Source organism: Somniosus microcephalus, chromosome 24, assembly GCF_052327205.1.
Source record: "Somniosus microcephalus isolate GS21.2 chromosome 24, FLI_Smic_1.0, whole genome shotgun sequence".
Taxonomy (NCBI): domain Eukaryota; kingdom Metazoa; phylum Chordata; class Chondrichthyes; order Squaliformes; family Somniosidae; genus Somniosus; species Somniosus microcephalus.
Window position 1 is genome coordinate 41,078,226 of NC_141010.1, and position 288,358 is coordinate 41,366,583.

The 288,358-nt window shown below is 45.8% G+C and overlaps 2 protein-coding genes and 1 pseudogene across 5 annotated transcripts; 1 reads left to right on the forward strand and 2 right to left on the reverse strand.

Moving 5' to 3' along the window:
* The first annotated feature begins 28,391 nt into the window (after positions 1 to 28,391).
* On the forward strand, positions 28,392 to 166,878 carry LOC147101268 (F-box/LRR-repeat protein 20). Of its 4 annotated transcripts, XM_085966561.1 has the most exons (16): positions 28,466 to 28,626; positions 63,066 to 63,157; positions 81,969 to 82,030; positions 109,367 to 109,421; positions 117,508 to 117,582; positions 122,277 to 122,371; positions 126,039 to 126,107; positions 128,760 to 128,855; positions 135,712 to 135,838; positions 137,179 to 137,253; positions 140,441 to 140,571; positions 141,194 to 141,254; positions 141,755 to 141,799; positions 147,341 to 147,397; positions 157,405 to 157,617; positions 159,039 to 166,878. In XM_085966561.1, exons 3-16 carry the CDS (start codon positions 81,969 to 81,971, stop codon positions 159,144 to 159,146), a joined length of 1,269 nt encoding a protein of 422 aa, XP_085822687.1. In that variant the 5' UTR covers positions 28,466 to 28,626; positions 63,066 to 63,157; the 3' UTR covers positions 159,147 to 166,878. The 4 variants fall into 4 exon arrangements, with proteins under 4 accessions (XP_085822685.1, XP_085822687.1, XP_085822684.1 ...); XM_085966559.1 differs by lacking the exons at positions 28,466 to 28,626; positions 63,066 to 63,157 and adding an exon at positions 28,392 to 28,459; XM_085966558.1 differs by lacking the exon at positions 63,066 to 63,157 and having other exon boundaries at positions 28,512 to 28,626.
* Positions 166,879 to 173,395: 6,517 nt separating this feature from the next.
* Positions 173,396 to 245,272, reverse strand: LOC147101269 (transcription factor CP2-like protein 1). The gene is made up of 15 exons (XM_085966562.1): positions 244,993 to 245,272; positions 237,139 to 237,290; positions 230,470 to 230,546; positions 229,413 to 229,518; positions 225,258 to 225,364; positions 224,008 to 224,160; positions 214,109 to 214,219; positions 213,904 to 214,004; positions 208,507 to 208,561; positions 207,725 to 207,818; positions 198,819 to 198,909; positions 189,686 to 189,783; positions 181,490 to 181,632; positions 181,281 to 181,332; positions 173,396 to 174,370 (listed from the first exon to the last, which is right to left on the reverse strand). Exons 1-15 carry the CDS (start codon positions 245,076 to 245,078, stop codon positions 174,333 to 174,335), a joined length of 1,464 nt encoding a protein of 487 aa, XP_085822688.1. The 5' UTR covers positions 245,079 to 245,272; the 3' UTR covers positions 173,396 to 174,332.
* A 19,664-nt stretch (positions 245,273 to 264,936) lies between these two features.
* LOC147101270 (uncharacterized) lies at positions 264,937 to 265,884 on the reverse strand (annotated as a pseudogene).
* Positions 265,885 to 288,358: the final 22,474 nt, after the last annotated feature.

Below are 288,358 nucleotides of genomic sequence, written 5' to 3' on the forward strand. Positions count from 1 at the left end.
AAGTGCGGTGCCCAGAATTGAGCACAATGCTCCGGTTGAGGCCTAACAAGTGTTTTATGAAGGTTCAGCATAACTTCCTTGCTTTTGTACTCTATGCCTCTATTCATAAAGCCAAGGATCCCACATGCTTTTTTAACGGCTTTCTCAACTTGTCCTGCCACCTTCAAAGTTTGTGTACATACACCCCCAAGCCCCTCTGTTCCTTTACCCCCTTAAAACTTGCATTTATATAGCGCCTTTCACAATCTCAGGACATCCCAAATCGCCTTACAGCCAATGAAGTACTTTTGAAGTGGAGTCACTATTGTAATATAGGAAACACGGCAGCCAATTTTCACACAGCAAGCTGCTACAAACAGCGATGTGATAAATAATCTGTTTTTGTGATGTTGATTGAGGGAAAAATATTGGCCAGGACACCGGGGATATCTCCCCTGTTCCTCTTTGAAATAGTGGCGTGCGATCTTTTATATCCACCTAAGAGGGCAGACGGGGGTCTCGATTTAACGTCTCATCTGCAAGACGAATAAAGTTGTAATTATCTGTGAAGTACATTCAGTCCCTGGTGGGCAGATCTGCACTGCACAAGATTACCGTTGAAGTGGTAGTTTTATTTTTGGCCACAAGGTTGGCTGATGTGAGCCAAGTTGAAGAGCCACGTTTGGACAGTAGATGATCCTACAATTTGTGTGAAGGCACATTGTTGCGACAGAATAAAGGAGCTTTACTCTGTCTAACCTGTGCCTCATCAGCCCTGGGAATACTTTATGCTGAGACTTTCCCTGTCATTGAAATAAGTCTTAAGGGGAATATCAGTGGGGAGAAGAAAGATGTACATTTATATAGCAATTCATCCTGTCTCTCAAATGTCCCAAAGCGCTTTGCATACAATGTTTGAGGTGCAGTCCTTGTTTTGCAGGCAACTGTGGCAGCCATTTTGTGCACAGCAATATCTCTCAAAAGGCAGTACGATGGATGACCAGTTAATCTGTTTTAGGTCAGCACACCAAGATAATGGGGGGAAAATTCAGTTGTTTGCGCCTCCCGTTGGCGCCTTAAGAGGGCGCTAATGAGGCGCAAAGCAACTAGCGCCCGAGCGCGGCGATGTTTGCGCCGCTCGCGAAATTAACGACATTTTGCGGCGGTGCTAAACACTACCGCCACGATCTCCTGCGCCGGCAGATTGTGACGTCAGTCGAGTGCGCAGCGTCCTGGACCGGATATTGAGTGGCGCCCCCCTGCCTTACCGCCTGCCGCTAGCAACGACAGGTTGAGGGGAGTGTTTTGCTGTCAGAAAGGGACTAGGAGCGCTATTTAAAGGCGACCGCTTCCTGCCTTTTTTTGTCAGTGACATTTTTGCACCATGCATTCTGAGAGAGAGACACACTTCTGGAGAGATTCAACGCTGTGTGAAGGAGTTTTGAGTACTGAGCAGCACTTTGCAGGTTCATTTTGATTTGCCCTTCCTTGCTTCGCCAGCGCTCTGAGGTAGTGCCTTGCTCCTTGGCCTTTGCGCCTTAAGACAGGTGTGAAGCGCCTGATTTAGCGCTCCAATCACCTCCAGGGGCGATAAAAGCTGTCGGAGGCGATAATTAGCGCCAGGCGCTAGCACGGCCGATAATGGCGCCCCAAACGGGGAGATACTGAATTTTTCCCCCAATGCCTTCCAAAATAGTGCTGTTGACCTTTAAGTCCGTCTGAGCCACTGTGACGGGTATATGGGGCCTTGTTTTAATGCTTCTTTCAAACGGTTGGGAGAGAGGCGCTCAGTGTAAAGTATAACCTCCAGAGCAATATTTGAAAGCAGCTTTAGGAATTCTACCACATCAGATCACCTGAGTCAAGAAGGCCCTTTCAAAAGTTGAGTTGGGATTACTCTCCTTCATGCTGATCTAATCAAGCATTCAAACAGGTTATTGTGATCCAGAAACAAAGCAAATAGATATAGGCCTAGAAATTCGGTGGGCTGCGCCACCAGTTAGCGCCTAGAGAGGGCACTCAGTGGCTTTAGCGCCACTGGGCACGCCTCCCGCGAAATTTAGCGGGGAGCTAATGGCGTTAGCCTGTAGCACAGCGCCGCCACCGATGACGTCATCGGTGTGCGCAGCGCCTCGCTGCTGCCCCGAACGCGATATTGGGTTGCGCCCCCCCCCCTGTACTGCCGGTCGCAAATCGCGACCGGTTCACGGGGCCTACCTGTGGCGGTAGTGGCGCAAATTCAGGTGGAGGTGTGCGGCGGCCATTTTTTTCGGTGGCCGCCTGCCAGCACCTCCGCGCCGCCCTCCCCGGCCTCCTAACCGCCCCCCCCCCCCCCCGGGCAGTGCCGGCTGTGTCCCGAGAGCCCGGCACTTCTCGGTGCCGGGCTCTTTGCCGGCACTCGATCGGTGATCGCGCTGGTGCAGGCCCCTCCCCCTTAAGAAGGGGAGGAAGGCCTGCAGTACCGCAGTGCACGCACGCTGCGATATTCAGTTTCAGCGCCCCAAGAGGGACACGGGGCGCCTCGAGCAGCGCCCCGCGTCCCTCTTGGGGCACTCAAACTGAATATCGCGTTGGCGCTCCCGGCTCCGTCCGGGGCGGGACTTCCGGCACCCAGGCGAATTTTTAGCCTTGCGTGTCTCAGCTTCCAACACTTCCGTCGGCAGCGAGTTCCAGGTCCTCACTACTCGCTGCGTAAAAAAGTTTTTCTTCACTTCCTTCCTAAAGTGTGGTGACCAGAACTGGATGCAATACTCCAGTTGTGACCTAACCAGCACTTTATAAAGATTCAGCGTAACTTCTCTACGTTATGGAATTAGAAAGTTAAAATGGTCAGTGTATTGATTTCTTTGTGGGTTCAATGACGAGACTTTTATGAAAGAGAATGTCTTTTAATCTAAAGTATGTTCAACTCTTTATACAGCATTTACAGGAGACATCATGTTAGAAATCCATCTTAAATGAAACTGAAACCAAACTCCTCTGCTTGTCTCTCACATGACCTCTGCTGGCCAGGCATAAGTAATCAATACCTGCAATTATGCTGGTAAGGCATGATAATCAAACAGGCAAATAACATCACTATTTGCTGATATCATTACAGTCAGACCAGCTCCTGAAACAGGAGCTATATAACAACAAGCTGGATGGACTGAATTGCTGTTTCATTATCCCATATTCTTGTGCTCTGATTACATTTGGGTGTCTATTTCTTCAATTGAAACAAACTTGATAGCAGTTGATCCATGTTAAACCAATCCAATAATAGTTAACCAAATATTCTGGCAATAGCCTGAGTGAAGTGCCGCATTGGTTGATGGCCAATTAACTCTTCACAGATCACAGAAACCCCACAGTGCAGATAGAGGCCATTTCGGCCCATCGAGCCTGCACCGACACATATCCCACCCGATCCCCGTCACCAACACATATCCCACCCTATCCCCGTGTATTTAATCCCCCTAACACTAATGGTCAATTTATCATAGCCAATCAACCTAACCCGCACATCTTTGGACTGTGGGAGGAAACCGGAGCACCCGGAGGAAACCCACGCAAACACGGGGAGAATGTGCAAACTCCACACAGACAGTCACCCGAGGCCGGATTCGAACCCGGGTCCCTGGCGCTGTGAGGCAACAGTGCTAACCACTATGCCACCGTGCTGCAGTAGATCAATGAATGGTGATAAATAAACTTGAATTATATATCCTGGACCCTCAAACGGGAACATTTCTCTATCTCCATAATTAACTAAAGAAATTGTAGGAATGGGCAGTTTTGAAACATGCAAATTCTGCAAATGCAATTTTGTTCTCGTGTCATTAATGATGGAGAAAAATATTTTTTTTAATTAAAAGAATTCCTCTCCTTGTCCTTTTTGAAGCACCAATCATGACATTACATTGTTGTAACCATGGAGAGTTCCTCTTCGATGTCAGTTTTGGTTATTTGCAAAATGACCTTAGCTTATCTTAGCTTATCTGCAACCAATAGGCACTTACTGACCTGTGCAACCAATAGGCATTTACCGACCTGTGCAACCAATAGGCATTTACCCACCTGTGCAACCAATAGGCATTTACCGACCTGTGCAGCTAATAGGCATTTACCGACCTGTGCAGCTAATAGGCATTTACCGACCTGTGCAGCTAATAGACATTTACCGACCTGTGCAGCTAATAGACATTTACTGACCTGTGCAACCAATAGGCATTTACCGACCTGATCAACCAAAAGGCATTTACCGACCTGTGCAACCAATAGGCATTTGCCGACCTGTGCAGCTAATAGGCATTTACTGACCTGAGCAACCAATAGGCATTTACCGACCTGTGCAACCAATAGGCATTTGCCGACCTGTGCAGCTAATAGGCATTTACTGACCTGTGCAACTAATAGGCATTTACCGACCTGATCAACCAAAAGGCATTTACCGACCTGTGCAACCAATAGGCATTTGCCGACCTGTGCAGCTAATAGGCATTTACTGACCTGAGCAACCAATAGGCATTTACCGACCTGTGCAACCAATAGGCATTTGCCGACCTGTGCAGCTAATAGGCATTTACTGACCTGTGCAACTAATAGGCATTTACCGACCTGATCAACCAAAAGGCATTTACCGACCTGTGCAACCAATAGGCATTTGCCGGCCTGTGCAGCTAATAGGCATTTACTGACCTGTGCAACTAATAGGCATTTACCGACCTGTGCAACCAATAGGCATTTACCGACCTGTGCAACCAATAGGCATTTACCGACCTGGCAACCAATAGGCATTTCCTATCTGCAACCAATAGGCTTCTACGTATCTGCACCCAATACGCAGCTGTCCATTGGTGCAAACGGAGTTACCTATCTGTGCAATGGGCAGTTACTTTTAACAGCTTACATTTAGAGAATGATGCGAGTTCAGTCTTAAACTGAAAGAACCAAGATTAAACATGTCCTAGCATATGGATAGTGATGACGACAATCCTAATGTAGCACTGCACTGTCCCACACACACTGTGCAATTAAAATGCACAACTCTGGAATATTAAAGAGAGGAAGAACTTGCATTTATATATTCCTGTTTGATATGTTCCTGTATGTAAACCATTAAAAACTTAATTTAAAAAAAATACATTCTATTAAGGTGTTTTTCCATCGCCTCCTCAGCTGAGATTCATGTTCGGTTCAGTGCAGATACCCTTTGCCAAGAATCAGTGGGGTTGGAGGGACAGTTCCTAAAGGTTACCAATTTGCAGTGGCAGTAGCGACATAGCACTTTGTAAATGTGCCATGTTGTCTAATCGCTGCTAATATTGTAAAGAGAAGTTTCCTGTTTGCGAACAAGATATTATGATAAGCACGGTGTAGATCTGACACATGGTCCGTTGACGAGACAGCAGGTGGTTCCTGGTACTTTCCATACATGGGCAGCCCTGCACGGTTGCATAACTCTCCGCATGAGAATACATTATCAGCTTATGAAGCAACAAATTTAAGTACTGGAGGTGCCGTATAGGGGGGAGAGATTTGGCTCAAGAGCCGATAGAAGATACAGAACTACCTTTCATTCATCAGTTTCTCTCAAACTACATTTAAGGGAAAGCTGGATAAGTACATGAGGCAGAAAGGAATAGAAGGATATGCTGAGGAAGGTTAGATGAAGTAAGGTGGGAGGAGGCTTATGTGGCGCTTAAACACCGGCATAGACCAGATGGGCCGAATGATTTCTTTCTGTGCTGTAAAGTTCTATGTAATACGTTCTATTCTAAGGGAGAATAGTTCTTGCCATAGAATCGAATCAGAAATTTACGGCATAGAAGGAGGCCATTCGGCCCATTGTGTCTGTGCCGGCCCAAAAAGAACTACCCAGCCTAATCCCACTTTCCAGCTCTTGGTCCGTAGCCCTGTAGGTTACCGCACTTCAAGTGCTTATCCAAGTTACATTTTAAATGCGATGATTGTTTCTGCCTCTACCATCCTTTCAGGCAGTGAGTTCCAGACCCCCACTACCCTCTGGGTGAAAAAAGCCTCCTCAACTCCCCTCTAATCCTTCTACCAATTACTTTAAATCTATGCCCCCTGGTTATTGACCTCACTGCTAAGGGAAATAAGTCCTTCCCATCCACTCTATCTAGGTCCCTCATAACTTTATACACCTCAATTAAGTCTCCCTTCAGCCTCCTGTTCCAAAAAAACCCCCAGACTATCCAACCTTTCCTTATAGCTAAAATTCTCCAGCCCTGGCAACATCCTCATAAATCTCCTCTGTACCCTCTCTAGTGCAATCACATCCTTCCTGTAATGTGGTGACCAGAACTGTATGCAATGGCCTAACTAGTGTTTTATACAGTACAAGCATAACCTCCCTGCTCTTATATTCTATGCCTTGACTAATAAATGTCATTAATTCCTTTGGAGCCTTTCTTCCTTTTCCATTTGCTCTGCAAAGCCATCTTTTTTCTCCTGTTCTCTTCTCTCCTGAAGATACACCAGGCAAGAGGCCATTCCACAGGCTTGATCCTAGATAATAATGTGCATTCATATAGCACCTTTAAAATATCCCAAGATATTTCATAGACAGGGAGGAGAAAATTGATAAATGAAGGAATGCAAGCAACGATGGGAGAGATGACTGAAAGCTGGGTTAAAAAGCTGGGGTTTGGGAAGGTTTTTACAACTAGTGAAGTCGAGGGGTTTAGGTAGGAAGTTCGCGAGACTAGGACTGGTAGCAGAAGGCTTGCCACCAATGATGGAGCAAGGGGACCTGTACACAAAAGGCAAGAGTTGGAATGACACTGGAGCGGATAGAAGGCTGGAGGAGTTTTCAGAGATAGGGCAGGGAGAGGCGATGGAGAGATTAGAAGGCAAGATATTAAATTTAATACACTGGGCGCGGGGACCAAAGTTGATGAGCAAGAACAGGGTGATAGATGAGTAGGGGTGGATACAGAGGGGTGAGTTTTGGACAAGTTGAGTTTTTGGAGTGTGAAGGCAAAGAAAACATTGGAGAATCAAGTCTAGAGATGACAAAAGTGTGAATAAAGATCTCAGAGGCAGTGGGGCTAAGATAGCGGATGAGGCAAACAATGCTGTGCATACGGAACCAAAGTTTTGGTGATGGAAAGGCTGCAGGATTTGAACCTCAGCTGTAGGTTGAACAAGATGCCATGGTTGCACATAGTCTTTTCCAGCCTGAGCAAGTGTCAGGGAAAGGAGTGAGGTCAGTGGCAAAGGAGCAGAGTTTATGACCATGCCAAAAACAATGGCTTTGGTCTTCCCAGTATTCAGTTGGAGAAAATTTTGATTTATCCAAAAATTATGTTGCCTTGGCAATCATATGGCCAGAAAAAGCAGTAGAGGTAGAGTTGCGTGCCGTCGGTACACATGTAGAAGCTGATCCCCTCCCTGCAGATGATGTCACCAAAGGACAGCACGTAGATGAGAAAGAGGAGTGATTGAACAATCGATTCTTGGGGGACTCTGGAGATGGTTGTAGGGTGGCAGGAACAGAACCCATTGCTGGAAATCTGCTGAGTGGGGGAGTTTATGCAAAGGGTGAGATTGAGTGAGGATAGGCAGTGTGTTAGGCTATGTGGGGGCAGGGGGGGTGGAGGAGGAGGATTGAGGGTATCACTGCTAACACAGATCCTAGTCCCACCCAAAGTTTGTACTTCATAACAAAACTCCTTGAATAGTGATCAAAGCATGCCCAAGTTCTTTTTGCTCCTCCCTGCCCAGGAAGTACTGTGGCCACTTGTACCCTGGACCCTTGGCCAGCTGTACTTAAACCAGCTAACTCTGGGGGGGAAAAAAAGAGCTTTCATTTATATAGCGCTTTTCATGACCTTGGGATGACCCAAAGCACTTTACAGCCAATGAAATACTTTTTGAAGTGTAGTCACTGTTGTAATTTAGGAAAAGCAGCAGCCAATTTGCACACAGCAAGCTCCCACAAACAGCAATGAGGTAATGACCAGATTATTTGTTTTAGGGATGTTGGTTGAGGGATAAATATTGGCCAGGACACTGGGGAGAACGCCTCTGCTTTTCAGATGATGCCATGGGATCTTTTACATCCATCTGAGAGGAAAGACGGGGCCTCAGTTTAACATCTCATCCAAAAGACAGCACCTCTGACAGTGCAGCCCTCCCTCTGTACTGCACTGGAGTGTTAGCCTGGATTATGTGCTCAAGTCTCGGGAGTGGGTCTTGAACCCAAAACCTCCTTGACTCAGAGGTGAGAATGCTACCACTGAGCCAAGGCCGATACCTCGGTGCAGACCAGGGCTGAGCCTGGGACCTTTCTGGTCTGCACGGTTCAGTTCTATGCTGGGCAACAAGTTTACTCACTCAGGCATTGAGAAATGAAAACAGAGAGTTTCATAGCTTGTGTTATCCTGTTTGCTGGTTGGAGACATCCACATAATTCTGGGTTAGCAGAACCTGACCACAGGAACCATGTCTTTTTTGGTACACAGTCCCGGTCCTTAAATTGCACAATTAGCAGCTGAAAATTATTTTGCCATCTTTCTAAACTTCCTCCTCATCTTTATTTATTTCCAACCTTCCGCTCTGACTGTGGGTGTCAGACTGGCACATCAATGCTAAGACGGTGAAGGTTGCATGACCCTGGACTCTTGCTGGTTGTTTTTCCCAGTCTGTGAACTGTTTTGATGATTACTTTTCTGGTTAATAGATTCACGGGTTTTAAAATTGTATCTAATCCACATTTGCTTCTTTTCATCTGAGAACTAACAGATTTACCGACCCACACAATTTCCTGAAAGCTTGTAGTTGTTGTGAGCTTTGAGATTTAGTTTGCTGAGCAGGGAGATAGCATCTTGTGTGGCCTGGAGGTTCCTCTTTCATATGCCCCCCCATATCAAAAATTGTATGTATTGCCTTAAATAACCAAATGTTATTTTTTAAACTCTCACCAGCAAGATGATTAAGCTGCATTTTAATGATTTTTATTCTGACTCTTGTACTGTTTTATTTTGTTGTGTCTTTGACGAGTTGGAGGATCACATCCATCAAATAATTATGTTTTTGAACCCTTTTATTTTTGGAGTTTTTGAATTACATAATGTTAGATCTGGGTATCTTAATGTTGTGGTCTTCTATAATCAGACAAAAGACTGCAGGGAACGATCAACAGGTGTTTACTGAATGAGGGTTCAAACTGCAACTGACTGTACAGATCACTACTCGGGGTTTATATACAGGTGTGGTCACTGCCGGTACCACAGGATACAGGAGCTGTAAAAAGCAGTTCTCCCCCTTAAAGGTACATACATTACAATTCCTCCCCTTTTTAGATTAACAGTACCATAACACTCATTTAACAATTAAATATCAAACTAATTACAATTAACACTTTTAACATGCAACATTAACTGAAAATAGTCTATTTATAAATTCAGTCTTTGGGGAGGCTTCCTGATTCTTTCTGGATAACGCCTTTCCCGAGTGTCTCGCTCTTGGTGCAGAGGCAATTCTAACACCCTGTCGTCAGTTGATTCATCAGCTTCCAATGCTATTGTTTCTGAGGTAGATGCGACCTGTACGTCGGGTTCCTCACCAGGTACGTATGGCCGAGACATGGGGTTGACTCGTTCCTGTGACTCTAGGATCTGGTCAGCATGGCGTCTCACAATGTTCTCCCAACATCCACTGTGTACATTAATGGCCCCTGCCGTGTGCATATCGTTCCTGGTTGCCATTTCTCTGTTCGGTAGTCGCGGGCCAAGACTGGTTGCCCTACATTGAAGCTCCTTGTCGGCTTCTCATTGATGTGCTGGAATTGCTTATTCTCAACATCTCTTCATACATTTGGTCTGAGCAAATCCAGACGAGATCTCAACCTTCGGTTAAAGAACATCATGGCCGGGGCCTGGTTGGTGACTGCATGTGTCGCATTTCTACAGGCTAACAGGAAATTGTCCACCTTATGCTGCAGTGGAATGTTGTCATCGCACATGGCCTTTACTGCTGTTTTAAAGGTTTGTACGAACCTCTCAGCCAATCCATTTGTGGCTGGATGATACGGGGCGGATGTGTAATGCCTTACCCCATTCCTTTTCATAAATCTTCGAAACTCTTCGGACATAAACTGTGGTCCGTTATCAGAGCAAATCTGCTTTGGCAATCCGTTCCTGGCAAAAATGGTCCGTAGGACTGCAATAGTTTTCTCTCTGGTGGTGGAGGACATTTTGATCACCTCAGGCCATTTCGAGTGCGCATCCACGGCTATTAAAAACATTGAGTCCATGAATGGACCAGCAAAATCAATATGCACCCGTTGCCATGGAGATGAGGGCCACTCCCATGGGTGTAGAGGGGCATGTGGTGGTGCATTTTGGACCTTCTGGCATCCTGAGCAGCTTTGTGTCAGGTCCTCGATTTGCTGATCGATCCCCGGCCACCACACAGTGGCCTAGAAATTCAGTTGCGTCCGCCAGCCGTTAGCGCCATAAGAGGGGTAGATTTCCAGCGCTAGGCACTTAGCGCCCGGGCGCAGGCCGATCTGCGCCTACGCCCAACTTCAGTTGACATTTAGCGCCGGCGCAAAGTGTTTGCGCCCGCTCAGCTGCGCGCGCAGCTTATGACGTCATTTCGTCGTGCAACGCTGTTTGTGCGCCCCAAACCGGAAATTCAGTGGCGCCCGCCCAATGTGGGCGTGGCGCTGTTAAGAACTGTGAAGTGGAACGCAGCAGAGGCCCTGCGGGCCTCGGGGAGCGCTAATTAAAGGGCACTTACACTGAACTATAAAGGCCAGCCATTTTGCTGCAATGACTTTAGTGCTTTGGATTTCTGGACAGAGACCAAGGAACAGACCTTCCTGATTTGGGACAACATAGGAGAGGTATTTTTGGCTTCTGGCCAGAGCTTGGAACTTTCACTCATTGTGATTTCACTGTTTGCAAGTTTATTATGGGGGCTGCATGGGGTTCCAACCCTCAGTTCCAGCATTATGTGTGAAGGGCTCGCAGACGCTGTGTGAGGGGGCCAGCCATGCCTAGACGCAGAGGGGCCATCAGGCGTCGGCAGCGTAGGCCTTACCCACTCAGAGAATACTGGCAGCAGGTGTCCTATCTCACCATGACTGCCGCGCATTGTGTTAAGAGGCTGCGCTTCAGAAGGGAGGTGGTTGCAGAGATCTGCCAGCTGCTTCACAGAGATCTGCGTCCACAGCTGATGTGCAGGACGTCTCTGTCGGTGGAAGTGAAGGTCACGGTGGCTCTGAACTTTTATGCAAGCGGATCATTCCAAGCCGCTGCTGGGGACATAGTGAACATTTCCCAGCTCGCCGTGCATCGCTGCATCCGGCAGGTCACCGATACCCTTTTCGCAAGGAGATACCAATTCATCTCCTTCCCCATGACCCTAGAGAGGCAGGAGCAGCGTGCAGTCGGATTTGCCAGGATCGCCGACTTCCCCATGGTGCAGGGCGCCATTGACTGCACGCATGTGGCTATGCGGGCACCTATCGACAATGCCGAGGATTACCGCAACCGGAAGGGCTACCATTCCCTCAATGTACAGCTGGTGTGTGACCACAGGCAGCGCATCCTAGCTGTCAATGCCCGCTTTCCAGGACGCAGCCACGATGCATTTATCCTGCGCCAGACTACTGTGGCTGACATGTTCGAGGCACAGCCTCCACCAAGGGGATGGCTTATTGGGGACAAGGGCTATCCTTTGTGTACATGGCTCATGACCCCGCTCCGCGCGCCCAGGATCCCTGCGGAGGAGGCATACAACGAAAGCCATCAAGCCACAAGGAACATCATAGAGCAAACGATTGGCATCCTCAAGCAACGGTTCCGCTGCCTGGATCGTTCCGGCGGATCTCTACAGTATTCGCCGGATAGAGTCTCCCAGTTCGTCGTCGTTTGCTGCATGCTGCACAACCTGGCTATCCGCAGGACTCGGGCACTGCCACCTCACGTTGGACCACCACCTCAGGAGGATGAGCAGGAGGACCATGAGGAGGAGGAGGAGGAGCACCAGCCCAGGAGGGAGCCACAAGGTCCAAGGGCCGTCTGCCGGCGGCTTATTGAACGGCACTTCTAGGCCCCCTGTCAGGGAATGGCTTGTGGCAATGAACGCACCTGAATGCAGCCGCTCTGCAAGCCCTCAGCCGGTTAACGCAACAACCACTTGAAACATGACACCTGGACAAGCTGAATAAATAAAAAGCTTTATTTAACAAACTCAGGGCCCTTCCCACATGAAACAGAGAAACAGACAAGACCCCCAAAAAACAGTCAAAAACATATCTCACGCCCACAACCTGGGGAGGAATAACAAAACTTGTCAATAACATTTGCCTTCATCCTCGGCCTTCCCAAAATAAGCCCCCCCCCCCCTCCAGAACACAACCACCCCCATATAAAAAAACATTTACCTTCATCTTCGGCCTTCCCAAAATAAGCCCCCCCCCCGCCCCCCCCCCACCCAGAACACAAACACCCCCATATAAAAAAAACAGTTGGCAACACACTCTACTTGGTGGGCCGAGAGGGCGAGTCCTTGTGCAGGCTTCTCCGGACCCTGCCCGACCTGTTGCTCCGCCTCAACCTGGGCCCTGTGGGTGTGGCAAGGCTGGGGGAAGGCTCCTGAGGGACACACTGCGTGACGGCAGATGCCCTTGGGGGTCGGCCTAGACGAGGTCCAGCCCTGGAGGGGCCGGCTGCTGACTGCTGCAGCTGTGGCTGGGCAGCATCAGTCTCTGCATCAGCTCGTCGCACCTTGGCTGGGGGAGTGGCAGTGGTGGCTGCAGCAATGGGGGCAAGCTGGCTGATGCCAGGCGCTCGCTGGTCGCCAGAGACACTGGCACTCGGCCGGGCTGGCACTGCAGCAAGCGCAGCAATCTGGTGGAGGCCAGACCGCTGTGCTGCAGCAGGGCGGCGGGTGCCCTGGCGATGCTTCCGTGACACCACGAGTGTGGCAGAAGTGAGTGCCCGAACTGCCCTGGTCTGTGCCCGCATCAGATCAGCCAGTGTCTGCACGGCACCACTCATGAACTCGCGACTCGCGTCCTGTGCTGCCGCGAGTTGGTCGACACCCCTGGCCTGTGCTGCCGCGAGTTGGTCGACACCCCTGGCCTGTGAGTCCCCGAAAGCGGCCACACTATGAGCCAGGGACTCAATGGCCTGAGGCATCTGTCCCACAACCCCCATGAACTCGTTGTGGCGCCGCTCCGAGGCCGCGGACATTTCATCAAGGAGGCGCACCTCCTGGGCGAGGACCGTCTCCGGACTGGAGGGCGGACTCTCCCTCTGGGGAGAAGGCCGCCGAGCTGCCCGACCCTTCCCGCGTGCCTGGACGCCACTGGGCCCAGCAACTGCCCTCCCCTGCAACACTTCCCCCCTCTGGGGAGAAGGCAGCTGTGCTGCCCGACCCTTCCCGCGTGCCTGGACGCCACTGGGCCCAGCAACTGCCCTCCCCTGCAACACTTCCCCCCTCTGGGGAGAAGGCAGCCGTGCTGCCCGACCCTTCCCGCGTGCCTGGACGCCCCTGGGCCCAGCAACTGCCCTCCCCTGCAGCACTTCCCCCCTCTGGGGAGAAGGCAGCCGTGCTGCCCGACCCTTCCCGCGTGCCTGGACGCCACTGGGCCCAGGAGCTACACCCCCCTGCAACACTTCCCCCTGGCTCTCCTCCAGGCAAGACGTCTCCCCTCCATTGCCATCCCCTGGCACGGATGAGGGTTCCCCCGATGTGCCGCCTTCCTCTTGGTCCTCGTCGTCCTCCTCTTCCGAGGGACTGGCACTCTTAGCTTCATGGACCTCCTCCTCACCAGCTGAAATCAGGAAGGCACAAGAGTAGCTTTAGAGTGAGGACAGGGCGTCAGCGAGGGAGGCATGAGTGGTGGCATTATGCGCATTGGTCGGACAGTGGCAAAGGATGTAGATCTGAAGCGCAAGGGGAACGAGAGAGGTCCAAACAGTCATGTCCTTGCTATTGGGGCCCAGCACAGGGTCCGCATCACCAATAGCAACGGGGCCAACCACCCGGCCACGCATGAGTCGAGCCACGCGCTCCTCCAGCTCACTGAGCTCCTGGAACTGGGCACGGCCTCCCCCGGTGACATTCCAGCTCTTCATATTCTGGGCCAGCTTGGCCTGCAAGAGAAAGGATGGCCTCTAAGTACAGTGTGGTGCCCTGTTGTTGTGTGCACTGCCTCCCATGGTGGAATAGCTTGGCCAGTGTGGTGCCCTGTTGTTGTGTGCACTGCCTCCCATGGTCGAATAGCTTGGCCAGTGTGTAAAGTGCAGAAAGTGCTATTGATGATCATGCCAGTGCCATAGCTGCGGGAGGAGGGATGGCCATTAGGCCTTTGAGGTCCCTTTGCCCATAATGTGAGGTGCACATGCAAGGATGAGGAGGACGCTGGAAAGGCTACTCACCTTGACCAACCGAGTGAGGTCGTTGTACTTCTTGCGGCATTGGTCACCAGTCCTGGGGACATCGCTGGTGGCTGACACCCTGTGGGCGATTTCCCTCCAGGCTCTCCTGAACTGCCTCCTGGGAGCCTTCTTGCCACTGTCCGGGCACAAGATCTCTCTTCTCTTTTCCAAACCCTTAAGCAGCACCCACAAAGCAGGCTCTGAGAAGCGCTGCGCTCGTTCACGGGCCTTCTGCATGGCTTCAGGCGCTATTTGGGTCCACCAGCAGTGTTGAGGCCTAGCTGCAGGGCTCCACTATCCAGGGCGTGGCAGCAGACAAAGTCGACCCTTCCCCCTTTAAGAGCTGGCCGGCGTCAGGGTGTCTGCTGTCAATCAAAACATGACCGCACCTGCGCTGCGCCCGGCCTCGGCGTTATCAGTCCGCACCGCCGGCTTAGCGCCTAAAGATAGGAGTGCAACGCCAGTTTCAGCGCTCGCCCAAACTCCTTGGCCAAATCTACTGAATTTCGGCGAAGTGGCCTACACTTTCCAGCGGGCGCTAACTTTAGCGACCGCCTGACTTTAGCGCCCCAAAAGTGGCGCGACTGAATTTCTAGGCCATAAGCCCTAGCAAGGCTTTTCATTTTCACCCCTCCCAGATGACCTTCGTGAAGCTCATTGAGCACTCTCTCCCTTAACTTGGGTGGAATTACCACTCGGGATCCACACATCAAGGTCCCCTGGCATACTGACAGCTGTTCTCTTCTGGATGAGAATGCTGGCAACAGTGAGTCGCCATGTGCTGGCCATCCCTTCACCGTCAAATCATATACCCGAGACAGCGTCGGGTCATTTCGGGTCTCCTTCTCTGTACCAGCGTTAGTTACTGGCAAGCATTCAATTATAGTCGAATGAAATATTTCGACAGGATCCACTGCTGGTGCTTCCTCCGCAGTAGGCAGTGGCAGGCGTGATAGCCCATTAGCGTTTCCATGCTGTTTCGTGCCCTTATACTCGATTTCATATTGGTGCGCCCCTAGAAAAAGGGACCATCTTTGTAGCCGTTGCGCAGTCATCACCGGAACACCCTTCTTTGGATTAAAGATGGAGACAAGTGGTTGGTGGTCAGTCAGCAAGGTGAACTTCTGCCCGTGCAGATAGTGATTGAACTTTTTCACTCCCCACACTAGGCCGAGGGCCTCCCTGTCAATCTGGGCGTAGTTACACTCGGCTGAGGTTAGTGACCGAGACGCAAAGGCTACTGGCCTCTCCGAGCCGTCTGGGAATTTGTGCAACAGCACCGCTCCAATGCCATAGGGTGATGCATCACAAGCCAACCGGATTGGTAGTGCTGGGTTGAAATGAGCCAACACCTCTTTTGATGTGATCAATGCTTTGCTCTTCTGGAAAGCTCGTTTACATTCGTCACTCCACTTCCATGGTACCCCCGTTTGCAGTAGGGTGTTCAGTGGGTGTAGTACGGTAGACAAATTCGGCAAGAAGGTGTAGTACGGTAGACAAATTCAGCAAGAACTTATGGTAGTAGTTCACCAGCCCGAGGAACGACCTCAGTTGTGACACATTTTCCGGTGCTGGAGCCTTGACTACTGCCTCAATCTTTTCAGGGGACTTATGTAACCCCTCTTCATCAATAACGTGGCCACAATACGAGATCTGCTTCTGGAAAAACTCGCATTTGTGGCGATTAGCTCGGAGCCCATTTCCTTCAATCTAGTGAGCACCTGCTCCAGGTTGGCGAGGTGATCACTGTCATTTTCGCCCGTGACCAGGATGTCGTCCAAATAACACTGGGTCCCTGGAATCCCTTGCAGGACTTGTTCCATTGCCCTTTGCCAAATAGCCGGAGCTGATGTTACCCCGAATACCAGCCGGTTGTATTGGTAGAGACCTTTATGAGTGTTGATCGTGAGGTACTGTTTCGAGGCTTCTTCTACCTCCATTTGCAGGTACGCCTGGGCCCGATCCATCTTAGGGAAGCGTTTCCCTCCAGATAGCGAGGCGAAAATATCTTCAATCCGCGGAAGCGGATATTGTACAGTGTGAAGGACTGGGTTCACTGTCACCTTAAAGTCCGCACAGATGCGAACCTTCTTTGGTTCCCCAGGCATATTACTCAACGACCTCTTAATTACAGGAACGATGGGTGTAGCCCACTCGCTCCAGTCCACTTTGGACAGTACTCCTGAACGTTCCAAACCTTCCAGCTCTGCTTCGACGGCTGGGCGGATCACATAAGGTGATCTGGCCTTAAAAAAAAAAAAAAAAACTTTGGGCTTGCATTTTCCTCTATTTTGATCGTCGCTGCTATGCCTTTTAGTGTTCCGAGTCCCTGCTGGAACACTTCTTGTGCGTCAGTTAGCATTTTTGACAGTCGTCCAGGTGTGACGTCGTCATCCTTTTTGGCATCTACAGTCAGTGCTTGTATGGAATGCCAATCTAGCTGTATCTTCCGGATCCATTCACATCCTAGTAGTGGTGGTCCTCCATCTGGCAATACATATAGGTCCATTTTTGGTGTTTCCTTGCCGTTATATATAACGTTCACCCTTATTTTTCCTTTGGGGTAGACTTTTTGCCCCGTGTATGTCTTCAAGACAATCTTTGTATCTCTCAAGGGTATATGTGAGAATAGCTGCTTGTAGTCCCTTCAGTTTATGTCTGTTAGGGCTGATCCTGTGTCCAATTCCATTTTCACTTGGACTCCTGCTATCTTGAGCATGACCCAGATAGTTTGGTGATCCTCTGTTTTGATCACATTATGTAGTTTCAGACAACCCAGCTCCTTGCTTCCAGAGTCTGTATCACTCTTCTGTTCGTCTGAACTACTCTCCGTCACCTTATGTACCTTTTTGTACTTCTGTGGAGATTTCTTGTTGCTAGTTTTCTTTCCCGACCTGCAGACTCTTGCTATGTGTCCTACTTTTCCACACTGTCTGCACACTTTGTCCTTGAACCAGCAATCATTATGGTCGTGTGTTGTTCTGCCGCAGCGATAGCACTTCACTGTTCCGTATGACATTTCATTTGTGCCATATTCTTGCGGTCTCCGTTGTATCTCTGCAGCGCCCCGTGCGGCTGCTTCGTGTGATACTGCAATGTTGAAAGCCTTGTCCAGCGTAAGATCCTTTTCTGATAGAAGCCGTTTCTGGGTTCCTTTACTTTGAAGCCCACACACAAACTTGTCCTTTAAAGTATCTGCTAGTCCCGTTCCAAACTGGTAGTGTTTCGATAGCTTGCGCAGTTCCGTTAAATACTCAGCATTACTTTCATCTTTATGCTGGTTCCTTTTGTGAAACTTAAATCTTTCTGCTATCAGCAGCGGTGTGGGGTTTAAGTGGTCCTGTAGGATTGACACTATGTTTTCAAAATCCTTTTCTACTGGCTTCTCTGGGTTTCTAGGTTTCGTAGTAAGCCATACGTTTTTGCACCCATTGAATTCAACAATACCAGCGCTTTCTTGTCATCTGGCACTTCATTCGCCTTGCAGTATGCTTCTATGCGTTCGACATATGTCGTCCAATCTTCGACTTCATTGTCGAACGCTGTGATACTGCCACTCTTCGGCATTTTTGGGTGTGGTTAGACTGGCTTAAAATGGCGTCTCCCGCGCTTTCCTTTCTTCCCCGCTGCGGCTTAAAATGGCGTCTCCCGCACTGCTGCCAACGCTGCTCTCGGCGGTCCTCGTGGCAAATGGCGACGCCCTGTGGGTTTCGTGCACTGCTCCTGCGCTGCTGCCAATGCCGCTCTCTGCGGTCCTCGTGGCAATGGCAGCGCCTCGCGTTTTCCTGCACGCCTCTCTCCCCCGTTGACGCTGCTCGGCCCTTGAACACCGGCTGCGCTCTGCTCTCTCTCGCCTCTCTCCCCCATTGACGCCGCTCGGTCCTGAACACCGGTTGCACCCTGTGCGCTCTGCCCTCTCTCCCCCGTCGACACTGCTCGGCCTTTTTCTGTGCCGCTTGGTCGGCTCTAGCCGCTGCTGTCCGGGAAGGGGCTGCGCAGTACCTGTTGCCAGCCCGTTTCGCTGGACCTCTGTGACTGTAAAGCCAAGCCTGGCTCTCGACAGCCTCCCCTGCGATGCTCAAATCTCCGCTTGATGACTGGGTGGTTGCCCGTGGTCGACGCCTGTGCTGCTGGACTCGACCTCCTTCTACTGTTCTCCAGGAGCGAATCCCTGGGAGGTGGTGCAGAGTTGCAGGTAGGTTCGAATCTGCGTCATCGCCAATGTTAGATCTGGGTATCTTAATGTTGTGTCCTTCTATAATCGGACAAAAGACTGCAGGGAACGATCAACAGGTGTTTACTGAATGAGGGTTCAAACTGCAACTGACTGTACAGATCACTACTCAGGGTTTATAGACAGGTGTGGTCACTGCCGGTACTACAGGATACAGGAGCTGTAAAAAGTAGTTCTCCCCCTTAAAGGTACATACATTACACATAACAGGTGCATTGTGTGAAGGGCAAAGCCCTGAGCATTAAATGCAAAGGAAGGAGAAAAACATCTAACTACATAGAGACAAGTAGCAACATTAACGAGCTACAAGATGCAATGCAGCAACTCGCCAAGGCTTGTTCAGCGGCACCTCCCAAACCCGCAACCTAGAAGGATAGGGCAGCAGGCGCATGGGAACACCATTGCCTCCAAGTTCCCCTCCAAGTCACACACCATCCTTGGCTCAGCTGGGATGGGGATAGTAGTAGGGACTTTTCGAGATTCCTATTTTTATCCAGAAGAATTACTGTCTATACCCCTTGGCCATAAGACAGCACAATATGCTGAAGCTGCAGCATTACGGTATGCTTTAGAAAAGGCAGACCCTATTAAACCCACATTAATCTGTACAGATAGTGACTACTGTAAAAGAGGATATAACCAAGATCTAGTTTTCTGGGGACAAACAAATTTTACCAATCATAAGGGTAAACCCATAAAACATAAGTCATTGTGGGAAGACATTCTCCGTTCGAGGATGGAGAAACAGAATTGTCAGGTGATTCATGTAAACGGGCATACCACTGGGACAGTACACTCAAAAGGAAGCAGTCTTGCAGACGAACAAGCAAAATGTTCAGTCTCCATGACACCCCCTCGAGAGGGGCCTGCCAATATTAGTGTAATCACTAGGGCAGAATGGGCAGCTAATCAGGATGAGGAACTGATTCAGCTATTCGACCCAACAAAAGAGAATCCACCAGGATATCCACCGAAGTACTTTTACTTGGAAACCCTTACTGGTATTGTGCTAGTTAAGTTGCCCAAGGGAAACCAAGAGGTACCCCTGAGACACAAACGAGAACAACTTGTAAAAGAAGCTCATGAGGGCATAGGTCAAGCACATTGTGGTGCCAGAATAACATTCTGCAAATTGACTCCCTTATATTGGTGGCCAGGCATGCTTAAGGCCTGTAAAACATACGTGGCAAATTGTGAGCCCTGCAATTTAACCAATAAGTCATCACTAATTAAGCCACCACCATTGGTTCCTCTGAAAGCTGATGAGCCAATGGGAAAATTCTTTATTGACTTCATTGGACCACTTCCGCCATCTTTGGGATACAGACATGTTCTCGTTTGTGTAGATGGATGCACTTCCTTCTGCTGGCTGGTCCCCACAAAAACTGTTTCGGAAAACGCACTCACCAGGGCTATTACTGACATAATTACTGTAGCTGGTGCACCCAAAATCTTACACTCTGATCAAGGCGGAGCCTTTGTCTCCAAGGTCTTCAAAGACTACTGCGAACAAAGGGGGATTGGGTTAGAGCACAGCACGCCACGTCATCCGCAATCAGCGGGGCTGGTGGAACTTAAAAACCAGGAAGTAAAAAGGCTATTGGTCAAACTGTTGAAAATCAGGGGAAATAAGTGGACCACCATCATTCTGGAGGTGCAGCTATCACTTAATAATGTGCCTGCATCTGCATCAGGGACAGTGTCCCCTAAAACTCCATATTATCTGATGTATGGGGTTGAGATGCATACACCGCTTACCCATGGTTCTTTTATTGCCTCTACACTCTGATTCCTTGATCCGACAGTGACAGTTAGATTTAAAAAAAGAAGTAACAGAGGAGATACATCAAATTGATCAGAGGATAAGGGAGACAAATAGGCAGAAAAAATTGACAAACAAAGCATGGCAACCCATAGTAGGAGAATGGATACAGGAAAAGAAGTTCGAGCAAAACCCTGGTTTAAGACTTAAGTGGAAAAAACCTGTTCAAATACGATCTGTTAATGAAAGAACTGTTAAAATACATATTAATCAGCCGAATGGCAAGCATATTCTTAAAACTGTCTCCATAGACAAACTCAGAAGATGTCCTGCGGGATACCGAAATGGAGGAACAATACAAGGTGCATCTTAGACTGGGTATTATGTAATGAGAAAGGATTAATTAGCAATCTTGTTGTGCGAGGCCCCTTGGGGCGGAGCGATCATAATATGATAGAATTCTTCATTAAGATGGAGGGTGAAGTATTTGACTCAGAGACTAGGGTCCTGAATTTAAATAAAGGAAACTACAATGGTATGAGACGTGAGTTGGCTAGGATGGATTGGGAAACGTTACTTAAAGGGTTGACGGTGGATAGGCAATGGCAAACATTTAAAGATCACATGGATGAACTACAGAATTTGTTCATCCATGCTCGGCATAAAAATAAAACAAAAAAGGTGACTCAACCGTGGCTAACAAGGGAAATTAGGGTTAGCATAAGATCCAAGGAGACGACATATAAATTGGCCAGAAAAAGCAGCAAACCTGAGGAATGGGAGCAGCTTAGGATTCAGCAAAGAAGGACAAAGGGATTAATTAAGAGGGGGAAAATAGAGTATGAGAGTAAGCTTTCAGGGAATATAAAAACTGACTGTAAAAGCTTCTATAGCTATGTGAAGAGAAAAAGATTGGTGAAGTCAAGCATAGATCCCTTGCAGTCAGAATCAGGGGAATTTATAATGGGGAACAAAGAAATGGCAGACCAATTAAATACATATTTTGGTTCTGTCTTCACAAAGGAGGACACAAATAACCTCCCAGAGATGTCGGGGAACATAGGGTCTAATGAGAGGGAGGAACTGAATGAAATCAGTATTTGTAGGGAAATGGTGTTAGGGAAATTGATGAGATTGAAGGCCAATAAATTCCCATCCCCTACATCCTAGGGTACTTAAGGAAGTGGCCCTAGAAATAGTAGATGCATTGCTGGTCATCTTCCAAAATTCTATAGATTCTGGAACAGTTCCCATGGATTGGAGGGTAGCTAATGTAACCCCACTATTCAAAAAAGGTGGTAGAGAGAAAATGGGGAATTATAGACCAGTAAGCCTGACATCGGTAGTGGAGAAAATGCTAGAGTCCATTATAAAAGATGTAATAGCAGAGCACTTGGAAAACAGTGACAGGATCGGACAAAGTCAACATGGATTTACAAAAGGTAAATCATGCTTGACTAATCTACTGGAATTTTTTAAGGATGTAACTGATAGAATAGATAAGGGAGAACCAGTGGATGTAGTGTATTTGGACTTTCAGAAGGATTTTGATAAGGTCCCGCATAAGAGATTAGCGTGTAAAGTTAAAGCACATGGGACTGGGGGTAAGTTAGTGACTTGGATAGAGAAGTGGTTGGCAGACAGGTAGCAAAGAGTTGGAATAAACGGGTCTTTTTCCGAGTGGCAGGCAGTGACTAGTGGGGTACCGAAGGGATTGGTGCTAGGACCCCAGCTATTCATAATATATATTAATGATCTAGATGAGGGGACTAGATGTAATATCTCCAAGTTTGCAGATGACACAAAGCTGGGTGGGCGTGTGTGCTGCGAGGAGGATGCAGAGAAACTCCAGTATGATTTGGACAGGTTGGGTCTTTGGGCAGATGCAGTATAATGTGGATAAATGCGAGGTTATCCACTTTGGTGGCAAAAACAGGAAGGCAGATTATTATCTGAATGGCAATAGATTGGGAGAAGGGGAAGTGCAAAAAGACCTGGGTGTCCTTGTGCACCAGTCGCTGAAGGTAAGCATGCAGGTGCAGCAGGCAGTTAAGAAGGCAAATGGTATGTTGGCCTTCATAGTGAGAGGATTCGAGTACAGGAGCAAGGATGTCATGCTGCAGTTGTACAGGGCCTTGGTGAGAACACATATTGTGTGCAGTTTTGGTCGCCTTATCTGAGGAAGGATGTTCTTGCCATGGAGGGAGTGCAGCGAAGATTCACCAGGCTGATACCTGGGATGGTAGGAATGACATATGAGGAGAGATTGGATCAATTGGGCTTATATTTGCTGGAGTTTAGAAGAATGAGAGGGGATCTCATTGAAACTTATAAAATTCTAACAGGACTAGACAGACTAGATGCAGGAAGGATGTTCCCAATGGCGGGGGAGTCCAGAACCAGGGGTCACAGTCTAAAGATAAGGGGTAAGCTATTTAGGACTGAGATGAGGAGGAATTTCTTCACCCAGAGAGTGGTGAACCTGTGGAATTCTCTACCGCAGAAGGCAGTTGAGGCCAATTCATTAAATATATTCAAGAGGGAGTTAGATATATTTCTTAAGGCTAAAGGGATCAAGGGATATGGGGAGAAAGCAGGGACAGGGTACTGAATTTGGATGAACAGCCATGATCTCATTAAATGGCGGAGCAGGCTCGAGGGGCCGAATGGCCTACTCCTGCTCCTATCTTCTATGTTTCTATGCAGTCGCACACTGTCTTCCAAGACCCAGCTTGGAGCATGACACAGGAAATGGATGCGATCGAACTACTGACGACGGTCAGCCAGACAGTGTCGCCGACTCCTCCACATGATGCTTGGCAACGCCTCAGAAATTGGATTCGTAAAAAGGTACAACCAAAACAAGTAAAGACCAACAAGTTACTTCAACGAAGGAGGAAAACGCTGCGGATGGAGAAGGAATCAACTGAGCTTCTGGCAAGGCCTGTACGAAAACAAGAACCTGCCCTCACCCCGGATCAATGGAACAGCGTGTCAAGCTTCAGCCAGCTCCAAATGACGTCTCCTTGACTCGTATGAATAACTCACCTCTACGGAACGTACACCTGTTAAATGGATATTCTAATTACATGTTGTTTCGCTAATTGCATGACAATGTACCTATCATTCTTTTAATTTGTGTTCAATTTAAAATAAGGCAAAACATTGTCCTGGGATGGCTTAAAGGAATTTTCATGTAGCACATGATTGGGCTCTTGTGAATCTCGTGAAGTTAATGTACTATTGTAACCTTATTTGTAACATTGACCAAACTCTGCCCTGATGCTCGAGCTCATTTTTTGGTCAAGAGGGGGGTGTGAAGGAATAAGCCATATAACCTATTCAGGAAAATACACCATCTTATGAAAGAATTCTGGCCTTATTAAAACATGACTAACTGGGTTTGGAAATTTAGAAACTTAACGATGAAATAGCTGTGAAAGCATTCTGGCTATTGAGATAAGACAGTTGTTGACCCTGAATAAATAACCTTATTGAAACAGAAGGCGAAGGGCTCCGACAGGCTGACCTTTGGGAACAAAAACAATGGTTCACCATGGATAAGGTGTTCTAATTTGCACTTTGTAAAGAAGCACATTAGATAAGGAACATCTGCCCTCGTAAAGATGACATCAAGTAAGGAACATCTGCCATCACACCGTTTTTAAATGGTAAACTTAGAACACCTAGAGAGGAGACATGGTTCTGGCTGAGGTGTCTGTAAAAGTTGCAGAGGTCGGCAGAAAAATGACTAGAGATAATTAGCTTGTATCAGCAGAAAACCTTAAAGGAAATACCACTGGAAAAGGGTATAAATATTGAACTCTCAAATGGGATAACAGACTCCCTTTAATCGGGCAAAGCGATTCTCGGCTTCAGAGGCGACTCTGTAAGTCTCCAACTCTTTGTACCTCGGGGATCAAAGGTATTTGATTTTGGTGGATATCCTGTAGAATCACTTTAAGAACTATAATACTGTAGGGAAGTTAAGATTTAAAAGTAAGATTCGCTGATAATAATTTTGTAAGTTTTCTCTTTTTGGAGCTGTTAATGTTGCGATTGACTCACCGACTAAATTACATGTTGGTTCTTTAATAGATCTATATATTTTTAGAATTGTCTCACATAAGACTTCTGTATCAAGAACTTGCGAACTCAATCTCTGTACATTCTTTGGTGAGGAGTTGCAGAATTTCGAGGGAGTTTTCCGGACCCTCATAATATCCAGACCGTTACAGTCTAGCTAAACTTATTAAAAGTGCTATAGAAACATAGAAGATAGGAGCAGGAGTAGGCCATTTGGCCCCTTGAGCTTGCTTCGCCATTCAATGAGATCGTGGCTGATCATCCAAATTCAGTACCCTGTCCCTGCCTTCTCTCCAGATCCCTTGAGCCTTAAGAAATATATCTAACTCCTTCTTGAATATATTTAATGAATTGGCCTCTACTGCCTTCTGTGGTAGAGAATTTCACTCTCTGGGTGCAGAAATTCCTCCTCATCTCTGTCCTAAATGGCTTACCCCTTATCCTTAGACTGTGACCCCTGGTTCTGGACTCCCTGGCCATCGGGAACATCCTTCCTGTGTCTAGTCCTGTTAGAATTTTATAAGTTTCAATGAGATCCCCTCTCATTCTTCTAAACTCCAGCGAGTATAAGCCCAATCGACCCAATCTCTCCTCATACGTCATTCCTGCCATCCCAGGTATCAGCCTGGTGAATCTTCGCTGCACTCCTTCCATGGCAAGAACATCCTTCCTCAGATAAGGTGACCAAAACTGCACACGATACTCAAGATGTGGTCTCACCAAGGCCCTGTACAACTGCAGCAAGACATCCTTGTTCCTGTACTCGAACCCTCGCTACGAAGGCCAACATGCCATTTGCCTTCTTAACCGCCTGCTGCACCTGCATGCTTACCTTCAGCGACTGGTGCACAAGGACACCCAGGTCTCGTTGCACTTCCCCCTTTTCCCAATCTATTGCCTTTCAGATAATAATCTGCCTTCCTGTTTTTTGACACCAAAGTGGATAACCTCGCATTTATCCACGTTATATTGCATCTGCCATGCTTCTGCCCAATCACCCAACCTGTCCAAATCATAGTGGAGTTTCTCGGCATCCTCCTCACAGCACACACGCCCACCCAGCTGGAGGACGGTAACATTCTCAGGTTGTTCCTTTCCTTTAGGGAGAGATAGTCCAGACCTTTAGATCCAATTAAGCGCCTTTAGGATTCGGCTACCTTAAACTTTAGTTGAAGGTGAACGTTTTGAGAAATACGCCTGATCCGGGGTAGCCCTAAAGGGGCTAGGACTAGTAATTATCCCTTCATCCTGATTTGGAAATATATCGCCGTTCCTTCATCATCGCTGGGTCAAAATCCTGGAACTCCCTCCCTAACAGCACTGTGGGAGTACCTTCACCACAAGGACTGCAGTGGTTCAAGACGGTGGCTCACCACCACTTTCTCAAGGGCAATTAGGGATGGGCAATAAATGCTGGCCTTGCCAGCAACGCCCACATCTCATGAATGAATAAGGAAAAGCACAAGTTTATAACAGTGGAGGATATGAGACAGATATGTAGGGTTATTCAAAACATAAGTAGATGCCATGATTTGTGAGTTGATGGTGGAACAATGGTAGATTAAATTATATATGAACAAATATAAAATACTGTACAGAGGAAGGTAAAATGGGTGACACGGGAACTTCAAGAATGATGTTGAAATACCTACAGTTGAAAAAGGGCTTTTAGCAGACTTGATGCCCAACGTTTCCAATCACTGCAGAGCAGCAATCAAAGCAAATAGATTTCTTAATTAAGTAGCTAAAACAGTCCAATATCAATCAAAGGATGTCATGTTCTGTGCCCTGGTCAGACCACATTTCCAGTACTGTATCCATTTCTGATCACCAAGACAGCAGGGTGACAGTCAGGCCCTGGAGGCGGTTCAGGGAGGAGCCATGAGACTAATTCTCAGCATCAGAGGACTGCATTATGGAAAAGATCTGGAGAAAGTTGAGCTTTTCAGTCATCAAATTTGGAAGATGAGAGGCGACATTATATTATATTAAATGATATAGTAGAACTAAAATCAAACCGTGACAGCAGGACAAGGAAACACAAGTTAAATGACAACTTTAATGTAGTAAAATGTCTCGAGGCGCTTCACAGGAATGTAATCAGACAAAAATTGACACAGAGCCAAAGAAGGAGACATTAGCACAGATGATCAAAAGTTTGGTCAAAGAGGTGAGTTTCAAGGAGTGTCTTAAAGGAGGCAAGACAATGAGGTTTAGGGAGGGAATTTCAGAGATTAGGGCCTAGATGGCTGAAGGCACGGCAGCCAATGGTGGGGCAAAAGAAGTGCGGGGGATTTGCAAGAGGCCAGAGTTGGAGGAACGGAGCGTTCTCAGAGGGTTGTAGGGCCGGAAGGGGTTATTGAGATAGGGAGGGGCAAGTCTAGGGAGGGGCAATTCTATGGAGGGGCACTCGATGGCAACTCAGACTTCACTCACCAGGACTGTCTGGAGTGGGATTATGAACCCTGGCAGCTTCTGACTCAGAGGCGGGATTGCTACCGCTAAGCCAGAGGCCTAACCTGTCTTTTCTCTTTGCAGGTGGTGACTGGCCTGTCCAGTTCCAGCATTTGCTATTTTTCATTCAGGTTTTTTAGTGTTTGCAGGTTTAATTCATCTTACTTTTCTCTGTTTAAAAATGTTCAGTCAGTTCAGAGAAAAAAAACTAGCTCCTGACCCTTTCACTGAAGTAGCCCCGGGCCTGGGATACACACTGAAGTAAGACCTGCGCATCCCTGGAACTTAGCCAGTCAATAGAATCATAGAATCTTACAGCACAGAAGGAGGCCTTTCGGTCCTTCACACCTTTGCCGGCTCTTTGAAAGAGCTATCCAATTTAGTTCCACACCCCAGCTTTTCCCCTATAACCCTGCAAATTAGTCCTCTCAAGTACACAATGTCAGCCATGGCTCAGTTGGTAGCACTCTCATCTCTGAGTCAGAAGGTTGTGAGTCCCACTCCAGAGACTTGAGCACAAAAAGCTAGGCTGACACGCCAAGGCAGTACTGAGGAAGTGCTGCACTGTCGGAGGTGGATGAGGCATTAAACTGAAGCCCAGTTTGCTCTGTCAGGTGAACATAAAAGATCCTGTGGCGCTATTTTGAAAAAGAGCAAGAGAGTTATCCCCGCCTTTTTTTTCTCAGTCCTGACGAAGGGTCTTCGACCTGAAACGTTGACTCTATTTTCTCTCCACGGATGTTGCCGGGCCTGCTGAGTTTTTCCAGCGTTGTCTGTTGTTATTTCGGATTTCCAGCATCCGCAGTGTTTTGCTATCGTATTAGTTATCCCTGGTGTCCTGGCCAATATTTATCACTCAATCAACACCACTAAAACAGATGATCACATTGCTGTTTGTGGGAGCTTGCTGTGTGCCGCTTTGGCAGCAGCGTTTCGCTATGCTACAACAGTGACTACAATTCAAAAGTACTTCCTTGGCAGTAAAGCGCTTTGGGACGTTGTGAAAGGCGCTATAGAAATGCAAGTCTTCCTTTCTATGTCCAATATTGTTTAGAAGAGGGAAAAGGTTGGAAACAGGAATAATTATTTTAAAAGGAGATGGTGTGACTGGCTGTATTGATGAATGGGTCTCTGGGTCCAAGCAACCAGTGCACCTGTTTTTTGTTACTGTCACCCTGCTCTCAGTGGCAGGGGGCGGGACTGGAATGTTAAAGGGCGCCCGGCGCCACGCTTGTTTTTCCCGCAAAAATGACGTGGGGATTTTAGGCCCCGCCCCTGGCTGGCCGGGCTCCGTCAGCGCCGCGCTGATTGGACGAGCCAATCAGCTGGTGGCCTAAGGCGGAAGCCGGAGTTTGCAATTACTTATTTTTCGGGAGTGGGGGGGGGGTAAAAAAAAACCCTGGGAAATCAGGCGGATGAACAAGATTGAATAAAGCCGGAGGAGAGCGGTGCGGGGGTGAGGGGAGGGTTTGGGAATGGCCGCGGCGCTGGGGAGCCGGGTCCAGCGTGCGGTCCAATCAGGTGCGAGGATGTTGGCAGGTGGGTGGAGAGTGCTGTGTGTTTTTGTTTTAATGTTTTTGTTGAAAAGTTGAAGGGAAGAAGCGGAGAGAGAGAAAAAAAAAATTCTCCGGGGGGGAAGGCAAAGCGGCGGCGTCGGGGCCGGAGCCAGCGGCAGGATGAATGGAGTCACCAAGAGCAGGTTCGAGGTGAGTCACTCAGTGAGGGGAGGGGGGCGGTGTGTGTAGGAGTTGAGGCTTCAGTCTGCCCCTGCCCCCCGCTAGGCCCCCCCTAGCACCCAGCTCTCTCTCTCTCTCTCTCTCTCTCTGTTATTGTCTCCCAGCTGATTGAGGCCGGCCAGGCCTCGGCTGCGACCAGATCCCTTGCAACAGGATGCTACTCCTTCTCCCCTCCCTTTGGTTTATAAAGAAAAATGCTCAGCTGCCATATGATTTACGAAAAAAAAATATAATTCCTCCTGTGAAGCAGGGAATTTATTTCTTTGTGTGATGTGCAACAGCTGATCAATGTGCTGCAACCCCAGAGTTACACTGTGTGTGTGTGTGTGTGTGTGTGTGTGGTTTTTCTTTTGTGTTTTTTTTCCCCTGTAAAATGCAAGATTCTTTTTAATTTAAAAAAAAAAGTATTTTTTTTAAACATTTTATTTTTTGGCTACAGATTCATTTATTTAAAGTAATCAATCAGCTTTATGGTTTTTTTTTAACGCTTTGTGTCCCTATATCTGTGCTGATGCGAATTTGGAATGAAATATGTTTAATAAAACTTTTTTGCCTTCTGTAACTTAATAAATTAATAAAGATTGTATTTTAATGGCAGGCTTTTTTTAAATTCCCACCAAGTAACTAAGTTTAGGATCATACCTCCAAACAAGTCATTTTACTGATCTATGAAAGATACTCCTATGATGATTGAAAGATACTCCTATGATGATTTAAACTAATTATTATTCATATTTTAGATAGCTCTTTAATTGTAATTATTGAAGAATAAAATGCTGAAGTTTAACTGGGGGGGGTGGTGGGTATTGGCTTGACGAGCAACTGAATAATTGTGGTTATGTAATGTGATGATATCCTGCACAGAATGATGGTCCAGCAGTGTGTTGATAGTTTTAGCCTGTATTTATAACTGTGGTGTTGGTGTTTTTTGGATTGTGTAATAGGAAAGCAACGACATTGCACTATGTAGGGGACAGGTTTTTTTTAAACAGGGTAAAAAAAAAGGCAGCTTTAATAAGTATGTACATGTAAAATAATAGCTGGGTAGTTACCCTGGGTTGTATTGGTTGTGGTACATATCTATGGCTGTTCAGACTGATAGGAGCACGGCTTCTCCAAGTTGTGATTCAGGCAACCCAAGGTTTGCCACTGCCAGCTCATTAATTTAGCATGTATTGCCAATTCCATCCAGATATCATCACCTGTCTCTTCCATGTTTTCAATTTTCCTTGGACCTTTGCTGATCTTATAGTTAATGTTTTATTATGGAGATACGTGCTTTCCCAAATTTGTAGCAAGAGTTAAAATAAGAAAAGAATCATCCTACGAACATGCAAAAAGTTGGACTGGAAAAGACTGGCTGGTCCACCAAGCCTATCCCAAACAAGTCATAACGCAACAGAGCATCATGACTTTGTGTTCTGTCCCGTGTTATGGTACTGAGAGAAGTGGGCATCCTTTATTATTATATGTAGAATCCAATAGTGCATATAGTTATAAAGCAGGATTACAAAGCTGTAATAGTTGAGAGGCTGCAATATTTTCACCCTCGGGAATGTGAAGTTATAGTAATTTGAATGCTACTTGAATCCTGCTCCACAGTGGTGGTTGTGTTGTAAAGTTGTGCGAGACCCTGCATGGTGTTCCAAGTGCTTTTTAAATAGATGGAAGTTAGATACCTTTCTGCAGAGAGAAAGGATTCAAGGATATGGTGAGTTAATCTGTCTAAATAGAGCGGACTTGCTGGGCCGAAAGCTCTTTGTTCCCAAAACAAATTGTTGCATCACCTACGGGGTTGACCAGGAGTTACAGTGGAAGTCTGAGTATATTCTTTCATGTGACAGGAAGAGCCAGTGATACAGGAAAAAGCTTTTCTGGTGCTACCAGGCTTTTACACTTGTTTTGAATGCTGTTTGTTATTGCACTGTCTGGTAAGCAATGGTAGTTCATTAAACGAAGGGGAACGGAAAGAACAGTATTAGATGAAACGAGACATTTTGCAGACTAGCTGAGGGCCAATGAAAATTGCCACATGTGTGGTTGTTGGGCAACAGTGGAACATGAACCACAACCACAGGGATTTAAATTGAACACTGCGACTACACGACTGCCGGACTTGTTGGTAATTTATATATTTGTATAGTTTGTGACCGAATTACTGCCACTAGGAATTAGTTCTCTGCTCCTCCACTCTTCCTCCACCCCTCTCCAAAAAAAATCTTCAAGTGGAGTATTTGCCCAGTCAGGGTGTGGTACATTTTTGGGAGTGAGCTCTCTTTGGGGGGGGCGAGGTGCGATTCCTTAATTCTAAAGGTCTGTATTTTTCTTCAGGAAAAATTTGATGAGCTAACAATTATAACTAAGAAGCTTCTTTCCCCCTCCTAGCCTCCAAGTCAGCATTAAAGCAACATCTGATGTACTTCAGGCCCAATGGCCCAATTCTCAGCCTGTGTTGAATTATCTGAACTTGGCGGCAGCAGTAGGGATGGGAGAGGGCAATAATCAGCCATGGTCCCCAGTTCTGATCACTATCCAGTGACTGTGTGTGTGTGTGTGTGTGAGTGCGTGTGTGTACTTCAAGTGAAAAGCAACATTGACTTTGTCTCTGCTGCTCCCCACAGTTGAGTAGCTCATTGGCATGCATTGTCTCGGCTCACACATGAAGAACAAACATGTGGACAAGGTGCCAGGGCGCTAACTATTTCTCAATAGAGGAGGATTAAAAATTGGAACAGAAAAAGAAAGCTGTGTTCTAAAAGCTTCTTTTAATGTTCAAAAAAAGCAAAATGACCTTTTTATGGGGAGGGACCTCTTGACTAAATTTGCCATGTTCCTGATTGATTGGACAGGTTATGGAATGGCTTGTCAACCAAAAATAAACCCAAGTTTTTCCACCAGACAGTTAACGCTGCATACGGCCTCACACTGCCAGGCTGGTTTAGTGGGGAATGTGTGCCTGTGCTTATCGAATTCAGTGGGTAGTTGGTGCAATGTCAGCAGTGGTTGCTGTTTGTAATTCTTCCTGTGCTTGCTTGATCTCCTTTATCCATTTTATTTCCCTCCTTCCTATCAAACTTGCTGCATTTTCACATCTACTGATCTGAGCTATGCCTTTTGTTTTAACCTCCTCAACTGAGACGGAATGAGAGAAGAATTTAGGCTTGCCCCTTTCACTTTTTCCCCCAGAGAAATGTCATATTAGAATGGCTACGGTAAATGTTTAATTTCTTGGCCCATGTTGGCACTTGTTTGTAATGACTGCATAGCGCATGTTAATACATCAGTGGTGATGTGGGTATACTGGGTATCATGCATGAAATCTCTCTTACTGGAAGGTGCCTAGTAAATCCATCCAGAAAATGTTGACTTTTGATACATTATCCAGTGTTTTGGAATTTTATATACACATACTTTGATGTTTATGCTAGTTCATGATGTACAACAGTGCAGTATACCATTAACACACACAAAACATGCTCCTTGTTGGTTCAGTGAATAGCTGGCCGCACAGACCAGGTAAGTTAATCACTCTGCATTCGGCCAATGAACTGGAAGTCACTTGAAGCCTGCTCGCTAGCCAGTGTCCGAACCACCAGAAACTGCCCATCCACGAGGAGCAGCCAGTCCCCCCAGAAAGCAGCCCGCCGCAACCAGCAACATGCGTCCAGCAGCCAGCCACTTGAGCCCACTAGCGAGCTGCTTCAAAGCACTCGACCACAACAGCCAGCTGCTGAAAGCCAGTCTGCAGTGAGCTGAGACTCCGCAGCCAGCCACCTCCTGGCAGAATGAGCCCTGGGAGTTAGGTGGGGTGGCAGGGGTGTGGAGAGGAGCAGGATACAGCTGCCCAGAAGTTGCAGAAGCAGTGGGCTCAGAATTGGGTTTGCGAGTTGGGGGAAGAGTACCCAGGATGGGGGGGGGGAGAGAGGAGGAAGAGCAGCATTGCCAGAATTGGGAGGAGGTAATGTTACTTGACTGTGGAAGTCCTCGTACCTGTGGCCTGCCCACACCCACCATCCACACATGCACTTCTAGCAAGGGGAGGGGGCAAAGTCATTCAGGAGTGGCAACTGGCCTGTATTCTTCCTAACCTGCACATCTTGGTGTAGCACTGTGGCATGTTTACCCATTCAGCCATGGACGAGGTGAGATGCTGCGGAAAAGGACTAAAAGGTTGCTATTCTAAATCCTTCACCCCTCCTGAAGGAGCTACCTTCTGGGGTATAGTTCCATGGGTGAAGGCAGCCCTGCAGCACTTTGGCCAAGTGGCCATTCATAATGTGGGAGGTTGCAGTGTGTCAGCAGGCAGCTCAGTCACAGAGGGCACCACAGTTCAGCCTGATCCTATTCTTGTTTTCCATCCACATATGCACTTTCCAGCAGGGTTCATACATTGCATTCCGAGTAGGAGTGGGAGCCCTGATTGATTGATTGATGTTTCTCTCTTCCATCTTCCTAGCCATGGGGCATTGAGCTAATTGTAAAACCTCACCAGCTGCCCTGGTTGCGATCAGCGAACTCGGCATAGACTGGGAATCAAACTTGGGTCCCGCTGCTTTGTGTGGCTGTGTTGCACCAGGCAGTGTCCTAATCCACTGATCCATTGCACTGTCTACCCACAACTTCTATCCCCCCCCCCCCCCCCCCCCAAAAAAAAACTTTAGCCCTTATTTTAGATAGCACATACTGTAGTCGTGCAAATGGGATGGAAAAAATTATCCAGAATCTCCCCTCGCACTCATGATACCAGGCAGCGCAGAACTCTCTCTGGGGGTACCAAGGGCTGTTTGAAGTTCGGGGATTCTGCAGGGTTGGGTTGTCTGATGTCTCCACTCGGCTGCCTCAAGTCCTGTACTTTTGATTGGAAAGGACAGAAACACCAGCACTCTTGTGTGGAATGTTCAAGATAGTCAGATGCAGCAATTGGGGCAAGTTAGAGTGTTGGAGGGACGAGCTTCAGTGGCCTTTTCTCGTCCTTAACTTTGGTTCTGGAGCTTGCCATAGAGGTTGCGAGCGGTGCATCCCAGGGTCACCCGGCTTCTTTTGGACGAACTGTTACTTTTGGTTTGGAATCTGCCTCTCCTCTTGGCATCCAATCACCAGGTGAGCTCCGAATAATCTATTGTTCAGCTGTCCTGGAATGGGGTGTGTGGAGAAAGAGAGGAATTTAGAGACAAATCGAGAACTGCTGGAAGCTTGTTTTATTTTATCCCTACTAAAACAGGCCCGGTGCCTACTTATCAGTGGCAGGAAGGTGCATGTTGGTGCATGCAGTAGCTAATTGGCCTTTTAAAAAATTTATGCTTATTCACAGCTCCCTGCTGGCCACAGATTACATAGCGTTCACCATATAACATGTCAGTCCCGGGGGACGGGGGCAGGGAAGAGAATGAGCGAATGTAATAGTCATTTTTACAAATGGTTATTTAGCAGCTTGACGTAACATGCCACAAGTTTTTTTTTGTCCCAATTTTTGGGGGAGGGGAGGGGGGGCCTGCTATAATAATGAGGTCTAAGGTATAACTGACTGTGGATGCCAATTTCTGAAGAATGGTGTAATATTCCGAGTGGAGCGTTTGACAGAATGATCAGTGACAACAGTGTCATTCCCATAAGGAGAAAGAGGCTACAGCAATGCTTGTGTGTTTTGTGTGTCGTCCGTTCTGATCAGTAACACTCTTCGTAGCTGATCATGCAGCTGGATGATTGTGTTATTCCGATTCCCACTGGGTGTCTGGCACCATGTCCCCTCATTTGTCTCTGTGTCTGTCTGTCTGTCCCCCACTTTTTCAAACTTCAGATGTTGGAAAATGTGAGGCTCCTGTACAAGGAAGAACGTTAGGAAATTGAGTGTCTTCTCAACTTAGGGTGGTGAGACTGCCTCTTTTTTCCACCCCCCCCCCCCCCCCCAAAATCTCCCTGCTTCCCTCTTCTCCCCACCCCTTCCCCCCCCCCCCCCCCCCAACCCATCTCCCTGCTTCCCTCTTCTCCCCACCACCCACACACCCCCAATCCACTCATCTTTACCAACATCTTTCCAACCTTGTTTTATTTCACCACTTTTTGGGTTGCCCCCAAAATTGAATAATGATATTTAACTATGGAGCTGGTTTTAATACAAGGATTACTAAACCTCACCTAACCACAACGGAGTGCCGAGCGGGAGGCAGAACCTCGTTCGTCCACTTTTTAAATTTTTTTCACATTTTACTTAATATTATTGAGTGGTACAGGAATTTCCGTGCTCTTTGAGGCCCTGGTCAGGTATAGAATAATGGAGCGCCCACTGCCTCGCAGGCTAGATCGTATCTTCTAATCCTCACCTTGAGGGTCTTACTGAGCAGGAGTGACCAAACCTTGTGTCTTTGTGAGCAGCTCATCATGGATCCCCGGGGTACTTCTCATGGATCCCCGGGGTACTTCTCATGGATCCCCTGGGGGCCACATATAAAGTTTCAATCCATGTTCCTATTAATTTGCGTTTATCTCAAGCTTCATATATTAGATCTTGGTGTCCTGATTTAGCATTTATCCAGCAACGAGGCAGCAGCTATAAAAACAACCGTTTCCAAATTTCCAGGCCCATAAAACTATTAAGAGGATGGACCAGAGTTGGAAATGTAACCACAAATAGAATTGAGTTGCCCAGGCCTTGTGGATTGCCGGGCCTCGCAGACCGCATGCTGTCCACCGGGGGGTAGTTTGCATGCCTCTGCTATCCAGCTAATACAGTTCATCATTCCAAACGTGCCATTGTGCTTTGCTTCAAGCTTTACTTAAAGAAGAAAATGAAGATTTTTTTTGTGTGTGTGTGTATGACAGTAATTGCAGCCGTGACTCCATTGGTAGCGCACTCGCCCTTGAGTTCAAGTCCCACTCCAGCGACTTGAGTACAAAATCTAGGCCGACACTCCAGTGCGGCACTGAGGGAGTGCTGCACAGTCGGAGTGGCCTCTGTTGGATGAGTCTGCCCTCTCGGGTTATCTAAAAGATCTGATGGCATTATTTTGAAGAGCAGGGGAGTTATTCCCGGTGTCCTGGCCAATATTTATTCCTCAACTAACATCAGTAAAACAGATTATCTGGTCATTATCTCATTGCTGTTTGTGGGAGCTTGCTGTGTACAAATTGGCTGCTGTGTTTCTGACCGTACAACAATTTTAAGCAGGCCTTCACCATACAGTTTCAAATGAATGCTAATGAGGGTTTTGATTAGATGTATAAATACAGCACTGATTTACAAGAAGCATTTATAAAAATCCAAGTAAAGAAAGACAAACAGACTTGCAATTATATTGCACCTTTCACAACCTCTGGCTGTCCCAAAGTGCTTCACGGCCAAGGAAGTACTTTTAAAGTATAGTCACTGTTTCCTACATTACAACAATCAATTATGTGGACCCCTGCTATCCCCTCGGGAAATGTTTAAAATTTTCATTATTATTTTCTTTTAACTTTTGGTGTATATTTTTCAGATGTAGTTTCCGATGTGACAATACACCACATCCTGTAGATACATTACGGTGTAGTGTTGATTGGTGTTCTACAGGAAACTCTTTGGTATCCGGGACCGACGTGGTGCAGGTTTATCAAAGTCCGGATTACAGAGAGGTATAGTTTAAAAGGTACGAGAGCTCCGTGCACAGCAACAAATCCAGGCTTCCCTGTTGCTTAGCAACATGTGCAGGAACTCTGACCACAGACCAAACGTCCCTGTTGCTTAGCAACAAGTGTAGGAGCCCCAGTAACACAGCCACAGATCCAGGAACTGCCACTAATATATGAAGTAAAACTTACCTGAACCACCTACTGAATTTTGCCGGTTAACAGAGATTTCCGGTTATTTTAGGTGCTGGTAAATCGCGAGTTTCCTGTACTTCGGCACAGCTTGAGAGCTGGTTCTGGATAACTTCAGCTAAATGTGGTAATATTAAATTGTATGCCTAGGAAAAGGGGTTCACGAGGACATTGACTGAGGTGGTGGGGAGAAGGAAGCAGCATTGCCCTCATGTCCACTGTTGGTGCTTTCTGTTGCATTATAATTGACTGACTAGAGGTTGGCCTGGTCATGGCAGTTTTTCCATTTTCTTTTCCTTCTGATTCCTGCCACCAAGATGCGCGCTGTTGTGTGCCCCTCTCAACGGCTAAGTTAAGAGCTGGTAAACCACAAGTGGCAAGTTTAAATGCCAGTTGATACGAGCGTCCTGTTTGGATTCCCATGAAAGCTGGTTTCCATGTTGAGAAATGTATTTGTGCTCAGAAACTGCTTTGTGTGGTTTTCGGGGCCGTGCTGTGCAATTGTTTACTGTTGGGCTTTGTTTTCCTGTAGTGACAAATGTGTTTATTTACAAGGTGTAGGGTAGAGTTAAGTGTTTGCAGATGAATTGTTTCGTGTCGGCGTCCCTGTTTGTATAAGCAGGAAAAATAAGGGGAACTTGGGAGTGGATATAAGGCATTGATCTGATTTAAGGGGTTCAGAAAGATAAACTGCTTGTCCAAAGCAGTAAATCGTTTACAATTGTCCCTTGAACCCCAAACTCTGGCCTTGAACAGGCACCTTTTGAGTTCTTTCATCCTTGTAGCATTTCTTTGTTGACTTTTTGTAGGGCTTTCTTATGACTGGCTCTCAACAGCAATGTGCCTCAATACAGCACACATCATGTTGGAGGATTAATGATTGTGGAGCCTTTCCGTATATGGGAGAGTGGGGCGGCAGGCAACTGTTTCAGTTCAGTTACTGCTGGTCCAAGGTTGTGAGGGGTATGTGGCCTTGAGGCACTAAATTATCAGGTATGGTAGTGGCTTGAATGAGGAACATTTAGAAATGCGTCTTCCACCCCCCCTTCTCCACTCCACAGCGCACTGACCTGTTGTGGGTATGGTTCCATTGGCAACACCGACTCGTCAGTACCTTGCTCAAGCTACCATTCTTCATGTGCCAGCCTAGATGGTGAGTGTTAGCAGACTGTTGCTGCCAAGCCCAGCATCCACAAATGCACCACTATTCAGTGATCAAGAGTGGAAACCCTGGCATTTTTCCCAGCCTGGCTTCTAGCCTTGGGCCTGTACAGACACACACCAGGTCTTGGTCTTTGTTTCCCTTTGACGGCAGTAATAATTAACGCAATTCTAATGCATCGATTCTAAAACCGCTTATCCTCAGACTGACTTACCACGGGCAGTGCCATGGGAGATCAGCTAGTGTATCTTTTTTTTTAATTAACTGCAATACACAAAGTTTTATATATGCATTGTGCAGATGGAGCCCTGGTGATGAAGTTGTTCGATACAATATTCAAACTAATGTATAACTTTGATTGAGTTTGTGAAGTCTTCAATCACAGATTAGACACTGGGGTAGATTGTGACTTTGTGCAATAGTGCAAAACGAGTGGCAGCGAATTGGCAGCTCGTTTTACATCTCTTCCAATTTGAAGTCAACAGAAATAAAAATGGAGCGAGATGTAAAATGGGTTGCTGACTTGCTATCGCCTGTTTTACACTATTGCACAAAGTTTAGATCTTGCTCCATTGTGTCCAGCAATGTCCTCTACTACTGTAGAATGTGCTCCTTCAAAATTTCGAGCCAGCTAAGGAACCCTGCTACTGTATGTGTATACGCCATATACCGTACTGTTAAGCCCACATCTATGCAGATTTGTTGTAGACTACGTACATTTCACAGAATCACAGAATCACAGAAACCCCACAGTGCAGATAGAGGCCATTTCGGCCCATCGAGCCTGCACCGACACATATCCCACCCGATCCCCGTAACCCCTACACCAACACATATCCCACCCTATCCCTGTAACCCCATGTATTTAATCCCCCTAACACTAAGGGTCAATTTATCATAGCCAATCAACCTAACCCGCACATCTTTGGACTGTGGGAGGAAACCGGAGCACCCGGAGAAAACCCACGCAAACACGGGGAGAATGTGCAAACTCCACACAGACAGTCGCCCGAGGCCGGATTCGAACCCGGGTCTCTGGCGCTGTGAGGCAACAGTGCTAACCACTATGCCACCGTGCTGCCACAAGCTCATATTTTCTTTACGTAGCCTTTCCTGTGGCTCACGGGCCAAAGAGCAGAGGCCCAGGGGCAGGGTATGAAGCAAGTGGCAGTCAAGAGCTGAAGCACGGGGAGCGGGGGAAGAGGTTCTGGCTGGCCGAGGCCAAGGTAGCAGTGTCAGCTGGCTGGAGTTGGAGCAGTTTTGCATGTTTGCTGGAAGTGCAGAATGAAGTGGGGGACGGTCTCGTGGATGAAAGCAAGCTGAATTTTTTTTGTTGCTACTATCTGTTTGTTTTTGAGTTACCTCAGACACGAGCTTACACTGAATCAATTACCTCAGACACGAGCTTACACTGGCCCAATCAGAAAGCTTGAAATGACCTCCAGTCAGACTGTCTGACACGTACGTGCTATTCTGGATAATGATAACATTTATTTGCCTGCTCCGCTTTGTTGCTGTAGGATTTCTTTGTCTTATGTAATTATTTCGGTGTCAGGTAGCACCCCTCGCCTCTGAGTCAGAAGATTGTGGGTTCAAGTCCCACTCCAGAGACATGAGCACAAAAATCGAAGCTGACACTCCAGTACAGTACTGAGGGAGTGCTGTACTGTCTGAGGTGCCACCTTTCGGATGAGGCGCTCAACTGAGGCCCTGCCTGGCTTCTCTGGTAGAAGTAAAAGATTCCATGGCACTATTTCGAAGAAGAGCAGGGGAGTTATCCCCGGTGTCCTGGCCAATGTTTATCCCTCAACCCATCACTAAATCAGATTATCTGGTCATGATCACATTGCCGTTTGTGGGAGCTTGCTGTGCACAAATTGGCGTTTCCTACATTACAACAGTGACTGCACTTCAGAAGTACTTCATTGGCTGTAAAGAGCTTTGGGATGTCATGAGGCTGTGAAAGGCGCTATATAAATGCAAGTCTTTTTTTTGTTATTGAGTTAAAATAGGCTTTTGTGTTATACTAAATAGAATTTAATAAAGTAACTGGTTTTGAAAACATTAAGGACAGATTTGAGGAAAATAAAACAGATATTTCTCGGAGAGTGGGAATGCCGGGAAATTAGTGAGACCATTTTGGCTCTCAACTGAAAGTCGAGCGGTTGATTCCTGCGACTTGCCCATCACCCTGCCAACTCGCTTGTATTAGTCTGGAGAGTGTTGGCATTTGTGACTGGACTGCTGTGTGAAAGCAGGGTAGGGGTTGCCTGTTGAGTGGGTTTAGGCAAGGTCGGACTATACCAGCTAACTTGTGTTTCATTCACATTTCGACTGGCTGATGTAGAAGAGATGTTGACTGCAGCCATAGTCCATTCAGCTGTGGTGGAAATAGCTACATTTTTTCATCACTACAGTATTCCCAGAGCATTGTAAAGTTATTTGTTTTGTAACATAAAAAGCAATCAACAATGAAACCCACCACTGAGCCTGGAAGTGAGTGGCCTATTGTGCTAGGATGCATTAATGTAGCTCTCCTGATGACTTGGTGATTAAAGGCAATAAAGCTGCACAGACCAGGAGGGCCCTTGTACATATGACCTGTCCCCAAAACAGCAGGCGGAGACAGCTCGCACACTGCTGTAAGCAGCTGTTTGTTTTGCTGGTGGTGCAATTGTACCCCAGAGAGAGTGTGTCTGACCGACTGTGCGAGTGTGTGTGTCTGACCGACTGTGTCTGTGCGAGTGTGTTTTATGTGCCTTGTGCTGCTGGAGGCCCAAGTGCTGCATCACTAATATTTCTGTGCTGTTGCTGAAGCTAGGACTGCTGTTGGTGGCAGCACCGTGATGCAAAGCAGGCCTCGGACACTTTTTAATAGCTGCCTTTTATATTTGATTCCATTTTATTTTGGAGACCGGCACTTGCAGTACTAAATCCGCTTCCTTATCCCAGCAGGAGACATACACAAAAGCAAAATACTGCAGATGCTGGAAATACTCAGCAAGTCAGGCAGCATCTATTGAGAGAGAGAAAAACAGAGTTAACGCTTCAGGTCCATGACCTTCTGTCAGAACTGTAAAAAGCTAAGAGATATAACCAGTTTTAAGTAAGTGCAAAGGCAAGGAAAGGGGGGAGGGGAGGAGAGGAAAGAACCTCCCCTTTAACCACATCCTCTTCCCATCATCCAGGGCCCCAAACAGGTGAAACAGCGATTTACTTGTACAAGAAACTTTCGATTTACCGGCACCTAAATAACTGGAAATCTCGGTTAACCGGCAAAATTCAGGAGTAGGTTCAGGTAAGTTTTATTACTTGCCTTCCTCGATCTGTTGCTGTGCAAGGGTGTGGCTGCAGCTGTTGCTAAGCTACAGAGACGCTTGGAACTTGTGCCCATTGTTCTGAACCTGTTGCTAAGCAACAGGGTTTGTTGCTTTATACGGAGCTCTCGGCTCCGTATCTCTTACTATAGCTTTCGGTTATCCGGAATTTTTGATGAACCGGCACCACGTCGGTCCTGTCGGTGCCGGATTTAAAAAAAAAAAAGTAAGTTTCCTGTACTACTTTCAATCTAGTATACTGTATTCGCTGCTCACGATGCGGCCGCCTGTACACTTGGGAGACCAAATGCAGATTGGGCGACCGCTTTGCGGCACACCTCCGTTCAGGCCGTAAGGGTGACCCTGAGCTTCCGGTCACTTTAATTCTCCACTGCACTCCCACTCTGACCTCTTTGTCCTCTGCCTCCTACAATATTCCAATGAAGCTCAACGTAAGCTCGAGGAACAGCATCTCATCTTTCAATTAGGCACCTTGCAGCCTTCTGGACTCAACATGGAGTTCAACAATTTCAGATCATAACCTCTGCCCCTATTTTTTTCAGCCACAGCTGTTGATTCTGCAGTTCCCATTTACACCTCATCTAGAATCATCTTTTGTTTCTTGTCGCATTACCATCTCCTTTTGCCTTGCACCATCATCCCTATTGTCATTTAATCACTTCTGCCTTCCACCCTATCACAGACCTTCCCCTTTGTTCTTTCCTCCGCACCCCCCCCCCTTTTCCCTGCCCCTGCACTTGCTTAAAACCTCCCCTTCCTCTTAACTTTCCAGTTCTGACGAAAGTTCATCGACCTGAAACGTTAACTCTGTTTCTCTCTCCACAGATGCAGCCTGACCTGAGTATTCCCAGCATTTTCTGTTTTTATTGTAGGAGACACATGGGCTCAGTTTTCCACGGGTCTAGGTGAGTGGGATTTGGCAGCGTGGGCACGGTTGCCTAGGCTCTGAATTAAAACGGTGGTCAAATAAAGACTGCATGGCCTAGAGCTTCTGTTTTTTCAGAGCAATTTGCTTGAAATCGGCCAAACTAGTGCAAAAGATCGAAGAATTTCAAGCACAAATTACGTTCTACGCAAATCGAGTTTCCGTGATCTTTTGCACTGGTTTGCAAAATATCATGCTGGAAGTCGGCCATGCCTGTAGAACTAGCCACGCCCCCAGATCGGATTAATCACCATGGCGAGTTTCCGCGAATTGCGACCATTTGTGGCCACTCAAAGGCTCTTAAAATTAAGTTTATTTTTTTAGATGCAAGGACACTAGCGGGCACATTTTAAAAGCTTTAAAAATTTTTATTTACTAAAGCTGACTACTGTACACCAATGTAGCTAGTAAATGGTTCTGTACAGCTTTTTAAAGTCCCCTTCAGTTACTAAAACTCGGGTTGCTCACAGGTGGTAGACTAGACACTTTGATTAAAAATCCTTATTTTTTTGTGATGCTTATTTTCAGCTGCATTAATAAAGCTGCACCAGTTTACCACTCCAAAATAGATCAAGGAATATTTTTTAATGCAAACCCTTTTTAAAAAAAAAAAAAAAAAAATTTTTAAAAAATAAATACAAATTATTCTAAAACCTTGCCCGATTGTGCTGGTTCATTGGAAGATTTTAAGTTTGGTGATCTGCAAATGAGGTTGAGCAGAAGCTTGAGCAAAAAAATTCACTGCAAAACTAGCGCAATTTTGAGCACAATTTATGCCCGGATCGCCGTTTGTGCCCAAAGCTGACCTTTATGTTAGTAAAGGGCAGCTAATGATGCACGCCGTTGTACTGCTCTTGGCTCCACTTGAAAATAAAGCTGGCTTTCCGCATCTTACAGCGGAGGGCCTGCTGTTCATGTGATTTCTGCTCCTGAGGTTCGCTGCGTCAGTCTGTGTCCATGGAACTGGACAACATCAGATTCTCTGACTCACCAGTTGTGGTGCGTGTGTTCCCCTGGCCTGCCATCTGGAACTGGTCTTCATGCCTATAGAAATTGGCGGTTTCGACTGGTGCACAGAGAGTACCAGTGAAGTATAAAAGTGGCTACAGACTGCTTTTTGTTTTTATACTGATCTTTCAGTTATGAGGCCCAGTACTAAATGGCACTCGGTTGCTATTCTCAAGTAGTCACAAGATTGTTTAAATGTATGATGGTCCAATAACCAAGGTGTTGCAATGTAGATCAATAATTTGGATGCAGAATGCCAATGATTTTAAAAGTACTGTACCAGCAGATTTTCCATGGTGTTGTCCAGTGACTTATTGTTTTATAATAACAGGAGTGTTCCAACCATGTAATGTACAGTTTATTATTCTGCTAATATGGAATGTGTCCCTTTTAAGGTGACACACCAATGGTTAAGTGAACCCGGGCTCTGATCAATCAGTTTAATTCTTGTTTTGTCTCAGAATTTTGCAGATTGGAATGTGTTTGTCAATTTCAGACTGCAGGTCAGATACACCAGCGTCTTCAGACTACTTTGTATCTAAGATTCAGTGTAACATCTGGAGTGGGTTGTGTGCACATTGCCAGATGTAACTGTTCACCTAATGGGTGTGTATTTTTAATTCTTGTAACTTTGGGTTCTCTATTGCTACTAATTTCATAGTTGTAGCTTTTTATTGGTTGGCAAATTGCTGTGGGTTGCCTGAAACAATCACGGACGTGCGACATTTGTTTTGGTAACCAGTTAATGTATCCACCCAGCTTTTAGACGTGGCTCCCTGGGTCACAATGGAGAACTGAATGATCTGCTATCTGCTGGGATAACATAACAAGGGCAGGGTGTGCGATGTTGATGGTTTTGTTGCTAACGCTGATATACTTGTGGAAGCGTTCGGGTGTGGTTGGAGCTATGACTACCGTCTCACTTTGGAACAGGCTGCTTCGTGAAAAGGGGGTGCAGCATCTGAGTACTTTAACTGTTGCTTTCCACCTCCAAGTAGACGCCAGAAATCTATTGCTTCCTCAGACTTCTCTCTCTCTAGTGCACGGTTTCAGAGCTGCCAAGTCTCGGGATTGCAGTTGCACGATAAAGATGGAAGGCGGTTTCTGCGTCACACTGTCACAAGTTGTGTAAATGCAGTGTCCTTTCGGGAACTGGATTAGCACTAAATTGTCAGTACAGACTACCCAGGCCCTGAACCTGGAGCTGTTGGATGGCCGGGGGGGGGGGGCGCAGAGAACACAGGAAAATCGACTGGGGGTGGTTGGGCGGGGAGGAGTGAAGTTTTTCCATCTATAATTTAAATGGGATAGAAAACTGGACAGGCTCCTTTTTAGAGACACCTGCTCTTCCCTGTCCGATTCCCCTGTAATAGTGGGCCGTGGCGATCCAGTAGCTGAAGTGAATCTGCATTGTGGTATAAGTCCACCCTAACTCCTATCTAGTGAGAGATACTCATTCTTTGATCATAAATTTTTACCTCGCTCCTTTAAAACCACAGCTCCATGTGTTGCATGGGTTTGTAATCTGCCTTGCTCTTTTTGATCATAAATCTCTCATCCTAACATTTTCCTGAAGTTACTGCTGCCTTTCCGATGTTTTCCTCTTCCCATTGACAGCTAATTTTTTTTTCTTCTGTCCATTGACAACATACTGGTGTGCTGCTGATGTAGCACTGCAGGGAAGCCCTGCGCACTGTGGTTCCTCCTTGGCACTGGATCCCCTGTTCGAGACCTAGCTATGTCAGTCAGCCTTTTCCAGCAGGCCATTGTCTCCGAGCCGGCAGTCAGTCTTAAAGCTGCAATGCTGGAGGCGCAGTAAGGCCAGTAACCATGAAAAGAAACCTACAAATGTTGTCCGACTTTAATGGAAACAGAAAATGCTGCAAACAGCAAGTCTGTCGGCATCTGGGGGATAAAAAAAAAAGACCGGTTAATGCTTCCCCGGTTCCTTGAGTGACCCATGCCTGAAACATTAACCTGCTGAAGGACCTACTGTGTATTTCCAGCATTTTCTGTTTTTTAATTCAGACCAGTAGTCGGTTCATTTCCTCTGGGGGGTTTTATTTTCCTTTTAATAGGACTATAAATCTCCAAGTAATTTTTGTACGGATTTTATAACCATGTTTGTGTACTCATTAAAGATTTAACGAGTTTTAGTTTGGTAGATAAATTTTAGTGCAGGGATATTTTAACTTTTCAGAAAAATGCAAAGTTTTTTTAAATATTCCGAAGGTTAGCAACAATCTGGTAGTTCGTGCTTTGTTTTTAAAATTCTACTCCCCCCCCCCCCCCCCCCCCCCCCCTCCTACTGAAAGGGCTGACTCCTGCTGGGGTGCAATTCCATGGACACGACTTGCCACTCTTCATATATTAGCCTAGATAGTGAGTGTTGGCTGGCTTTTCAACAGTGGTCTGTCATTGGTTATTGCATGATATCATCGACCATTAAGGTGATGCACTGGACCATTGGCACGAGTGGCACACATCACCCATCCGTGATGCCCCACATGAAGGGTTCCAAGATCCATGAGCAAGGTGTCCAGAGATACCCTGGTGCAATCTTTCCCATTTTCCCCCATCCCAACCTGGGAAGGAAAATTAGAGAGCTATTCACTCGGTCATATTCTTGCACCTAATTTGAATGGGAACTAGTGCACGCTGCAGATGTGAAAGGTAGGGATGAGGAATAAAGAAAGAGGGTGATTGAAAAGAAATCAACTCTATTGCACCATATTTCTGCTCGGGCACTGTGGAAACCACTGGTGATGGCTTTTAAATAAATATGGTGGGAGGGGAGTTGGCAAAGGCTTTCTGCTAAAATAACCACACTGTGTGATGAAATGTTGATGTACAAAGGGACCTGGATGTCCTTGTACACCAGTCACTGAGGGCAAACATACAGGTGCAGCAAGCAGTTGGGAGGGCGGGTGGTGTGTTGGCCTTCATTGCAAGAGGATTTGAGTACAGGAGCAGGGATGTCTTACCACAGATGCACTTGCCATGGAGGGAGTGCAGCAAAGGTTCACCAGACTGATTCCTGGGATGGCAGGACTGTCGTATATGGGGAGATTGGGTCGACTGGGCCTGTATTTACTGGAGTTTGGAGGAATGAGAGGGGATCTCATTGAAACGTATAAAATTCTGGCAGGGCTGGATGCAGGGAAGATGTTTTCCCTGGCTGGGGTCATAGTCTCAGGATATGGGATGGGGCATTTAGGACTGATGAGGAGGGATTTCTTTGCTCAGAGGGTGGTGAACCTGAGGAATTCTCCACCACAGAAGGCTGTGGAGGCCAAGTCACTGAATATATTTAAGAAGGAGATAGATAGGTTTCTAGACACAAAAGGCATCAAGGGGTATGGGGAGAGAGCGGGAATATGGTATTGAGGTAGAGGATCAGCCATGATCTTGAATGGCGGAGCCAGCTCGAAGGGCCGAATGGCCTACTCCTGCTCCTACTTTTCTATGTTCTATGTGTGAACATGGCACTTGCTGTACTGACTATGGAATGGGTCCCACCGGAGAGTGTAGCATTGAAGTTATTTGATCACCTCACTCATGGGATGAAATAAACCGAAGAGTGTTCCAGGAGACTTGTAAAATATATACTTGTAAATATTCATAGGAAATTAATATACCGCACATCAGTTATAGCGAAAGCACTGACAAGTGGTAGTAAAATAAACATTGGCAAAAATTCAGTACAACCATATACAATACACAAATCGATGAGAGGTTTAATATTTAATGAGTTAGTTTTGTTCTTGAAACCACCAGCTTAATTGATGTGTTTTTGAATGGTTCTTGAACATAGGTTTTGGATGTGTAGCTTTGAGGACTGGGGCGAGCTCCTCCTGCACACTATCTTGATGAGTTGTTATTGCATGTGAATGCATTTTAAAAATGAGAGTGAGCTGCACATTGGCACCTCACACTGGAGCAGCAATGCGCCAGTCCGTGGAGTGTTGTTGCTGGCTTGATCGCTCACTTTGCTTAGTTCCAGGTCTCAACCCACGCTGTTTAGACAGGAACCTACAAGAGGAACTGGATTAAATATGTAACTGGGGAGAGCAGTGGCACATTAAAACTTAACACCGATGTAAATGTAAGGTACTGCATATTGGAAGAAAAGAATGGATGCTGTGCGTACTCTGGAATACTGTAGAAATAGCTAAAATGAGTTTGATGAGAGATACGGGGGGTGCTAATGGACTCCGCACTTTGCATGTAATTACATTGCGGAGCAACAGTTAACAAAAGCAAACCGAATACTCAACCATATGTCGGAGAAAGTTCTGTTAAAATTGTAGAGTTATTTAGTCAAACCACAGTTTGGATATGGTATCTAGTTTTGGTTACAATGGCGCCAGGGAAATATTCGAGTTGTGTAAAGACAGTGCAGAGAAACTCTAGGCCGATTCTCAGTATTGCAGAACTGAGCGAAGATGATTAGCGAAACAGGTCGTGAAGTTAGACCCGTCAGTGCGGACCATTAAGGCTGGTTTGAAGAAAAAATGACGGCTGCCATTTTGGGCATGTCGGCAGCGCTGCCGTTGCCTGCGCTCGCTCCAGATATTTAGATAAGCCAGATCGTGATGTCTTTCGGCATGCAATGCCTGAATTGACGCCGATCTGCGATTTTTGGATGTCGCTGCTCCTTTTAACGCCCTCTCCAAAGCATGCACAGCAGAATGTGCATGCAGCAGTACGATGGACCTCCTACCAGCGCTCCTTAAAGGGACACATGCAACTTTCAGGTAAGTTTCGATTTTTGCTTTTGTACTGGTTTCTTCACATTTTATTGGAGTAGTGGCTTGGTGTTTGAAAGTTGTTAAAGTGTGAAGGGAGTGCAGCTGGAAGTTTGCGAAGCTTAAAGGAAGATCTCTAAGAACACCACTTGCTCTCAGTCCTGGGGGCTGTAGTTGCAGTCCCCCTTGGGCTGCAGTATGACATGGAAATGGAGCAGTGGCAGTAAAGGGGACAAGCTGCTTGCAGAGGAAGAAGCGGAAGGAAGAAGACAACCCAGAGAGCCCCTTTCTGGCCGGGTTATCCGGGATCAAATCATCTGCCTGCGGTATCGGTGAACACCACCCCAATTCCCTTTCAACATTTGTCCCACACCTTACCTTCCCTCTGTTACTGACCATCACCGCGTCCTCATGGCTACATTGCTGAAATAAAAGCCACCACAAAGCAAATCTTCCAATCCAACTTTATCTATATGTGCATCCAATATTATATAAAAAAATCAACTAATCACCCTTGTGCATTCACTTAGTGACTGTCATGTGTGTGCCTTTGCCTATCCTAGTGCTCTTATGCCATGCTACCCCAGTGGCTGCAGCATGGCTGGTGGAAGGCTGCTGACTTTCATTGGGGGACACTGCAAATGGCCTTGCAGAATGACCTCTGAGCTGGTGGCTGGGAGTGTGAAATTGAGTGACGGTGTTTCCTCTTTTTGGTCAACCACTATCTGGGCAGACTGAATTTCTTGGGTGTCTGAAATGAGGAAATCACAAGGTAGGATTGTGGTGAGGGGAGGGGGGTAAAGGAAGAGGTGCATGCTTACACCATGTGCGGCTTGTAAATCAGAAGAGATTGTGGGATGAGGGGGAAGTGGGATGTGAGGAGGAGGAGGATAACGTATGAGAATACCTGCATCTTGCATTCTTTCAGCCCCACCACTGGCCAAGGGCTCAGCCATGCCCCTGTCAAGAATGGCCAGCACCTTCTCCTCCAAGGGGATGAGGTGAAGCTAGGAAGTGAGGTGTGCCTCGTGTTTGGTAGAGATTGTTGGTAGGTGAGTGATTGGGGGAGGGGTCGTGCATTTTGCAGTGTGTGAGGCTTGTGGTGCAATTGGTAGGAGACGGCTTTTGAAGCTGCATTCACTAACCTTGAGCACTTGTCTGTGGCCATGAAACTTCTTTGGGCACGAGCCAAATCCTGGGGTTGACACTGCTGGCAGTGATCACCTAGGTGATTTGGTCCCACATCCTTCTTTCTGGAGGGCTTCCTCTCTCCCTCTCCCTCTCCCTCTGGCCTGTGGAGCCATTTGAGTTGGTGTGAAGCACACGTACCAGTTGTCTTCAGTAGAAGGCAGCTCACCTTTAGGAGGTGCAGACTGCCTTTAAAAGGAGCAAGCTAGCCAAAGCGAACACTGAAAACGTCATTCCCCCCTGCTGAGCACATCTGTGTGTTCACGTTATCCAATTTCTAGGCCCCAGGCTTTTAACCTTGCATGGCAGTTGAAGCGGGGGGGAGGGGAGGGAGGTGCCTTATGGAAGCACATAAGATATAAAATTAAAAAAAAAAAATTATATTCTGCATTTTATGCTAGATATTTTAACACCACCAACCACTCCTGTAATGGCTCTTGCATCCCCTATGAATTGGAGTATGACCTTACCTGCCCAGTGTCTAGGTAAACCGTCGTTGCCAGGTGGCATTGTGGTTAGCACTGTTGCCTCACCGCGCCAGGGACCCGGGTTCAAATCCGGCCTCGGGTGACTGTCTGTCTGTGTGGAGTTTGCACATTCTCCCCGTGTTTGCGTGGGTTTCCTCCGGGTGCTCCGGTTTCCTCCCACAGTCCAGAGATGTGCAGGTTAGGTTGATTGGCCATGATAAAAATTGGCCCTTGGTGTTAGGGGGGATTAAATACGTGGGGTTACGGGGATAGGGCTTGGGTGGGATGGCTGTCGGTGTAGGGACCGGGTGCTAGGGTTTGGATGATCAGCCATGATCTCGTTGAATGGCGGAGCAGGCTCGAAGGGCCGAATGACCTACTCCTGCTCCTAACTTCTGTTTCTATGTAAGATCATAGAGACATGCCACTGTTCTCTGGCTTACTGGAATGTACCACGTGATTGACATCGCCTGTGGTCAGTGGATTTAACCTCTTGGGTAACAAAGGCTGAGCAGGCTGGGGCTCTTTTTCTCTAGAAAAGAGAAGGCTGTGGGGTGACCTAATAGAGGGCTTTTAAAAATGATGAATGGGTTCGATAGGGTAGAGGTCGCGAGGATGTTTCCACTGGTGCAGAAGGCCAAAACTAGAGGTCATAAATATAAGGTAGTCACTAATATATCCAATAAGGAGTTCAGGAGAGACTTCTTTACCCAGAGCGTGGTTAGAATGTGGAACATGGAGTGGTTGAGGTGAACAGCATAGATGCATTTAATTGTAATCTAGATAGTACATAAAGGAAAAAGGGAGAGAAGGATATGCTGATGGAATTAGTTTAAGTAGGGTGAGAGGAGGTGCATGTGGAGCATAAACACTGCATTGACCAGTTGGGCCGAATGGCCTGTTTCTCTGCTGTAAATTCTGTATAAACGCTTTACTCGGTCAACACTGTTCCCACAACCCCAGATTAATCCACACTGGAAACCTCTGGCCACAGAGCTGCCCATCATATCACTTTTGTCAATTAAAACTACAACCAGGTAAGCTTGACTCTGCTCTGTACCAGATGACATGACTGACCTGTTCAAAAATAAAATCTTTAGAGACATTTTGGAACGAGGCACCTTGTGACTCCTTTTAGTTACAGAGATTGGTTGTCGCTCGCACACTGCCTGTGGAACAAGCCTGGAGCCCTTGCAGGTCACGAGGTTCAAAATGAATAGCTTGGGCTATTTAAACAATTAACTTAAACTCACTCTTTTTGTTTGACAGGAATCAAAACTCAAAAACCATACATTAATTGACTTTGGCCAGCCAGATCGAAATGTATAAAACCTGTAACTTTCAGAAACCAGCATTAATCCTGTGTTGTTTGGTTTCTTTTATTGTTGATCAATCAATAGACTGCCCCAGACCAAATGCTTTATTTTTGTCACATCAGACCATTACTACAAGGGGGACAACGTGTGAAGGACAAAATTAGGATGGATGTCAGGAAGAATTTCTTCATAAAGGGCAGTGGACACCTAGGAAGAGTAGTGGAGGTGAAAGTGGCCATTAAATGTCTGTTGGGTGGACTATAGGTTGCTCATTTTGGATGGGTGAACAAATGGCCTTTCCTCATCTATTTTCATCTTGTGATCCTGCATTGCTGCTCACCAATCCACGACTGGCATGTCTCTGCCTCTCTGTCTGGAGTTCCATGAGCGTCTTGGATTGAATCGGTGTCTGCTGAAGCAGCGAAGCTCACATTTATGAACCCTTTTTAAAGGCGGTTTTTACAACATTAATAAAAAGCAAATGCTAGAAGTCAAATAAGAACAGATAATGCTGGAAATACGCACCCAATCATTCGGCCTCTGATGAAGTGACCACACTCAGTGTTTTTTTTTCTTTTTTCATGGACCCACTGTGCATTTGCAGCATTTTCTGTTTCTATTTTGTAATATATATCGTTGAGACCAAGCAAATCAGAATAATAGAGGGTGGAAAATGTGATGTATCAACAATTCCCAAATGACAGTAGTTCTGATTACAAAACACCCAGTATTGGCAATATCAACAGGAGGTGTGAAATCTGATCAGACACACAACATAATTCAGAAACTAGTGAAATTTGTAGATCCAACTGTTTTGATATGAAGCAGAGAGTGATGATGACATTGGTGGAACTAGCCTTGGAGTCATTACCAAACTTGATGGCATGCTGCAGCTGAATTAATGTAATGGAGGTAATTAATGAGCCAGTGGTGCCTCCGCTCCAACTGTGTGTTTAAAATTGGCTTTATTACATTTTCTAACTCCGAAACTCCTTCAAAACCTGATGATTTGAAGTTGGGTGTCAGAAGTAAAAGGACACTCTTTTTGAAACTCACTTTCACGAGAGGAAGAGGGACGAAAAAGAAAGAGGCATGCTGACCTAGGGTTCCATGGGAATCAACAGCTCCCCAGCACATCATCCATGTGGTCATCGTGTCTTAATCCAGGTAGTGAGCACTGGCTATATTCCGTGGAAGGCATCACGGCTGAGTCCAATCCCGCCCTCGTCCAATGCCAACACATGCATCTTCCAACAGTCATTGGGATGGCAGTCAGCAGAAAGGACACTAAGCAGTTGATTTCCAACCCCCCCAAATTCAGGCATATAAAGGCTGATTGTAGAGCTTCTCTTGTCACCCTGGCTGAGTTTAGCTATGTCCGCTCAGGCTGGTAATGAAACCTGGGACCCTCTGAACTGTGTGTCTCAGTTACACACTGTCAATACCACGAGCTCTACTGGGGACCGTTAAAAGACGTCGTTCTGCCTACTTTCCTCCTCAGTCCCCATGCAATGTAATGTAAATTTATGTTAAACTACAGACCTGATAAAATTCATATTATAGTGGTTTTCAATGAAGAGCTCTGGGAATAGAAAGTTTTCCGATCACTGTCCACAACAAGTCCTCCAAGATAAGGTATAGAATAAGGTGGATGCAGAGTAAAATTCTCTGCCTCAGCAATATGTCTTGGCCCCCAGCCTCTCAAGAATGCACTGATGTGATATTTCTATTTCTTATACAAGTCTCCTGGAATGAGATTGCTCGTTATGCTGAATTATGGGCAGTTTTGTGCCGTGGACTCGTGCCCAAGAGGAAATGGGAGAGGGGGAAACTGCCTCCAGCTCTTTGCTTCGGGGCTTTAGAGTCCGGGTGTGGAGTCAGACCCAGATGTGAAAGGAGACTGCTTATTTCTTGTGTTTTTTGTGCTTTTCCTTCCATCCTTTGTTTAAATTTGAGGCCCATCTGCCTGTTATGGTAGATCAGATAGATATGAAATATCCCCCTCAAAGATGTTCTCCTGGTGTCCTGGCCCACAGTCCTCCCTCAACCAATACTGCAGATTAACTGGCCAATCATTTATTTGCTGTTTGGGGGCCTTGTGCACAAATTGTTTGCCGCATTTACATACAAATTGCGACTGCACTTCAAAAAGTAATTGATTGGATGTGATGCGCTTTGAGAGCGACGTGATGAAATTCTGGATAAAACCAAGCTTGTGTGTTTTTTTCTGTACGGAAATCGCAAAAGTTCAGATTTTCAAAATTAGTAAGTTAAACTGAATAATCTTTTCTCTGTGTAAGAAATGAAAACGATAAGAATTTCCTCCTGCATTTGGTGGGGTGAGGACTGAGGAGGGGTTGTGGAGACAGAGCAAAAGACCGAAAGGGGGTTATGTATCGGGGACTGGGGGACACACACTGGTTCAAATTGCAATTAGTGCTGACATTGGCACTAGCACTTCCCTCCGATGTTAGTCTCTGTTGACCATCCGCAAGCAGTGGATGCAGAACTTTGATGAGGCATGCTAACTAGCCTGCTGGGTTGTGCTTGAGCTGATTACAGAATTGGATTAGCAGGAGTCAAAGGAATGTACAGTGCCCACCTGTCCTCTCAACCAGAGCATGTGCCACAGGATTAAACCGTGCCATATTGATGAATGTGTATATGTGCTTAGGCGTGCGTTCGATTAGCTAGATTCCCTTATGATCTAAGAATTGTACTTGAAGTCTCTGTACAATACTTCCAATCACTGTTTTTTGCATAGTGAATGCACACTGGATTCTGAGACATTTCTTTTGACCAGCCGACATAATCATTGCTGGTGTGTCTGTGTGCCTGTATTTATAAAAATAAAAAAAACAACTCACGGAGAATGGGCGAGGGAGGGGCTTTCTTGAGTGTTTGTGAGATCACCTAATACGTGTACAAAGCTCTGAAATAGTGGTCGAATGTTTAGGAGCTAGACACTTGTATCATTAACTCCATGATTAGCTGATAAGTGGTGTGCTTTTTTTTTAAAAAGGATAAAATGGCAATTCTATTAATCATCCTTTTCATCCAACTAAAAATAGAATGCACTGGCTTTGTTGGGATCTTGATCATCTGACACCTTCCAGAGCTTTTATACCTATGAAGCTCAAATAGGTTGTTGACTTGATTTGTTTGCGATCCTGAGTGCAACCATTTTCCGATAATGTCGCTCTGCTGTTTCATAGCGCACCCTACAATTCATATAGAGCCGTATGTATTAACTGAGGCTTACAATAGGCTTTTTCAACAACATATCTCTTAATTATATACTAGCATAATTCCAGCCACATTGCTCACTTTTCACGTTTTGTATTTTTCTGCTTCAGTCACTGAAGGGAGGAGTTTCTCAGTTGCATTGCAAGATAGCAGTTTGTACTTGACTGAGTCCCACTGATAACTGATTTGGGGAAGGTTAGGAATGGAAGCCCACAACTGACCCATCATCTGTCTTGTTTCCTTCCACTGATGCTGAGTGGATATGTTCCAAAGGGATGCCACTACCTTAAGTCTTTTACTCCTCCCTGCATTGAAACAGAGGTTCATGGCAATGTTTCTGATTCTAAATAACAACAGAGAATGCTGGAAAAACTCAGCAGGTCAGGCAACATCCGTGGAGAGAAATTTGAATTGACGTTTCGGGTCGAACCCTTCTTCAAAACTGGAAAGAAAATAACATAGATCGAAGGCAGGGCTGCGATCGGACAAAAGAAGTAAGAGACAATAAAAGGTATTCAAAGCTAGACGAGATGGTAATAGGCTGAGATTAGGTGTGAAGTGTACTGGCAGGGCAAGAGATAGCTGCCAGGTGTGAGAGAGAAACAAAAGGAAAGGGGGGGAGGAACAAGGAGTGGAAAAATTACAAGAAAAAATGTAATGGGGGCCGAGGTTATGATCTGAAATTGTTGAACTCGATAGCGAGTCCGGAAGGCTGCAGAGTGCCGAGTCCGGAAGGCTGCAGAGTGCCGAGTCCGGAAGGCTGCAGAGTGCCTAATCGGAAGACGAGGTGCTGTTCTATCTCTGTCTTATGATGTCAAACCTGTTGAACTTCTTGTCTTTCAATCTACAGGCTTTATAAAAAAAAAAAAAAAAAGAATTGTTCATAGGCAGTGCTGGCAAGGCCACATTTATTGCCCATCCCTAGTTGCTCTGTGAGGCGGTAGTGGACTGCCCTCTTGAACTGCTGCAGTCCTTGTGGTAGGAGCAATTGTCGGACATTCCAGAATTTTAACCCAGTGTCATTGAAGAAATGCCAATTCATGTCCAGGAAAGGGTAATGTGACCGGGTGGAGGGGAACTCTAAGGTGATGGTATTTACCGAGGTTCTGAGGCCATTTGCAGCCTAACTGAGATCACCTAACCAAGTGGATTCCGAGAATCAAACCCAAGGCCTCATTTGTATAGCTTAGTGGGTCATTATCTTTACTCACTAAGCTGTTGAGAGAGCCAGGAATTAAGGATGGGAATATGGGTTGGAATATTTAAGGTTAAAATTATTGTGGAGTTGCTGAGCCAAAGTCCACTCTGTTACTTGAAAAGTCCAATCTGTGTGATCCAATAACCAGGAGAAGGGATATGAATGTAAGGGTAAAGTGTTAAACAGCCTACAGTATGTCCATTGTCTTGGTCAGCAGTTCCATTAGGATTTTGAAGAGCTAAGTGCTAGTACTTGTGGTCTCTCCAAAGTTAATTACAATGCGCTAGAAGCTAAGTAAGTTGCTTAACTTGATACAAGCTTTGTCTTTAATCCTGTCTGGTTGGGTTGGAATTTGGCATTGTTGAGCATTGCACAATTACTCATTGTGCTTCTCACCATAAAGATCAGGGAAATTCCTGGCTTCTGTGCTGAGTTAACCGTTCCTTGTCGAGAGTGGTTGTGGTGTATTACAATTGGTTTTCATGTCCTCTGGCTGGAGGGTTGATTGACTCCGCTCCTGCTCTGGACCCTATTAGATGGTGCATCTGTGTGGGTGCTGATGAGGACTTGTGCTCAGCTTTGATTCCCTCCATGGTTTAAGAGCCTAGCAATACTTACAGTAGAGTCTTGCATATGTAGGAAGATTACTTGGGTAAGGCACTTGAGGACTGACCACATTCATGTACCTGCTCCTCAACATGCGACACTGCCTCCAGGGAGTAAATAGAAGGGAAAAAATTCAGGATTACAGCTTGGATCTACGTAACGTTGAGATTAAAAACGCAATTTGACTTATTCAGTGTTTGGACTTGTGTTGAATAAAGATTTTGGATTAGTGTTGAGAGCTATAATCTCATTTAGGGCTGGGATCTAAATCTTAAATCAGAACACCAAGATCAGTTAGTTTTAGCAATTTTGACATACATACTCAATTTCAATTTCGGAAATGGATCTAATGTTAAATTTATAGGGCCAAATATTGCGGCTGGTGGCGTACCTCGAGTACACTGCCGACCTGTGGAAAGGAATACACACCTACCTGATGGCGGCCCGCCTGCGAAAACTTGCAGTCTGACGCTGTGAGTAGGAGGGCAGCGTAATGGCCCACGGATCCCAGGGATGCAGCCTGTGCGGAAGCGTACTTGGGATCACGTGGGCCTGGTCCTCCAATCATCAAACAGAATTAGATTTTACATCATTTCAGAAGGGAATCCCATAATCCGATTTAATGGAATCCTGTAATCAGATTTAATTACAATTTACAGGATTGGAATTTAATTTCTAATTAGCTTCTTTCCATCAACTTCACAATTTAATTTTGCTGATAATTATCGACATCATTAAAACTCTAATTTACAGAAACAAGAAAAACTTATTTGATACAGCTCAGCTATATGATTTCCGAGATGAACAGGTTTAAAACATGCCTAAGGTATCCCCTTACGCTGATGCAAACAGACCCTGTGTCTGTTTCCATCAACCATAACCTTTCTGTACGCAACTACTGGGCAATTGGTGGGCAAATTGCTCAACTCTGCGCCAGCAATTGCTTTTTCTTGGGCCGTGCGGATGGCCTGTCAGTGCATACGTTGACTGACTGCTGGTTTGGGATTTAGCGCATGCGTTGTGGATTTCAAAGGAGGTATGACTGCGTACTCTGGGAGTACATCGGCATACCCACCGCAAAATCGGGCCATAGTGTATTTGTCATTGAGTTTTGTCTTTAACCCGGTTAGCTCCAGGGATTGTCTATCTCCTTTATGTTGCAGCTCCTGAGGGTAGCTGGTATGAGAGAGGTTTCATCAGAGATTATTAGCCAGACCTCTAGTCTTTGTTTAGTGGCATGGGACCTTTAAGGGACAACACTGATGTGCCCAAGGGTTGATATCTTATTAAAGGGATGCTGCCTCCCTCAGTATAGTGCCCTCTAGCACGTCAGTAGGATATTGTTCACAGTTCTATCTAGATTGGGGTGTCTAACATTTCTGTTTTTGTGCGCTGCATTGGTGCGCACCATGGAGCATTGGGGACCGTGTAGAAAATTTAAATCGTGGTTCCCACTAATTTGCACGTATCTCAAAATTGCTGAGGGGTGGCCTAATAGAGGTCTTTAAAATTATGAATGGTTTTGATAGTGGATACAGAGAGAATGTTTCCACTTGTGGAGAAGAGCAAAACTGGAGGCCATCAATATAAGATAGTCACCAAGAAATCCAATAGGGAATTCAGAAGAAACTTCTTTACCCAAAGAGTGGTGAGAATGTGGAACTCGCTACCACAGGGAGTGGTTGAAGCGAATGGTATGGATGCACTTAAGGGGAGGCTAGAGAAGCATATGAGGTAGAAGGGAATAGAGGGTTATGCTGATAGATTTAGATGAGGAAAGACGGGAGGAGGCTCGTTTGGAGCATAAACGCTGGCATGGACTAGTTGGGCCGAATGGCCTGTTTCTGTGCCGTATATCCTATGTAACCAGTGAGACAGCAGCACTAAGCAAAGCCCCTTCCCAATCCTCCAGGCCTGTAAAATTCAAGCAAGATAAATCAGCAAGTAAGAATGGTAAGCACAAGTAGGACTGAGTTGCCTGGGTTTTGAGGGCCTGATTGCCAGGTTTAGTTCTACAGGTGCTGATGGCGCTTTGGTACCTCACCAAGTGGCTCGTCTTCACGTGAGGTTGGATAGTGAGTGCCAATGGACTATTTGCCAGTGGAAATGACGCAGCTGAGTGTTTTTGTTTTTCTCTCTCCCTGGTCTCTGACCCCCAAGGTTAATTGTGTGCTCCAGCACCTTCCAGGCGTATGTTGGCTAGCTTGGCACAGATAGCAATTGAGCTTGAGACTTTCCGTGCCTGGATAGCTCCGTACTACACGGCTGAGCATTTCCACAATGAGCCATCTAGGCGTCAAGGGCAGAAACCGAGTTGGAGGAAATCTAGTAAGGATATAAACTTGAAATTCTTCAGTGCAATATTCAGACAACCTTGACTTTAGGCTGCTTTTAAGGCTTCTGAATGATTCAAATGATCTGGGTGAGGGTTAACCTTTTCTGTCAGCAGTACAATATATGATGAAATACAGAAGTTTTTCCAAATGAAGTGAATCTTTAGGCTGAACATTTAACCAAGCCTTTCCCCCCCCCCCCCCCCATTCTGATTGATTTTCAAATCGAACTCTAATTCTTCATGTGAGTGTTTAAAAATCTGTTCAATGTATTTTGATGTCTTGTCCCCCCACATTACAACAGTGACTCCAATTCAAAAGTATTTCATTGGCTGTAAAGTGCTTTGAGACGTCCGGTGGTCGTGAAAGGCGCTATATAAATGCAAGTCATTGTCGTCTTATTGTTGCAGTGATTTTTTTTGTGTTCTCTATCTGACTAACTGGCAGCATTATTCAGGGAAACACTAATTGGGAAAGGAGAATCAATAACTTGCATTTATATAGCGCCTTTAATGGAGTAAAACATCCCAAGGTGCTTCACAGGAGCAATACCAAGCCAAATAGAGACATTAGGACAGGTCACCAAAAGCTTGGTCAAAGAGGTAGTCTTTAAGAGTCTTGGAGGAGGAGAGAAAGGTAGAGGTGCGGAGAGGCTTAGGGAGGGAATTCCAGAGCTTGGGGGCTAGGCAGCTGAAGGCACGGTGCTAATGTAATAAGGCATGAATTCAGGATTTGGTTTTAAGCGGGTGGATTGAAGTGTGCCACAAAGTGCTCGAGGCTTGTGCCTGCAGCCTCCGTGTGAGGAGTTCCTTGTATTGGCTCTGCTACCGTGGTGAAGTGGAAATTGGAGTCCAGAAGTTACCTCACGTACAAGGAGGGAAGCTCTGACTTCGTGGCAAGCTTCACACTGAACCAAGCTGATGGGTAGTAAGGTTAATTCTGCTTGTAATCTTCTCCTTGACATCGCTTCTTCAAATTCAAAGACTCCTCTCCAAAATGAAATAGGACTTAACTCTCAAATCTTTCTTTGTCGCTTCCCCCCCCCCCCCCCCCCCCCCCCAAAATCATCATCATCTTCCCCACCCATGCTTGTGTCCTATTCCAGTGTCCACATGTGTTACTTCCAGCAGGGCTAATTGGATATCAAGTCAGGAATAGGAACCCCCGAGTAATTTTTCTTCCCCTCCCTCAACAACCTTCCTCCCCCTACTCCCACCTGCGCAGGCCCAAGGACACTGAGACCAATTGCAGTGCATCAAGTGCTGAGATCAGCCAACTCCGCACAGACAAGGAATGGAAGATGCTCCTGGTCTGTGGCACAGTCATGTACCATGCAGAACATCTACCTACTGAATCATCCAGGGCACTATAGCTTTGATGTAATAAATGGTAGGCACCATGTTGGCCATTCATAGTCAGAGTAGTTTTCACTGGTTAGTACCTGTAATTTTTAAGTGTCCCTGTTTTATAGTTTTGTGTCTTGATTTTATTACCTTTTTATTTAAATCCCACCGTGGCCTCTCGCCCTCTAACTTCCTCCAATCTATAACCCTTTTCCTAAACTATCCATTCCTCTGACTCTGGCCTCAATTGCATCTTCCTGACCCACCATTGATTACCATGTCTTCATCCACCTAGGTCCCACTCTCTGGAATTCCTCCTTAAATCCCCCTGTCGCTTTTTGCAGTTCGGTATCTGTTCCCTTTGGGACGTTTTTCCAACATTAAAGGCGCTGTATAAATGCACGTTGTTTACTTAAGGATGTCGAGGTGTGAATGAGAAGTGAAACTATGACACTGCTCTAAAGAGCGTGGGGAGAACCGATTTCTTTAAAAGCTCGGACTGGAACTGCAGAAATAAAGTGACTTCATTATGATAACTATTTACTGATGATGTAATTCAGTTTGAGTATAGACAATCACTGTTTGGGTTTAAATTTATGGAGCTGACCTTTAGTTAATGATGTTGGGGGCTGAGTGTCTCAGCTATTTTTGTAGTGTTGGATGCAAGCATTTTTCAGACTGTTGGAACAAACCTCTCTTGCATGGTAATCCCTGGGATATTTTCACCGAGACTAACCAAGAGGCGACATTGTCTTTTTAGTCCATCATCCAGCAACTAATATACTGAGGTAATTGTGGTTACAAACTGGCGCTTCCCCTTTCCCTGGTGACTGACTTTTTATTACCAATATACTGTAGTTAGTTGTTGTATTATTCAGAGTCTGGATAGACTGTACTATAGTAGTAATGAAAAGAAATGGGAGAGGTGTTTGTTGCCACAATGCCACGCAGCCATGGCTCTGGTGTAAAGAAGAAAATGTTTTTCTATTTCTGTCCCAGCACTTTGAGCGTGTTCAATGTTAGAGGCTTGTTAAGCAACTGTTATGGTTCAGACTTTTCCCCAACACCTTTGTCTTGTGTTCATGGCTCAGAAGCAGTTTCCATAAGCAGACTGGGTATCTTTTCAACCAAGCTCTCTGTCGATGGAACATAATTTGTTTAGTTTAGTCTGCTTGGGTTTAGCAATTAACTCCTAATTATAGTATTGATCACTGGAGATCATGCGGGTGACCACCACATCCTCCTACCTTTTTAGAAAAGGGGAAAATGACATCCCAACAGACCAACGTGTAGAGGGTGAAACTACTTGGAACAGATTTATTTACAGGTTAATTTTTGCACAGAAGCTTGTGCGAGGGTAAAACTACTTGAACAGATTTATTTACAGGTTAATTATATACAGAAGCCTATGCTGTACTATTCTATCATATGCCAAATGATGAGGCAAAACATTGTACTGCATTCAATCAGTCCATATGGGGTTAAAAAACCCTTTTTTATGACATGTTTTTACAAGAAATAATCAGTTTGTCTCTTCGTAGACCTTCCGGATGTGATGTATGTGGATGATGCTGAATCTCGGTTCATCCACGGGGTTTGGATCTCCTGAGCTCTGACTGCTCTGCTTTAGTTCTGTGATTTCTGCTACTGGATGCCTTTCGGGTTAGAAATATTTCCTTAACCTAAACAGACTGGGAGCTTGACCGAGATCTCATGCTGAGCTTTTAATGTTTAAATGCTCATCTCTTCCCCTATATCCATTTCCCTTAACGGTTCGACAATTGGAGAGATTAAATTAGTCTGTTCCATAGTCTGTTAATGGTTTTTATATGAAAACATTTCTAATAGACTGTCCTAGCCACCCAATAACTTTGTCTTAATTAGATCCTGACCAAAGACAATGAAACAAAGAAAACCTATTTAGGATATACATTTCCTATTGAATATGCTGTTAAAGTCTGATTGTACAAACTGATTATCTGTGTTGGTCACCATCGTCACAGAAGAATGGGGTGTCTCTTGAGACACATCTGACTTAAACCAATCTTTAAATGATTGATCCAAGATATCTAACATTATATAAGATAAATTTTAGAGAAGATATATGTCATGCAGCATCCATCAGGATTATTCACAAGATCCATTCCTAGAAAGCGACGCTTGTAACTAGTAACCCCATGTTGGAGGGATTTGGCATATTACTATTCACAGCATCCATTGCATAGCTTGGTTCCTGAATACACGAGCCTGACGCAGGGAGTTCTAATGTCCTGGCCAACCCTCCACTAACCCAGATTAACTGGTTCATTCATCTCGTTGCTGATTGGGGTACATCACTCCCGTAGAATGGATGATGTGTTTGCTAATATATTAATAGGCACTGCACTTCAAGAACTAATTCACAGCGTGAGGTGCTTTCAGATGTTTCAATGAAGTAATACGGTGCTATATTAATGCAGATTTTTAAATTTACAGTTGCTGTTTACTCCAGTTTTAATACTTGAGGTTAATGGTTCTATATCAGCCCTTTAACTCTTATGATGTGCCATGAAGAAAAATTCAACAGGCGAGCTCCCTGGATCCAAAAAGATGCTTTAAAAAAGATGCGTGGCTTTTTTTTTAACTGTACTTGGTGTGCAGCTAAAAAAATAAGGACCATGTTTCATTGTTGCCTAATATTGTAATTTTAGGAATTTTGTTGATCTGAGGAATTAAGGGGGCATGGCCTTCATGCGTCTCTTCATTGGAAAGGATGTTCAGAGCCTCGGCACTCCATATAGCTAGGACCAGAGGTCTTTCAGTCCCAAGTTGCAGTCTACTGCTGAAAATTCAGTCGTTTCCTGTGGCTGCAAAAGTAGAACTATCCAATAATTTGAATTAAGCGATATAAATAACACGACAACATGGAATTTAGTGCTTAAAAATGATATCAAATAATTTGAATTGAGAAACTTTCTTTAAGAGGAGTAGTCATAGAGTCTTAGGTAAACCCATAATTGTACAGCAGTTATTAAATATAGAATGTGTTCTGTTATTTCTTGTCTGGTAGGGAATTACCAGGGAAAGTTATAACTCATTCTCTTCATTCTACAGTCACCTTCTGGACCAATATACAAATAATATTTTAACACTACCTGCAAGGCAGTTATTTGGTTTACTTGCTGCACAGATCTTTATTGCTTGTGAAACTCAAGCTAAGGAACTTCTGAAATCGATATCAAAGTGAAAATTCTCTGCTTTTCCTTGCCTAGTGATAATAAATAGTTTATATGTGGAAGTTGAATAAATGGAGAAAAATGTTAGCTTAATTTTGGTGTATTCTTTCTCTGTTTAGCCTCAGTACAAAGCTTCTTTGCTGAATGCACTTTAGTGTGTCTCTACCCAGGTGCAGCTTAGAGCTTCAGATTGGGTGTTTTTGCTGCCTCCTCCTGTCCTCCTAGAACTGAAGCAGGTTCAGAATGAGGCCTTCGTAATCATCTGACCAATACAGCCCTGAATGGTACCAGATTCATAAAGGAATGATCTCCGGTGCCTTCCCCTCGGGGATTAGGTTAGGATCAGAGAATGGTAGAAGTTTCAGTACTGAAAGAAGCCATTTGGCCAATGGTCTGTGTGCGGCTCTTAGCTCCACATTGGAACTATTCTAATTCCATTATCCTGCTCTTTCTACGTACCCTTTAACATTTGTCCTCTTCAATGTTTACCTAATTACCTCTTAAATATAATTGACTTCACAGAAAGCGATTTGTATTTTGAGGTTGAGCTACGTTCGAAGAAAACCATACCAGAAGAGATATCTCTGTCTATCTTGTGTATAGCGTCACTTCCTGTAAGTGTAACATTTTCTTTCTGTCATACTTAAACTTCCTATATCTAAGCCTATTTGTTATACTTACCACTGATTGGTTCATTCTTCCTCCTTGATTGATGTCAGCTCTGAGTCTTCCCATAATTAACGCAATTTAAACATGAAACATAGCATAAAACATTTTGTTTTCCACCTCGCCATGAGTAACATTGCAGATGACTTCCTAGTTAATATATTGGAAACTGCATCTGTAAGCACAGACATCACACCTTGTCACGAATTTGCTGTTCTCTACAATGCCAATCGCCTTACGCCTGTGAAAACCTGGCCCCTCTGCCCCAGCTGTCCTCTGCCAAGGCCTTCTGGGATGTAAACTGAGAACTTAAAAGCGTAGTAAGACTTAACATTGGTTTCCAGGCCTTTCTGTGAGCAGGGCGGGCTCCTGTGAATGGCTTTCCAGCACTCCATCAGGAGCATATCAAGTGTATAGTGTGCTTGTATTATAATTGCTGGCATACTTTTTGACAGTTATCGCAGTAAGCACTTTAAATAATTAAGATAACATTCCACCTCCGTGCTGGGAAACCTCTTCTACTATTTCAAGAGGGTATTTCCCTTCACTTTCCTTCACTCTCTCCTGGCTCCACAAATATCAACCGACTCCACCCAACAAACTCAACAGTACCACTTCCAATGGCCCCCTCCAACGGTTCCAGATCCCACCTCCTCCTAATAGTCTCACATCCATGTACCCTCGTCCTTAGTGCTTTCAAAACCCAGCAGCGCATCCACTTCACCCAGAGCCCCACAATCCATCTCCTAGTGGTTCCAGACTATGCAACCCCATCCCCTGATATCTCCATCCCAGTACTTCCATGGCCAGCAGTCCCCTTCCCAAATGCTCCCATACCCTTCGCAGCCATCCAATACCCCAAGATCCCCCTCCCACCATTGCCACAACCCACCATTCACTCTCATAGTCACACACTGTGAACTAACCAGTATCACTACTTCAAATGTCAATATCCCACTGCTCCCATATCCCTGGAATGCTCTCCCGCTCCTCTCCCCTGTACTGCTACATACTTCTTGCCTGGAATATCTTCCAGTATATCTTGCATTTAAAAAAATAATAATGGTAAGCCATAAAGTTGAGTACACGAGCAAGTAAACATTATAAACAATGCTACTGATTTACATTTTCCATGTAAATATGGCCATACTTGTATAACTGGAACCTGAAAGTAGTGTTAATGCTCCCATAATACAACGCAATTTAAACATGAAACATAGCGTAAAACATTGTTTTCCACCTTTCCATGAGTAACATTGCAGATGACTTCCGAGTTAATATATTGGAAACTGCATCTGCAAGCACAGACATCACACCTTGTCACAAAGCTACCTGCAATTTTGCGAGCTGGAGCCTGAGACTGACGAGCAGTATTCCAATTTGCAAAGTTCCCTGACCAAACAATACTTGCCTGAATGAGTGCACCTCCAACAATACTCGAAGCTCGACACCATCCAGGACAAAGCAGTCTGCTTGATTGGCACCCCATCCACCACCTTAAACATTCGCTCCCTCCACCACCGGCGTACCATGGCTGCATCTACAAGATGCACTGCAGCAACTCTCCAAGACTACTTCGACAGCACCTCCCAAACCCGCGAGCTCCACCACCTAGAAGGACAAGGGCAGCAGGCTCATGGGAACACCACCACCTCCAAGTTCCCCTCCAAGTAAAACACCATCCTGACTTGGAAATATATCGCCGATCCTTCATCGTCACTGGGTCGAAATCCTGGAACTCCCTCCCTAACAGCACTGTGGGAGTGCCTTCAGTGCACGGACAGCAACGGTTCAATAAGCCGGTGCTCCACCAGCACCTCTAGGGCATTTGGGGGAGGGCAATAAACGCTGGCTTTGCCAGCAACACCTACATCCCAGAAACAAATTTTTAAAAAAAGAGAAAAGTTGAATGCTGAATAATCGGAAACTCTGTTTACTCAACCGTTGGGCTTTTTGGTGCTAAAGACAAAGCTGCACAATTATAGTGCGAAGTAGTGGCCTTTAAGATCACAAAGTAATAATATCTTGTGCATTATATTGGCATACCACTTCTGCCCCTAAACTGCATATCGCCTGATATACCATGTGCAATGCCATGGGAGATCTTCTAAGAAAAAAGAAAGACTTGCATTTATATAGCACCTTTCACGACCACTGGACATCCCAAAGTGCTTTATAACCAATGAAGTACTTTTGAAGTGTAGTCACTGTTGTAATGTAGGAATCGCAGTAGCCAACTTGCGCACAGCAAGCTCCCACAAACAGCATTGTGATAATGACCAAATAATCTGCTTTTAGTGATGTTGATTGAGGGATAAATATTGGTCAGAACACTGGGGATAATTCCCCTGCTCTTCTTCAAAATAGTGGCCATGGGATCTTTTACATCCACGTGAGAGCCTCTGTTTAATGTCTCATCCGAATGACGACACCTCCAACAATGCAGCACTCCTCAGCACTGCACTGAGCGTCAGCCTAGATTTCTGTGCTCAAGTCTCTGGAGTCGGACTTGAACCCGTAACCTTTGGACTCGGAGGCAAGGGTGCTCCCAACTGAGCCACGGCTGACACAAGATTTAAAACTCTTGTGTTTAGTACACAGTGGTCACACTTCAAATGGTTAGAAAGTATTAAAAATAGAGAAGGCAATCATTTCATGCTGGCTTCTTTTTGACCTGGAGTTGGAAATTTACCAGCACTTGCCAATCTGCAACAGCACTTGACCTTGGGATTTACAGTAATTAGGCATTAAGGTCTAAAAGGGACAGCGTCGATTAAACACAGCTGAACCTTGGCAGCAGAGTATATTGTACGTTGATATGCAATATTTCTAATAAAATAACATCAGTAGATTGTACATTTTAAATAAAACACTAAACTGGCTCCGGACAGCAGTAATTTGCAAAAGTGCAAACTAATCACCATTGGAGCAATTGGCAAAGTGAAGAATTCACTAGCGTTGGTACTGTGCAGTGACGTGACTCCTCAATACAAAACAGCTTTTACATTTACTATTAATTCGGGGCTTGGAAGCTAATTCCTTGTTTGTACAGTGACCGCTTTAAGCTAGGCTCAGCAATCTAATCCAACAGCGCAGACTGAATGGAGCTAGTCAGTTTGTCCAGATAGGCACACCCACATTCTTTGGACAAATATATGCATATACAATCTTATTAGGGTGCTTTAGATTTTTCTTTCATTATGTGCTCGTATTAGATGATGCATCAAACTCACTGCAATTTAAAATTGTTGAGGATCGAGTCTGGTAATAGGGAAGGCGGATGAGGAAAATGCAATAGCTGGTAGGGAAGAATTTGCTGACCGGCACAGGGATCTTGATGATGCCTCTGCTGCAGGTTTATACTAGCATCATCCCCTTGACACTAGCATGACCCCACAGTCTGAGATGGACCTGGGTTCGGTTGCCAGCAACTTGGAATACATAATTTGACCTGTTTAATAGTGGCAAACAAGTTGAACTTCAGCAAGAGTCTGACCTCAATAGGACGCTATAAATACAGTTTTAAAAAGCTGCAGGATCAGTAGCTGACAGATCACTTGAGCAAATTGGAAACCACTGCAAAGATCGTACAAACCATTAACACTGTGTTGAAATCACGACTCCTTACATGGTCTCTGACTTTTAAATATATTTTTCCCTTGGATCTCAGAACGGTGAAACTCATTTACAGTTCAGACTTTCTCCCAATTCACCTTGTTTATGCTCGTAGCATAATTCATAGGCAGACCCGTGCCACATAAGTTTAGAAACTTACACTGTTGTGTGTCATGAATGAGAGTAATGAGCCACAAGCTTAACAGTTACCATTTTACCAAGATATTTCACGTGGCCCGCGCACCAAGCACTCTTGTCAACTGTGAAAAGCAAAACACACCATGCTGTGTGGCTGAATCATTTAGGCTAAAACGAATGGTCAACTTTTTTTTACAAGATTCTATAATTACAAAGCAGATAATCAGCATTCCAGTGCTTGACTAATGTAGCGCTTTAAGCTGTCTTAATGTATCCCAAATTTTAGAGTCCTTTTCGAAGGCTTATAACTGAGATGCTGATGGATGTAATGTGGGGACTGTCTCACTGTGGCAACATCATGTCATTGATCAGTTTTGCCATTCAGGTAGATTTCAGACTTCTGTTCTTCTGATGGGTTGATTTGTTGTTGACCTGACTTATCAAATAGCTTGGCACCAATACGAGGCTACAAGCTCACATTAAATTATTGTGTGAAAAATATGAGGGCTGCAAATGCAATGAACTTGTAGGTGACTGGTCGCACTCGTTCCTTACCCCCGACCCCAAATAAAAACCATAACTATCTCGGGACAGATTCGTGTGCTGTCACTTTCTTCATACAAAGACCGAGGAATTCTTTTCAGAAGTCGGCTAACCATTCCTTTTTAAATTCACAGTATAATAGTTTATCTAATCTTTTGTATGAAAAATATATAATGCAATGATTTTACAGTTTGTGAAAAGATGGGGCTCTACTTCTTCTCACTATCTTCCATCTACAAGTTTCTAAAACCCAGTCTTGGTGTTATCCTGTGGCAGAACCACTGAATGACTCTGGCTAACTGTATATAATTCTCTTTAACGAGGTTCTAACACCAGCCTAAACCTGTACCATTGTGTTAGGCATTACTGTGTTTTGTATATAGAGTTTGCATGTACGGGGCGTGGCCCCTTTAAGAGCGCGGGAAAACGCGATGACGTCACGTCGCAAACCACGGGACTGCCCAGTCAGTCCTCGTGGCATCTCCGTTGAGTAAAGACCTGTTTAATCGTTCTCTGGTGTCGATCTGTTATTCGTAGGAATTCGGTAATTCCTACATTGGTGACCCCATTTTTGTGAACGTTTTCACAAAAGAAGAGCACAGCATGGAAGCGAACGCCGTTTTGCTAAAGCTACCGCAGTTCTGGGAGCAGCAAGCGCCCTCGTGGTTTATTCAGGTCGAGGCCCAGTTCGCCCTGAGGAACATCGACGCGGATCAGACCAAGTATCTTTACGTGGTCTCCGCACTCGACAGCTCTACCGCCTCTCGGATCGTCAGCCTCCTCGAAAACCCCCCAACGGAGCGCAAGTATGAAACCCTCAAGGCGCGGTTACTGCAGGTTTTCGGGCTCTCAAAATCGGAGCGCGCCCGTCGATTACTCACTATGCCTGGGCTCGGGGGCTCCAAGCCTTCAGAGTTGATGAGCCAAATGCTCACACTCCTGGGCTCAGAACGGGAATGTTTCCTATTCCACGAGATTTTCCTCAGCCAACTGCCTGAACAGGTACAAGCTGCTCTGGCCAGATCTGAAGTTGAAGACTGCGCAACACTCGCTGCGGAGGCTGACACAATTTTCGCTGTAACTCGGCAGTACTGCGCCGCCACGAGGCACCCGTCCCCCCCGCAGACACCGCCCCAGCTCGTCCGCCTGCTGGGCTGTGTTTCTGCCACGCGCAGTTCGGCGCGAAAGCGAAGCGTTGCCGCCCTCCCTGCAGTTTTCCCCCCCAAAAAACCAATGACTGACACTGCGACCACCGAGGAACGGGTCTAACGGGCACCCACGGCCGCAATGGCAATCGGCAATGCGGGAAAATTGCTCTTCATCACCGATACTCTCTCTCCGGTCGTCGTTTTCTGTGCGACACCCAAGCGCAGTGCAGCATTTTACCCGCGTTCGCCCTCTGTGCAGACGGGGAATCACGGCCCCGCCCTTGAAGCGGCCAATGGCGGAACAATTCGGACCTTTGGCAGACGGCGAGTGGAGTTGTGCTTCGGGGGGCAACGTTTTCATTGGGAGTTTGTTATGGCCAAAGTTTCCCAGCCCCCCCTCGGCACGGATTTCCTGTGCACCAACAGCCTCCTGGTCGACGTTAGGAACCGGCGGCTGATCAACGCAGCAACTTTTAATTCTCTTCCGTGTTACAGCAGTAACACTACGTCGCGCACCGTCTCCTGTGCGTTCCCGACTCCTGATGAGTTCGCTCGCCTGCTCAGCGAATTCCCCGACCTGACAAGACCCACGTTCTCCTCCACAGCCACGAAACGTGGTGTGGAACACCACATCACCACCAACGGCCCCCCGGTCTATGCGCGGGCTCGGCGCCAAGCTGGTGGTCGCAAAAGCGGAGTTCACAACCATGGAACGGTTAGGGATTATTCGCCGGTCGACTAGTCCCTGGTCTTCACCCCTCCATATCGTCCCGAAGCATGGCGGCCATGCGGCGACTATCGACGACTAAATGACTCCACCACTCCTGATCGGTACCCGATCCCCCCCCCCATATCCAGGATTTCTCTGCCCATTTGGCAGGGAACACCGTGTTCTCAAAAGTCGACCTCGTCCGGGGCTACCACCAGGTCCCAGTTCATCCACAAGACGTCCAGAAGACCGCAGTCATCACCCCGTTCGGCCTCTTCGAGTTTTTACGGATGCTGTTTGGGTTGGAGAACGCTGCCCAGGCTTTCCAACGCCTGATGGACTCCGTGCTGCGGGACCTCAAGTTCCTCTTTGTCTACCTGGACGATATTCTAATTGCCAGTCCTACTAAGGAAGAACATACCTGTCGCCTACGCACCCTTTTTCGACGCCCGAGCCAACACTGCCTGATTATCACCCGGCCAAGTGTCAGTTTGGCCTGCACCAAATTGACTTCCTGGGGCATCGCATCACCTCAGAGGGAGCGGTTCCTTTACCTTCGAAGGTAGAGGCGGTGACATCCTTTCCACGCCCGCAGAACATAAAGGCCCTGCGGGAATTCCTAGGCATGGTAAACTTTTACCACCGTTTCGTGCCTAAGGCAGCACTACTCATGCAGCCCCTGTACGAGGCCCTCAAGGGCAAGACTGGCAAGAACCCGGTAGACTGGACGGATGACATGGCCCGAGCGTTCGCCGACACCAAAAGTGCCTTAGCCAACGCGACTATGCTGGCGCACCTGCTGCCAGGAGCCACCATCGCCCTCACCACCGACGCGTCGGACTACGCAGTCGGTGCCGTGAACGGGACGTGGCAGCCGTTGACATTCTTCAGCTGTCAACTACGGCAGAACGAGAGAGCATACAGCACATTCGACCGGGAGTTGCTCGCCCTTTTTCTGGCCATCCGCCATTTTCGGTTCCTTCTGGAAGGACGTCCTTTAAGCCGCTTTTGTGGACCATAAGCCGCTGACCTTTGCAATGTCCAAGACCGCCGAACCGTGGTCAGCCCGACAGCAGCGTCAACTGACCTACATATCCGAATTCACGACGGATATACGACACGTGGCTGGTAAAGACAACCTGGTGGCAGACTGCCTCTCCCGCGCAATCGTCAATACGGTTCATTTGGGCTTCGACTACGCCCTCATGGCAGCGGACCAAGCCTCAGACCTGGAAGTCCAAGCTTACCGAACAGCCATCACTGGCCTCCAGTTGGCCGACGTCCAGTTCCATTCGGCAGGTACCACACTGTTGTGCGACGTCTCCGTACAGGATCCTCGCCCTATCGTGCCGGTCGTCTGGTGCCGCAAAGTGTTCGACGCCATACATGGGTTGTCACACCCTGGAATGAAGGCCTCTCAGAAACTGAAGTCAGCGAAATTTGTATGGCATGGCATGCATAAGGATGTTCGCGACTGGGCCAACACCTGCGTGGTCTGCCAAAAGGCCATGGTACAGCGCCACATCAAAGCTCCGTTGGCCGCCTTCACAGTTCTGGAGCGACGTTTTGACCACGTCAACGTGGACCTGGTAGGACCACTCCCACCCTCCCATGGTTTTTCACACATCCCGACCATGGTTGAACGCACCACCAGATGGCCGGAGGCGGTCCCCCTGTCATCCACTACTTCGGCGGACGTGGCCAGGGCGTTCATTTCCTCCTGGATCGCCCATTTCGGAGTACCCGCCGATATTTCGTCAGACAGGGGACCGCAGTTTTCCTCCGAACTCTGGAATGCAGTGGCCCAAGGACTCGGTGTCAAATTACACCGCACCACAGCCTACCACCCACAGGCGAATGGCCTCTGCGAACGCTTCCACCGGTCAATGAAGGCCGCCTTGAGAGCCAGCCTCCAGGACGCTGGATGGGCAGACAAGCTACCGTGGGTCCTTCGCACGGCCCCCAAAGAAGACCGTCACTCTTCATCAGCGGAGCTGGTGTATGGTCAGCAACTGCGGGTCCCAGGGGACTTCCTACCAACATCGACGGAGCCATGGTCCGCGTCTGCCCAGCTTGCTAGTCACCAGGAGGCAGCCAGATGTTTCGCACCGGTGCCCACTTCGCACCATGGGCTGCAGAGGTCACACGTTCCCACGGTGCTTCACAAGGCTGAATACGTCTTTATTCGCCATGATGTGCATAGGGATCCGCTCAAGGCCCCATATACCGGTCCCTTCCACGTGTTGGAAGCGGGGGACAAAACCTTCACGGTAGATGTCGGTGGTAAACCGGACTACATTTCGGTCGACCGCTTAAAGCCAGCACATTTGGACCTCGACCGCCCCGTCGAGACAGCACAACCGCCGAGACGGGGTCGGTCACCCGTCGTCGTTACGGCAGATCAAGTGCGACCGCCCGCCAGACCCCCAGCCGACCAGCAACCTCCGCCTCGAGAGTACAGGAGTCGTTCTCCCCCTCACCGTTTGACTTTGTCTGTTAAAGCGAATTCTGGGGGGGCGCATGTGGCAGAACCACTGAATGATTCTGGCTAACTGTATATAATTCTCTTTAACGATGTTCTAACACCAGCCTAAACCTGTACCATTGTGTTAGGCATTACTGTATTTTGTATATAGAGTTTGCATGTACGGGGCGTGGCCCCTTTAAGAGCGCGGGAAAACGCGGGCAAACGCGATGACGTCACGTCGCAAACCACGGGACTGCCCAGTCAGTCCTCGTGGCATCTCCGTTGAGTAAAGACCTGTTTAATCGTTTTCTGGTGTCGATCTCAGTTATTCGTAGGAATTCGGTAATTCCTACAATCCAACTATTTTTCGATTTATCTCCTCTCTGTTGTTACTCTTGTCAGTCTTGGTGCTTGGTCTTTGCCTGGGTTACTTGGTCATTAAAAAGCCCAGTCCCCCCTCAATCTATGTACAGTATGCTCCCCTTTCTGTGGCTAATGAATTGGATTGTGTTTAAAATGCTGGTCTCATTTCCCGTGTGTGATCGAATGTTTATTTCTAGGTCAGATCTTATCAGTCTGTTGCCGCTATTGTTAATTCTGCAATGCTGATAGAATGCAGACCTGACCTACCATACTATAGGTGTGGAACGCCACACTAACTTGCCTCATGCAATAATATGTTTACCACAGGTAGGGCCGAGTTATTAGCCAGATACTTGTATTTATAAAAAAAAAAAAAAAACCTCCTAAAACCATTCATTGTTGGTTACCATATTGTGCCATTCATTGAATACTTGACATTTCCAGACTGATACCTGGGATGGCAGAAATGACTTATGAAGAGAGATTGGGTCGATTAGGCTTATATTCGCTAGAGTTTAGAAGAATGAGAGGGGATCTCATTTGAAACTTATAAAATTCTAACAGGACTAGACAGACTAGATGCAGGAAGGATGTTCCTGATGGCGGGGGAGTCCGGAACCAGGGGTCACAGTCCTAAATGGCTTACCCCTTATCCTTAGACTGAGATGAGGAGGAATTTCTTCACCCAGAGAGTGGCGAACCTGTGGAATTCTCTACCACAGAAGACAGTTGAGGCCAATTCATTAAATATATTCAAGAAGGAGTTAGATATATTAAGGCTAAAGGGATCAAGGGATATGGAGAGAAGGCAGGGACAGGGTACTGAATTTGGATGATCCGCCATGATCGCATTGAATGGCGGAGCAGGCTCGAGGGGCCGAATGGCCTACTCCTGCTCCTATCTTCTATGTTTCTGTGTTTAAAATACTGATTTTGATTTCCTATGGTGTCCTGATTTACATAATGGGTGTGGTTTTGGGGTGAGCAGTAGAAGCTTAGACAAGCGGCCTAGGTATCTGGGCTTTTGCATATTACACTAGTGCACAGAAATGTTTTTGCTCTGTTTGTTTTATATAGTCTTTTGAGAACATTCTTAATATGATCAGCTGAGCTTCCCTTCTGGCTCAGTTTGTAAATGTGATAAATGCTGTCCACTATGATACTGAGCCATACAGATGAGGAAGATTGCAGCTTCAGACCAGATTGAGGGGCAGTGTGGGAGTACTTCAGTTGACCTCATCACCCGTATTGATGGAGAATGGGTTCCAAAATGTGGAGCTACCTGGGCCCAGGATCAGCTTTAGCAGCTCAATCATATAGATGTTTCTCTAACTAAATCAGTGGAGAAGCAATGGCGCATAGCTGACATACCAGATTGAGGAAACCTGGACAGTACCAAGCTTAAGTTTAGAATTAGAATCCAAGAGCAGCAAGGATGCAGATTCCCTACGGAGGTGACTGGCAGCCTGGCACACAAACCTATGACATCCAAGTGGGTCTCTCCAGTGTGATCTCCAAGGCTGGTTTCAGGTAGACATTCATTGAACTATAGAATCATGCAGCACAGAGCTTGGAGAACGCAAACGGAGTGGATCGTAAACAGAGTGGAAGAATTTGGTGAGAGCAGGAATTCGGTGCAGAGGAGGAAGACGGTTGAGACATCTAACTGAAAAGGAGGAGTTGAGCCACAGAACCCAAGGACTCCAAATTAATAGGCATGAGAGCGGACCTGCGGGAGAGTGAGGGGAGCGGCCACAGATAAAGGTAGGCCCCAAAGCCCGGAGGGAGCGCGAGCGTCAGGGAGTGAGTTTAAAAACCTAAAGTGACGTCGGCACAAGGGAAGGAGCTGATTGGTGGTGTTTTTTTTTTAAGTCTTGAGATTATTTTAAGTTAGTTAATGGTCTATTAAGTAGAGGCATGGCCGGGCACCTCCGTCCCGAAGAATGCACATCTTGTGTCATGTGGGAACGCCAGGATGTTTCCCATGTCCTGGACAACCACATGTGCAGGAAATGTCAGCTGGAAGAGCTCGAGCTCCAGGTTTCAGAGCTTGAGCAGCAGCTGACATCACTGCGGGGAATCCATGAGGCTCCGAGCTACATGGATAGCATGTTTTAGGAGGTGGTCACCCCGCGGCATAAGATTGTGCAGGCAGAAAGGGGATGGGTGACCATCAGACAGACAAGGAGGACCAGACAGGTAGTGCAGGAGTCCCCTGAGTGCATCTCGCTCTCTAACCAGTATACTGGTGAAGACGATGGTTTCCACTGGGGAAGTACAGCCAGAGCCTAGACCACGGGTAGCTCAGCTGTACGGTGATGGGCGATTTGATAGTTAGGGAAACACGGGCATTTCTGTGGCCACAGACGTAATTCCAGGATGGTATGTTGCCTCCCTGGAACCAGGGTCAAGGCTGTCACTGAGCGGCTGCAGAACATTCTGAGGGGGAGGGTGAACAGCCAGAGGTTGGGGTCCATATCTGTATCCACAATAAAGGTAGGAAGAGGGATGAAGTCCTGCAAGCAGATTTTAGGGAGCTAGGAAGGAGATTAAAAAGCAGGACCTCAAAGGTAGTAATCTCCAGATTACTCCCGCTGCCACGAGCTAGTAAGTATATAAATGAACGGCTGCAGGACATTGAGGGGGGAGGGTGAACAGCCAGAGGTCTTGGTCCATATCGGTATCAACGACATGGGTAGAAAGAGGGATGAGATCCTGCAGGCAGATTTTAGGGGCCTAAGAAAGAGATTAAAAAGCAGGACCTCAAAAGTAGTAATTTCCGGATTACTCCCGGTGCCAAGAGCTAGTGAGTATAGAAATAAGAGGATAGAGCAGATGAATGCATAGCTGGAGTGATGGTGCAGGAGGGAGGGCTTTAGATTCCTGGGACATTGGGACTGGTTCTGGGGGAGGTGGGACTTGTATAGGCCAGACGGGTTGCACCTCAACAGAGCCCGGACTAATCGCGGGGGGTGGTTTACTAGTGCTGTTGGGAGGGTTTAAACTAATTTGGTAGCGGGATGGGTACCAGGATGTGGCATTAGAAAGGAGAAACAAGGTGCACAAAGGATTGGGAGAGACAGATCGCACTAGAGTAAGAAATGGTACGGTATTAGGTGGGGGCAGACTAAGAGAGAATACAAGAAGGTCTAAGATAGGTTTACAGTGCATGTGTGGAAACATACAAAGCGAGGTAAATAAGGTTGGTGCAGGTGCAAATAGCCACATGGGAATATGATGATGTGGTGAAAACTGAGACCTGGCTCAAAAAAGGGCAGGCTTGGGTACTAAATATTCCTGGATATAAGGTGTTCAGGAAAGATCAGAAAGGAAAGAAAGAAGGTGGGTGGCAGTATTGATTTAAGGAGAATATTAGTGTTGGAGAGGGAGGATGTTCTGGAGGGGTCATGGACAGAATCTATTTGGTTAGAGTTCAGAAATAATAGAGGTGCCGTTACACTACAAGGCGTATTCTATAGGCCGCCAACTAGTGGGAAGGATATAGAGGAGCAAATTTGCAGGGAAATTAGAGAGGTGCAAGAACTAGAGTAGTGATAATGGGAGACTTCAACTATCCTAATATAGAATGGGGTAGTGAGAGTGTAAAGGGTAGAGAGGGGAAGAATTTCTGAAGTGTTCAGGAGAACTTTCCTGATCAGAATGTTTTCGGCCCAACAAGGAAGGAGGCATTGCTGGATCTGGTTCTGGGCAATGGGGTCAGTCAAGTGGAGCAAGTGTCAGTAGCGGAACATTTAGGGAACAGTGATCATAGTATCATAAGGTTTAGATTAGTTATGGAAAAGGACAGGGAGCGATCTAGAGTAAAAGTACTTAATCAGAGGAAGGTCAATTTCAGTGGGTTGAGAATGGATCTGGCCTGGGTAAATTGGAATCAAAGATTGGCAGGCAAAACTGTAATGGAACAATGGGGTGCCTGTAAAGAGGAGGTGGTTCGGGTACAGTTGAGGTACATTCCCATGAGGGGGAAAAGTAGGGCAACCAAAGCAAGAGCTCCCTGGATGACAAAAGAGATAGAGAGTAAGATGAAGCAGAAAAAAGGGGCATATGACAGATGTCAGGTTGAGAATACAAGTGAGAACCAGGCTGAATATAGGAAGTTCAGAGGGGAAGTGAAAAAGGAAATAAGAGGGGCAAAGAGAGAGTATGCGACTAGATTGGCAGCTAACATAAAAGGGAACCCAAAAGTCTTCTATAGGCATATAAATAGTAAACTGTTAGTAAGAAGGGGGGGGGGGGGGTCATGATTAGTGACCAAAATGGAGACCTACGCATGGAGGCAGAGAGCATGGCAGAGGTACTAAATGAGTACTTTGTATCTGTCTTTACCAAGGAAGATGCTGCCAAAGTCATAGTGAAAGAGGAGGTAGTTGAGTTACTGGATGGGATAAAAATTGATTCGGGGGTACTAGAAAGGCTGGCTGTACTTTAAAGTAGATAAGTCACCAGGACTGGATGCATCCTAGAACGCTGAGAGAAGTAAAGGTGGAAATCGCGGAGGTACTGGCCATACTTTTCCAAACCTCCTTGGATACGGGGGTGGTGCTAGAGGACTGGAGAATTTCAAATGTTACACCCTTGTTCAAAAAAGAGTGTAATGATAAACCAAGCAACTGCATGCCAGTCAGTTTAACCTCTAGTGGGGAAGCTTTTAGAAACTATAATCAAATTAACAGTCACTTGGACAAGTGTGGATTAATTGAGGAAAGCCAGCACGGATTTCTTAAAAGCAAATCATGTTTAACTAACTTGATTGAGTTTTTTGATGAGGTAACTGAGAAGGTTGATGAGAACAACGTGGTTGATGCAGTGTACGTGGACTTCCAAAAGGCGTTTGATAAGATGCCACATAATAGGCTTGCCAGCAAAGTTGAAGCCCATAGAATAAAAGGGACAGTGGCAACATGGGTACGAAATTGGCTAAGTGACAGAAAACAGAGAGTAGTGGTGAATGGTGGTTTATTGGACTGGAGGAAGATGCACAATGGTGTTCCCCAGGGGTTGGTGCTAGGACTGCTGCTTTTCTTGATGTATATTAATGACTTGGACTTGGGTGTACAGGGCACAATTTCAAAATTTGCAGATGACACAAAACTTGGAAGTATAGTGAACAGTGAGGAGGATGGTGATTGACTTCAAGAGGGCATAGACAGGCTGGTGGAATGGGCAAACGTGGCAGATGAAATCTAACGCAGAAAAGTGCGAAGTGATACATTTTGGTAGGAAGAACGAGGTGAGGCAATATAAACTAAAGGGTACAATTCTAAAGGGGTGGATGAACAGAGAGACCTGGGGGTATGTACGTACAAATCGTTGAAGATGGCAGGGCAGACTGAGAAAGCAGTTAAAAAAGCAAACGGGATCCTGGGCTTCATAAATAGAGGCAAAGAGTACAAAAGCAAGGAAGTTACGATGAGCCTTTATAAAACACTGGTTCGGCCTCAATTGTGTCCAATTCTGGGCCCTGTTCTTTAGGAAGGATGTGAAGGCCTTACAGAGGGTGCAGAAAAGATTTACAAGAATGGTTCCAGGGATGAGGGACTTCAGTTACGTGGATAGACTGGAGAAGCTGGGGCTGTTCTCCTTTGAACAGAGAAGGTTGAGAGGAGATCTGGCAGAGGTGTTCACAATCATGAGGGGTCTAGAAAGAGTAGATAGAGATAAACTGTTCCCATTGACGGAAAGGTCTCGAACCAGAGGGGACAGATTTAAGGTGATTGGTAGAAGAACCAAAGGCGACATGAGGAAAAACTTTTTTACGCAGCGAGTGGTTAGGATCTGGGTGGTGGAGGCAGATTCAATCGTGGTTTTTCAAAAGGGAATTGGATAAGTAGCTGAAGGAAATTTTTTTTGCAGTGCTACGGGGAAAGTGCGGGACAGTGGAATTAGCTGAAGTGCTCTTTCAGAGAGCCGGCACGGGCTCGACAGGCCGAATGGCCTCCTTCAGTGCTGTAACCATTCTCTGATTCTACAGAAAGAAGCTGTTCAGCCCGTGTATATCCAAAACCCTTTTCAAAGTTACTACTGAATCTGCTTCCACTATCCTTTCGGGCAGCGCATTCCAGCTCAAAAATGTTCTCTTCTCCCTTTTGCCAATTATCTTAAATCTGTGTTCTCTGTTTACCGACCCTCCTGCCAGTGGACTGAACTGTCTTGGGCCAAGCAGTGGAAATATTTTACAGATCGTGGCTGGCAGCAGGTGTTCATTGCTGCCCCAGTTCAGCTGCTTTGAGCAACTTGATGGAGGTGGGGAGAAACACTTTTTTTTAGATGATTTTGCAATCTGCATGCTATCGGAGGTGGTATCGCAGCCTTATTGACTCTGCAGCTCTGACATAAATGCAGTGTTGGATATCTGAAGCACCACAAGCTGCTTTTACATTCGGTCTTTGAGCAAGGCTCCCAGAGTCTGAAGTAAATGTGTCTACTGACTGGCTACGGAAAATAGATTTAACAGCCAGAGCATTGGGAGCGGCTCGTGGACACTGGGCTCCTGGAATCCAAATGAAAAGCAAACCAATAGAAAAACATCTTGAGTCAAGTGTCCTGTGTGATCTGTCATAGAGGAGGAACTGGATAAATGTAATGGCTAGTTTGGGGAAGATTTGTCCAACTTTGAAGATGGGAATAAGTTTCTACAGCACGTTAACAATGGGCTGAAATGCAAATGACTGACTTGTCGGATTTTAGCCAGGTTAATGTGTACGTGTCTGTTATAATCTGCAGCACACCAGTGAGCTGTAAATCTGATGTTGGCTACTCCAACAGACTTTATAATTGAAACCACTTTCACTGCAGGGGTCAAAAATTCCACTGTTGTGAGGTCAGTGGTCTTGCTATTTTTAGGTCGGGAGCAAAAGGAAATATTTCAGAGTCTCTGCTAGATTCAGAGGGAGGAGGGGTGGAATTAATGTGTTTACTTTTGCTCGAAATAAAAACAAGAAACTGGAAGTAGTGGAAGAAGAAAATGGAAAGAATGCAAAAAGTTTGAAATAGGACAAAAGGGACTGAAAAAATAAAACGCTCAGCAATCTAGAGTAATTTTTCTCATCAAATCAAGTGCCTAGAGGCATTGCTTTCTATACAGACTTACACTCGATCAGTAACCCAAGTATATATATTTTATTTGAGTGAAATCCTTTTCTTCCTGCTCCCCTTTAATTTTTTGTGGCCACGCACTGACTGATCGAGAGATGTTGGCAACCTGTTTGCAGACCTTGCCTGCAGTCTGCGTAGACACGATGGCCCAGAAATTCAGGTCGGAGGCTTCCCGCGGGTGCAAGCCTCCGACCTGCACTTACCTAGCGCGCCGGCCGTTGTGCTGTGGGCCCGCGTGGGATTCCGATCCTGGGCCTCCTCCAACTGCCGGCGCACAGTTCTTGCGTATCCCAGGGGCGCAGTTAGTTCGAAGCGTCCCCTGGGATCATTGGCTCTCCATGGCCCACATGGTAGCAGGGAATCTGTATTCATAGATTTGACAGGAAGAGCTGTCAAATCTATGAATACAATTCAGCCCCAAAACCTAACTCAAACTTCAAATAAATTTTAAAAAAATCACATTTTAAAAATAACTATAAATTACATAAAATAACTTAAACAATTTAAATTTTTGAAAAAATTAATTACAGTTTCTAATGGGGCTAAAAATAAACTTACCTTTCTTTAAAGTATTTAAAAATAATAAACCTGTGGAAAAATGTTTTAATTTAACTTAATTCACCACTTACCTTGTTAAAAGCAGGCCTTGCGACTGCTTTTTACAAGTGTAGCTCCTGGAGACTTACCCTCCTGGAGAAAGCTGCAAAAAAAACGGAAGTTCCAGGCGTATGCGCTGCCTCTCCGGAGCACACGTTCGACCTGTGAACCCCTTCCTTTAAGGGAATGGAAGTTCCGGTTTCCCGCGCATGCACGAAACCGGCACTTTCGTTGGGCCTACGCATGAGTACCCAGCGCGTACTCGCCTGTGGGGACCCGAATTTCTGGCCCATTGAGACATGTGCAAGAATGGCCAAAGCAGCTCTGTTCAAACTTTCATCACCCTGCTGCCTTTTTCTAGGGTGACCTGTCCTGCACTTAGTATGTATATATCTGCACATCTCCTGCTGAGAGAAACCCAGGTTTATTTATTGTTTTTTGGATCCCTGCACAGTTGTGTGTTTTCATATGCACAAAAGGGAGTTTAATATGGACATTATTCATCAGCAACTTTAACAGTGCTGGAGTGCTATGAACTGCTGGTGCATTGTACTGTTGCATCTTATAGATATTAACAATGTATATATTTTTTATGAGTTGTGACAAGTTGCCTGTTATGTCACACTGGATTCACTGGTCCCAACCATGGCTTTGAGGTTTCAGTGCTGCCTGTTCTGTTCCGTTGTTGGTGGGTGCAGGAGGTGGGACTCGCAAACAGTATGTCCTGGCACGCTTAATGCATGCCCATTCTCGATGTGAGTTGTCGCGAAACAAATCCTGTTGTATTGTACAGGCCCACTTTTCTGACTCGATAGTGCTCGTGAGAGTCCGAAGGAAAGCAGCCTTAAGCAGCACTTTAGGAGTTGCAGTCGACATGACACTAGTGCAGTCTGGATGTTGCAGTCTGCCACAGTAGCTGAGCCTGTTCATTCAAGGTAGCTAATAAGCTGTGGGAAGTCCTCAGCATTTGGAGGGAAACATTGTTGGAGAGAGTCAAACACTGAAAAGTGACTCTATGGGCTAGTTTAGTGACTTTTTTTGTGCATTGTGATTATTTTTTAAATATGTGAGTTTATCACCTTATATTTGTCCTCAAATTGCTGACGAAATAAAATAACAGCAAAAATAATTTTCAAAAATATTTTGAATAGCGTTATTGGTTCCCCTTCTTGCTCGTTGTTATTGATCGCTGTTGACTAACTGCTGATGGTTTTTGCTCGTTATGTGTTCAATGCCAGGATCCCTACTTGTTCCGTTGTTGTTGTTGTTGTTTTATGAATGATATTTGAGCCAATCCTTTTTTTGGTTGAGGTCTGAAGGTCCTCGCTCTCTGCCGAGCTTGCCAACTTGAATGACTGACTGGCCAGGAAGATATCACAGCTATGTATTTAAAAAAATCTAGTTTTCTATCAGTGTCCTATAGAAACAGGCTGATGGTTGTGACAGGCACTGCGCTGTGCCTGGGGAGGGGAATGGGACCTGCTGTGCTCTGGCATTGCAGTAAACGTTTTTTAAAATTAAATCCTTGTGCTTCATACATTACCCCCACCTCTATCTATATCTATCTATCTATATTTTATGTTATGTTGTGTAGATATAGAAAATTGTTCATTTCTCAGCTGAGTGTCAGGATTGGGAGGTAAGACCAGTGCCTTGTAATGTTTTATTTTAACTGACAAATAAGATAGCCCAGATGAGACCCTGGGGCACAGAAAACCAGGATTACTCCCGAGCTACATATTTTCTGTTTATGTGCAACAGCTGAATTTTTTTCAGCAATTTCCCCTCTTTAACCTTGATCAAGGATGGATGAGGTAATGATTCAAGTTTGCCTTTCACATAGTGCAAACGCTCAACTGCTACTGGTTCTGATGCCTGCTGGACTACTGAATAAACCTTGTTTGAATTGGTCACTATCGATTCCAGGCTCCCCATCCCCACTGTTGCAACTTTACGCAGCAGTGAGTAGAGGATGGAACCCCTGCTTTGGTTTCCATTCTCATTGTTTGTTTAATTTTTGTTTTGCACCTGGCATGTTCTAACACTAACCCTCTGTTTTCTAGATGTTCTCGAACAACGATGAAGCTGTGATAAACAAGAAACTCCCAAAGGAACTGCTGCTCCGGTAAGAACAACACAAATCAAACCTTGGAGAAGGAATCTCTTTCTGCTACATATGGAGGCTATAGATCAAAAATGATTGAAAAATCTTAAATGGTCAAATTTAGCACCTTTACAAATCCATTATGTTGAAGTGTTATTAACTTACTTCAAAAATGGTGGAACGGTGGAGTTTGGGAGCAAAACCTTCTGAAGTTTAAGCTGTGACTTAAAAATAGATGTTAATTACTTTTGTGTAATGTCAAAACCAGCTCATTCAAACCATGAGTGTCTAGTTTTTCACCTGGAACTGAGTCTTTTAGCGTTTCCATAATTCCCCACTTCCAGAAGGACGTATCTTCTCAAAGTTAATCTGGGCGATTTGGCAAATTTCTTCATGGTATTGTACAATATGTGTTAAGGGGCTGCTAGAAAGTAGGAGTGTTTGAAGTTTAAAAACTTGGAGAAACGCTTAAAATAAGCAACAGCCAACAAATGTTCTTCAAAAGCCATCACCTGTACCTTTGATGCTGCGAAACGCCAATGGTTTAGGGCTGGAGTGCAAGGTAAATATTAAATTGAATTAAATAAAGGTGCCCAACCCCTGCATTTGGTGCCATTCATCCATAAGAATGTGTTTTGTCCCTTTTACAGTGTAATTACTTTTAGCCAGTATGATGGACAGTTAAGCCTCTCCCAGGCATATGCCATTCCTCAGCAGACCTATCTCCTTCAAAAAGGAAGGGGAAATAAACATGTCTTCTGATGCTGCTCTTGGCAAATTTGCAGTGGGACTCCCTTGACCTTTACCTACAAAGTGGATAAAAATATTCCTTCCATCACCCCTGAATGCCCTGAAGGTGAGACCCAGCTGTGGCATTTTGATGTAGTGTCACCGACGACGATTCTTCATTGCATTTCTACATTGCAGTTTGCCTTTGTGTATTTACCATTAATGTTGCTGCATGATTGACAAAAGGCGTGGGTTTCTAAAGTGTAAGGTTGTGTCTGTAACACTTTCCTATTCCTTTTCACCCCTTGCAGTGAAGATGAATCTTTGTAGCCAAAAACGAACAAAACCTGTCCACATAAGAATGGGTGAATCCAGATGACTTCTGAGACCCCAAATTGAATTGAACTTCCTTTTGGTTAAGATTCTAGTGCTTGGATGATGAAACAATCAACCCATCAACACTTTATCCCCCTTATATTTGTAACTCATTCTGTACTACAGTTAAATACAATTTTAAAATTTAGCTTCATTTCTGGTTATTTTCCAACATTAACAAGGAAAGTGTTATTTCAGGAGAACTGCAGGTTCTTCGACAAAGATTTAGTCCAAAGTATTGATTTGAGATCTACTCTACAAAAAGACTGACGATTTTTTTGTCCTTTAACTCCTAAACCTTAGTGTTGGCTTGGCGCAGTTGGTAGTGAGTTGGAAGGTTGTGCGTTCACTCTAGGACTTGAAGATATAATTTAGGCTGGCACTCAAGTGCAGGGTGCTGCATTGTTGGAGGTGCCGTCCTTTGGATGATGCTTTAGGGTGATCTGAGGTGCCATCTTCCATTTCTGGTGGTTGAGATGACATTTAAGATTCCATGCCACTATTCAAAGAACAACAGGGAGTTCTCCCAGCACTCCGCTGTCTTCACCACCACTAGGTACCAATTAATTAGCCCTCATTTTTACTAGCGGTGTTGACTATTTATGCTATGCATAAAACGGCTACCGAATTTGACCAAATAACAGTCAAGTATGCGAAGGACTTTGATACATGATGAGGTACTTGGAAAAACGTAGCTTTGAATGACCTAAGGAGAGTGCAGTTACGAAGGTAGTTTTTTTCTCCAATTAAATATTGGGAAGACCGACGCCATTGTTTTCGGTCCCTGCCACAAACTCCGTTCCCTAGCCACTGACTCCATCCCTCTCCCTAACATCTGTCTGAGGCTGAACCACACTATTCGCAACCTTGGTGTCATATTTGACCCTGAAATGAGCTTCCGACCACATATCCGCAGCATAACTAAGACTGCCTATTTCCACCTCTGTAACATCGCCCGTCTCCACCCTTGCCTCAGCTCATCCGCTGCTGAAACCCTCATCCATGCCTTTGTTACCTTTTTTAGATTTGACTATTCCAACGCACTCCTGGCTGGCCTCCCACATTCTACCCTAGGTAAACTTGAGGTGATCCAAACCTCAGCTGCCCACGTCTTAACTTGCAGCAAGTCCCATTCACCCATCACTCCTGCACTTAAGCAATACCTCGATTCAAAATTCTCATCCTTGTTTTCAAACCCTCCATGACCTCGCCCCTCCCTATCTCTAATCTCCTTCAAACCCCCCCCCCCCCCGGAGATATCTGCGCTCCTCTAATTCTGCCCTTTTGAACATCCCTGATTATAATCGCTCGACCATTGGTGGCCGTGCCTTCTGTTGCCTGGGTCCTAAGCTCTGGAATTCCCTGCCTAAACCTCTCCGCTTCTTTACCTTTCTTTCCTCCTTTAAGACGCTCCTTAAAACCTACCTCTTTGACCAAGCTTTTGGTCACCTGCCCTAATTTCTGATTATGTGGCTCTGTGTCATTTTTTGCCTAATAATACTCCTGTGAAGTGCCTTGGGACATTTTGCGACGTTAAAGGCGCTATATAAATACAAGTTGTTGTTTATTTTATAGAAGTGGTGAGGTGGAATGTGATCATGAATCAGTGGGAGTATGAGGAAATGAGTAGGAAGGTGCAGCACTTCTCGGCTTTACTTCTGAAGTAAAAAGAAGCATGGAGAATGTTTGTTTATTTACTTGGTATTAACAGTAATGTGAGTCTATGCAAAACCTGCTTTTTGTTCTGTGTACTGGGGAAGCGGTGCTAGGAAACACCAGAATCTGGGAATTTAAAGAGACACTATCCAATCTGTAATTTTTTTCTAAAAACATTCCCTGTGCTTCACTTTGCCAGCTGCCAAAAATAATTTGGGCAGGAAGCAGGATTGAATTAAACAGCAAATGATTATTAAACTACTCCGGAAATAATGTTTTTTTTAAGCATTTAGTCTGTGGAAAAATACCAAGAAGTATTTTTGTAATTGAAGACTATTGTACTGTAGGCGGTATGGAATGTACACAGTGCATAATAGCTTTGATCACAAACATGCCATTTTATAAATAAATTGGGGCATAAGTGGCGGTGTAAGTGGAATCTTGTGTTGTAGTGTGGCAAGCTCGTGATTCCCCCACTTTCAAATACTGTACTGTTCACAGCTGTGCTGTCTGTTGGATGCTGAGCAAAGGCATATCTTCGAGAGAGAGTTAGGAAAGGAAAATCAATAAGCCCATACTCCCAAGTCCATCTTGCATGCCTTCTGGCGGCTAATTTGAGCGGTGTTAGTCTCTCCTAACTAGAAATGGACTGTTTGGGGGGTGAGGCATGAAGAGAAAGAACCAATATGTACTTTACATGTGTGGTGCAAATTTTGAATTTTCTGCAAGTTTCAACGTTTTGAGACTTGTGAAGAAATTTGCAATTCATGAAATTTATGGACAACCATTTTAGGAAAGCAAATGAAAAGGCTTTGTAAGGGGTTGGTGTGTAGTTACCAGTAGAGACCTGTGGATTTCTTCTACGTCTCCTACCATTCATGATATTTGTATGTGCTGTGGAAGAAGGTAATACTTGCAATAAAATGTTTGCTGATTTTGTATATGACTAATATAAGAGAAGCTAATGGTATTTAAAGAGTTCTGGGACAAGTAAATAGATGGGTTAATTTTGATGTGGATAAATGCAAAATAATCCATGCTTGTTGCAGGAAACCTGAATTGTAGTTAGAATTACATGGCCTATTTCTGTGCTGAAAATATCTATTTGCCCCAACAGGTCTATGCCTGTGATGCTCCACACACGCCTCCTCCCACTCTACTTCATCTCACCCTAGCAACATCCCTCATGTACTTATCTAGCTTTCCCGTAAATGTATCTATGCTATTTGCCTCAACTACTGTGGTAGTGCATTCCACATTTTGCATGTGCTAAGTAATGTTCAATAGTTAAGGTGGGAAAGGATTTGGATGTGTTTATTGACCACTTACAGAAAGTGTGCAGGCAAAGTTGAGTTCTTGACTTGAATCATGTGTTGAGATGAATCTTGAGGACAAGTGTCTGCTTGGCTCAGTTGATCGTACTCTCATCTCTTGAGTCATTGGTTCAAGCCCGCCTCCAAGGTTTGAATATATAATCCAAGCTGATCCTTCAGTGCATTACTGAGGGAGTGTTACATTGTCAGAAATGCTGTTCTTTTGGATGAGGCATTGAAAAAGCAGACAAAACCTTTTTTATATAAAGTGGTTCAGGTGAGCATTAAAGATCCTGTGGCACTATATGAAGGTTAGTAAGAAGTTCTCCTGATGTCCTGACCAACATTCTTCCCACAAGCAACACTATTTAAAAAAAAATTAACTTGTCAATGATCTCCTTTCTATTTGTAAAACTTTGCTGCATGCAAATTAACTGCCAAAATTGTCTGTCTAGCAACAGTGACTGAACTTGAAAATAATTAATTATGTGAAGTGCCTTGGGATATTATGACAGATGGGGATAAGGTGATAAATACAAGTTCTTTTTCTCTTGACTATAAATATAGACTATAAATCTGCGTGGATCTTTGGTTAGGTCACAGTTGGAATATATTGTGCTATTTGGGCATCTTTGAAAATAAAAAAAATTGTGCTGGAAGGGATTCAGTTGAGACTTGGGGCTGTAAACTATGAAGAGACTCGGGTAGACTTGCGTTTTCATAGAGAAGAGATTGAGAGGAGGTAGGATACAAGTTTTTAAGATGCTGAATGGAATAGATATTGGCCCAAAATTTGCAATCGGAGACTTCACGCGCATGCATCCAACCTGTAAAAACTCTACGCATTTACCTAGTGGCCGGGAGGTGTAGAGACTAGCGATCCTGGGCCTCTCTGGGTATGCGCGGGCAGAGGCCCACGTAGCCCAGGGGCATATGTGGTTTGCAAGCGCCCCGGGATCACGTGGGCTCGACCAACGAATAAAAGAAAGGAATCCCCATTCACACTTATGGGAGTTCCGTACGTACAGAATTCCCATAAGTATGAATGGGGATCACTTGAAAAATACACAAACACACAAAATAATTTTTTTAAATTACATATTTAAAAATAATTAATGCCATTTAATTAAATATTAAATTAAAATGTAATATTTTGAAAAAAATGGTGTTTTAATGGGGTTAAAAATAAACTTACCTTATTGGACATTGTTTTTAATGTATAAATGGGTAATATTTTATTTTTCTATTTTTTAAAACTCTTCTGGTAAAAGCAAGCCTTATGCCTGCTTTAACCAGGCGTAAGAATTTCACGGGCATTCAGCGAGCGGAAATTGGGCAAGTAGCGCAGCTCTCCACCCACCGAGGCTCTTCTCCCGGGGATGCGGAGGATCTGTCAAGAAGATTCTTGACAGATTGCAAGTTCCGTGTTTTAGCGCATCCGCTTCGCAAGCCTCAACCCGGAACTTGTGCGGCACCCGTAGGGGTCACAAAATACATTGTAGGCAAGCAGATTATTTAACTTGGACTGTGAGAATGAAACTTGAGATTAGAACGGTTTTCCCCCTAAAAATTTTTGGCTATGTAGAAAAGAGACCCAGCAAAACAATTAATATTGCTAATAAATAGCTTTAAAAAGGAACTGGACGAATATCTTGCAAGTAGGATTTGAAAGGTATAAGGAGATAGGGATGGTCGCGTTGTGTGTTGGAATGTTCCTTGAGTTGCTGAGACCTCATAAATGACAGACTGAGGGAAAGCAATGCAAGTCAGATGGATTACAGAACAAGGACACATTTAGTGAAAGCTGTCATCAGGAGTTGAAATATATTCTGTTGATTTCTTGGTTTGTGGAAGTGATTGATTTAATGGGCCTTTTCTCATTCCATTTTTTTTTGGAGCCTGCCAAATTGTTGATAAATCCTGTTCCTAGTAGTGGTGGGAATAGTGTTGCCAACCCGCCAGCATTGTCCTGGTGTCTCCCAGGAATTGAAGATTGAACTCCAGGGCACGGCTGTGAGCAATCCTGGAGAAAAATGATCGGGACATGAAAATATTTGTGTGCTTGGTAAAATTTTCTTTGAACACTTTTGCTTATTAGTTATATAAAAAAAAGTGAAAATGAGGAGAAAAGAGCTGTTTGACTGAAGTTGAGAATGATCCAATCGGGTAATGAAGAGTCTGTTCGCTTCTCAATTGACGAGTCTGTTCGCTTCTCAATTGACTTGGGAAGGCGGTGCGTCACGAGCAGGAGCGCGTTGGTAAATCAGTGGTGGAGGTGGGGCAGTGGGACACAGGATGCCATGTCATGAAACTTCCAGGAATGTGTCCAATCAGAGTTGGTAACATGGGCCAGGTCTGGAACTCTACTGCATACAGTACCACACTAATACCTTTCGTTTTTTGCTGCGTGTCCTAGTACAGGAAATTTTGTGATATCCGGCACCGACGGGACCGAGCTGTTACCGTTTCTTCAAAACTGCCGGACAAACCAGCGCTAATGTTGAAGCATTCAGCTCCGTATCTGGCAACAAACACTGTTGCTTAGCAACAGCTTCTAAACAGTCGGCCGTACCTTGGAAGTGTCTCTGTAGCTTAGCAACAGCTTCAGAGAGACTTTGCAGAGCCTGACTGTTGGGGGAAAAAAAAGCCACGAGAAGAAAAAAAAGCCACGAGAAGAAAAAAAAGCCACAAGAAGAAGAAAAAACCTAACAAAACGGCTCCTGATTTTTGCCGGTGGATCGAGCATTCCGGACAATTAACCTCCGGATAAACCAAAGTTTCCTGTAACTATTGCAGCCACTGGCAAACATTTGCTGCCTCTGAAATTCTAAGTATTTTAAAAAGGCACGTTGAGCCTTCGAAACGATGACACGGGGCAAATATGCAGGCCTGCCTGATGGAAGAAGTTAGCTGTCAACAACAACTTGCATTTATATTATTCCTTTTAAAAAGTAGAAAAACGGCCCTAGGTGCTTCTTAGAGATGTAATCGGGAAAAAAAATTGTTATATTAGTGAGGTGACCAAAAGCTTGGTCAAAGAGGAGGGTTTTAAGGAGGGTCTTAAAAGAGGAGAGGGAGGTGGAAAGGCAGCAAGGTTAAAGGAGGTAATTTCAGAGTGTGGAGCATAGGTGGCTGAAGGCATGGCCTCAAATGGTGGGGCAAAAGGAAACATAGACGATAGGAGCAGGAGTAGGCCATTCGGCCCCTCGAGCCTGCTCCGCCATTCAATGCGATCATGGCTGATCATCCAAATTCAGTACCCTGTCCCTGCTTTCTCGCCATATCCCTTGATCCCTTTAGCCTTAAGAAATATATCCAACTCCTTCTTGAATATATTTAATGAATTGGCCTCAACTGCCTTCTGTGGTAGAGAATTCCACAGGTTCACCACTCTCTGGGTGAAGAAATTCCTCCCTCATCTCAGTCCTAAATAGCTTACCCCTTATCCTTAGACTGTGACCCCTGGTTCTGGACTCCCCCGCCATCAGGAACATCCTTCCTGCATCTAGTCTGTCCAGTCCTGTCAGAATTTTATAAGTTTCAATGAGATCCCCTCTCATTCTTCTAAACTCCAGCGAGTATAAGCCCAATCGATACAATCTCTCCTCATACGTCATTCCTGCCATCCCAGGTATCAGCCTGGTGAATCTTCGCTGAACTCCTTCCATGGCAAGAACATCCTTCCTCAGATAAGGCGACCAAAACTGCACGCAATGCTCAAGGTGTGGTCTCACCAAGGCTCTGTACAACTGCAGCAAGACATCCTTGTTCCTGTACTCGAACCCTCTCGCTACGAAGGCCAACATACCATTTGCCTTCTGAACCGCCTGCTGCACCTGCATGCTTACCTTCAGCGACTGGTGCACAAGGACACCCAGTTCTCGTTGCACTTCCCCTTCTCCCAATCTATTGCCATTCAGATAATAATCTGCCTTCCTGTTTTTGACACCAAAGTGGATAACCTCACATTTATCCATGTTATATTGCATCTGCCATACATCTGCCCAATCACCCAACCTGTCCAAATCATCCTGGAGTTTCTCGGCATCCTCCTCACAGCACACATGCCCACCCAGCTTTGTGTCGTCTGCAAACTTGGAGATATTACATCTAGTTCCCTCGTCTAGATCATTAATATATATTGTGAATCGCTGACATTTCGAGAGGCTACAGTCAGAGGACTGGGAATTGGGCAGTGGGGGATGATGTATTATTCAACAGGTCTACCATTTCCTTATCATTGACAATATCACCATTATCAGTTTTCAAGGGGCCAACATTGCTCCTGACCACCTTTTTCCCAATATAATTGTAAAAATGTTTTGTGATGATTTTACTATCCCTTGTGAGATTCTTTTCATACTCTCCTTTTATAGCTCTTGCTATCTGTTTTGTCACCCTTTGGTGTTCTTTGTATCTTTCCCATTCGCCAGGATCTTTGGCTATTTTTACTTTTAGCTTTATGTTGACTTACCTCTTTAGTCGTCCATGGCTGTTTTTTTTTGTGGCAAGTATAGCTCTTGCCCTGTCGTTTTACCCATTAACAGATATGCCCAGTTTACTGTGGACAGTCTCTGCCTCATCGTATTGAAGTCGGCCTTACCTAAATCTAGAATCTTAGTAGCTGTTTCACATTTCTCCCTTTCAAACACTACGTTGAACTCAATCATGTTATGATCGCTTTTAGATAAATGTTTGCGCACCGTTGGGCTGCTAAATCTGGCTCATTACTCATTACTAAATCTAATATGGCATGCCCCCTTGTTGGTTCTAGAACATATTGTTGCAGAAAACTATCCCGAACACACAAAAAATTCACTGCCTTTCTGACGTGCTAGTCTGCTTATCCCAATCTGTGAAAGTTAAAATCCCCCGTTAAAACCACTCTGCCTTTGCTACATGGTCTTGGAACAGATAGAAACATAGAAAAATAGGAGCAGGAGTTGGCCCTTCGAGCCTGCTCTGCCATTCAGTATGATCATGGCTGATCCTCGATCTCAATACCACATTCCTGCTTTCTCCCCATACCCCTTGATGCCTTTTGTGTCTAGAAATCTATCTACCTCTTAAATATATTCAGTGACTTGGCCTCCACAGCCTTCTGTGGCAGAGAATTCCACAGGTTCACCACCCTCCGAGTGAGGAAATTTCTCCTCATCTCAGTCCTAAATGTTCTACCCCATATCCCGAGACTGTGACCCCTCATTCTCGACCCCCCAGCCAGGGGAAACATCCAGTCTGCCTAGCCCTGTCAGAATTTTATATGTTTCAATGAGATCCCCTCTCACCCTCCCTCCAACATGTCCAGGAGAACATTGTGGGGAGAAGAGAAAAAAGTATACTTTTTTTCCCCCTTTTGTTTTATCAATAGCAATAGATTAGTGGTATCTGTCTGCACATCTAGATGGTCCATTTTAATGCCTCGTTGTTTACCGGTTATTTGAGTTTAGCCAGTGTAAGTTTACTGTAACTTTCTCCAGTGTTGTAAATATAAACCCGCACCCTTCTGGATCAATACAGCTTTTATACCACAACACACTTGATACAGATTGCTCTTAAATAACCTTTTAGTTTGTAGAACTTTCTGTGACAAAATAGATTGTATTTGTTCGAGATGTGTGATCAGTTCACTTGAGTCTGTTCTGCTGCTATCCTCACTATGATAAAATGGCGAAAGCTAACAATTGTGTCGCCACCTCGAGACAGCCAGTAGAATGGCACAGCTGCCAAGTACATCACCTGGCTAAGCGAATATCAAATGAACAGAGTGCTGGAGATGCACAGCAGATCAGTTAGCATTGTCCTGCTTCCCCAACTCCGGGGTGTTGAAGCTAACAAACCGGGTAACGACTCGGACATCCCTAGTCTGTTTGGTTCAGCTGCTCATCGCCTTAACCAGCTGAACTATTTGGGATCTATGGCAATAAACTGAATAGATGCTTTATCTAAAAGCATGAAGCCCTTACTATGGGATGCAGTGCTATCTCACAATCACATACAATCTCCATGTTGCTGCAATTAGTGATGGTCTTGATCTAATTGCAGTAAGGCCTGTTAACTTGCTAACTGGGAAACCAATGTAACTCTCTTGTACATCCAGTAGAACTGCCCAGATTACCTGATGCCTTGGCTGCTGTATTAGATGTTGGTGCTAATAAAAACATGTCTTTAAAAATAGGGCGCATAAAATTGATCCTCAGCAAAGCTGTTATGTGTAGATCTTAATAAATATATAATATATATATATATATATATATATATATTAAAAATCTTGTGCAGATATGCACTTCCTGTCCCCACACCTTGCTCCTGCCGTCATGATTTTTCATCATGCTTTCTGTCTAAATTTACCATTGTAAATTGCTATGTCACCATTTCCCATTCATTTTTCCAATGCCAACTGCCATGATGTAGCTTCAGGCCCTGTAGAGCAAGCTTCTTAATTGTGTCTCTGTACTGCATCGCCATCTTGCATATTAAAGCAAGCCTTATTCATCAATTGGCCATGGACAGTGTACTAGTAATAAAGTATATTGTAGGAACAAAACTCACTTAATAACTGAGATTTTGTATGCATGTCAGTATATCGGTGGCAAATTTAAAATTGTACATACTACTTTTGGTGGTTGTTTTTGAGACATTCCGAGACTGGGATAATGCACCATATAAATGGTTCACCGACAATGAATTGCTTTTTGAATGGCAGTCACTGTTATGTAGGTGAATGTGGCAGCCATTTTGCACCAATTAAGGTCCAACAGGCAGTAGTGAGATGGAACAATAACCTGGTCTACATTTGGTGGTTGAAGGAAGAATATTGTCTGGTACATGGAAAGCTCCCTGTTCATATAGCAGCATGGGATCTTCATTAATCTGAACAATTCGGCAGACGGGCCATGTTTTAGTGCCTTGTCTGAAAGGCGGTACCCTTTTGCATGCTGCTCTCGTTCTGTACTACTGTACACTGAAGTTTCAGCTTGGGTAGTATACTGAGCCCAATTTATCAGAGTTTGATGTGATTAATTGCATTTATCTTTCCATCCTTTCCTTTTATTGATTTTGTACAGTATATGTTGTGGAATCCAGTTTAAATGTGTCAAATGTAATTTAGCTCATAAGTTGGAATAGTAAATCTAATTAGTTGTTAAACAGCAGCAATTGTAGTGAAGGTGATCAGAAAGGGTAGGTCTTACTTTTTTTAACTTGTAAATCAACATGCAATCAACTTTTATGTACGCATAATACCCAAAGATAGTGGATATACCAGCAACCCGAATGTGATTTGTAGTTTCAAAGTAGTTCTGCTTCTACAGAATGAGGCAATGCTTCAACTCTACCGGGATGCTTCCTGTATGGTTGATAAATGCACTGCGCAGTGTTCAGCTAAGCCATGCAAACCAGGAAGGTTCAGTCCAGCCTCAACGCTGAATTAGATGATCTCGGCTTGGGTGGTTTCAAGGGTGCAACAATTTTGCTCAGTCTGCGGTGGTTGGGGGGAGGGGTGTGGAGATTGTGGGGGTTCCTACTCCTGATCACTGTCCAGTGACTCGTGCAGGAAGTATGTGGATCTTCAGTGATGAGATTAGGCTTGCGTGCGAGAGCCCCCTACACGCTGACACTTGCTGTCTTTGTTCGTACGTTGAAGGAAAAGAAAGACTTGCATTTCTATAGCGTCTTTCATGACCACTGGATGTCCCAAAGCGCTTTACCGCCAATGAAGTACTTCTTGAAGTGTAGTCACTGTTGTAATGTTGGAAATGTGGCAGCCAATTTGCGCACAGCAAGCTCCCACAAACAGCAATGTGATAATGACCAGAGAATTTTTTTTTTTAGTGATGTTGATTGAGGGATAAATATTGGCCAGGACACCGGGGATAACTCCCCTGCTGTTCTTCAAAATAGTGCCATGGGATCTTTTACGTCCTCCTGAGAGAGCAGACGGGGCCTCGGTTTAACGTCTCATCTGAAAGACGGCACCTCTGACAGTGCAGCACTCCACTGGAGTGTCCGCCTAGATTTTTGTGCTCGAGTCTCTAGAGTGGGACTTGAACCCACAACCTTCTGACTGAGAGGCAAGTGCTCTCCACTGAGCCACGGCCATTTGGATGCGGTACCAAAGAACCGTAGATACCCATGAAACTCTGACCTAGCAAAATTCTGCTCCTTTAGGAGAGGACGGCAAAAATGAAAGTGAATTGCGTTGAGTGCTTCACATGATGGCAGAGTAACCAGATCATGCACAGTAAAGGGGTTCGGATGACACCCTGAGCAGTGAAGCACCAAGTGGTTCATAGTTATCTAAAACCTGAGATTTGTTTTTAAGCTATGTTGGAGCTTTTTTCTACAGTGTGATTGATGAACCCAGAATACGTGTGTGTTTAACAATTGTGCTGACTTTGCCCCTGGGCATACAGGTGTGTGCTGCTTAATGTTGTGTACGCCGCGCTTTCTCGCAAAGCATTCTGTTTCAGTTAAACACAATAGCAAAATACTGCAGATGCTGGAAATCTGAAATAACAACAGAAAATGCTGGAAATACTCAGCAGGCCAGGCAGCATCTGTGGAGAGAGAAACAGGGTTAACGTTTCAGGTCTGGGACCCTTCATCAGAACTGGAAAAAGCTGGAGATGTAACAGATATTAAGCAGGTGCAGAGACGGCAGGTGGGTGTTTAGGAGGGGAGGAAGGAATAGAAAGAATATACTGTGCTTATGTAAGGGGCAGGAAAGATAAAATGTTGCAAATGGGAATGGCAAAAATCATACAGCATGAAAAATGGGGGCAGGGATTATTATCTGAAATTGTTGAACTTTGAGTCCGGAAGGCTGTAGATGTGCCTAATCGAAAGATGAGGTGCTGTTACTCGAGCTTGCGTTGAGCTTCATTGGAACAATGTAATAGCCCGAGGACAGAGAGATCAGAGTGGGAGTGAAGCGGTGAATTAAAGTGACAGGCGACCGGAAGGTCAGGGTCACCCTTACGGACTGAACGGAGGTGTTCCGCAAAGCGGTCGCCCAATCTGCGTTTGGTCTCCCCAATGTAGAGGAGACCGTATCATGAGCAGCGAATACAGTATATTAAATTGCAAGAAGTACAAGTAAATCGCTGTTTCACCTGGATGGGGTGTTTGGGGGCCCTGGACAGTGGGAAGGGAGGAGGTAAAAGGGCATGTGTTGCATCTCCTGCGCTTGCACGGGAAGGTGCCAGGCGAAGGAGAAGGGCTGTTAGGGGTGATTGAGGAGTGGACCAGGGTGTCGTGGAGGGAGTGGTCCCTTCGGAATGCTGAAAGGAGAGGTGAGGGGAAGATGTGTTTGGTGGTGGGATCACGTTGGAGGTGGCGGAAATGGCGGAGGATGATCCGTTGAATGTGGAGGCTGGTGGGGTGAAAGGTGAGGACAAGGGGAACCCTATCATGGTTCTGGGAGGGAGGGGAAGGGGTGAGAGCAGAAGTGCGGGAAATAGAATGGACACGGTCAAGGGCCGTGTCAACCACGGTAGAGGGGAATCCTCGGTTGAGGAAAAAGGAAGACATGTCTGAAGTACTGGTATGGAAGGTGGCATCGTCGGAACAGACGCAGCGGAGACGGAGAAACTCGGAGAATAGAATAGAGTCCTTACAGGAAGCGGGGTGGGAGGAAGTGTAGTCCAGGTAGCTGTGGGAGTCGGTGGGCTTGTAGTGGATGTTTGTCGAAAGCCGATCGCCAGAAATGGAGACGGAGAAGTCAAGGAAGGGAAGACTCGGAGATGGACCATGTGAAGGTGAGGGAAGGGTGGAAATTGGAAGTAAAGTGAATAAACTTATCTAGTTCAGGGCGAGAGCAGGAAACGGCACCGATACAATCATCGATGTACCGGAAAAAGAGGTGAGGGAGGGGACCTGAATAGGACTGGAACAAAGAATGTTCCACATATCCCATGAACAGGCAGGCATAGCTAGGGCCCATGCAGGTTCCCATAGCAACACCTTTAATTTGGAGGAAGTGAGTGGAGTCAGAGGAGAAGTTGTTCAATGTGAGAACAAGTTCAGCCAGGCGGAGGAGGGTGGTGGTGGATGGGGACTGGTTGGGCCTCTGTTCAAGGAAGAAGCGGAGCGACCTCGGGCCATCCTGGTGGGGGATGGAGGTGTAGAGGGATTGTACGTCCATAGTGAAAAGGAGACAGTTGGGGCCAGGAAACTGGAAACTGTTAAAGTGGCGGAGGGCATCGGAAGAGTCGCGGATGTAGGTGGGAAGATACTGGACAAGGGGATAAAATAGAGTTGAGATAGGAAGAGAGAAGTTCCGTGGGGCAAGAACAGGCTGAAACGATGGGTCTACCAGGGCAGTCCTGTTTGTGGATCTTGGGAAGGCGGTAGAAGCGGGCTGTGTGGGGTTGGGGGACTATGAGGTCGGCAGGGAAGATCTCCAGAGGAGATGAGGTCAGTGACAGTCTTGGAAACAATGGCTTGATGTTTGGTAGTGGGGTCATGGTCCAGGGGGAGGTAGGAGGAGGTGTTGGAGAGTTGGCGTTCAGCTTCCGCACGGTAGAGGTCGGTTCGCCAAACAACAACAGCACCACCCTTATCAGCAGGTTTAATAATGTTAGGATTGGATCGGAGAGAACGGAGTGCTGCAAGTTCAGAGGGAGGTAGGTTGGAGTGAGAGAGGGGAGCAGGGAAATTGAGATGGCCGATGTCACGGCGGCAGTTAGCAATGAAAAGATCTCGAGAGGTTAAGAGGCCAGAGGGAGGGGTCCAGGTAGAACGAGAATTTAGAAAGCGGGAGAAAGGATCAGCCGTGTGGGGCGAAGACTCCTGGCCAAAGAAGTGGGCACGGGGATGAAGGCGACGAAAAAAGAGCTCCACATCGTGCCGAGCTCGAAATTCATTGAGATGGGGGCGTAAGGGGATGAAGCTCAGGCCTTTGCTGAGGACTGATCGTTCGGGGTCAGAGAGGGGAAGGTCAGAGGGGTTAGTGAAAACACGGCAGGGGGCGAGATTGGGAAAAGGGATGGGATCAGAGGAAAGTGATGGGGAAGAAGGTTCCGGAGGGGCGTTGGTGTCCAAGAGTTGATGAAGCTTGCGATCCTTGACATCAGAAAGGAAGAAAAAACGTTTTTTGTTGAATTGTCAGATGAGTCGAATGATGAAATGGAACTGTGGACCCGGACAACTGTTTCAGTTAAATGTTGTTTGGCGAAACCATGCTGAGTTTTGAAGTTGTTTTGCAATTTCTTAAGTAATTTTATGATCCATCCAGTTTCATTATTGTAGGTAGGTAAATAATTTAATAATTTAAATTAACGTTGCAGTTTTATTAGACATTTGAAGAAATTATTTTCAGGGTTGTCATGATCAGGTTAGCGGGGATGCTGACCCTGGTGCTGGATTTCCCCATTGTGTGAGGGTACATGTTAGGCCTTCCTCCTCAGTACTGCATGTTTGTTCCCATAGTGAAACCAACAGAGATTATAAATACTTTGTTACATTCCTCCTCCGTCTGTATGGACACTACTTAAAGTTCTTACAGAAAGGAGAAATATTTGTGGTTTAACCTTCTACCACCTACCAGTTTTTTAAAAAAAGTTGCAGCTTTGTACTGTACAATATCTCTGAACAGTGACCTCAACAAGTCTGGCAACATCACGTAAGTAAAGGTCTGCTTCCCTCCCCAGGCAAAAACAAAAAGCCTTGTTTCTTGGCAATCTCTTTGTTTAAAAAAACCCCCACTATTGCAAGTCCAGCTGATCTGATGGAGTTGGCCATGACAGATGATTATGCACTACCTTTCTGTGTTTGCTTATGTGTAGGTAGAATCATTGTTGCTGCTGTGCTCTTTGGAAATCAAGATTGCCCAAGCTTTTGTCTTTACAAGCTGCTTGGGTGTTTGCCACCCCTTTGGGGTGGGGGGAGTGGGTAAAATAAAGTGAAAATCCACATTCCTATTAATTTGCATACATATCAATTGTTAATACAACAGCAAGAACACCTTGCATTTATATAATGCCTTTTAATATAGAGAAATGTCTCATGGGATTTCACAGATCCATAAGGGGAAAAAAATGGGCCCCGGAACAATGAAGGAGACATTGGGAGGGGTGACCAACAGCATGGACAAACATATATTTGTGTCCTGGGATGAGATTTATCCACCGAGGAGGTAGCCAAGGAAGAACTGTCCTTTCCAAGCCTCCAAGCCCACTAGATTCAACCAGAACAGAAATAGAAGCATAAATAGAACGGAGTTGCCCAGGGTTTGTGGGCTGGATTGGTGGGGTTCAGTAGGCCAGGGATGGCCTATAGCTGTGGTTGATGTAAATGAATGTTGAATGTCTATTTTTGTTTATGAGCATTAAATCTTGTTCTAACGTCAGTCTTGTTCACTGACTTATATTTGCCCCTTACATTCAAAATATAATTTATGTGCTGGAGAAGAAGAGTACAGTAATCACTGAACACTCCACATCCTTAAAGTAGGGCTTCACAACATAGCACTATGGTCAATCCTGGTTAGAATAGACTGCAGCCAAGTGACGACCGATAAAGTCGTACTCCTCGATGCCGATTTTTATCTTGATAAACTTCCTTTGGCAGGAGCCCACGTGGTACTTGTACAACTAATGTGACGTTGCTGAGCCCTGCACCTCCGACAGTGTGCAGGACGTTCCTTTTCATGGATTCTGACAGCTGCTGTCAGATGCAGTGCAAGACCCCAGCTTCCATCCCTGCTGAGCCTTGAACAGACCCATTCGGAGCTGGGAGAGCGGTGCTTGTAGGCCATGGGTCTTCACTTGAGCCATGTTCTCCCCGCACCATGACTAGATGCATAATAACAGCAGGAGCTTTGAGTCTTTTTGTACCACTGTATTTACACCGCTCCAGTCGAGATGTGAAAATCCGTTTTGTCATCGTTTGTTTTGGGGTCGGGGGGAAGATAGCACCTCATATATCTTCGTTCACCATTTGCCTCCAGCGCCCAAGTTGAGCCAGTTGCGCCCTGTGACTTTTTGAATAATCAAAGTAAAATAATCAAATCATATTAAGTGGAATAAGAAAAGTGTTGGAAGGCATTTTAAATCTGGGAATAAAGTTTCCCTTGTAGTTGCAGGATGAGTACAATAGGCTCTGCCTGTTTTTCAAAACCATCCTAAATTATAAACTCAGTGAAGTAAACATCCCCTTTCAAAGGAAAGATTTGTTTGGGTCACAAATGCAGTCCTTAAGTGGTTAAATACTTAAATGAATCCTCGTTAACCATTTTGTTTGATTAATCTTAAACATTAATCTTTATTTACCCACGTCATTTATAATCCAAGCCAAAGATCAGTTAATTCTGCATGAACATGGGATGGAACCGGCGATCTTCTCACCTTATCACACACTGTCTGTAGCTAGAGAGACACAGTGGCAGTGTGCTGGTACAGTACCTATATGCTAAAAATCGCATAGTGCGTTGCCTGTCCCAACTCTAAGTTCTGGTTGCAAGGTCTCTCTTCATTCTTTCCCCCCCCCCCCCCCCCCCCCCTCCCCCAACTCCCCTGGACTTCACCAGGATTGAGAGTATTGACATAAAAGCAATATACTGCAGATGCTGAAATCTGAAATTAAAACACAAACAAAACACTCAGCAGGTCAGGCAGCATCTATGATGAGATCTCCTGCAAAGGCTTTTCTGCTCCCGCACCGTTACTCTGGAGTACCCCAAGGATAAATCATTGTAACCCCCCCCCCCAATCCATTTCTCATCTACATGCTGTCACTCAGCGACATCATCTGAAAACGACATCAAATTCAACACGTACGCTGATGAAACCCAGCTCTACCTCACCACCACTTCTCTCAACCCCTCAACTGTCTCTGTTTTCGCACTGCTTGTCCAGAGACCAGCATTGGATGAGTGGGAATTTCCTCCAATTAAACATTGGGAAGACCAAAGCCCGTCCAGTCCCCATCCACCACCACCCTCCTCCGCCTGGCTGAGCTTGTTCTCACATTGAACAACTTCTCCTTTAACTCCACTCATTTCCTCCAAATCAAAGGTGTTGCTATGGGTACCCGCATGGGTCCTAGCTATGCCTGCCTTTTCGTGGGCTATGTGGAACACTCTTTGTTCCAGTCCTACTCAGGTCCCCTCCCTCACCTCTTTTTCCGATACATTGATGACTGTATCGGTGCCGTTTCCTGCTCTCGCCCCGAACTAGACAATTTCATTCACTTTGCCTCCAATTTCCACCCTTCCCTCACCTTCACATGGTCCATCTCTGACTCTTCCCTTCCCTTCCTCGACTTCTCCGTCTCCATCTCTGGGGATAGGTTATCGATCAATATTCACTACAATCCCACTGACTCCCACAGCTACCTGGATTACACTTCTTCCCACCCCGCCTCCTGGAAGGACTCTATTCCATTCTCCCAGTTTCTCCGCCTCCGCCGTATCTGCTCCGACGATGCCACCTTCCACACCAGTGCTTCTGACATGTCTTCCTTTTTCCACGACCGAGGATTCCCCTCTACCGTGGTCGACACGGCCCTCGACCGTGTCCATTCTATCTCCCGCACTTCTGCCCTCACCCCTGCCCCTCCCTCCCGGAACCACGATAGAAACATAGAAGATAGGAGCAGGAGTAGGCCATTTGGTTCTTCGAGCCTGCTCCGCCATTCAAGAGATCATGGCTGATCATCCAAATTCAGTACCCTGTCCCTGCCTTCTCCCCATATCCCTTTAGCCTCAAGAAATATATCCAACTCTTTCTTGAATATATTTAATGAACTGGCCTCCACCGCCCTCTGTGGCAGAGAATTCCACAGGTTCACCACTCTCTGGGTGAAGAAATTCCTCCTCATCTCAGTCCTAAATGGCTTACCCCTTATCCTTAGACTATGACCCCTGGTTCTGGACTCCCCGGCCATCCGAAACATCCTTCCTGCATCTAGTCTGTCCAGACTTGACAGAATTTTATAGGTTTCGATGAGATCCCCTCTCAATCTTCTAAACTCCAGTGAGTATAAGCCCAATCGACACAATCTCTCCTCATACATCATTCCTGCCATCCCAGGTATCCGCCTGGTGAATCTTCGCTGCACTCCTTCCATGGCAAGAACGTCCTTCCTCAGGTAAGGCGACCAAAACTGCACACAATACTCAAGGTGCGGTCTCACCAAGGCCCTGTACAACTGTAGCAAGACATCCATGTTCCTGTACTCGAACCCTCTTGCTACGAAGGCCAGCATACCATTTGCCTTCTTAACCGCCTGCTGCACCTGCATGCTTACCTTCAGCGACTGGTGCACAATAACACCCAGGTCTCGCTGCACTTCCCCTTCTCCCAATCTATTGCCATTCAAATAATAATCTGCCTTCCTGTTTTTGCCACCAAAGTGGATAACCTCACATTTATCCACATTATAGTGCATTTGCCATGTTTCTGCCCAATCACCCAACCTGTCCAAATCGTACTGGAGTTTCACGACATCCTCCTCACAGCTTACCCTCCCACCCAGCTTTGTGTCGTCTGCAAATTTGGAGATATTACATCCAATTCCCTCGTCCAGATCATTAATATATATTGTGAACAGCTAGGGTCCTAGGACCGATCCTTGCGGTACCCCACTAGTCACTGCCTGCCACTCGGAAAACGACCCGTTTATTCCAACTCTTTGCTTTCTGTCCGCCAACCAGTTCTCTATCCAAGTCAATACCTTGCCCCCAATCCCATGTGCCTTAATTTTGCACGCTAATCTCTTATGTGGGACCATATCGAAAGCCTTCTGAAAGTCCAAATACACCACATCCACTGGTTCTCCCTTTATCTATTTTACCAGTTACATCCTCAAAATTCCAGTAGATTAGTCAAGCATGATTTACCTTTTGTAAATCCATGTTGACTTTGTCCGATCCTGTCACTGCTTTCCAAGTGCTCTGCTATTACATCTTTTATAATAGACTCCAGCATTTTCCCCACTACCGATGTCAGGCTTACCGGTCTATAATTCCCCGCTTTTTCTCTACCACCTTTTTTGAATAGTGGGGTAACATTAGCTACCCTCCAATCCATGGGTACCGTTCCAGAGTCTATCAAGTTCTGGAAGATGACCAGCAATGCATCTACTATTTCTAGGGCCACTTCCTTAAGTACCCTGGGATGTAGACCATCAGGCCCTGGGGATTTATCAGCCTTCAGTCCCATCAATTTTCCTAACACCATTTCCCTACAAATACTGATTTCTTTCAGTTCCTCCCTTTCATCAGACCCTACGTTCCCCGACATCTCTGGGAGGCTATTTGTGTCCTCCTTTGTGAAGACAGAACCAAAGTATGTATTTAGTTGTTCTGCCATTTCCTTGTTTCCCATTATAAATTCCTTCTGTCCTTCCCCTTGTTCTCACCTTTCACCCCACCAGCCTCCACATTCAATGGATCATGCTCCGCCATTTCCGCTACCTCCAAAGTGATCCCACCACCAAACACATCTTCCCCCTCCCTGCATTCCGTAGGGACCGTTCCCTCCGAGACACCCTAGTCCACTCCTCTATCACCCCCAACAGCCCTTCCCCTTCGCCTGGCACCTTCCCGTGCAAGCACAGGAGATGCAACACCTGCCCCTATACCTCCCCCCTTCCCACTGTCCAGGGCCCCAAACACCCCTTCCAGGTGAAACAGTGATTCACTTGTACTTCTTGCAATCTAGTATACTGTATTCGCTGCTCACGATGCGGTCTCCTCTACATTGGGGAGACCAAACGCAGATTGGGTGACCGCTTTGCGGAACACCTCCGTTCAGTCCATAAGGGTGACCCCGAGCTTCCGGTCGCCTGTCATTTTAATTCACCGCTCCATTCCCACTCAGACCTCACCGTCCTTGGCCCCTTGTATTGTTCCACGGAAGCTCAACGTAAACTCGAGGAACAGCACCTCATCTTCCGACTAGGCACGTTGCAGACTTCCGGACTCGATATCGAGTTCAATAATTTCAGATCATAACCTCGGCCCCTATTACTTTTTTCCTTTAAGTTTTTTCCACCCCTTTGTTTTGGGTCCTTTTTTTCTCTTTTCCCCCCCCCCCCCCCTCGTTTCTCTCTCTCACCTGGCAGCTGTCCTTATCCTGCCAGTACACTTCACACCTAACCTCAGCTGCCTTTTGTCTCCACGGGCCCATTACCATCTCATCTGGTTTCGCATACCTTTTATTGTCTCTTTTTCTTCTTTTGTTCGATCGCAGCTTTGCCTTCAATCTTTTTATTTTCTTTCCAGTTTTGCAGAAGGGTTTCAACCAGAAACGTCAACTCAAATTTCTCTCCACGGATGTTGCCTGACCTGCTGAGTTTTTCCAGCATTCTCTGTTGTTTTTTATTGTCTTAGGCCCCTGCCACAAACTCTGTTTTCCTAGCCACCAATTCCATCCCCCTCCCTGGCCACTGTCTCAAGCTGAACCAGACTGTTTGCATCCTCGGTGTCCTATTTAACCTTGAGCTGAGCATCTGACGCCATATCCTCTCCGTCACCAAGACTGCCTACTTCCACCTCCGTAATATCGCCCGTCTCTACCCATCTGCTGTTGAAACCCTCATACGTGCTTTTGTTACCTCCAGATTTGACCCTTCCAATGCTTTCCTAGCCGGCCTCCCACCTTCCACCCTCCATAAACTTGAGCTCATCCAAAACTCTGCTGCCTCTATCCTAACACGCACCAGATCCCGTTCACCCATCACCCCTGTGCTTGCTGACCTACATTGGCTCCCGGTCCACCAACCCCTCAAATGTAAAATTCTCATTCTTGTGTTCAAATCGCTCCATACCTCGCCACTCTCTATCTCTGTAACCTCCTTTCAACCCCCTGAGAACTCGGAGTTCTTCCGACTCTGGCTTCCCGTGCATACCCTGCATCCTTCGCTCCATAATTGGCAGATGTGTCTTCAGCTATCTAGGCCCCAAGCTCTGGAATTCCCCTCCTCTCAATCTTTCTGCCTCTCTCTCCTTTTAAAACTCTCCTTAAAACGTACCTCTTTGACCAAGCTTTTGGTCACCTGTCCTAATGTCTTGGGCTTGCTGTCAATTTTTGTCTGATTATGCTCCTATGAAGTGCCTCGGGAACTTTTACTATGTTTAAGGTGCTATATAAATGCAAGTTGTTGTTGAGAGAGGAAGTTACTGTTGACGTTTGAAGTCGATGACCTTTTGTCAGAACCCAGAGCATGTTGAGCTGATGGCTAGTCTGGTAAATACTGTATTAGCGTGGCTGTTTGAGTGCAACTTTTATTGCTAACTCTTCATTTTATCTGATGTTGACTGCCAATAAATAGCCACTTAATCTGTCTGTAGGTTCTGCTTAAAATAGAAACCTTTTAGTTGTGCAGTTTAAAAGGGATCATCGGCCTTTTGCAGAGGTAGGGTCAAATGAGCGGCTACAGGGCATTCTTAAGGGGGAGGGTGAGCAGGCAGAGGTCGTGGTCCACATTGGGACCAACGACATAGGTAGGAAGGGGGATGAGGTCCTGCATCAAGAATTTAGGGAGCTAGGTAGCAGATTAAAGAGCAGGACCTGAAAGGTTGTAATCTCTGGATTACTGCCAGTGCCACGTGCTAGTGAGTATAGGAATAGGAGGATAGAACAGATGAATGCGTGGCTAAAGAGTTGGTGCAGGAGGGAGGGTTTTAGTTTCCTGGATCACTGGGCCTGCTTCTGGGAAAGGTGGGACTTGTACAAGTCGGACGGGTTGCACCTGAACCAGAGCGGGACAAATATCCTTGCGGGGAGGTTTGCTAGCACTGTTGGGGGGGGTTTAAACTAACTTGGCAGGGGGATGGGATACAGAGGGGAGCTGAAATAGGGGGTGATGTGCTGCCAATTATAGAGAAAAAAACAAGTCAGCTTGGTAGACAGGGCAAATATATAAGGGCAAGGCTGGATGGCATCTATTTTAATGCAAGGAGTCTTGCAAATAAGGTGGATGAACTGAAGGTGTTGATAAACACATGGGAGTATGATATTGTTGCTATCACGGAGACATGGTTGAGGGAGGGGCAAGACTGGCAGCTCAATATTCCGGGGTACAGAATCTTCAGGCGAGACAGAGGGGGAGGTATAAGAGGAGGGGGTGTCGCAATATTAATTAAGGAGTCAATTACTGCAGTAAGGAGGGATGATATATTAGCAGGTTCCTCTAATGAGGCCATATGGGTGGAGCTTAAAAACAAAAAGGGGGCAAGCACTTTGCTGGGAGTGTACTATAGGCCTCCAAACAGTCAGGGGGAGATAGAGGAACAGATATGTAGGCAAATCTCAGAGAAATGTGCAAATAATAGGGTAATAATAATGGGGGATTTCAACTTCCCCAATATTAACTGGGATAGTCAGAGTGTGAAAGGCTCAGAGGGTGTAGAATTCTTAAAGTGCATCCAGGAGAGCTTTTTGAGCCAGCATGTAGAAGTCCTACAAGAGAGGGGGCGGTACTGGACCTAATTCTAGGGAATGTGGCCGGCCAAGTGGAAAAAGTGCTAGTAGGTGAGCACTTTGGTGACAGTGACCATAATATGGTGAGATTTAAGGTGGTCATGGAAAAGGACAGGGATGGGCCGGAAATAAAGGTTCTAAATTGGGGGAAGGCCGATTTTAATAGGATAAGGCAGGATCTGGCCAAAATGGACTGGGATCAGCTACTTGTAGGAAAATCCGCATCGGAGCAATGGGAGGCTTTCAGAAGGGAGATTGAGATCATACAATGGCAACGTGTTCCCGTAAGGGTTAAGGGTGGTTCCAAAAACCACAGGGAACCTTGGATGTCAGGGGATATACGAGAATGGATTAGGAAAAAAAGGAGGGCTTTTGGCAGATACAAAAGGCTAAAGACAGAGGAAGCCCTAGAGGAGTACAAAAAGTGCAGGGGGATACTTGAAGAAATTAGGAGATCAAGGAGGGGCCATGAAATAACACTGGCGAGCAATATAAAGGAAAATCCTAAGATGTTTTATAAGTATATTAAGGGTAAGAGGATAACTAGGGAAAAAATAGGGCCCATTAGGGACAAAAGTGGCAATCTGTGTGTGGAGCCGGAAGATGTAGGAGGGGTTCTAAATGAATTTTTTGCATCTGTTTTCACTATGGAGAAGGACGATGTAGACATAGAAATAGGGCGGGGGGACTGTGATATGCTCGAACATATTAACATCGAGAGGGAGGAGGTATTGGCGGTTTTAGCAGGCCTAAAAATGGATAAATCCCCAGGTCCGGACGAAATGTATCCCAGGCTGCTGTGTGAGGCAAAGGAAGAGATTGCGGGGGCTCTAACACATATATTCAGAACCTCTCTGGCCACAGGGGATGTGCCAGAGGACTGGAGAACCGCTAATGTAGTACCATTATTCAAGAAGGGGAGTAGGGAAAAACCGGGGAACTACAGGCCAGTGAGCCTAACATCAGTGGTAGGTAAATTATTGGAAAAAATTCTGAGGGACAAAATTAGTCTCCACTTGGAGAGGCAAGGATTAATCAGGGATAGTCAACATGGCTTTGTCAAGAGAAGATCATGTCTGACTAATTTGATTGAATTTTTTGAGGGGGTGACTAGGTGTGTGGATGAGGGTAACGCAGTGGATGTGGTATACACGGATTTCAGTAAGGCCTTCGATAAAGTCCCGCACAGGAGACTGGTCAAGAAGGTAAGAGCCCATGGAATCCAGGGTGCCTTGGCACATTGGATACAAAACTGGCTTAGTGGCAGAAGGCAGAGGGTGATGGTCGAAGGTTGTTTTTGTGACTGGAAGCCTGTGGCCAGTGGGGTACCACAGGGATCGGTGCTGGGTCCCTTGCTGTTTGTGGTCTACATTAATGACTTGGATATGAATGTAAAAGGTATGATCAGTAAGTTCGCGGATGATACAAAAATTGGTAGGGTGGTAAATAGCGAGGAGGGTAGTCTCAGTCTGCAGGACGATATAGATGGGTTGGTCAGATGGGCGGAACAGTGGCAAATGGAATTTAACCCGGAAAAGTGCGAGGTGATGCACTTTGGGGGGGACTAACAAGGCAAGGGAATACACAATGAATGGAAAGACCCTAGGCAAGACGGAGGGTCAGAGGGATCTGGGTGTGCAAGTACACAGATCCCTGAAGGCGGCGGAACAGGTGGATAAGGTGGTAAAAAAGGCATATGGGATACTTGCCTTCATTAGCCGAGGCATAGAATATAAGAGCAAGGAGGTTATGATGGAGCTGTATAAAACACTGGTTAGGCCACAGCTGGAATACTGTGTGCAGTTCTGGTCGCCACACTACAGGAAGGATGTGATCGCGTTGGAGAGGGTGCAGAGGAGGTTCACCAGGATGTTACCAGGGCTGGAGCGCTTCAGCTATGAAGAGAGACTGGGCAGATTGGGTTTGTTTTCCTTGGAGCAGAGGAGGCTGAGGGGGGACATGATTGAGGTGTACAAAATTATGAGGGGCATAGATAGGATGGATACTAAGGAGCTTTTTCCCTTAGTAGAAGGGTCAATAACTAGGGGGCATAGATTCAAGGTAAAGGGCGGGAGGTTTAGAGGGGATTTGAGAGAGAACTTTTTCACCCAGAGGGTGGTTGGAGTCTGGAACTCACTGCCTGAAAGGGTTGTGGAGGCAGGAACCCTCACAACATTTAAGAAGCATTTGGATGAGCACTTGAAATGCCATAGCATACAAGGCTACGGACCAAATGCTGGAATATGGGATTAGATTAGACAGGGCTTGATGGCCGGCGCGGACACGATGGGCCGAAGGGCCTCTATCCGTGCTGTATAACTCTGACTCTATGATGGTCTTGACAATATCAGCAGTGACATTTTGTAACTGTGATTCTTCTTGACTAGAATTGGGGTGCGTTGATTTATTTCACTACTAAATAATTCCCCTTTAATGCTTGCTTTGCTTGTTTGATGCATGAAGAGGAAATAACACATCATTAGTAAAACAATTATTGTGCGATTAGCATTGTAACACAATTTGCAAGACCAGAAGGACAAGTTTCTTGGATTTATAATCCATCATCAGGCACTTTTATTTTAACAGGAGGGTAGCCTATGGCAGGTGCACATTTCTTCCTCTCTCCGCTGCATTCTACAGTGTAAACAACCCAACATTCAAGGAATGACCCTCAGAAGTGGGGATGGGATGGGCCTACCAATCGGCTGAGATATTTAGGTCATGTATTTTTCTAAAGTAAATATGGTGAATGGTCTCTCAATGCTCAATATCAATTGGTCTCTGCACTACAGTCATGCAATGCTCCACAGGCTGTCTGAAGTGCTGTAAAAAGAGAAGGGTGTGCACTCCAGATGGGAACAGTTTCAATAGATAATCTGAAGGTTATTCCAAAAAATAGTAGGAATTACACTTGGATGTACGTTTAGATACTGAGCGTAAAATCATGTATGTACACTTTCTCAAACTTTTTTCCATTTAGAACAAAGGCGATTGCAGGGTGATTTGATGGAGGTGTTTACAATTCTGAAGGGATGGGGCAGTGTAGATAGAAATAGACTGTTTCCAGTGATTGAGGGATCTAGAACAAGGGTACATAGATACAAGATTAAATGTAAGAGATTTAGGACAGAGAGCAGGAGAGGAAGTATTGAGGGGCTGCGGAATGCATGACTGAAATTAGTGATTGAAGCAGAGAGAATCTCAACATTTAGTAGTAGGTTAGCTAGGTGGTTGAAGGAAAAGGGAATAAAGGGAAATGGGAACAGAGTGGGCACATAGGATTAGGACTAATGCTCATGTGGAGGATGAACACCGACCGGGACTGGTTGGGCCAAATGGCCTGTTTCTGTGTTGCAGTTTCTATATAATTTTATGTAACTGATGGAACAGTATTGCAAGGTAATTAAGGCAGCACTGTAGCCTTTGGATTGACCAAGACAGACTCCAAGGTAGTTTCATCCTGTTGGATAATGATCAGGAGCGAGGCCCCTGGCTAACCTTGCTACCCCCACGCACCGCCAGCCCAGGGATGATGAGGCTAACTTTAGTGCTTCTACTGCCAACTGACCTGAATTCATCTCACCAAGAATCAAACCTGAGATTTGTTCTGATGTGATTGCCACTTTCCATTATGTGTACATGTAAGTGGGAGCCAATTCTACAGCTCTGGAAACTCAGCATGGTAACCACCTCAAATAGAAGGGGCTCTGTTATAAACTTGACATTAATGGTGGGAGCTATAATATCTGCTGTGACTTCTACACCTGTAAAATTTGCACACAATTATATTGTTGATGTATTAATAACTGTTTCTATCTTGACTGTGTTTTAACAACTCTCTTTTTCTCCTCCTACAGAATATTCTCCTTTCTGGATGTGGTCACCTTGTGTCGCTGTGCTCAGGTTTCCAGGGTAAGATTTCTTTAAATACCTTCCTCACTTTTAAAGGACTAATCCGGGCTGCCCCCAATGGCTCAGCTAATTAAAGAAGTGAATAATACAGACCAATAAAGGTCTAAAAGCCACATTTAGAATATTGTGGGCATTTTACACTTAATGGGATATTTCATGCATTGGGAAGGATACGGAAAGATGATGACTTTAGGACTCCAGTTCTGTCAACCTATTGTCATAGCTCAACTTCGAAGAAGAAGATTGAGAGAAGACATGATCTAGGTCTTCAAGATAATTTGAAGCATCATTTTTATCCAGGCTTCTTATTTTAAACTCTGATCTCAAGACCAGAGAACATGAGTACCGGCAAGAATTCCTTTCCTCTCCCACCCCCAAAACAAGGTAGTGGCTGCATTTATTGGACCCCCATCAAAAGTAGCTAGTGCCTAACTTTAACTCCTGTTTAAAGATTAGCAGAAAGGGGATATAATCTAATGTGGATATGGATAGGCATAAAATAACATACCTTACAGAACCTTGCACTTCTGATCCCATTAGACCATAGAAATGCAGCTGGTCTGGGTAAAAATAGTGTAAATTGTAATGTTCAGTGGATATCCTGGAATTTTTGGTGGGTTAGCCTTGAGTAAGTAAGAGATTTCATTTTGTAGTTTGAAGATCAATCTGTGGTGGTTTGCATGCCTGAGGAGACTGATTAAATTAGGAGTCTCTGATGGGAAAATGATACACATTGTATATTGACACAATTTGCTGGATGCGGGCTTATTGAGAAATGTGGCCTTTTCTCACAGCATTTTTACGATGACATTGAATTTGTGTGTATCTGTTGTGCTGAATTTAAAACGGGAAAGGAATCTAAAAATAAATTGCATTCAATAGATATTGGAAGAACAGGTAAGATCATTCAGCTCAGGTCTCTCGTACCCTAACTTTCTTAAATCCGTATCCAAATGCATTTTGAGCAACGCTAATGTTCATCTTTCTACCCTGTCTGGCAGATTAATTGCAAACATTTGTCGCTTTCTTTTGAGTAATCTAGTTCAAAGTTTGCTGATCTAGGTTTTTTATATCCTCTGGTGCTGCTTTTCTGGCTTACTTTGAAGACCCTGGGATTAAAGGGACAGTGGCAGTGTGGATACACCATTGGCCACGAGACAGAAAGCAAAGAGTATAAGTGGATGGTTGTTTTTCAGACTGGAGGGAAGTGTGCAGTGGTGTCTCCCAGGGGTCTGTATTGGGAGCACTTTTTGATATATATTAATGACCTGGACTTTGGTATAAGGGGCATAATTTCAGTTCTGTTCTTTTCTGTACCCTTTCTGGTGTGTTTTTTTTAGACTGGTGACCAGATCTGACCACAGCACTTCACTTCACTTCATATATGGTCTGACTGTGCATTGTAAAACCTTAACATAACCTTTTGTACTCCACTGTTCTGGCTATCCCAGCATCCCGTTGGCTTAAAGAACCATTGCAAATACAGAGGTTTACGTATTTACTTATTCCCAAGTAAAGTAAGCTGGAGGGTACGAGTAGCGCATACTTGTTAGATTGAGTTATTTTGGGAGGATGAAGTTCTGTGTCGGGTTTGGTGTTGGGACCCCTGCTGTTTCTAATTTATATTAAAGGAGTTGGATTCAAAAGCTCACTACAAACTGGTCAAATTAGCAGATGATGCCAAACTGGAAAGGGCTGTTGAACCTGAGGAAGCAGCTCAGAAACTACAAAATGGGTTGGACAAAATATATAAGTGGGTGTAACGATGACCGATGAAATTTAACGCTGACAAGTGTAAAGTATTGGACGTCGGAAGAAAAAATGGGTGGCATATGTACTCCAATGAACGGTGACAAAAAAGCTGAGGATGAAGTTGAAAGGGTTTTAGTAGATTCACTGTTCCATGTGTCCATTCACTGCTGAGCAACAATCAAAAGCAAACAGAATGCTGAACTTTGCAACCAAAACAGTGGAGTCCATGTCGGGGGAAGCTATGCTCCGACTGTAGTGTTCTGGTCAGGCCACCTGAGTACTTGTCTGATATTGGTGATCAACACACGAGGAAGATGCTCGAGCACTGGACGCAGTTCAGAGAAGAGTCGTGAAACTAATAGCCAGTGACAATGGTCTGAGTTATGAAACAAGACTGGGGAAACTTCAAGCTTTTTAGCTTGAAGGGAGGTGACTGAGAAGTATGTAAAACAGTAATGTTCCAGATGTAACTTTTCCATACCATCGTTTTCAAATAAAACCATGATAGGGCAAGGGCTCGTAGGAACTAGTAAAAGGCAGTTTAGGACTGATGGTAGGAAGTTCTTCTGGAACCATTTCAGAATGTCTTGATTGAGTGATTGGAACTGTAGAGCCTTTCTGGATGGATGAGCTAAGATAGGCAGAATGACTAGTGTTATCAGTATCTATCTTCTGATGGAGAAATGTGTTTTTATATAAGTAGTTGTTTGACGGACTATACCATTCCCTCTTCTTTGCACAGAATTTTCCATATTTGGAGAGAAATCCAATCGTCCTACTTCATTTAATAGAGGCATTGTCAATTACTGTTAATATATTCATGTACTTGGCAACATTGTAACACTACATTTTTTGTTAAAAAATCTTGCATCTGCGTGCACTTCCTATCTACAAATCTTATTTCCTGTTATGTTTTTGTCATACCTATACCAGCTTTTCCCATTATAAATTCCTACATCCATATTTAAAATGGAAACTGTCTGTAAACTTGTCGCTCTGTAATTATACCCCCTCCCCTCCGTGATGGCATTGTAGAGCCTCAGTTTTCCATCAACGCCTGTACTGAAGCGAAACGCTGATCCTCTAACCAATTCTACTCCCCTGCTTCCCAAATAATTAATGTTGCTATTTCGCTATCAGTAATAATCAGTGACATGAATCAGTCATTCATGAAAGAAAGACTTCTGAAATAATACTGAGCAGCCTGCGGGTGGTGCTGTCCAGGGAGAGTATAAATACTCGGGCATGGGCCCAGCTTGCAGGCCGCTCAGTATTATTTCATCAGTCTTTGACATGAATCAGTCATTCATGAAAGAATCAATTTTGTAAAAATAAGGACAGAATCTGACTTAAAAAAAAAAAAATGGGGACAGAATTACATCTGCACACCAAGTAATCTCCCACTTCATCTAAAGACTATACTTGATCTTGACTTCCTCTGTGCTCTGAGATTGATGAGTGTTATCTGGAATTAGCACACTGGGTCTTTATGTTGTTGGCATAGAGTTATCTGGCTGTTCAGCATCTTGGGCTCACAAAGTAAGAACTACTGAAAATGATTCTGAAATTTAACATGCTTGTTGGTTTGAACTCCATTCGTTGCTAATTTTAGGCGTACCCTTTGTACAGCCTAGCCAGGTTTCCAGCTTCATTCTTTCTGTTCTCCTAGCCTGTACTACAATTTCACACTGAGAGATTCCAGCTAGCCAACCGACTAGCTGTCTGCAGCATCCAAAACCTTTTGAATATTGGAGTCCTTTCATTTTGCCTCCTCTTTGCCCTGTCCTTCCGTTCTTAAAAATAGGACATAGGAATTTATAATGTGAAAAGTTGACAAAAACATACATTTTTAATTGTGAATCTTTGAAGAGTAGAATTATAAAGTATTTATTTCTGAATAAATCAGCACTTTGTCTTTTTAAAGCTTTTCATAGATCTTCAAGGATCTCCAAAAGTTGTATATGCAAGGTGTGAACTGCTTGTTCTGTAATCAGAACAGACTAAACAGTCCAAACCTTATCAGAATTAATTCGTAGGAAGAAATATTTCAGCTTGTCCTTTTGCTAGATATTAATCAACCAAAGCTCTCTTTATTCAGAATTGAGAATATTGGGGAAAGACCTACAATACACTTTCATTTAGTCACCAATGTGAGCGAATGTAAAACCATTGTTACACATGCACTGACTTTTCTTGTTCAAATTAATGACCGGATGACAACATGCCCAGGCAAATTGCTCGGGCAATTAATTTCTTTAATAATGTGAAATTTCCGCAGTATTATGTTACCTAATGGTGCTTTTTTATTGGAGTTGCTGCCAAGCCCTGCTGTTTGCAGTAGGCTGGGCCTGATGGAAACAAAATTGTTGAATATATATTCCAGCAAAGCAATGAGATCATGAAAAATTGCTTACAACATGAGTTTGATCCACATTCTGAGTGTCTCCTGGTAGTAAAAGAGTATTGCTGTGACTTCTACAGTCCTGAGAGTTTCAGATCATTTCAATATCTCCTTCCTCTTGTTCCAAATTTACTGCTGGTGCAAAACGCTACAGCTGTTTAACTTCTAACAGGAGTTTAAAAGTTTTATCTTTTAGAATTGTAGTAATTGCACACATGAATGTGAAGCTTTTACAGTAGTGGATCCTTTCATCTTTTGACTCTGTACTCGCAGATCTACAAATGTGTTGCTCATGGACACAAATAATTGTCTCTTCAGTAACTTTCTCTTTACTTCCCAGCCCTTCTCCTCCCCCCCACCGCACCACTTTCCAATTCCTCTGTGACCCCTCTCTTTTTGTTTGTTCCACTCTTTTTTTTCTCTCATAGCTCTTACAGGTATTTCTCTGCTTGTGTCTGACACATTTTCCTTAGCCCCCTTTCTAAAAGTCTTTCCTTCCTCCTTGATCTTTTATTGCTGTCTTCTGATGTCTCTGACCCTCACAAATGTTTCTTTAATGATTTACTAAATTTTGTGTCTTGCCTTTGAAAAACTGTAGAGCAATGCAACAAAATGGCTGCCAGTATGTAGAAGGCAGGCAATGAGTACTGGGATCGGATGGGGCCAGGGTGTCTGGGAGCTGCAACACACAGGTGAGAGGGAAATTGGGCTTGGGGATTGAGCCTAGGAGAGTGTGTGGTAACTGGATTCTTGGAGTGGGTGGAGGCAATCGGGGGCTGGGAAGAAGTATTTGGCTTGGGCCAGATTCTGGTAGCATTGCAGACTGATTGTTTTGGGAGGAGACTGGGGCCTCTCACCATACAGAGAAGGGGATTTTGGGAGGTCGAGCACTGGTAGGAGAGGCTGGAGTCTGGGAGTGGTAGACTATAATCTGCTTTTACGGGACTTGGTAGCTGGTAGCTCGACGACTCATGCCTATAATATTGTAGTGAGAGTAGAGGAGCACAGAGCTGTTGCACATGCACAGCTACCCCAGCTGTACAGTGGCTCCAGAAAATTGTAGATTGGGAGAAGAACTCTGCTGCATGTGCAGTTTTGTAATTTTGGTCCAAGGCTGTTACTGGGTACACTGGAAATGAAAAGTTACCCAGTGGGATGGAGATTAAATACGGGTGGGGGGGACAGACCAGAAACAGAAGAGAGACCAATTGGTGTGTAGTGTTAATTTGGGGGGGGGGGGGGGGGGAGAAATTGTTGGCGCCAAGCTAATAAATGTAGTGATTTAAAAAAATAATGTAATTTATACTCCTATAATTACAATTATAATATGTGATGGAAAGCAACATGACTGCCACAATGAATTTGAAAAATATTTGCAGTGGATGCTGTTTGGTAGCTTTTCTTACCTGACTGTATTTGAGAAAATCCACCCCAGACATGTTAGTGTTGAGAAATAATGCTACAGCACATAAGTGAGGTAAACACAAGACCTCTAATCATAGAAAGATCATACTTAGGCCTTGCTTATTTAGGTGAGCATTAGAATGTGAGCCATGACATTCTGACACTTTTGAGCTTGCCTTATTTCTCATTTTAAAATAAGAGCTGGAAAACATACCAGAACTTGCCCTATGTAGGGCTGATTAAGTAACATCCAAGGAAGTATTTGGGTATGCTGTATGTTACCAGCTCCTATATAATTATAAAAATGGAAGCAAACCCAATGGTCCTATAATAAAACTAGTTAATTATCAAAGGTAACTTTTAACTAATTTGTCAATTCAATGTGTAAATATTGCCCAGGTATGTCCTGTCCGCAAGGCAAGCTCAGCCAATTACTGCTCTGTCTATTCTCATCCATTAGCAAAGTGATGGCAGGAGTCGTCAACTGTGCTATCAAACAGCGCTTACTCACCAATAACCTTCTCCCCGACTCTCAGTTTAGGCTTCGCCAGGACCACTTGGCCCCAGACCTCATTACAATCTTGGCCCAAACATGGACGCAAGCTGAATTTCAGAGGTGAAGTGAGTGAGTGCCCTCGACATCAAGGCAGCATTTGAGAGTGTGGCACCAAGGAGCCATAACTAAACTAATTTCAGTGGGGGTCAGGGAGAAAACTCTGCACAACAAAGGAAGATAGTTGTGGTTGTTCGAGGTCAAACATCTCAGCCCCAGGCTATCACTATAGGAGTTCCTCAAGGCAGTGTCCTAGGACCGACTCTCTTAGCTATTTAATCAATGATCTTCCCTCCATCATAAGGTCAGAAATTGGATTGTTTGCTGACGGTTGTACAGTATTCAGCTAAATTTACGATTCCTTAGATAATTAAGAATTCCATGCAGCAAGACCAGGAAAACATCCAGGTTTGGGATGATAAGTGGCAAGTAACATTTGTTTCACACAATTGCCAGACAGTGACCCTCTCCAACAAGATCGAGCCTAACCACCTCCTCAAAGGACTCCATTTGGTAGTAGTCTCACTGTAATGCCTTGTCTGAGGTTCATGCTGTTGCCTTTCTAGTTGTGGAGAGAGGAACAAGTGACAACTCCACATCAGTTGGACTGACTAATTTGAGCCTGATTTAAGTACTATCCACTAAAATGCAAACAAAATTTAATTATAGCAGTGCATTTTGCCATTTTGAATAAATGTGAAAGTACTTTATCTATGCTCCATGGCTCTTCCTCTTAGCAGTTACTAGTCCTCATGTTGCTGTGATGCTTCCTGCTATTGTGTTCCCACAGGACGTACTCTCAATGTCTCGAACTTCCTTAGAGTTGGAAAGTTGGTTATTCTGTTTAAAGTTGTTAGTCTGACACCTTTGTAACAAAACAGATACAATTCGGTTTGCTAGGCGCCAAGCCTCAAGCCAACAAATTAAAAACCAACTTTGAAACTTGGTCCCACAGAAAGGATATATGATTGTGAATAAAATGAGAATTCACGTATTTATTTCTAAAAGCTCCTCCTCGATCCTAGCTCTGAGGAAGTTACCAGATGGTGGTAGAAGATTTGTACAGAACCGACTTAGGCTATAACAAAGCTTAGTATGTAGTAAGTCATTTACTGCAGGATGAACTGTTAACGTTATGCTGTAAATGATAAATGAAATCCTCAATCACTACGGCCATGAGCTCTGTTCTAAAAATGGAGAAAGTGATTTAGAATTAAGTCTGTTTCATTGTGTTCCATCAATACTTTTTAAAAAAAAGACCTGGTACAGATTAAAAGAGGCTTAAGCCTACAGGTGGAATGAAGAGGCAGTGTCAAATGTTGCTGGTGCGCTTGCCCAGTATCCCTGTTTCTTCTGTTTGTATAATTCCTCAAGAGCACACGGCTGAGAGAGCAAGAAACAGAATTGCGTGTGTCTATACATCTACATTGTGGATCTGCTAGGATGTTACTCGTGGTGTACTGAATGATGCGCTATTGTACCAATCGAGTGATGCACTCTTTTCTAATGATGAGAGTATCAACCCATCAGGAGAGGATTAGGAGGAAGGGGAATTCAGACATAAACATTTCAAACGGATCTCCGTGCATTTGTTCAATATTACATCGTTTTCAGTTCTTCAAAGGTATTGTGATTGAACAGACCGAATCAGACCCAAGGATATGCAGAAAGGGTAGTGTCCTTGATATCGGTAACAGCCTAGGTAGTTCTAATTTACCATCGCAGCTCTTTGACGAGACTGCCATGTCTCTAACAGGCCATAGTTCCTGGCAGAAACTTCAGTGACCGCAGGCTTTTAACTTGGGACAAAAACATTGCATTCAGTTCTCAGGAAGTTGGTTTTCTCTATTATGCGTACGATTCCAAAAGGGAAATATTATTCTACTCTTGGTTATTCATGTCTTTCCATCTATGTTTCTTCATCTCCATCTGTTTATTTACATTTTCCCAGATTGACTGAATTCTTCTGTTTTCAGTACTGGAATGTCCTGGCACTGGATGGCAGTAACTGGCAAAGAATCGACCTGTTTGACTTCCAAAGAGATATCGAGGTACTGTGCACAAGACCTCATGAAGAATTACTGATGGAAAAGCTGAATATTGCAACAAAAAAAAATAATTTAATTGATAGTCTGTGTATTTTGTCTACAGAATTTCACGGGGAAATATAATTTTGATGTATTTTGGTCATAATGACTATCTGGGTGGACACCAGCATAACTTCTGGTTTAGAACAAAACGTTGATGTATTTGTAAAAATGCAAGGATAGCAGCAGTAATTTGGAAAGACCAGCCTGCCCCAGGAATAAGTAGCGACAAGCAGTTTCCTTCTGTAGTGTCAGCTTGGCTCAGTTGGTCGTGCTCTTATCCGAGTCAGAAGGTTGTGGGTTCAAGGCCCACTCCCAGATTTGAGGCAGTGTTGCATTGCGAGAGATGCCGTTCTTCAAATGAGACAAATAAACCAAGACCCAGTTGGCCTTTTCCAGTGGCTCATGTGAAAGATCCTGGAGCACCATTCAAAGAGGAGCACAGGGTTCTCACTATTCCTCCCTCAACCAAAAAAAAACGATTAACTGGGTATTCAGCTCGTCATTTGTGGAACGTTACTGTGCACAAAATGGCTGCCATGTCTATTACATTACCAACCGTGACTATATTGCAAACATAATTCATTTGTTGTGAAATGCTTTGGGGACTTTCGAAGGATGTGAGCGGGCACGATATAAGGGCGAGCACTTTCTTTTCTTGTCTTAGATACACAGTAGCTGAAATGATGGTGAATGGTGTGTGTTTACACTGTAGCTGCCCTATTGTCACTCTTGTGTCGATATCAAAAATTCTAATTAATATTGTTCTTGCGGGTTGATTTTCAACCAAGGAAATGCAGACTTTCATGATTTAGTCTCCACTGGGTAACAGTAAATGACTTAATGACTATAATTAGTACTCGTTGTACTTTTTTTTGTGCCCACTTCAGTTGTGTAAATGTTAAAGCCCTAAAGAAATTGCTTTATATAAATATATTCAGACCTGGCAAGGGAAGAGAAAGAACTATATGTAGCAAATGCTCCTCCTTTCTCTCTCTCTCTTTCCCCCCCCCCCCCCCACCCACTCTACTGTGGCACTTGATTGGATCCACCATAGCAGGTTTACTAAGATCTATTGTTCCCAACAAACCGGAGCCTTAAAAGGGCTCCTGTTCTGGACTGTTCAAGTGCTTATTAATCATTAAAAGGCACCTTATTAATGGGTATGCTAAGCATTTTGCCCTTTCTTCCCCACTTCACCCTCCCGCCCCATTAAATAGACTTATTTTATCAAATAAAGAAAAGCACGCAAACCTAAAGCCAGGAAGGAAATGATTGCATTGGTCCAAATTAATGTGTTCTACATCCTCCATTTAATTAGGTACTGTGGTACATTCCTTTCTGTCATGTATCCAGGAATAACAGAAGCATCCCACTTTCAATAAAAGGCACTGTTTCCCACAGAGAATGTTAGCATTTTTCTAAAGTGAGTAAATCCGACTCCTTTTGTGGAAAGGGCTTGGTGGCCTTTGCAGTTTTAATGTCTGGAAGGTGTGTGGTGGTGGATAGCTGGCAGCTTCCCAAGAATGTGTGGCTGCTGGATTTCTGTTTAACATCGCCTACTGCAGTCCCAAAGTTCAGGAGTAGGGGGGGAAACCAGAGCTGCATAAGAGAATAAAATAAGCAAGTGATGTGGTTGTTGAAATATTGTAGTCACAATAGGTCAGTGAGCTCCAGATTAGGCAGTGTGGGAAGCTTTGAATGTAATTGGCTCAGGGCAGTGCTCAAAGTATCAGAAAACAAAGTGGCACAGGGAGTGTCCCAGTCTTCATTATGAAAGGGCGAGAGACTTAACAAAGATATCACCCTGTTCCCATCAGGGAGCCAGTTCTTTTCTGTTTCAGAAGTCGTCTTGATGATGAACTGGCAGGCAGAAGTTTAGTAGAAAATTGATTCTGCCTCACTCATTCTCTGTATATCACGGGTTTTCATTACAGGCAGCATACCCCGAAGGGAAAATTCTGTCACCGCATTTTTACGAATTGTACTGCATCAACTTACTGCGTGACTTTCCTTTTGTGGCTTGCATTTATATAGCGTCTTACTTATCACCTTGCTCAAAAAATGCTCTATCAAGTGCTCCATACAATTCATTTTTTTGGGAGGTGCAATGGCTGCTGTTGTGCCAGTAGACTTGACTTCCTGTAGCTGAGACTGTGGCCCTCAATCGGTTTCCTTCATTCTTTAATTCTCTTGTTTATACCAGTTACCAATGTTGTTTTGCCCCTGGGCTGTGAGAACACTCTGATAAATTAGTCTGCACGGTCTTTGGGCACTTGCGTCAGTTCAGAAATGCCAAGCCGCTGTTCTCTCGCTTTAGGTTTCTTCTTTCCCCTACCCCTACTCCTACCCCCAACCAAGTGCACACATGATTCTGAGAGACCTTGGACTCTGCCTGTGCTACTCCTGAGCTACCTGCTGGGTATAGAGGGATGTAGGAGGGACTTAACCTCCACTCTGAAGCTTCCCCTATTGAAGTGGAGAAGATGGGGATCTACCACGTGGGTAATCGGAATTGGAGGATCGATGCAATGCACCACCATATACCTGATCTCGGCCATGCTGTGGTGACGTAGCACTGAGTTGACAATAGGTGGAGGAAGGGGGAAAGTTGGCACTCGGTCTCTGGACCACACTGTGCACCTTGCAGTAGCTGATTAAAATGGAAAGCCTGGCGTGGTGGAGATTAAATGAAAGGAAGAAAGACAAAAATGAACAAAATGTGGCCAGTCTCATTTTAGCACTTTTTAAAATAAATTTGTCACAGAGAATCCTAAAGGGACTTGGTACTTTTATTGAAAGTACAGCATTAATAAATGAGCAATGTACAACTTTACCACTGGGTGTGCAATATGTAACCAGGTAGAAATCTATCTTGGGCGATAGCGCAAAAACGGACAGTAAACCACCTGTTATACGTGTACCGCCTGATATTGTTCCATTGACCTGAATGGAACTAAATATCGGGCGGTGCATATCACGGGCGGCCCATGCGGTATCACCTGTTTAGTCCTACCGCCCAAGATGGATTTCTGTTGCCGATATCTAAAAACTTTGGAATTGTATACTCTGGGAGGTCCACCAATGGTCCAGGTTGTTGCAATGATGTAAAAAATGAAGGATTAAATTTGGAAAGTTACATCTATCACTGATGCAGGCACAAGAAAGCAATAATTAAATTTGCACGATCGGCAGTAACTACAGGGGGAAAGTACAGGAGTCGTGCCAGCTGGTTGTTTTATCTGCCAGTCAGTGAATTTATCTTTCCACTGACACTCTATAACCCTATGGCACGTTCTGACTGATGGCAGTCTGTGGTAGCTCCGTCGCATAGAGACCATTTAACTGGGTCTGTAGACGAAGAGAAGAGGAAGTTCTGGAAAGAAACGACAAGCCCATCAGAATAAAAGAGAAGTTAATGTTTTTTTTATAGACCCTTCTTCAGAACTGGAAGCTAAGTGAATTCTTTTGTATGACGGAACAGGATGTGGGGGGGTGTGGGGTGAAAATAGAACAGGAAAATTCAAGTCATAAACACGCTCTCCCTCCGCACATCCCCCCCCCCCCCCCTTTTGTTTTGCTCAGTCCTATAAAAGGACTTGCTTACAGTTTCCAGCTCTGACGTAGGGTCTGCTGCTGAAATGTTAAAAACTCTCTTCAGATGCTGACGGACCTGCTGTGCAATTCCAACATACTCTGTTTCTAAACTGGGTCCGAAGTCCAGACTGCCAGGCGTTTACAATTGGCCCATCCTCCTGACAGGTGAACCAACCCTAATGCCCAAACTGGCAGCAGTGTGGCATATCCGTCATTCCACTGGGTGTTTAACCTTTTAAATCATGAACATCCTTTGTTGAGCAAACCTTTTCACTGTGTGAAATACTTCTATCGATATTCATGTTGACCCAGAACATACATTTGTGTTTTTATTATACAAGGACATTTTCATGCTAATTCCTGCACCAACTGGGGCTCAAGCATGTTGGGAACATTAGATTTCTTAGTTTGGCCTGTGAATTTTCTGGTTCGAGTTGTGGCATAGAAATGCAAAGATGTAATTGGTGGATGTGTAGAATCATCAGGAGCTTCTGATGACTGGAGGTTTTTGATACCAGCTACATTTGTATAGGAACATAGGCAAATGCCTTTTTTAAAAAGCACAGACAGTGTAGAAAATGAGGGGATGGTAATGTGGGTCGTTTCTTTACTAACCTTAAACCTTTTGATCTTTCAGTTCCGTGGCAATATTTTATGGGTTTTTTTCTCCTCCAGTCTCGTGTCTGTCTAGTGAAAAGACAGAAGAACTTTCATCAGAACACAGTAAACCCAGTTCCGATCAAGGGGCTACGCCCAAAACGCTAACCTGTCTCTTCACATTTTGAATGCTGGTGAATCTGCGGCGCACCTCCTGCATTTTCTTTTTATTTCTATGATTCTGTGTGTTTGTTTTGAACAACACATTTAATATGAAATTAACTTTTCAATGAAAATATTTTGGCATGTTTTATTGTATTTTGAAAGTAGCAATGGAAATTTTGCATTGAGTTTTTAAACACCATTGAATTCATAACTTGCATTGTGAAAATATCTAAATTCCATATTGTATGGAAAAAGTTCTGTTTTTGAAATTGGTTTTTCTTTTTCTTGATATGATGCAGGGCCGAGTGGTAGAGAATATTTCCAAAAGATGCGGTGGGTTTTTACGGAAGCTTAGCCTGCGAGGATGCCTTGGAGTGGGAGACAACTCTTTAAGGTAAGAACGCACATTAAAACTATTTACCAGTGGTAAGGGATGAAGCGGTGCTGGTGTATGCCTATGTTTCCCCAAATGGTAATGCAGGGGAAGGTCTTGAGTGTCGGCCAGAGATGCTAGCACGAGGCGGAGGGCAGATAAACATCATGCTTTCTGGTTGGGATATGTCCCACATGCTCCAGCCACATGTTTGTTGTAGGGAGAGCTAGGCTGCTCCCCAAAGGGGGGGGATGCATCTTCTGGAAGCCAATAACGAAATGTGCTAGCCTCATTGTTGTGGGGTGAAACCTTGCTATCCTGTGGTAGGCCCAGCAAGCATAGCACTGGGTTTTCTGGAATTGCAAGGCAGGTCATGGTCCTTTTAGGCTTCTTAGAAAAAACATCCAGTATTTTGAACGTGGGGACATGATCAGAATATGTGTAGGGAGGTGGGTGTCCTCTGACCTCTGCCCCTTCAGCAGTCATAGGAACATTAGGAACAGGAGTAGGCCATTCAGCCCATAAGAACATAAGAAGTAGGAGCAGGAGTAGGCCATACGGCCCCTCTGGCCTGCTCCGCCATTCAATAGGATCATGGCTGATCCGAACCTAGACTGACGTCCACTTCCCTGCCCTCTCCCCGTAACCCCTAATTCCCTTATCTGCTAGGAAACTATCTCTGTTTTAAATTTATTTAATGTCGCAGCTTCCACAGCTCTGAGGTAGCAAATTCCATAGATTTACTACCCTCGAGTGAAGAAGTTTCTCCTCATCTCAGTTTTGAAAGGGCAGCCCCTTATTCTAAGATTATGCCCCCTAGTTCTAGTCTCACCCATCAGTGGAAACATCCTCACCGCATCCACCCGATCAAGCCCCCTCACAATCTTATATGTTTCGATAAGATCGCCTCTCATTCTTCTGAATTCCAATGAGTAGAGGCCCAACCTACTCAACCTTTCCTCATACGTCAACCCCCTCATCTCTAGAATCAACCGAGTGAACCTTCTCTGAACCGCTTCGAGAGCAAGTATATCTTTTCTTAAATATGGAAACCAAAACTGCACGCAGTATTCCAGGTGTAAGAAGTAGGAACAGGAGTAGGCCATACGGCCCCTCGAGCCTGTTCTGCCATTCAGTTAGATCATGGCTTTGCTCCACATCCCTTCACATCATTGTTGTAACCGAAATCTATCTATCTCAGTCTTGACAGCCCCAACTGACTCAGCATTTCACAGCCTTTTGGGGGAGAGTTTTCGGATTTCTACTACCCTTTATGTGAAGAAGCGCTCCCTGATTTGGCTCCTGAATGGCCTAGCTCTCATTTTAAGATTATGTCCCCACCAGAGGAAATAGTTTCTCCGTATCTATCCTATTAAATGTTTTTAACATTTTAAACACCTCGATCAGATGATTACTCAACCTTCTATACCTGAGGGAATACATAAGCCCAAGATTATGTAACCTGCCACCTGGTGTGGTGGAGTTTGTGTAGATTGCATTGTACAAATTGACCCTGGAGCATTTTGCTGTAGATGGGAGGTGCTTGGGGTCTGTCCTTATTCCTCTTCCATTAACATCTTGGTCCCAAGCACACTCTGAGGTTTTCCGTGCTGTTCTTTGTCGTTGAGGAAGGTGCACATGGGGTAGGGCAGTATCTGCGGTGAGGGGGGTCTTTTAGCAAGTGGAGAAAGGTAGCAGAGGGGTGGGAAGGGGCTGTTACACACTGGAATCTGCCAAGTATTGCTGAGTTTTGGAGGATTGCCTCATTTGGAGGTAATGGCCATGGTCATGGCCATGCTGTGAGAAGAGAAATTTGTGAACTCAGTGGTGAAAGTGCATGATCCAGCTTTCATGAAGCAGTTGACCTAATTTGGTGAGCCTTTCCTCGAGCCAGGCTCTAAATCCACCTGAGAGGATGTCTCCTAATTGTGCCAGATTGGGGAGAAGACTGATGGACCCAGAGAGTTTTTCAAAGAGGCTCGGACTCCCTCCAGGCTGAGCGTGCTAGAGCAACAATGCGACGCTTCTGGATCCTTGTCGATCTCTTAGGATAGAGGAAGAGTAAGCTCTGCAGGGAAGTTGCTTTTGTTGGGAGGCAAGGAGCCAGGCCACCAGCCTTTGGATCTGAGACACCCAGCAGTAGCATCTGAAGTTTGGGAGGCCAATTCTCCCCTCGTGTTTTCTTGCTTGGGGCCTCTTGGCTGCCCAGAAAAACTAGGACGTGCATTTGTATAGCACAGAGCCCTATCCACTAACCGGGGAAGACGACAGCCCCAACCAGTGTGACTTGTCGAAGGCAGGGCAGTTCTCGTTCTCGTTCTTCCTTTGTCCTTTCTGATAGCTCACAGATGTAACAGATCTCTGGAGACCAAGAACAAACAAACTACTTCTCCACCCCCCCCAAACCCATGCTGCTCCCAGCAGAAGCATAGCCATGCCAAGAAACCTGAATCCATCAATGTGCTACCCCTGCAAGCACCCTAAAGTCAGTGTACTGTAGCCTCATATGTATGTATGTATGTATACATGAATGAATGTAAACTCTCGAATTCAAGTTAAAGTAGTCTTGGAAGGGGAAAATTGGTTATCTTGTTGACCATCTTTCACAGTGTGATTGACTGTGCAGCAGATTGATGAGGCATTATCTTTTGTGATTGATGTGATGCTGCGATCTTTGAACTTTGACATCTGTAGCTGGGAATGGATGAGAATGTTTTTCATGTGGGGGGGGGGTCACGTTTGCCTGGGGAAAACACTTTCTACAACTGCCATTGTTGTTCATCAGTTTAAAAAAAGAAACACAAACTTGCAAACAAAGGATAAATATTCCCCAAAATGAAAAGTAAGCTTAAAGTGGGTTGTGCATTTGTTGTGTAATAGTAACACTAACCGAGGTCCATCAGGTACTGGCAACTTTGAACATAGATTTATTAATGGTTGTTCATTGTAAATCCAAGGAAGTAATGATTAACTTCAGGGAAAATAAAAGCCAACCAGCCACAGCTAATTATTATTTTGTCAGTCTGCAGTACCCACTCTGTTCTGACCACATTGAAAAGTTAACTCTAGAATAATCGGAGTATTGTACTGTTGGCCACGCATAATTGCCATTCTTTCATTGGCGTGAAAGATTTTTGTAACTTGATCCTGCTTGTGATGCATGGGTTTTCCCTACTAATGAAAGAGCTCTTCTATTGCGTCGTCACTGCGTAGTATACCAGTCGGCCAAACTAGAAATGTCCAAGTGAGATCTTGCAGTGATGGTAGCAGTTTTGAGTCACGAGGAAAACTACAGTTGAGTTAAACTGTAGAAGTCCAATCACGTGCTGTCATGAAAATTTAAAAAAAAAAAAAAAAAAGTTTGTGACCTGTTCAGTGTGCTGAATATGACCGGTTTTACATAGAAAACATAGAAACATAGAGATAGGAACAGGAGTAGGCCATTCGGCCCTTCGAGCCTGCTCCGCCATTCAATGAGATCATGGCTGATCTTTGTTTGATAACGCTCCTGTAAAGTGCCTTGAGACATTTTACAAGGTTAAAGGTGCTATATAAATGCAAATTGTTGTTGGTTATAGACAGAGGATGCTGATTCTGTTCTGTTCTAATTTTGCCAAATGCTGCAGTGCACCTCAAAGGTGGAAGTGCATTTTATAACTGCTGTCTCTCTCTCGTTTTATTGCCCTAGGACCTTTGCTCAGAACTGCAGGAATATTGAACAGTTAAATCTGAATGGCTGCACAAAAATCACAGATGCGTAAGTAAACTGAATGCAGTAATTGAAAACTCCTATCTTCTAGTAAGTTGTGGCCTTTTTTTAATATGAACCTGGATGAAGGGCAAAGGTCCTAGTGCAGGAGGCCACCAAAGTTGGAACGAATAGAAGAAAATAGATAAATCAGGAAGTAATATCTCTCTCTCTCGATGTAATGATGCATCATGTTTATTTTCAAAAACAGTAACTTTATACTTGTTTCCCAAACCAAACATCTACTGATTTAAGCTGTAAAAACAAATGGAGAGGCGTGAATTTCTGGCAAGCTGTTATTATAATACTGGCTTCTGGTTTGTGAAGTCATGACCACAGTAGAAACGGATATTTAGATGTTTGCACATGCTTTTCCCTGGTATTACAGACTGAAACCAGTTGCTTTTCACTTGTGTATGTACATAAATAACTTGCGCACTTCTCAAGTCAAATGTAAATTGAGTGTAGCAGCAATTTGGCTCCGTGGCCCTGAGCTTGGCTGCGATAACCCTTTGGTTGAACAGCCTGTTAACACGTGTTTGGGCTCACGCATGAAGAGTTACATGAGGACAACTGGCATCCGTGGGCCTATACGTTAGTCATATCTTCAAGGTAGAGGGCGAGAAGGAGATTGTGAATGAGTACTTTTACTGTTGGTGTATACGAGTGCAGCTTTAATAATGAATCATAGTTACAGTATAAACTGATTTCTTTAGCATGTTTTGGTTAAACAGGGATTACTAATGCTGGGGAACTGGCTTGAAGGAACATAGAAATATAGAACCAGCAGCAGGCCATTCAGCCCCTCGAGCCTGTTCTGCCATTCAATCAGATCACAGCTGATCTGTACCTAAACCCCATTTACCTGCCTTAGCTCCATGTACCTTGATACCCTTACCTAACCAAAGTCTATTGCAAGTCTTGAAAATTTCAATTGACCTAACATCCATAGCCTGTTGGGGAGAGAGTTGCAGATTTCTACTACCCTTTGTGTGGAGAAGTGCATCCTGATTTCACTCCTGAATGGTCTGGTTCTAATTTTAAAATTATGCCACCTTGTTCTGGGTTCCTCAACCAGAAGAAACAGTTTCTGTCTATCTACCTTATCGAATCCTTTTATCATTTTAAACACATCGATTAGATCATCCCTCAATCTTCTATACACAAGGGAATATAAGCCAGGTTTATGCAGCCTGTCCTCATAATTCAAACCTTGAAGCTGGTATCATTCTGGTGCATCTGTGCTGCTCCCCCCTCCTAGGCCAATATACCCTTCCCGAGATGCGGTGCCCAGAACTGAACGCAGTGCTCCAGAAGGGATCTGACCAAGGCTCTATACAACTGAGGCACAACTTCCTCCCCTTTTTGTATTCTAGCCCCCTTAGGATAAAGGTCAATATTCCATTATCCTTTTTGATTGCTTTTAGCACCTGTCCACTAGCTTTTAGTGATTTGTGTACATGGACACCCAAATCTCTCTGCTCCTCCACAGTTCCTAGCTATCTTTCTTGAGTCCAAAGTGGATGACCTCACTTCCCACATTAAACTCCGTGTGCCATAGTTTTGCCCACTCACAATCGATCAATGTCCCTTTGCAACTTCCTGCTCCCATCCGCACTCTTTACTGAGCCACCTAACTTTGTGTCATCAGCAACGATATACAGCTCTCTATTCCTTCATCCAAGTCATTTATAAATATAGTGAAAAGCCGAGGCCCGAATACAGATCCCAGTAGCCACGTGCCACCAATCCGAGTACGTACCCTTTATCATTACTCTCTGACTGCTCTTCGCGTCATTTCTAAACCATGCCACAAGGAAGCCTCGAATTAAGAACACTTTCATTTTTACTAAAAAATCTCGTGAGGAATCTTCTCAAATGCCTCCTAGAAGTCCATAGAGACAATATCCATAGACACTACCTTGTTTATAAAAAAAAAAAATCAACTAAATTGGTCAGACATGACTTTCTCTTCAGAAATCTAAGATGACTCTCTGATCAGCTCAAATTTGTCCAAGTGCTCAGTCACCTCTAGTAATCTCACAATAACTGACATGAGACTGACAGGTTTATAATTACCTGATTTCTCTCTCGCCCTTCCTAAATAATGGAGAGACATTTGCAATTTTCCAATCCAATTATACAGCCCAGTGCTGTGGTTGAGATAAATTGGTGTGCACAGTAGAAATTGCATGATATGCTAAAACACCTAGATTAATTGCAGTTATGGTAACTGATAATTTTCTTCCTTCTGCGTGCCTGGTTCCATATCTTGTCTAACCAGGTTCCCTACTGTCAGCAGCACTCTTCGCACAACAATTCAGAAAATTAACGTGCTGAATGCTCATTTCATTTTTCCTAATGATTTTACTCTTTAAAAGGTGCACAATTAATTTATTTCAACAAGTGAGGTTTTCATGAAAATAAATCTTGCTGTTAAGCAAAACAGTGGTTGTGAGGATTTCACCTGCCTGCTGTTGCTGCTATTAGTGAAATGAGACAAAAACAGAAAATGCTAGATGCATTCAGCAAGTCAACAGAGGAGGGTGTGGACCCTTTGTCAAAATCATTGGAGAACTGCTCTCGAATAATAAAAGTGCCATTAAGTGGCAGAATGGGTCTTGGATTCTTGATGATTTATGGGTTGTACTTGTTTTACAGAACCTGTACTAGTCTAAGTAAATTCTGCTCCAAGCTAAGAAGTCTAGACCTAGCTTCATGCACATCTATCACAAACCTTTCTTTGAAAGCTCTGAGGTGAGTTCTAACGATGCAGCACTTCAGTGTCTGATGCATTTGTGTTTATTTAATCCAATTTCCAGTGTAGCTTGTAAGTACTTCGTTATTTATCTGTGACTGCATTTGTGACTGTAATAGGCATTGATCTTTGGTAAAATGCTGAATTAACACAAACTTTTAAATAAACATGCTTGCTTATCTTCACCTCCTTACCTAACTTTTCCCCTAAAGCTCACTGAGGCATGAGCTGCACAAGTCACGTGAACTATAGGGCAAGAGATTGTATAGACTAATATCACAGTAATTGACTTACCGGATTTAAAAAGAAAACTTTTTTCCCTCGAGTTTGAACTCCGTAACTATTTGCTCAGACCGAGCGCCGTGACAAACTGCATTGAAGCATCGACGTGCAGTGCCATGGAGAAATGGGATGCTGGTTTGGGCCAGGATTTCCCCACACTACTGAGATCCGAATTCTGTCCACATCACTATAGCAAAGTGCTTAACTGGAGACCAGGTGCCCTCCTTTAGGAAAGGAGGGAAAATTGGAGGCATCTAGGGCAATTTCGGCAGCCATCCTAAGCCATGGATGGTGCAAGAAGACCTAATTACAGTGAGACCAGAATGTTTTCCCTTTATATTATGCTTGGATCAAAAAAAAACACCTCCGTTTGATATTTAAGCACAAATAAAGTGCAGTGCTATTTTCAGTCGGCTGATGTGATTGGACAGTCTTGTACTTGAAGTCTGGGCCCAGTTTTGTTTTCACTGCTGTTGGTGGATGAGGCCCATTGAACTTGCTCTGAATACCATTGCGATACAGTTATCCAGATTATTTTAAAGGTTAATGCCAATGTGAAATACAACAATCAGGAAATCTAGGCTGGTAATAAAAATCAGAAGGGAAGTAGGGAGAATCTGTAGCTTTTCCTGGAGTACAGAGTAAGGTAAGGTAGTAATCTGCAACTGGATAAACAGCATTTTTGAAATACAGGAGGGTCTCTGAAGCAGTAGACGTTTTCCTGCATTATAACATTGTGAGCCTTGCATCTAAAAAGTTAAAAAATAGTTTTGAAGGCGCAGTAACCCATAACTTCTAAAACTGCACATGCAAGAGAAACGTAGTACGGTGGACAAGGTAGCATAGTGGTTACATTACTGGATTAATAATCCAGGGGACATGAGCTCAAATCCCATCAGCACAGTTTGAGAATTTAGTTTGAAGTGACCATGAAGCTGCCAGATTGTCATTTAAAAAAAAAGCACACAACTGGTCCTCTAATATCCATTCGGGAAGGATGCCTGCTGTCTATACCTGGTCTGGCCTATACTGTGGTTGACTCTTGAATGCCCTCTGAAGTGGCCTAGCAAGTCACACTTTTTTTTATTCATTCCTGGGATGTGGGCATTGCTAGCAAGGCCAGCATTTATTGCCCATCCTTAATTGCCCTTGAGAAGGTGGCGGTGAGCCGCTGCCTTGCACTGCTTCAGTCCGCATGGTGAAGGTACTCCCACAGTGCTGTTGGGGAAGGAGTTCCAGGATTTTGACCCGACGACTATGAAGGTACAGCGATATATTTCCAAGTCAGGTTGGTTTGTGACTTGGAGGGGAACTTGGACGTGATGGGGTTCCCATGCACCTGATGCCCTTGTCCTTCTAAGTGGTAGAGGCTGTCGAAGAAGCCTTGGCACGTTGCTGCAGTGCATCTTGTAGATGGTACACACTGCAGCCACGGTGCACTAGTGGTGGAGGGAGTGAATGTTTGTTTAAGGTGGTGGATGGTGTGCCAATCAAGCGGGCTGCTTTGTCCTGGATGGTGTTGAGCTTCTTGAGTGTTTGTTGGAGCTACACTCATCCAGGCAAGTGGAGAGTATTCCATCACACTCCTGACTTGTGCCTTGTAGATGGTGGAAAGGCTTTGGGGAGTCAGGAGGTGAGCTACTCACTGCAGAATACCCAGCCTCTGACTTGCTCTTGTAGCCACAGTATTTATGTGGCTGGTCCAGTTAAGTTTCTGGTCAATGGTGGACCCCCCCCCCCCCCCCAGGATGTTGATGTTGGGGGATTTGGCGATGGTAATGCCATTGAATGTCGAGGGGCGGTGGTAAGACGCTCTTTTGTTGGAGATAGTCATTGCCTGGCACTTGTGTGGCGCGAATGTTACTTGCCACTTATCAGCCCAAGCCTGAATGTCATCCAGGTCTTGTTCCATGCGGGCATGGACTGCTTCATTATATGAGGAGTTGCAGTTCGAACTGAACACTCTGCATTCATCAGCGAACATCCCCACTTCTAACCTTATGATGGAGGGAAGATCATTGATGAAGCAGCTGAAGATGGTTGGGCCTAGGACACTGCCCTGAGGAACTCCTGCAGTGATGTCCTGGGGCTGTGATGATTGACCTCCAACAACCACACCCATCTTCCTTTGTGCTAGGTATGACTCCAGTCAGTGGAGAGTTTTCCCCCTGATCCCCATTGACTTCAGATTTACCAGGGCTCCTTGATGCCACACTCGGCCAAATGCTGCCTTTGTCAAGGGCAGTCACTCTCCTCTCACCTCTGGAATTCATCTCTTTTGTCCAATATTTGGACCAAGGCTGTAATGAGGTCTGGAGCAGAGTGGTCCTGGCAAAACCCAAACTGAGCATTGTTGAGCAGGTCATTGGTGAGTAAGTGCCGCTTGATAGCACTGTCGATGACACCTTCCATCACTTTGATGATTGAGAGTAGACTGATGGGGCAGTAATTGGCTGGATTGGATTTGTCCTGCTTTTTGTGGACCGGACATACATGGGCAGTTTTCCACATTGTCGGATAGATGCCAGTGTTGTAGCTGTACTGAAACAGCTTGGCTAGAGGCGCGGCTAGTTCTGGAGCACAAGTCTTCAGCACGATAGCCAGGATGTTATCGGGGCCCATAGCCTTTGCTGTATCCAGTGCGCTCAGCTGTTTCTTGATATCGCGTGGAGTGAATCGAACTGGCTGAAGCCTGGTTTCTGTGATGGTGGGGACCTCGGGAGGAGGCCGACATGGATCATCCACTCGGCACTTCTGGCTGAAGATGGTTGCAAACACTTCAGTTTTGTCTTTTGCACTCACGTGCTGGGCTCCACCATCACTGAGAATGGGGATATTAATGGAGCCTCCTCCTCCCGTTAGTTGTTTAATGGTCCACCACCATTCACGAGTGAATGTGGCAGGACTGCAGAGCTTTGATCTGATCTGTTGGTTGTGGGATTGCTTAGCTCTGTCTATAGCATGCAGCTTCTGTTTAGCATGCATGTAGTCCTGTGTTACAGCTTCCCCAGGTTGGCACCTCAGTTTTAGGTACACCCGGTGCTGCTCCAGGCATGCTCTTCTACACTCCTCATTGAACCAGGGTTGGTTGCCTGGCTTGATGTTAATTGTAGAGTGAGGGATATGCCGGGCCGTGAGGTTACAGATTGTGGTGGAGTACAATTCTGCTGCTGCTGATGGCCCACAGTGCCTCATGGATGCCCACTTTTGAGTCGCTATATCTGTCCGACTCTATCCCATTTAGCACGGTGGTATTGCCACACAACACGATAACTAGTGTCTTCAGTGTGAAGACGGGCCTTCGCCACCACAAGGACAATCCGGTGGTCACCGCTACCAACACTGTCATGGACAGATGCATCTGTAGATTGGTGAGGACTAGGCCAAGTAGCTTTTTTCCTCATGTTGGTTCCCTCACCACCTGCTGCAGGCTCAGTCTGGCAGCTATGTCCTTCAGGACTCGGTCAGTAGTGGAGTTAGCGAGCCACTCTTGGTGATGGACATTGAAGTCCCCCACCCAGAGTACATTCTGTGCTCTTGTTACCCCCCCGTGCTTCTTCCAAGCGGTGTTCAACATGGAGGAGTACTGATTCATCAGCTGAGGGAGGGCGGGAGGTGGTAATCAGCAGGAGGTTTCCTTGTCCATGTTTGACCTGATGCCATGAGAATTCATGGAATCAGGAGTCGATGTTGAGGACTCCCAAGACCACTCCCTCCCAACTGTGTACCACTGTGCTGCCACCTCTGGTGGGTCCGTCCTGCCAGTGGGTCAGGACACACCCAGAGATGGTGATGCAGGAGTTTGGACATTGGCTGAAAGGTATGACTCTGTGAGTATGACTGTGTCAGGCTGTTGCTTGTCTAGTCTGTGGAGCAGCTCTTCCAATTTTGGCACAAGTCCCCAGATGTTAGTGAGCAGGACTTTACAGGGTCGACTGGGCTGGGTGTGCCATAGTTATTTCTGAGGCCGGGCCCGGGTTGTCCGCCCAGTTTTATTCTTATTGTTTCTTGTCACGGCTGTGTACAAATGAGTGGCTTGCTAGGCCATCTCAGAGGGCAGGTAAGAGTCAACCACATTGCTGTGGGCCTGGAGTCGCATATAGGCCAGATTAGGTAAGGACGGCAGATTTCCTTTCCTAAAGAATATTGGTGAACCCGATGGGTTTTTACGACAATCCAGTAGTTTCATTGTCACCATTACTGGTGCTAGCTTTTCATTTCAGCTTAATTTTAATTAACTGAATTTGAATTTAAATTCCATAGCCACCATGGTGGGATTTGAATTTACATCTCCAGATTATTAGTCCAGGCCTCTGGATTACTAGTCCAATAACGTAACCACTCTGCTACTGCTCCCCACTCTGTTGTATCTAAGTGCTACAAAGAATAACAACTCGAGGGCCCTGAAATTAGGATCGGGAGCTTGCCGCGCGTGCAAGCCCCCGATGTGCACTTACCCGGCGCGCTGACATTTTAATCCTGACCCGCATTGCATTTCCTCTCACTGGCCCGCTTGAGGTGCTGCCGCGCTGTGCGTGCGTGACCCAGCGGCGTACTTAGTGCGATGAGCCGGCTGGGATCACGTGAGCACAGGGCAACCAATGGGAGGTTGCAAAAGTTCATTCATGAGTTTGACAGTAAGAGCTGTCAAACTCAAACTCCTGGCCCCAAAACACTACTTAAACTTGAAGAAAATTAAAAAAAAAAATTGCACTACTTAAATGAACCATAAATAACTCAAAAACTATTTTAAACAATAATTTTAAAATTTGAAAAAAATTATTATATAAAAAATCGGGGCTAAAACTAAACTGACCTTACTGTAAATTCTTTAAAAATAATAAACCTGTGGAATTTTTTTTACAAATTGTATTAATAGACCACTTACCTGTAAAACTAAGTACTTACGTGTGGTTTTTCAATGCGTAAAAACCGGAGGCCTTTACACATGCACAACTCTTTAAAAATAAATAAATAAATAAATAAATAAATAAATAAATTTAAAAAAATAAAAAATATAAAGGAAATCCAAGTCGCATGCGCAGACTCGTACGCGTTCAGCCTCTTAACCCCTTGGGCCAGAGGAGAGGAAATGCCGGTTTTCCCCGCATGCGCTGTGCATGCTGAAAACCGGCAATTCCTCCGGGCACACGCGTGAGTACCCCGTCCGTACTCGCGCGTTGGGAGAGGAATTACTGGGCCAAGATGAAGGTGGCCCATCACCACCTTCTCAGGGCAACGAGTGATGGGCAATAAATGCCTGCCTTGCCAGTGATGCCCCACATCCTGAGCGTGAATTAAACCTGGGAGGTATCGTACAAGGGTGTAATGTAATGGGGAGCGTGTTTTGAAGTCATACCACAAACTGTGTAAACAATCTTGAAAGTGTCTGTATAAATGACGACTAAACCCTGAGAATAGATTAAATACTGTCTTGAGCACTTTTTAATCTTGTGCATTGATTTTTTAATTTATATTTCTTAGCAATAAAATTGCAACTTCTGGTTCTTTCCATAATTGGAAGGTTCCAATTTCTGAATATTATGATGCTCCCTGGAGAGTCTTGTCCTCTTTGATATCTTTCATATCAGGGAGTCATTTGCAATACATTAGCAAGGAAACTCTACTTCTGTCAATGTGGCTGTAAAAGGAAATTATGGGTTTTAAAGTACTGCGACCACAAAAAGAATGATATATTTACATGTCTGGGCCACAAGGGAAATTGAACTTGTACTGCTCTATTTTATAACATACAATAGATCTCCAACGGCATTGCTCAGTGAGTTAATGGTGACATTGTGCAAGAGGGAGGGGTATACATGACTGCAGAAAAGATTTGAGAAGAAGTTTGAGAGATTTGCTCAGTCAAGTGGCTGAAATTTCCCAGATCCAATCAGGAATTTTTTTGTACAATGAATAGCTCACCAGTAACTGTACAAAATAAAATTAAAAAAACACTCCCTGTATCTTCTGTTACGTACACCCCATTGCTAAATAATCACGTGGTGCAGTATCATTGCTTGTCACATTTTGCCTGGTTTCTGTCAGTGAGGGAAAGATTGAACACAGAAATTGGTAAGTTTGTATAATAATGCAATGTAATGTGTTAAAGCGATGCACCGTGGGGTTGATTTTATATACCATTTGAGCTTGGTTCTAATGGCTTGTGATGCTATCAGCATCTCATTGTGGTGCAGACTTGCAATACACTGCAAACTTGCATCCTATATTTATCAGATTTTAAATGACAATGTTTTACTTTTTCTACTTTTAGCATCATAATGAGAGTAATATTTTTCACCCCAGCGAAGTTGCCATTTTATCATTGGGGGGTTTATTCAGTGATCTTTGACTAACAGCAGGAGCCTCACTCAACAGGTGCTCTGATCAGAGAATTGGCACTGCAGCATTGTAGCCCTTTCGCCAACCCGCTCTCCCGGTGAACAAGGCCCTATTTCTGGGAGCTCTGGATCGGTGAACCGATCCCTTTATATAGTTTAAAGTTATGAGTGCAATTTCTCGCCGCTGTCACATGTCTGCAATTACTCTTGAGGAACTGTTGTTTGCTTCCAGTGAGGGGTGTCCACTTCTAGAACAGCTGAATATATCCTGGTGTGATCAGGTGACGAAGGATGGGATACAGGCACTGGTGAGAGGCTGCGGTGGAATGAAGGCTCTGTTTCTTAAAGGATGTACGCAGGTCTGTATAACAATCCATCATCTAAATGGAGTATGCAGTGTGGTTGCCAGAACAACACTGCTGTAAGAAATATTTTAGTCTGATTGGCAATAATTGATTGACATCTTAAAATGCAAACTGCTCTTTAGACTTTGGGTTCTAGTTTATTTCCTGTGGGCCTTGTGCTTATTATGAATTGTAGCAAAATGATACCAATAATGATTGAACTGGATTGTTACAGAAGTAACTGCAGTAACTATTGTCCTGGAATTACAAAACTGTCCCACAGGTGTTTTAGAATGCTAGAAGTTGAAGGCGGTGGGTAATGTTGTTATAACTCGAGACGGGGCTGGGGGTGAGGGGGGCAGGTTGACATTTAAAATATTATAATGAAGCTGCAAGCCTCTGGTTTAACCTGCTGTGCAGGTTTAACTGGCTGGCTGGCTGGCCGGCCGGCCGGCCGGGGATCCTGGGCCTCTGGATTCCCAGCCGCTGCAGCGAGGCGAGGACAGCCTCGAGGAGTAATCCTTCCGGGAGGAGGAGGAGTGCTTCCTCCCAGCCCCCCCAAGCTTGTGGATTGGAATTTTTGAAACTCCACAGCAGTTTTCCTGCACTCCACCAGCCCCCCGCCCCCCCCCCCCCCCTTGCTCTGGGCAGGTCAAAAACTTAAAATTCTGGCCACTGTCTCTAATTTTATAATCCTACAGCAATAACTTTCATCTCAAATTCTGTTCGGAGAGAGTGATTTGGACTGTTTTCACTTCAGGAAGGCATTCTTGAGAAACTTCAAAGAATGGGCAGGGGATTACTTTTTAAAAGACTAGTCAGTGAGTCAGTATAAAGTGTTGCAAAAAGAAAATACTGCAGATGCTGGAAATCTGAAATAAAAATAGAAAATGCTGGCGATACTCAGCAGGTCAGGCAGCATCTGTGAAGAGAGAAACAGAGTTAACGTTTCAGGGCGATGACCTTTTGTGACGAGAGGTCATTGACCTGAAACGTTAACTCTGTTTCTTTTTTCACAGATGCTGCCTGACTTGCTGAGTATCTTCAGCATTTTCTGTTTTTATTTCAGTATAAAGTGTTACTGTCCAAGCTATGCTGGGCACTCGGGTTCCTCAAACTCAAATGACCGTAATGCAGTGTTTAATTCTGCCCCAGTTTAAAAGGGAAGTGTAACACGGCCAGCACAATAGACATTATTTCGTGTCTTGCTCACCTTACTTCTGAAGGTTGGATATAGCAATGACTGAATTAGTTGGTGTGGCTATAATTGAATTGTAGTTAACATGGATTCTCTTTAGCCATCAATCGCTGAGTTTTTAAATGACTGTTTTGTTGTACCTGTTTGCTACATACAGCTGGAAGATGAAGCTCTGAAATACATTGGTGCACACTGCCCTGAGCTGGTCACCCTGAATCTACAAACTTGCTCTGTAAGTATCTATCTATCTATATTCTATCTTATATATAAACGAGTCGATCTGTCTGTCCTTCTGTCCTCGGGTGTGCGTCTGTCCGGCTATGCGCTCGAAAGTTATAGAGCGTACCTACGCACGCGTTACCTCCAAAGAAAGCTTACGGTTCCGGGACAGTCGTAAGCGTATTTACTTTTCGGTTGGACGAAAATTGTTCGCGCCTTATGCAAAAAACCTTCAAAATTAAACTCATTATCTGCTACTTAGCATTGATTGACTGACGTCAAGGTTCGACCAATCCTGTGCCGTCACGATTGACCAATCCTACAGTACAGTCCCCTGATGGTTGGCCAATCGGTGTGTGTGTGTGGGCGGGACTAATCGTTTTCATCTCGGGGATGTGGCATCCATTGCCTCAAGCTAAAAACCCCATTGATGCTTCAACTCCTTCCAGCTCAAAATCTGCTCATCCGGCTTCGAAAAAGTTAGTATCTCTTATGTTATTTTTAAAAGATGTACCAAAAACGTTTTATAAGTACTTTCACTTTCATCTTTCAAGGTATTAAAAGGTAGAAATGTTGCCCGGCAGCAGATTGAGAGAGGGACACAAACAGGGCCCAAAAGCCTGGGACTCGATTTAAAATGTTGCCCGGCAGCAGATTCACAGAGAGGCCCCAAAGCCTCGCACTCGATTTAAACCGCCCGGCCCAAAACAGCCCTGGCAAAGCCGGGCTCCCCCAGCTAGTATCTAATGGAAGATATAAAACGGTTTTTAAGAACATTTCCAAAAAAAATGATGCTAGGCATTGTTAAACTCCTGTGCTTTCTCTGAGAGCAAAATATATTTTGTAAAAGTGCTTCTCAAAGAATGTTACAGGCAACTTTGTGCTATCCAGCACCGACGGGACCGAGCTGCTGCCGTTCCCTCAAAACTGCCGTACACTCCAGAGCTAATGTTGAAACATACGGAGATTTTCATCTCCGTATGAATCAACAAACCCTGTTGCTTAGCAACAGCCTCTAAACAGTCAGCAAGCATCTCTGTAGCGTCTCTAGCTGAAGCTGTTGCTTAGCTACAGATGTTGCATAGCTTGACTGTTCAAAAAAAGCAAAGAAAAGAAACGAAAAGAATAAAAAACGGCTCCTGATTTTTGCCGGTGGCTCGAGCTTGCTGGACGGTTCGCCTCCGCATAACACAAAGTTTCCTGTAATTAGAAGCAGTGTCTCACTTCTGCTTAATGTTGCATTGTGTCTATTGTTAATCAGGTTTGTGCACAGCTCATAGGCAAATTTCCAACTTTGAATATAGTTTTTGGAATGTCCGTAACGAAACTTACAATATTTTAACTTACAGTTTGGACCTATGTTAACCTTTTAATAAGTGTTCAGCTGTAACTGGGTCTCAGCATCTTTGTCAGAAAAGATTTTCTTTTGATTCTGTCATTTTCTCTCCCCTTCCTCACCTTCTCTTGGAGACATTTGCTCCCTCACTGGGATGGGATTCCACAGGTGGCGCGCACCCTTAATTCTTCACCCAAGAGGTGGTATTGGTGTGTGAGCTTTGACAGAGTCAGTCTCTGCAGGCTATCCAACTGTGGTGGGCATCACAGCCGAGCCGGATCCTATCCTTGGCTGGCATTGACGCTCATAGTTCCAGCAGGGATCACGGCATAGTGTTCAGAGTGAGAACTGGCAATGATTCTCCCCCGTCCCCATTCCCTAACACCAGTGCCGTGGACAATTGTGCCTCTACAGCTGCTGTCCGAGTCTGCTATCTCGGCGCAGTCCAGGGATGGAATCTGAGAGTTTCCTGGTCTGTGTAGTTCTGAGACTTCATGTCTGAGATAGCCAGAAGCTCTAAAGGGTTCTGTTTCAACTAGTCTTTTAACAAGTTTTCAATTTTATTCCAACATCATCAAATAAATCAGATATTCTTGGTGTCTCAGTACCTATAAATGCTCCTTTCATAAAAGAACATACAGCACCCACAGATGTGCTATACTTTTTGTAATATTGTACCTAATTGTAAAGCGTGCAGTCAGTGAACTGTACAGACCTTGCAATTAAACAACTACCATGAAGCATGTTGGTGAAAGTATTTTTATGCTCCCCCCCCCCCCCCACTTTAAATTTTTATAAATGCCATTTACTCCAAGACCACTTTACATAGCCGTGATTCTCCTATTTGCTCCCTATCTGATGTATTTAAAAAACTTCCCCTCCCTCTTTTCCCCCCCCCCCCCCCCCACATCAAGCCACCAGCCACTGATTGCGACACGGTGAAATCCTATGCTTCCTCGCTCGCTCTGGCTGCTTTACAAGGGGTGGAGTTTCTCGTACTTGCTCTGCGAATATTGGGAAAATCAGCCCTGATGGCACTTCCTCGTAGGCAGAGGAAGCACATAAGTTGAGTCATTTCAGAACCATTTCCACTTTCATCTAGAAGCTTCAAGTTGTTCTTTAAATTTCTCTGTTATTCTGTGAGGCCCATCTTGATACTTAACCTTCTTATAGTTGGTATAAATGTATAATTGCAGTTTATTGTGTAGGCAATCCTCCAGCTGGGTGTAATTTGTGTTGTTGAGCTTGTCATTGTAGAAATGCCACAATATTTTGGTTCTCATTACTAGTAGGAAGATCAGAACTATCAGAAATAGAAAAACGCTATTTGACCCAACAAGTCTGCCTGTATTTGATCTCAACACCCACCCACTTTCCTCAACCCTTTCCCTCCACTCTCCTCAATCCTTTCTGTCTACAGAAATGCATCAGTCCTGATCAGTAAAATCACCAGTACTTTTAATCCTTTAACATGTGGTTTCAGAGGCTGGGGGGGTTTGCATTCTATTTAATGTTTCCCTACCAGCTTGCTTTTTCTTTCCTTCTTTGTCTGGTCCTTTTTTTTCTTCCCTCCCCTTCCAACAACATACACTGTTTCCTGGCAGACAGGACAAGCAGGTGACTTGTTCCCAGGAATATGTTGATCCTGCTGCAGAACCCACCGTCAGGAAGTGGGGAAAAATGGCCATATGTTGTACTGCTGTTTTATTTCCCCCTGCCCTATGGGGAACGATTGGGAAGCTGTCGAGCAGGATGTCCCAGCAAATACACCATCCTTTGCACTCTGTGGCCCCACATTGTGTCAAATCACCACCTCGCCCACATCCTGTCAATTCTTACTCTTTTTTGTGACTTTCTTTTGCAGCAAATCACAGATGAGGGACTGATTACGATTTGCAGAGGATGTCATAAACTGCAGTCACTCTGCGTCTCTGGCTGCAGTAACATCACTGATGCTATTCTGAATGCGTTGGGACAGAATTGCATTCGACTTAGGTAGGCATGGCCTGATGGTTGCTGCTGTGTATGTGTAGCTGAGCCCTTTTTATGTATTTTCTCGTAACGTTTTGCTTTGCTTTTTGAATGATGCCTCAGTCCTCCATCAACCACATTAACTGGAGCAACTGGGATTTTCTGTCAGCTGCTCATTAGAGATAACTAGCATCCTGAAAGCTTTGAAGTATCAGTCTATGTTTTTCAATTGACTGTGCTCAAAGTGCTAGATTCAAGTTTTATCGAATTCAAAAAGAAAAGAAACCCTGCAAATTCTGGAATTAAAAACAAAATGCTGGAAAAACACAGCTAATCTTGTTAGCAGTAGAAAAGAAAAGGATGGGTTACCATTTTGTTAAACATTAACTTGTTCTTGAATCAAATTTGCTTGAGCTGAAGACATAATAAAGAAAAAGACTTGCATTTATACAGCACTTTTTACAACCTCAGGATGTCTCGAGCGCTTTATCGCCAATGAAGTACTTTTTGAAATCGAACATTCATCTCCAATGATGCCGATTGCAGATGTAACGATGCAAAACTGCAGACGTAGATCACAAAGGATAAAATGACGAGATTGTCGCACAAGTTTTTCCTAATTTTAACAGGTTTTTTTATTTTTCAGAATATTAGAGATTGCTAGGTGTTCACAGTTAACAGACGTGGGATTTACCACATTAGCCCGGGTAAGTGCACAGATATCCCGAGTGTGGCCTTGCGCACTGGGTTGATGTTTTGTATGCTTGGAGGGTAAATGGTCAGTCTCTGGAAAAATACACACTCGAGCAACGTGCATTAAGTCAACCAGGATCACAGGGGCTGTGTGTTTATTTTTTGAAAATGTGTTTGTAAATAAAGCCAGTGTTCAATCTATGACTGTGCTTGGTATAAGGTGGTGTGATTGATATTTGCGATGAAGCGTCTCTTAATTCCAGGGTGGAGTAAAACACTGAAACAATTCAGACTTCCTGTATCCTACATTGTCTGAAGCTTCACTGAAGATCAGATTTTTGTTCGTTCTTGAAGGTTTGATTGTTGAAAATGATTCAACATTCAGATGTGAAATCTACAACGGATCCTACCGACAGTTCCGGACAAAAAAGGCTGCTATAGGAATAAGCATATTGGGGAGGAGGAGGAACCGGTGCATCTTCTTTACTGTAATACTGCCTGTTTCTGTTTGCAGAATTGCCATGAGCTTGAGAAGATGGACCTGGAAGAGTGTGTTCAGGTGATTGAACTTTCTCATAGTTTTTGCAAACTTTTTTGTTCGATAAAATGAATAGTGATTATGATTCTTCTGGTTACAACAATTCTGCTACAGACCATTCATTGTCTGGTATTAACACCAAGTCCCATCTAAAGGTGATTTTTAAACTGAGCCAACGTTTCCTTATGGAGTCCTGACCATGAATTCCCAGTCAATGAATCCTACTAATATCAATAGCAAACTCTTTTTTTTCACCTGCCAGAAGTGGTTAGACTGAGCTTGCAACGGCTCTATTTATTAATCCTCCTTGTGATTTGTTAGTAAGGAGTAGATTAGCGGTGCTGCTTCTGGTTTTTGGGGTGTTTTGCCTTTTTTGTTCAGAGTTGTCATGGTGGAAATGAGGCAAGATGGAAGCTGGTCTTATCTCTACTAACCAAGAACTCTGCCCCTTGACCCAGAGCTGTATTTATTACAGTCTGGTGTTCTGTCCCTGCCTAGGCTGGACTTTGACCACACATGATAAGTTTTCTTTTCACACACAGGATCAGATGCAGGTCCCTGTAATTCTCTCAACCAGGAGTGGTCATTGACCAATAATGTTCTTAAATTTGATATTTCTGCCACGTGGGACAAATTTATTTTTGGAGTCGGAGCTGATTTTTAACTCCAGCAAGATCAGCAATAAATCTACTATTGCCCTGAGGAAAGATCACAGTCTAGTTCTTTGATTCCCAAGAGGAATCCAGCAACATTTCCAAGTCATTGCTTCCTATTCAGGACCCCTAGTGCTCCACCATCCAACGGTATTTCTCCCTGTCTTTCTTGCCCTCTGTTCCAGGACTATGGCTGGAACTTGCTCTGTGTTCAGCTTCTGCTCACTCTGCTTGCCCACTGTACTTGCGGTCTAAATTGTGCCTGGCTACAATACTTAATTGATTGGAATTGGGCTACTTCATTGTCTGGTATCTGGCATCAGCCTTCAGCCGCAGAACCACAAGTGGACACCTGAAGCACTGGAATGCACAGGATTTTGGGTTAATTTGCAAAGGATGGCGCTCCTGACAATACAGCACTCTTTCAGTACCGCACTGGCAAGTCGGCCTATATTATGTGTTCGAACCCTGCCCGGAATCCATAACATCCTGACACGGAGGCAAGAGTGCTAACTGTAACATTTGCATATTGAATTATCATTGGCCTGCAGGCATCTGTAAGGACTGCTATTGTTTGGAAGACCCAGGAGGCTGGGGGTCCTAACTCCATCTTGTCTACACTACTGTATGAGTCAGATCAGACCTGATGCTTCATAAAAGAGTTTAAACTGTACTACTCTTGTCCTGCAATTTATTATTTTTGTACAAAGTGTGCAAAACAAGACACTAACAACTCAGTTAAACTGATGCATTAGGTCTGGATTTTCATGCAAAATCACAGTAGAATAAGCATCCTCTATGATCCTTGCATTTGAGGAACAATTGACGATACTAAGCCCTGTACTGTCTTTCTTTTGGACCAATGGTTGATGTAGCCCAAAGAAGATTGAGCTGGTTTTTCTATTCCTATGTTAAACACGTCATCCACTGCAGACGCTCCATATTTTAGATCCCAGGTCTAAAAAGTTTGCTTAAAGGCTTTTGAGATACTTTTTGAAAAAAATCTTGGATAATCATTTTTTGGTTCATGATTGAAGGTACTGTTTAAAAAATAATAAGCTTGATATATTTCATGAAATATGACTGCAAAAACTTCTGTGGAAAATCAGCCTATGTTTAGTCCATTGTGGCCTTTGTGATTAATGTCATGTATTATACAATTTAACAAATGTCTACTAATGAATAAACATGATGCTGTCCACCCCTAGATAGAACTCCTGCAGAATCTATCTTTGCCTGCCATAGAAAATTGTTCTTTTTTGGTGCAATGGAATTCTAGGACCAATGCTCATGGTACATACACATCGACCTCATTCCAGCCCTACATTATTACCATTGAGAAATGAAAACTTCCTCAAGTACCTAGCCATAGTAACCAGTTACTGTATATTGTGAAACAATGTAAAATCACGTTTTGGCCGTTGAATGTTAGATAATCCACGGTGCAATGTCTATTTTTGGGGAGGGTGCAAAAACGACGGACCAACAGATCACTGGAAAAATAAAGAACACTCAACTGAAAGCTCTGGAACAATACAAAATTCTGTTTATACCACTCGTAATTTCATGTTTTCCTTGCAACACGTTTGTGAGGTGACAAAGCTGCTACTGAAAACACAGCTTGTGTCATGTGCAACTCGTAACAAGTAGGATTTTTTTCCCCCCCACGTATCCTGTCTGCCTTCTGTTACTCGCCCAAGTAACTGTTCTTTCCGTGGGAACCTAGATTTTGGCACTGGTGGAATTTTCACTTGTGTAGACATCACAGCTGAGTCATCGTGTAGTGCGGCCCTACCACCGTGCTTAGTGGAACAGACTAAGGGCAGATTTGGTAGCTCAAAACTGGGCATCCATGAGACTCTCTGGGCCAGGTCATTGGATAATAATAATAATCAACTTTATTGTCATTGTTAGTGCACAAGTGCAGTACAACGAAATGTAGGCTTGCGGCTCCCGAGAGTGTACATTTTGATTAAGACATTTAACATTCAACATTCATTTGGCTTGTAATACATAAACATAAACATAATAAAGTGCATTGGCAGATGTGCAGGCTTTAGAGTTTATTTGTAGAGTTCAGTAGGATGACAGCCCTGGGAAAGAAGCTGTTCCTAAATCTCGTCGTTCGGGTGCGAATGCATCTGTAGCGTCTCCCAGATGGCAGGGGGGTGAACAAACTGTGGCTGGGGTGGGTAGGGTCTTTGATGATGGTCAGTGACCTCCGTAAACAGCGTTTCTGGTAGATGTTCTCTATGGTCGGTAGCCGGGTGCCGGTAATGCGTTGGGCAGTTTTGACTACCCGCTGCAGGGCTTTCCGGTCATAGGAGCTGCAGCTGCCATACCACACTGTGATACAGTTCATCAGGATGCTCTCTATTGTGCAGCGGTAAAAGTTAGAGAGGATCAGGGGTGACCGGTTACATCCCTTCAGCTTTCTTAGGAAACATAGGCGCTGCTGGGCCTTCTTCACCAAAGGGGAGGTATTGAGGGACCAGGAGAGGTCTTCCGTGATGTGGACTCCGAGGAACTTAAAGCTGTCCACCCTTTCCACCACAGCCCCATGGATGTGGATGGGGGTGTGACTTCCGCCTTTAGATTCCTGAAGTCTACAATGATTTCCTTGGTTTTCTTGATGTTAAGGGCCAGGTTGTTATCGGCGCACCACTTCACGAGATGCTGGACCTCCTCCCTGTAGGCTGACTCATCGTTGTTGGTGATCTGGCCTACCACCGTGGTATCATCCGCAAACTTGATGATGGTGTTGGAACCATGAACAGCCACACAGTCGTGGGTGAAGAGGGAGTAGAGGAGGGGGCTCAGCACACAACCTTGTGGGGCCCCCGTGTTCAGGGTCGGCGGGGGGGGGGGGGGGGTGTGGTTACCTAATTTGACAGACTGGGGTCTGTTAGGAAGTCCAGGGTCCAGTTGCAAAGGGAAGTGTTCAGGCCAAGAGTGTGGAGTTTGGTGGCCAGCTTGTTGGGGACGATAGTGTTGACTGCTGAGCTGTAGTCTATGAACAGCATTCTGATGTAGGTCTCTTTACCGTCTAAGTGATTCAATGCAGAATGTAGAGCAGTTGTGATTGCATCCTCCGTTGATCTGTTTGCACGATAGGCAAACTGGTGTTGGTCAAGAGAGGCGGGAACACTGGCTTTGATGTGAGCCAGGACCAGTCTCTCTCAACACTTCATTATGATGGGTGTGAGTCATAGTCATAGAGTTATACAGCACAGAAAGAGGCCCTTCGGCCCATCGTGTCTGCGCCGTCCATCAATCCCTGTCCAGTCTAATCCCATTTTCCAGCATTTGGCCCATAGCCTTGTATGCAATGGCATTTCAAGTGCTCATCCAAATGCTTCTCGAATGTTGTGAGGGTTCCTGCCTCTACCACCCTTTCAGGCAGTGAGTTCCAGATTCCAACCACCCTCTGGGTGAAAAAGTTCCTCCTCAAATCCCCTCTAAACCTCCTGCCCCTTACCTTGAATCTATGCCCCCTTGTTATTGCCCCCCTACTAAGGGGAAAAGTTCCTCTTTATCTACCCTATCTTTGCCCCTCATCATTTTGTACACCTCAATCAGGTCCCCCCTCAGCCTTCTTTGCTCCAAGGAAAACAACCCCAGCCTGTTTAGTCTTTCTTCATAGCTGAGTGCGACAGGTCGATAACAACTGGAAGCAGGAACCCATGCAGGAGTTACGATAGTGTGGTTATGCTACTAGGCCAGCACTCTGGAGAACAGGAGCTCAAATCCCATCATGACAGTTGAAAATGTGAATTCAGTTTTTAAAAACGTAAATCAGTGTGGAAATAAAAAGCTGGTTTCTGTAAAAGTGAGCACAAAGCTGTCGAGATTGTTGTAAAAACCCAACTGATTCAATAATGTGCTTTAGTGAAGAAAAGCGGCCCCTCTTGCCTGGTCTGGCCTAAATGTGACTCCAATTCCACACCTCTTAATCTCCCTCGAGGTGCCCTACCAATCTCCCTCGAGGTGCCCTACCAATCTCCCTCGAGGTGCCCTACCAAGCCATACAGGAAACTTTCAATTAACCAGACCCTAAATAACCGGAATGCTCTATCCACCGGCAAAATTCAGGAGTCGGTTCAGGTAACTTTTATTACTTTTTTTTACTCCATTTGTTGCTGTGCAAGGGTGTAGCTGAAGCTGCTGCTAAGCTACAGAGACGCTTGCAACTTGTGCCGATTGTTTTGAAGCAACAGGGTTTGTTGCTTTATACGGAGCTCTGAGCTCCGTATCTTTTACTATAGCGTTCGGTTATCCGGAATTGTTGATGAACCGGCAACACGTCGGTCCCGTCCATGCCGGATACCAGAAATTTCCTGTACCAAACTTGGAACAACTATGATCTGATGAAGGGTCCCAGACCTGAAACGTTAACTCTGTTTCTCTCTCCATGGATGCTGCCTGGCCTGCTGAGTATTTCCAGCATTTTCTGTTGGAACAACGATGGATGGGCAACAAATGTTTGGTCCTCCCAGTGACGCTACCATCCCGCGATTGATTATTTTAAAATACATAATTTAACCGTCCCCAAAGGAATGGTTTTCTTCCTTGCCCACCACCTTGCTAACTCGGCATAAACTGGCTATGCACTGCTCATTACAGAATTATTCGCACAAGACATGGTGTCAAGTTATAAAGGATAACAAAATAATATTTGGCATTTTGTTGCTCCTGCAGCCACTGTCTCAAACAGTAATCTTTGTGACGAAACATGTAAGAATTGCTCCATCTTTCCCCTACCAAAAAAGTCAGTATTACTTTCCCAACAAAAAATTTGCATTGTATCTATTGGAAGTGCTGACCCTGTCTAAAAGCATATGTACTGAAGCAGTAAATTTCAATGTTCCATGTTCGGTCTTTCAATTTACTTCTGTTTTCTCTCTGACAGATTACAGACAATACTTTAATTCAGCTTTCCATCTACTGCCCACGGATCCAAGTACTGGTGAGTAGAAACAGAGGGGTTCATAGTAACAGGAGTCGGCCATTCAGCCCCTTGAGCCTGTTCCACCATTCAGTTAGCTCATTGCTGATCTGTATCGTAACTCCATCTGCCCGCCTTGGTTCCGTAACCCTTGATGCTCTCTGCCTAACAAAAATCTAGCAATCTCCGTTTTGACATTTTCAATTGACCCCCAGCCGCAACTGTGTTTTTTAGCGGGGGGGGGGGGGGAATGGAGAAAGAGTTCCAGATTTCCACTACCCTTTTATATGAAGAAGTGCTTTCTGACATCAGCCCTGAACGGCCTAGCTCTAATTTTAAGGTTATGCACTCCTTGTTCTGGACTCTCCACCAAAGGAAATAATTTCTCTCTATTAACTCCTTTAATCATCTTAAAATAGGTTTGAATATGTTGATCAGCAAAGATCTCTGATGAACTCTAACCTTTGTTGTGCTAACACAGCACTCTGTCCAAATTTCATTATGAAGAATTGCATTCTTTTAAGAGGTTCTTGTACAATTATTGTATTTTGATGTGCTCTCAAAACTTTAATTTTCACATTAAAGTTCTACTTTCCAATTTGCAAATCACTGTGATAATTTCTATGCCATGTTTTAGGTCTGCATTTTATTTTATCCCTTTGCCTTTTCTCTTTACCTCCTCTTTTTCCTTCTCTGTCCCCTCCCCTCCCAAGCCAAGTATGTGTAGGGACTTCTAAAATTGTGAAAGTGTTCAGGACAGAACAATGGTAAGCTGCTTGTCCAGCAAAGACCACACTGCCAATTCCGAGAGTTTAAATTTGAGCTAAGAGTTTTTTTTAAATTAAAAGTATGGCAGGGGACCTCAGTCCCGTGCGTTGCATGGCCTGCAGCATGTGGGAATTCCTAGACGCTTCTTGCAGTCAGGATGACCACATGTGCAGTAAATGCCAACGGTTTGGCCAACTTGAGATCCAGTTTTCGGAGCGCGAGAGTCCGCTGGCGGCACTGCGGTGTACCCGTGAGACTGAGAGTTACGTGGATAGCACGTTCTTAGACGTGGTCACCCCGCAGCTTAAGAAAGTGCAGTCAGAGAGGGAATGGGAGACCACCAGTCAGAAGAAGGGGGGCAGGCAGGTAGTCCGGAAAGCTCCAGAGTGTATCTCACTTAACAACCGCTTTTCTGTGTTGGAAAACGGTGAAAGTGACGGTTCCTCTGGGGAGTGCAGCCAGAGCCAAGTTCACGGCACTGTGGGTGGCTCAGCTGCACAAGGAGGGAGGAGTAAGAGTGGAAGGGCAATAGTGGTAGGAGACTCAATAGTGAGGGGTGCAGACAGGTGTTTCTGCGGCCGCAGACGTGACTCCAGGATGGTATGTTGCCTCCCTGGTGCCAGGGTCAAGGATGTCACTGAACAGCTGCAGGGCATTCTGAAACATAGGAGCAGGCCATTCGGCCCCTCGAGCCTGCTCTGCCATTTTAATGAGATCATGGGTGATCATCCAAATTCAGTACCCCGTCCCTGCTTTCTCCCCATATCCCTTGATCCCTTTAGCCTTAAGAAATATATCGAACTCCTTCTTGAATATATTTAATGAATTGGCCTCAACTGCCTTCTGTGGTAGAGAATTCCACAGGTTCACCACTCTCTGGGTGAAGAAATTCCCCCTCATCTCATTCCTAAATGGCTTACCCCTTATCCTTAGACTGTGACCCCTGGTTCTGGACTCCCCCGCCATCACGAACATCCTTCCTGCATCTAGTCTGTCTAGTCCTGTTAGAATTTTATAAGTTTCAATGAGATCCCCTCTCATTCTTCTAAACTCTAGCGAATATAAGCCTAATCGACCCAATCGCTCTTCATATGTCATTCCTGCCATCCCAGGTATCAGTCTGGTGAATCTTATCGCTGCATTCCCTCCATGGCAAGAACATCCTTCCTCAGATAAGGCGACCAAAACTGCACACAATACTCAAGGTGTGGTCTCGCCAAGGCCCTGTACAACTGCAGCAAGACATCCTTGCTCCTGTATTCGAATACTCTCGCTATGAAGGCCAACATACCATTTGCCTTCTTAACCGCCTGCTGCACCTGCATGCTTACCTTCAGCGACTGGTACACAAGGGCACCCAGGTCTCGTTGCACTTCCCCTACTCCCAATCTATTTCCATTCAAATAATCTGCCTTCCTGTTTTTGCCACCAAAGTGGATAACCTCGCATTTATCCACATTGGGCAGATGCAGTATAATCACCCAACCTGTCCAAATCATACTGGAGTTTCTCTGCATCCTCCTCACAGCACACACGCCCACCCAGCTTTGTGTCATCTGCAAACCTGGAGATATTACATCAATTCTCTCGTCTGGATCATTAATATATATTGTGAATAGCTGGGGTCCTAGCACCAATCCTTGCGGTACCCCACTAGTCACTGCCTGCCACTCGGAAAAAGACCCATTTATTCCAACTCTTTGCTTCCTGTCTGCCAACCATTTCTCTATCCAAGTCAGTACCTTACCCCCAATCCCATGAGCTTTAACTTTGCATGCTAATCTCTTATGCAGGACCTTATCGAAAGCCTTCTGAAAGTCCAAATACACCACATTCACTGGTTCTCCCTTATCTATACTACCAGTTACATCCTCAAAAAATTCCAGTAGATTAGTCAAGCATGATTTACTTTTTGTAAACCCATGTTGACTTTGTCTGATCCTGTCACTGTTTTCCAGGTGCTCTGCTATTACATCTTTGATAATGGACTCTAGCATTTTCCCCACTACCGATGTCAGGCTTACTGGTCTATAATTCCCCGTTTTCTCTCCACCACCTTTTTTAAATAGTGGGGCTACATTAGCTACCCTCCAATCCATGGGAACTGTTCCAGAGTCTATAGAATTTTTGGAAGATGACCAGCAATGCATCTACTATTTCTAGGGCTACTTCCTCAAGTACCCTAGGATGTAGATTATCAGGCCCTGGGGATTTATTGGCCTTCAATCCCATCAATTTCCCTAACACCATTTCCCTACAAATACTGATTTATTTCAGTTCCTCCCTCATTAGACCCTATGTTCCCCGACATCTCTGGGAGGTTATTTGTGTCCTCCTTTGTGAAGACAGAACCAAAGTATGTATTTAATTGGTCAGCCATTTCTTTGTTCCCCATTATAAATTCCCCTGATTCTGACTGCAAGGGACCTGTGCTTGACTTGACCAACCTTTTTCTCTTCACATATCTATAGAAGATTTTACAGTCAGTTTTTATGTTCCCTGCAAGCTTACTGTCATACTCTATTTTCCCCCTCTAATTAATCCTTTTATCCTCCTTTGCTGAATCCTAAACTGCTCCCAATCCTCAGGTTTACTGCTTTTTCTGGCCAATTTATATATCTGCTCCTTGGATCTTATGCTATCCCTAATTTCCCTTGTTAGCCACGGTTGCACCACCTTTTTTGTTTTATTTTTATGCCAGACAGGGATGAACAAATTCTGTAGTTCATCCATGCAATCTTTAAATGTTTGCCATTGCCTATCCACCGTCAACCCTTTAAGTAACATTCCTTAATCCATGCTAGCCAACTCACGCCTCATACCATCGTAGTTTCCTTTATTTAAATTAAGGGCCCTAGTCTCTGAGTCAAATACTTCACTCTCCATCTTAATGAAGAATTCTTTCATATTATGGTCACTCCTCCCCAAGGGGCCTCGCACAACAAGATTGCTAATTAATCCTTTCTCATTACATAATACCCAGTCTAAGATGGCCTGATCTCTAGTTGGTTCCTCGACATATTGGTCCAGGAAACCGTCCCATATACACTCTAGGAATTCCTCCTCCACAGTATTGTTACTAATTTGCTTAGCCCAATCTATATGTAGATTAAAGTCACCCATGATAACTGCTGTGCCCTTATTGCACGTGTTTTTAATTTCCCATTTAATGCCACCACCAACCTCAGCATTACTGTTTGGGGGTCTGTATACAACTCCCACTAACGTTTTCTGCCCCATGGTATTTCTCAGCTCTACCCATACAGATTCCACATCATCAGAGCTAATATCCTTCCTTACTATTGTGTTAATCTCCTCTTTAACCAGCAATGCTACCCCACCTCCTTTTCCCTTTTTTCCTGTCCTTCCTGAGTATTGAATACCCCTGGATGTTGAATTCCCAGGCTTGGCCACCCTGGAGCCAAGTCTCCGTAATCCTAATTATATCATATCCGATTACATCTATTTGCACAGCTAATTCATCCACCTTATTACGAATGCTCCTCTCATTAAGACACAAAGCCTTCTGGCTTGTTCTTTTAACACTTAGTCCTTTTAGAAATATTATTTACTGTTGTCCTGTTTGATTTACACCGTTGATTTCTCTGCCTTCCTCTTTTGCTTCTATTCTTGCTTCCCTTTCCTCGGTCTACCTGCACAGGTTCCCAACCCCCTGCCATTTTAGTTTAATCCCTCCCCAACAGCACTAGCAAACACTCCCCCCTAGGACATCGGTCCCGGTCCTGCCCAGGTGCAAACCGTCCAGTTTGTACTAGTCCCACCTCCCCCAGAACCGGTTCCAATGTCCCAGGAATTTGAATCCCTCCCCCTTGCACCATTCCTCTAGCCACATATTCATCTGAAAAAGCCTTCTATTTCTACTCTGACTAGCACTGGTAGCAATCCTGAGATTACTACTTTTGAGGTCCTATTTTTAAATTTACCTCCTAACTCCCTATATTCAGCTTTTAGGACCTCATTCTGTTTCTTACCTATATCGTTGGTACCTATATGCACCATGACAACTGGCTGTTCACCCTCCCCCTCCAGAATGCCCTGCAGCCGCTCCGAGACATCCTTGACCCTTGCACCAGGGAGGCAATATACCATCCTGGAGTCTCGTTTGCGACCGCAGAAATGCCTATCTATTCCCCTTGCAAAAGAATCCCCTATCACTGTAGCTCTTCCGCTCTTTTTCCCCCTGTCCTGTGCAGTAGAACCACCCATGGCGCCAGGAAGGTGGCTGCTGCTGCCTTCCCCCGATAAGCCATCTCCCCCAACGGTATATCTGTTTGAGAGGGGGATGGCCACAGGGGACCCCTGCACTACCTGCCTGCGCCTGCTGCTCTGCCTGGCGGTCACCCATTCCCTTCCTGCCTATCCAGCCTTTACCTGCGTTGTAACCAATTCCCTAAACGTGCTATCCACGACGTCCTCAGCATCGCGAATGCTCCAGTATGTATCCATTCGTAGCTCCAGCACCGGAATGCGGTCTGTCAGTAGCTGCAGCTGGATACACTCCCCGCACACATGGTCGTCAGGGACACAGGAAGTGTCCCTGATTTCCCACATAGTGCAGGAGGAGCATGCCACGGGGCCGAGCTGTGCTGCCATGACTTACCCTTTAATTAATCTAAATTAAATTAAATCAAATCAATACCACCAATTACACTACAGTTAAATGATATACTCAAGGGCCCTTGTTTCCTAGCACTCCCTGCTACACAACAGAGACCTTAAAAACTATAACCACAAAAATTAAGTTTGGAAAAAAGCGAGAAATCATCATCAACCAATCACTTTCCTGCTTTCTGGTGATGTCACACTTTGATTACTTTTTACTTCTTTACACTCGCCGGTCCGTTGTAGCCACTCACCTTTGAAATCTGCCAAGGTTTCGGTTCACATTGAAGGGGGAGGGCGAACAGTCAGAGGTCGTGGTTCACATTGGTACCAACGACATAGGTAGAAAGAGGGATGAGGTCCTGCAGCAAGAATTTAGGGAGCTAGGTGGCAGATTGAAAAGCAGGACCTCAAAGTTTGTAATCTCTGGATTACTCCCGGTGCCACGTGCTAGTGAGTATAGGAATAGGAGGATAGAGCAGATGAATGCGTGGCTAAAGAGTTGGTGCAGGAGGGAGGGCTTTAGTTTCCTGGATTTCTGGGGAAGGTGGGACCTGTACAAGTCGGACGGGTTGCACCTGGGTGGGGGTGGGGGGGGGGGGGTTTAAACTAACTTGGCAGGGGGATGGGATACGGAGTGGAGCTATAGTAGGGGGTGATGCACAGCCAAATACAGAGGAAAAAACAAGTCAGTCTGGAAGGCAGAGTAAATGCGTAACAGCACAAGATGGCATTTATTTTAATGCAAGGAGTCTTGCGAGTAAGGCAGATGAATTGAAGGTGTTGATGAACACATGGGAGTATGATATCGTTGCTATCACAGAGACATGGTTGAGGGAGGGACAGGACTGGCAGCTCAATATTCCGGGGTATAGAATCTTCAGGCGAGTCAGAGGGGGGGTGTAAAAGAGGAGGGGGTGTCGCAATATTAATCGAGGAGTCCATTACTGCAGTAAGGAGGGATGATATCTTAGCAGGTTCCTCTAATGAGGCCCTATGGGTTGAACTTAAAAACAAAAAGGGGGCAAGCACTTTGCTGGGAGTGTACTATAGTCCCCCAAACAATCGGGGGAGATAGAAGAACAGATATGTAGGCAAATCTCAGAGAAGTGTAGAAATAATAGGGTAATAATAGTAGGGGATTTCAACTTCCCCAATATTAACTGGGATAGGCAGAGTGTGAAAGGCTTAGAGGGTGCGGAATTCTAAAAGTGCATCCAGGAGAGCTTTTTGAGCCAGCATGTAGAAAGTCCTACAAGAGAGGGGGCAGTACTGGACCTTATTCTAGAGAATGTAGCCGGGCAAGTGGTGGAAGTGTCAGTAGGAGAGCATTTTGGTGACAGTGACCATAATTCGGTGAGATTTAAGGTAGTCATGGAAAAGGACAAAGATGGACTGGAAATAAAGGTTCTAAATTGGGGGAAGGCCAATTTTAATATGATGCAGGATCTGGCCAAAGTGGACTGGGATCAGCTACTTGTAGGAAAATCCACATCAGAGCAGTGGGAGTCATTCAGAAAGGAAATGGAGAGAGTACATCACCAACATGTTCCCGTAAAGGTCAAGGGTAGGACCAATAAGCCCAGGGAACCCTGGATGTCAAGGGATATACAAGAATGGATTAGGAAAAAAAGGGAGGCTTTTGGCAGATACAAAGGACTAAAAACAGTGGAAGCCCTAGAGGAGTATAGAAAGTGCAGGGGGGTACTTAAAAATAGAAATTAGGAGAGCGAAGAGGTGGCATGAAAAAACGCTGGCTGGCAAAATAAAGGAAAATCCCAAGGTGTTTTATAAGTATATTAAGGGCAAGAGGATAACCAAGGAAAGAGTAGGGCCCATTAGGGACCAAAGTGGCAATCTGTGTGTAGAGCCGAAAGATATAGGTGAGGTTTTAAATGAATATTTTACATCAGTGTTCACTATGGAGAAGGACGATGTAGGCATAGAAATCAGGCAGGGGGATTGTGATATACTTGAACAAATTAGCATTGAGAGGGAGGAGGTACTAGCGGTTTTAGCGGGCTGAAAAGTGGATAAATCCCCAGGCCCAGACGTATCCCAGGCTGCTGTATGAGGCGAGGGAGGAGATTGCAGGGGCTCTGACACAAATTTTCAGAATCTCTCTGGCCACAGAGGAGGTACCAGAGGACTGGAGGACAGCTAATGTAGTACCACTATTCAAGAAGGGTAGTAGGGATAAACCAGGGAATTACAGGCCAGTGAGCCTAACATCAGTGGTAGGGAAATTATTGGGAAAAATTCTGAGACAGAATTAGTCTCCACTTTGAGAGGCAAGGATTAATCAAGGGTAGTCAGCATGGCTTTGTCAGGGGGAGATCATGTCTAACCAATTTGATTGAATTTTTCGAGGGGGGTGACTAGGTGTGTGACTAGGTGTGTGGATGAGTGTAGTGCAGTTGATGTAGTCTACATGGACTTCAGTAAGGCGTTTGACAAAGCCCCGCATGGTCGAAGGTTGCTTTTGTGACTGGAAGCCTGTGTCCAGTGGTGTACCGCAGTGATCGGTGCTGGGTTCTTTGCTCTTTGTAGTGTACATTAATGATTTAGATATGAATGTAGGAGGTATGATCAGTAAGTTCGCAGATCACACGAAAATTGGTGGAGTGGTAAATAGCGAGGAGGGAAGCCTCAGGCTACAGGACGATATAGATGGGTTGGTCAGATGGGCAGAACAGTGGCAAATGGAATTTAACCCTGAAAAGTGTGAGGTGATACATTTTGGGAGGACTAACAAGGCAAGGGAATACACAATGAATGGTAGGACCCTGGGAAGAACAGAGGATCAGAGGGACCTTGGTGTGCATGTACATAGATCCCTGAAGGCAGCAGGACAAGTAGATAAGATGGTTAAGAAGGCATATGGGATACTTGCCTTCATTAGCCGAGGCATAGAATATAAGAGCAGGGAGGTTATGATAGAGCTGTACAAAACACTAGTTAGGCCACAGCTGGAATAGTGTGTGCAGGTCTGGTCACCACACTATAGGAAGGATGTGATTGCATTGCAGAGGAGATTCACCAGGATGTTACCTGGGCTGAAGCGTTTCAGCTATGAAGAGAGACTGGACTGGCTGGGGTTGTTTTCCTTAGAACAGAGAAGGCTGAGGGGCGACCTGATTGAGATGTACAAAATTATGAGGGGCATAGATAGGGTAGATAGAAAGGAACTTTTCCCCTTTAGTAAAGGGTTCAATAACCAGGGGGCATAGTTTCAAGGTAAGGAGCAGGAGGTTTAGAGGGGATTTGAGGAAAAACTTTTTCACCCAGAGGGTGGTTGGAATCTGAAACTCACTGCCTGAAAGGGTGGTAGAGGCAGGAACCCTCCATTCAAGAAGCATTTAGATGAGCACTTGAAACGCCATAGCATACAAGGCTACGGACCAAGTGCTGCAAAATGGGATTGGAATAGATGGGGCTTGATGGCCGGCGCAGACACGATGGGCCAAAGGGCCTCTTTCTGTGCTGTATAACTCTATGGCTTGTAGTGATAACTGGAGCCGAATAACAGGTTTAGCCTTAAGATTCCATCAGTGCTTTAAGCTAGCTGGACAATCAGCAGGAGTACCTTGGAGTACTGTGGACCTGTGTGACTCAGCTGTTGGATTATCAAATCTGCCCCTCGTGATTTAGTTCCAATCTACCATTACCAGACATATCATGTCCATCTCTACCCCAGAGAAGCCCTGTTTACACTGTATAAAACAAGAGTTCACAGTAACAGAGGCCCAGGGATCAATAATATAAATTCAACGCACGAGATTTATGTGCCTGTATATTTATTTTTTGCTGTTCCTCTAACTATGCTCTGTTTGCGTTTCATTAACTGTTTTGTTCTCTTGTGTTGCTGCTAGTCAAATTTACGGTTTGCTGCTGTTCTTGTGATCTCCGTCTTCGTAATTATGTGCGATTTATGCTACTGCTGTTTCTACTGTAGTGGCTCTCCATTTTCTATGCTACTGACTTTTAGGATTTGTTCTCTGCTTGGTGTGCTGTTCTGCTTTTTCTTCTCCTTTCACATGGACAACAACTGCTGGAAGGCAAAGAGTTCTGAAATATTTGGCGTGTGACTAAGCATCCTTTGCAGGAAACCTTCATTTGGTAGAAAAACAAATCCGCTCATCGCAGCAGTGATTGAGGCATTTTAAATAGGAACTTTGGTTAATAGCGCCTGAACTTAGCAAAACATTTATTTCTGCACTTGAGGAATTTGTTCTTTGGAACTGGGTTTAAAAGCTAATTCAAGTCCTCGATTTTTAAATCCCTCCCTGGCCTCGCCCTGTCCCTGGCCTCGCCCTGCCCCTGGCCTCGCCCTGCCCTTTATCCCACATGAATGCTCTAGTCCTCTGACTCTGGCCTTCTGTGCATCCTCCCCCTCTCTTTGCCGCCTCAGCCCTACTCTCCGGAACTCCCTCCCTAATCCCTTCTGCCTCTCCACTTCTCTCCGTCTTCTCAAAACTCACTTTGACCAAGCTTTTCTTCACCCCTCCTAATCCTTCCCTTCCTGGCCTGGAATTTGTTTCCTCTTTTTTTTCTTATTTATTTCTATTTTCTGAAGCGCGTCGGGACATTTTTTTTATGGTGAAGTTACTGTTTATAACGCATTTCCCCCTCTGCAGAGTTTGTCACACTGTGAGTTGATCACCGACGATGGAATCCGCCATCTTGGGAATGGGGCCTGTGCTCATGATAGATTGGAAGTGATCGAGTTAGATAACTGCCCACTGATCACTGACGCCTCACTTGAACATCTAAAGAACTGTCACAGTCTGGAGAGGATAGAGCTGTACGACTGCCAGCAGATAACACGTGCTGGGATCAAGAGACTCCGGGTAAGCGTGGTGTTCCCTCCTGCGTGTTTGAGCCATACTAATTTCATATATTCGATTATGACTGCTATCTTATTAATTGTCCACAATCTCAATCCATCCCACGCCTGATGCTTAATAGAATTTATTGTATCCCAGTGAATCTTGGTTGGTGTTTCTCATGCAAGTCAGAGGATTAAGTTTAATAAGGGCAGTAATGTTACACAGTGTAAAGTGCAATGTATTATTTTGTTCAAGTGTGGATGTGTGCCCTCCAAAGTCTAATTGATATGTAAACATTGGGTGAGTTCTTTCAAAGGTTAATTGCTGCTTAGGCTGGAGAGATCAGACCTCTTGTTTTGTTGGTGGGTAGGTCAGTTGAGAGCCTGCAGACATTGTGGCTCTGGGTATTTTCTGTTCCTGGAGTTTTGCTGTGACTTGACAAGTGTGAGCAGCATAGGTATGAAAGGGGTAGGTCTAAAAACAAGGGCGGGAGATCTGGAGAAGGGCAGATACTCAATACTTTACAAATTATGTGCTGATGGATCAAAACTAAACACGAGAAGAACAAAATGATGGGCATCACTGGGTGGCTAGCACCATCTTGTGGCACTAATCCGCAACTACAACATGACCGGCAAATGGGATTTTGCTATTATAAAGTGTTTGCGTGCTCTTTTTCCATTTTAAAATGTTGACATATGTGTTGATATTAGAAAGAAAGAACGTGCATTTCTATAGCGCCTTTCACGACCTCTGGACGTCCCAAAGTGCTTTACAGCCAATGAAGTATTCTTGAAGTGTTGGTCACTGTTGTAATGTAGGAAACTTGCCAGCCAATTTGCGCACAGCAAGGTCTCACAAGCAGCGATGTGATAAATGACCAGTTAATCTGTTTGTGAGGTTGGTTGAGGGATAAATATTGGTCAGGGCACCGGGGACAACTCCCCTGCTCCTCTTCAAAATGGGATCCTTTATGTCTACCTGAGAGGGCAGACGGAGCCTTGATTTTACATCTTATCCCAAAGATGGCATCTCCAACAGTGCAGCACTCCCTCAGTACTGCACTGGAGTGTCAGCCTGGATTTTGTGCTCAAGTCTCTGGATTGGGACTTGAACCCACAACCTTCTGACTCGGATGCAAGAGTGCTAACCACTGAGCGATGGCCTAGGCCCTCACCTCGGGAATTCCCTACCTAAACCTCGCCGCCTTGCTACCCCCTCCTTTAAAAGTATAACCAATAACTGTGACAGCCGGAAATGGGTACATGTGCGCAGGAAGTGCATGCCAAACGCATATGAACTGATGACATTGGGCCTTGTACAGGATACTATTTAGACATAACCTGTGGTTAATTAGAAAGTTGTGCTATTTGTCTGATTTCAATGTGTTCAGTTAATGAGCTCGGTTATGACCTGTCCTTGCTTTTTTTCTTTAATTGCAGACACATTTACCCAACATCAAAGTCCACGCTTACTTTGCTCCAGTGACCCCTCCTGCATCAGTGAGCGGTGGTCGCCAGCGGTTCTGCAAGTGCTGCATCGTCCTATGACACCAGCTTTCTTTTTTTTCCCAAATCTATTTAAATAGCATTAGAATGGAGACGATTGAATGCGTCATCAGTGGTGATCCTGGTGCATCGTGGGACTGTACAGTAAGGGCTGTCCAATCACTGTGGCTGTGACTGATCACATGGTTAGTGGGCAGCACAGGTGATGCCCATATCAGTGGGTGCAGCCACATACTAGTTCTGTCACTGTATGATTCAATTCAGAGATTTCCCAAGAATACGGATAATTTATTTTTTTTAAATCAATGTTGGATTAAAAAAAAAGTTTCGGTTTTCATGTATTGCAGTGGGGAAAAATCTTAACTTTACATACCTGTTTCTGAATGATATAATCCAAACTGGCAGCACACGAGTGCTGTGTGACATAACCACCTTTTTAAAACTGTGCACTAACCCTTTTGCCCACAAGTCTCTCTCTACATGGAAAAGGAAGGGAGCCGTACAAGTGAATTCTTGGCTCCGTTGACCTATCGAAGTTTTGTACAGCGTTTATTGTTGGTCCAAAGCCGCAGTGTACCCTGTCATTCCTTCCATGGAAGGGAGGCTGTCGGATGGCGTTTCTAGCTCTGCAACTCGACCGTTTCTTCAGTCTTGCACAGCTCGTCCCATACCTCAGCCCGGCACAGTAGCACGGTTTCCATAACAGCTAGCTGACTGCTTTTCTTCTGCTGAAAATATGCCGAACATTCTAAAGAAATGTTCTCGTCAGTTGTCTCCTCTCCCCACCTGAACACACTGACTCCTTCCCTGGAGTACGGTTCCTCAGGTAACTGGTGCCTTCAGTACTACGCATGAATGGCTCGTGTTGATGTGTGTGAGTTGTGACCATGAGTGTTGGGCAGGCTGATTTGAGCATGGTTGGGGTTGGGTGGGTACAAACCCTATCCTCATTTGACACGTGTGGCTAGGGTTGCTGGGTAGAAATGTAGAGCAGGAGCCCGAGATGAAATTCTCTTCAGTGACTCTGGGCAGCTGAAGCCAATTGAATTCTACCCTTCCCCTGGCCGGGATCGGTGAACGCAGCACTGACCAGCGATCAAATGTTGTATGGCTCAGCTACTAGCTGGATAAACTTACTGAGCCATTGGGGAGCTGATGGTGTTTCCCCTCTGCTTATTTACATCCTTCGGGTAGATATTTTGTTTTAAAACCTGCTAACATATTGAGCAATACTGGGTCAGTTCATGACGCATCTCAACCCTTTGTGTTGTGGGCATCAGTGGGCATTAGTTCTGAGTATCAAAAGAGGATAGCAGTTTCTGCAATTCAAAGAATACAGAACTAAAGTTCTAGCATTTCTGTTTGACTAGTACTGTATAACCCAGTGTCGAACACTCCCTATCTTGTGGTTGCTGTTTGACTTAAAACACTATAAAGCCATACCAGTGTATGCAAGTTGCTTTTCCATCTTCAGAGGATCTAAAACATGCATCTCAAATGCCAGGCGTCTGAGGGCTGGAACTAAATACAAATAACTTTTAAAAATTAAAATGCGCAAAGTATAGTAGGCATCACCTTTCAAAGGTGTTCAAGCTTTTCATTTTAAAGGTGGGGGACGAAGGCAAGGCATGTGTCGTTGTGTTTGTGTCCAACATATTTTACACTGAATTTACAGGAACTTGCTTGAAGTTCTGCAATGCATTCTTGAACTAAATATTCACTGCAAAAATATCTTGGAAAGTATTCACCAATGAATGGCAACACAACTTAAGCTTCTTTTTAGCATTTGTTTTTAAGTTTAAGAAGCCAAGGCCCACGCCCTCCGATCCACTTTTAGTTTGTGAATATCATTTTGCTGAGGGGTGAAGTTACACAAGGAAGTGAAACATATTATGGGCTGGGTTCTGGAGGAGTAAACGTTGGAGCAGTTTCTATATTAATGGCTTGGCTCAGCACTGTTTTATCAGTGAGTTTGGAATTACTGACAAGTCATTCAAGTTTCTGAATGCAAAGGCACGATGTCTGTACAGTGGGGAACAGAATAGGCCATGGAACATGAGGAGGTCATTTGAGCCCATTCCTTCCAAAAACACCCTTTACAAATCAATAACACAGGAACACTTAGTAACAGAGCAAATAACTTACTTATTTGTAGATATATATTCCCCAGCAGTTATATGCAAGATGAAAGTAATGGTAAAATAGTTAATAAGAAAATTTGTCGTTCTTTTATTGTTGTGCGGGTTCTCTTTTACTGAATTTAGTTTATTTTTTTTCTTCTTTGCTATTCAAACTTTTTTTACACTACATTAAAACTAATCATCTTTGTGTCTTTTCTACTAGTTAACACCTGATTTTGTTTTTTTGTTTTAAAGATATACAGCAGAAATTTAATCAGGGGTGCTATTGATTGGCTGCCGTAACTTTGGCGAGAGATCGGTTGAAATCCCTTTTACGCGTATGACCGGGGTTTACGCCGATCCTCCGCCAAAGTCACGGCAGCTGATCAAGAGAAGCCGTCAAGAAATTGCTGGCGGAGCACTTTCTATAAGTTCCTCCTCTGGCTGTACCTTGTCTCTGTCCACGACTCTGTTGGCTTTGACTTATTTTCAGTTCACCTTGAAGCTTCCCTTTACAACTGGATTTCTTTGACTGCCTAAATTGTCAACTTCGCTCTCTTTATACATTTTTTTTCTCTCCCTATTGTAGATGTTGCCTATTGCAAATGCCTTTGAGCTGACGGGCTTTTAAGCAACAACTGTTAGTATTGACAGCTGATTTGCATGCCACATTCATAACATGCCCGTAGAATATACGTTAAATGTCAGTGCGAGTCACCCTGCACCAAATTTCTACCACCCTGCCTCATCCAATTAATCCACTTCTTCCTCCAGTGGTGGGAAGTCCTTTGGATTTTGTTAATGACATACAGCTAGTTAAAACAAAAGTGGCTGTATTTGCTTCCAGTATAGTACCCTACTACAGGAAACTTTGGTTTATCCGGAGGTTATGTGTCCGGAATACTCGATCTAACGGCAAAAATCAGGAGCCGTTTTCTATATATTTTTTTAGTTCTCGTTGCTTTTTTTTTTCCCAGTCACGCACTGCAAGGTCTGTAGCTATAGCAACAGCTTCAGCTAGAGACACTTGCAGCTGCAGCCGACTGTTTTGAAGCTGTTGCTAAGCAACAGGGTTTGTTGATTCACACGGAGCTTTTCAGTCCCGTATGTTTAAACATGTCCGGCACTTTTGATGGTACGGCACCAGCTCGGTCCCGTCAGTGCCGGATATCAGAGTTTCCTGTACCTGCTCCCAATTCTGGAATTTGATAGGCTTAGGCTGTGTGAGCACAAGGCAGGGTTTGAATTCTCAAACACACTGATTTTTGCTTGACCCTTCTGTTCCGTGGTTCCAGATTAGTACCTGATCTCCTGGTCTCATCGATGTCCCTGCAGATTGTCTGTCTATTTTAGGCACCTTGAGATGTTAAAGGTGCTATAAAAATGCAAGTTGTATTGTATTATATAGACTTTTTTCTGGCTATCTCGAGTCATTTTGCAGGCACGCACAGCTGCTGCCAATGGCTCTTCATCTAAAGCTCTTGACTTGGCTCCTGTTTGTGTCTTCTACTCGAGTAACATCCGGGGCCGAACGTTAAGTAAATTGGTGGATATTCATAGCACACAACAGCTATCCTCACTGATCTAACACCGGTTCTATCAGATGCTTTCCGTCTTTTCTGTGGCATGGCCTTCAGCATCTCGTGTGTGGTTTTGTTGCCCCGATTGCATTGAGCTTTCGTTGTAGCTTCCCTGTTGCGGTCTGGCTATTCTGGATACCATAGCATCTGTACAGATCTCCTCTGAGTCGAGGCACATGGAGGGAATTAAGATACAGATCGACCATGATCTTATTGAATGGCGAAACAGGCTCGAGGGGCTGATTGGCCTACTCTTGTTCCTAATGAGTTGTGATTCAAAGCTTCTCACCTGATCAGAATCTAGTCTGGTTGGGCATCCATAATAAAGAAGTCAGTCTTGAATCAGTGCCCTTGCAGGAGTAAGGAGGGAACTTTAGGGGAGTTCTGGATGGATAAGCTAAGAGGAGCTGAATGGCCCCTCTTGTCCCATAATCATCTTGTTAACCACAATCTGACTATGAAATAGCACCACAATGATATACAGGTATTTGGTGAACGTATCAATCATGACTGGTACATTTTGACCCATTATTGATCTTCAATAGATTATGGAACTTGGCCATTATTTCCAATGGAACAAACATGGCCCTGTTCGCCAATGGGGCAGACACATTGGAAAATGCATCTTTAATCAGTGTACACCTCCAGGATTGCACTGGGGCGAGGGTTGGGTCAGCCAGCGAGAATCAAAAGTTGTTCTCCTCATGAACCTAAAGGAAAACCATCATGATGTCTGCCCAGAAACGTATCCGAATTGTCCTGCACCATGGTATTAATGTTGGAGGGCCAACTGTTCCACTTGCAATTTGGGCCTGTTATGCCAGATGGGTACATCTGCTTGAGACTGACATTTGCTGATTCCTGGCCAGATCATCACTAGAAGTGTGTGGTCCAAGTATTGAATAGCACTGGCCAGCAAAAAAAAAAAAAATAGTGCTACTCTATTGGGCCAGTGCAGACCTTGTCTGCTTTTTTTCTTTGGGCCTGTCCTTTATCTTGTCCTGAAGCACTCTGTGTGATGGAGTCTTTCTTTCTAGGAACAGGCCAAGAAGCCCAGATAGATCTGGTAAGTAGCAGTGACGTGTTTGGAAGATAAGCACCACAGACATTGATCTTGGCCGCCAACTGCAGTAAAAGCCTGACTGCACTTCAGTGTTTAAAGCCCTTTTGGGCTTGGCTAGAAGTTGTGGACGTAGTTAGGATGGGACAATGCTGACTAATGCAAGAACAGATACTGCTGACTATCGGGCGATGAATGGGATCACCAATGCAACATGACGTAGGGGGATTTTAAAGGGAAATAAACAGCAGCAGCAACAGCTTTGAAAATTTGAAACAGGGATGGACTCTCGGAGAGCGGGAAAGATTCCCTCACTACTCAACATATTAACTAAACACAGACGCAGGAGAACTAATGGGGAACCTGTGCTGCCATTCCCAACACCTGCAGGGTTTTCAAGAGCATGCGAGTGGAGGATGTGATGTCATCAGTGAAGTACACTAGTGCCATGGCGTGTGGAGGATCCTGACTCAAATATCACTTTCTGTATTATAAAACGTGGCAATTTCCAATACAACTGACCTAATGTACCTGCAGGTGTAGTTTATTAAGTGGCAGTTCATATGATCCTTTAATTAAAATACTTATGGACTGCCACATCTTCCTCTTGGAGTCTCCAGTGCTCCAATGGGAGTGTGGCTTCTACACAGTTCTAGCACTGTGAGCTGCTGCAAGCTCTTAAGGAAGAACTGATTAGGACTGAGTGGGTTAACAAAGGAAAGTGAATAATTGTGTGAAAGTGTTGAAGAATGGAAACAAGGCATCGGGCCACCTCGTATCGCATCATGTGTTGGTAAAAATGTTACAGAATGGGAGTGGTTAGGGTGAAGTGGTCTGGGGGGGACTAAGTATTATAAAATGGCTTCTCTAGACCTAGATCAGAGAAGTAGAAGATCTCATCTGATAAAGCTTCTTTGCAAAGTTGTTTTTAACAGTGAGTTACATTCCTTGCAAGACGTGCGAGTACAGCTGAAAAATGATCTTTGCAGTTCAGTGTTAATTTGACAACTTTCTGAAGATCGCTATATCAGAGCATAGGGCATGGAAATACCACATTGATATAGTTGCTGAGTGCTCTACTGATAAGACTCACAGTTAATATAGTCAGAGATCTCATTTGTGATTTGTCTCTTGCACTTTATGCAGGACACAAATATTTGCTCACAATGTTGAATTTACATAAACAAAATAGCCCAAGTTACTGAGTTAACTTAGTAATGCTGCTGAGTAACCAGTTGCTTTTTTGTGTTATGCTTCAATTGTCCAGCCTATCCTGTACTTATTAACAAGTCAGTAATGTAATGTTTTTCAAATTATGAATTAAATGGATTCATAATGAGAGAATGCATTGGAATTTTGATTGGAACCACCACAAGTAAAAGCAGTCGAACCTCCTGCCATGATTTCAGCATTTAATTCTAAAATTTAAGTATGATGCCTGCCTACATTTCCGGTTGCTTTAAGCTTCCAATTTCCATTGGTTTCACCTGGATAAACTCTAGTTTTGTTCTCTTCTCCAACCCTCCCAAAAAAAAATCTTAAAGCAGGAATGGAAACATTTAATGCAATGTACTGAATGATCAACTGGACCTGGGCCCTGGGCCAGGAAAGGGAAAAGTCAAGCAGGGGAGCCCTGTTTCTGACTGCCATGCAATGACCTGTTCTTGAAAGTGGATGTTGGGTGGATGTTGAGTGAAGATAGGATCAGGCTCGACTGTGAAGCCCACCACATTCAAATAGCCTTCAGAGGCTTGCATGTGTAGAATGGCCACTTGGGTGAGGGAACTGTAACCTTGCATGAGTCAAGCCTTCAGGAGAGGAGGGGAGAGAACTGACAAACGGAAGTCAAATTTAAGATTACAAAATGTGTCTTCCGAGATAAATTGAGGACCTTGCTGTAATGAGTAAATTTAATGTAATGCAGAGACTGGGTGAAAGGGTTAACCTGATCAGAAGAAAAATGACTACCTTTTTAAAGCTACAGCATAATCTAAGGAGCTGAAGCATTGTTTTAACATGTCAGATGAAACAGTGCAGTTTGTTTTATTTATGCAAGGTAAAGGCTACTTGAAGAAAAATCATTTTAAGACTGTACATATTTTGTAAAAAGGAAAAAAAATTCAAAAAAAATTCAATAGGGTGATGTGCGGCCTTAAATTGTCAATCATCAAGGTTATTCTGTTTATAAATTATGTGAGAGATTGAAGTCATTAGTTATTGAGGATGTGACTCCTGACAGGCATGCTCTAGTCCCAGTGCCACTGCCTCGTGGAAGGGATGATACACTTCAGTGACGGTAGTGGTTGGAGTGTATGTAAATGTGTAGAACTATTTTTCTCCGCAATCTTTTTTACATTAGTTTTTTTTTCTCTCCATGAAATGAGAATTAAACGAGTTTCAAACAAACCTGGTCCAGCGCCAGTTTACAGTGAGGCCTGTATGGTTGCCCAACAAGATGATGTCAAAGGTCATTCCCTATTGCTAAACTGATGTGTGATAATAAGACCCTTCCTTCTGTGTGGTTACTGTGTATGTCACGCCTGGTGGGACTATCCATGGATTGGATGTCATAGTAAACCTGTGATTTAAAAGTTTGGTGTGTTTTTTTCTCTGACCATTCCCATGCGTAATTTTCTGAAAATCAAATTTGAATTTTTTTTTCCCCTCTCCCTTTTATGTCTTTCCACTTCATCAAATTTCAATCACTAAAGTGAAGTAAAGGCTGTCGGCCATCTGTCTCATTTCTCAATACCGAGATGGATAGGGTCATTGCAGCAATGAGTCCATACAGGCCTTACGAATGAGAAATAACCTGACAATTTGTGTTTCAGCTTTAAAAGAATGTGTTACATTTAAATGTTACATTTGGTAAATAGGTTGAAATCTTGTTAAATCCCTTATACCTGTGTTGTACATACTGTATTCCAATTATATTGTAATCTGTGCTAATATTCTCAAACACTGAGTGTTCATAATATAATGCCAATGTATTAAATAGTGGAGTATTTCCTTTACTGTGTCTCATTTTGGTTTTTTGTTTCTGAAAAAAGTATAATAATTGAATTAATAGTGATCTAACAATTTAGAAATTCTACTCTGATTTAGAGCATAACGAGCCAGAGTTTGGTATTCTGCCTTGGCATCAACAGGATGAAGTGTTAGAAGAACAAGCATTTCTGATGTAACTTTCAGCCATTAAGACCAAATGAGCCTGCAAGAGATGTGAAGTGTTGAAATAGAGAACATTTCTCTCCAAATGTCAGAGACTTGGAGGCTGCGTGATGCAGTGGGTTAGCACCTTGCCCTTTTGCAGCTGGAGCTTGTGTTCAGATCCAGCCCAGATTAACTGGATGAAAGCCCCTCTCTTATGGGTGCGATGTGAAATGAGTTTTGGACAGTGTCGACCCAATTCCTGATGGGTATGTGCTCGCAAACCAAAATAGCTCATTAGGCACTAATTGGCATAAGGTGCCATTAGGATTGTTGGTGTGACACCAGTGCAGTAAGGATGCTCTTCTGAAATTGGGACAGAACAAAGGTACATAGATACATAGAAGATAGGAGCAGGAGTAGGCCATTCGGCCCTTCGAGCCTGCTCCGCCATTCAATGAGATCATGGCTGATTATCCAAATTCAGTACCCGGTCCCTGCCTTCTCCCCATATCCCTTGATCCCTTTAGCCTTAAGAAATATATCCAACTCTTTCTTGAATATACTTAATGAACTGGCCTCCACCGCCCTCTGTGGCAGAGAATTCCACAGGTTCACCGCTCTCTGGGTGAAGAAATTCCTCCTCATTTCAGTCCTAAATGGCTTACCCCTTATCCTTAGACTATGGCCCCTGGTTCTGGACTCCCCGGCCATCAGAAACATCCTTCCTGCATCTAGTCTGTCCAGGCCTGACAATTTTATAGGTTTCGATGAGATCCCCTCTCAATCTTCTAAACTCCAGTGAGTATAAGCCCAATCGACACAATCTCTCCTCGTATGTCATTCCTGCCATCCCAGGTATCAGCCTGGTGAATCTTCGCTGCATTCCTTCCATGGCAAGAACGTCCTTCCTCAGGTAAGGCGACCAAAACTGCACACTTGGGGGGGGGGGGGGGGGGGCTGTACACTATCTGACCTGGGAGTGCTGCACTCTGACGCTGGGTGACAAAACTGGAAAAGTGTTCCACATCCCAGCATTTACATCCTTCATTATGAGCACAAAATTCAGCCATACATTTGTGAGTAGAAAGGTGAATTTGAGAGATTCTACTTATGATATAATGTACACAAATTCCCTCTGTGGCCTTCCTTCCCCCATTCCTCTACAACACTTGGATCCACTCTCACTCATGACTGATCTCCCCGTCTGTCACCTTCAGGAGGATAGCCTCTGTAATTCTCTTCCTAAAACCCAAACTCCTCTCCCAACTCTTACTCATTGTTTAATCCTCCACATGTAGTGCCTTCGGACATATTTCTACATTAAAAGTGCTGTATATGTGCAAGTTGTTTGTTGTGGGGTTTGTTTATAAAGAAACATACAATGCCGTGAAGCCTGTTTGGAGCCCCATAGTAGCAAAGAAAAAAAAGCCTTTCACAACCTCCACATCCCAAAGTGGTTCACGGGCAGTTAAATGCCTTTGAAGTGTATTTACTGTTGTAGGAAATGCAGCAACCTATTTGCAAACAATAGTCCTACAAACAGCAATGAAACAAATAGATAATCTGCTTTAGTGATTAATGTTGGTTGAAGAATAAATGTTGGCTGGGATACTGGGAGAATTCCCCTGTTTTTCTTTGAATAGTGCCGTAGGATCTTTTGCGTCCACCTGCGAGAGCAGATGGGTCCTTGGATTAACGTCTCATCTGAACCAAGGCTTACTTTATTCCCACAGTTTCTCAAGTATGAACCAATTAAAAAAAAGACAAAGTATCATCTGGTCCATTAAGTCTGCCTCCTCTGGGATGGTGCACGCTTGCACACCATTGACCTACACCCTTGTCACAGTTTTCTGAGAGGCAAACAAAATAGAAAAGCAAATTGCACAATTTAAAAAAAAAACTTGGATGAGACCCTCTTAGACCCTTAAAGTAATCAACCTCCAGGAAAACATGGTAATTAATAAGTGAGTTACCCAATTTCAAGCTGCCCTACAACTTATTGTTCATTATTTGAAATGTTCTCTTTCAGGAACTTGTTCACTCACTTTAGAAAATATTTTAAGGAACCCTTACCACATGTTTCAGTAATCTGTTACCAGGAGACAATGATTCTCTGAAAAGAAATACTTCCTGGTATATAACTTACACAATTTGATATGTCCCCTAATTCTCCCACTATTTCAAATAAATGTAGGAAGTCACACAACACCAGCTTTATTTGTTCTTCATACAGACCCCAGCATCTGCAACATTTGACCCCTTGTGACCCCACCTCATTGTTCTTTGATGTAATGTTTTCCTGACTGACCTGTTTGGACACCATTCACACCTTTGATTGCTGTGATTATCTCTCTGCTGAGGTGTGATAAAGGGCAGTTAGAAAGATTACCTGTAATCATCTGGCAGTTTTCTCTGACTATATATGCTGTGCCTGTATGCTTCACTTCACCTGACGAAGGAGCAGCGCTCCGAAAGCTTGTGATTTCAAATAAAGCTATTGGATTGTAACCTGGTGTTGTGTGACTTCCTACATTTGTCCACCCCAGTCCAACACCGGCATCTCCACATCATTAATTCAAATAAATAATCTTATCAAAAACTCTGCTGCCCCTATCCTAATTTGCACCAAGTCCCGTTCACCCATCACCACCACCCCCTGCTCGCTGACCTACATTGGTTTCCTGTCCAGCAACACCTCAATTTTAAAATTCTCATCCTTGTTTTCAAATCTCTCCATGGCCTTGCCCCTTCCTATCTCTGTAACCTCCAGCCCAGAACACTTTGAGAACTCTTCACTCCTCCAAGTTGGTCTCCTGATTTTAATTGCTCCAGCATCGGTGGCTGTGCCTTCAGCTTTCCACCTCCTCCTTTAAGACAATCCTTAAAACCTACCTCTTTGACCAAGCTTTTGGTCATCTGGCCTAATATCTCCTTATGTGGCTCGGTGTCAAATTTTGTTTGATAATGTTCCTGTGAAGCACCTTGGGATGCTTTATGTTAAAGACGTTATATAAATGGAAGTTGTTTGTTTTAAAACCTTAATCATACCTCATCTAAGACTGCACTTCTCTAATGAAAGCAGCCCAACTCCTGCAGTGTAACTTGACAGTTAGGAACCCTGATTGGGTATCACTTTGGTGGCCCTCCTCTCTCTTCTCCAGGGCCTTGGTATCCCTGCAATGTGTGGGGAGACCAAAACTTGACATCATACTTCAAATGTGGCCATATCAATGTCTTGTACAGCCTAAGTTTAGTATTCTTAGGTTTTAAGATGCAGTACAATATAAAACTCTCTGCTCTCCTAATGACCGTGCAATGCTGCTTGTGAAACCTCGATGGTTTATTCACTATGATTACCAAGTCCCTCTCCTCCTCCGTTACCTTTAGTAAATCCCCTTCATTGTATACACACGCTGGATTACCAACACCAGGCCTCTGTCATCGGCACTTATTTAAGGATTTTGGATCAGTGTTGGAAGAAATTTTGAGATCAAGCTGTCTACGTGGGTTAGAGATGGATTTTGGTGCAAAGAAACTCCAGAACTGGGAGACACAAACAGCACACGTGCATGTTTATTACACCTTTAGGATTAGTTTTATTAAAAATACTTCTTGCTATGCTTATGAATGAGTATACACAGTCCTTTGAAGCACATTTTTAAAAAGATTTACAAAGGACATATCTCTGCCTTTATGCACTATTTTGCCAGCTAGTATTTCTGTGTTATTCCTGGAATAAAAAGGGAGAAAATAGAATGAGAGTAAATTAGCAAGAAATATAAAAACAGATTGTAAGAGCTTCTACAAGTATGAAAAAAGGAAGAGTAGCAAAAGTAAGCGTTGGTCCCCTAGAGGCTGAGACAGGAGAAATTATATTGGGGAACAAGGAAATTGCAGAGATTTTAAACAAATATTTTGTATCGGTCTTCACAGTAGAAGATACAAAAAGTATATCAAAAATAGTGAGGAACCAAGGGGCTAATGAGAGCGAGGAACTTAACGTAATTAATATCAGTAGAGGAAAAAGTACTTGAGAAACTAATGGGACTAAAAGCTGACAAATCCCCTGGACCTGTTAGCCTACATCCTCGGGTTCTAAAAGAGGTGGCTGCAGAGATAGTGAATGCATTGGTTGTGATCTTCCAAAATCCCCTAGATTTAGGAACAGTCTCAGCAGATTAGAAGGTAGCAAATGTAACCTCGCTATTCCAAGAAAGGAGGAAGAGCGAAAACAGGGAATGACAGGCCAGTTAGCCTGACATCAGTCATTGGGAAAATGCTGGAATGCATTATTAAGGAAGTGGTAACAGGGCACTTAGAAAATCATAATATGATTAGGCAGAGTCAACATGGTTTTGTGAAAGGTAAATCGTGTTTGATTTTCAGATTGGCAGGCTGTAACTAGTGGGGTGCCGCAAGGATCAGTGCTTGGGCCTCAGCTATTTACAATCTATATTAATGAATTAGATGAAGGGACTGAGTGCAATGTAACAGAGGAAGGGTCGAGAACCAGAGGACATAGATTTAAGGTGATTGGTAGAAGAACCAAAGGCAACATGAGGAAAATCATTTTTACACAGCGAGTGGTTAGGATCTGGAATGCAATGCCTGAAAGGGTGGTGGAGGCAGATTCAATTGTGGCTTTCAAAATGGAATTGGTTAAGTACCTGAAGGGGAAAAAAATTAGCAGGGCTACGGGGAAAGGGCAGGCAAGTGGGACTAGCTGAAATGCTCTTGCAGAGGGCCAGGACAGGTCAAATGGCCTCCTTCTGTGCTGTAACCATTCTATGATTCTATGAATGTATCCAAGTTTGCTGACGATACAAAGCTAGGTAGAAAAGTACGATGTGAGGATGACACAAAGAGCCTGCCAAGTGATATAGACAGGTTAAGTGAGTGGGCAATAAGATGGCAGATGGAGTATAATATGGGGAAATGTGAGGTTATTCACTTTGGTAGGAAGAATAGAAAAACAGCATTTTTTTAAATGGTGAGTAACTATTAAATGTTGGTGTTCAGAGAGATTTAGGTGTCCTAGTACAAGAAAGAGAGTTAGCATGCAGGTACAACAAGCAATTAGGAAGGCAAATGGTATGTTGGCTTTTATTGCTAGAGGGTTGGAGTATAAGAGTAAGGAAGTCTTGCTACAATTGTACAGGGCTCTGGCGAGACCACACCTGGAGTACTGTGCACAGTTTTGGTCTCCTTATTTAAGGAAGGATATACTTGCCTTGGAGGCGGTGCAATGAAGGTTCACTAGATTGATTCCTGGGATGAGAGGGTTGCCCTCTGAGGAGAGATTGAGTAGAATGGGCCTATACTCTCTGGCGATTAGAAGAATGAGAGGTGATCTCACTGAAACATATAAGATTCTGAGGGGGATTGACAGGGTAGATGCTGAGAGCTTGTTTCCCCTAACTGGAGAATCTGGAACTAGGGGGCATAGTCTCAGGATATTTAAGACTGAAATGAGGAGGAATTTCTTCACTCAGAGGATTGTGAATCTTTGGAATTCTCTGCCCCAGAGGGCTGTGGATGCTGAATCGTTGAGTATATTCAAGGCTGAGAGAGATTTTTGGACTCGAGAGGAATCGAGGGATATGGAGATCGGGCGGGAGAGTGGAGTTGAGGTCGAAGATCAGCCATGATCTTATTGAATGACGGAGCAGACTCGAGGGGCTGTTATGGCCTACTCCTCCTAATTCTTGTTATGTGAAGGAGGGGTTGTTGCCGTTTGATGCTATCGGTGTCGGGGAGGGGAGGGAGAGAAGCCATTTTGTGATGTAATAGGTTCTACTGTTCATATTGGGGGGCTTTGTGTAAGGGGTGGGGTTAGGGGAGAGAAGAAGATAGGAAAGCACCAGTTGTAGCACAAAGCCATATTGCCCAGGTGGTCCCGTCTTTGTGGTATGTACTGGGTTATCTGATCTCAGTCAGGGCAGATGAGTGCTACAAAAGGCCTCATGGTCTAGGTTGAGGAAAACGCAACCAGGGTTTCCACTGCTGATTGCTGTCCATTGGAAAGCACAAGTATGCAGACACCTAGTGAGAACAGGATTGATGCCATCCATGGTCAGATTGCTGGTATTTACTGGGGCTGGGCTTGCTAGTGTAAGAGGGCCACTTGGATGAGGTACCAAGTAGCTGCTGTAACCCATGAGCAAGGTTCAACATCTTCAACAAGAAGGGAGGAGAAAGCTGTAGGTAAATGAGGGAGACAGGCCAGAAGGAAAGTAAACAATCCTGAACGAGCCAGTCGAGGGAGGTTTAATGCATGTTTCAATCATTCCAACACTGAGGGTCTATAACATACTGCTGATAATCTGTATACCTGCTATAAACACACTATGAGCAATCACTAAGGGTAGACTATCCTGACATGGTGGAATATCTTTTATTTACGTCTTCATCGCTACCTGTGTATAAAAAAAAATGCCGTTTCACATCTTTTATATAAAATGTTTACATTTTTACAATTGATTAAAAATGAAATGCCTGCAAGGAATTGTATTGATGTTAACATCGGAAAGTGACGGAGTTATTACATGGTTCTTGTGTAACGGTAAAACCTGCTGGAGGATGCTGATGGCAGCCATTTCGATTGACTTTAAAATCTGTACTACTTTGTTGCCACTTTTAACATAAACACCCAACAGATGCCCCAGTCTATTGTTGCTAATGCACTTGTCTAATTCACTTTCCTCTTGGGGTGTCCAGTTTTTATCCCCCCTTCAGGAACAGTTGGTGGAACGTGTTTTGAGTTGGGTCGTAGTGTTCTGCTGGAGGTTGTGAAGCAGATTGCGCATGCATTAATAGCACAAAGGGCGGCAGAGGCTGTTGCGGTCGCCAAAACATGTCTTGGAAATTAACAAAGGTATTGTGCCGTCCCAGGTCTTGAGGTGGTTGCATTCCAATAGCTGCCAAAAGGACACGATCATTTCCGCAGGACACTCCTGGAATTTAATGAGGTACTGCTAGGAAACAAAGACTGCTGTATGAATATGGTGGAGAACTGGCAGTTTTGTGTGTTTGATCTTATTGTTATGTCTTCTGGTCAGTGATGGGTCCAAACACATGTCGGAAGAGTCCAACGTTTCATCATGCACAGTCTTGTACCCCAAAGTTCGCTTGAGGTGAATCCTTCTGCACTGCTCAATGCTCTGTTTGGGAGAGGCACTGGTCTGTGATATAAATTGCTGCTCTGATTGTGCAATAATTTTCACAAGGTTGAACTGTGCTCCAGATGTTCTCAGCGTGAAAGATCAAATTTCACTACTTCATTGGTTTCATTTTCAGACGTAAAGCTGCCCACTTCCTATTTTAAAATCATGTAGTAGCCGTCTAAGCTGTCCACTGCAAGGGAAATAAAAAGGCTCTTATAAAGTCAGATTCGTAACTCAACTCTGGAGATCTAAAACATTGTTAAGTGTATGTCTGCTGCAGACTGGGTTATGGTGTATCCGCCACTTATGTTCAAAGGGGCTATTTTAAAGTGCTTCTTGCATTACACCATTGCAATATGGCAGATGCTTGGTTTACCCCTCTGTTACACTCCAACCTGGAGTTAACCAGCAGCGCCAACAGAACCACAAAAATATGGGGCTGCCAGTTTGCCACTGGGTCAACAAGATAGGTTCAAATGAAAAAGATCCTTCAGCCCATTTGATCGCCACCTTCCAGAATACCGAACCCTACTGTCTTCCCAATATAGCCTCTAACTAATACCAACCCTACTGTATTCACAAACAGGCCAGTGTCTTGTCAACTTGCTCCACTGGTTAGATTGAATTGTTCTGATTTAATTTTTCACATTTTGTTATAAATTCAGTATGGAGACACAAAGACCCTGACAAATATTAGTGGTCTTGTCTCTTTAAGGGGGGGGGGTGGTGCAGGACTTGATTGTGTCCCTGTGGGGCCAAGCTTGCTTGGCTCCATGTTTCTTTCAGCCCGTACAAAATAGGATCATCCTCTTGTGACACAGAAGAGACTTGGGGCTGGGCTCGTCTGAAATTGGGTCTCCAGATAGTCGGCCTATGAGACCGACACCTGACAAAAGTATAAACAGGGGAAAAAGATGCAAGGAGGCTGCTTCCCCCAGACCAGAACAAAAAGTAAATCTCAAAGTGCCTTTCAGTGTAAGACACTAATCCTGCATTTACTACAGTGCCACCAATGGCAGTCCCAAATTCTGCAGAGGTACGCTAAAGTAAGTCTAAACCTCCAACTCAAGTTTTAGTCTTTGGTTGTCAGATACACAAACTCTATTTCTGTGTTCTGCCTGCTCCAATTGTGCTTCCAACTCAGCTTCAAGCTCCCTGCTTCCCTCTTGGAATTCTTCCAGCTCCTCACATGTTTCCTGAAAACTTCTCTTATATTTCAGAGCCAATTCTTTCCAATACACAACTTTTTCTAGAGCCATCTTTTGTTTCTTAACTTGTCCCATTACCATCTCCTTTTGCCTTGCACCATCATCCCATTTGTCTCTTAATCTCTCCTGCCTTCCATCCTATCACAGACCTTCCCTTTTGTTCTTTCCTCCCCCCCCCCCCCTTTCCCTGCCCCTGCACTTGCTTAAAAACCTGTTCCATCTCCAGCTTTTTCCAATTCTGGTGAAGGGTCATCGACCTGAAATGTGAACTCTGTTTCTCTCTCCACAGATGCTGCCTGACCTGCTGGGTGTTTCCAGCATTTTCTGTTTTTATTTCAGATTTCCAGCATCTGCAGTATTTTGCTTTTGCACAACCTTTTCTTCTTCAGTTGCTAATTCTGTGTTTTGCTCACTAGTCTCCCGAGCATCTGGCACCCATCTAAAGATTCCTGGTTTCCACGAGTAGCTCCAGAAGTAGTTGCATTTAAGGAGAAGCCAGATAAACACATGGAGGGCGAAAGGAATAGAGGGTTACGCTGATAAGCTTAGATGAAGAGGGGTGGGAGGAGGCTCGTGTAGAGCATAAATGGCGGAATAGACCAGTTGGGCCAAATGGCCTGTTTCTGTGCTGTAGACTCATCCGGCCCAGAAATTCGGGTCGGAGGCTTCCCACGGGTGCAAGCCTCCGACCTGCACTTACCTAGTGCGCCGGCCGTTGAGCTGTGGGCCCGCGTGGGATTCCGATCCTGGGCCTGCTCCAACTGCCGGCACGCAGTGCTTGCGTAGCCCAGGGGCACAGTTAGTTCAAAACGTCCCCTGGGATCACGTGGGCCATGGAGAGCCAATTATAGCAGGGAATCTCTATTCATAGATTTGACAGGAAGACCTGTCAAATCCATGAATAGAGTTCAGCCCCAAAACATAACTCAAACTTCAAATACATTTTTTAAAAAATCACATTTTTAAAGTAACTATAAATTACATAAAATAACTATTTTAAACAATAAGAACATAAGGAATAGGAGCAGGAGTAGGCCAATCGGCCCCTCGAGCCTGTTCCGCCATTCAATAAGATCATGGCTGATTTGACCCTAACCTCAAATCTACTTTCATTCTCCATCCCACCTGAACCCATGTGATCTCCCGGGAGAGGTGAAAAACCAGATAAAAAACCTAATGGCCAATTTGGGAGAAAAATCTGGGAAATTCCTCTCCGACCCATCTAGGCGATCGAAACTCGTCCAGGAGATCACTCTGTCCCTGTATTTCCTGCAGTACTTACCTTCTGTAAGAGGTGATCTCCACCCCAGCCAGGAACAGGCCCAATTTACTGTTGAAGGACTCCTAGCTGGCAGCCTGTTCCCGAGGTCTCCACTAATCCCTGTGAATAGAACCATCTCCTGAAATCTAACACAGAATTAGAACACAAGAAGTAGGAGCAGGACCAGGCTACACGGCCCCTGGGCCCGCTCCGCCACCCACTGGGCCATGATCGATCCGAACCTAGCCTCATGTCCGATTTCCTACCCGCTCCCCGTAACCCCTAATTCCCCTTACTTCTAGGAAACTGTCTATTTCTGTTTTAAATTTATTTAATGATGTAGCTTCCACAGCTCTCTGGGGCAGCAAATTCCACAGACCTACCACCCTCTGAGTGAAGAAGTTTCTCCTTATCTCAGTTTTGAAAGAGCAGCCCCTTATTTTAAGATTATGCCCCCTAGTTCTAGTTTCACCCATCATTGGGAACATCCTCCCCGCATTCACCTGATCAAGCCCCTTCACAATCTTATATGTTTCAATAAGAGCGCCTCTCATTCTTCTGAACTCCAATGAGTAGAGTCCCAATCTACTCAACCTCTCCTCATATGTCAACCCCCTCATCCCCGGGATTAACCGAGTGAACCTTCTTTGTACTGCCTCGAGAGCAAGTATGTCTTTACTTAAGTATGGACAACAAAACTGTATGCAGTATTCCAGGTGCGGTCTCACCAATACCTTGTACAACTGCAGCAATACCTCCCTGTTTTTATATTCTATCCCCCTAGCAATAAAAGCCAACATTCCATTGGCCGCCTTGATCACCTGCTGCACCTGCATACTAACTTTATGTGTTTCGTGCACCAGGACCCCCAGATCCCTTTGTACTGCGGTACTTTCCAGTTTCTTGCCATTAAGATAATAACTTGCTCTATGATTTTTCCTGCCAAAGTGCATAACCTCACACTTTCCAGTATTATATTCCATCTGCCAAATCTCTGCCCACTTACTTAGCCTATCTATGTCCCTTTGCAGGTTTTTTTATGTCCTCCTCACTCACTACTTTCCCTCCCATCTTTGTATCATCTGCAAACTTTGATATGTTACACTCGGTCCCTTCCTCCAAATCGTTAATATAGATTGTAAAAAGTTGGGGTCCCAGCACTGACCCCTGCGGAACACCACTAGTTACTGATTGCCAGTCTGAGAATGAACCATTTATCCCAACTCTCTGCTTTCTGTTAGATAGCCAATCCTCCACCCATGCCAGAATATTACCCCCAATCCTGTGATTTTTTATCTTGAGCAATAGTCTTTTATGTGGCACCTTGTCAAATGCCTTTTGGAAGTCTAAATACACTACGTCCACTGGTTCCCCTTTATCCACCCTGTATGTTACGTCCTCAAAGAACTCAAGCAAATTTGTCAAACATGACTTCCCCTTCATAAAACCATGCTGACTTTGTCCTATTAAATTATGTTTATCCAAATGTCCCGTTACTGTCCCCTTAATAATGGACTCTAAAATTTTACCAACCACAGATGTTAGGCTAACTGGTCTATAGTTTCCAGCCTTCTGTCTACTACCCTTTTTAAATAAGGGTGTTACATTAGCAGTTTTCCAATCTGCCGGGACCTTTGCTGAGTCCAGGGAGTTTTGGAAAATTATTACCAATGCATCCACAATCCCGACCGCCACTTCCCTCAAGACCCTAGGATGTAAGCCATCAGGTCCAGGGGATTTATCCGCCTTAAGTCCCATTATTTTACCGAGTACCACTTCCTTCGTGATTTTAATCGTATTTAGCTCCTCCCCCCCCCCTAGAGCCCCCTGTTTGTCCAGTGTTGGGATATTCTTAGTGTCCTCTACTGCAAAGACTGATACAAAATATTTGTTCAGCGTTTTTGCCATCTCCATGTTTCCCACCATTAATTTCCCGGTCTCATCCTCTAAGGGACCAACATTTACTTTAGCCACCCTTTTTCTTTTTATATAACTATAGAAACTCTTGCTATCTTTTTTTATATTTTTTGCTAATTTACTTTCATAATCTATCTTCCCTTTCTTAATCAATCTTTTAGTTACTTTTTGCTGTCTTTTAAAGACTTCCCAATCTTCTATCCTCCCACTAGATTTGGCTACCTTATATGCCCTTGTTTTTAGTCAGATACTATCCTTTATTATTTTACTCAGTCACGGATGGCTGTCTTTTCTTTTACACCCTTTTTTCCTCAGTGGAATATATATTTTTTGATAGTTGTAAAATAACTCCTTGAATGTACACCACTGATCATGTACCGTCTTACCCTTTAATCTATTTTCCCAGTCCACTCTAATCAATTCCGCTCTCATACCTTCATAGTCTCCTTTATTCAAGCTCAGCACGCTTGTTTGGGATCCAACCTTCTCACCCTCACTTGAATATGGAATTCAGCCATGTTATGGTCACTCATTCCAAGGGGATCCTTTACTAGGACATTTTTAATTAATCCTGTCTCATTACACAGGACCAAATCTAAGGTTGTTTGCCCCCTGATCGGTTCAGTTACATACTGCTCAAGAAACCCGTCCCTAATACACTCAATGAACTCATCCTCAAGGCTGCTCTGCCCAATTTGATTTGTCCAGTTAATATGATAGTTAAAATCCCCCATAATTATAGCTGTTCCCTTATTACAAGCCTCAACTATTTCCTGATTAATACTCCGTCCAACAGAGTTGCAACTGTTTGGAGGCCTATAGACTACGCCCACTAGTGTTTTTTTCCCCCTATTATTCCTTATCTCCACCCAAACTGTTTCATTATCCTGATCCTTTGACCCAATATCATTTCTCTGTATTGCAGTGATTCCTTCCTTTATTAACATAGCCACCCCACCTCCCCTTCCTTCCCGCCTGTCCTTCCTGATTGTTAAATACCCTCATATGTTTAATTCCCAGTCATGGTCACCCTGCAGCCATGTTTCTGTAATGGCCACAAGATCATACCCATATGTAGTTATTTGTGCCGTCAACTCGTCCATTTTGTTACGAATGCTACATGCATTTAGATAAAGAACTTTCAAAGATGTTTTGTGACACTTAGTTCCTGCTTTTTCCCCTTTTACTACTTTACCTTTTACTCCATACATTCTGCCCCTTCCTGACACTCTGGTTTTTAATTCCCCCACTGCCATCTAGGTCTATGACCTTCTCTGTTGTCATTTTTATTATTTGCTCTCAAGAAACCTCCCCCCCCCCCCCCCCCCCCCCACTAATTAGTTTAAAGCCCTCTCTACAGCCCTAGTTATATAATTCACCAGGATTCTAGTCCCAGCACTGGCCAAGTGAAGTCCATTCCAACGGAACAGCTCTCTCCTGTCCCAGTACTGGTGCCAGTGTCCCAAGAAGCAAAACCCATTTCTCCCACACCAGTCTTTGAGCCACGCATTTAACTCTCTAATTTTATTTATCCTAGCCAAATTCGCTCGTGGCTCAGGTAATAATCCAGAGATTATTACCCTTGAGGTTCTGTTTTTTAATTTGACCGCTAGCTGCTCAAACTCCTTTAACAGAACCTTCTTCCTTGTCCTATCTATGTCATTGGTACCAACATGGACCACGACAACTGGATCCTCCCCCTCCCACTCCAAGTTTCTCTCCAGCCCAGAAGAGATGTCCTTAACCCTGGCACCGGGCAGGCAACACAGCCTTCGGGACTCCCGCTCTCGACGGCAGAGAACCCTATCTATCCCCCTAATGATACTATCCCCTACCACTACAACATTTCTATTTACTCCCCCCTCTTGAATGGCCCCCCGTTCCACGGTTCTGTGGCCAGGTTGCTCATCCTCCCCTCAGTCCCCGCTCCCGCCCCCACATTTGAAAAAATTAATTACAGTTTTTAGCGGGGCTAAAAATAAACTTACCTTTCTTTAAAGTATTTCAAAATAATAAATCTGTGGAAAAAATTTTTCAATTTTACTTAATTCACCACTTACCTTGTTAAAAGCAGGCCTTGTGACTGCTTTTTAAAAGTGTAGCTGCTGGAGACTTACCCTCCCGGAGAAACCTGGGAAAAAAAACGGAAGTTCCAGGCGTACGCGCTGCCTCTCCGGCGCATGCATTCGACCTGTGAACCCCTTCCTTTAAGGGAACGGAAGTTCCGGTTTCCTGCGCATGCGCAGTGCATGCACGAAACCGGCACTTTCGTTGGGCCTACGCGTGAGTACCCAGCGCATACTCACCCGTGGGGACCCGAATTTCTGGTCCGATGTAGTTCTAGTGCTGCCCACAACAGCAATAGAAACACAGATGTCGGAGGTGCAGGCAGCCATAATTTCTGGCCACCAACAGGCCCACTGCCTCAGTTCCCACCTCGTTTCTTCTCCCGTGCCCCGGGGATGCAGCAGCTAATGATAGTGCTTCAAACAGGCTAACTCAGCACCTGCCAGAGACAAGCTGTGTCTTGCAAAACAAATGCAAATCCACTTTGAAATAAATTCAATTAAAATCACTGGTTAAAGGTTAAACTTGAAGAACCACCATCTTCTTCCAAGTACCCGCCGTGGCTATTCTCGGCTGTGACCCTGCCTCTGTACCTCTGCAAGTATGAGCTGGTCTCATCAACCATGTGTACACATTAGAGCGTTTACCTTTCAGTGAGTTAATTATAAAACTGGATTCATCTGGAAGGTTCTGAATCATCTGCAAAACAGAAATAAAATATTAGAAAAATCACCTGGCTGCGACACTCTGGTTAAGCTGTTCAAATGAATATGATAAAAGGTCTCATTGTGTGTCTCCAGAACCTTTACTTGTGCAGACAGTCTGACCCCATGTGAGCCAGTATTCAGCAACTCACCTGGTCCCCGACGAGGATGTGGATCCCAGCTACTCCCTGTCTGTAAATCTGGAGGATCTGGTTCGGGGAGATGCTAAACAGAGCTGCCAGCTTATTGGTTAGTTCGGCTGTGGTTAAATCCTCCAAGTAGATTTCCTTGTAAACTATCAGAAGGAGGGAGGAAGATACAGAGGGTGAGACTAATTTCTGTTCAATTGGCCCTAGTGTGAAAGCCGCCGAACTAGCAATCAACAAAACGTAACCATTTTGACTTGAGGTGAATTTGTACTGTTGATGGAAGGAAATTTTAAAGAGCTTCAAATTCCTCAACTGAAAATGGAATTCTTGTTTTTCTTCATAATTAACCTGCTAACTAAATTGCAGGAATGTGCAGCTATGAAACCGATGCATGTAAATTTGTTAAACACTAAAATGTGATTGAAGAGAAATTAATGCCTCCTGTTTATTAAGAGAAATCTCACCCTCTTAGTAGCTCTGGATTTCAGACACAGACTAATGGGAGTGAGGCAGTGTTCTCAAACCATGTGAGCCAAGGCTTTTCAAACTTTTCTCTGTGGGGACCCCCTGTAAATGTAGCACTCTCAACATAGGAACAGGAGTAGTCCATTCAGCCCCTCGAGCCTGTTCTGCCATTCATTACACCATGGTTGATCTGTATCGCAACTCCATTTACCCACCTTGGTTCTGTACCCCTTAATACCCTTACCTAACAAAAATCTATCAATCTCAGTTTTGACATTTTCAATTGACACCCTGCCTCAACAGATTTTTTGAAGGAGGAGAGAGTTCCTGATTTCAACTACCCTTTGTGTGAAAAAGTGTCTCTGAACAGCCGAGCTCTAATTTTAAGGTTATGCCCCTTGCTCTGGGCTCCTCCACCAGAAGAAATAGTTTCTCTTTATCTACCCTATCAAATCCTTTAATTATCTTAAGCACCTCAATATGCTCACTGCTTCATCTTCTATACTTGAGGGAAAACAAGCCTAGTCTATACAAAATAACAACAGAAAATGCTGGAAAAACTCAGCAGGCCAGGCAACATCCGTGGAGAGAAATTAGAGTCGACGTTTCGGGTCTAACCCTTTTTCAAAACTGGAAAGGAAATGAAATAGATCGAAAGGCTGGGCTGGGAGAGAACAAAAGAAGTGAAGAGACATTAAGAGGTATTCAAAACGAGACGAGATGGTGATAGGACTAGTGGAGACAAAAGACGGCTCCGATTAGGTGTGAAATGTTCTGGCAGAATGGGAGACAGCTGCCATGTGGGAGAGAGAAAAAAAAGGGAAAGGGAGTGGAGGGAAAAACCAAAACAAAGGGGTGGATAAAAAATATAAGTAAAAATGTAATAGGGGCCGCGGTTATGATCCGAAATTGTTGAACTCGATATTGAGTCCGGAAGGCTGTAAAGTGCCTAATCGGAAGATGAGGTGCTGTTCCTCGAGTTTACGTTGAGCTTCCATGGAACAATGCAAGAGGCCAAGGACGGTGAGGTCCGAGTGGGAATGGGGCGGTGAATTAAAATGACAGGCGACCGAAAGCTCGGGGTCACCCTTACGGACTGAACGGAGGTGTTCCGCAAAGCGGTCACCCAATCTGCGTTTGGTCACCCCAATGTAGAGGAGACTGCATCGTGAGCAGTGTACTAGTCTATACATATCCTCATAATTTAACCCTTTTAGCCTCGTTGTCAATCTGGTGAATCTGTGCTGCACCCCCTCCTAGGCCAATATACCCTTCCTGAGGTGCGGTGCCCAGAATTGAGTGCAGTGCTCCAGATGCAGTCTAAGCAGAGTTTTACACAACTGTGGCATAACTTTCACCCCTCTGTAATCCAGCCCCCTTGCGATCAAAGCTAACATTCCATTACCTTTTTTAACTCTTGGGGACCTTCTGTAAATGCTGGGCACCCTTTGGGCCCTATGTCCTCAAACAGTTTCAGCTATTCAAAGGACAACAGCGTTATTATTTAGAAAACCTTTTATTATTCTACAGCGACAGAAATAATGATATCTGGTGATTTTTACCGACTCTCAGTGATTATCTCACTCACCCTCGGGGATTATCTCACTCACCCTCGGGGATTATCTCACTCACCCTCGGGGATTATCTCACTCACCCTCGGGGATTATCTCACTCACCCTCGGGCATTGTCTCGCCCACCCTCGGGGATTATCACGCAGACCCTCGGGGATTATCAAACTCACTCTCAGGATTATCTCGCCCACCCTCGGGGATTATCGCACAGACCCTCGGGGATTATCTCACCCACCCTCGGGGATTATCGCACAGACCCTCGGGTAATATCTCACTCACTCTCAGGGATTATCTCACTCACTCTCGGGATTATCTCACTCACTCTCGGGATTATCTCACTCACTCTTGGGATTATCCCACTCACCCTTGGGGATTATCCCACTCACACTCGGGGATTATCTCACTCACCCTCGGGATTATCTCACTCACTCTCGGGATTATCTCACTCACCCTCAGAGATTATCTCACTCACCATCAGGGATTATCTCACTCACCCTCGGGGATCATCTCACTCACCCTCGGGGATCATCTCACTCACCCTCGGGGATCATCTCACTCACCCTCGGGGATCATCTCACTCACCCTCGGGGATCATCTCACTCACCCTCGGGGATCATCTCACTCACCCTCGGGGATTATCTCACTCACCCTCGGGGATTATCTCACTCACCCTCGGGGATTATCTCACTCACCCTCGGGCATTGTCTCACTCACCCTCGGGCATTGTCTCGCCCACCCTCGGGGATTATCACGCAGACCCTCGGGGATTATCTCACTCACCCTCAGGGATTATCAAACTCACTCTCAGGATTATCTCGCCCACCCTCGGGGATTATCGCACAGACCCTCGGGGATTATCTCACTCACCCTCAGGGATTATATCACTCACCCTCGGGGATTATCTCACTCACCCTCGGGGATTATCTCACTCACCCTCGGGGATTATCTCACCCACCCTCGGGGATTATCTCACCCACCCTCGGGGATTATCGCACAGACCCTCGGGTAATATCTCACTCACTCTCAGGGATTATCTCACTCACTCGGGATTATCTCACTCACTCTCGGGATTATCTCACTCACTCTCGGGATTATCTCACTCACTCTTGGGATTATCCCACTCACCCTTGGGGATTATCCCACTCACACTCGGGGATTATCTCACTCACCCTCGGGGATTATCTCACTCACCCTCGGGATTATCTCACTCACTCTCGGGATTATCTCACTCACCCTCAGAGATTATCTCACTCACCATCAGGGATTATCTCACTCACCCTCGGGGATCATCTCACTCACCCTCGGGGATTATCTCACTCGCCCTCGGGGATTATCTCACTCACCCTCGGATTATCTCACTCACCCTCGGATTATCTCACTCACCCTCGGGATTATCTCACTCACCCTCAGGGATTATCTCACTCACCCTCGGATTATCTCACTCACCCTCGGATTATCTCACTCACCCTCGGGATTATCTCACTCACCCTCGGATTATCTCACTCACCCTCGGGGATTATCTCACTCACCCTCGGGGATTATCTCACTCACCCTCGGGATTATCTCACTCACCCTCGGGGATTATCTCACTCACCCTCGGGGATTATCTCACTCACTCTCGGGGATTATCTCACTCACTCTCGGGGATTACCTCACTCACCCTCGGGATTATCTCACTCACCCTCGGGATTATCTCTCTCACCCTCGGGATTATCTCACTCACTCTCGGATTATCTCACTCACTCTCGGATTATCTCACTCACCCTCGGATTATCTCACTCACCCTCGGGATTATCTCACTCACCCTCGGGGATTATCTCACTCACCCTCGGGATTATCTCACTCACCCTCGGGAGTATCTCACTCACCCTCGTGGATTATCTCACTCACCCTCGGATTATCTCACTCACCCTCAGGGATTATCTCACTCACCCTCGGATTATCTCACTCACCCTCAGATTATCTCACTCACCCTCAGGGATTATCTCACTCACCCTCAGGGATTATCTCACTCACCCTCGGGGATTATCTCACTCACCCTCGGGGATTATCTCACTCGCTCTCGGATTATCTCACTCACCCTCGGGGATTATCTCACTCACCCTCGGGTTATCTCACTCACCCTCGGATTATCTCACTCACCCTCGAGGATTATCTCACTCACCCTCGGGGATTATCTCACTCATCCTCGGGGATTATCTCACTCACCCTCGGGATTATCTCACACCCTCAGGGATTATCTCGCTCACCCTCGGGGATTATCTCACTCACCCTCAGGGATTATCTCACTCACCCTCAGGGATTATCTCACTCACCCTCAGGGATTATCTCACTCACCCTCAGGGATTATCTCACTCACCCTCAGGGATTATCTCACTCACTCTCGGGGATTATCTCACTCACCCTCGGATTATCTCACTCACCCTCGGGGATTATCTCACTCACTCGGGGATTATCTAACTCACTCGGGGATTATCTCACTCATCCTCGGGGATTATCTCACTCACCCTCGGGGATTATCTCACTCACCCTCAGGGATTATCTCACTCACCCTCGGGATTATCTCACTCACCCTCAGGGATTATCTCACTCACTCTCGGATTATCTCACTCACCCTCGGATTATCTCACTCACCCTCGGATTATCTCACTCACCCTCGGGGATTATCTCACTCACCCTCGGGGATTATCTCACTCACCCTCGGGGATTATCTCACTCACTCTCGGGATTATCTCACTCACTCTCGGGATTATCTCACTCACCCTCAGGGATTATCTCACTCACCCTCAGGGATTATCTCACTCACCCTCGGGATTATCTCACTCACTCTCGGGATTATCTCACTCACCCTCGGGATTATCTCACTCACCCTCGGATTATCTCACTCACCCTCGGGAGTATCTCACTCACCCTCGGGAGTATCTCACTCACCCTCGTGGATTATCTCACTCACCCTCAGGGATTATCTCACTCACCCTCAGATTATCTCACTCACCCTCAGGGATTATCTCACTCACCCTCAGATTATCTCACTCACCCTCAGGGATTATCTCACTCACCCTCAGGGATTATCTCACTCACCCTCGGATTATCTCACTCACCCTCGGGGATTATCTCACTCACCCTCGGGGATTATCTCACTCACCCTCGGGGATTATCTCACTCGCCCTCGGGGATTATCTCACTCACCCTCAGATTATCTCACTCACCCTCAGGGATTATCTCACTCACCCTCAGGGATTATCTCACTCACCCTCGGATTATCTCACTCACCCTCGGGGATTATCTCACTCACCCTCGGGGATTATCTCACTCGCCCTCGGGGATTATCTCACTCGCCCTCGGGGATTATCTCACTCGCCCTCGGGGATTATCTCACTCGCCCTCGGGGATTATCTCACTCACTCTCGGATTATCTCACTCACCCTCGGGGATTATCTCACTCACCCTCGGGTTATCTCACTCACCCTCGGGGATTATCTCACTCACCCTCGGGGATTATCTCACTCACCCTCGGATTATCTCACTCACCCTCGGATTATCTCACTCACCCTCGGGGATTATCGCACAGACCCTCGGATTATCTCACCCACCCTCGGGGATTATCTCACTCACCCTCGGATTATCTCACTCACCCTCGGATTATCTCACTCACCCTCAGGGATAATCTCACTCACCCTCGGATTATCTCACTCACCCTCAGATTATCTCACTCACCCTCAGGGATTATCTCACTCACCCTCAGATTATCTCACTCACCCTCAGGGATTATCTCACTCACCCTCAGGGATTATCTCACTCACCCTCGGATTATCTCACTCACCCTCGGGGATTATCTCACTCGCCCTCGGGGATTATCTCACTCGCCCTCGGGGATTATCTCACTCGCCCTCGGGGATTATCTCACTCACCCTCGGGGATTATCTCACTCACCCTCGGGGATTATCTCACTCACTCTCGGATTATCTCACTCACCCTCGGGGATTATCTCACTCACCCTCGGGTTATCTCACTCACCCTCGGGTTATCTCACTCACCCTCGGGGATTATCTCACTCACCCTCGGGGATTATCTCACTCACCCTCGGGGATTATCTCACTCACCCTCGGATTATCTCACTCACCCTCGGATTATCTCACTCACCCTCGGGGATTATCGCACAGACCCTCGGATTATCTCACCCACCCTCGGGGATTATCTCACTCACCCTCGGATTATCTCACTCACCCTCGGATTATCTCACTCACCCTCAGGGATAATCTCAGTCACCCTCGGATTATCTCACTCACCCTCGGATTATCTCACTCACCCTCGGGATTATCTCACTCACCCTCAGGGATTATCTCACTCACCCTCGGGGATTATCTCACTCACCCTCAGCGATTATCTCACTCACTCTCGGGATTATCTCACTCACCCTCGGGGATTATCTCACTCACCCTCGGGGATTATCTCACTCACCCTCGGGGATTATCTCACTCACCCTCGGGGATTATCTCACTCACCCTCGGGGATTATCTCACTCACCCTCGGATTATCTCACTCACCCTCGGATTATCTCACTCACCCTCGGGGATTATCTCACTCACCCTCGGATTATCTCACTCACCCTCGGATTATCTCACTCACCCTCGAGGATTATCTCACTCACCCTCGGGGATTATCTCACTCATCCTCGGGGATTATCTCACTCACCCTCGGGGATTATCTCACTCACCCTCGGGGATTATCTCACTCACCCTCAGGGATTATCTCACTCACCCTCAGGGATTATCTCACTCACGCTCGGGGATTATCTCACTCGCCCTCGGATTATCTCACTCGCCCTCGGGATTATCTCACTCACCCTCAGCGATTATCTCACTCGCCCTCGGGGATTATCTCACTCACTCGGGGATTATCTCACTCATCCTCGGGGATTATCTCACTCATCCTCGGGGATTATCTCACTCACCCTCGGGATTATCTCACACCCTCGGGATTATCTCACTCACCCTCGGGGCTTATCTCACTCACCCTCGGGGCTTATCTCACTCACCCTCGGGATTATCTCACTCACCCTCGCGATTATCTCACTCACCCTCGGGGATTATCTCACTCACCCTCGGGGATTATCTCACTCACCCTCGGGGATTATCTCACTCACCCTCGGATTATCTCACTCACCACCCACCCCCTCCCCACCCTACCCTTCCGGATCTCAGAAACCCCAGAAAACTACTGTTGTGTAGTGTTGTGTTGCTAATGATGCAATACGGCATAGTTCTTCGTGACTGCAAGGAACACATTACGTAATGTTTCGGGAAAAATATTTAAAACAAAGCATGGAGACGCTTTTTAAATTAATTTTTGAGAAATAACACAAAGTTAGTGTAGGTAAAAGACTGGATTCCCGTCACTAGAGGGAGTTAGTGTCATTTCACAGAAGCCACAGGAGGACTGGCTTCAAAGTGTCTCGTTTAGTTCTCCTGAGGATTGAGTGAATAACTCAGCCATAAGTATCCCAGGGTCAATCCTGGGTCTGTGTTAGGTTAGTTAATTCCAGGCAGGGTGGCATTGGGGGCCCAGAGTTAGGCCAGGATTCTGACTCCCACTTGATGTCCTGCAGGCCTGCCAGAATTGCAGTGTGTGGGAGCTAGTGTTGCCAACTCTGATAGGACATATTCCTGGAGGTTTGCTCACATGACCTCCTGCCGCCAACTCCTACGTTCCCGCCGTTAGTCGCCCGACACGTCCATCCTCGCAGTGCACCACCTTCCCGCACCAATTGGAAAGTGAAAAGACTCTCCGTTACCCAACCGGATGATTCTTGACTGTCAAATAGCCTTTCTACCCATCGTCAATAATAAACAATAGTGTTCAAAGAAAATGAAAAGTCAGGCAATGTTTTTTAACGTCCCTGTGATTTTTCTCCTGGGCTTTGCTCCCAGCAGTGTCCAGGAGATGAATATTTAATTCCTGGAGACGCCAGGGCAATCCTGGAGGGTTGGCGACCCTTGCGGAAGGAGGATGAAGACAGTATCGGGTTGGTCTGTAATGTTTCCCTCCTCCCCCCCCCCCACCCTCCACACTCAGATAACCTGTCAGCACTCACTGACCTATTCAGTCATCGTAAATCAGTGTTGCTAACCATGATGTTTTGATACTGATGTGGCTACATACCACACATGGCAGCGTTGGGGGAGTCTTGGCAATCTTCCTGCTCTTTGCCTTGTTGTGGCTCCCGACACATGTAAACGGTGAGACGCGGCCGAATGGACCTGTGGACAAAGTCGACAGTGTTAGATCTGTGTATTTTTGATGTTGTGTGTCCTTCAATAACTAGACTCGAGACTGCAGGAACAATCAACAGGTATTTACTGGATGAGGGTTACTCTAAAACTAAACGTACAGATCCCTACTCAGGGTTTATATACAGGTGTGGTCACTGCCGGTACTACAGTATACAGGAGCTGTAAAAAGTAGTTCTCCCCTTAAAGGTACATACACTACAATTTCTCCCCTTTTAGATTGACAGTACCATAACATTCATTTAACAATTAACACTTTTAACATGCACATTCACTGAAAATATTCCATTTATAAATTCAGTCTTTGGGGCGGCTTCCTGATCCTTTCTGGATAGCGCCTTTCCTGAATGTCTTGTTCTTGGTGCGGAGGCCCCTTGTCGTCAGTTGGTTCATCAGCTTCCGATGCTACTGTTTCTGGGTAGATGCTACCTGTATGTCAGGTTCATCACCAGGTGCGCGAGACATGGGGTTGACTCGTTCCTGTGACTCTAGGATCTGGTCGACATGGCGTCTCACAATGTTCTCCCCAACATCCACTGTACCTGATGGCTTACATCCTAGGGTCTTGAGGGAAGTGGCGGTCGGGATTGTGGATGCATTGGTAATAATTTTCCAAAACTCCCTGGACTCAGCAAAGGTCCCGGCAGACTGGAAAACTGCTAATGTAACGCCCTTATTTAAAAAGGGCAGTAGACAGAAGGCTGGAAACTATAGACCGGTTAGCCTAACATCTGTGGTAGGTAAAATATTGGAGTCCATTATTAAGGAGATAGTAACAGGACATTTGGATAATCATAATTTAATAGGACAAAGTCAGCATGGTTTTATGAAGGGGAAGTCATGTTTGACAAATTTGCTGGAGTTCTTTGAGGAAGTAACATATAGGGTGGATAAAGGGGAACCAGTGGACGTAGTGTATTTAGACTTCCAAAAGGCATTTGACAAGGTGCCACACAAAAGATTATTGCTTAAGATAAAAAATCACAGGATTGGGGGTAATATTCTGGCATGGATAGAGAATTGGCTATCTAACAGAAGGCAGAGAGTTGGGATAAATGGTTCATTCTCGGACTGGCAATCAGTAACTAGTGGTGTTCCACAGGGGTCAGTAGATTGGCGGTTAGGATCAGATCAGCCATGATCTTATTGAATGGCGGAGCAGGCGCGAGGGGCCGATTGGCCTACTCCTGCTCCTATTTCTTATGTTCTTATGTTCTCATTAGTGGCCCCTGCCGTCTGTATATCGTTCCTGGTTGCCCTACATTGAAGCTCCTTGTCGGCTTCTCATTGATGTGCTGGAATTGCTTATTCTCAACATCTCTTCGTACATTTGGTCTGAGCAAATCCAGACGAGATCTCAACCTTCGGTTAAAGAACGTCATGGCCGGGGTCTGGTTGGTGACTGCATGTGTCACATTTCTGTAGGCTGACAGGAAATTGTCCACCTTATGCTGCAGTGGAATGTCGTCATCGCACATGGCCCTTACTGCTTTCTTAAAGGTTTGTACGAACCTCTCAGCCAATCCATTTGTGGCTGGATGATACGGGGCGGATGTGTAATGCCTTACCCCATTCCTTTTCATGAATCTTCGAAACTCTTCGGACACAAACTGTGGTCCATTATCAGAGCAAATCTGCTCTGGCAAGCCGTTCCTGGCAAATATGGTCCGTAGGACTGCAATAGTTTTTTCCGTGGTGGTGGACGACATTTTGATCACCTCAGGCCATTTCGAGTGCGCATCCACAGCTATTAGAAACATTGAGTCCATGAATGGACCAGCAGAATCAATATGCACCCGTTGCCATGGAGATGAGGGCTACTCCCATGGGTGTAGAGGGGCATGTGGTGGTGCATTTTGGACCTTCTGGCATTATGAGCAGCTCTTTGTCAGGTCCTCGATTTGCTGATCGATCCCCGGCCACCACACATAAGCCCTAGCAAGGCTTTTCATTTTCACCCCTCCCAGATGGCCTTCGTGAAGCTCATTGAGCACTCTCTCCCTTAACTTGGGTGGAATTACCACTTGGGATCCACACATCAAGGTCCCCTGGCATACTGACAGCTGTTCTCTTCCGGATGAGAATGCTGGCAACAGTGAGTCGCCATGTGTTGGCCATCCCTTCACCGTCAAGTCATATACCCGAGACAGTGTAGGGTCATTTTGGGTCTCCTTCTCTATATCAGCGTTAGTTACTGGCAAGCGTTCAATTATAGTCGAATGAAATATTTCGACAGGGTCCACTGCTGGTGCTTCCTCCGCAGTAGGCAGTGGCAGGCGTGATAGCCCATCAGCGTTTCCATGCTGTTTCGTGCCCTTATACTCGATTTCATATTGGTGCGCCCCTAGAAAAAGCGACCATCTTTGTAGCCGTTGCGCAGTCATCACCGGCACGCCCTTCTTTGGATTAAAGATGGTTACAAGTGGTTGGTGGTCCATCAGCAAGGTGAACTTCTGCCCGTGCAGATAGTGGTTGAACTTTTTCACTCCCCACACTAGGCTGAGGGCCTCCCTGTCAATCTGGGCGTAGTTACGCTCGGCTGAGGTTAGTGACCGAGACGCAAAGGCTACTGGCCTCTCCGAGCCATCCGGGAACTTGTGCGACAGCACCGCTCCAATGCCATAGGGTGATGCATCACACGCCAACCGAATGGGTAGTGCTGGGTTGAAATGAGCCAACACCTCTTTTGATGTGATCAATTCTTTGCACTGCTGGCAAGCTCATTTACATTCGTCATTCCACTTCCATGGTACCCCCGTTTGCAGTAGGGTGTTCAGTGGGTGTAGTACTGTAGACAAATTCGGCAAGAATTTATGGTAGTAGTTCACCAGCCCGAGGAACGACCTCAGTTGTGACACATTTTCCGGTGCTGGAGCCTTGACTACTGCCTCAATCTTTTCAGGGGACTTATGTAACCCCTCTTCATCAATAACGTGGCCACAATACGAGATCTGTTTCTGGAAAAACTCGCATTTGTGGTGATTTGCTCGGAGCCCATATTCCTTCAATCTAGTGAACACCTGCTCCAGGTTGGCAAGGTGAGCACTGTCATTTTCGCCTGTGACCAGGATGTCGTCCAAATAACACTGGGTCCCTGGAATCCCTTGCAGGACTTGATCCATTGCCCTTTGCCAAATAGCCAGAGCTGATGCTACCCCAAACACCAGCCGGTTGTATTGGTAGAGACCTTTATGAGTGTTGATTGTGAGGTACTGTTTCGAGGCTTCTTCTACCTCCATTTGCAGGTACGCCTGGGCCAGATCAATCTTAGTGAAGTGTTTCCCTCCAGATAGCGAGGCGAAAATATCTTCAATCCGCGGAAGCGGATATTGTACCGTATGAAGGACTGGGTTCACTGTCACCTTAAAGTCCCCACAGATGCGAACTTTCTTTGGTTCCCCAGGCGTATTACTCAATGACCTCTTCATTACGGGAATGATGGGTGTGGCCCACTCGCTCCAGTCCACTTTGGACAGTACTCCTGAATGTTCCAAACCTTCCAGCTCTGCTTCGATGGCTGGGCGGATCGCATAAGGCACCAGTCTGGCCTTAAAAAATGTTGGGCTTGCATTTTCCTCTATTTTGATCATCGCTGTTATGCCTTTTAGCGTTCCAAGTCCCTCCTGGAACACTTCTTGTGCGTCAGTTAGCATTTTTGACAGTCGTCCAGGTGTGGCGTCGTCATCCTTTTTGACATCTACAGTCAGTGCTTGTATGGAATGCCAATCTAGCTGTATCTTCCGGATCCATTCACATCCTAGTAGTGGTGGTCCTCCATCTGGCAATACATATAGGTCCATTTTTGGTGTTTCCTTACCGTTATATACAACGTTCACCCTTATTTTTCCTTTGAGGTAGGCTTTTTGCCCCGTGTACGTCTTCAAGACAATCTCTGTATCTCTCAAGGGTATATGTGAGAATAGCCGCTTGTAGTCCCTTCGGTTTATGACTGTTAGGGCTGATCCTATGTCCAATTCCATTTTCACTTGGACTCCAGCTATCTTGAGCGTGACCCAGATAGTTTGATGATCCTCCGTTTGGATCACCTTATGTCGTTTCAGACAACCCAGCTCCTTGCTTCCGGAGTCTGTATCACTTTTCTGTTCGTCTGAACTACTCTGCGTCACCTTATGTACCTTCTTGTACTTCTCCTGTGGAGATTTCTTGCTGCTGGTTTTCTTTCCCGACCTGCAGACTCTTGCTATGTGTCCTACTTTTCCACACTGTCTGCACACTTTGTCCTTAGACCAGCACTCATTTTGGTTGTGTGTTGTTCTGCTGCAGCGATAACACTTCACTGTTCCGTATGACATTTCATTTGTGCCATATTCTTGCGGTCTCCGTTGTATCTCTGCAGCGCCCCGTGCGGCTGCTTCATGTGATACTGCCATGCTGAAAGCCTTTTCCAGCGTAAGGTCCTTTTCAGCTAAAAAGCCGTTTCTGGGTTCCTTCACTTTGAAGCCCACACACAAACTTGTCCCTTAAGGGATCTGCCAGTCCCGCTCCAAACTGGCAGTGTTTCGATAGCTTACGCAGTTCCGTTAAATACTCAGCATTACTTTCATCTTTATGCTGGTTCCTTTTGTGAAACTTAAATCTTTCTGCTATCAGCAGCGGTGTGGGGTTTAAGTGGTTCTGTAGGGTTGACACTATGTTTCCAAAATCCTTGTCCACTGGCTTCTCTGGGGTTACTAGGTTTCGCAGTAAGCCATACGTTTTTGCACCCATGGAATTCAACAATACCAGCACTTTCCTCTCATCTGGCACTTCATTCGCCTTGCAGTACACTTCTATGCGTTCGACATATGTCGTCCAATCTTCGACTTCATTGTCGAACGCTGTGATACTGCCACTCTTCGGCATCCCTGGGTGTGGTTAGACTGGCTCAAAATGGCGTTTTCCCGCGTTCTCCCTTCTTCTCTGCTGCGGCTCAAAATGGCGTTTCCCGCGCTCTCCCTTCTGCTCCGCTGCGGCTGCTCGGCCCTTGAACACCGGCTGCGCTCTGTGCGTTTCCTTTCACGCCTCTCTCCTCCCGTCAATGCCGTTCGGTCCTGAACACCGGCTGCGCCCTGTACGCTCTACCCTCTCTCTTCTCCCGTCGACGCCGCTCGGTCCTGAACACCGGCTGCGCCCTGTGCGCTCTACCCTCTCTCTTGTCCCGTCGATGCCGTTCGGTCCTGAACACCGGCTGCGCCCTGTGCGCTCTACCCTCTCTCTTCTCCCGTTGACGCTGCTCGGCCTTTTCTGTGCCGTCGGTCGGCTCTAGCCGCCGCTGTCCGGGAAGGGTCTGCACCGTACCTGTTGCCAGCCTGTTTCGCTGGACCACCGTGACTGGAGAACCAAGCCCAGCTCTCAACAGCCTCCCCTGCGAGGCTCAATCTCTGCTGGATGACTGGGCAGTTGCTCGTGGTCGACGCCCGTGCTTCTGGCCTCAACTTTCTTCCACTGTTCTCCAGGAGCGAATCCCTGGGAGGTAATGCAGAGTTGCAGGTAGGTTCGAATCTGCCTCGTCGCCACTGTTAGATCCGTGTATTTTTGATGTTGTGTGTCCTTCAATAACTAGACACGAGACTGCAGGAACAATCAACAGGTATTTACTGGATGAGGGTTACTCTAAAACTAAACATACAGATCCCTACTCAGGGTTTATATACAGGTGTGGTCACTGCCAGTACTACAGCATACAGGAGCTGTAAAAAGTAGTTCTCCCCTTAAAGGTACATACACTACAGACAGGATCACGGGATTGTTTTCTGATCATCATACTGACTTCTCCCTCTGCCGCTTAAGAAAAATCCCTCACCGAGTCTTTCTACTCTTTCCTCTGAGCCAGAAGGTTGTGGGATCAAGCACCACTCCAGACACTTGAGCACATAACCGAGGCTGATACTCCAGTGCAGTGCTGAGGGAGTGCTGCACTGTCGGAGGTGCCGTCTTTCAGATGAGACTTTAAACCGAGGCCCCGTCTGCTCTCTCAGGTGGACATAAAAGATCCCATGGCATTATTTCAAAGAAGAGCGGGGGAGTTCTCCCCGGTGTCCTGGACAATATTTATCCCTCAACCAACATCACTAAATCAGATTAACTGGTCATTATCACACGGCTGTTTGTGGGAGCTTGCTGTGTGCAAATTGGCTGCCGCGTTTCCTGCATTACAACGGTGACTACACTCCAAAAGTACTTCATTAGCTGTAAAGCGCTTTGGAATGTCCTGGGGTCGTGAAAGGCGCTATATAAATGTAAGTTTGTTCTTTTACCTCTCCGCCTTGTTACCTCTCTCACCTCCTTTAAGCTGCTTCTCAAAGCCACCTGTCCTAATATCTCCTTATGGGGCTCGGTGTCAAATTTTGTCTGATTCCGATGCTGTGAAGCGTCTCGGGGCACTTTACTACGTTAAAGGTGCTATTGAAATGCAAGTAGTTGTTGTTTCAGCCATTGTCATGAAGGAAGTATTCCCATGATTCACAGTGTCAACTGAACAAGCTCACTTCAGCTTCAAGATGTCTGCACTGGCCATCATTTTGTTAAAGTGTGCTTTAATATGCATATAATGGGTTTTAAATTTAAAAGGAAGGGAAGGGGAACAAGAAAGATGTACTTACTTTTAAAAAGACAAATTACATTGCAGTTCCTGTGTAAATTTGGTTTTGCAAATTAAAAAAAAATTCATTCATGGGATGTGGGCGTCGCTGGCAAGGCCAGCATTTATTGCCCATCACTAATTGCCCTTGAGAAGGTGGTGGTGAGCCACCTTCTTGAACCGCTGCAGTCCGTGTGGTGAAGGTACTCCCACAGTGCTGTTAGGGAGGGAGTTCCAGGATTTTGACCCAGCGACGATGAGTCAGGATGGTGTGTGACTTGGAGGGGAACTTGGAGGTGGTGATGTTCCCATGCGCCTGCTGCCCTTGTCCTTCTAGGTGGAAGAGGTCGTGGGTTTGGGAGGTGCTGTCGAAGAGGCCTTGGCGAGTTGCTGCAGTGCATCTTGTAGATGGTACACACTGCAGCCACGGTACGCCGGTGGTGGAGGGAGTGAATGTTTAAGGTGGTGGATGGGGTGCCAATCAAGCGGGCTGCTTTGTCCTGGGTGGTGTCGAGCTTCTTGAGTGTTGTTCGAGCTGCACTCATCCAGGCAAGTGGAGAGTATTCCATCACACTCCTGACTTGTGCCTTGTAGATGGTGGAAAGGCTTTGGGGAGTCAGGAGGTGAGACACTCGCCACAGAATACCTAGCCTCTGACCTGCTCTTGTTGCCACAGTATTTATGTGGTTGGTCCAGCTAAGTTTCTGCTCAGTGGTGACCCCCCAGGATGTTGATGGTGGGGGATTTGGCAAATTTTGTGTTTTAAACTATTTTAAAGACAGAGAAGGTGCAATACTGAATATGCAGGTTCATCTTTCCTGCAATGGTTCAAAATCACTTTCACGCCAGAAACTAAAACCTGTTTCATGTATTTCAATTTGAACAATTTAAAAAAATCACTATTTAATATCAGTCAACAACCAAGAGTTGGCCAAAATCAACTGCAGTCATGAACTTGCATCGCCTCTAGGGGGCAACCTTTCCCTAAGTATCGGATTGTATTTATCGTGTACAGTACCACACACTGGACATACAGTAATGTACATTATTATTCATTCAAAAATTACTGGAGTATTCTAAGTGGGAGTAAAATAGTTAATTGTTTGTAAACTATTGTTACATTTTGGTGAGGCGGTTTATTTTTTTTACTTGGAGAATATCCAGGCAACCATGCCCAGGGTTCTTCCTTGACTGCAAGTTCCCTCTTTCACTAGAAAAATGTCACCCACCCACCCACCGATAAACTTAGACTGAAAATCACACGACAACAACATTCCTGAAACCTAGAAATGACAGCTGGCGATATTAGTAGCGAATGCTTAACCCATTTGTAACATTTTTCTGTCCAACTATTTTAACACAGGTGTTAAAATGGTTAATATCACTGTTCAAATAGGTTATGGGTCCATCGATTAATATCAGCAGCTGTCATCTCTCAGCCACAAAGATTAGGAAGTGGAATGGATGTGGAATTAGATTCCACCTATCACAAGAAATAATGCCTGTTTTCAGCTTTTCTCAATCCTTTGACTTAGGTGGAGTGTACAGCACAGAAACAGGCCATTCGGCCCAACTGGACTGTCATGAATCTTATCATGACTCATGAAGTAACACTGGGCGGCCAGCTGGTGGCGCCGTCCAAGGAGTATAAATACTCGGGCGTGGGCCCAGCTTGCTCAGGACGTTTCTGTAACCAGGAACTAGTGATGTAACTAGAATCTCATGGTTGTGAAACAGTTGATTAAAGCCTTGTTTTATACTCAAACCAAGTGCTCAGTAGTCTTTTTACATCATGGACCACTGCTGGTATAAAAACAGAAAATGCTGGAAATACTCAGCAGGTCAGGCAGCATCTGTGGAGAGAGAAACAGAGTTAACGTTTCAGGTCGAGGGTCTGTTTCTCTCTGTTTCTCTCTCTACAGATGCTGCCTGACCTGCTGAGTATTTCCAGCATTTTCTGTTTCTATTTCAGATTTCCAGCATCCGCAGTACTTTGCTTTTGTATTAGTGGTCCATGCTGGTGTTTATGCTCCACACGAGCCTCCTCCCACCCCTCCATCACATCCTATCAGCATAATCTTCCAATCCTTTTGCCCTCATGTGTTAACTAACTTCCTCTTAAATGCATCTGTGCTATTCACCGCAACTACTCCCTGTGGTAGCGAGTTCCACATTCTAACCACTCTCTGGTTCAAGAGGTTTCTCCTGGATTCCCTATTGGATTTACTAGTGACTATCTTACATTGATGGCCCCTAGTTTTGGTTTCCCCCACAAGTGGAACCATCTTCTCTACATCTACCCGATCAAACCCTTTCATAATCTTAAGACCTCAACTTGTGCCTTAGGTTGTGATTCGAGCTGTCAAAACTGAGGTGAGGAGTCATTAATCTGTTCAGAGATTCTGGCCGACGGTGACAGTGTTACCTCAGTCGGAGTGCATTAAAGAGTCTGATTCCATCCGCTGGGCCACAGATTTGAATGATGTCCTCACGTGAGAGTTTAAGTAGATCGGCACCTATGGGTTCAAATGTGGAACAGTCAGCAAGTGTTAAACATTAAAATAAACATACACCATCTGACTTTCCTCATCTGTGGGGAGGGGAGGGGAGGGGACACTGTGTCAGCCGTGGCTCAGTGGGTTTTCCCCTCTCACTTCCGAGTCGGAAGGATGTGGATTCAAGTCCCACTCCAGCGCTGCACTGTCGGAGGTGCCGCCTTTCGGATGAGACGTTAAACCGAGGCCCCGTCTGCTCTCTCAGGTGGACGTAAAAGATCCCACGGCACTATTTCGAAGAAGAGCAGAGGAGTTTTCCCCGGTGTCCTGGTCAATATTTATCCCTCAATCAACATCACTAAAAACAGATTATCTGGTCATTATCACATTGCTGTTTGTGGGAGCTTGAAGTACCTTTTGAAATGTAAATTGGCTGCTGTGATTCCCACATTACACCAGTGATTACACTTCAAAAGTACTTCATTGGCTGTAAAGTGCTTTGGGAGGTCCTGAGACTGTGAAAGGTGCTGTAGAATCATAGAATGGTTACAGCACAGGAGGCCATTCGGCCCGTCGAGCCCATGCTGGCTCTCTGCAAGAGCACTTCAGCTAGTCCCACTCCCCCGCCCTTTCCCCGTAACCCTGCATATTTTTTTCCTTTAGGTACTTATCCAATTCCCTTTTGAAAGCCATGATTGAGTCTGCCTCCACCACCCTTTCAGGCAGTGCATTCCAGGTCCTAACCACTCGCTGTGTAGAAAAGTTTTTCCTCATATCGCCTTTGGTTCTTTTTGCCAATCACCTTAAATCTGTGCCCTCTGGTTCTCGACCCTTCCGCCAATGGGAACAGTTTCCCTCTGTCTAGACCATCATGATTTTGAACACCTCTATCGAAACTCCTCTCAACCTTCTCTGCTCCAAGGAGAACAACCCCAGCCTTTCCAGTCTATCCACATAACTGAAGAAATGCAAGTCTTTCTCTATTTCTTTCAATCCCCTTTTTGGGGATTCCTTGATGATCAGAACCAATGTTTTCCTCTTTTCTTCCCCTTCAGTTCTTCTTGAAGACACTGACTTTTGCTGCCATACATTTCCACAGGCGGCAGCGGGGTGCTCAGACACCCCCCTCCCCCCCGACCCTCCCCCAAGTGACCTGTCCTCTCGTGTTAGCCTTGACACCTCCCCTCCTGAAGGCACTGAGTCACACTGGGGTATGACTCCATGGGCCCCAGCTGTCCTCCTGTTAACTCCCCAGGTAACCATTTGTCTTCATGCGTGAGCTAAGATAACAGCTGGCCCATGCTATTCAATTATGTGAGGCATCACAATCATGCCCAATCTTGTCCAGTCTTGATGCCCACTCACTTTCCAACACAGGCCACTGGACAATGATCAGGAGTGGGCCTCTGTTTCTTTCCCCTTTTAGTTCAATGGCACTATGGCCAATTAAAAGAAAGACTTGCATTTCTATAGCGCCTTTCACAACCTCAGAATGCCCCAAAGCGCTTTACAGCCAATGAAGTACCTTTTGAAATACAGTCACTGTTGTAATGTGGGAAAACGCATCGGCCAATTTGTGTACAGCAAGATCCCACAAACAGCAATGTGATAATGACCAGATAATCTATATAGGCCCATCACTGCCATGGCTGAGGGACAGAGGAACACGAGTTGGCAATTCAGCCCGTCGAGTCTGTTCCGCCATTTAATTAGATCATGGCTGATCTGCATCTCAAATCCATTTACCCGCCTTTGCTCCACATCCCTTGGTAATCTTACCTAATGAAAATCTATTGATCTCAGTGCCGAAAATTTCAATTGTCCCAGCATCCACAGCCTTTTGGCAGAAAGAGTTCCACATTTTCACTACCATTTGTGGGAAAAAGTGCTTCCCACTTTCACTCCTGAATGGCCGAGCTCTGATTTTGAGATTGTGCCTCCTTGTTACCGGCGCAGACATGATGGGCCGAATGGCCTCCGTCTGTGCCATAAACGTCTCTGATTCTGTGATTGTTCTGGATTCCCTCACCAGTTTCTCTGTATTTACTCTAGTGAATCCTTTTATCATTTTAAACACATTCTAAACTAAGATACGTCAACTTAGCATGGATTGGGCCTGGGACCTTATTAGTTCATTCATCCAAAACAGATCTATAATGTGCCTATCCACAGCATCCAACCGTTTCTTAAATGATTCCAAGGTTTTTGTCTGTGTTCCATCCAGAAACCCACTCCATGTGTTGGTCATTCATTGTGTGAAGCCAAACTTGTGACAAAAATAATTTTCATGGGCCTGGGGTCTGGGCCTGGAGCTGAGGCTGAGGCTGAGGCTGGGTCTGGGGCTGGGCCTGGAGCTGAGACTGAGGCTGAGGCTGGGCCTGGGGCCTGGGGTCTGGGGGCTGGGCCTGGAGCTGAGACTGGGGCCTGAGGTCTGGGGTCTGGGCCTGGAGCTGAGACTGAGGCTGGGTCTGGGTCTGAGGCTGCAGCTGGGCCTGGGGCTGGGGCTGGGCTGAGGCTGCAGCTGAGCCTGGGGCCTGGCGTCTGGGCCTGGAGCTAAGGCTGAGGCTGGGGCTGAGGCCAGGTCTGGGTCTGGGGCTAGGCCTGGGGTCTGGGCCTGGAGCTGGGCCTGAGGCTGGGGCTGGGTCTGTGGCTGGGTCTGGGGCTGGGCCTGAGGCTGCGGCTGGGTCTGGGCCTGAAGCTGAAGCTGAGGCTGAGGCTGAGACTGGGCTGGGCCTGAGGCTTGGGAAGGGTTGTCAACCATTCTGGACTGTCCTGGAGACTCCAGGAATTAAAGATTAATCTACTGGACACTGCTATTAGTAATCCAGGAGAAAAATCATTGGGGCATTAAAAAAATATTTATTTTCTTTGAATACTTTCATTTATTAAAAATATAGGAGAGGGGGGAAAAATGCTGTTTGATTGGTTGGGGCAGTTGGAGGTGGGAGGTCATGAGCTATAACCTCCAGGAATACGTCCAATCAGGGTTGGCAACCCTAGCCTTGGCTCGGGGAAGAAGTGCCTTTTCAGAAGATAATGGCATTTTTTAATCTTTCTGGAGAGCTTGTCACTGTGTACCCTCAAGCACTAAGAGCTATTTGGCTATTGAATTATGTTACAATATAATATTACAGATTATGACAAGCGGTCCAGATCTGTAACGCTAACCTGCATTAACCGCTCTTTACAGACACTGACAAGACCTGCTCTGTGTTTCCAGCATTTGCAGTTTCTTGGCCATTGCCTTATATTTCTACAGTAAATGCGAAGGGAATTCGGAGACAGCAACAGCCTCCTTCAAACAACACTATAAAATAAGCACGTAAATCAAACCTTGCTCAATCCATGGTTTTTTACACAATCTCTTGAACAAAATTCCTATTTAACTTGTGTAATCTCGAGAATGTGAAGAACTGTTTCCAGCAAATTAACTCTACGAGTGCATTCCTGTGTTTAAAAAAAATATATTTGAATCTTTTTCCCTTCCTGCACATTCTATATTAGCTGTTCTGTTGAAATTGGTGGGAGATATTAGCCAGGTAGCCTTTTCTTAGCACTATTCAACCATCGTTACTGTAGACATTGAGAGAGGAAAGGAAACCTGCCTAGCAACTTTACCCTATATATAACCAAAGCAGTGGAGTATGAGTCGGAGAAAGTCATGCTGATGTCTGATCAAACTGCATCTTGAATACTGTGTCCTTTCACCTCTGTTCTCCCATCTCTCTCCATCACAGTCATGTTTTTTTATCCCTCCATTATTCATGCTCCCGGGTCAGCGCTTCACTGGCCTTTGCCTCTCTTGTTCTTTTTCTATTTTATTCCTTCCTCCTTGTTCACGTCCTCTCATTTCCGATTTCCCTTGCGTTCTCTGTTTAAGGTCGCCAACTCTCATCCGACGTATTCCCGGAGGCTTCATCACAGGATCTCTTGCCTCCAACCACCCCGCACAGTCAAACAAACCTTTCCCCCCCCTCCCCCAATCTCCAATGTTCTTATGACTAATAAACAAAATTGTTCAAACAAAATGAAACCCCCGCCCCCCCCACATTTTTCTCCGTGGTTGCTGGCAGCAGTGTCCTGGAGATTAACCTTCAATTCCTGGACACTCCAGGGCAATCCTGGTGGGTTGGCAGCCCAACCTCTATTTCATCCTTACTTGCATTTTCTGTCGCTAGTTTTCACCTTCTTGTTCTCATTATCTCCTTTTCTCTCATTCTTTCTGTCAGACTATTATTAACAATGCACTGCAGGACAGCTGGAATTTGCTGACTGTGATTTGTTTTATTTGCAGTGAGGTGCTCCATTGACACTCGGACATGCCCTGCCTTCGTTGCCTTCAGCTGCAGACCAGTTCTGGTCAAAATATTATCCAGGTATTTTGCAGGTGTGAACAACTTTCAAAATTCTAAGACGTCTTTTCCTTTAAAACCAGCTTGATAGACCAGTTTTTCAGGTAGTTGAAAGCTCATAATATAAAGACTGGCCTAGTCACAACATGAGCATGCCCAATCAACCTTTGATGGCATTTCAAACACAGTAGAGGGTCTGTTGACAAATAAACTGGTCAGCGACCCTCCCCACTCCAAACTCGACCTTATCTTAACAAGCGAACTTGCCTGTGGCACTGGAACAGTCAATAACATTCTGTTCATACATTACAACACTGACTACACTTCAAAAGTACTTCATTGGCTGTAAAGCGCTTTGGGATGTCCTGAGGTTGTGAAAGGCGCTATAGAAATGGAGGTCGAACTCCAAACTATCGTCAGCACCTTCACCGAAGCGTACGAGAGCATGGGCCTTACACTAAACATCCATAATACAAAGATCCTCTACCAACCTGCCCCCGCCACACAGTACTGCCCCCCGATTGTCAAAATCCATGACAAGGCCTTGGACAACGTGGACCACTTTCCATACCTCAGGAGCCTACTGTCAACAAGGGCAGACGTCGATGACGAAGTCCAACACCGCCTTCAGTGTGCCAGTGCAGTCTTCGGCCGCCTAAGGAAGAGAGTGTTTGAAGACCAGGACCTCAAACCCGGCACTAAGCTCATGGTCTACAGAGCAGCAGTGATACCCGCCCTGCTGTATGCCTCAGAGACATGGACCATGTACAGCTGGGACCTCAAAGCACTGGAGAGGTACCACCAACACTGCCTCCACAAGATCCTGCAATTCCATTGGCAGGATAGGTGCACCAACGTCAGTGTTCTCGCTCAGGCCAACATCTCCAGCATCGAAGCTTTGACCACGCTCAATCAGCTCTGATGGATGGGTCACATCGTCCGCATGCCCGATACGAAATTCCCAAAACAAGCGCTCTACTCGGAGCTCCGACACGGCAAGAGAGCCCTAGGTGGGCAGAAGAAACGTTTCAAGGACACCCTCAAAGCCTCCTTGAAAAAGTGCAACATCCCCACTGACACCTGGGAATCCCTGGCCCAAGACCGCACAAAGTGGAGGAGAAGCATCTGGGAAGGCGCTGAACACCTCGAGTCTCTTCGCCGGGAGCAAGCGGAAGCCAAACGCAAACAGCGGAAGGAGTGCACGTCAACCCAAGAACCCCACCCTCCCGCCCCTTCAACCACTGTCTGCCCCACCTGTGACAGAGACTGTAGGTCCCGCATTGGATTCATCAGTCACCTGCAAACTCATTTTTAATGTGGAAGCAAGTCATCCTCGGTTCTGAGGGACTGCCTGAGAAGGAGAAATGCAATTCTTTCTTTTGTCTAGTTTATTTGAACAAGTTTCTTTATGACGATTGGTGTCTTTCAGCTGTCTTGTGTTACCATTTCCATTAATCAGGGGTCCTTCAAGACTCTGTCCTCTCCCACACTGCTGCCCCTTCACATCAGTAATTTCCTCCACTCATTGTCCAAGCCTCTCCACTCTTGCTGATCATTCTACTTTACACTCATCAACTTCCTTAGATCTCGCGCCCTCAGTGCACAAACTCCGGTACTCTTGTATTCCAGTCACTGAATCTTGATCTCCTCTGTGCCCTTTAGCTTTCAGCTTTTCAGATTTTCTCAGGTATTGCAAGACTAACCAGAGTTCCCATCTCCTACCTTCGATGGTTCCACACTTGGTGCTCCTTCACCTATCACTATCTTCCCAGAACTCAAAATAAAACTCCCACACCTTCTCCACCTCTAAGGCTGCCTCTAAGAAGCTTTGATTCCTCTATCATGCCAAACAGTTATTTTCATCTTAACAACGCTTAACTCTTTATAAAGCCCAAGTCTCTCCAAAACGTGAATATCTGGGGACTGGGGAGCCTTTTCTAACTCCAGGGCAGGAAGAAACTCTGCTGACAAATAAACTAGTCAGATGCCCTGGACCAGTAAACTCGCCCGTGACACTGGCATAGCCAATAACATCTGTCACTCTACTTGAGTTTCTTTAACTGACTGATGTCTTACACTTTTCTTGTGTTATCATTTCCATTAACCCATCTGATAGACAAACCCCTTTGACCTCTAGCCTCCAACCTCTCGCCATCATAGCCTTTTTGTCTCCATCTATTTGATCCATGCTCTTTGATCAGAGCTTCGCCAACTTTCCACGCTTGTTCTTCCTTCTACCTCATTTTTTCCTCCTTGTTCTCTCCCTCTCATTCCTGATTTTCCTGTTTCGCCCTTTGCATTTTCTCTTGCTATTTTTCACCTTCTAGGCTTCTCATTATCTCCTTCTCTCTCATTCTTTGTCAGACTAATGCTAATACTGCATTGCAGGCGGGTTGGAATTTTCTGGCTGGATTTGTTTTATTTGTAGTGAGGTGCTCCACTGACAGTGCGACATTCTGACATGCTTTGCCTTTGCTGCTTTCAGCTGTCTGCCGTAGGCTTCATATAAACCCCACGGCCTTCACTGGGAGCAGATGACAAAGATCAAAGCCTAACTTATCAATTTGCCCTCCTGTCAATTAAACCTTAGCTGCAAGCGATAATAAAATCAAGAGCAACTCACTGAGACGCTAGCAAGACTCAAGCCCTGCTGTTTTATTGACATACCTCAGCTAAGTAAGCTAACTTTTTATATTACCTGTTCAAAAATTCAAAACTAGATGGATGCAGAATAAGGGCAGGGTAAGGGATGGGAGCATACTGGGGTTCAGATGCTTCATTAACAGATCATGAAAATTTTAGCATCCTGAATGACCATCTCAGATATGCGAACACACAAAATTGATGGGCAGGAAAAGACCAGCTGGTCCATCAAGTCTGTCCCACATTTTGATGGCCGGACCATCATGACTAAACACTTCGTCCCTCCCTCCAATCCCCCCTCCCCCCACCTCACCCCCACCCCATAGCCATGTAATCTCCTTCAAGAGGCAAAAAAGTAGAGGGGGCAAAAAGGGGAAAAATACAGTGGGAAATTCCTCTCTGACCCCCTCAGGTGATCGAAACCAGTCCAGGAGATCACAAGAACATGGGAACATAAGAATTAGGAAGAGGAGTAGGCCATTGGCCCCTTCGAGCCTGCTCCGCCACTCAATAAGATCATGGCTGATCTTCTACCTCATCTCCACTTTCCTGCACTATCCCCATATCCCTTGATTCCCTTAATATCCAAAAATCTATCACTCTCTGCCTTGAATATACTCAACGACTGAGCCTCCACAGCCCTCTGGGGTAGAGAATTCCAAAGATTCACCACCCTCTGAGTGAAGAAGTTTCTCCTCATCTCAGTCCTAAATGGCCGACCCCTTATTCTGCGCCTGTGACCCCTGGTTCTAGACTCCCCAGCCAGGGGAATCATGGACCAAGTGTTGTCTATAAAGATACATACCTTCTATATGATGCGATCTATATCCCAGTCAGGAACCGCAGAATGAAGTGATAAATTGGATTTCTAGTTTTAAAAATGAGACCTTGATTGTTTTTTACCCCCCCATTGAAAAACTTAAGTGAAGGTTCATGGCCCACAATGCAGAACACCACCATGGTTGAACAGAGTGAAGGAGTGGAGGAGAAGAGTGATGGTAAGGCGATGCTAAGTGTGGACTCGTTTGAAACATTTTAGGAAGATGGAAGGAGTGAGGCTCACAATTTTAGAAATTTCTGGACGGCCTCTCGAGAAACCAGACTGTCTGGTCAAAAACCTAATGTAAGTATACATTCACAATACAAGACATTGTACATGAATAGATATGCCTGTGATACAGCTATACATATGGCACAGCATTTCTTGGTAACAACTAACTATTTCCCAATTAACCCATGATACTGATATCACAATTTCTTGAGGAAAAGCCATCGCAAGTCAGAGGAGTCGAGTAGATTGTCAGTAGACACCCGACAAGACAAAAACTGACCGCTAAAGGAATCTCATGCAAGTTTGAAACAGTATAAATCGTAAGAAATAAGAGTTGAAACTGATCCTGACACTGGGTTCTGTTGCCTGTTACATAATGTTCACGGCTTGGAAATCATTGGAATTCTTTGATTGAACCACTGCACTGGAATGATTCCCAGGAGGTGATTATTCTATATAATGAAGCTATTGAAAGTGTTTCTTCATTTAATGGATGGGTTAATTGGTGCAACAAAGCTCTCCCAGAGAATTTGAACTCTTTGATTGAACCACTGCACTGGAATGACACCCAGGAGGTGATTATTCTAGATAATAACATTATTGAAAGTGTTTCTTCATTTAATGGATGGGTTGTAACCACCATTGGAGCAACAAAGCTCTCCCAAAGAATTTGCACTATTTGAAGCTTTCTTCATTTTCTTGTTGTGTCTCGATCCTATCCTTACACTATCCACCTCTCTCTCTGTCGTCCTATCCATCTCCTTCAATGACCAGGACTCTGGATTCTTACCTGAGAAATTTGCAAACAGTTTACAGAAGGTGGTGAATCTGTGTAGGTGAAGCCACTGTTGTGTTTCCTGAATTGTTAACGTTGGTGACAGATGCTGCAAAAGAGAGAGAAATCTCTTGGACTAACTTGCAACCGAGATTTTTTAATACTTTAATTACCATAGCCCATTCAGATTAATGGGAATTTCGATCACACTCTCAACTTTGTTAATGTTGCTGAAATTAAAATCACCCAGAGATACTCTTGTACCATTACAGGGGTTTACTCCCTAGAGAAGTCCCGCTGAACTGCACAAAGTTCAGGCCCGAGCATTCCTTTCCTGTTCCACCATGGTTCAGTCCCTGGACTCTCTTCCTATACATAGTAGTATAGTGGTTACCATATAACCATGGTCGTGAACTCACATCCCACCATGGCAAGTTGTACAACTGAATTTAATAAATCTTGGTAATCTGTGGGTTGGCACAGAGTTGCTACCATCTCTTCAAAGAGAAAACCCACCAACATCTTCATAACCCAACTAGGCACGGGCAATAAATTCGGCCTTGTCAATGTCACCAACATCACAAGAACACATTTAAAAAAAACACAATTCTCCCCCTCGGATTCTTTCCCTGTGCCACACATGGTTGAGTCCCTGAGATTTTCTTCCCATTCAGACAATGCATACTTGGCCCAGACATTAGGCCTCTCCTGCTTGATCCAGCTTTCAGTCATACACTAACTTGTATTAGATACTGCACCTCGGGTGTCTGAAGGAATGTAGGAAAGAGAATACTGACCTCCACAGTGCTCTGTACTGAACCGTCCACCTGATGAGTGGGAGATGAACAGCTGCTGCAGTAAGAAAAACATCTATCAGACACCACTTATACCCCTTTCGGTGTAGGGCTACATCTTACTCCATGTGAAAAATCAAACACACAGCAAAATATTATCCCATAGTCATTGTTCTAGTCATTTCCGCGTATAAATATGCCCTGTTGCATTATCACAAACATATGAAAAGAAAGCTGTGAGAGTATCACCATGCTCATCCTATCTGTTAGAGCAGGGTAATCAAATACTGCAGCCAATGAGCCACAAGCAGCCCTCAAACTCTGGCAATCCGGTCCACAAACCCCAGGCAATTCAGTTTTATTTGCGCTTTACATTCCTCATTTGCTAGTTCGTCCTATTTGAATTTTGTGTGTTTGGAAAGGGCTGTTCTTAGCGCTGTTGCCTCATCGGTGGGTAAATGCTAAGCCAGAACATCGAGATCTCTTGGTATCAGCCACTTAGGAAATATGCAAATTAATGGGAGCACGAATGTGCACTTTATAGGTGACCTCTGAGGCTCTGTGGCTCGAACCTGAATGGCCCACGAAGACAAAAAGCTTGATTGACCAGTTTAATCTGTTATGTGGAAGTCACGTCAAAACAAGGGCATGTTAGGTGCCAAACCCTTCCTCAGCCCTCGCAATTCATTAGGTTTACTCTTCCTTCATCTAGGCTTAGATTGATGGGAGCTTTGCTTGATTTACTATTGGGGGCAGAGGATAAACCTTGCAGAAGCTTTCCTCAGGAGATTCAGTGGTTGTTGGTGGAGTCAATGATGGAGTGAGTTGCTCTTTCAACCATAGAATGATACAGCCAGAAGGAAGCCATTCGGCCCATCATGCCTGTGCCGGCTCTTTGGTAGAGCTATCCAATTAGTCCCACTCTCCTGCTCTTTCCCCATAGTCCTGGGATTTTTTTCCCTTCAAGTATTTATCCAATTCCCTTTGGGACCTAATTGGAGGCGGTATCAGAGGCGGCGGAACCTTCGACAATTTCCAAACAAACAAGGAGTGACATTACAGGACAGCAGGTAGGTGATTGGTTGGTGAGCATTAAGGTTTTTTTCCCACTCTTTTCTCTCTAAACTAGGACAATGGTTTAAACTAGGTGCAGGAAACTACAAAGTACTGTATTAAATTTATAGCTTAACTAGCTAAACTAATTAATATAACTTTAAATAATTGTTGAATAAAGACTTTAACTAATTAAATAAATAAAATAAGGCTAGACTAAGATATGGCAGGGCAGGTTGTCTGTCTGGACTGCAGTATGTGGGAGTTTGTAGTCGGCGAGACTGTCCCGAGCGAACGCGTCTGCAGGAGATTTCTCCATCTCGAATCTCTCTGGCTCAGAGTCATTGAGCTGGAGTGCGAGTTGGAGACACTCCGACACATAAGGGAGGGGGAGGAATTTCTGGACAGTTTTATCCAGAATGCAGTCACACCCCAGAGGAAAGCACAGGTTCAGGAAGGGGAGGGTGTGACTGTTAGGGTGCTGGGTAGCGGGGATTTTGGAGAGGTTGAGAAGGAGGTCCCGCAGACACTGGTCCTGTCCAATAGGTACGATGTAGGGAGAACAGCCACAATGCAGACCAAGGCACCATGGCTCAGAAGGCTGTCCAAGGTGTGGGGGGGTGGGGGAAGAGTAGAATAGAAATGTGGTAGTGATAGGGGTCTCTATAATTAGGGGGATAGATAGCGTCATCTGCAGCCAAGAACGAGAATCCTGAAGGGTGTGTTGCCTACCCGCTGTTTTAAGTACCGCCACTGCTGATACCGCCTCCGATTAGGTCCCAAAGGGAACTGGATAAATACTGAAGGGAAAAAAATTACAGGACTATGGGGAAAGAGCAGGAGAGTGGGACTATTTGGATAGCTCTACCAAAGGATATCTCATGGCAGCTGGAGAGGAACTTGGAAAGGGAGGGGGTAAATCCAGTTGTCGTGGTCCATGGTGGAACAAACGACATAGGTAGGAACAGGGAGGAGGTCCTGCTAAAGAGTATCTGGAGTTAGGCTCTAAATTAAAAAGCAGGACTTCGAGGGTAATAATCTCTGGATTATTGCCTGAGCCACGTGCAAATTGGCATAGAAACAGACAGATCAGGAGAATTAACATGTGGCTAAAGGGCTGGTGTGGGAAAGAGGGGTTCCTTTTCATGGGACTCTGGCACCAGTTCTGGGACAGGAAGGAGCTGTACCAATGGAATGGGCACCACCTGAATAAAACAGGGGAGCTGGAGGCAATCATGTGTTGCGAGGAACCCGACATAATAGGGATTACTGAGACATGGCTACAGAAAAATCAAGACTGGGAATTAAAGATTGCAGGGTATAACATATTTAGAAAAGACAGGGAGGGAAAAAGGGGAGGTGGAGTAGCTGTACTTATTAGGGATAACATAATGGCAGTAGAAAAAAGTGACGCAGCTATCAACAAGACAAAAATAGAATCCAAATGGATAGAGATAAAAGATAATAAAGAATCAATCACACTAATAGCTGTCGCCTACAGACCACCTAATAGTGGAAGGGAGGTGGAGGAAGAAATATGCAGACAAATTAGGGCAATGAGTAAAAAACATAGAATAATAATCATGGGGGATTTCAACTACCCCAATATTAATTGGACAGAAGAGGTAGGTAAAGGGGATAAAGGAAGGGAGTTCCTACAATGTCTACAGGACTCCTTTCTAACCCAATATGTAAAAGCCCAACAAGGGAGAATTCGCTATTGGATCTAGTAATGGTGAATGAACCAGAGCAGATAAGAGAAGTAAAAGTAGGGGAACATCTAGGCAATAGTGACCATAATATAATATGCTTTAAGATGATAATTGAGAAGGACATAAGTATGACAAAAAGCAAGGTAATAGATTGGAGAAAAGCTGACTTTGAGGGGCTGAGAATAGAACTTGGGAAAATAAAATGGGCAACAATATTGGCAAACAATGATGTAGAACAACAATGGGGAACATTTAAAATGGTGTTCAACAGCGTGCAGGAACAATATATTCCACTAAAAGGAAAGAACAAACTAAACATAATGAGACTCCATGGATGAATAAAGCCCTAAGGGAACAATTGAGGGCATGGAAAGAGGCATACATTAACTACATAGTCAGCAGGGGAGTGCATGATAAGGAAGAATATGAAGAGATTAGGAGAGAAGTCAAAAAAACAATTAGGAAGGCAAAGAGGAACTATGAAATTAAATTATCAGGGAACATCAAACAAAATAGTAAAATATTTTACAGGCACATCAATAAAAAAGGAAGGCTGGGATGGGAATAGGGCCATTAAGGGATAGACAGGATAGCACCACAGGTAATGATAGAGAGATGGCAGAAATATTAAATAATTATTTTGCTTCAATATTTACCAGGGAGATAGAACAGGTGGACATGACATTGGATGATGAAATGAGTAATGAGATAAGTGCATTTAAAATAAAAAGAGGGGATATATTAAATAAATTAATCAAACTCAAAGAGGATATAACCCCTGGTCCGGATGGATTGCATCCACGCATTTTAAAAGAATCTAGGGAAGAGATAACAGATGCATTACTACACATATTTAATAATTCGTTAGAAAAAGGTGTAGTGCCAGAGGACTGGCATACAGCTAATGTAATACCTATATTTAAGAAGGGAACTATAGACTAGTCAGCTTAACATCGGTGGTAGGAAAAATAATGGAATCCCTACTAAAGGAGAAAATAGAAGAACATCTCGAAACCAAAAATATATTAACGAATAGTCAGCATGGATTTCAAAAGGAAAAGTCTTGCTTGACCAAACTAATTGAATTTTTTGAAGAGGTAACAGAGAGAGTAGACAATGGTAATGTAGAAGATGTCATTTATCTAGATTTTCAAAAGGCCTCCGATAAGGTACCCCATAATAGACTGCTAAACTGCGGAGTCAGGGGACAAGTAGCAGAATGGATTGCTGGCTGGTTTCAAGACAGAAAGCAGGAAGTAGTGATAAAGGGTAGCTATTCACCGTGGCAGAAGGTGGGTAGTGGTGCTTCACAAGGATCAGTGCTGGGACCACTGTTGTTCGCAATTTATATTAACTATTTAGACTTTGGAATCAAAAACACAATTTCTAAATTTGCAGATGACACCAAATTGGGGGGGGGGGGATAGTCAATACTGAGGAGGACTGCAACAAATTACAGGAGGACATTAATAAACTTGCAGAATGGGCATATAATTGGCAAATGAAGTTCAACACAGATAAATGTGAGGTATTACATTTTGGTAGGAAGAATAGGGAGGTCACTTATTACTTGGAGGGTGCGAGTCTGGGTGGGGTAGAGGAACAAAGGGATCTCGGAGTACAAATACACAAATCACTAAAAGTTGCAACACAGGTTAGCAAGGCCATAAAAAAGGCAAACCGAGCACTAGGGTTTATTTCTAGAGGTACAGAATTGAAAAGTAGGGAAGTTATGCTAAACTTGTATCGAACCTTGGTTAGACCACACTCAGAGTACTGCGTACAGTTCTAGTCGCCATATTATAAAAAGGATATAGAGGCACTGGAGAGGGTGCAGAGAAGATTTACAAGGATGATACCAGAAATGCGAGGGTATACATATCAGGAAAGGATGAACAGGCTGGGTCTCTGTTCTCTTGAAAAAAGGGGTGACCTAATCGAGGTCTTTAAAATTATGAAAGGTTTTGATACAGTGGATACAGAGAGAATGTTTCCACTTGTGGGGAAGAGCATAACTAGAGGCCATCAATATAAGATAGTCACCAAGAAATCCAATAGGGAATTCAGAAGAAACTTCTTTACTCAAAAAATGGTGAGAATGTGGAACTTGCTACCACAGGGAGTGGTTGAAGTGAATAGTATAGATGCATTTAAGAGACTAGTCAAGCTTATGAGGGAGAAGGGAATAGAGGGTTATGCTGATAGATTTAGATGAGGAAAGACAGGAGGAGGCTCGTGTGGAGCATAAACGCCGGCCTGGACTGGTAGGGCCGAATGGCCTGTTTCTATGAATGTTATTGAATCTGCTTCCACCACCCTTTCAGGCAGTGCATTCCAGATCACAACAACTCGCTGCGCAAATTTCTTTTTCCTCATGTCGCCTCTGTTTCTTTTGCCAATCACCTTACACCTGGGTCCTCTTGTTACCAATCCTTATGCCACTGGAAACAGTTTCTCCTTATTAACTACCATTCATGATTTTGAACACCTCTATCAAATCTAAGGAATGGGTTTTGATGGGCTGAATGGCTTTTTTCTCACCCTGTGCTTCTGTGCGCCTTTACTTTCACAAAGCTGAGTTATAGATTGTCGAGGTTCTGCATAAATAACAGGTTCAGAGTCAGAGTCAACTTACCCCTCAGGGACGTTGTATGGGATCGGAGATGCTGGGCTATAACCTGGACTTCCAGCTGGGCTAGTGTTTGCGCAGGATGAGGTGTCAGGCCAGGGAGAACACTGATTGAAACAATGAAAGAATAATTAGCGATGTATCAAGAATATAGTGGGAATACATCTCTAAAACCCCAGGGGCCTACGGCCGATGAGGGCTAGTGGCTCACCTCAGTCAGGACTGTGGTTTCGTAGGCTGGCTGATACTTGGATCTCTCCTGTGGGGAGCGTTTCTCTATCTTCTCTTTATCGGTCTTCAGTTTCCTGTCAGCACCTTTGGGCTGGAATTTAACAGATGATCTGGTCATTATCACATCGCTGTTTGTGGGAGCTTGCTGTGTGCAAATTGGCTGCTGCGTTTCCTACATTACAACAGTCACCACACTTCAAAAAAAGTACTTATTTGGCTGTAAAGCACTTTGTGACATCCTAAGGCCGTGAAAGGCGCTATATAAATGCAAGTCTTTCTTTAACTCGGAAATCAGGAAGTTAGTGCTTCTGTTCAACATCCATGAAAATGTAATTTACTTGTCTAGCACCCGCCTACTCAAATGTTCAAGTTAGAAGACACTCCCTATCTGTGTAATCTCCTCCAGCCCTACAATCTACAGTCCTCCAATTCTGGCCTCTTGAGCATTCCCAATTTTAATCGCTCCACCATTGTCGGCCGTGCCTTCAGCTGCCAAAGCCCTAAGCTCTTGAGTTCTCTCCCTAAACCTCTCCGCCTCTCTACCTCTCTCTCTCCTTCTTTGACCAAGCTTTCGGTCACCTGTCCTGATATCTCCCTATGTGGCTCGGTGTCAAATTTTGTTTGATAATCGCTCCTGTGAAGCGCCTTGGGACGTTTTACTACATTAAAGGCACTATATAAATACAAGTTGTTGTTGTTGTTGAGGTTGGAGATTGCTTTATTGTCAATGAAAGTGCTTGGCAAAACTTTGATGCCTTGATTTTCCTCTCCTTAAGGCTCCATGAGCATCAGCAGCCCTCCAGTTCCTCAGCCTGGTATTCATTCTTTGTGTGTGAGGCAGGGAATGTTGACAGGCTATTGGGGCATCGCAGCCGTACCTGATATGGTCCTCACCCAATAGTCATACACAGGCAAAGGTCACTGTATAACAATGAGGAGCAGGAACCCTGACTAATTTTTTTATCCAGCACCGTGACTATGGTTACTGGATTGAACCTGGAGCCTTCAAAGTCTATATGGCCATGTTGACATAGGAACATAGGGAAATAGGAACTGGAGTAGGCCATATAGACCCTCGAGCCTGTTACACCATTAATGAGATCATGGCTGATCTGTGACCGAATGCCATATCCCTTATTACCTTTGGTTAACAGAAACCTACCAATCTCAGGTTTAAAATTAACAATTGATCTAGCATCAACTGCCGTTTGCGGAAGAGAGTTCCAAACTTCTACCACCCTTTGTGTGTAGGAGTGTTTCCGAACTTCACTCCTGAAAGGCCTGGCTCTAATTTTTAGGCTATGTCCCCTAGTCCTAGATTCCCCAACCAGCGGATATAGTTTCTCTCCAGCTACCCTATCAGTTCCCCGTAATATCTTGAAGACTTCGATCAAATCACCGCTTAATCTTCTAAATTCCAGGGAATAAAGCTCTAGTTTATGTAACCTTTCCTTGTAATTTAACCCTTGGTGTTCTGATATCATTCTAGTAAATCTATGCTGCACTCCCTCCAAGGCCAATATATCCTTCCTAAGGTGTGGTGCCCAGAACTGAACACAGTGCTCCAGGTGTGGTCTAACCAGGGCTTTGTATAGCTGCAGCATGACTTCTACCCCCCTGTATTCTAGTCCTTAGATATAAAGGCCAGCATTCCATTAGCCTTTTTGATTATTTTCTGTACCTGTCCATGACATTTTAATGACCTATGTTCATGGACCCCCAAGTCTCTTTGGATCTCCACTGATTCTAGCTTTTCACCATTTAGAAAGTACCCTGTTCTATCCTTTTTAGGTCCAAAGTGGATCACCTCGCACTTGCCTATATCGAAATCTATTTGCCATAGTTTTTCCCATTCACTTAATCTATTAATATGTCTTTGTAATTTTATGCTTCCATCTTCACTGCTTACAATGCTGCCTCGCTTTGTGTCATCGGCAAACATGGATATGTGGCTCTCTATCCCGTCATCTAAGTCGTTAATAAATACAGTGAATAGTTGAAGCCCCAATACAGATCCCTGTTGGATGCCACTAGTCACATCCTGCCCATTATCCCTACTCTCTCCCTACGCTCAGCCAATCTCCGAACCAGGTCAATAAATTGCCCTCAATTCCATATGACGCTTGAAACCTCCTACTGTCAGCCTTGGCTCAGTGGGCAGCACTCTTGCCTCTGAGTCAGAAGGTTGTGGATTCATCGTCCCACTGCAGAGACTAGAGCACATAAAACTAAGTTAGCACTCCCTCAAGTGCTGTCTTTCAGATGAGACATTAAACCGAGGCCCTGTCTGCCCTCTCAGGTGGGCATAAAAGATCTCATGGCACTATTTTGAAGAGCAGTGGAGTTATTCCCGGTGTCCTGGCCAATATTTATCCCTCAATCAACATAAAAAAAACAGATTATCTGGTCATTATCACATTGCTGTTTATGGGAGCTTGCTGTGTGCAAATTTGCTGCCGTGTTTCCTACATTACAACAGTGACTACACTTCAAATAGTACTTCATTGGCTGTAAAGCGCTTTGGGATGTCCGGTGGTCGTGAAAAGCGCTATAGAAATGCAAGTCTTTCTTTCTTTAATATTTTGAAGAAGAGCAGGGGAGTTCTCCCCATGGTGCTGGTCAATACTTATCTCTCAAGCAACATCACTAAAAACAGATTATCTGATCTTTTTCTCACTGCTGTTTGTGGGAGCTTGCTGTGCGCAAATTGGCTGCTGCCTTTCTTACATATTAACAGAGACTACATTTGAGACATGCCGAGGTTGTGAAAGGTGCTATATCTTTCTTTCTTTGTCTCCAACCAGTATTCAGTACTGGTGAGGGCGATGGTTCCTCTGGGGAGTACAGCCAGAGCCAAGTCCATGGCACCAAGGGTGGCTCAGCTGTACAGAGGGGGAGGAGGAAGATTGGGAAAGCAATAGCGATAGGAGATTCGATAGGGGAACAGACAGGAGTTTCTGCGGCCGCAGACGTGATTCCAGGATAGTATGTTGCCTCCCTGATGTCAGGGTCAAGGATGTCACTGAGCGGCTGCAGAATATTCTGAGGGGGGAGGGTGAACAGCCAGAGGTTCTGGTCCATATTGGTATCAATGACATAGGGATGAGGTCCTGCAGGCAGATTTTAGGGAGCTAGGAAAGAGATTAAAAAGCAGAACCTCAGGTAGTAATCTCTAGATTACTCCAGGTGCCATGAGCTAGTGAGTATAGAAATAGGAGAATAGAGCAGATGAATGCGTGGCTGGAGAGATTGTGCAGGAGGGAGGGCTTTAGATTCCTGGGACATTGGGACCAGTTCTGAGGGAGGTGGGACCTGTACAGGCCGGACAGGTTGCTCCTCAATAGAGCCGGGACCAATGTCCTCGTGGGGGGGTTTGCTAGTGCAGTTGGGGAGGGTTTAAACTAATTTGGCAGGGGGATAGGCACCAGGATGTAGCATTAGAAAGGGGAAACAAGGTGCACAAAGGATTGGGAGAGACAGATAGCACTGGAGTAAGAAATAGTACAGTATTAGGTGGGGGAAGACTAAGAGAGAATACAAGAAGGTCTAAGATAGGTTTACAGTGCATGTGTGTGAATGCACGAAGTGTGGTAAATAAAGTTGGTGGGCTGCAGGCGCAACTAGACACATGGGAATATGATGTTGTGGCGATAACGGAGACCTGGCTCACAAAAGGGCAGGATTGGGTACTAAATATTCCTGGATATAAGGTGTTCAGGAAAGATAGGGAAGGAAAGAAAGGAAGTGGGTGGCAGTATTGGTTAAGGAGAATATTACAGTGCTGGAGAGAAAGGATATCCTGGAGGGATCAAGGACAGAATCAATAGAATCTATTTGGTTAGAGTTAAGAAATAATAGAGGTGCCATTACACTACTAGGTGTATTCTATAGACCTCCAACTAGTGGGAAAGATATAAAGGAGCAAATTTGCAGGGAAATTACAGAGAGGTGCAAAAACTATAGAGTAGTGATAATGGGAGACTTCAACTATCCTAATATAGACTGGGATAGTAATAGTGTAAAGGGTAGAGAGGGGAAGAATTTCTGAAGTGTGTTCAGGTAAACTTTCTTGATCAGTACGTTTCCAGCCCAACGAGGAAGGAGGCATTGCTGGATTAAAAGGGAAATTAAAGAAGCGTGCAATAAGGGGACAGCAGTCACCATGGGTGACTTTAATCTACAAATAGATTGGGCTAACCAAATTAGTAACAATACTGTGGAGGAGGAATTCCTGGAGTGTTTACGGGATGGTTTCCTGGACCAATATGTCGAGGAACCAACCAGAGATCAGGCCATCTTAGACTGGGTATTATGTAACGAGAAAGGATTAATTAGCAATCTTGTTGTACGAGGCCCCTTGGGTCGGAGCGATCATAATATGATCGAATTCTTCATTAAAATGAATAATTAAGTAGTTGACTCAGAGACTAGGGCCTAGAAATTCAGTGGTGTTAGCGCCCACTTAGCGCCTAAAGAGGTCTTTAGCGCCGGCGCTGTTGGTAGCCTGGAATTCAGTGTAGCACAAATGGTGGCGTTAGCCGGTAGCGCTGCGCCGGCACCGATGATGTCATCGGTGTGCGCAGCGCCCCGGTTCCAACGCGATGCCGGCCCAACGCCCAAATTCACTTGCCGCCGCCTCACCCGTAGCGGGCGCAAGGAGCGTTTGTAAAATGGGGCCTTGCAGCTCCGAGAGGCCGGGGCGTAAAGGTGGAGGTGCGGCCGTCCGCTTTCCCGGCGGCCGCTTGGCCGCTCCTTCCTCCCCGGACTCCCACACCACCCCCCCGCGGCATTGGTGTCTGACCCCCGCGAGCCCGGCACTTCTCCGTGGTGCCGGGCTCATTTGCCGGGGGAATCCAGCGGCGATCTCACGGCTGCAGGCAGCTCCTCCTTAAGAGAAGGAGGAGGCCTGCAGTACCCCAGCCTGCCGCACCGCATCGGGTGGCGCAGCGGCAGCTGGACGCCTGAAACTGACTTTCAGCGCCCCAAGCGAGGCGGCCAAACCCTGCAATAGCGCCCGCCTCCCTCTTGGGGTGCTGCAACTGAATTTCAGGCGGGAGCTACGGGAATCCGGGCGAGCGCTAAATTTCGGGCGCTAAATACCTGGCGTGGCGATAGCGAAATTCTAGGCCTAGGGTCCTAAATTTAAATAAAGGAAACTACGATGGTCTGAGGCGCAAGTTGGGTAGGATTGATTGGGGAATGTCACGCAAAAGGTTGACGGTGGATAGGCAATGGCAAACATTCAAAGATCGCATGGATGAACTACAGAATTTGTTCATCCCAGTTTGGCATAAAAATAAAACAAAAAAGGTGACTCAACCATGGCTAACAAGGGAAATTAGGGATAGCATAAGATCCAAGGAGGGGACATATAAATTGGCCAGAAAAAGCAGTAATCCTGAGGATTGGGAGCAGTTTTGGATTCAACAAAGGAGGACAAAGGGATTAATTAAGAAGGGGAAAATACAATATGAGAGTAAGCTTTCAGGGAACATAAAAACTGACTGTAAAAGCTTTTATAGATATGTGAAGAGAAAAAGATTGGTGAAGTCAAGTGTAGGTCCCTTGCAGTCAGAATCAGGGGAATTTATAATATGGAACAAAGAAATGGCAGACCAACTAAATACATATTTTGGTTCTGTCTTCACAAAGGAGGACACAAATAACCTCCCAGAGATGCCAGGGAACATAGGGTCTGATGAAAGGGAGGAACTGGAAGAAATCAGTATTTGTAGGGAAATGGTGTTAGGGAAATTGATGGGATTGAAGGCCGATAAATCCCCAGGGCCTGATAATCTACATCCTAGGGTACTTAAGGAAGTGGCCCTAGAAATAGTAGATGCATTGCTGATCATCTTCCAACATTCGATGGAACCTGGAACAGTACCCATGGATTGGAGGGTAGCTAATGTTACCCCACTATTTAAAAAAGGTGGTAGAGAGAAAACGGGGAATTACAGACCGGTAAGCCTGACATCGGTAGTGGGGAAAATGCTAGAGTCCATTATAAAAGATGTAATAGCAGAGCACTTGGAAAGCAGTGACAGGATCGGACAAAGTCAACATGGATTTACAAAAGGTAAATCATGCTTGACTAATCTACTGGAATTTTTTGAGGATGTAACTGGTAAAATAGATAAGGAAGAACCAGTGGATGTGGTGTATCTGGACTTTCAGAAGGCCTTCGATAAGGTCCCGCATAAGAGATTAGCGTGTAAAGTTAAGACACATGGGATTGGGGGCACGGTATTGACTTGGATAGAGAACTGGCTGGCAGACAGAAAGCAAAGAGTTGGAATAAATGGGTCTTTTTCCGAGTGGCAGGCAGTGACTAGTGGGGTACCGCAGGGATCGGTCCTTGGACCCCAGCTATTCACAATATATATTAATGATCTAGACAAGGGAACTAGATGTAATATCTCCAAATTTGCAGACGACACAAAGCTGGGTGGGCGTGTGTGCTGTGAGGAGGATGTCGAGAAACTCCAGGATGATTTGGACATGTTGGGTGATTGGGCAAAAACATGGCAGATGCAATATAACGTGGATAAATGTGAGGTTATCCACTTTGGTGGCAAAAACAGGAAGGCAGATTATTATCTGAATGGTAATAGATTGGGAGAAGGGGAAGTGCAACGAGACCTGGGTGTCCTTGTGCACCAGTCGCTGAAGGTAAGCATGCAGGTGCAGCAGGCGATTAAGAAGGCAAATGGTATGTTGGCCTTCATAGCGAGAGGGTTTGCGTACAGGAACAAGGATGTCTTGCTGCAGTTGTACAGGGTCTTGGTGAGACCACATCTTGAGTATTGTGTGCAGTTTTGGTCGCCTTATCTGAGGAAGGATGTTCTTGCCATGGAAGGAGTTCAGCGAAGATTCACCAGGCTGATACCTGGGATGGCAGGAATGACATATGAGGAGAGATTGGGTCGATTGGGCTTGTGCTCGCTGGAGTTTAGAAGAATGAGAGGGGATCTCATTGAAACTTATAAAATTCTGGCAGGACTGGACAGACTAGATGCAGGAAGGATGTTCCCGATGGTCGGGGAGTCCAGAACCATGGGACACAGCCTAAGGATAAAGGGTAGGCCATTTAGGACAGAAATGAGGAGGAATTTCTTCACCCAGAGAGTGGTGAACCTGTGGAACTCTCTACCACAGAAGGCGGTGGAGGCCAGTTCATTAAATATATTCAAGAAGGAGTTGGATATATTTCTTAAGGCTAAAGGGTTCAAGGGGTATGGGGAGAAAGCAGGGACCGGGTACTGAATTTGGATGATCAGTCATGATCGCATTGAATGGCGGAGCAGGCTCGAGGGGCCGAATGGCCTACTCCTGCTCCTATCTTCTATGTTTCTATGTTTCTATGGATCTAGTTCTGGGGAATGAGGTGGGTCAAGTAAAGCAAGTGTCAGTAGGGGAACATTTAGGGAACAGTGATCATAGTATCATAAAGTTTAGATTAGCTGTGGAATAGGACAGGGAGCAACCTAGAGTAAATATACTTAATAGGGGGAAAGCCAATTTCAGTGAGTTGAGAATGGATCTGGTCCAGGTAAATTGGAATCAAAGATTGCAGACAAAAGTGTAATTGAACAATGGGGTGTCTGTAAAGAGTAGATGGTTCGGGTACAGTCGAGGTACATTCCCACAAGGGGGAAAGGTAGGGCAACCAAAGCCAGAGCTCCCTGGATGACTAAAGAGATAGAGAGTAAGATGAAGCAGAAAAAGGGGGCATATGACAGATGTCAGGTTGAGAATACAAGTGAGAACCTGGCTGACTATAGAAAGTTCAGAGGGGAAGTGAAAAAGGAAATAAGAGGGGCAAAGAGAGAGTATGCGAATAGATTGGCAGCTAACATAAAAGGGAATCCAACATAACAAAAACAGATTATCTGGTCATTATCACCTTGCTGTGTGCAAATTGGCTGCCGTGTTTCCCACATTACAACAGTGACTCTACTTCATTGGCTGTAAAGCGCTTTGAGACGTCCGGTGGTTGTGAAAGGTACTATATAAATGCAACTCTTTCTTTCTTTTTACAGGCCAGTCAGTTTAACCTCGGTAGTGGGAAGCTTTTAGAAATGATATTCCGAGACAAAATTAACACTCACTTGGACAAGTGTGGATTAATTAAAGAAAGCCAGCACAGATTTGTTAAAGGCAAATCGTGTTTAACTAACTTGATTGAGTTTTTTGATGAGGTAACAGAGAGGGTTGATGAGGGTAATGTCGTTGATGTAGTGTACATGGACTTCCAAAAGGCGTTTGATAAAGTGCCACATAATAGGCTTGTCAGCAAAGTTGAAGCCCATGGAATAAAAGGGACAGTGGCAGCATGGATACAAAATTGGCTAAGTGACAGAAAACAGAGAGTAGTGGTGAACGGTTGTTTTTTGGACTGGAGGAATTTATACAGTGATGTTCCCCAGGGGTCGGTACTAGGACCACTGCTTTTCTTGATATATATTAATGACTTAGACTTGGTGTGCAGGGCACAATTTCAAAATTTGCAGATGACTTGAAAGTATAGTGAACAATGAGGAAGATAGTGATGGACTTCAAGAAGACATAGACAGGCTGGTGGAATGAGTGGACACGTGACTGATTAAATTTAATGCAGAAAAGTACGAAGTGATACATTTTGGTAGGAAGAACGAGGAGAGGCAATATAAACTAAAGGGTACAATTCTAAAGGGGGTGCATGAACAGAGAGACCTGGGGTTATATGTGCACAAATCGTTGAAGGTGGCAGGGCAGGTTGAGAAAGTGGTTAAAAAAGCATAGTTATGATGAGCCTTTATAAAACACTAGTTCGGCCTCAACTGGAGTATTGTGTCCAATTCTGGGCACCGCATTTTAGGAAGGATGTGAAGGCTTTAGAGAGGGTGCAGAAAAGATTTACAAGAATGGTTCCAGCGATGAGGGACTTCAGTTATATGGATAGACTGGAGAAGCTGGGGTTGTTCTCCTTAGAGCAGAGAAGGTTGAGGGGAGATTTGATAGAGGTGATCAAAATCATGAGGGGTCTAGACAGAGTAGATAGAGAGAAACTGTTCCCATTGGTGGAAGGGTCGAGAACCAGAGGACACAGATTTAAGGTGATTGGCAGAAGAACCAAAGACGACATAAGGAAAAACTTTTTTATGCAGCGAATGGTTAGGATCTGGAATGCACTGCCTGCAAGGGCGGTGGAGGCAGATTCAATTGTGCTTTTCAAAAGGAATTGGATAAGTACCTGAAGGAAAACATTTGCAGGGCTACGGGGAAAGAGCGGGGAGTGGGACTAGCTGAAGAGCTCTTGCAGAGAGCTGGCACGGGCTCGATGGGCCAAATGGCCTCCTTCTGTGCTGTAACTATTCTATGAAATAGTCTGTTGACTCTCATTGTCTAAACTCTCACATGAAGAATTGCCATTTGGGTGAGATGCCAGTGAGCAGACAGCACCCACGGAACTGTATCCAGATTGAGTTAATACTTTGATAAATGGAAGGAAAAAAATGGCAGAAACACTGTAAGTTTGCAATAGATTTTAGTGGATCTGATGAATTGAAAAAGAACTGATATAAGAAACACGAACTATAACAATTCTTCATTAAATTCTTCATCGAATTACTTCCCAGATTACAACAGTGACTCCACTTCAAAAGTACTTCATTGGCTGTAAAGCGCTTTGAGACGTCCGGTGGTCGTGAAAGGCGCTATATAAATGCAAGTCTTTCTTTTTTCTTTTACTTGGTAAGGTTGCTAAATACTATACAACAAAACCCTGTCCTACATTGAGAAGTGTGGAGGGCTATTTGCCAGCTGTGGCTGGTTTTTGACAGTGATGAATGGATTATAATGACATTCTGTTCTAAATGTGGTGGGAAAGTTTGGTACCTTAAAGACTTTAACCTGACAGCTTGCAGAGTGCAGATGCTCCGTGTAGTCTCCGTTCTCATTCATCTTGAAGGTGTCGATCTGGATTCTGAAAGGGACCCCCTTCTCTCCGCCATTTTTCCTGGGGGTGAATTCCGTACTGATGCAGTGAACCTGTCGATAAGGAGCAGGGTTAGTAAAGCGTCTCCAATCACAACTGGAATTCCGAGGTCTGCAGAGATAAGTCTGCTATTTCTTGTGGCTGAATAAGATGTCTGCACTATTTAATTGGAGCTCCTTTTGCAATCGCAATGGAAGAGTTGGCTGGTATGGGAAATGGACATCTTACGCTGGCGAACACCCTTGGGTAGAGGTTGGCTGTTGGTGCAGAATGGAAGGAGCCTCAGCCTGTGTCTGTCCCACTCTTGATCTAGATCCTGTGGAACACTACTGACTAAAAGTGACAAATATTCCACTCAAGTGTAGTTATTAAAAAGGCACTGACTGCATCAAAGCAATGTATCTTTAACCTTGCTTTTATAAGTATATAAGATGTACCTATATAAATTGTATTAAAACACGTCACTTAATTGTGGCTAAAATGACACTCATCCTTTCTAGCTCCTTCCCCATGTCAAGCAAAAAGGTTTGTGGAACATTTTCTTATGAAGGCGACGGAGCTGACAACATTGAGACTGTAAAGAGGGAAGGAGGAGATTACTAATTGGTTAATTGTGACATTCCAGAGATAGGCAACTCAATGGTAGACCAAGTTGAGTTCCAAAGCGTTGTGCCATGGAGTGATAGGACATCAGTTTCTGCTGTGCCATAACAGCAGAGATGCCAACATAATGCCAGGGAGGAAAGGAAAATCTAAATGTGAGTGACCCAGTGGGCTGCTCTTGTGCATGATCTAAACATGGACCTGGTGATGGAGGGGTACTGTCTAGGGGCAGGTCACTATCCTCCTGGCATGGCCCAAGGAGACATGGGGAGGGAAACTGGGACAAAAAATGGCGAGGGGTTGGGGCTAGAGTGAGGCAGAAAATATAGAGGGATAAGTGGGGGGGGGGGGAGGGAAACAAAAAAGAGAGGAGACAACTGGAACAAAGAAAAAGAGATGAAAAAGGCAAGAGAATGAGAAGAGATAAAGAGAGAGAGAAAAAAAGGATAAAATAGAGCAAGAAAAAAAGAAAGAGAGGAAGAGTAGAGAGGAAGAGAGGAAAAAGGAGTGAAATAGAGAAAGGGAAAAGAAAGTGGAAGACACAAACCTGAATGGAGACTGAGGTTTGTTTCTTTGGGTCCCAGAGAAACTCGGCAGCATTCAGCAGGGTGGGGTTTACCCGCGAGTCGACAATTCCAACTGACAGAGGAACATCTGAAGTAACAAAATAATTTAAGAAAGCGGAAAGAATGTCACAGCGTGAAAGCAAACCACAGCAAATGATGGATTCGTTCAATTACGTCCGAGTGCTTCAGACCAAAGAATCATTCCCTGGCCAAAGAATGGCTGGCGACATGCTCCGGGGGTTCTCTGCCTCGTTGTATTTGACTTCATTGTGTACAACAAAAATGGCCCTGATCGACCCCCTCCCCCCCACCCCGATGGCCCAAAGGGAATTGGCAACTCACCGTATGAGGAATTGTGGTTGCAAACCTGTTGCCATTAACTGCACGGTATAACTGGGTAACACACCAATACATTACATCGTTATGCCCTACAGTTTTAGCTTCTTCCAATGCCTTGCTGATTGTTTATGGAAGCAGGCTGTGTCCCTTACGAATTAAAACCTGAAATTTCTCTGCTACACCGAGCGAGCATATCCCAGCTCTAACAAGTCACCCCGATCGTGGTAAATTGCTTTTCTGCAGAGCACGTAGGGTGCCCACTACAACTCCTGCCAATCTGGAAGGCAGAAAGCAAGCACAATGCTAGATAGATTAGTACAGACTAAGCTACTGGCCAGATTTATTCACAAATAACATGTTGCATAGCAGTAAAAAACATAGACACAATACTATAAAGAACAGTTGTTAATTTGCAAACATATGTTGGGATGACTGGTTAATAGAGTTCATTTCTTGCCCAGCTCCTTCTGGCAAGCTCTTGGAAAGGAACAATCCTCACATAATACATAAGTCCTTCTTATAGAGCTCCATATACCACTGTACATAGAGTCATAACTCTCTATGTACAGTGGTATATGGAGCTCTATAAGAAGGGCTTATGTATTATGTGAGGATTGTTCCTTTCCAAGAGCTTGCCAGAAGTGGCTGGGCGAGAAATGAATGGTGATGACATATAATGGTGAACAGAAAACTGTTGAACACTGGAATATTCTTAAGCATTAAGAATATTTCTCCTTCTCTTCGAAGAAGTTCAAGCAATTTAATTGAAAAAGTCAAGCAACGTCTTCAGTGGAATAAGGCCTGTAACAGTTATATGTTATACTTATATCTGTAACGAGTGGTTAGGATTTGGAATGCACTGCCTGATAGGATGGTGGAAACAGGTTCAATTGTAGTCTTCAAAAGGGAATTGGATAAATACTTGAAGGAGAAACAATTGCAGGGATATGGGGAAAGAGCGGGGGAGTGGGACTGACTGGATTGCTCTTCAAAAGAGCTGGTGCAGACTCAATGGGCCGAATGGCCTCCTTCTGTGCTGGACTAGTCTGTGATTCTATGTTCTTTCCTAGCACTTTCCTTATCTCCAGTACACTACCATAATACATGGCGGTCGGGAATTACACATTAGTCTGCCGGATTCTGTATATGTTAACATTTTAATCACACTGCCCCCTATCAAAGAGAACCTTTATTTTCTAATTCATGTACAGAGAACTGGCCTCTTCCTCACAGATATTGTTGCAGTTTCCGTAACTCTGTTTCCAACAAAGCAGCAGCCTCCACTTTAAATCCTATCTATTTTAACTATACAAGCCTATCAAAAGAAAAATTACATTTTTAACAATAATGCTCCCTGCCACAACTCCACTACTTAAAGGCCGCAAAGCCTGCCGATACCAGTTATAAATTAGTTGTGTGAATTCTACTAGAACGAAGCAACTGAATCCTCGTTTATGTCAGTGTCTCGTGCGAACACTCAGATGGTGTAGGATTTATGGGCTATACAGTAGTTTAGCCATGTCCATGATAACAGAGGTAACAAAAGGGTCGAGAACCAGAGGACACAGATTTAAGGTGATTGGCAAAAGAACCAAAGGCGACATGAGGAAAAACTTTTTTACGCAGCGAGCGGTTTGGATCTGGAATGCCTGAGAGGGTGGTGAAGGCTGACTCAATCACGGCTTTCAAAATGGAGTTGGATAAGTACCTGAAAGAAAAAAATTTGCAGGGCTACGGGGAAAGGGCAAAAGTGCTCTTGCAGAGAGCCATCACGGGTTCAACGGGCAGAATGGCCTCCTTCCATGCTGTAACCATTCTATGATGCTATGATTCTATGCTTTCTCTCTTCTCATTCTCGTTATTTCCTTCTTGTGCGGTCTTATCACCAGCGGTGTCTAATGTAAACAACATCACCCTCCAATCTTATCAGATGTCGGAGAAGCCAGTCTCAATGTTTGCAGTAGAAACAAGGCATAAGGTGACCACAGACCTTTCCACGTCCTGAATAGTTGAATCATTAATCAACACTCGACAAATTATGAGGGTAAACCTTACAAATGTGTGCTGCACAGCTTTGCCCTGGCCCGGCAGGATTTTCTGTTTGGACAGTTATGTGAAGCCCGCTGATCTTCGTGCCTAAATCCTCAATACGTGCTCCCAGCAGGCAATGCTCCTCACTGGGAGTGCAAATTCACAAAGTTATCCCAATATTCTCACTAACAGGGTCCAATAATGTGCTAATTATCACACTATTCATTGAACATAGTCCTGTTTTTCCTCCACTGCCTGGGATTCTTGTTATCTCCCTTAGGGGAACCAAATTATTTGATATCTGATCAAACACATTTTGTTCATGTTATCTCGCACGGGGTTTTTGAGCACTTTCTCACTCATCACGATTAGGTTGGCTTTAGTTACAGACAATCTGGTACAATCCCGGTTCCATCTGGAATTCCCACCCTAAGTCTCTCTGCCTCTCCCTCCTCCTTTAAGACGTTCCTTAAAACCCATCTCTTTGACCAAGCTTCTGTGGCCTGTCCTAATATCTCCTTCTTTGGCTCAGTGTCAATTATTTTTTGTCTGTTTACTCTCCTGTGAAGCACCTTTGGATGTTTTACTACATTACTACTGAGCTACAAATGGATCAGGGGGTCCTAGTACATGGAACACAAAAAGTTAGCATGCAGGTACAGCAAGTAATTAGGAAGGCTAATGGAATGTTGGCTTTTATTGCAAAGGGAATGGAGTATAAAAGTAGGGAAGTTTGGATGCAACTGTACAGGGCGCTGGTGAGACCGCACCTGGAGTACTGCGTACAGTTTTGGTCTCCATATTTAAGGAAGGATATACTTGCATTGGAGGCAGTTCAGAGAAGATTCATGAGGTTGATTCCTGGGATGAAGGGGTTGACGTATGATGAAAGGTTGAGCAGGTTGGGTCTATACTCATTGGAGTTTAGAAGAATGAGAGGTGATCTTATTGAAACATGTAAGATTCTAAGGTGGATTGACAGGGTGGATGCAGAGGATGTTTCCCCTCGTGTGGGAATCTAGAACTAAGGGGCATAGTTTCAGAATAAGGGGTCGCGCATTTAAAATGGAGATGAGGAGGAATTTCTTCTCTCAGAGGGTCGTGAATCTTTGGAATTCTCTGCCCCAGAGAGCTGTGGAGGCGGAGTCACTGAATATATTCAAGGCGGAGATTGACAGACATTTGAACTACAGGGAGTCGAGGGGTACGGGGAGAGAGCGGGAAAGTGGTGTTGAGGCCAAGATTGGATCAGCCAAGATCTTATTGAATGGCGGAACAGGCTCGAGGGGCTGATTGGCCTACTCCTGCTCCTGTTTCTTATGTTTCTTAAAAGTGCTATATAAATGCAAGTTCTTGTTGTTGTAATGAGTTGCTGTATGGTCTTTAACCTGTGAGCACTTTCCAAAATGCCTTTGCCAAAAAACACTCAGACTAATCCAGCACGGACGAGGAACCCAACCTGGGCCTTTGTGGTCGGGATGGCTCAGTTCATACTGCGCAATGCATTTAGTTACTGGGGCATCAAGGGAACATCCAATTAGGTTTTATGAAGACAATGTTGAGTCCTGTGTCCTATGCTCTCTTCAAACATGGTGACCCTGCTGGGAGTGCGGGAACATGGAATTAGCCCTATGCTGCTTCAGTTTTTTTGATATTCCAAGCTCTCTCCATGGCAGTGAGATTCAGCGGAGTCACCCTCGGTGAAGACCAGAACTCTGAAAGCCCTCAGCACAACACCCGCGATGCCGACAGTGGAAGGAACGTACCAATATCGAGCAGTCGGTCTCCTGGCCTGTTCCATTTCCAGCCCTGGAACTGTTGGTGTTCACTGTACTGCAGGCGTCTGTCATGAAAGACCACCCTGACTATACTCTGCAAAGAAAACAAGGCAAAGGTAGCGCGGGTGGTTGGGGTGCGGGGGGTGGAATTAGTCAATTCCATTATCGTCTTATCATGCGACTACCAGAACTCAAAACAATTTTTGGCAACAAATTTTCTCCCTCCCCCTCCTTTAGCCATCAAGAACCCTCTGAGAGCTCTGCGTTCCTCCAATTCTGGCCTCTTGTTCATCCCTAACTTCCTTCGCTCCACCATTGGCGGCCGTGCTTTCAGCTGTCTAGGCCCTAAGCTCTGAAACTCCCTCCCTAAACCTCTCCGCCTCCCCACCTCTCTCTCTCCCTTTACAATGCTCTGATCATTTGCTCTTTTCTTCCTCCTGGACATGCCCGTGCATTCCATCTTGCCATCCTGTGGATGCAGGAGCCCCAGATGGAAGGCCCTCAATGCTGGGATCCTTCCCTGTACCGTTGGGGAACTGGGCTGGAGGGTGTTGGAAGGAACAGGTGACTTTGGACCTACGGTTTCCACAGCTCTCCACCACTGGGGGTTTTTCTCGGTTCATGTCTGGGTCTGTTGTAGACTCATTGATGGAGATTGATTGCTGTGATTAGTCAATTCCATTATCGTCGTATCATGTGACTACCAGATGGTAGATGGCGAACTAGATGGGCCTTGGTCATTTTTGTTCTAGCAATTCCTATTTTCCTATGTATTGCACTGAGCAGTGGCATCAAATGGGGTGTTGAGCCATTGTACAGGCACCTAGGGGGTGAGTAGCATCTGCGGCCTGGAGGTAACCGTGTACCATAAAAATATGGTGTGAAAGTAGTTCCAGTTCTGATTTTACTATCTAAGGGGGCTGTCCCTCAACATCTGGCTCATATCTGTTTGGAACTTGGTTCAGACTGCCAAACCCATGTTTCAGATCTTTATTCATTTCATCCTCCCTTGTATTGCCCCTTCCCCACTCTGTGCAGGACTCACCTTCAGCATCTTCCCATTTGGTTCCAACAGTCCCCTCGCATTCTGATTGCACAGCATCCGAATCTCATATGATTGACCTGAATAGGAAACAACATAGACATGAAGGCACAGAAACCATGCAAGTACCTTAAAAGTCCTCTGAGGCTCTCCTGATGCCTCAGCAGGTTTATCCAATGAGTTAAAGAGCCATATGCATTTGGAAGGCCCCAAGTTCAATCCCCAGCTAATGCTGAGGCATCTGTTCTCAGATGGGGCAGCAATAGGATAATTATAGTTGTCAGTGCTCAGGGTCTGTTAAGTCTGTGTGTTCTAGTTATTGTTAATAAGAATCACTGCACACAGACCACAAGAATAAATTCAACAGGTCTTTACTAGTCGAAGGTCAGGCTGAACTGCCCAATAAATCATTACACAGCACTTATATACCGGTGTGGTCACCACCGGTATTACAGTATACAGCAGCCAAGATAAAGTAGTGCATCTCTTAAAATAGTTCTCTTAAAGGTGGAACGGTTACATACACCACAATCCTCCCTTTTTAGCTTAACAGTATATATTCCCCATTTAACATAACATAATAACATATATACACAACTTCATGTAAAAACAGTTCACAGATTCAGTCTCTGAGGAGGCCTCCTGATCCGAGACGGATAACGCCTTTCAGGGGTCTCTGGTTCTCGTTGCTGGGGTGACTCATCTAGTTGATCCCCTATGGATAGGACATCATCATCAGGTATATTCACTTCTGAGGTAGATGCTTCAGGTTCACTAACTTCCTCCACGGTTGTCTCTGTCGTAACCATGGGCTCGACCTTTGTTCTCGATCCCACCAGTTGGTCAGCATGACGTCGCATTACATTTTCACCAACATCTACCGTGTACATCAGGGGTCCTTGTCTGGCCCGAATTGTTCCAGATTGCCATTTCTCGTTTTTATAGTCCCTGGCTAACACCGGTTGTCCTATTTCAAAACTCCGAGTGGGCTTGTTATTGATATGCTGGAACTGTTTGTTTTCGACTTCCCTCCGCACATTTGGTTTTAACAAGTCCAACCTGGACCGCAACCTCCTGTTATAGAACATCATGGCAGGACTTTGGTTTGTTGTTGCATGGGTGGCGTTTCGATATGCCAGTAGGAAATTGTCCACCTTGTGTTGCAGTGGAATCTGATCTTCGCTCATGGCCTTTATTGCCTTTTTGAACGTCTGTACAAACCTCTCGGCCAGCCCATTCGTAGCTGGATGATATGGGGCAGAGGTATAATGTTTCACCCCATTCTTCTTCAGGAATTTCTGGAATTCCTCTGACACGAACTGTGATCCGTTGTCTGAACATATTTGCTCTGGCAATCCATTTCTTGCAAATATCGTTCTTAGCACCGCGATCGTCTTCTCCGAGGTAGTGGTAGTCATTTTAATCACTTCTGGCCATTTAGAATGTGCGTCCACCGCAATTAAAAACATGGAGTCCATGAATGGACCAGCAAAGTCAATATGTACACGTTGCCATGGGGTTGAAGGCCATTCCCATGGATGCAGCGGTGCAATTGGAGGTGCATTTGGGACTTTTTGGCACCCTGAGCAGCTTTTCGTCAGATCCTCTATCTGTTGGTCGATACCCGGCCACCACACATAAGCCCTAGCAAGGCTTTTCACCTTGACTCCCCCCAGATGACCTTCATGTAGTTCTTTTAGAACTCTCTCTCTTAACTTAGGAGGGATAATCACCCTTGTTCCATACATCAATGTTCCCTGACAGATGGACAGCTGTTCTCGTCTTGCTGAGAATGCCGGTAACAGTGGATCACCATGGGCTGGCCATCCCTTTACTGTCAATTCGTAGACCCGGGACAGTGTCGGGTCATTCCTAGTCTCCCTTTCAATATTTGCATTGGTGACAGGTAAACATTCGATGATGGTCGAGTGAAATAACTCCACCGGGTCAACCGTCGGTGCCTCCTCCTCAGTAGGTAGTGGCAGGCGCGACAGCCCATCAGCATTACCATGCTGCTTTGTACCTTTGAATTCTATCTGATATTGATGTGCCCCTAGGAAAAGGGACCATCTCTGGAGCCTCTGTGCTGTCATCACCGAAACACCCTTCTTAGGGTTAAAAATGGATACCAACGGCTGGTGGTCTGTCAGCAGTGTAAACTTCTGGCCCTGCAGGTAATGATTAAACTTCTTTACTCCCCACACAAGGCTGAGAGCCTCCCTATCTATCTGAGCATAGTTGCGCTCAGCGGAGGTCAATGATCTGGATGCAAATGCAACTGGCCTTTCCAAGCCATTTGGCAACTTGTGTGAGAGTACTGCTCCAATACCATAAGGAGAAGCATCACAAGCTAAACGAATAGGTAGCGTTGGGTTGAAGTGAGCCAACACTTCCTCTGAGGTGATCAATGCCTTGCTTTTGCGAAAGGCCTTCTTACAGTCCTCGCTCCACTTCCATGGTATTTCTTTCTGCAAAAGAGCGTTCAGCGGGTGCAGCACCGTGGATAGATTTGGCAGAAACTTATGGTAATAGTTAATCAACCCTAGGAACGACCTCAACTGGGATACATTTTCCGGAGTGGGAGCCTTCACAACAGCTTCGATCTTGTCAGGTGACTTGTGCAGCCCCTCCTGGTCAATGACATGACCACAGTACGAGATCCGTTTCTGAAAGAACTCACATTTCTGGCGATTAACTCGAAGTCCATATTCCTTCAATCTGGTGAGCACCAGTTTCAAATTTGCAAGGTGTTCCTCATCGTCATCTCCTGTAATCGGGATATCGTCCAAGTAACATTGAGTGCTTGGAATTCCCTGTAATACCTGCTCCATGGCCCTCTGCCAAATTGCTGGAGCCGAAGCCACTCCAAAAACCAATCTATTATATCGATACAAGCCTCTGTGCGTGTTGATTGTGAGATACTGGCGCGACTCTTCCTCAACTTCCATCTGTAAGTACACTTGCGCCAGGTCTATCTTGGTGAAGTGTTTCCCGCCAGACAATGAAGCAAAGATATCCTCAATCCGCGGAAGCGGATATTGCACCGTGTGAAGCACCGGATTAACCGTGATCTTGAAGTCTCCACAGATGCGAACCTTCCCCGGTTCCCCTGGCTTGTTACTCGATGAACGCTTCATGACGGGAACAATGGGCATGGCCCACTCACTCCAGTCCACCTTAGACAGTACTCCTGAACGTTCTAGCCCTTCCAGCTCAGCTTTCACAGCAGGTCGTATCGCATAAGGTACCGGTCTGGCTTTGAAAAATTTTGGGTTTGCATGTTCTGCAATCTTGATTTTTGCCGTAATTCCTCTCAGTGTTCCCAGTCCCTGTTGGAACACCTCTTTAGCCTCATCCAATATTCTGGACAATCGTTCAGGTTTGACATCTTTTTTTCCGGAATCTACCGTTATTGCTTTTAGGGAGTGCCAGTCCATATTTATTTTCCTGATCCACTCCCGTCCCAGAAGTGGTGGACCTCCCTCAGGTAGTACATATAAGTCCATTCCTTGGTGTTCTTTGCCCTTGTGTACCACCTTGACTTTTATCTTTCCGATGGGGTATACTCTTTGCCCCGTGTATGTCTACAATACTATCTCCGTATCCCGTAGGGGAATATGTGTGAATAACCTTTTGTAATCTTGCTTATTCATGACCGTCAATGCCGATCCGGTGTCCAATTCCATCTTCACTTGGACTCCTGCTATCTGAAGTGTGACCCAGATAGTTTGTAGGTCAGCTTCCTTACTCACATTGTGAATTCTCAGACTACCCAGTTCCTTGCTGTTGGAGTCTGAATCCGAATTCTGTTCATCCGAACTCTTCTCAGCCACCTTATGTACCTTTCTGCACTTTTCCTGCGGTGACTTTTTGTTGCTGGTCTTCTTTCCTGACCGGCATACTTTAGCTATGTGACCAAACTTGCCACATTTTCTACATTCCTGATTTTTAAACCAGCTTTGGTTCTGATCGTGTGTTGTCTTTCCACAACGATAACATTTAGCTGTACCCAAAGCCATTTGATCTACGCTGAGTACCGCTGCCTTCAGCTGCATTTCCGCAGTGCCTCTCGCTGCGGCTTCGTGCGATGCTGCAATAGTGACAGCCTTATCAAGTGTAAGATCATTCTCTTCAAGCAGCCGCTTTTGTGTTCCTTCTTTCGACAATCCACACACGAATTTGTCTCTCAGTGCCTCTGTCAGTCTTTCCCCAAACTGACAGTATTTCGCTAGCTTACGCAGTTCAATTAAATACTCCGCGTTGCTTTCCTCTTTCAGTTGCGTTCTCGCATAAAATTTAAATCGTTCCGCTAACATCAGCGGTGTGGGGTTCAAATGATTTCTCAGGACAGCAACAATATTAGCGAAAGTCTGATCCGCCGGTTTAGCTGGTGATAGAAGATGCTTCAATAGCCCGTATGTCTTCGCACCCATTGAGTTTAGTAAGGTTAGTGCTTTATCTTCATCTGATATTTTATTTGCCTTACAATAAATCTCTATGCGTTCTACATACGTGGCCCAATCTTCAACATCGGCATCGAAATCGTTGATGTTACCACGCTTAGGCATCCTCGCAATCTTCTTGAGAAACAAAAAGAAATTTTTCTTTTATTTTTTTTTTCAAAATGGCGGTTTCCCGCGCTTGTCTTCTTCCCCCGCCTACGAAAATGGCGGCTTCCCGCGTTTGCCTTTCTCCCCCGCTGGCTGTAATGGCGATTGCAGTATTGCTGCATTCGCCCTCCCCAGCGGTTCTCAAATCGTGCCTCCCAGCCCCTCTTGCAATCTGGTCCTTTTCCCCGGCTGCGGCTGAGTTCTCCGCGGTTTTTTAAAAATTATTTTTATTTTCTCCCGCACCTCGCGGCCTCGGTAGCTGCCCGGCCTTTTTCCCCGGTCGCGGTCGAGCTCTCTCTCGACGCTGTTGCATCTCCCAGCCCGCTTGCAGCCCGGTCTTTTACACCGGCTGCGTTTGCATTCACCGCAGCTCCCGTGCCTTACGCTGCCCCAGTCTCAGCGCCTCTGGCCCCGACTTCTGTCCGGCTCTTTTCCCCGGCCGTGGTCGAGTTCTCCGCCCTTATATCCTCCGTTTTTCCCTCCCCTACTTCACAGCCAACGTGGCCGACTTGCTGCTCGGCGCTGATCGGCTTACCCACCACCATGGTAGAAGGGATGATCACTGTCTGTTGCTGATGGAAGGCTTCGTGTCAGGATTCTTCCTTGCTCTTCAGACCCGAGTCTTTTCTCAGCAGGATGATGAGGGCGGATGCCTCTTCTCGACGCCCGTTAAACTGCCTTGGATATATCTCTGCCGCAGGGTAAGATTGTCATCGTCGCCACTGTTAAGTCTGTGTGTTCTAGTTATTGTTAATAAGAATCACTGCACACAGACCACAAGAATAAATTCAACAGGTCTTTACTAGTCGAAGGTCAGGCTGAACTGCCCAATAAATCATTACACAGCACTTATATACCGGTGTGGTCACCACCGGTATTACAGTATACAGCAGCCAAGATAAAGTAGTGCATCTCTTAAAATAGTTCTCTTAAAGGTGGAACGGTTACATACACCACAGAGTCCAAAGGGGAAAGTCAACCAGGAGTTCCCACTCCACGGCCTCTCCCCTCCCTATCTCTGTAACCATCTCCAGCCCCACAACCCTCCAAGATCTCTGCGCTCCTCCAATTCTGGTGCTTGCACATCCCCTAATTCCAAAGCTCTACCATTGGCAGCCGTGTGTTCAGCTGCCTAGGATCTAAGCTCTGGAATTCCCTCCCTAAACCTCTATGCCTCTCTACCTGTCTCTCCTCCTTGAAGATGCTTCTAAAAAACTATCTCTTTGACCAAGCTGTCCTAATATCCTAATAGCTCCATATGTGGCTCGGTGTCAAATTTTGTTTGATAACGCTCCTGTGAAGTGCCTTGGTATGATTTACTACATTAAAGGCACTATATAATTGCAAGTTGTTGCTGATTATTATCCAGAGATCCCTGTTGAAAGTGGACGCTGAAGGAAAACAGGATTGAGATTAGCTGTGATGTTGTGCCAAAAGCAAATCACCTGCCAACACTCCGATGTCCAGGATCCCACATCAGTTTTGCCACTTGTACAAAGTGCAAGAGGCTACCTAACAAGGAGTGAACATCTTCAGGAGATGAGGGGAGAAAATTAGTGAGGAGGAAAATGATAATGATAATTGTAAGAACACTTAGTGTGAAATATTCAGCAATGGGAAGCAAATAAGTCAACCAGCTTGTAGAGCAGTAGCATCATGTTGCTTGCAAACCCTACATCTAAACAAAGACTGACTTATGAGGAAAGATTGAAGGGACTTTAGGCTCTTCAGCCTTGAAAGGAGATGATTGAGGACCTCATAGTGAGATGTAAGATAATAAATGATAAACATAAGTCAAATCCAGAACATGACTTCAAACTAAACCGTGACAGCAGGTCAAGGGGGATTCAAACTAGTAAAAGACTAATTTTGAATTGACGTCAAGAAATTCTGCTTTACAGAAAGAGTGAAATAGGCTTTTGGGTAGGTTAGTGGAGAGAGAATCCCTTTGCCAGAGGGGTGGAGTGCAAGGTTTTATTTGGATGCTTCAGCTAGGATGTCCCGATGGCCTTCCTCTTCCATGCCTGTCTTTGTAATTCACCCGCTTTGCATCTCACTGTACCTTGGTTAAGGTAGGTGAGGGTCTCCTCGTGCAGTTTAACAGCAGGCGAGGTGGCTGCGCCAAGGACATACTGGAATGTGACGGCACTGGACTCCTGGTCTGTAGAGAGAGTGGACTCTTCGTGCTTGAAGAGCGGTAACGGCAGCATGTCACTGGAACAAGAAGAGAACTTGCAGTCACTTCACTGAGCAGTGTAAAACTTTCACTATTTTGCTATTGCTGATATGCAGTGTAACGTAAAGTGAGGTTTCATTGTCTACCTGTCTCTGTGATGCAATAAATTTCTCATGAGACTGAAAGAGAGAAAGAATTTGCATTTATACAGCGCCTTTCACAACATCAGGATGCCCCCAAAGCGCTTTACAGTCAATGAAGTATTATTTTTAGCTTCACTAACAGTGAGGTGGGCCATATCTGAAAGGGCGGTGGAATCAGATTCAATAGAAACTATCAGAAGGGAACTGGATAAATACTTGAAAAGGAAAGAATTGCAGGGCTTTGGGGAAATAACAGGGGAGTGGGACTAATTGGAGAGCTCTTTTAACGAGCCAGCATAGGCATGACAGGCTGACGGCCTCCTTCTGTGCTGTATAATTCTAAGTAGTGCTGAGTCGTGGAACAGGCAGGTTTGATGTTCAATCTCTGGGCTGACACTCCTGTGCCGTACTGAGGGAGTGCCGCACTGTCGGAGGTGCCGTCTTTCAGATGAGACGTTAAACCGAGGCCCCGTCTGCCCTCTCAGGTGGACGTAAAAGATCCCATGGCACTATTTTGAAGAAGAGCAGGGGAGTTATCTCCGGTGTCCTGGCCAATATTTATCCCTCAATCAACATCACACAAACAGATTATCTGGTCATTATCACATTGCTGTTTGTGGGAGCTTGCTGTGTGCAAATTGGCTGCTCTATTTTCTACATTACAACAGTGACTACACTTCAAAAGTATTTCATTGGCTGTAAAGTGCTTTGAGATGTCCGGTGGTCATGAAAGGCGCTATATAAATGTAAGTCTTTCTTTCTTTCTTGTCTCTACCGCATTAGATAATCTCGGCCAGGATGATGGTAGGGATGTTGCAACTCAGCTCAGTACCCACAGGTCAAGGAGAGGACAAGTCAGCACAGCCGCCACTGCTGGTCATTATCCAGTGACACCTAAGTGTGTGGGAGCAGACCAGATTGGGCTCCACAGTCGAATAGCCTACCAATGCTCACTGTCTAGGATCACACACGAAGAATGGCCACTAGGGCTAGGTAACGGAGGGCATACCATGGAACCATACACTGGTACGAATTAACACCTTCAGGACAGGGCAGGAGAAATTTGATAATAATTAAACACGCGAGGCAAAATAAACCACTCACTTTCCGAACAAGTGCTCTTTACTGTCTCAGGGTCCCTGACATTGCATAACTTAATTCTCATTAATTAACCTAGCACTCGTTAGCTCCGCAAGAGAAATTTCTCTTTCAGCTAACATATTCTGTTGATATTTTCATTTAGAATTACTAAAATCTTTGTGATTGGTTCCAATTTGAGATCCTAAAATAAAACACATGATGGCCCGGATATTCCGATCCCTACAGGTGTGTACGGGCTGTGTACTCACCCGTAGAGACATCGGAAATGCCAGTTTCAGGTATGCACAGCGCATGCGCTGAAAACCGGCATTTCCAATCTGTCAAGAAAGCTCTTGACAGATCCTCCGGCTGCCCAGGAGAAGGGCCTCTGCGGGTGGATAGTTTTGCTTTTTGGAGACCCTCCGCCCGCAGAAAGCCCTTACAATTCTTAAGCCTGGTAAAAGCAGGCGTAAGGCCTGCTTTTACCAGGATAAGAGTTGAAAAAAGTAAAAAAAAAAAAATTTTCACTGATTTATCATTTAAAAATACTTTTAAACAAAGGTAAGTTTATTTTTAGCCCTGTAAAAAACTTCAATTATTTTTTTCAAAAAATTACATTTTGGTTTAAAATACTTATTTTATTGTAATTTCAAGTCATTTTAAAAATGTGATTAAAAAAAAAATGTATTTAAAGTTTTACTCTTTTTTAATTGATCTCCATTCATATATTTAACAGGTCTTCCTGTCAAATGTATGAAGGGAGATTCCCTTCCGTGATTGCCTCCCCCTGGCCCACGTGATCCCAGGGATGCTGCGAACTATGTGCGCTCCTGGGATACGTGGGTCCTGCACACTTCAAGTTTAGCGAGGCCCAGGAGCGGAAGCGTGTGCGTCCCGGGAGCCCTCGGGTAAGGGCGTAGATTTTTCCAGATCGCAGGCCTCCGCCCGCGGGAGGCGCAGCGATTGGAAAATACGGGCCATGCTTTTTGGACCAAAATATACATATCTATCTATAATGTATTAAAATCCTCGAGTTCTTTGAGTTTGACATGATTGGAACATGGTACATTAGAATCAATGGGTAACAGTGTAGTGTCTTCAGTCCATTGAAATCAAGTCCCACTCCAGGCACTTGAGCACAGCAATCTCAGCGGACACTCCCAGTGTAGTGCTGAGGGAGTGCTGCACTGTCAGAGGTGCCGTCTTTCGGATGAGTCGTTAAACCGAGACCCAGTCTGCCCTCTCAGGTGGATGTAAAAGATCCCATGGCAATATTTCGAAGAACAGCAGGGGAGTTCTCCCCGGTGTCTTGGGCAATATTTATCCTTCAACCAACACCTAAAATAAATGATCTGGCCATTTGTTTCAATGCTGTTTGTGGGAGCTTGCTGTATGCAAATTGGCTGCTGCGTTTCCTACATTGCAATAGTGACTACACTTCAAAAATGCTTCATTGGTCTTAAAGCGCTTTGGGATGTTCTGAGGTCGTGAAAGGCGCTATATAAATACAAGTTCTTTCTTATTGTAGTAGATAATGCTGTAATGGCAATGGTATCGCATGCCATTCTTACTTTCCCCACAGGTGGCGCTGTAACCTCTAAAAATCAGTATTACAAGAACACCTATTACTCTCCAGCCCTCTGGACTCAACATAGAGTTCAACAATTTCAGATCATAACCTCGACCCCTATCACATATATATATTTTCTTCTTTTTTTTAATCCACACTTTTTGTTTGGCCCCTTTTTTTCTTCTCTCCCACGTGGCAGCTGTCCTTTATTCTGCCAGCGCAATTCACACCCATCTAGGGCCATCCTTTGTTCCTTAACCTGTCCCATTTCCACCTCCTCTCGCCTTGAATATCTCTTAATGTCTCTCAATGTCTCTTAATCTCTCCTGCTTTCTATCCTATCACTGACCTTCCCTTTTGTTCTTTCATCCCCTCCCCCTATTCCCAGCCCCTAACTTGCTTTCCATTTCCTGTTTTTTCCAGTTCTGACGAAGGGTCATCGACCTGAAACATTAACTCTGTTTCTCTCTCCACGAATGCTGCCTGGCCTGCTGAGTTTTTCCAGCGTTTTCTGTTGTTATTTCGGATTTCCAGCATCCGCAGTATTTTGCTAACCTATTAGTCTTGCCTGCTCCAGAGATATTGCTGGAATCTCTCTCAGTCTGTTACAACAGAACCCACGCTCAAACACATATCATTTTCTCTGACTAACTGTGGGCAAAGTGACAGGAGATAGAAACGGTGTATTCTGGCCAAGGATAGCCCTCTTGCCTCTGAGTCAGAATGTTGTGGGTTCAGGCCCCACTCCAAGACTTGACCACGTAATCTGGAATGACACATCAATGCAGTACTGAGCGGGTGCAGCATTGCCGGAGGTGCCATCTTTCAGATCATATGCCTAACTGAGGCCCAGTCTGCCTGTTCAGCTGGAAGTAAAAGATCCCATGGCACAAATTAAAGAGCAGGGGAGTTCTCTCGGTGTGCTGGTCAATGTCCATTCTTTCAACAAACACCACCAAAATAAATTACGATAGCAAAATACTGCGGATGCTGGAAATCCGACATAACAACAGAAAACGCTGGAAAAACTCAGCAGGCCAGGCAACATCCGTGGAGAGAGAAATAGAGTTAATGTTTCAGGTCGAAACCCTTCATCAGAACTGAGAAAAAAGCAGGAAATGAAACAGATTAAAAGGCCAGTTTGGGGGCTGGGAAATGGGGGAGGGGATGAAAGAACAAAAGAGAAGGTCTGAGAGGTGAAGAGACATTAAGAGATATTCAAGGCGAGACGAGATGGTAATAGGACAGGTAAAGAGACAATAGATGGCTCTGGATGAAGTGTGAAATGCGCTGGCAGGGTGAGAGACAGCTGCCATGTGGGAGAGAGAAAAAAAGGGAAAAGGCTCAAACCAAAGGTGTGAATAAAAAATATATAAAAATGTAATAGGGGCCGAGGTTATGATCTGAAATTGTTGAACTCGATATTGAGTCCGGAAGGCTGTAAAGTGTCTAATCGGAAGATGAGGTGCTGTTCCTCGAGCTTACGCTGAGCTTCCGTGGAATAATAAATTAAGTGGTTGTTTATCTCATTTGTTGGTTGTCGGATCTTGCTGTGTACATATTGGCTGCCATGTAAACTGCACTTTAAAAGCAATTCATTGGCTGTAAAGTGCATTGGGAAACTCTGAGGAAAGGCGCTATATAAATGCAAGTTTTTTCTTTATATCAAACACATTTTCTGTCCATCACATTTCCTATCTCATATTTCCTGTCTCACACTTGTTCAATACATTAAAAAAAAAAGTATAAAGAAAGAAAGGCAATGTTTCTGAGTGTACAGAGAAACTTTCCAGCAACAGAAAATACTGGAGTCAGAATATCTGCAGCATCTTAATCGGATTAACTAACATAGTGCTTACTTAACAACAATTAGATGTTGTGATCTTAAAGGAACACAGCTTCACCTTAGCATCAAATTAATACATTCTGCATAACATGTTATATTGCTACTGTTCCTATACACCAGCAACTTACTGCAAGCAATGCCATGGGATAACCACTAGAATATATAAAAGTTTTGTACTTAGCCTGCCATGTTGCATTGTGCCAGGGACTAAACATGGCACAATGCAACATGGAGCCATACGGACAAGGAAGTTTCCCTGGTTCAATCCTGGATGTGTGTTGAGTTAACTGATCTCAACCAAGGGAGAAGTGGAGGTGATGCTGCTTGCCCCGACATTAATGGGCTAGTGAGAGGAGAAAAGAGCCAGTGTTACCACTCCTGATTGCTATTCCAGCAGCCACTGCTGTAAGTGCACGTGTGCGGAGGTTATACAAAGACAGGATTGGGCTGAGGTAACTCAAGAAGCAGTGATTAGGCAATTAAGCCAAAATTGGGTTTTAAAAAGCTGAAGAATGTAAAAGAATGAAAGACTTGCATTCCTATAGCGCCTTTCACGACCTCAGGACATCCCAAAACGCTTTACACCCAATGAAGTACTTTCACTGTTGTAATGTAGGAAACGCAGCAGCCAATTTGCGCACAGCAAGCTCCCACAAACAGCAATATGATAATGACCAGATAATCTGTTTTAGTGATGTTGATTGAGGGATAAATATTGGCCAGGACACCGGAGATAACTCCCCTGCTCTTCTTTGAAATAGTGTCATGGGATCTTTTACATCCACCTGAAAGGGCAGACGGGGCCTCAGTTTAATGTTTCATTTGAAAGGCAGCACATTTGACACAGCAGCACTCCCATGGAGTATCAGCCAAAATTTATTGTACTCAGCTTTCTGGAGCTGGACTTGAGCCTACAACCTTTAGGACTCCAGAGGTGAGGTTGTTACCCACTGAGTCACAGCTGACACATTAACGGGAAGATGGAGGGAGGTGAGCAGTTCCACAGTTTTGAGGTCCTGGTAAAGAATGAGTTGGTGTGAGAGATTGTACGATGAATCTGGATGTAGTGAGAAGGAGGAGTGTGTGGGCTGGTGTATCTGAAGCTTAGAAGGATCAAGAGAGGAAAACGTAAAGGAGCATTGACCATAATATAGTATATATAATAATGAAATAGGGAGCGACAAGAAAGATTGGAATGGAGAGGTAGGTTGGAGATTAGAGGGATCACTACCAAACGACAAGCTTTTTCTTGCACCCTGCCCGGGGGTGTGATCGAGGTTTTAGAAGTTGCTCCCCAGGTATGTGAGCAGGATTCAAGACTTGGGTGTATTTGGTAGCCTCTCACTTTCTAGGTTGGTACAGAAGTACGGCAAAGCTTGTAACTGGAGTGGTACCCCAGCGTGAGCCAGCACCCTCAGAGCAGGAGCAAGGAATTTCTTTTAAAAGCGGTCTCTCAATAAACATTTAAAACCTAGGCACCATCGTTGGTGACATTAGATTATGACTGCTTCGTGCATTTGCATGGGAGTCATCTGCAGCTGTTTTAATGGAGGACTCAATCCAATTAAAGCAAATGTGTTAACATTTCCATTAAAATACTGGACAGAGAAATGTCATACAAACCCACTAAATGACTCAAATACTGTGGCAACAAGAGCAGGTCAGATGCTAGGTATTGTGCGGCGAGTGCCTCACCTCCTGACTTCCCAAAGCCTTTCCACCATCTACACGGCACAAGTCAGGAGTGTGATGGAATACTCTCCACTTGCCTGGATGAGTGCAGCTCCAACAACACTCAAGAAGCTCAACACCATCCAGGACAAAGCAGCCCACTTGATTGGCACCCCATCCACCACCTTAAACATTCATTCCCTCCACCACCGGCGTACCGTGGCTGCAGTGTGTACCATCTACAAGATGCACTGCAGCAACTCGCCAAGGCTTCCTCTGCAGCACCTCCCAAACCCGCGACCTCTTCCACCTAGAAGGACAAGGGCAGCAGGCGCATGGGAACACCACCACCTCCAAGTTCCCCTCCAAGTCACACACCATCCTGACTTGGAAGTATATCGCCGATCCTTCATCGTTGCTGGGTCAAAGTCCTGGAACTCCCCCCCCTCCCCCGCCCCCAACAGCACTGTGGGAGTACCTTCACCACACGGACTGCAGCGGTTCAAGAAGGCGGCTCACCACCACCTTCTCGAGGGAAATTAGGGATGGGCAATAAATACTGACCTTACCAGCGACGCCCACATCCCATAAACGAATAATAAAAAAAAGACTCAAATACTAACTGGTGGATTTCTTGTTACGTTGCCTGTGGCTAGTCACAATAAATTGAATTTCCCTCACAGCACATTAGTGATTCTATAGGTATAGGTGAGGGGATCAGCAACTTCAGGAGCTTGTGAAGCTCCACCTAGTGGCAGAAGTGTGCAGCTGCAGGCGTGACTGTGTGTCACCAAATGGTGATGCCCAAATAAGGGACATGCAACATACCATAGAAAATTTTATATATTATAAATAGCACCAACAGTACTTTCTAGAGAAAAAGAGACTTGCAGCTTATCATGCCACTCAGAAACATCACTTTACATACAATGAATTATTCTGAAGTGGAGTGACCCTTAGACAAACACAGCACACGACTCCTCAGACAGTAATCAGAAACATGCTGGCACCTTAGGGGAGCTCTCTGCTCTTCAGATAGTGCCACGGGATCTTTAGCCTTCACCTGAACCATACCGACAGGCAGATAGAGGCTCGGTTTAACATCTTATCTAAAGGACGGCACCTCCGACAGTGCAGCACTCCCTCACTGCTGCTCCGTAATGTCAGACTAGTTTCTGTGCTCAAGTCCCAGGTTTGAGGTTTGAACCCACAACCTTCTGACCCAGAGGCGAGCTGACACACTAGGCTTTAATTAGCAGGTAAATACTGTAGCCATCTGCCGATATTGCCAGGAGTAATTGGTAACCTCATGATACAATGATATTTGAAGGAAAAATCGAAGCAGCAGTCTTTAAAAAGAAAACCTCAACATAACCTTCAGTGCACTGGATTTACACTGAAAGAATGTGTTAAAATATGCTCTTACTCACCGTCCTCCATTGGCAGTGACATACTGGTGGTAGTGTTCTGTTTGAGCTGGCCAGTAATGCTCTGTCTGATTGTGCCAGTATAACATGGTGTTTCTATGTACTTCCAGTGTGGAAAAGTTTCAAGGGCAAGCAGGAGTTTGCTGGAGGTCCGACAGAGCTGGAACCTGAGCACCTGCACGCCTGTCCTTATATCCTGCAAGCCGTGCCTGTCAGCAGGTGCAGTGGGAGGGAAATGGGTGGAAAGTTCTAAGCAGCAATTTACATGCAAAATACAGGCCACTCAACCCCCTCGGGCACTGCATTAAAACGCCATTTCAGCTGAATGATCAGTCCACGCCCAGGGAAAGCCTGGCCACTGGCCCAAAACATTTCTGCAACAGTTTGACTTAAACCAGAAACAAGAAAGTTCTGGCACAGAATTTTACAAAGAATTGCGCTCTCTTTCTGTACTGAATCTTCTTTTGATTTTCTGTTCATTTCGTCTCATTTTATTTCATGAGATTACAAATTATCGCTGACGATATCGGCAGAAATATACTTAAGTCCTTTGTATGGTAAACTGCCTGCTATTTCGAGAGGGGAGCTAGGCTGTTTAAAATCAATTGGTTAATGGCCCCATTAAAATAGTAGAGGGAAGAATGTCATGAGTGCTTTAAACATTTAGCCACTCATTTCTAGTCTACTGTCGACTGTCTTTTGTGGATTCATACTCCCTCCATCACATCATTTCTCACAGAGCCTTTAGTTATGCAGACCTCTCCCTAAAAACCCTCCCATTGTGTCCCATTGTGTCTCAGTGGTTGTACTTTTGAAACTGCATCAGAAGGTCGTGGGTTTAAACCGCCCCTCTAGAATCTGAGCATATAATCTAAACTGACAGTCCAGTATAGTACCGAGGGAATGCTGAACTGTCAGAGATACTGTCTTTAGGCAGAGATGTTAGTCCAAGGTCTTGTCTGCCAACTCAGTTGGACGCCATGGCACTGTTTCGAAGAAGAGATGGGAAGTTTTCCTGGCCAATATTTAGCCCTCAACTAACATCAGTAAAACACAGATCATCTGGTCATTATCTCATTGCTGTTTCTGGGAGCTTGCTGTGTGCAAATTGGCTGCCGTGCTTCCCTACATAACAACATTGCCTGTGAAGCGCTTTGGGGCATCCTGGGGTTGTGAAAGGTGCTATATAAATGCAAGTTCTTTCTCCCCACCTTCTCAAAACCCATGTTTTTGACGAAGCTTTTGCTCACTCCTCCTAATCTCTCCATCCATGGCTTGGTATCTGCTCCTTTATCTATTCCCATTTTTTTTCTTTCCCTTGGGATATTTCTATGTTAAAGGCACTATATAAATGTCTCTTTAATTTCTCACACATTCTCTTTCTTTACTCTTTCTAGTTTCTAGTCATGTTTCTAGTCAAGGAACGTCTCTGTCTCTAGATCAATAAAATGTGGCATTATTTTACACATCCAAAAAATGCCGTATCGTAACTCGCACCAAGTCCTGTTCACCCATCACTCCTGTGCTCGTTGACCTACATTGATTCCTGGTCCGGCATCGCCTCATTAAAAAAATTCTCATCCTTATTTTCAACCCCTCCATGACCTCGCCCCTCCCTATCTCTGTAACTTCCTCCAGCCCTACAACCCTCCGAAATCTCCGTGCTCCTCCAATTCTGGCCTCTTGCGCATCCCCAATTTTCATCGCTCCACCATTGACGGCTGTGCCTTCGGCTGCCTAGGCCCTAAGCTCTGGAATTCCCTCCCTAACCAAGGAAGAAGATGCTGCCATAGACATAGTGAAGGAAGAGGTAGAGGAGATACTGGATGGGGTAAAAATTGATAAAGATGAGGTACTAGAAAGGCTGGCTGTACTTAAAGTAGATAAGTCACCGGGACCGGATGGGATGCATCCTCGGACTGGCCATAATCTTCCAAACTTCCAATCTTCCTTAGAAATGGGGGTGGTGCCAGAGGACTGGATAATTGCATATGTTACACCATTGTTCAAAAAAGAGTGTAAATATAAACCCAGCAACCACAGGCCAGTCAGTTTAACCTCGGTAGTGGGGAAGCTTTTAGAAACAGTAATCAGGGACAAAATTAACAGTCACTTGGACAAGTGTGAATTAATTAAGGAAAGCCAGCAAGGATTTGTTAAAGGCAAATCGTGTTTAACCAACTTGATCGAGTTTTTTGATGAGGTAACAGAAAGGGTTGATGAGGGCAATGCGGTTGATGTGGTGTACATGGATTTCCAAAAGGCATTCGACAAAGTGCCACATAATAGACTTGCCAGCATAGTTGAAGCCCATGGAATAAAAAGTTGTAATCTCTGGATTACTCCCAGTGCCACGTGCTAGTGAGTATAGGAATAGGAGGATAGAGCAGATGAATGCGTGGCTAAAGCGTTGGTGCAGGAGGGAGGGCTTTAGTTTCCTGGATCACTGGGTCTGCTTCTGGGGAAGGTGGGACCTGTACAAGTTGGGCGGGTTGCACCTGAACCGGAACGGGACCAACATCCTTGCGGGGAGGTTTGCTAGTACTGTTGCGGGGGGTTTAAACTAACTTGGCAGGGGGATGGGATACGGAGTGGAGCTATAGTAGGGGGTGATGCACAGCCAAATATAGAGGAAAAAACAAGTCAGCCTGGAAGGCAGAGCAAATATGTAATGGCACAAGGGAGTATGACAAGGCTGGATGGCATTTATTTTAATACAAGGAGTCTTGCGAGTAAGGCAGATGAGTTGAAGGTGTTGATGAACACATGAGAGTATGATATTGTTGCTATCACAGAGACATGGTTGAGGGAGGGGCAGGACTGGCAGCTCAATATTCCGGGGTATAAAATCTTCAGGTGAGACAGAGGGGGGTGTAAAAGAGGTGGGGGGTGTCGCAATATCAATCAAGGAGTCAATTACTGCTGTAAGGAGGGATGATATCTTAGCAGGTTCCTCTAATGAGGCCATATGGGTAGAACTTAAAAACAAAAAGGGGGCAAGCACTTTGCTGGGAGTGTACTATAGCCCCCCAAACAGTCAGGGGGAGATAGAGGAACAGATATGTAGGCAAATCTCAGAGAAATGTAGAAATAATAGTGTAATAATAGTAGGGGATTTCAACTTCCCCAATATTAACTGGGATAGTCAGAGTATGAAAGGCTTAGAGGGTGCGGAATTCTTAAAGTGCATCCAGGAGAGCTTTTTGAGCCAGCATGTAGAAAGTCCTACAAGAGAGGGGGCGGTACTGGACCTAATTCTCGGGAATGTAGCCGGGCAAGTGGTCGTAGGAGAACATTTTGGTGACAGTGACCATAATACAGTGAGATTTAAGGTAGTCATGGAAAAGGGCAAAGATAGACTGGAAATAAAGGTTCTAAATTTGGGGAAGGCCGATTTTTATATGATAAGGCAGGATCTGGCCAAAGTGGACTGGGATCAGCTACTTGTAGGAAAATCCACATCAGAGTAGTGGGAGTCTTTCAGAAAGGAAATAGAGTACATCACCAACATGTTCCCGTAAAGGTCAAGGGTGGGACCAACAAGCCTAGGGAACCCTGGATGTCAAGGGATATACAAGAATGGATTAGAAAAAAAAGGGAGGCTTTTGGCAGATACAAAGGACTAAAAACAGTGGAAGCCCTAGGGGAGTATAGAAAGTGCAGGGAGGTGCTTAAAAAAGAAATTAGGAGAGCGAAGAGGGGGCATGAAAAAACACTGGCGGGCGAAATAAAGGAAAATCCCAAGGTGTTTTATAAGTATATTGAGGGCAAGAGGATAACCAGGGAAAGAGTAGGGCCCATTAGGGACCAAAGTGGCAATCTGTGTGTAGAGCCTGAAGATGTAAGTGAGGTTTTAAATGAATATTTTGCATATGTGTTCACTATGGAGAAGGACGATGTAGGCATAGAAATCAGACAGGGGGATTGTGATATACTTGAACAAATTAGTATTGAGAGGGAGGAGGTACTAGCAGTTTTAGCGGGCTTAAAAGTGGATAAATCTCCAGGCCTAGACGAGATGTATCCCAGGCTGCTGTGTGAGGCAAAGGAGGAGATTGCAGGGTCTCTGGCACAAACCCTAACCCTAACCCTAACCCTAACCCTTACCCTAACCCTAACCCTTTCTGGCCACAGGGGAGGTACCAGAGGACTGGAGGACAGCTAATGTAGTATCACTATTCAAGAAGGGTAGTAGGGATAAACCAGGGAATTACAGGCCAGTGAGCCTAATATCAGTGGTAGGGAAATTATTGGAAAAAATTCTGAGGGACAGAATTAGTCTGCACTTGGAGAGGCAAGGATTAATCAAGAATAGTCAGCATGGCTTTGTCAGGGGGAGATCATGTCTAACCAATTTGATTGAATTTTTCAAGGGGGTGACTAGGTGTGTGGATGAGGGTAGTGCAGTTGATGTAGTCTACATGGAATTCAGTAAGGCTTTTGACAAAGTCCCGCATGGGAGGCTGGTCAAGAAGGTAAGAGCCCATGGGATGCAGGGCAATTTGGCACAATGGATCCAAAATTGGCTAAGTGGCAGGAGGCAGAGGGTGATGGTTGTTTTTGTGACTGGAAGCCTGTGGTGTACTGCAGGAATTGGTGCTGGGTCCTTTGCTGTTTGTAGTGTACATTAATGATTTAGATATGAATGTAGGAGGTATGATCAGTAAGTTCGCAGATGACACGAAAATTGGTGGAGTGGTTAATAGTGAGGAGGGAAGCCTTAGGCTACAGGACGATATAGACGGGTTGGTTAGATGGGCAGAACAGTGGCAAATGGAATTTAACCCTGAAAAGTGTGAGGTGATGCATTTTGGGAGGACTAACAAGGCAAGGGAATACACAATGAATGGTAGGACCCTAGGAAGGACAGAGGATCAGAGGGACCTTGGTGTCCATGGAGATAGATCCCTGAAGGCAGCAGAACAGGTAGATAAGGTGGTTAAAAATGCATATGGGATACTTGCCTTCATTAGCCGAGGCATAGGATATAAGAGCAGGGAGGTTATGATGGAGCTGTACAAAACGCTAGTTAGGCCAGAGCTGGAATGCTGTGTACAGGTCTGGTCACCACACTATAGGAAGGATGTGATTGCATTGGAGAGGGTGCAGAGGAGATTCACCAGGATGTTACCTGGGCTGTAACGCTTCAGCTATGAAGAGAGACTGGACAGGCTGGAGTTGTTTTCCTTAGAGTAGAGAAGGCTGAGGGGGGACCTGATTGAGGTGTACAAAATTATGAGGGGCTGATGCGCTATCAATTACTCATAAAAGACTGAGAGTTAAGAGAGTAACTAAAGGCTTTTATTAACAAAAGAATGAAGGTCTGCCTCGAGTGGTCGACCGGTCCAGAAATACAAAGGGGCTGGGGAGCAGTCACCTTTATACTAGGACTTGTGGGAGGAGTCAGCCGAGGCATGTCCAGGCATGTACACAGTGGAATACAAACAGTGGTTTACCACATTCACCCCTTGTTTAAAATTGAGTCCGGCGGGGTGAAGTGTATTAAAAGTTAGTGTATTGGAGTCTCTCCGGAGGTCTTGTCTGCCGCTGTGATCGGCGTGGCGACGGCAGGGGTAGTGGAGCTTCCGGCGTCGAGTCCCGCATAGGCTGTGGCACAGGCGTGTCGTCCTCGTAGATGTCGAGCGGGTCGCTGGGCCCAGGCCTGCCGTCTGCTGGGGCTGGATATCGGATCGTGGGGGGGGGGTGGTAGTGAGTAGTGGGTTACTGTGGCCCCCGAGGGTGCAAGGTCTCTTATGGAGACTGTGTCCTCCCGCCCGTCCGGGTATGCAATGTAAGCATACTGGGGGTTGGCGTGGAGGAGGTCGACCCTCTCGACCAGGGGGTCCGTTTTATGGGTCCTCACGTGCCTTCTCAGTAGGACCGGCCCTGGGGATGTCAGCCATGGCGGTAGCGATGTCCCCGATGTGGACTTCCTTGGGAAGACAAACATTTTCTCATGAGGGGTGGCGTTAGTGGCAGTGCAGAGCAGTGACCGAATAGAGTGGAGCGCATCGGGGAGCACATCCTGCCAGCGGGAGGTTGGAAGGCCCCTAGACTTTAAGGCTAGCCGGGCGGCCTTCCAAACTGTCGCATTTTCTCTTTCCACCTGTCCGATCCCCCGGGGGTTGTAACTGGTGGTCCTGCTTGTGGCAATACCCCTAGTTAGCAGGTACTGACGGAGTTCGTCGCTCATAAACGATGAGCCCCGGTCGCTATGGATATAGCTGGGGAAACCGAGCAGGGTGAAGAGGTCGTTCAGACATTTAATGACCGTGGCACTGGTCACGTCCGGGCAGGGGATGGCGAACGGGAAACGGGAGTACTCATCAATAATATTGAGGAAGTACACATTGCGGTCGGAGGAGGGGAGAGGCCCTTTAAAATCAATGCTCAGGCGCTCAAAGGGGCGAGTGGCTTTTATCAGGTGGGCCCTGTCTGGTCTATAAAAGTGCGGTTTGCACTCAGCGCAGACTTGGCAGTTCCTGGTCATGGTCCTGACCTCCTCAATGGAGTAAGGCAGGTTGCGGGCCTTGATGAAGTGGAAGAACCTGGTGACCCCCGGGTGGCAGAGGTCATTGTGGAGGGCCCGCAGTCTATCGATCTGCGCGCTGGCGCAGGTGCCACGCGATAGTGCATCCGGGGGTTCATTGAGCTTCCCGGGCCGGTACAAGATCTCGTAATTGTAGGTGGAAAGTTCGATTCTCCACCTCAAGATCTTGTCATTTTTGATTTTGCCCCTCTGCTTGTTGTTAAACATGAAAGCAACTGAACGTTGGTCAGTGAGCAGGGTAAATCGTTTTCCGGCCAGGTAGTGCCTCCAATGACGCACAGCCTCCACAATCGCCTGGGCCTCCTTCTCAACAGCGGAGTGTCTGGTCTCCGGGCCTTGGAGGGTTCGTGAAAAGAAGGCAACGGGTCTCCCTGCCTGATTGAGGGTAGCGGCCAGGGCAAAGTCGGACGCGTCGCTTTCCACCTGGAAGGGGATGAATTCGTCCACTGCGTGCATGGTGGCTTTGGCAATGTCTTCCTTGATACGGTGGAAGGCTAAGCGGGCCTCTGCCGTCAAGGGAAAAGAGGTGGACTTGATCAGCGGATGGGCCTTGTCCGCATAGTAGGGGACCCACTGGGCATAATAGGAGAAAAACCCTAGGCACCTCTTCAGGGCCTTGAGGCAGTGGGGCAGTGGGAGTTCCATAAGGGGACGCATCCGGTCGGGGTCGGGGCCGATGACTCCGTGTTCCACAACACAGCCAAGGATGGCGAGGCGGTTTGTGCGGAATATGCACTTCTCCTTGTTATATGTCAGGTTCAGGAGTTGGGCGGTGCGGAGGAATTTTTCGAGGTTTGCGTCATGGTCCTGCAAGTCACGGCCGCAGATGGTCACATTGTCCAGATATGGGAAAGTGGCCTGCAACGCATTTTGATCTACCATCCGGTCCATCTCCCTTTGGAAGACGGAGACCCCGTTGGTGACGCCAAAGGGAACCCTAAGGAAGTGATAGAGGCGGCCGTTTGCCTCAAAGGCAGTATACTGGTGGTCCTCAGGGCGGATAGGGAGCTGGTGGTATGCTGATTTCAGGTCAATGGTCGAGAAGACGCGGTACTGCGCGATCTGGTTGACCATATCAGCTATGCGGGGGAGTGGGTAGGCGTCCAGCAGGGTGTAGCGATTTATTGTCTGGCTGTAGTCGATGATCAGGCGCTGCTTCTCGCCGGTCTTAACGACCACAACCTGGGCTCGCCAGGGGCTGGTGCTGCCCTCAATAATCCCTTCCTTCAGGAGCCGCTCCACTTCGGTTTTAATGAAAACCCTGTCCCCGGCACTGTATCGCCTGCTCTTTGTGGCGATGTGCTTACAGTCGGGGGTGAGGTTAGCAAACAGTGGGGGGGGGGTGACTCTGAGTGTGGAGAGGTTGCACCTGGTGCGCGGCGGGCAATTTGGGAGCTGCTGGCTGCGGACTGTGAGTGGGGGTAGGGGTCCACCGTACGCCATCGTAACACTTTTAAGGTGGCACTGAAAATCTAACCCCAGCAGGACGGCAGCGCAGAGGTCGGGCAGGACCAGAAGTTTAAAATGATCGTACACGGTCCCGTCTACTACGAGTGTCACTACGCAGTAGCCGCCGATGTCCGCCGACTGGGACTCGGAGGCCATAGAAATCCGCTGATGCGCAGGCAGGACTGGGAGAGAGCAACGCCGCACCGTGTCGGGGTGGATGAAGCTCTCTGTGCTCCCAGAGTCAAAAAGGCAGATTGTATCGTGGCCATTTACCTTAATGTCCATTGTGGAGCTGGCCAGCTGGTGCGGTCTCGCTTGGTCCAGTGTAATGGATGCCAGCGTAGGGGTCGGTGTGTCACTGCGGGTATCAGATGAGGCGGTGTTGGGGGCCTGCTGCGTTCCGGCTGTCGTCCAAGATGGCGGCGTCCATGATCCCCATGTGGCTGGAGGCGTCCAAAATGGCTGCTGTACCGGTGGTTCGCACATGGCCGGGGGGGCCCAAGATGGCGGCCTGCATGGCCCACACGCGGCGCTGCTGGGGTTCGGGGTGGCTTTGGCCCTGCAGACGTTAGCGTAGTGTCCCTTCTTCCCGCAGCCCGAGCAGATCGCGTTTTTCGCCGGGCAGCGCGCTCTGGGGTGTTTTGCCTGGCCACAGAAGTAGCATTTCTGGCCTTGGGGCACTGCTGTCTGGCCTTGGGACACTGCTGCGGTAGTTGGGCCGTTGCTGGGGTGTGGCTGGGGTGGCACGGCGCTATGAGGCGGGCCTACCGTGTCCCAGGCTGTCATTCCCCGCGGCATCCACGGTGCAGAGGAGTAGGCATCCATGCCCCGGTAGGCTGCATCCAATGATAGTGCGAGTTCAGAGGCCTTGTTGAGGTCGAGGTCACTCTGCTCCAACAGTCGCTGTCGGGTGTAGTTGGATCTGTGGCCCGCTACAAAAGCGTCCCGGATAAGTTCCTCTGTGTACACGGCGGCCTTTACATCCTTACAACCACAGGCCCGGCCAAGCACAGACAGTGCCTGAAGGTATTCCACGGTCGATTCCCCAGGTTGTTGTTTACGACTCCCCAGAAGGTGCCTGGCGTACACTTCGTTCACTGGGCGCGTGTACTGGTCCTTGAGGAGCTTGATAGCGTCCGCGTACGAGGTCGCGTCTTGGATGACCGAGTACACTCGGTGGTTCACTTTGGAGGTCAGGACATCCAGTTTGTCCTCGTCCGATTTGATTGCTGCGGAGGCGGTCAGGAATTTTTCGAAACACTTAAGCCAGTGAGTAAACTTGGTGGATGAGTCCGCCTCCCGATGATCTAAGTCCAGGCATGCTGGTGTGAGGATCTTCTCCATTATAAAAATTTTGTTAATAAAATTGATGCGCTATCAATTACTCATAAAAGACTGAGAGTTAAGAGAGTAACTAAAGGCTTTTATTAACAAAAGAATGAAGGTCTGCCTCGAGTGGTCGACCGGTCCAGAAATACAAAGGGGCAGGGGAGCAGTCACCTTTATACTAGGACTTGTGGGAGGAGTCAGCCGAGGCATGTCCAGGCATGTACACAGTGGAATACAAACAGTGGTTTACCACAGGGGCATAGATAGGGTAGATAGAAAGGAACTTTTTCCCTTAGTAGAGGGGCCAATAACCAGGGGGCATTGTTTCACGATTAGGGGCAGGAGGTTTAGAGGGGAGTTGAGGAAAAACTTTTTCACCCAGAGGGTGGTTGGAATCTGGAACTCACTGCCTGAAAGGGTGGTAGAGGTAGGAACCCTCACAACATTCAAGAAACATTTAGATGAGCACTTGAAATGTCATAGCATACAAGGCTACGGACCAAGCGCTGGAAAATGGGATTAGAATAGACAGGGCTTGATGGCCGGCGCGGACACAATGGGCCGAAGGGCCTCTTTCTGTGCTGTATAACTCTATGGGGTAGATTTTCCCGAACCTGTCGGGAAGAAGGTGGGACTTCCCCTTTCGGGTTTTTGACCCACCTACTTCGACGTCCGGCCAATCCACGCGATTTTCCCTTGATTGACCTTGTTGAGCCCGCCCAGCGGGCTCAGCAGGCCAATTAAGGGCCACCCGGCAACAGGTGACGTCACAAACTGCAATTTCATCTGTCAAGAGTTCTTGGCAGATGAAATATCAGTGTTTCACAGCTGTTTGAAGCTGTCAAACACTGACACTCTGAGTTCTAAGCTGAGTCATTCTGCACAGACTCAGTTAGAACTCTCACCGGCACTCAAAGCTGAAGGCTGTCACTTTTCACAGATCGCAGCCGTTCAGCTTTCAGTTCCGGCTGAGTGCTGCGCTCCCGACGGCTACAGGAAGAAAGGGTGTTAAGGTAAGTACAGGTAAGTAAAAGTTCTTTACACACTTTAGACACACCAAACACACTTACCTTTGCACTCATGCACCCATCGCTCACCTGAGCACCGACATCGCGACCCCTCCAACTCCTTCAACCCGACGGCCCGCCTGCTCTAACCTGGCGTGGTTTGGAGCTGTCGGGAAACCCACATGAAACCCCTCAAAATAGGGATTAGGCTAAAAACTGCCCGTTAACTACCTGTTCACAGGCAGTTAATTGGCACTAATCCCTTCCCGCCTGGTTTCGGCGGGTCCCAATGCGGGGCGGGTACCCGCCACCCCTGAAACTTACGTGGGCCGGGGTTTTGGGCGGGATGGTGTCGGGACCCCCAAATTCGGGATTTTCCCCCCCCCACACGCCTGAAACCCTGCCTGACGGCTCCACGAAAATCTAGCCCTATGACTCTATGAAAAGGGAAAGTGGCAGCATGGATACGGAATTGGCTAAGTGATGGGAAACAGAGAGTAGTGGTGAACGGTTGTTTTTTGGACTGGAGGAAGGTATACAGTGGTGTTCCCCAGGGGTCGGTTCTAGGACCACTGCTTTTCTTGATGTATATTAATGATTTGCATTTGAGTGTACAGGGCACAATTTGAAAATTTGCAGATGACACAAAACTTGGAAGTATAGTGAACATTGAGGAGGATATTCATAGACTTCAAGAAGACATAGACAGACTGGTGAAATGGGCAGACACGTGGCAGGTGAAATTTAACGCAGAAAAATGCAAAGTGATACATTTTACTAGAAGGAATGAAGAGAGGACATATAAACTAAAGGGTACAATTCTAAAGTGGGTGCATGAACAGAGAGACCTGGGGGTATGTGTGCACAAATTGTTGAAGGTGGCAGGGCAGGTTGAGAAAGCAGTTAAAAAAGCTTACGGGATCCTGGGCTTCAAGAATAGAGGTATAGAGTACAAAAACAAGCAAATTATGATGAACCTTTATAAAACACTGGTTCGGCCTCAACTGGAGTACTGTGTCCAATTTTGGACACCGCACTTTAGGAAGGATGTAAAGGCATTAGAGAGGGTGCAGAAGAGATTTACCAGAATGATTCCAGGGATGAGGGACTTCAGTTACGTTGATAGACTGGAGAAGCTGGGGTTGTTCTCCTTAGAGCAGAGAAGTTTGAGGGGAGATTTGCTAGAAGTGTTCAAAATAATGAGGGGTCTGGACAGAGTAGAGAGAGAGAAACTGTTCCCATTGGCAGAAGGGTCGAGAACCAAAGGACACAGATTTAAGGTGATTGGCAAAAGAACCAAAGGCGACATAAGGAAAAACTTTTTTACGCAGCGAGTGGTTAGGATCTGGAATGCACTGCCTGAAAGGGTGGTGGAGGCAGATTCAATCACCGCTTTCAAAAGGGAGTTGGATAAGTACCTGAAGGAAAAAAATTTGCAGGGCTACGGGGAAAGGGCGGGGGAGTGGGACTAGCTGAGGTGCTCTTGCAGAGAGCCGGCACGGGCTCGATGGGCCGAATGACCTTCTTCCTTGCTGTAACCATTCTGTGATTCTATGAAACCTCTCCACCTCTCTCTCCTCCTTAATGACGCTCCTTAAAACCTACCTCTTTTGGTCATCTGTCCTAATATCTCCTTTTGTTTGATGATGCTCCTGTGAAGCGTCTTGGAATGTTTGACTATGTTGAAGGTGCTATGTAAATGCAAGTTGTTGTTGTTGTTGTCTTCACCTTCTCTGCTCTAAAGAGAACAATCCCAGCAGCTTCTCTAGTCTCTCCACATAACACAAGTTCGGCCCCAGCTGGAGTATTGTGTCCAATTCTGGGCACCACACTTTCAGAAGGATGTGAAGGCTTTGGAGAGGGTACCAAAGAGATTTACTAGAATGGTTCCAGGGATGAGGGATTACAGTTACATGGATAGACTGGAGAAGCTGGGGTTGTTCTCCTTGGAGCAGAGAAGGCTAAGAGGAGATTTGATAGAGGTGTTTAAAATCATCAAGGATTTAGATAGAGTAAATAAAGAGAAACTGTTTCCAATGGCTGATGGGTCGATAATGAGAGGGCACAGATTGAAGGTGATTGGCAAAAGAACCAGAGGCGATATAAAAGAAAAGAAAGACTTGCATTTATATAGCGCCTTTCACGACCACTGGATGTCTCAAAGCACTTTACAGCCAGTGAAGTACTTTTGGAGTGTAGTCACTGCTGTAATGTAGGAAACGCGGCAGACAATTTGCGCATGAAGAAAAACTCCTTTACACAACGAGCGGTTAGGATTTGGAGCGCACTGCCTGATAGGGTGGTGGAGACAGAAAAGCGAATTCAGAAAAGGCCTTCTAAAGGGAATTGGATAAATACTTGAAGGAGAAAAAAATGCAGGGATATGGGGAAAGAGCGAGGGAGTGGGACTAATGGGATCGCTCTTGGAAAGAGCCGGCACAGACTCGATGGGCCAAATGGCCTCCTTCTGTGCTGTATGATTTTATGATTCTACCCTCATCCCTGGTACTATTCTAGTAAATCTCCTCTGCACCCTCCCCAAGGCCTTGACATGCTTCCTATAGTGTGGTGCCCAGAATTAGACACAATACCCCAGCTGACTATTATGCTTCCAGAAAGTGTCTGGTGAATACCACACACCCTCAGGATTAGCTTTGCAATTTAAAAAAATTATTTTTCGTTAGTTTCTCCCCTTCACCACCCCCCCGCCCCGCCCTAAAATGTGAACCAACTGCTTTAGCCGAATAGAAACTGGGAAATGAAATAAAACAATAAATCTTATAAAAATATAAGGATTATTGTTTTGAAAGAAGTTCATTGTGGTGACTCTGTGGTTAGATACCTAATGACACTGTCTGCTGTTTTATGGCTGTTGGCTGTGTACATTGTAAACAGCTGAAATATGAAAACAGTCTGCCTACTCGATAGTTCTCCCTCCCCAGGGATCTGCTGCCTTTGACAGCTTGTTTTGTAAATGTGGCATTCAAAGTACAGCTTGGAGTTGGTACCCATCGACACCCAGCGGAATAGCAGTTAGCCGTTTTCCCAGTGCCACACTTTCATCGCACCCCCTGCATTCTGGTGCCAGAGTCACCGCTCCCCATCGGTAAACAGTGCCCCATGCTGGGAAATGCTTACAGATTGATGTTGGGTGAGGAGGAGGGGGGCGGGGCGGGAGGGGTTGACTGTGATGCCCCACCATAGCCAAATAGCCGGCTAACGTTCACTCTCTGGATTCACAGGCAGAGTATAGTCCGTCAGTCAGCACGCACGGAACCTTATCTCAGTATCAGCCAGAACCTTCGAGAGAGGAGGGAATATTGGAAGGGGAAATTATAATGAATTGATCTGTTTATTATTATTTAATAATGAGGTAACAGTGCTATTACACTGCTCTCCTGCTGAATAATGCACACAAAACACAGTGCTCTGTATTAGAAAAATGCATTTGGTGTAGGTTGACAAACACAGAAGGGTTAATTCCACGAGGTGCAACTCCCTTGGTAATGAGAGAAATTACTTACTCTGGGAGTTGGCACAATGACATATTGTACAGAAGATCTATTCTGTTCAGTAAGTATGTTCCGCATGATGTACCCAAGGGTAAACATAACAGGTATTTATATCCAAACAACAGGTATCATGTTCGAAATATTAAACAACTCTTTCCCCAAACTGGGAATTGCCACGTGTTTCAGATTAATGCACAATGTAACACAAGAGACGGGAAAGCTCCCTTTGCTGGATGGTTAAGAGTTGGAAGTTCACAGTTTGCAAATTCAGCTACTTGACTTCCCTCACTTGACTCTTGCTGGCAAGCAGTTCCATGGGTGCCAGTTGCCTTTTGGTCACCCGAGTGTCCATTCTTCCTGTGTGAGTCTAGACATTGACTCTTGCCATTTGGCCATGGAGGACATTGAAGCCCAACTCAGTCTTCATCCAACATGGACATTGGAGTTGGAGGTCACTGCGTACTGACCAGGAGCAGGAACCCAAGCTGATTGCATGAGACCAGTTGACAACATAGATGAGGGAATGTACTAGAGACTTTCTTGGGCTGTGTGGTTCATGATGACAACACCATCGGAAATAAATACATTTTTATTAATTTTCTCATGTAGAGAACAAGGCCCCAGAGTGCTATGAAGAAAGATAAACCATGCAAGATGAAGCATTTACTCACCAAACCATTAAGAGAAGTTTAATTTTGGTAATTTCAACATTCATTCATAGAATGTGACTTTGTGAAGGTAAAGAAAGAAGAACTTGCATTTGTATAGCGCCTCTCACGACCTCAGGACGTCCTAAAGGGCTTTACAGCCAATGAAGTACTTGCTGAAGTCACTGTTGTAAGGTAGGAAACGAGGCAGCCAATTTGTGCACAGCAAGCCCCCACAAACAGCAATGTGATAATGACCAGATAATCTGTTTTTAGTGATGTTGATTGAGGGATAAATATTGGCCAGGACACCGGGGATAACTCCCCTGTTCTTCTTCGAAATAGTGACATGGGATCTTTTACATCAACCTGAGAGGGCAGATGGGGCCTCGGTTTAGTGCCTCTAAAAGACAGCACCTCCGAGAGTGCAGCACTGGAGTGTCAGCCTAGATTTTTGTGCACAAGTCGGCTCATTTTGTTTCTAACTTTGCCACAAAATAGTGTTTTTTTTTGTCAAGTCTCTGGAAATTTCGACCAGTTCCTAACTGAAAATAAATTGCAGTCGTACAAGCCTTGGAAAGTAGCAGATTTGGCAGAATTCAATGTCGCAGATGCATTTTTCAGAGTCACTGTTCTTTTGAAAATCAGAAGGCCATCAAATAGCAGCAGAGGTACAATTGACCTCAGGTCTAGGGAAGAGGGGAAAAATTAACCAGCATTCCCACTCCTGATTGTTATCCAGTGAATCCTGTTGGAGAACGCATGTCTGTAGATGTGGGGATGAGGATAGGATCTGGATTGCCTGTATTCCACTCCCCACCACTGAATTGAATTGTTGATACCTAGGTTTATATTAGGCAGGCAGTCCCTTGGAACCGAGGATGACTTGCTTCCACATTAAAAATGAGTTCGCAGGTGACTGATGAGTCCAATGCAGGACCTACAGTCTCTGTCACAAGTGGGGCAGACGTTGGTTGAAGGGGCGGGTGGGTGGGGTGCTTGGGTTGACGTGCGCTCCTTGCGCTGCCTGCTCTTGACTTCCGCTTGCTCCCGGCGAAGAGACTCGAGGTGTTCGGCGCCTTCCCGGATGCTTCTCCTCCACTTTGTGCGGTCTTGGGCCAGGGATTCCCAGGTGTTGGTGGGGATGTCGCACTTTTTCAAGGAGGTTTTGAGGGTGTCCTTGAAGCGTTTCCTCTGCCCACCTGGGGCTCTCTTGCCGTGTCGGAGCTCCGAGTAGTGCGCTTGTTTTGGGAGTCTCGTATCGGGCATGCGGACGATGTGACCCGTCCATCGGAGCTGATCGGGCGTGGTCAAAGCTTCGATGCTGGGGATGTTGCCCTGAACGAGTTTGTACAGGAAGAATGGGTGCATGGGTGAAGTACTGACAGGCAACTAACCCCTGTGAACTCACATACCAGCAAGAGTTCCTTTTGGCCATTTTGCCACAGAAAGGATTTAGGGGAAAAGGGTTACTGTTAATTAAGCATTTTTAAATGCATAGTCATTCAGACAAATTAAAAAAATGAGGTGATGGTTAAGATGTTAATTAACTTGCTTTGATGTTGTTTACTCATAGTTTGTGAATAATAAGCAATTTGTTAGCTTCTCTCGCTTCACACCCATTGTATTGCAAAATAACAACAGAAAATGCTGGAAAAACTCAGCAGGCCAGGCAACATCCGTGGAGAGAAATTAGAGTCGACGTTTCGCGTCTAACCCTTTTTCAAAACTGGAAAGGAAATGAAATAGATCGAAAGGTAGGGCTGGGAGAGAACAAAAGAAGTGAAGAGACATTAAGAGGTATTCAAAACGAGACGAGATGGTGATCGGACTAGTGGAGACAAAAGACGGCTCAGATTAGGTGTGAAATGTTCTGGCAGAATGAGAGACAGCTGCCATGTGGGAGAGAGAAAAAAAAGGAAAGGGAGTGGGGGGGGGAAGGGAGCAACCGCAAAGGGGTGGACAGGAGCAGGTCATCCACATATTGTACCAACTGTCTGGGCTGGCTAAAGTCCTTCAACTGTCTGCCATGCACTGATGGAAGATGCTGGGGCTATTATGGAAGCCCTGAGGCAAGCAGTTCCATGTGTACTGTTGCCCTTTAAATGTAAAGGCAAACTTGTACTGATCTTCCCTCCTTACGGGGATGGACCAAAACTCATTGGAAATATCCAGCACCGTGAAAGTGGTCGCGGATGCTGGAATACTCCCGATCAGGTCGGCAACTGCTGCCACTGTGGGTGCACAGGCTGGGATGTAACTATTGAGCACCCGATAGTCCACCGTGGCCCTCCAGGACTGGTCCGGTTTTCTAACCGGCCACAGCGGAGAGTTCACATGGGTGGCTGTCGGCCTCAGAACTCCCTGCCGCACTAATATAGAAACATAGAAACATAGAAGATAGGAGCAGGAGTAGGCCATTCGGCCCTTCGAGCCTGCACCGCCATTCAATGAGATCATGGCTGATCATCCAAATTCAATACCCTGTCCCTGCCTTCTCCCCATATGACTTGATCACTTGATCCCTTTAGCCTTAAGAAATATATCCAACTCCTTCTTGAATATATTTAATGAACTCTGTGGCAGAGAATTCCACAGGTTCACCACTCTCTGGGTGAAGAAATTCCTCCTCATTTCAGTCCTAAATGGCTTACCCCTTATCCTTAGACTATGACCCCTGGTTCTGGACTCCCCGGCCATCAGAAACATCCTTCCTGCATCTAGTCTGTCCAGGCCTGACAGAATTTTATAGGTTTCAATGAGATCCCCTCTCAATCTTCTAAACTCCAGTGAGTATAAGCCCAATCGACACAATCTCTCCTCATACGTCATTCCTGCCATCCCAGGTATCAGCCTGGTGAATCTTCGCTGCACTCCTTCCATGGCAAGAACGTCCTTCCTCAGATAAGGCGACCAAAACTGCACACATTACTCAAGGTGTGGTCTCACCAAGGCCCTGTACAACTGCAGCAAGACATCCTTGTTCCTGTACTCGAACCCTCTTGCTACGAAGGCCAACATACCATTTGCCTTCTTAACCGCCTGCTGCACCTGCATGCTTACCTTCAGCGACTGGTGCACAAGAACACCCAGGTCTCTTTGCACTTCCCCTTCTCCCAATCTATTGCCATTCAAAAAATAATCTGCCTTCCTGTTTTTGCCACCAAAGTGGATAACCTCACATTTATCCACATTATAGTGCATTTGCCATGTTTCTGCCCAATCACCCAACCTGTCCAAATCGTACTGGAGTTTCACGACATCATCCTCACAGCATACCCTCCCACCCAGCTTTGTGTCGTCTGCAAATTTGGAGATATTACATCCAATTCCCTTGTCCAGATCATTAATATATATTGTGAACAGCTGGGGCCCTAGGACCGATCCTTGCGGTACCCCACTAGTCACTGCCTGCCACTCGGAAAACGACCCGTTTATTCCAACTCTTTGCTTTCTGCCCGCCAACCAGTTCTCTATCCAAGTCAATACCTTGCCCCCAATCCCATGTGCCTTAATTTTGCACGCTAATCTCTTATGCGGGACCTTATTGAAAGCCTTCTGAAAGTCCAAATACACCACATCCACTGGTTCTCCTTTATCTATTTTACCAGTTACATCCTCAAAAAATTCCAGTAGATTAGTCAAGCATGATTTACCTTTTGTAAATCCATGTTGACTTTGACCGATCCTGTCACTGTTTTCCAAGTGCTCTGCTATTACATCTTTTATAATGGACTCTAGCATTTTCCCCACTACCGATGTCAGGCTTACCGGTCTATAATTCCCCGCTTTTTCTCTACCACCTTTTTTGAATAGTGGGGTAACATTAGCTACCCTCCAATCCATGGGTACTGTTCCAGAGTCTATCGAATTCTGGAAGATGACCAGTAATGCATCTACTATTTCTAGGGCCACTTCCTTAAGTACCCTAGGATGTAGATTATCAGGCCCTGGGGATTTATCGGCCTTCAGTCCCATCAATTTTTCTAACACCATTTCCCTACAAATACTGATTTCTTTCAGTTCCACCCTTTCATCAGACCCTATGTTCCCCGGCATCTCTGGGAGGTTATTTGTGTCCTCCTTTGTGAAGACAGAACGAAAATATGTATTTAGTTGGTCAGCCATTTCTTTGTTCCCCATTATAAATTCCCCTGATTCTGACTGCAAGGGACCTACACTTGACTTCATCAATCTTTTTCTCTTCACATATCTATAAAAGCTTTTACAGTCAGTTTTTATGTTCCCGGCAAGCTTACTCTCATAATCTATTTTCCCTTTCTTAATTAATCCCTTTGTCCTCCTTTGTTGAATCCTAAACTGCTCCCAATCCTCAGGATTATTGCTTTTTCTGGCCAATTTATATGACCTCTCCTTGGATCTTATGCTATCCCTAATTTCCCTTGTTATCCATGGTTGAGTCACCTTTTTTGTTTTATTTTTATGCCAAACTGGGATGAACAAATTCTGTAGTTCATCCATTCGGTCTTTGAATGTTTGCCATTGCCTATCCACCGTCAACCCTTTGAGTGACAATCCCCAATCAATCCTACCCAACTCGCTCCTCAGACCATCGTAGTTTCCTTTATTTAAATTGAGGACCCTAGTCTCTGAGTCAACTACTTCATTCTCCAGCTTAATGAAGAATTCGACCATATTATGATCGCTCTGACCCAAGGGGCCTCGCACAACAAGATTGCTAATTAATCCTTTCTCGTTACATAATACCCAATCTAAGATGGCGTGATCTCTGGTTGGTTCCTCAACATATTGGTCCAGGAAACCATCCTGTAAACACTCCAGGAATTCCTCCTCCACAGTATTGTTACTAATTTGGTTAGCCCAATCTATATGTAGATTAAAGTCACCCATGATGACTGCTGTGCCCTTATTGCATGCTTCTTTAATTTCCCTTTTAATGCCATCCCCAACCTCTGCCTTACTGTTTGGAGGTCTATAAACCACTCCCACTAATGTTTTCTTCCCCTTAGTATTTCTCAATTCTACCCATACAGATTCCACATCATCAGAGCTAATATCCTTCATTACAATTGTGTTAATCCCTTCTTTAACCAGTAATGCTACCCCACCTCCCTTTCCTTTTTGCCTATCTTTCCTGAATATCGAATACCCCTGGATGTTGAGTTCCCAGCCTTGGCCATCCTTGAGCCACGCTTCCGTAATCCCAACCAAATCATATTCGTTTACCTCTATTTGCGCAGCCAATTAATCCACCTTATTACGAATGCTCCTCGCATTAAGACACGAAGCCTTCAGGCTTGTGTTTATAATGTTCTTAGACCTATTAGAATTATTATTTACTGTTGCCGCATTTGATTTAAACTGTTGATTTCTCTGACTGCCACTTTTGTTTTTCGCCTTCCTATCTTTTGCTTTAATCCTTGTTTCCCTTTCCTCTGTCTCCCTGCTCAGGTTCCCAACCCCCTGCCATTTTAGTTTAAACCCTCCCCCAGAGCACTAGCAAACACTCCCCCTAGGACATCGGTTCCAGCCCTGCCCAGGTACAGACCGTCCGGTTTGAACTGGTCTCACCTCCCCCAGAACCGGTTCCAATATCCCAGGAACTTGAATCCCTCCCCCTTGCACCATTCCTCTAGCCACGTATTCATCTGAAATATCCTTCTATTTCTACTCTGACTAGCATGTGGCACTGGTAGTAATCCTGAGATTACTACCTTTGAGGTCCTATTTTTTAATTTACCTCCTAACTCCCTATATTCCGCTTTTAGGACCTCATCCCACTTTTTACCTATATCATTGATGCCTATATGCACCACAACTGGCTGTTCACCCTCCCCTTTCAAGATGTTCTGCAGCCGCTCTGAGACATCCTTGACCCTTGCACCAGGGAGGCAACACACCATCCTGGAGTCTCGTTTGCAGCCGCAGAAACACCTATCTATTCCCCTTACAATAGAATCTCCTATTACTATAGCTCTCCCACTCTTTTTCCTCCCATGCTGTGCAGCAGAGCCACCCCTGGTGCCAGGAAGTTGGCTGCTGCTGCTTTCCTCTGATAAGCCATCCCCCCCAACAGCACTCAAAGTGGTGTATCTGTTTGAGAGGGGGATGTCCACAGGGGACCCCTGCACTACCTGCCTGCGCCTAGTACGCTGCCTGTTGGTCACCCATTCCCTTTCTTCCTGTCCAACCTCTACCTGCGGTGTGTCCAACTCTGTAAACATGCTACTCACGATGTCCTGAGCATCGCGAACGCTCCAGTATGCATCCAATCACAGCTCCAGTGCTGCAATGCGGTCTGTCAGTAGCTGCAGCTGGATGCACTTCCTGCACGTGTAGTTTTCAGGGACACAGGCTGTGTCCCTGAGTTCCGACATATCGCAGGAGGAGCATACCATGTGGCCGGGCTGTCCTGCCATGACTTACCCTTTAACTAATTGAATTTAAATTAAATCAATCAATCCCACTAATTACACTACAGTTAAATGGTTTACCAACAGTCCCCGCTACACCAGAGAGACCTTAGTAACTATAAACCACGGAGTTAAAGTTTAAAAAAGAGAGAAATACTCACCAACCAATCACTTACCTGCTTCCTGGTGATGTCACACTTTGATTAGTTTTTACCTCTTCCCCCCGCTGCTGAATTGGTAAGCCTCGCTGCTCGCTGCTCCTCTTATAGTCACCGTGCTCGCTGTTCCACTCCCAGGTCCGCTGTGGTCGGGCCTCGCTGCTCGCCGCTCCTCTTATAGTCGCCGCGCTCGCTGTTCCACTCCCAGGTCTGCTGTGGAGATGGCTGCTTCCATGTCCGGCTCTGCTTCCCTGGGGAAGTTATACTGTTTCTGTGGTTGGGCCATGGGGTCCCCGTCTACTCTGACCTAAAACCCTGTGACCCTCCCGCAGTCGTGTTTGTGAGTGGCAAATGCGGCCAGATGGGCCTGCACAAATGCCTGGAACTCTGGTGGGGTGTTGCTGACCATGAGCCCGAGGTTGTAATCCTCTTTGGGCTTCATGGTGCAGAGGGTCCCCTTCCCTTCCTTACCCGGGATAACTATGATCTTGCCGTCCTTTACCTTTCCTGCTCCCCAGAGGCAGTGATTCCTTAAATCCACCAGGATCCCATGACCTATGATAAAATCGGCCCCCAGGACCCCTCTTCCACCCTCCACTTCCCAATTCATCAGGACGCATGTCCACGTGGAGCGGAGCGGTCCTATCCGAATGGCGAGCGGGATGGAAACCGAGCCAGCCTGCTCCTTGCCCGTGATCCCCGATAGACTGTATGGGACACCGCTAGAGAGAGGTGAGGTGGTGGGGTTAGCTGAGTAGATCACGGTGCATGACGCCCCCATGTCCAACAGATAGGTCCCCGCTACCTTTTCCACCTCCATCTCCATCATGGGTCTCCTCCACTCATCATATCGGAGCGAGCACAGATACACAGGCTGCGCCGGCTCTAGTCACGGTTGTGGGTTGGATGGGGCTGACGGGATGAGAGCACCGGTGGCGGCTGCTACTCTCCCCATGCCAGTCAGTAAGGACCTCATGGCGTCCAAAAGCGACTCAACCTTTGCGTAAGTGGCCCCTACCCCCGTCTTTTGGGCCAGGGCTGTGGGATGCTTTCCCTTGTTATCCTTCCAAGGGTTCTTACATTCCTTCCGCCAGTGACCATCCTTCCCACACCCGTAACAATTGGTCTTTGTGTTGTGGGGGTTACTCCCTTCCTGGTGCCACTCTTTCCTACCCGGTCCGGGTTTTACCTCATGCAGCTTACACTTGGGTGGGTGCGCATCGGCTCCCCTACCATTTTTATAGGCCAGAGTGAGCTGTATAATTACCGTGATCTCTGTGGTCTGGGGATCTTTGGGGTCAAACCAGGCTTCTGCCTTGGTCCGGATCTGTGGCAAGCTGTTCGCCACTAGACAACGGAGCCAACGTGTCAGAGAACCCCCGTTCAGGAATCCCCTGTCCCGCGTCCCCTGGCAGGCTTTCCGGTATACCGGCCACAACCGGTCCACAAAAGCCTGCGGGGTCTCCCCTGAGAGCTGTACCGTCTTCTCCACATGGGAGAAAGGACTTCCCTCATCCATCCCCATGGCCTCCAGAACCGCGTCCCTAAGCTCCTCATACCCGCTCTGTCCCCTCTTACACTCTTCAGAGAGGGCTTGGAGGAGATTACTCTCCAGGGAGAATAGCAGCATCTTGGCCTTTTCAGCGTCATCGCAGTCGTTGACGCTGGCGGCCTACTCTATTTCCCTGAAGTGGATCGAGAGGTCTCCCTTGACGGAAAGCTTTGTGATATGGTTGACCATAACCCTAAGCTGTTGGGTGTTAAAGGGTAATACGAACTGGTTTTGGAGGGGTCCCTCATCTTCGCCATTGGCGGGTGGGCCGAACCTCCGATGCCGCGCTGGACACATCGGCTCCGGTTCCGACTTTTCGGGCGGAGGTTGCTCTACCTCCGCCTCCACTTCTGGCTCCACTCTCCCTTGCTGCCAGACCTCACTGAAACTTGGCGTGATGGGTGGTGGTCGTGAGGTCTCCTCTCTCTCAACCGGGTCGTCCCTAGCCACTACCGGTGACACTGGAACTGTTCTCTCCTCGTTCCCCATAAAATCTGCCTGACCTGCCTTTGGGCTTATCAGGCATACCATGCCTTTTGCCTTCTGGAGGGCCCGGCTCAGATTCTCTATTTTCTCTTGGCAGGGGCCGTGGTCTGCTTCCTCAACCCCCTGTTCCTTAGCTAGCTTGTAAGCGGCTTTTACCTCCTGTACTTTCTCTTCCTGTTCCCTAACCTGCCTTGCCATGCGGGCGTTTTTCTCCTGCAACCTTGACTCATTTCCCTTGGCCTCAGTGACTTGACACCGTAGGTATTCCAACTGGGCCTTGTGTATTAGATATACTCTTTCTTGGTTCAAAGCCTGCAGAGCTACTAACAACTTTTCCCCCGCCTTATCCTGGATCTCCAAGGCCGACTCCCTTAACTCGATTGCTTGTGCAGCAACGAGCCCGTCCAGAAGCTGGATCTGCTTTTTAAAGCACATCAGCCAAACTGCTTTCTCTAAGGACTTCTTGTGTTTCTTTCCCTCTGTCCACTTGGCTGCTGCATCTACCGGGCACCCAGCCTTTAACAGAGTGGTGATCCACTTCTTAGTGATATTCACCTTGCTAAAAACATAATCAGAAATCCTTTCCTCCATCACGGTTCGCTCCACCACTGTCTACCATATCGCAACCTTGTTGCCGGTGGCCTGCCGCGGTCGCCATTTCTGTAGGGGGTTTTGCACAGGCGTGTTTGGGTCAGTCAGCTTTGCCTCTGACTACCTTCCTTGAGCGGTTTGAATCCCTTGCCCCCTGGGTTCTGGACACCGGACTTAGATACAGGCAGCGATACAGAGAAAACTCGAGTAGACAGGTGGTTGGATGCAAACAAAACCAAGATTTTATTGAAGAGGAAAACTTGATACGATCTTATGGAAAATTATTAGTGTACACTTCTACAGGCAAAAATGACAAGAGATTCATAATAATACAGGGAATGGTGAACACACGGCACATCGAGGGAAAACAACTATCTTAACAATCCCCTTATCCTTAACCCACCCTCTATGCCTAACTAGGTTAATCTATGAGGGGTCAGAATTCATGCTCACCAATGAAAAGGGTTTGTTAGACTCAAAACAGCGGTTGGGTTCGGGGTTCGCTCTTGGTGCTCTCTGGAGTCTGCCGTCGTCACGTGGGCTCCGGGTGCTGCAAGGGCGTTGTCCAGGTTCGAGTACCCCAAAGTTACAGTCTCTGCTTGGGTACTTTACTTTGCAGGGATGATTCTTCGCCAACAGCTTGAGTTTGACTGAAGATACTCGCAGGTCGGCTGAGGCTGAAGGCCCGATAAAGCCTACCCTCAGTTGGCCTTCCCCGGGTGGTCTTCCTCCTCCCCTCATCGCGTCCCGCTTCGCCTGGCCTGAATTGCCCGTGTTCACCCGACCCGGTGTCGGGGCGAGTCCAGATGGAGTTGGAGAGGGCACGGGCAAAGGCCAGGGGGTAAGCGCGGGACGGGGGAAAGAGCGGCAGCCACGAGGGCAAGGGGCCGAAGGACCGGGGAGCGGCAATACCGACAGCAGCCGAGCAGCAGTCTTCTTCTTCTTCTTCCAACACACGACCCCTCCTTGCTACCTGGGGGCCTTCAATTATACCTTCGTCGAAAACCCTTATCTGCCCGCCAAATCAGGTTAGTTCTTTGTTTTATTTTTGGCGGGCTAGTTAAAATAATGGTAGCGATCTATACTGATGGGTTTTTAGATGGCCGGTAATTGCATCTACCGGCCCGATAATTGACTTGTATTGTCCTGAAAGTCCTTGATGGGCTTGTCCAGCCTCGATGGATGTGTTTAATCTGTTTACGATTATGTATGCAGACTGTTTGATGGCTTTAACTGTAGGCCTCATTGAATTCAGATCTGCCTCTAATTCGGCCTAATACATAATTCACAGTCTGTCTGGGTCCCAAATCACAAAGTCCTTTTCACAGGAAACCTGCAGCCTTAGTTTCGATTTCCCTCAAACTGCCTGGGCTGCAGAATCCATTTTGGAGACCCGCAGGCTTTCTGCCACGAGGCACGGACGCCATCTTGGGTACTGTTTTTAATTTCAAAAGAAATGTCCATGCAGGGTCCCTTTTATCGATAATAACCTTCGGGGAAATGCACAAATTTTGCGAATCTTACACAGCTGCCATGTGGGAGAGAGAAAAAAAGAAAATAAAGGGAGGGGGGTGGGGGGGAAGGCCAAAACAAAGGTGTGGATAAAAAATATAAGTAAAAATGTAATAGGGGCCGAGGTTATGATCTGAAATTGTTGAAGTCGATATTGAGTCCGGAAGGCTGTAAAGTGCCTAATCGGAAGATGAGGTGCTGTTCCTCAAGTTTACGTTGAGCTTCCGTGGAACAATGCAAGAGGCCGAGGACGGTGAGGTCCGAGTGGGAATGGGGCGGTGAATTAAAATGACAGGCGACCGGAAGCTCGGGGTCACCCTTACGGACTGAACGGAGGTGTTCCGCAAAGCGGTCACCCAATCTGCGTTTGGTCTCCCCAATGTAGAGGAGACCATCTTACCAAATGTTTGCTTAGTCAGGCTTTTGAGAGACTGCCACCAACATCTGGTCAGGTCACAAAGGAATATTATCATTACACTCCTAGGTTATGCTATTGTGCAAGTAGATTTGGGGTAGTGCGAGTCCAGACGCAGAAAAGTAAGACACTCAGAGTGCTTATGGGAGCCACTGATGCCACTGAACCCAAGAAAGGTATCGATAGCATACCTGAATTTGTCACACCAAAGTAAGGCAAGATAATTGCCATATCTTATTAGGAATATGAAGGCCCTAAGGGGGCTATGCTTTTATGTGTGGATTGTTTAAGCTATCAGTGAAATAAAGGCAATGCTCAAACAGTGAAGTGAGCGATTGGACATTCCCAGTTAGGAGCGACACTCGCAGGGAGCTCCGGTCATGAAATCATGGGCCCACAGTGCCTCAATTTTAGTCCATTAATTTAAATGGACAGTAAATCAGGGCTGTGTCTGTGCGATTTCGCCCACGCAGTGCTCCCTGCTAGTGTCGCTCCTTGCTAGTAGAGCCTGATCAAGTATACAGCGTTGTAATTTCAAATCAGCCTTTCTTAATATGATGATGAAAGAAATCACTTTGACGGCCCTGGGGAGGGGGCAGAGGAGATTTACCAGAATGGTACCAAAGATGAGAGACTTCAGTTATGCGGAGAGACTGGAGAAGCTGGGATTATACTCCCGAGAGCAGGGAAAGTTAAGGGGAGATTTAATAGAGGTGTTCAAAATGATGAGGGAGTTTGATAGAATAGATAGGGAGAACCTGTTTCCACTGGCAGGAGGGTCGGTAACCAAAGTTTCCCGTAATTTTTTGTGTGTGTGTGTGCGGCTCCTTTAAGGGACTGCGGGCCCAATAACAGAACTTTAACATAGAAAAAGCCAGACCCGACTGTGCGGGACCGGCAGAGAACGGTGCGGCTGCACAGCTTATAGGGAACGTTGTCGGTAACCAGAGGACACACAGTTAAGATAATTGGCAAAAGAACTAGCGGAGGGAGATGAGGAGAATTTTTTGATGCGGTGAGCTGTTATGATCTGAATGCACTGCCTGAAAGGGCGGTGGAAGCAGATTCAACAGTAACTTTCAAAAGGAAATTGGATAAATATTTGAAAAGGAAAAAAAAAATCGCAGGGCTGTGGGGAAAGAGCAGGAGAGTGGGGCTAATTGGATAGCTCTTTCAAAAAGCCGGCACAGGCACGATGGGCCAAATGGCCTCATTTACTGCTGTATTATTCTATGAGCCTATGACATATGTGGAAGATGCTTTAAAGCATGAAGTGTTTAGAGATATTGATAAAATAAAAACAGCACTCACGCATCAAACAAATTAATATAATGCAGTTAACACACCAGCCCATCTTAATTCATATTTGTTTTATGTTTAAAGAACATATTTGCAAAGATTGCAAAGAATGTTCTAAACGAATATCTATTACTGGGCACGATCCAATAGCCAGCACTGGGGTTGCAAATTCAACTTTCAATTAGTTGCATGTACACACATAGTTTATCTGTTACTGCTGCTCCAATCTACAGTGCAAACTAGATGGAGCCAAGACTACTATAGAACCATATCTATTGATGCCGTTCTGTAATATAAATGCAGCTATAAATGCAATATAAACTATCGCTGGAAAACATATTTGTATCTGTGGGGTTGCTGATCTCAGTGTGTGTGACACAAGCTGCCCTACTTCTTCTTCTTAGGCAGTCCCTCGGAACTGAGGATGACTTGCTTCCACATTAAAAATGAGTTCTCAGGTGACTGATGAGTCCAATGCGGAACCTACAGTCTCTGTCACAGGTGGGGCAGACAGTGGTTGAAGGGACGGGTGGGTGGGGTGCTTGGGTTGACGTGCGCTCCTTGCGCTGCCTGCGCTTGGCTCCCGCTTGCTCCCGGCGAAGAGGTACAAGCTGCCCTACTGGTAGCTTGCTGAGACCTTTCGGTACTGCCAGCTGTTGTGATTTCCCTTTGGTTGTGATAAGAGCCATTGCTTACAGTCATGTCCCCTGTCTTCTATCAGTCCCCTGTCTCCACGTCGCAACTCACTGTTTAGGAAACATGATGGCTTGAGACCATGTTTACACTACAAACAGCAGCAAGTACAGCAGAGTGAAGATCAAAGATGATTTGCGCCCGAGCACTGTAGACACAATCTCAACCAGTTCCAGCCGGAACTCTCAACCTCAGGCACTCAGCACCACCTTCAACATTCTGCAATATTGTGTCCACTTCTGGGCACCACACTTCAGTAGGGTCATCAAGGCCTTGGAGAGGGCGCAGAGGAGATTTACTAGAATGGTACCAGGGGTGAGAGACTTCAGTTACGTGGAGAGACTGGAGAAGCTGGGATTGTTCTTCTTAGAGCAGGGAATGCTAAGAGGAGATTTGATAGAAATGTTCAAAATCATGAAGGGTTTTGCGAGAGTAAGTAAGGAGAAAATGTTTCCACTGGCCGGAGGGTTGGTAGCCAGAGAACACAGATTTAAGATAATGGGCAAACGAGCCAGAAGTGAGATGAGGAGAATTTTTTTACACAGTGGGTTATTGTGATCTGGAATGCGCTGCCTGAAAAGGTGGTGGCAGCAGATTCGCCAGTAACTTTCAAAAATGAATTGGATAAATGGGTGAAGGGGAGAAATTTGCAGGGCTCTGGGGAAAGAGCAGGGGAGTGGGACTGATTGGATAGCACTTTCAAAGAGGCACAGGCACGATGGGCTGAATGGCCTCGGTTTGTGCTGTAGCATTCAATGATTCTATGATTTCATTTTCACTGAGCGTCATGCTAGTGGGACCGGATCGCAAATGTACTGAGGGAATGCTACATTGTCAGAGGTGCCGTTTTTTGGATGAGACGTAAATCCGGGGCCCCGTCTGCCCTCTCAGGTGGATGAAAAAGATCCCGCGGCGCCGTTGAAAGAAGAACAAAGCAATCTGCTGGTATCCTGGCCAACAATTATCCCACAACCAACATCGCTAAAAACACACAATCTGGTCAATTATCTCATCGCAGTTCGTGGGACCTCGCTGTGTGCAAGTTGGCTCCTGCATTTGCCTGCACTTTAAAGTACTTTGGGATGTCCTGAGGCTACGAAAGGCGCTATACGAATGCAAGTTCATTATGCGGATACACATTTTCCAGCTCTAGCGGATAACAGCAAGTTGAATTTTGGGGTGCAAGGCCAGCACTGAGGAGCCATATCATTTCGTACATAGAATTTACAGAACAGAAACAGGCCATTCGGCCCAACTGGCCCATGCTGGTGTTTACGCTGCACATGACTTCCTCCCATCCCTCCTTATCTCACCCTATCAGCATATCCTTCTGTTCCTTTCTCCCTCATGCATTTATCTAGCTTCCCCTTAAATACATCCATGCTATTCGCCTCAACTACTCCATGTGGTAGCGAGTTCCACATTCAAACCAATCTCTGGGTGTTATTCCAATTATTTGATTTTTTTTCCTTCTCTGTTTTCTTTAAATTTTCTATTTTCCTACATTTTCTATTCTTCCCCTACCCTTCTCCCACCCCCCAAAGGCACTCACTTGTACCGCTGTAGAGTTCCACAGGGGCCAGCAATCTTTTGTTACCTCACCTAAGTGGTCACTCAGCATGCGTGATCCTGGTGTGCGGCATCACACTCACGCTCGCTTCCATTCTCACCGAGAGCGCACACCATGGGGGCAATATTCCCTGCCCTGGGGAGGCAGGTATGGAGACGGGACTGCCGGGAAAAGGGCAGAATCTGGGAACGGGTACCCATCCCGCCCCCAACCTGCCTCCGTGCCATCATCCCAGGAGGCGGGTCCTATCTCCTCGAGGCGGGAAGGGGATTAGTGCCAATTAACTGCCTTTTAACAGGTAGTTAACAGGCAGTTTTTGGCTAATCACTATTTTGAGCCCTAAAGTGCAGGCTTCCCGACAGCTCCGAACCTCGCCAGGGTCAGCGAGGCGAACCGTGGGTCTGCAGGGGTCAGAGGGGCGGAAATGTCCAGTGTGCAGGTGAGTGATGAGTGCAAGTGTGGAGAGGTAAGTGTGTGAGGTGAGTCTAAAGAGTTTTATTCAGATTATTTACCTTTGCTTCTTCCTCCAGGCTTCATCCCTTTTGTAGTGTATGTACCTTTAAGAGAGAACTACTTTTACAGCTCCTGTATACTGTAGTACCGGCAGTGACCACACCTGTATATAAGCCTTGAGCATGCCTCTGTACTGTTAGTCTTTAGACTACCCTCCTCCAGTAAACACCTGTTGATTGTTAATTTACAGCCTCCTTCTAGTTATTGGAAAACATCATACTTTAAGAATCACGGATTCAACACCTTTAGGCTGCGGAGCTGCCTCATCTCATCGGCAGAGAGAGCACAATGGCCGCTGCGTTCTTAAATGGAGCAGCCTTCTGCTTTCTGCTCAGGAAAGCTTTCTAAGTGAGTCTGTGTCCTAGGTCTCAAAGTAGAAGACAGATTGTCAGTGTTTGACAGCTTCACAGAGCTCTCGAACGATGACAATTCATCTGTCAAAAAATCTTGACAGATGAAACATCATACGCTGACATTCTCAGTCACCGGCTTCCCCTTAATTGGCCTGCTAAGCCCACTGGGCAGGCTTAACAAGGTCAATCAAGGGTAAATAGCGTGGGTTGTCCAGACGTCAACGGAGGCGGGACTAAAACCCGACAAGCAGCAGTCCCACCTCCATCACGTCCCCATTGATAAAATCACTGCCACAGGCACTTTACAGCACAAATAACAGCAACTTGCATTTATATAGTGCCTTTAACATAGTAAAACATCCCAAGGTGCTTCGCAGGAGTGTTATCAAACAAGATTTGACACTGAGCAACATAAGGAGATATTAGGGCAGATGACCAAAAGCTTGGTCAAAGAGGTAGGTTTTAAGGAGTGTCTTAAAGGAGGAGAGAGAGGTAGAGAGGTGGAGAGGTGGAGAGGTTTAGGGAGGGAATTCCAGAGCTTGGGTCTCGGCAGCTGAAAACATGGCCACCAATGGTGGTACGATTAAAATCGGGGATGCACAAAAGGGCAGAATTAGAGGAACGCAGAGATTTTGGAGGGTTGTAGGGCTGGAGGAGATTACAGAGATAGGGAGGTCCGAGGCCATGGAGGGATTTGAAAACAAGGATGAGAATTTTAAAATCGAGGGGTTGCTTAACCGGGAGCCAATGCAGGTCAGCGAGCGCAGGGGTGATGGGTGAATCAATGGATGGGGATCAGATGCATGAGCCCTGGCTGATTATCTCCAACTCCGTAACCCTAGGGGGAGCTGAGACCACTTGTACCTTTTTATTTATTCGTTCCAGGATGTGGGCATTGCTGGCAAGGCCAGCATTGATTGCCCATCCCTAAATGCCCTTGAGAAGGTGGTGGTGAGCCACCTTCTTGAACCGCTGCAGTCCGTGTGGTGAAGATACTCCCACAGTGTTATTAGGGAGGGAGTTCCAGGATTTTGAACCAGCGACGATGAAGGAACGACGATATACTTTCGAGCCAGGATGGAGGTGAACTTGCAGGTGGTGGTGTTCCCATGCGCCTGCTGCCCTTGTCTTTCTAGGTGGAAGAGGTCGCGGGTTTGGGAGGTGCTGCCAAAGAAGCCTTGGCGAGTTGCTGCAGTGCATCTTGTAGATGGTACACTGCAGCCACAGTGCACCGGTGGTGGAGGGAGGGAATGTTTAAGGTGGTAGATGGGGTGCCAATCAAGCGGGTGGCTTTGTCCTGGATGGTGTGGTGGAATACTCTCCACTTGCCTGGATGAGCTTCTTGAGTGTTGTTGGAGCTGCACTCATCCAGGCAAGTGGAGAGTTTGCCATCACACTTCTGACTTGTGCCTTGTAGGTGGTGGGAAGGCTTTGGGGAGTCAGGAGGTGAGTCACTCACCGCAGAATACCCAGCCTCTGACCCGCTCTTGTTGCCACAGTATTTATATGGCTGGTCCAGTTAAGTTTCTGGTCAATGGTGAACCCCCAGGATGTTTATGATGGGGGACTCGGCGATAGTAATGCTGTTGAATGTCAAGGGGAGGAGGTTAGACTCTCGCTAGTTGTTACTTGCCACTTACCAGCCCAAACCTGAATGTCGTCCAGGTCTTGCCGCATGTGAGCATGGACTGCTTCATTTTCTGAGGAGTTACAAATGGAATTGAACACTGTGCAATCATAAGTGAACATCTCCATTTCTGACCTTATGATGGAGGGAAGGTCATTGATGAAGCAACTGAAGATGGTTGGGCCTAGGACACTGCCCTGAGGAACTCCTGCAGCAATGTCCTGGGGCTGAGATGATAGATCTCCAACAACCACAACCATCTTTCCTTTGTGCTAGGTATGACTCCAGCCAGTGGAGAGTTTGCCCTCTGATTCCCATTGACTTCAGTTTTACTAGGGCTCTTTGATGCCACACTCGGTCAAATGATGCCTTGATGTCAAGAGCAGTCACTCTCACCTCACCTCTGGGATTCATCTCTTTTGTTCAATACTTGGACAAAGACTGTAATGAGGTCGGGAGCCGAGTGGTCCTGGTGGAACCCAAACTGAGCATCGGTGAGCAGGTTATTGGTGAGTAAGTGATACTTGATAGCACTGTCAACAACACCTTCCATCACTTTGCTGTATTGTAGCTGTACTGGAACAGCTTGGCTGGAGGCGCTGTTAGTTCTGGAGCACAAGTCTTCAGTATGACAGCCGGGATGTTGTCGGGGCCCATAGCCTTTGCTGTATCCAGTGCGCTCAGCCATTTTTTGATATCACGTGGAGTGAATCGAATTCTGGGCTCTGCCATCATTGAGGATGGGGATATTCATGGAGCCTCCTCCTCCCGTTAGTTGTTTAATGGTCCACCATCATTCATGGATGTGGCAGAACTGCAGAGCTTTGATCTGATCCGTTGATTGTGGAATCACTTAGCTCTGTCTAAAGCATGCTGCTTCTGCTTTTTAGCATGCATGTAGTCCTGTGTTGCAGCTTCCCCAGGTTGACACCTCATTTTTAGGTACGCCTGGTGCTGCTCCTGGCATACACTTCTGCACTCCTCATTGAACCAGGGTTGGTCCCCTGGCTTGGTGATAAAGGTAGAGTGAGAGATATGCCAGGCCATGAAGTTACAGATTGTGGTGGAATACAATTCTGTTGGTGCTGATGGCCCATAGTGCCTTGTGGATGCCCAGTTTTGAGCTGCCAGATCTGTTCTGAACCTATCCCATTTAGCATGGAGGCAGTGCCACACAACACAATGGAGGGTGTCCTCAGTGTGAGGACGGGACTACGCCTCAACAACAACAACAACAACAACTTGTATTTATATAACACCTTTAACGTAATAAAACGTCCCAAGGCGCTTCACAGGAGTGTTATAAAACAAAATTTGACACTGAGCCACATAAGGAGAAATTAGAGCAGATGAGGTAGGTTTTAAGGAGCGTCTTAAAGGAGGAAAGAGAGGTAGAGAGGCGTAGAGGTTTAGGCATGGAATTCCAGAGCTTAAGGCCTAGGCAACAGAAGGCACGGCCACCAAAGGTTGAGCAATTATAATCAGGGATGCTCAAGAGGGCAGAATTAGAGGAGCGCAGATATCTTGGGGGGTTGTGGGGCTGAAGGAGATTAGAGATAGGATGGGGTGAGGCCATGGAGGGTTTTGAAAACAAGGATGAGAATTTTGAAATCAAGGTGTTGCTTAACTGGGAGCCATTGTAGGTCAGTGAACAGAGGGGTAATCGGTGAACGGGACTTGGTGCGAGTTAGGACACGGGCAGCCAAGTTTTGGATGACCTCAAGTTTACGTAGGGTTAAACGTGGGAAGCCAGCCAGGAGTGCGTTGGAATAGTCAAGTCTAGAGGTAACAAAGGCATGGATGAGGGTTTCAGCAGCGGATGAGCTGAGGCAAGGGCGGAGATGGGCGATGTTACGGAGGTGGAAATAGGCGGTCTTAGTTATGCTGCAGATATGTGGTCGGAAGCTCATTTCAGGGTCAAATATGACACCAAGGTTGCGAATAGTGTGGTTCAGCCTCAGACAGATGTTGGGGAGAGGGATGGAGTCAGTGGCTAGGGAACGGAGTTTGTGGTGGGGACTGAAAACAATGGCTTCAGTCTTCCCAATATTTAATTGGAGAAAATTTCTGCTCATCCAGAACTGGATGTCGGACAAGCAGTCTGACAATTTAGAGACCGTGGAGGGGTCGAGTGAAGTGGTGGTGATGTAGAGCGGGGTGTGGTCAGGGTACATGTGTGGCCAAGGAACAGCACGTAGATGAGAAATGGGAGGGGGTCAAGGATAGATCCTTGGGGGGGCACCAGAGTGGGGAGTGGGAAGAGAAGCCGTTGCAGATGATTCTCTGGCTACGATTAGATAGATAAGAATGGAACCAGGCGAGTGCAGTCCCACCCAGCTGGACGACGGTGGAGAGGCGTTGGAGAAGGATGAAGTGGTCAATCGTGTCAAAGGCCGCAGACAAGTCAAGAAGGACGAGGAGGGATAGTTTACCTTTGTCACAGTCACAAATGATATCATTTGTGACTTTGATGAGAGCTGTGGCAGGGGCGGAAACCAGATTGGAGGGACTTAAACATGGAGTTGCGGGAAAGGCCAACACAGATTTGGGAGGCGACAACACATTCAAGGACTTTGGAGAGGAAAGGGAGGTTGGAGATGGGGCAGTAGTTTGCAAGGACAAAGGGGTCAAGGATTGTTTTGTTGAGGAGAGGGGTGATGACGGCAGATTTGAGGGAGAGGGGGACAGTACCTGAGGAGAGAGAACCATTAAAAATGTCAGTTAACATGGACACCAGAAAAGGAAGTTGGGTGGTCAGCGGTTTGGTGGGAATAGGGTCGAGGGAGCAGGAAGTGGGTGTCATGGACAAGATCAGCGTGGAGAGGTCATGAGGAAAAATCGGAGAGAAACTGGAGAAAGATGCGAGTTTAGGGCTAGGGCAGGGGGGAACCTTAGAGGAAGTTTGGCCCGGTGGGCTAGGGGAAGGAAGGGAAGTGGCAGAGGCAGTTGAACGGATGGTCTCAATCTTAGAGACAAAGAGAAATTAAACAAATATTTTGGCTGCGATTTTGCTGGCGCTCAGAGGGCAGGTTCGAAGGTGGGTCTGCTGTCAAAATCAAACTGATTGACAGCGGGTTGGGAGTCCGCTCTGAACCAGCCTCCATGTAAGTTTCCAAAGTGTCAGGTCTGCCATCACTGAACAGACCCGACACCAAGCAGAGGGGGAGGCAATTAAGATAGTTAAATGCTTGTTAAACGCTTGTTAAGAACTATTTTGCCAGCCTATTTCTATTTTGCCAACTTTTTCAGGACTGCCCCGTCGCTCGGGGATCACGTCAGGTAAGTGTGTCGGGTTCGCAATGACTCCCCATTGCTGTGAATAGGTGACAGCTGCAAAAGTGGTATAAAAGCTACCATTTCACAGCTGTCCACTTTCCAATGTCAGAAGCTTGAGCCTTCAGGATTTGGAAGAAACTTTTGAGCTTTATGCAGTTTGGAAGTGTTTGGAGTAAACTCTCTATCCACTGTCACCTCCTTGGAGCAAGCTCTCTCACCATTGACAGATCGCTTCTGTCATCTCAACTTCAGCTGCCATCTATTCCAGCAACATGGAATAGACAGCCCTTGAAAAAATCTCACCTTGGTCCTCTGAATCCCTCCACAATCAGCCCCAACACCAACATCACCAGGCATACCAACATCACCAACAACAACACCAACCTTCTCCGCAATCAACTGATGCTGCGCAGGACACAGGGCATCAGCACCCGACCACATTGCTGCCCGGGAGGCCAGCGATGGCAGCACCATGGCTAGATTTACTTCACTTGATGCTGTTCACCCTGGCTGCCACATGATGCGCCAGGTAGACACCACCCCATACCAGCACCATAAAGCATCCCTACAATGTCCAAGCCATTCCTTTCACACTCATCACAATTGGTGGGGTGGGGGTGGGGGACGTTATGTCTCACCATTCACTGCAACTCACTAAGACACTTTCAAAGGTGCACACTGATCTGTCCAATAAGGCAAAGAGTTGAAAATAAAGATTTTAATGTTTGACAACACATTAACAGAAACTTTCAATGAACATTGCTTAAAACATCCAAGTGCCTACCCTTGTGTGTTGGTATGATTGCACTAGAAATAAATGGGTTATTTTCAGGATGGCAGGCTGTAACTAGTGGGGTACCACAAGGACCAGTGCTTGGGCCTCATCTATTCACAGTCTATAGCAATGATTTGGATGAGGGGACCAAATGTAATAAGTTTGCTGATGATACAAAGCTGAGTGGGGATGATGCAAGGAGGCTTCAAGGGGATATAGACAGGCTAGGTGAGTGGGCAAGAACATGGCAAATGGAATATAATGTGGAGAAATGTGAAGTTATCCACTTTGGTAGGAAAAATAGAAAAGCAGAGTATTTTTTAAATGGTGAGAGGCTGAGAAATGTTGGTGTTCAGAGGGACCTGGGTGTCCTTTTACACGAATCACTGAAAGTTAACATGCAGGTACAGCAAGAAATTAGGAAAGCAAATGGTATGTTGGCCTTTATTACAAGAGGATTTGAGTATAAGAGTAAAGGGCCTAGAAATTCAGTTGCGTTCGCCAGCCGTTAACGCCATAAGAGGGGTAGATTTCCAGCGCTAGGCACTTAGTGCCCGGGCGCAGGTCGATCTGCGCCTACGCCCAACTTCAGTTGACATTTAGCGCCGGCGCAAAGTGTTTGCGCCCGCTCAGCTGCGCGCGCAGCTTCTGACGTCATTTCGTCGTGCAACGCTGTTTGTGCGCCCCAAACCGGAAATTCAGTGGCGCCCGCCCAATGTGGGCGTGGCGCTGTTAAGAACTGTGAAGTGGAACGCAGCAGAGGCCCTGCGGGTCTCGGGGAGCGCTAATTAAAGGGCACTTACACTGAACTATAAAGGCCAGCCATTTTGCTGCAATGACTTCAGTGCTTTGGATTTCTGTACAGAGACCAAGGAACAGACCTTACTGATTTGGGACAACATAGGAGAGGTATTTTTGGCTTCTGGCCAGAGCTTGGAAATTTGACTCTTGTGATTTCACTGTTTGCAAGTTTATTATGGGGGCTGCATGGGGTCCCAACCCTCAGTTCCAGCATTATGTGCGAAGGGCTCGCAGACGCTGTGTGAGAGGGCCAGCCATGCCTAGACGCAGAGGGGCCATCAGGCGTCGGCAACATAGGCCTTACCCACTCAGGGAATACCGGCAGCAGGTGTCCTATCTCACCATGACTGCCGCGCATTGTGTTAAGAGGCTGCGCTTCAGAAGGGAGGTGGTTGCAGAGATCTGCCAGCTGCTTCACAGAGATCTGCGTCCACAGCTGATGTGCAGGACCTCTCTGTCGGTGGAAGTGAAGGTCACGGTGGCTCTGAACTTTTATGCAAGCGGCTCCTTCCAAGCCGCTGCTGGGGACATAGCGAACATCTCCCAGTTCGCCGTGCATCGCTGCATCCGGCAGGTCACCGATGCCCTTTTCGCAAGGAGACACCAATTCATCTCCTTCCCCATGACCCTAGAGAGGCAGGAGCAGCGTGCAGTCGGATTTGCCAGGATCGCCGACTTCCCCATGGAGCAGGGCGCCATTGACTGCACGCATGTGGCTATGCGGGCACCTATCGACAATGCCGAGGATTACCGCAACCGGAAGGGCTACCATTCCCTCAATGTACAGCTGGTGTGTGACCACAGGCAGCGCATCCTAGCTGTCAATGCCCGCTTTCCAGGAAGCAGCCACGATGCATTTATCCTGCGCCAGACTACTGTGGCTGACATGTTCGAGGCACAGCCTCCACCAAGGGGATGGCTTATTGGGGACAAGGGCTACCCTTTGTGTACATGGCTCATGACCCCGCTCCGCGCGCCCAGGACCCCTGCGGAGGAGGCATACAACGAAAGCCATCAAGCCACAAGGAACATCATAGAGCAAACGATTGGCGTCCTCAAGCAACGGTTCCGCTGCCTGGATCGTTCCGGCGGATCTCTACAGTATTCGCCGGATAGAGTCTCCCAGTTCGTCGTCGTTTGCTGCATGCTGCACAACCTGGCTATCTGCAGGACTCGGGCACTGCCACCTCACGTTGGACCACCACCTCAGGAGGACGAGCAGGAGGACCATGAGGAGGAGGAGGAGGAGGAGGAGTACCAGCCCAGGAGGGAGCCACAAGGTCCAAGGGCCGTCCGCCGGCGGCTTATTGAACGGCACTTCTAGGCCCCCTGTCAGGGAATGGCTTGTGGCAATGAACGCACCTGAATGCAGCCGCTCCGCAAGCCCTCAGCCGGTTAACGCAACAACCACTTGAAACATGACACCTGGACAAGCTGAATAAATAAAAAGCTTTATTTAACAAACTCAGGGCCCTTCCCACATGAAACAGAGAAACAGACAAGACCCCCAAAAAACAGTCAAAAACATCTCTCACTCCCACAACCTGGGGAGGAATAACAAAACTTGTCAATAACATTTGCCTTCATCCTCGGCCTTCCCAAAATAAGCCCCCCCCCCTCCAGAACACAACCACCCCCATATAAAAAAACATTTGCCTTCATCTTCGGCCTTCCCAAAATAAGCCCCCCCCCCAGAACACAAACACCCCCATATAAAAAAAACTGTTGGCAACACACTCTACTTGGTGTGCCGAGAGGGCGAGTCCTTGTGCAGGCTTCTCCGGCCCCTGCCCGACCTGTTGCTCCGCCTCAACCTGGGTCCTGTGGGTGTGGCAAGGCTGGGGGAAGGCTCCTGAGGGGCACACTGCGTGACGGCAGATGCCCTTGGGGGTCGGCCTAGGCGAGGTCCGGCCCTGGAGGGGCCGGCTGCTGACTGCTGCAGCTGTGGCTGGGCAGCATCAGTCTCTGCATCAGCTTATCGCAGCTTGGCTGGGGGAGTGGCAGTGGCGGCTGCAGCAATGGGGGCAAGCTGGCTGATGCCAGGCGCTCGCTGGTCGCCAGAGACACTGGCACTCGGCCGGGCTGGCACTGCAGCAAGCGCAGCAATCTGGTGGAGGCCAGGCCGCTGTGCTGCAGCAGGGCGGCGGGTGCCCTGTCGATGCATCCGTGACACAGCGAGTGTGGCAGAAGTGAGTGCCCGAACTGCCCTGGTCTGTGCCCGCATCAGATCAGCCAGTGTCTGGACGGCACCACTCATGAACTCGCGACTCGCGTCCTGTGCTGCCGCGAGTTGGTGGACACCCCTGGCCTGTGCTGCCGCGAGTTGGTCGACACCCCTGGCCTGTGAGTCCCCGAAAGCGGCCACACTATGAGCCAGGGACTCAATGGCCTGAGGCATCTGTCCCACAACCCCCATGAACTCGTTGTGGCGCCGCTCCGAGGCCGCGGACATTTCATCAAGGAGGCGCACCTCCTGGGCGAGGACCGTCTCCGGACTGGAGGGCAGACTCTCCCTCTGGGGAGAAGGCCGCCGAGCTGCCCGACCTTTCCCGCGTGCCTGGACGCCACTGGGCCCAGCAACTGCCCTCCCCTGCAACACTTCCCCCCTCTGGGGAGAAGGCAGCCGTGCTGCCCGACCCTTCCCGCGTGCCTGGACGCCACTGGGCCCAGCAACTGCCCTCCCCTGCAACACTTCCCCCCTCTGGGGAGAAGGCAGCCGTGCTGCCCGACCCTTCCCGCGTGCCTGGACGCCACTGGGCCCAGGAGCTACACCCCCCTGCAACACTTCCCCCTGGCTCTCCTCCAGGCAAGACGTCTCCCCTCCATTGCCATCCCCTGGCGCGGATGAGGGTTCCCCCGATGTGCCGCCTTCCTCTTGGTCCTCGTCGTCATCCTCTTCCGAGGGACTGGCACGCTCAGCTTCATGGACCTCCTCCTCACCAGCTGAAAGCAGGAAGGCACAAGAGTAGCTTTAGAGTGAGGACAGGGCGTCAGCGAGGGAGGCATGAGTGGTGGCATTATGCGCATTGGTCGGACAGTGGCAAAGGATGTAGATCTGAAGCGCAAGGGGAACGAGAGAGGTCCAAACGGTCATGTCCTTACCATTGGGGCCCAGCACAGGGTCCGCATCACCAATAGCAACGGGGCCAACCACCCGGCCACGCATGAGTCGAACCACGCGCTCCTCCAGCTCACTGAGCTCCTGGAACTGGGCACGGCCTCCCCCGGTGACATTCCGGCTCTTCATATTCTGGGCCAGCTTGGCCTGCAAGAGAAAGGATGGCCTCTAAGTACAGTGTGGTGCCCTGTTGTTGTGTGCACTGCCTCCCATGGTGGAATAGCTTGGCCAGTGTGGTGCCCTGTTGTTGTGTGCACTGCCTCCCATGGTCGAATAGCTTGGCCAGTGTGTAAAGTGCAGAAAGTGCTATTGATGATCATGCCAGTGCCATAGCTGCGGGAGGAGGGATGGCCATTAGGCCTTTGAGGTCCCTTTGCCCATAATGTGAGGTGCACATGTAAGGATGAGGAGGACAGTGGAAAGGCTACTCACCTTGACCAACCGAGTGAGGTCGTTGTACTTCTTGCGGCATTGGTCACCAGTCCTGGGGACATCGCTGGTGGCTGACACCCTGTGGGCGATTTCCCTCCAGGCTCTCCTGAACTGCCTCCTGGGAGCCTTCTTGCCACTGTCCGGGCACAAGATCTCTCTTCTCTTTTCCAAACCCTTAAGCAGCACCCACAAAGCAGGCTCTGAGAAGCGCTGCGCTCGTTCACGGGCCTTCTGCATGGCTTCAGGCGCTATTTGGGTCCACCAGCAGTGTTGAGGCCTAGCTGCAGGGCTCCACTATCCAGGGCGTGGCAGCAGACAAAGTCGACCTTTAAGAGCTGGCCGGCGTCAGGGTGTCTGCTGTCAATCAAAACATGACCGCACCTGCGCTGCGCCCGGCCTCGGCGTTAGCAGTCCGCACCGCCGGCTTAGCGCCTAAAGATAGGAGTGCAACGCCAGTTTCAGTGCTCGCCCAAACTCCTTGGCCAAATCTACTGAATTTCGGCGAAGTGGCCTACACTTTCCGGCGGGCGCTAACTTTAGCGACCGCCCGACTTTAGCGCCCCAAAAGTGGCGCGACTGAATTTCTAGGCCAAGATGTCTTACTGCAATTATATAGGGCCCTGGTGAGACCACACCTGGAGTATTGTGTACAGTTTTGGTCTCCTTACCTAAGGATATACTTACCATAGAGGGAGTGCAACGCAGGTTCACCAGACTGATTCCTGGGATGGGGGGATTGTCCTATGAGGAAAGATTGAGTGGACTAGGCCTATATTCTCTAGAATTTAGAAGAATGAGAGGTGATCTCATTGAAACATACAAAATTCTTACAAGGCTTGACAGGGTAGATGCAGGGAGAATGTTTCCCCTGGCTGGGTAATCTAGAACCAGGGGTCACAGACTCGGAATAAGGGGTCGGCCAATTAGGACTGAGATGAGGAGAAATTTCAAATTTCTTCACTCAGAGGGTGGTGAATCTATGGAATTCTCTACCCGAGAGGGCTGTGGAGGATCATTCATTGAGTATATTCAAGATAGATTTTTGGATATTAAGGGAATCAAGGGATATTGGGATAGTGGAGTTGAGGTAGAAGATCAGCCATGATCTTATTGAATGGCAGAGCAGGTTCGAGGGGGTGAATGGCCTACTCCTGCTCCTATTTCTTATGTTCTTATGTTCTGAGAAGTCCAAGAGCTCCTCACACTTGTTGTCGAAGGTGAGGGTGGAGGAGACAGGGGAGAGGGGTTTAAGAAGATGGTTAGCAGTGGAGACTAGAAGCCAGGGTTTATCTTTGCATTCCAGAATGATTCTGGAATAGTGAGCAATTTTGGCAGACGAGAGCAGGACCCGATAATGCTTTATGTGGTCCAGCCAGATCTGGTGGTGAGTGGCTGCACCAGTTGTCCGCCATATCCGATCAAGTCTGCATCCCTTGGACTTAAGGGAGCGAAGATGAGGGCCATACTGGGGGGAATGGCCAGTGTATGAGAGAGTAACTGTTTTAATAGGGCATCAAAAGTGACGGTGAGGGTGTGGTTGAGCAGAGTGTTGCTGCTGTCGTGGTGAATGGAGGGCCAAAGGCTGGTCAGTTGGGATTTTGTAAGTGCAGTTGTAAGAGAGTTGGGAGAGAATTTTTTCCAGGGTGGACACAGAAGGAAGTAGGTTTCGGGTGGCGAGTGGGGGGAAGGGGGTTGTGGGTGGAGAACGACACGAGGAAGTGTTCAGAGATGACCTTATCTGCATCTCCACAAGGACTGTGCGGTGGTCACTGCTACCAATGCTGTCATGGACAGATGCATCTGAGACAGGTAGATTGGTGAGGACGAGATCAAGTAGGTTTTTCCCTCGTGTTGGTTCTCTCACCACCAGCTGTAGACCCAGTCTGGCAGTTATATCCTTCAGGACTCGGCCAGCTCGGTCAGTAGTGGTGCTACCGAGCCACTCTTGGTGATGGACATTGAAGTCCCCCACCCAGAGTACATTCTGTGCTCTTGCTACCCTCAGTGCTTCTTCCAAGTGGTATTCAACATGGAGGAGTACTGATTCATCAGCTGAGGGAGGGCGGTAGGTGGTAATCAGCAGGAGGTTTCCTTGCCCATGCTTGACTTGAAGCCATGAGAGTTCACGGGGTCCGGACTCAATGTTGAGGACTCCCAGGGCCACTCCTTCCCAACTGAATACCACTGTGCTGCCACCTCTGGTGGGTCTGTCCTGCCGGTGGGACAGGACATACCCAGGGATGGTGATGGAGGACTCTGGGACATTGGCTGAAAGGTATGATTCTGTGAGTATGACTATATCAGGCTGTTGCTTGACTAGTCTGTGGGACAGCAATCCCAAATTTGGCACAAGTCCCCAGATGTTAGTGAGGAGGACTTTGCAGGTTCGACTGGGCTGGGTGTGTCATTGTTGTGTCCAAAGCCAATGCCGAGGTCGATGCCAGTTGGTCTGTCCGCTTTTATTCTTTTTATTGTTTCTCGTAGCGGTTTGTTACAACTGAGTGACTTGCTGGGCCATTTCAGAGGGCAGTTAAGAGTCAACCACGTTGCTGTGGGTCTGGAGTCACATTTAGGCCAGACCGGGTAAGGATGACAGATTTCCTTCCCTAATGGGCATTAGTGAACCAGATGCATATTTACGACAATCCCATAGTTTCATGGTCACCATTACTGATACTAGCTTTTTATTCCAGATTTATTTAATTAACTGAATTTAAATTCCCCAGCTTCTCCAACTTCTTTCTATCTTTTTAAAATTGATTGAGGATCAGATGGTTTAATAGGAAATTTCAGGGTAAAATCAGCCTCATTTGCCGTTGCCACGGTTACAGTGAGTGCCCCTCTGCGTCTTTACAGGAATAGATTCCCACAAACACGGAGAGACAACTGCAGTCCCAGTGTTCACGCCAACAATTAGCAACTGGATTTAATTAAACAGGCATAAAGACTGAACTCGTTCTGGGTACATGGGCTCTTCATAGCCAAGGATGCCAGCCAATCCCTGCCAATGGGATTGAATAATCTCTCTCCTAATAATGAATAATAATTCTCATTTTCTTTGAGGATTCCTCTGGGATCTGTGCTCATTCGCAACCAGCGAAACACACACAAATAATTCTATTTATATGTAGCTTTCTTCGATGAGTAGAAATAGCTTCAGGTCATTGATTTTAAACCTTCGAGGAGAGCAGTAACTGCATAGCACGGTTTTAATTAACTCCCACCTGAGTTTAGGCTCTGTATTTCTCTATATTCCCCTCGTTCTATTTTATAACAATTATACAGAAAGTTATTTTTTAAAGTTTTTTT

Coding starts and splice junctions, on each gene's coding strand:
- LOC147101268 (XM_085966558.1), top strand. CDS start 28,597: ATGAATGGAGTCACCAAGAGCAGGTTCGAG. Junction 122,372..126,038: donor GTGGGAGACAACTCTTTAAG/GTAAGAACGCAC, acceptor TTATTGCCCTAG/GACCTTTGCTCAGAACTGCA. Junction 157,618..159,038: donor CTGGGATCAAGAGACTCCGG/GTAAGCGTGGTG, acceptor CTTTAATTGCAG/ACACATTTACCCAACATCAA.
- LOC147101269 (XM_085966562.1), bottom strand. CDS start 245,078: ATGTTATACTGGCACAATCAGACAGAGCATTACTGGCCAGCTCAAACA. Junction 208,562..213,903: donor CCATACAACGTCCCTGAGGG/GTAAGTTGACTC, acceptor TTCTTACTGCAG/CAGCTGTTCATCTCCCACTC. Junction 207,819..208,506: donor CAGTACAGAGCACTGTGGAG/GTCAGTATTCTC, acceptor TCTCTTTTGCAG/CATCTGTCACCAACGTTAAC.